This window comes from Panthera pardus, unplaced genomic scaffold, assembly GCF_024362965.1.
Source record: "Panthera pardus isolate Hobbes unplaced genomic scaffold, ASM2436296v1 HiC_scaffold_7, whole genome shotgun sequence".
In the NCBI taxonomy this organism is placed as follows: domain Eukaryota; kingdom Metazoa; phylum Chordata; class Mammalia; order Carnivora; family Felidae; genus Panthera; species Panthera pardus.
The window spans coordinates 71,969,641-72,257,998 of NW_026527002.1; the positions used below are offsets into that span (position 1 = coordinate 71,969,641).

Genomic DNA, 288,358 nt, shown 5'->3' on the forward strand with positions numbered 1-288,358 from the left:
CATTATTTCAGAACAACCTTCATGTGTGATGTCAATGACAAGCTATCCTGGGGTGTGGCAGAGGGCCAGGCTGCTGGGTGACGAGACACTCGGTCGCTTGTCATCCGTACGGCAGCCTTACGAGGCATTGTGGGTGGACAACCATTTATCGACACTTCAAATTCCACAACGTTCTAAGCGCTGACGTTTGTTTTCTAAGGAATCTGGGGGCAAAACGCGACCTGCAATGGGTCCCAGGTACAGACTCTGGTTACGCTGCTTTGTGTGTCGTTACATTACGAGCGAGTCTAATTACTGAGCAGTGCCGCGGACACCTTTGGGGTGTTTCCTAGTGTATGATATTTTAACCATGTTTCTCAGATCTGAAAGCTTCAAAATTTCCAAATCGCAGCGGCTTCCGTTGCCATCCTCGTGGGGCAGGGGAAGAACGTGGGGGGCGCGACTTACGCTACTGGCCCAACATCAAACCACTGACAAGTGGTGGGGGGACGGGATTCAAACCACGGCCTGTGTACCTCAAGGAACTGCCCTCGGGGCTCTCAGCCCAGTACGTCCTGTCCCCGACCGTCTCCACATCACAACCCGCAAAGAGAATCAGAGGCTGTCTGACCTCCTGGGGTGGAAGCGGGGGCTGTCGAGGGTCCGGGCGAGTGGTGCTGGGTTGTCCACCCCCCCACCCCGACTGCCGTTCCAGAATTCTGCCCTGGCTCGTCCATCTTCTCTGCCCGCCAGGGAGTCTGCTCCCACTTTCAACTTTCATTTAATGAATATCATTCGCCCACCACAGGGCTAGGCAGTGGTGCTTAAGGGCAGGACTCTGGAACGAGAGCTCCTGGGTTTGAATCCTACGGCCACTCTTTGCTGGGTCGAAGACCTTACAGCGTGAGTCGCTCAGGAGCTCTGTGTCTCAGCTTCCTCATCTGTGAAATGGTGATGACAGCATAGTACTGCCTTCCAACTGGAGGAGGGAGGCAGAGGAACTGGTGGGGGGCATTTCTGACCTCCAGGTGATCCGCCTGACTTTACGGGAGGGCAGAATGCGAGGCAGCCGGGGCTCAGACCCAGCCCTTGGAGGAATAACTTACATCTTCCCTAAGAAGGGCTGTGTTCATCTCTGGGGAAGGCGTGCATCACCCACACAGGCTGATAAACACAGCTGGGGGCGGGGGGCGCGACAAAAGATGTCATCACTGTCCAGAATACACAGCTGTTGAGAAAGCCCGTCTAGTGGGCCTGAACGTCTGTAGACTAAGCCAGGCCCTGTTCTGTGTTTCTCTTTGTGTTTCACCATTTGGGGCACTGTTTCCTTGGCCAGAGTTTTTACACTTGGCATTCCTAAGATCAAATCCAAAATTTCACAAGCAGAAATCAGTGGGGGGGAGAAACATGAGGTTGGAGCCCCTGGCTGGAACAGGATGCCAGGTTTGTTTCGGAGTTAAGAGCAGGTTCTCAGAAATCACTTGACATTGGAAGTTCTTTTCGTAAATGAGATGAACAGACCAAAAAAGTAGGCAAACAGAAAACCGCTCTCTCATTTCAAGAAGACTGTCTTTCTTCACCACCCCCTCCAGCCTTGCACAAGGCCCGAGAAGAGGCGTGCCTCTCAGCTACATCAACCACGGGCCAGTGTCCCGGTTCTGTCTCTGCAGACCCGCTGGGGCCACGGAATGGGCTGACCCAGGGGCAGGGACCCAACGCTTTGGGGCCAGAAAAAATTGGAGCAGAGTTCAGATGTCCCCTGGGTAGGGTTCTTGATAATTCACTGAGGATTCTTGGCACCATTGGGCCTCCTTGCTCCTCTGTTTGTTTATTTATTTTCGGGTTTTTATTTATTTGGAGAGAGAGAGAGAGAGATAGAGCGAGCATACATGTACAAGTGGGGGAGGGGCAGAGAAAGAGGGAGAAAGAGAGAATCCCAAGCAGGTTCTGCACGGTCAGCACAGAGCCCGACTCAGGGATCGAACCCACAAACCGTGAGATCATGACCTGAGCCGAAACCAAGAGTCAGACACCTCGCCCACTGAGCCACCCAGGTGCCTCTGCTCCTCTGTTTAATGGAGCCCTGAAGGAAGCCACGTGTCCCATCCCCCCTGTCCCCTCCGTGAGGCCTGTTTCACTTTAGGGCTCGTCATCACTGAGTCAGCGACAGGTTCTGGGTGAAGCTTCACCCCCGAAGTGGCAGCATCCAGGAGCCTGGGTCTGGCTTCATGCCTCCTCCTTTGGTTCCTGCCCAGTTATCTTGCTTAGGATGACATTCTTCTAGTCCAGGGACTGGGTCCTGAGTCCTAGCTCAGAGCTTGGGGACAACATCTGTGCTGGGTAAACTCGTTCCCTGGGACTGGATCCATCTCACCGTGGCCTGTCTGCTGCATGCCGCCCATAGAATCTAGAAGGATCCTGCCCTCCGGATCAGACCAAAGCTTGATGGCCCGCATCGAGTCTTCTCTGTCTTTGGGAGACAGTGCTGTCACAGCCTGACTGCCGTCGCCGAGGCCGGCCTCTTTGCCGGGATGTTTGCCGCAGCCCCAGACCCCCAGCTTCCCTCCTCTTCTCTGCGGCTCCAGGTCTCAGCACCCCCTGGGGCTTTACTTTGTTTCAGTGTCCTCAGCAGCTCGCCCGAATAAACCAGGAGGCTTCCTCTGCGTCTGTGAAGATAATGATGAACGCTGGGATCAGAAGGACTTTACAGTTCACCTGATGCCGTCTTCTCATTCCGTTGGGACCTCAGGTAGTTCTCTGGCAGGTGTATAATTTCTGAGAGCAAAGGCCATTACCCACATGGCTCAAAGTTCAAGGGCCCCCCACCTCTGTGCGTCGTGCTTCTCTGGAGACCGTAGTCTCTCTCCTACCTGGGGAGGGGGTCTCGCCTGAAATATTCTGGGTAGGTACTTCCTTGAAAGCATGTCCACTGGAGGTACGTTTCTTCTAAATGGCTGTTGTTAAGAGTGCAAGAGTTTAGAAGAGTGCAAGAGAGTGAACTCTCACTTTTGCAAGAGTGCAAGAGAGTGAACCTGCCTGCAACAGCTTCCCCACCCACTGCCTTTGGAGCTGGTCCTCCAACAGATCACGTGGGTTTGATCCCACCTCGGGGCCTTTGCCCTTGCCATTCCTTCCCATGGGGCCACTCTCCTCCCAGGGTGCTTGGTTCTCATTGTTTAGGGCTAATCTTCAACAGGAAGTCCTCAAAGAGGCCTTCCTTGTAGATCCCAGTTACACGGCATCCCCGACCTCCAATTCTCTATCCCAATTGTCCTCCCCAATTTTCTCTACGGCATCTACCCTTATCTGGAAGTAGATTACTTATGTATTGGTTTAGAGGAACGTTATGGATTATCCCCATGCTGACTGCTAGTTCTGTGAGGGCCAGACTTTTGCCAGGATTTCTCTGGAGCTTAGGAAAGTACAGGCACAGCTCAACACACGCTGGCTGAGGGCATGCACACAGTACTGTGAGGGTCGCGTGAGGTCATTACGTAAAGGGTCTGGTACCAGGTCCTGCGCGTGACAAGAGCTCGACAGGGGCGCCTGGGTGGCTCAGTCGGTTGAGCGTCCAACTTCAGCGCAGGTCATGATCGCGCGGTTTGTGAGTTCGAGCCCCACGGTGGTCTCGCTGGTGTCAGCCTGGCTGGGTAAACCCTGCTTTGGATCCTCTGTTCCCCTCTCTCTCTGCCCCTCTCCCACTTACGCTCTCTCTCTCTCCCCAATAAATAAAACATGACAAAGTAATAAGGGGCCCTTGTGTCGAGTGTCTGCTTACACGTCCCTCTTTCATACTCAGTTGTGAGCCTTTCAAGGTCAAGGGAGCAGGTCTTATTTATCTGTGTTCCCAAAGAACCTCGTGCATACGAGATGATCAATAAATGTCTCTGATTTGAGGAGAAGCTCAAATCCTGTCTTCAGTCTAGTGTATCCCAAGACCAATGAAACCATCCTTGTTCTAAAAAAAATTAAACCTTTTTATTAGTATATTTATTTTATATATAAAAGAAATACAAAAAAAGGAAACACAAAGAAAATGCTTTCATGGCAAGTCGGACTTGTCGGCGCCCTCAGCCTGGGCCCCGGGCTCTGGCCCACTGGCTGTCAGCAAAGTCCGCCGGTTGTAATGGCCCTTGATGATCCCTGTGTTGATGTTCTCATTGAGCAACTGCTTCTGCCTTTGCCTGTTGAGGGACTGGACAAGGCCCAGGACGACCGCGGCCAGTGAGTACTGCCCGGGCAGTCTTCTCGGGGGCAGGATGAACGGGTTGGGTTGGACTCTTCCCAGGAGAAAGTACGTTTTGATTTTTCCTTCCTGCTCACTGATGCCCTTCACGTAGATCTCCCCTCGGTAGTCGAAGGCAAAGCCCTGGTCCTTCAGGATGAGATAGGTCTCCTCGGGGACTTGGATCCTGCCGCTGACCCCTGTGCTGTCCATTCGGCTCGCCAGGTTCACAGTTTTGCCCCAAATGTCATATTGTGGCTTCTTAGCGCCGATGACCCCAGCTACCACGGAGCCGTGACTGATGCCTGCGAGCGACCAAAGGAGCGAGAGGTAAGAGAAGAGGGACATCACTGAGGTGGCTGCACCCCCGCCTGGGACAGTGAGCAGGGAAGGTATGGTCTCTGTGGATAAACTGCGGGGCCCAGATCCCGCCTCGGCCGCTCACTGGGTGAGCGGCCTGGGTCAGTTACTTAGCCTGGGTGGACCTCACTTTTCCCACGTGCAGAGTAGAAGGAAGATGGAATGAGATAACGGGAGGAAAGCCTTGGCATGGTGCCTGACTACCAGGGACTGCTCCCGAGCAAATTAGGATAATTTTCACCAGGACGCTGACGTAGCCCGTGGGACGGACGGAGCACTGTGCCACGAGTCAGGACGCTGGGGTCTCCTCCAGCCTCTGCTGTTGCAGTGCTCTGAGAGCCTGGGTAGACCTTTGCCTTCTCTGTTTTAGTCCAGGGCCTGAGCGTCATTCCCTTGGTCTGTGGCACAAGCCTCCCCACGGGCCTCCCTGCCTCCTCCCTTGTCCTCCAGCAGACCAGCCCCCATCTGGCCAAGTTCCAACCGCTTCAACACCTGCCATGGCCCCTTTTGCCTGTAGGATGAAGCCCAGGCCCCTTGGGATCACAGCCAAGGGCTTCTCGAATCTGGCTCGTCCTGCTTTGTCAGCCTCCTTCACCGCCACCCTCTCCTTCACCTTTGTGTCCACACTGACCCGCTAGAGTCCCCCCTCACCTGCCGGCCATCGCCCACCTCTGTGCCTTTGTCCCTGCCTTTCTTTCTCCTTGGACTATCATTTCTGCCCAACCCCCACATCTTATTTGGCAAATGCCTTTTAAGACATCTCCAACGCCTCCTCCTTTACGAGACATAGACTTCTCTGCCAGGAATAATAGCATTTCACCAAACACGTTGGTGAGCACATAGGTCCCCTTCTATTGGACTTTGAATTTCTCGTGTATTCTACTAAATTGACTAGACACCTGCTAGGTACCAGCGCTGTTCCAGGCACCGGGGCAATGGGTGGGAAAGAAAAGAGACGAGAGCCCCAACCCTCATGGGGCTTACCTTCACCTGGAGAGAAGGAAATATCAAAACAAGTAATACGATATCAATGAATAATAGAGGCTAGAACGAAAACCCGGTCAGGTTAAAGGAAGAGAGAGGTGGGAGGGGGCATTTTGGAGGAAGGTGGCTAGGGAAGGGCTTTTCTGAGCAGCCATCTGAAGAATGTGGTGGGACAAGCCATGCAGATGTCTGGGTTAGATCATTCTAGGCGGAGGGCAGTACAACCCCTCCCTGCCCCATACAAAATAAACAGAAATCAGAGAAGCAGACCCTACAGAATGTGTGGGCATCACAGTGATGGGGCTCCCTCCACGCCTTGCGGAGCCCCTCACAGGCGTCACCCCGTCTGATCCCTCGTTACTGCTACGAGGCAGGCAGGGGTGGGGGTAATAATATCACGCCCAGCTTGCACACGAGGAAACTGACCTTCAGAGGGCTGGAATGACTGGCCCAACTTCACAGAGGTGGCCACAGCTGACCCCAGACACAAACAGAGGTGCCCCGTGAAATGGGGAAAATAATCTTCTGACCTCTGATCTATGCCAGCACTGTGAGATTTCACACCAAGGGTCGGCCCTGACCCCAGCGGCATCTCCCGCCTTTGTTCAGGGTTAAAGTTCTGGTTTTCAGTCCTGGTTCCGTCGTGTGGTCAAGGATTTCAGCAAGGACACGTAGGGTCAGTGGAAGATGCGGGAACAAGCCTTGAACATCCCATCCATAGACCAAAAACATAAAATAGAGCTTTTACATATGAACAAAGATCTGAGAAGTCAGATACTGGTATTTCTTGACTGTTTTTTTCTTGAAAGCTGGTGAGGGAGAGCCAAGTAAGCAAAACGGCATGAAGGCCAGAGGAGATGTAAAATACGAAGACTGTGGCAAAGGCCGTCTTAGGCTGCAGCCCGGCAGCCAGAACGTCCCCGGTCTGTCCGGAAGTCCTGGGGCTGCCTCCAGGGTGTCCGCTTGGCTGTGTGATCGGAAGCTATCACCCCCCTTCTCTGGGCCTGGGCCTGAGTTTACGGCTTTCAGACCATGCTGTAGGGGGGCCTTCGAGAAGCAGCAGAGATGCCAAAAAAGTTGGCGAGTTATACAAAGTATAAAGGGTCACTATTCACCGGGCTGTGGTTTCTGTTGCATTGCTGTGCTGCACGAGGGGGTCTCTGAGCGCAAGGAAGGGCGAGCTGTGTGGCCAAGTGAGGAGCTAGGAGCCTCTCTGCCGTCCCTGCACACCACAGTATCTGACATCTTTGGGAGTGCAATCCTGCTTTTGCTTTAAGGCATATCCAGAAGGACTGGAGACCAACACACTGACCAAGGACATGGGACAGAGTGAATGAGAGATGACTCAGCTCCCTCCCTCAGCAGGGTGTTGTGCGGGTGGGGCACTGCACAAGTGAGCTGGAGGAAAGGTGGCTATGGTGTAGGGCCTGCTGTGTAAGTCTGCACCCAGGCCAGCAGCCTTCCCTGGCTTCCAGCACCCAGAGCAAGAGGAAGCCTAGACAGGCCTGAGCTGACGCTGTCCCCGTCCCTGTCCTTGGCGAGGTCACACTAAGCCTGCTGCGTGTTGTAGGAGAAAGCTCCCCACGGCCCAGGGTGCCCAGGGCATGGGGCAGGGAGCGGGGGAGGGGTCTGATGGAGCCAGGCCAGGGAGCTGGGGCGGGGGGGAGCGGGGGCGGGCGGGAGGGGGCCACACCTCCAGCTGCTACTCACCAATCCGGAGTTCGAAATTGTTGAAGGAATGTTTGTTGATCTCCTGTATGCTTTCGGTCAGGGCGAGGGAGAAGTCGGCCAGGGCACACAGATGTCCCCACTTGTCTTCACATTGCTGGAGCACAAGCGAGAGGAGAACTCACTCACTGTGGTGAACGTGGACCTTTCTGCAGCAGAGGGGAGCCCCGCTCTACGTCCCAACCCACCTGCGCATCCCTGGGATGAAGACGGCCAGGTGTGGGAGCCCCCGAACACCCCCGTCGGCAGTGTCCCCGAACACAGGATGGCAGGAGATTTGCTTAACTCAGTGTAATGTGTGCGGCTTATCAGATTCCTTTCCCCACGTCGACACTTGTGTATTCAGGCGGCCACACTATGAATTCCTGACTGTGCTCACGGGCGCGCGGGCGCGTGTTTATGTTTGCACGTGTCGTGTTTCCATCTAGGAAACGTGTACTTCCTTTCAAGTACTCACACTGTCTGTTCAAGGGATGTTTCACATTTGCTTCGACATTTGGTCACGGACCTTGAGGGGGGTGCGGAGTAAGCCTCTGTGCCTCTCTGAACCTCCGTCTCCTCACCTAGAAGATGGGGATCAGCAGCCTTGCCCCGCCTACCTCCCTACCTCCCGGGGATTGAAGGAGATTGTGTATGCGAAAGAACTTGGCACCCCTCCAGAGCAGAGGTTGGCAAGTAGTTTCGGTAATGGATTAGAGAGCAAACGTTTTGGGCCTCCTCAGGGACACTCAGGACTGCCATTTTAGCTTGAAAGGAGCCGAAGAGAAAATATATGTAATGTGTGTGCGTGCGTGTGTGTGTGTGTGTGTGTGTGTGGTTGTGTTCCAATAAAATTGTATTTACAGAAACAGATGATGGGTCAGGTTTGGCAGGCAGGATGTACTTTGTGGACCCCTGCTCTCAAGTGCCACGCACAGGTAACCGATTACTAGTAGGGTTTTCTTCCCAGATAGTTACTCTTGGAATGTTTCTAGGTGTTTAGCTGGAAAGTAAACAAAGGGAGGATGAGAAGAAGGAATGAGGATTCCTTCTTCCCAGGAACTTAGACTCATATGCACGTAGCATTTATTGAGCACCTACTGGGTGTATTGAGCACCTACTGGGTGTAGACAGCATAATGCTGTTGCGTCCACTAACGCTGCAAGGTAAGCGTTAGTGTTCTCACTTAAGGCTGGTGCCCGGCACAGGGCCCTCAAGAGAACAGGAGATATTATCGTTCTTACGTCCTACTTACACAAGTAAGAACAAGAAAACAGGCTGGTATTGGGGATTTGGTGACACTCACAATTAAATCATAATCAGGGTATTTCTCGGCCAGGGTATTTTGTCCATCAAGTCAACAATGAAGTTTAGAATGGAGCATAGAGGTTTCTGGGCCGCAGAGGCATCATTTCATCCAGCGGACCCTCATTCCCTCGGGAGCAAATGTACGTCACACGACTAGAATATCCAGTGCGTCAGATTTCCTCCCTACCGGTCCCCAGGCAGCCTGGTGACGATGGCCTCTCTGTCTTCAGCGACCCGACAAGAGTGAGGCCCCTGCCATATGGTGCAGCTGAATGCAAGGTGTTCCTTTACCTGTTTTTCAGGTGACAGGCCCGACACGGCCATGTAGGTGCTGCCGATGGTCTTAATCTTTTCAATGTCCTGAAACCGGTCTTCGCCTAGCAGCTGAAATAGATCCAAGCAACCACGTTAGCTCTGGTGTTTATTCTTCCTGAAGACAGGGGCTTCCCGAAACAGGCTCCTGGCTCACACAAAGGACAGCCTCTGCCTGGTTTAGCAGCCTTGAGGACGCTACCTTTCTCCCTGTGGATCATGCATTTGGGCAATCAACATGTTTACTGAGCACCCGGCAGGTGGCAGGGGCCGGGATGGGTGTGACCAGACACCATTTAAGGAGTAGATCGGTTTCCATGAATCTTTGAAACGAACGTTTACTTTATTACTTCAAAGAAGAAATCCCAGCTGTTCCCCAGAGCATCAACAAATTTTGGCTACACCTTCCACATGGATTTGGAGTCTTAACTCTTGTCTGTCAGCATCCTGGCCTGAGCCACTGTTGGCTTCCACCCGGTGGTTGTATCAGAATAATGTACCTGCTTGCTCTCTGCCTCACCCCCCCTCACCCCCCGCATGGCAGCCAGAGTGGTCCCATTCGGGGGAAAGTCAGATCATGTCCCCAGTCTGTGCAAACCTTCCTGTGGCTTCCCATTCCACTGCCTGCAGATGTCCAGGTCTTAATTCTTGGAACCCGTGGGTATCTTACCTTCCAGAGCAGAAAGGACTTTGCAGATGGGATGAAGTTAACGATCCTGAGGTGGGGAGATTCCCTAGACTAGCTGGGTGCGTTCCAAGTAATCGCAAACGTCCTCATAAGTGAAAGGAGGAGGCGGGAAAGTTGGAGAAGGCAATGTCATATCAGGCAGGAGCGGAAGTCACAGCAGGGTGACCACGGGCTCTAAAGACGGGGGAAGGAGCCACCAGCCAAGAAATGCAGGTGGCCTTTAGTAGCCAGAATGAAACAGAGTTTCCCCTAGAGCCTCCAGAAGGAACACAGCGGCGCTGACACCTTGATTTAACCCTGTGACATCCATTTTGGGCTTCTGACCTTCAAACTGTAACATCGTAAATTTCTGTTGTCTTGAGTCACTAAATTTGCGGTGGTTTGTTACAGCAGCGGTAGTAAACTAATACAGGAAGCATCCACTGAGCTTCTGCAACGTCTCATGAATAGGACAGGAGGTCCCAGCCATCCGAGGGCTGACAGCCCAGGCAGGGTGTGTGTGTGTGTGACATGTTAAATAAACCATCACACAAAACGTGCCCTGCCTCAATTCTAGTAAAGCACATGATGGAAACATACAGGATGTAGGAACGAGGAGAGAGGAGCATTTTGATGAAACCTGGAGGGGCTGGGAAGGCTGCCCTGAGCAAGTGACTTCTAGCTTCACTTCTAAAGAGTGGGGAAGGGTCTTTTAGTGGTGGGTGCATGGGTTTGGGAGCTGGGAGGCTGGGGGGGGGGCACGGAAAGGGTTGAGAGGGGCATCCGGACAGAGGGGACGACATGAATGAGGACTGGAGGTTGGGGAAGATGCGTGGTAGGTTCAAGGAAGTCAGGAGAGGGCTGCGGTTATTTTTCCCATCTTAGAGAAAGTCTTCCGGGACACCCCATTTCTTTCCACCTGTCTCCTTCCTTTTGCTGTAAAAATTTGCAGAGTTCTCCCTACTCACTGCTGCCAACTTCTTCCCCATCATTTTCTAAATCCCCCAGAACCACCTTGACACTGACATTGCTCTGACAACCCCTCCCATTGTCTGGCCTCGCTTGGTCCACTGTCTGGATCTTACCCGGTTGACTGCCACACCTCTCCCACATGGTTTCTGCCCCCTCATGGCTTTACTTCCACACCACTGGCAACTCCTCAGCGTCCTTTGCTAGTTCCTTCTTATCTTCCTTATCTCACAGTGTTGGGGGCCCCGGGGCTCAGGCCTCAGACCTCTTCTTTTTTTCTGTCACCATGGTTCGTGGGCTTTCAACACAATCTCTCTGCCCGAGATTCCTCAATGCATGTGTCCTTCCTTGACCATCAGACTCTTCTGCACAAAACTGCTGTGACATCCCCGTTACAGTCCTCAAAGGCATCGCCAACCTGCCATTCCCAAAGCTACACCCTTGGTCCTCTCTACCCACCTGCCACCTTGATTAATGGCGTCTCCACTGTTCCAGTTGTTCCGGGTAAAAACATCACAACCCACATCTGATCTTTCAGAAAATCCTTAGCCCCATCTTCAAAGCCATCCAGATTCTGTGTCTCACTCCCTCCGCAGAAAAGGTAGGTTCAAAACTCAAACCTCCTTGGCTCCCAGGGCTAAGTTCTTAGCCTCCTCTTCCTCCACGTGGGTGGGTATCTAAATGTAACTTCTGGTTTTCCAACTCTCTGCTTCCCTTAAAGACTGTGATGTCCTTCGGGGTTCATGCCGTGCTGGAGCTGGGCAGACAGGTGGGCCAGACCAAGAAGAGAAGATGGATTTTCCATATGCATCTTGCTACAGGCATCCTGTCAAAAATGATTCTGGAGCTAAGAAAACGTGAAAAATTCCAGCTGGAGAGAAATTCTTCAGAGAAACAAGGGAAACGCAGGCAGGTGCTTTTGAGATTTGCTTTGGGGTGTGCGTGCGTGCGTGCGTGTGTGTTTGTGTTGCCTGATTGACGGCTGAGGCAGCCTTTGTTTGTTATTTTTGTTTCTTGAGCCATTGAGTGAAGCCCCTCTTCTGCCCTGGCTGAGATCGCACAAACCGCGTCCAGGGAAGGCTGAGTGTCCTCAGCCTGGGATCATGTCTGACACTCGCCCTCAGACACCGCACTGAGGTTTGGTCTCAGCATCCCTTCGGCCGTTAAAGTGTTAGTTCGGGATCTAAGGCATGTCTTTGGTGGCCCACCTCTGTCCTTCTGCCTCCGTGCAGCTGCATTTCCCCAGCTTTCTGCGGGGAGGGGGGGCTCTTCCTCTCTGCTCTTGGAAGTACCTGGCCAAGGGCCAATTTCAGGCCCAGGCAATGCTGCCTCCTCTCAGAAGTGGATCAGAAGGCAGCAAGCGGCTTCATTATTTTCATTTAGTGTCCATGCAGCAAATCGATCCACCGTAGAGCTAAAAGCGTCTGGGGGCATAACGCGGTTCCTAATCAGCCCCTTTATTAATTCACTAGTCCGCACGGAGTGCTGAAACGTGGGAGCGCCCTTCAGCCTTCGAGGAAGCAGGGGCCCTGGGGTGAGGAGTCTTGAACCCGGTCTTGGCGCATGTGCTCCGTGCGGTGTTCTGCTTTCCTCAAGCCCGGAGGGAATTTTGCAGGCGCTCAGGTTCCCGTGGTGATTTTATCAGCCGGAGCAGCTTTGTTACTAAAGTCAGCATCAGGGCATCCATCTGGCTGGAGCTTCGCCAGGGCAGAATGCAGAGGGTCTCTCCTGACACAGAAGGCACGTGCGGGTGGCCCGAGGGGTTGGCAAGCCAGAGAATGTTCCTGCTGACCACATGCTCTTCCCTCTTCCTCCTCCTCTGTGCCGTCTCTTCTTTCCGTTTCTCCTTCTCTGCTCTGCTCTCCTATCTTTCTTCTCTCACCTCCCTGCCGGCTCCTCCTCCCTCTCCTCCTCCTCCTGCTCTAAAGCCCAGCTCCTGGGCCAATCCCACCCCCACCCCCTTCTCCTAGCCTCCCCAACCTCCCTCTGCAAAAACACGCCACTACCACTAGGGGCGCTGTCTGTTTTTCCTAAGACTCCTGGGGTCTACAAACTGGGGCACTGAGATGCAAATTTAGTTGAAATTTACGCATTACAATTGAAAAACTTGCTTGTGAGCCCTTTGGAGGGATGGGGGGTGCTACAGCGTTTAAAATAAAACTGGGGCGCCTGGGTGGCTCAGTCAGTTGAGCGTCCGACTTCGGCTCAGGTCACAATCTCGCGGTCTGTGAGTTCGAGCCCCGCCGTCGGGCTCTGGGCTGATGGCTCAGAGCCTGGAGCCTGCTTCCGATTCTGTGTCTCCCTCTCTCTCTGCCCCTCCCCCGTTCATGCTCTGTCTCTCTCTGTCTCAAAAATAATAAAAAATAAACATTAAAAAAATTTTTAAAAATAAAATAAAATAAAATAAAACAAAGCCTGATGGCTCAACCTTCGGTCAGATTATTTTTAATACAGCTATTTTAACTTTTTTTTTTTTTAATTTGAAGATATGTTCTGGATTGCCCTAGTTTCTCTTCACCTTGCTATTTGTCTGCTGATTTTTGTCCCCCATTAATTAATTAATTGATTGGTTGATCCCATTAGCAAATACTTGGTAAGCATCTGTTACGAACATCTCTTATGTTCTACGCACAGCCCCAGCCCCTGAGGACTTAAAAGGATACATAAGAATATAATTCCTATCTTTATGAGCTTATGGCCTGTCAAAAAGAGCTGGAATAAAGATACTGTTACCATAGAATCACCCTCTACTCTCCACAATGCAAGGCCCTCTGAATGAGTGCACTTACTTCCCATGTAAAGGTGACTCAATCATCTTGTCCCTCCCTAGACTGGGAAGCCATGCGAAGCAAAAAGGGACCGTGTCTTATTTATCTTGATCCCCATTCCCATTCCTAGGACAACCAAAATGGCCCTTGTTGCCTTTTTGCCTGCAAAACTGGAACCATGAGATGCCAGTTAATGGTTAAAAACCCAAACAGTATGGCGGACCTGGGTGGAAATGTTGGCTGGGCCAACTGGTGGTGGCAAAGCCTGGGCTCTCTTGCTGTCTCTCAGCCTCAGTTTTGCTTATTTGTAAAACGAAGGCTAATAATTCTCCCCCTGCGGGTTTTGTTGAGGGGTAAGTGACTGAATGTCATGTCTTGAGCTTGTTTTGCATTTGTGGCAACACGTGGTAAACGTTTATATTAATAAGATGGGTCTCTGCCCCCAAACTAAGTGGCTGGTGGGGGAGGCAGATTTGCACACTGAAGGGTTTCAGGCTCTCTGAGGGCAGGTTCCAGAGTATATGTTTTTCACCGAAAAAAGAGCAACGACATTTAGCTGGGTAGGAGGGGGATGAGAAGAGGCGTCACAAATAGAGATGATGTCTGAATTGACGGTTCAGGGAGTGTTACATGTTCTGCTGCCCGTGGAGTTGAGGGAGAGAGGACAGGGTATAGTGACAATAGCGTAACTTCTGGGCACAAAGGGCAGTGGGTGAACAGCCAGGTGGGTGTAAGGGCTTGTAAGTAGCTGGATGGTGCTTGGGGGGGGGGGGCAGGTGGCACACAGTGGGAGGTAAAGCTGGAGAGGGTACAGGACCAGCGAGTTCAAACCAAGTGCAAAGCCTCAGGTGACCTTATGGGGCGCTGGAAAAGGGGAGGCACTGATGGGCTTCAGGTTTCAAAGGGATGTGAAAAGATAGTCTTGCTTTTGGTGACCGCTGAGGTGAGATACGGGAGGGGGCAGCTAGAGAATGGCTGCAGTCATCCAGGGGACAAGTAAGAGGGCGGAAAGCAAGGACAGGGCAGCAATGGTAGTGAGGAAGGGGCAGACCAAAGAGCCATCAAAAAGGAACCCACGGGGCTCAGTGGCTAAACGGAACTTGGGGGTGGAGCGAGAGGGTGATGATGTCACAATGGGAAACGTCACCAATGCTCCTGGTGCCCCACCCACGTCATTCTCAAGAACGCCATGAGGCCTGGCTACTGATAATGCACGGCTGTACCCTTTTTTGGATTTCCACGGGAATCGGGCTAGCAGGCTAGACTTCAGCTGAACCCACATCTTTGCAAGGTCTCTTCCTCAGCATTTTCTCAATGAATCACTTCCCTTCTCAGGCCTGGGCAGACAGATGGACAACGGTGCCCCACTTCAAGCTAGAAGATGGCAGGCGTGGGGGGAGGGGGTGGGGAAGGATCATTCCTGCCAAGCCTATTAATGTAAATTTAGTACAGCAAGAGTATCTCCTCCCATGTGATGTGTTCTTTAGACTCATGGAGCCTAAAAGAACAAAGTACTATCTGGATTATGCGTACGCTTATGTTTAGGTCTTGGACAAAATGCTAACTGATGGTTTTATCTCTGGCACTTTGAACAGATGGAGAAAAGTCCCCATCACTGCCCAGTCTCTGTGACGCCAGTGCCCGAGTAGCAGCGGCCTCCAAGTCCTGGTTTTGCCATTTGATGGTTGTTTGACATTGGGTTAGATTACCTAGCCTCACTGAGGCTTATGCTCTCGATCCCCCAGATGGAGAAACCCTGGTGTTTATCTCTTGTGAACATTAAATTAGATAATATGTATTTGTGTCTACACTACAGCCTGGAGTCCCGTAAGTGCAGACAATGGCTACTGCTACGGTGGACATGATGCTTTTACAAGACCGGTGCCCACTGGTGATTGGAGGCTTCCGAGGCTGTGACTTACCTCATCGAAGTCAGCAATGATCTCATTCAACAGACGCAGGCATTCTACCCCTTGGTTATTCATCTCAGTCTGAGAGTAAAAGTCTGCAAACCCCGGGATGGAGGCGAACATCACCCCGACGGCATCATAAGATTGGGAATACAGCTCCTGGACAGGGAGACACATGGGGGAGGGAGCCAGAAGGTCATCAGAGGTGAGGTTCTGCAGTGACGCTCCCCGTGCACGCGTGCACTGGCACCCACAGAGAGTGCAGAGAATGGGGCTCTGGCACAGTCACGTCAAAACAGTAACCATGTGGATGGGACCGTTGACAATTCATAGTCTCCAGCCTTGGCTGCGCCCAGAGGTCTGACTGCACATCCTTTGTTGCTGGCCAGCTTCCTTCTCTGTTCTCAGCAGCGAGTCCAAACCCTCACCACTGTCCCTAACTTTCACACCCCACACGATTCCTCTTAAGAGATGATCTTGTCTCTCACTTCTGTCGGGAAACTGAGGCTCTTGGCAGTGACCCAGCTCTGTTCCAGTATTTACACTCGTGTCTACATTCATATGTATTTTTATCCCTTTGGCTTCAACCCTAGACGATGTATTTTTCTTCTGGGGAAAGCCAACGTTTCTACCTGATGTCTCGACAGCACTCGCTTAAACCTTCTTCAGCAACTTCTTCCCGCAGCGATCCTTTTCCTTATTTCTTCTCTCCTCCACGACCTCCTCCTCTTCCTCCCCCCCCTTCTGCAAATGTCCCCTGTTTGGAAAAGTACAACACACCCTGGAGCCCGAACACACCTGTGACCACCCACCTGTCTCTCTTTCTCCTCGTCCAAACTTCTCAAACTGGTTCTCTCCACCACCTGTCCCCACCCCTGCAGTGTTCGCTCCGTGTCAGACTTCCAGCCAAAGTGGAAAGACTCGCCCCACAGATATCGCTTCTTCGAGATATGTCTTCGAGGACGCCTCTGCGGGGTAGCGTGGTGACTGCTCCCAAGACCGTGCGTCTCGACCTTCCTTGTTTCACCGATGTCGTACTTGCTGCCATTACGCCTGGCTCCCTCAAAGATGCCTTTTTTGGGCTCACCTTCCATCTTAAAGGTGGCCGACGGCTATGGCTCCGTTCTGGACCCACTGCCAGGTCCAAAGTCTGCACACTTACCTGGGCCACCTTGTTTACTCTCAGTCTTTCTCCAACATGCAAGTGGGGCAGCCTCTGAAGTCTTATCCTCAAGTCGGCTCCCCTTCTTGGGCTTCCAGCTGGGTTGTCCTCACACCCTTCATGCTCTGCATGTTGAACCCAAGTGCATCTTCTCTCCGCCCAAACCTGCTCCCTCCTTCTCTCAGTCGGTGGCACTAGTGTTGCTGAGTCATCAAAGTTCGAGACGCTCAGAGATGCTTGGAGATGTCCTGGCCCCTTCCTCTCCATCACATCTGGATTCAGTAACTTGCTAAGTGCTGCCGGCTTTCTCTTTATCTCCAATGTTGTTTTCTGCCCCTCCTGCCATTTGCTGTTCGTCAGGCCCACCGGCTTTCCCGCCCACACTGGACTCCTTGACTCGTTTTGTCCCATCCAGAAGCATGTTCCACATCGTGGCCGGAGTGATCTTTTGTTTTTAAGTTTATTTATTTTGAGAGAGAGAGAGAGAGAGAGAGAGAGAGCGTGCGCGCATATGAGCGGGAAGGGATAGAGAGAGAGGGAGAGAGGATCCCAAGCAGGCTCTGCGAGATCAGTCTGGAGCCCGATGTAGGGCTTGATCTCATGAACCATGAAATCACGACCTGAGCTGGACACTTAATTGGCTGAGCCTCCTAGGCATCCCCCCCCCCCCCCCCAGGGTGATCTTTTAAAGACAGAACATTGGCCATGTTTCTTCCATTCTTAAAACCCTCCGATGGCCACACTGCCCTCAGGACAAAGCTCAAACACAGCAGCATGACGTGTATTCATATACTCATGCCCTCGCCTCCACCTTTCTCTTACTTTTCATTGCCTGTGATTCCCTGCATCAGACCTCGCGTTCCAGAAACACCGAAGCATTGTATTCTTGGGTACACATGGCAAAAGATGCTGCAGGTGTCCTGACCTCTTCTCTCACAACCATCGGCTATGAGCCCTTGTGTTTCTTGGCGTGGAGCTTTTCTCTGACCACTAGAGGGCATTCTGCCCCCATTGGCATCGGGCTGATGGCTCCGGGAAATTCAGGCCCCCAGTACTGCTCTCAACCAGTGACTGATGGCAGTTGGCTGATACTTCTCAGCTCCTTCAGCCCTTGGGCCAGATAGCTGTGAGATATGCTCTCTGCATTTCCTGGAATCCCCAGGGGGATGGAGCTCCAGTCCCCTACAGGGGTAACTAGTCTGCTAATGCCTCGTTTATCACTTCTCTTCCCTTCCTTCCCACTCTCCTGCCTCCCAGGGTTTCCTGGGACCACCTCCAAGCCAATTACTTTCACCCAAATCCTTGTCTCAAGGTCTGCTTCTGGAAGAGCCGAAGACACAAACGCGCTTCTCACCCTTGGGAAGGGGATATGTCCTTCCTTCCTGCAGTTAGCCTCTCTCACCAGGCTAGCTCTTCTCCTCTGCCATCACTAGCCATGTGGATACCACGTCTTTGGAAACCTTCTCAGACCCACAGGTGGCGTCAGGAGGCTGAGCGCCGTGCTACATCCCTTGCTGTCTACATTATCACCTAATGTCTGTCTCTTCCTTTCGTGCGAGTTGCACAAGGCAAAGACCCCGGGCCATTCATCTTAGTGCGTTCAAATCATCCAGTTCATAGTTTCTGGATGCCTGGACTATAGCGTGTGCCGTCTATAGGGTCTGGTACAAGATAAAACACTCTAAATTGTTGGAAATCAATGCCGCCCCGGTCTTGGCAGGAAACATCAAAGCTCACAAAGCGCTTTCATAGGCGTTCAGTGATTTCATCCTTGCAATGATCCTGTGAAGGAGCCCCGATTCTTACTGCCACTTTACAGGTAAGGAAAATGACAGAGGGGGGTCAAGCTATTGTTCTGGATTAACACCACGAGCAGTGGAAGACCCAGAGAAAGACAGTGTCCCTGATTCAAGATCAGTCAAGCACAGATGAACCTGGATGAATGCCTTTGCCGGCCCTTGTCCCCAGGAGCACAGGCGGGAGTGACTGGCTGCAGGGGGTTGGGCTGGGCAGGGTGCGGGGAGCACAGATCGAAGCCCAGGAGCAGAGCAATGGCACGCAGCTTCCTATGGTGCCGCATTCCCCTTGGCCTTGAGCAGCGGAGTGATCCCTGAAAAGGAGCCCAACTCTGCTTGATGGGTCAGATAACCTGAGGAATCGAACTTATAGAACTGCATCCTCCAAAGGGCTGTGATTTGGAGAAGAAAAAGTGTGTTTATTACCTGGTACATTAGTTTGTTCAGGCTGCTCTAACAAAGCCCCACAGACCGGGTGGCTTAAACAACAAAAATTTCTCATCCCACGGTTCTGGAGGCTACAAGTCTAAGATCAAGGTGCTGGTCAGTGTCGGTTTCTCCTGAGGCCTCTCTCCTTGGCTTGCAGATGCCATCTTCGCCCTGCGCCCTCACACGGCCTTCCCTGTGTGTCTATGTCCCAATCTCCTCCTCTTAGAAGGACGCGGTCACAGTGAATTAGGACCCGTCCTAATGGCTTCATGTGAACTTAATTTCCTCTTTAAAATTTCTATCTCTAAAGAGAGTTGCATCCAGAAGGGCTGGGGGTTAAGACTTCGACATAGGAATTGTGGGAGACACAACTGAGCCCCTAACACTCATACTAACGATTTTCTGTTTAAAACAGAAAAGAGGAGACCCCAGCAGAGCCCTCTGAAACCCTTTCCATAGTTACACAGTTGGCCAGCTTGCCTCCCGCTTCCCCTAGGAGATGTAAATGCCGCTGGGAAGTAAGGGCCGGTCACCAGGGGGCTCTTACCAATCTTTCTCATGGATCCTAGCCCCTCCCACCCTCCAGCCTCCTCTTAGATTCAGCTCCCAGCCTCTGCCAACAACGAGAATGTTCCGATCGCTTATATAACACAAATAATGCTAATAATATCAGCTACGGCTACTGAGCCTTTACTGTGGGACAAGCGTGGCACAGAATGCTGCACACACATCCTCTCACTGAATCCTGACTTCCCCGGGGTGTAGATGGGAGTTAAGATCCTGGTTTATTTGTGGGGAAACTGAGGCACGTAGAGGTTAAGTAACTTATCCAAGACCCGCGGTTGTGAAGGCACAGAGTTGAGGGGCGCCTGGGTGGCTCAGTCAGTTGAACGTCCAGCTCTTGATTTCGGCTCAGGTCATGATCTCATGGTTTGTGGGTTTGAGCCCTGTGTCTGGATCCAGGCTGGCGGTGTGGAGCCTGCTTGGGATTCTCTCACTCCCTCGCCCTGCCCTTACCCATTTATGCTCTCTCTCTCTCTCTCAAAATAAAATAAACTTAAAAAAAAAAAAGACACAGAGCTGGAACTCACACCCAGGCAGTCGGACTCCAGAGCCCCCACCGTTGCCGCTACGAATGCTAACGTGAGTAAGCAAGCACCAGGAGGGTAGCCATCACCACAATAAAACAGTAATAAGCAGGATAACGCCTAAGGGAAATGTCACCAGAACTGGAAACCAGATCCGGTAAGTCCTTCCGAACGGAGGGTTGATTTCACACAGGGTGGCTGTGGGAAGGGGTGTGGGGGAGGGTCTCTGTAAACCTCAAGACATATGACTTGAGTTCGGATCTTGACTGGCCATCCTCTTGGAGGCTGGACGGGTGGGACTGGGGTGGCGGGAGGCTCACCCCTCTCTGCCAGATGCTCTCTGGTGAACACAGAGGCCAGGAGGAACCAAACCCAGGGCCCTGGGCTTTCAAGTGCACCATGTGGCCTTGAACCCATAGGGTGCACCAGGCTGGACGGACCACTTCACATCTTCTTACCCAATTTGATTCCCACATCAGCTCAGCGAGGTCCGTAGTATCTCCCATTAATCAGATGAGGATATGTGCTCAGAGACGTTGGGTGAGCCGCCCTAGGTCACACAGCTAGTTAACAGCAGTGATGGAATTTGTGCTGTGGGGGGGTTGGAGGGGCATGGAAAAGCTCCAGCCACCTGCCTACACCTTTATCTTATTTTATTTTTTTTTTAATTTTTTTTTTAACGTTTATTTATTTTTGAGACAGAGAGAGACAGAGCATGAACGGGGGAGGGGCAGAGAGAGAGGGAGACACAGAATCGGAAACAGGCTCCAGGCTCTGAGCCATCAGCCCAGAGCCCGACGCGGGGCTCGAACTCACGGACCGCGAGATCGTGACCTGAGCCGAAGTCGGACGCTCAACCGACTGAGCCACCCAGGTGCCCCCTGCCTACACCTTTAAAGACAGCCCAGTGTTCAACCCGCCCCAGTCAGCTGCTTTGAGTATGCTTGCTGTTACCCCAGTCATCTGCTGCTTGCTGTCTGGGGCTCCAAGAAAATGGCACTGATCGATGAATACAGAAAAGCTATTATTGTGCCACCCTCCTCTGGATTGAGGTACAGCTCTGGGCTTTCTAGAGGATTTTGAGCACATGCGCACTCCCTGCTCCGCCTGGATATCAAGCTGAAGACTCAGCCGGCTCTTTATCCAGGGAACCTAGGCCTGCCTCCTTCCAGGTCCTGAGTCTCTTATACCAAGTTAAGCCACCTCTCTGCAGGGGAGGAACAATGTCTGAGACCGGGTGACTTTATCAGTGTCCTCGGGTTTCTGTGCAAACGTCACCACCTCCGAGAGACCCTCCAGGGCCAGCCCCACCCCCTTCACATAACTCTCTTCTCTTACTCAGCTGCTTCCGTCCTCGGAGAAGTGACCACTACTGGGCACCTCTGAATATACATTCACTCACGTTCATGTCCATAACACATGCTCCGTATCGGCAAGGACTTCATCGTCTTAGTTCACTGTTTGAGCCCCAGGATCTGGAACGACACCTGGCATATGATGTCTTTCAATAAATAACTTGCCGGGGAGCCTGGGTGGCTCAGTCAGTTAAGCGTCTGACTTAGTCGGGCTCAGGTCATGAACTTGCGGTTCATGAGTTCGAGCCCCGCGTCGGGCTCTGAGCCTGGAGCCTGCTTCCGATTCTGTGTCTCCGTCTCTCTCTGTTCCTCCCCTGCTTGCACTCTGTCTCTCTCTCAAAAATAAGGATTAGAAAAATTTTATTAAAAAAATACTTGCTAAATGAAGGTGTGAATGAGCGGGTGGGGCACTGGAATTACGAAGGAACGGAAAAAAATTGTAGGTGTGCTCCTAAAACGTGCCAAGCACCGTTGAGACGCTTTATGCATCAGAACTCACGGGAACAAGCCTTGTAGCAATTGGATTAAGTTGGGACGTACTGTCACTTTGCAGGTGAGGGAAGTGAGGTCCAGAGGGGCTCATCACTTGCTCAGTTACTGAGGTCGTGAGAGGAGGAGCTGGGATTGAACGTCCAGCGTCAGGCTGTTGAGGGCAAGCACACAGCCTTTCCACACTGACCCCCCCCCCCCCCCCAGCACCAGGCTACGCGGGGCACTTGATGAGTTCTCACTCAGCTTCATTCTCACGCTAAAGTTAGCAAGATTGGAATTGTTTCCTCAAAAACTGGATGAAAAAGTGGACTCAGAGAGGTTGGGTGAGCTGCCCGAGGTCACACAGCTGCTGAGTGCCACAGACGGAGTTCGTGCGGTATGGACTTCCCAGCGTCTGAGACACCCGCTCTTGCTAGTGTCCTTTCAGCAGCGAGCTGCAACGAGCGGGTGGGTTTCCCGGGACCCCGCAGTAGCCTGCCTGACACTGAGGGCCCAGCCCAGGTGGCCTCATCTGTGACAAAGTCCCCGCCCCGGGGAGGTGAGCATTGTCCTACGTCAAAGTCCAGCAGAGTCCAGCCTCTGCTGAGGCTGCCAGAACCTCTCTGGGGGGACAGAGCCGGAACCGACTACACAGGACGTTCCCGGGGGCAAGGCTCTGTCCACTGCCCTGTGGCCGGTTGGTTTGAGTCCCTGCTTGTCACTGCCGCTCCTTCTCTCCCACTCATGCCCTAGAAACAACTTGGGACAAAACACCAGATTTAGCTTTGAAGTTACACAGGCCTGGGGGTGAATTCAAGCTTGCTACTCACTAGCTCTGAGCTAGCCTCAGTTTCTTCATCTGCGAAATGGGGATAATCATTATCTTTTTTTACCACTCACACCCGGGAGCCCTGCGGCGGCCTCGTGAAAGCTGGGACCCAAACGCATGTCCAAACCCCAGTCAGCTTTTCAGAAGTCTGTATCGTAGTTCAGATTTGCAGCAAGAAGAGAAGCTAACATTACGCCCCACAATAACAAGATACTGGGAGTTCCTGCAGGTCACAGAAGTCCTGCCTCTGTCACACACACACACACACACACACACACACACACCCCATAGTTGTGCCAACCCCCCAGAGACAGCACGGGCTGCCCCACAGCTGGGGCAGCGCAGCACAGAGGGAAGAAATCCCAGGGGTTGGATTTGAGTCATGGCTTTGCTTCCATAAGATGAGGCAGGGCATGGCCTCACTGAGCCCCAGTTCCTTCGTTGCTAACGCGGGGTGACGAACTCTCCCCTTAAGAGTGTAGAGACAAGGGAATGTCATTTACATCAATTGCCTATATCGGAACCTGGCCCGCGGCAGGTGTTCAGGAAACGGTACGTCACCACAGCGTGAACGTTCTCTAGGCGATGTAAAATCTGAAGCCTTGGTCAAGGGTGAACTATTTAAACGTTGAAAGCTTCAAAGAAGGGTGACGACGTTTTATCGAAAACGTCTTATATGATTGAGGCCCAAACCTGTCATTTGTTTTGCTCGGGGGAGGTGTGGCCTGGACCCCAGCTGCTGACCGGGGGGTCTCAGCATCTCTGGTTGGTTTCCTTCCTGTCGGGAGAAAGCCAGTGAATTCTCGCTCCTCCCACCGGCTCCTCCGTTACCCCACTGATTCGCTGTCTTCACGGAAAGGCGGCTTTCTTTTCATTTCTCTTCTGGTTTTCCCTCCGAGGGCTGCAACGTGTTCGCTGCTCCTGCCGGTGGTCATAGCAGGCGCACATCTGTGTTCTCTCTGTTTCCTTGGCTTTGTCAAGAAGCTCTTGCGACAAAGCCGCTGACCTTAGGCGGCCCGGAGAAAGCCAGGCCCGAAGCTGATTCCAGAGAGCTTCATCTGTTGATTGAGGAGGGTGGGCGGTGCTTTGACGTGCATCCGGGAGATCTCCGGGACCCAGGTTCATCAAGACTATTCAAGCAGCAGCGTACTAACCCCCTTTGCTTCTCTTCCGCTGGTCTTGTTGCGGTGACTTGGATGGGGAATGGACCCTCGGGATCTCTCCTCCTAGTCCTATCCTCAGGCAAGGGTCACAAACTCAAACGTCTTCAGCGCATCAGCAGGTGACATCAGTGGTAACATCTTACCCCCAGAGAGGGAGACACCGGAGGGTCCACTCCATGCACACACATCAACATGTGCACAGACGTACGTAAAACTTACATTTCAACCCGGTCTCGCAATGGTGATCTCATTATGTCCATCTTACAGATGAGACGCCCGAGGTCGGGGAGGCCAGGCGCAAACCTCACGCGCGCTAGGCAGCCTGGGTAGCCTGGCACTCTGGGGGTGGTAGCATGGTCTCCGTTCTCGTGTGCTGATGTGAGGACAGCAGAACTCCCCCGGAGCCCGGGGCCGGGGTGCCCACCTCCACCCTCCCTCGCGGCCGGACAAGCCCGGGCTCACCTCGTTGTCTCGGTCTTTCTCCAGGAAGTGGCGGGCCACGTGGCTGGGTAGAATGTTCCGGAGCATGTTCTCATTGTGCTCCCTGAGCTCCTTCATCTCGTTGATCTCCTCTTTGGCCTGCACTCGCCAAAGGAAGTCCAGGCGGGCCGTGTACTCCAGCTGCCGGGCACGAGAGAGAAAGAGAAGGGAAACAGGTGAGCTCTCGGGGTACGGGCTCGGGGACGCAGCGTGGGACGCGGAGAAGGCTTCTCGGGAACCCGTCACACACAAAACAGAGCCCGAGCCGAACGGTTCTGAGGGGCATTCTGCAATGCCAAGAGATCGGAGGGTGATCAGACTCCACAGGGCTGTGCACCTCCCCTTGCTACCATTAAGGTACCCGTGACTTTGCGACTGTGTGATTTACTGAGGATGCCTGGGTCGTCTACTAGACTGCAGGTGCTAGGAGGTCAGGGGTCCTCGTACCCGCTCAACGATATCCTCACCATGTAGCAACATGCCCTGTGCAGGACAGATGCTCCGTCAGTGTTGCTGACCCCACGAATCGGTTCCAATAACAGCCAGCGAACACTTAGATGGGGCTTCCTGTGTGCCGGGGATTGTCCTGAGCAACGTACATCTGTTCACTCCTTTCGTGACACAACGGCCTCGACAGCGAGGTCGTCGGGATCCAGCCTTATTCTGCAGATGAGTCAGTTAAAGCCAACGGGGTTTAGAGGGACTTGACCAGAGTTGCACCCGAGTTAGTGGGGAAGCCCGGATTGGGGCTAACTCCAGAGTCTACCTCCAGCATCCGAGCTCTTCGTCACTAGACAAGAGAAGGGATGAGTGAGGTGACAATGGAAGGACCACGCACTGAGCTGGGACACAGAGGTGGCTTGGCTTAGAGTCCCGGTGCCACGCTTAAACACCGTAACCTGAACTTGTGACTCCATTCACGGATTCCTCATCTTTAAAGTTGGGACGAATACTGCTGACCACGCAGGGCTGGCAGCAGAATTATTCAGCAAGTTGCAGAGAAGGCACGTGGCTCACAGTAGGTTCTCAACGCACATCATTAGCTCCTTTTTGTCTCAGTGTCCCTGCACTGGAAGGCGGACAGCTTCTTTTCTGAAAGACTCTCACGCACCGTATTTACCACAGCTTTGGGGATGCCATTATTTCCAAGTCTCTCACTGTAGAAATGAGCCCTATGATGCCTGGTCAAACACGTGCCCTGAATTCAAGGGCTTGAAACGTCCAGCTAGTTTCTCTCCTTTGTCTTACGTGAAAGTCTCAGTGGATGGTAAAAATACGGGAAGACAGAGGCACAAGATTATTCCTTCAGCAGAATTTGTAACAGCAAAAGCTGGAAACAACCCAGGTGCTCATTTTGTTGCTTGAATAAACTTTTGTGTACGGCTATGAAAAAAAAAAAAAAGGGAAGACTGGGGCACCTGGGTGGCTCAGTCGGTTAAGCGTCTGACTCTTGATCTCGGCTCAGGTCATGATCTCACAGTCCCTGAGTTTGAGCCCCGCATTGGATTCTGTGCGATGGCATGGAGCCTGCTTGGAATTCTGTCTCTCCCTCTCTCTGCCCCTCCCCGACTCCTGCTCTCTCTCTCAATAAATAAATAAGCTTATAAAAAAAAGGAAGGCTTTCTCTATACTCTGATGGATTAGTCTCCAACATGGAGAAAAGCGTGTATAGTATGTCACCATTGATCTAAAAATGGGAGCATCTACTTCTCCACACACACACACACACACACACACGCACATATTTTTCTTTATTTATGGGAAAAATGAGGAATAAAAAATAAAATACAAAATTACCAATGAGATGAGAAAGGGAGGGAGTAGAGTGAGAAATAAGGAACGAATTTAAAGTTTTAAAATTATATCCTTTTTTATAAACCTGGCCGTTGTTGAATCATGGAAACATTCTACTTAATTATAAAACGAAAGAGATGTTTAAAAAGACTCCGTAAGAATAAACAAACAAACAGTCAAGCAAATGAACCTACATGTATAAGCACACTGGGAGGAGATACTCCGAATGTCTTTCACACAATAATTTGATGACACATTTGGAGAGGGAGGTACTCTGAGCGTAAAAAGAACTCAAAAGGAATCTTGAAACTGTTTATAGCACTCATAGTGTAGGTGGTAGTGTCTGTCTATTACCGTTAGACTACTGCATGTGAATTGCAGGATATAGCAAATGGGTAATTGCATTGCTGTCACTGAGAACTGGCCTTTCTGGGAAGGGAAAAAGGGGATGGAGATATAAAATGGATGGGTCTAAGCCAAAAGCCTGTAAGTATGACTGTGAACTCATGGTACTTCCTAGTTTTGCCCACTGGAAAAAAAAAAAAAAAAAGCCTAGAAATAATGAAAATCTAGAGCAATGGGCCTTCCTGTCGTGGTTTCCAAATATCGATTCCTACAAAAATGACCTTGCACTCTTGGCAGAAATGGCTAAAGTTTAGGGCAGAAAATGTGCAAGCCTGGAACATCTTTCAGATCAGAAAGTAGGTAGACCCCCGGAGACTACGGGCCTTATGTGACTAGGTTCCCACGTGTCAAAGATGTGACAAATGAGCTTTTTTTAAAAAAAATTTTTAATGTTTATTTTTGAGAGAGAGAGAGAGAGAGAGAAAGGGAGGAAGAGAGAGGAAGAGAGGGAAGGAGACACAGAATCTGAGGCAGGCTCCAGGCTCTGGGCTGTCCGCACAGAGCCAGATGCAGGGCTTGAATCCACAAACCACGAGATCATGACCTGAGCTGAAGTGAGACGCTTACCCGACAGAGCCACCCAGGCACCCCTGATTGAGCTTTAATAAGAATGACGATTGCGGTGGATTGCAACACAGGAAATATGGCAGAATGCATCAGTCCACAACGACACTTAGGACACAAGACCTCACTGATCATCTCTGGATGGTGTTTGGGAACAGACTGGGAAACTTACAGGGAAGGCATTTATAGGGAAAGAATTAAGCACTTATCCTACTTTTGCTTTATGAGCTGTACTTGGAGGAGAAGGTTCTCCTTCAAATTGTATTCCAGCCAATGAATTACAGAGTATTGACAGAATTGAGATATCACCACCTATAAAATAAGTGGATAGAGGCTATTCTTGTCAATAGCTGCTAGCAGACAAAAAGATAAGCAGGTATTATGTGCCTGTTAACAGTTATTCACAAAACCAACCAATAATAGAGTTTCGTAGAAAAAAACTGAACCTAAGTCTGGCCATTTCTAAATGTAACTACCAATAAAGAAAAAATAGGGACGCCTGGGTGGCTCAGTCAGTTAAGCATGTGCCTTTGGCTCAGGTCATGATCTCATGGTTCGTGGGTTCGAGCCCCACGTTGGGCTCTGTGTTGACAGCTCAGAGCCTGGAGCCTGCTTGGGATTCTGTCTCCCTCTCTCTCTGCCCCTCCCCCACTTGCACTCTGTCTCTCTCTCTCAAAAATCAACAAATATTAAAAAAAAATTTTTTTTAATTAAATTAAAAAAGGCTTAAGAGACATACCAACCCATGGCAATATGCGCATTTTATCTGCATTCCAATTTAAATAAACAAACTTAAAAATATAATTATAGACCAATTAAGAAACTGAAACACTGCCTAGAGGTTTTGACGATGTTAAAGAAGCACCACTTTCTTTTTTAAAGTGTTTAATAGCATTGTGATGAGGTTAACATTCTCTTATCTTTTGGGCGCATATTGAAGCATTTACAGATGAAACAGTAGGACGTCTAGAATTTGCCTCAAAGTGATTGGGAAGGAGCCATGAGCAAAATCAATAGGGAGATAAGTGGGAAAAGACACATGAGTTAATGACTGTCGAAGCTGTGAGCTCATTATACATTCCATGAGCTTTTGTATATGTTTGAAATTTTCCAGAAAAAAAGGAAAAAAAGAGGGGAGACGGCAGATTGCACCAAAGAATGCTGGTCTCGACTGTTCTGCTGTGTGACCTTGGTTCCCCTTCTAAAAAATGAGGAGAGTCATCCCCATCACGTCTAGTTCAAGAGGCACGGATTATTATATGGATCTATGACCCGGGCCAAATCACGCGAGGCGTGCAAAAGAATTCTGAAATGCCTCAAATGTAGATTGGGAAGGTACTACCGCTACAATTCAAGGCAGCAGTGGATATGGTCTGATCAAAGCTGTGCTTTCACTTTTTCCCCCTCAGATTCAAGAGCATCAAATTTTAATCTGTCGCATCGCAGGACAGAATTTTCTTATCCAAATGAAATGTTTTGTCATTCTCCTTAAAAATGCATGCTTGGTTGAAGCAGGAGACACTTTTGTATTTCTCTTCTGTCTGAAAACCTTTCATCTGGTTGAATTCAACTCAGAAACACAGGTAGGGGAGTCTGGAGCACTGGAGTCCATTTCAGCAAGGATTTTCCAGTTACAACCAAGAACACACCTTGCATTGGTGACTGCTGGCCACGGCGTTGAAGGCATGTCCATAAAGAGACTCTCTAATCCGGGGTGCAGGGGTGGCTCAGTCGGTTAAGCGTCCGACTTCGGCTCAGGTCATGATCTTGCGGTTTGTGAGTTCTAGCCCCGCGTCCGGCTCTGTGCTGACAGCTCAGAGCCTGCAGCCTGCTTCAGATTCTGTGTCTCCCTCTCTCTCTGCCCCTCCCTGGCTCATGCTCTGTCTCTCTCTCTCTCAAAATTAAATAAACATTAAAAAAAAAATTTTAAAAACACTCTTAAGTACAGCTCTGTCTCTTGAGAAAGCAGGTCTCGTGCAGGCAGGCATCACCTATTATGAAATTTCTTTTCCAGTTTACTAAAGATCTAGTGGGTAGTGCCCCTACTGTGTGCAAGGTGCTGGGCATACAAAGATGGGTGAAACTCAGTCTCTGCCTTTGATTCGCTCTCGGCTCAGTGGTGGAGGGAGAAGAACGAAAGGCAGAGGAATGTCTTAAGAAGAGAGATCATGTGCTGTCAGGTAATACTACCCAAAGCTATCTACACATCCAATGCAATCCCAATCAACATTGCACCAGCATTCTTCTCAAGACTAGAACAAGCCATCCTAAAATTTGTATGGAACCATAAAAGACCCCGAATAGCCAAAGTAATTTTGAAGAAGAAGACCAAAGTGGGAGGCATCACAGTCCCAGGCTTTAGCCTCTACTACAAAGCTGTAATCATCAAGACAGCATGGTATTGGCACAAAAACAGACACATAGACCGAAGGCATCGAATAGTGACTCCAGAATTGGACGCACAAAAGTATGGCCAACTAATCTTTGACAAAGCAGGAAAGGATATCCAATGGAAAAAAGACAGTCTCTTTAACAAATGGTGCTGGGAGACCTGGACAGCAACATGCAGAAGGATGAAACTAGACCACTTTCTTACACCATTCACAAAAATAAACTCACAATGGATAAAGGACCTGAATGTGAGACAGGAAACCATCAAAACCCTAGAGGAGAAAGCAGGAAAAAAACCTCTCTGACCTCAGCCGCAGCAATTTCTTACTGGACACATCCCCAAAGGCAAGGGAATTAAAAGCAAAAATGAACTATTGGGACCTCAGGAAGCTTCTGCACAGCAAAGGAAACAATCAACAAGACTAAAAGGCAATCAACGGAATGGGAAAAGATTTTTGCAAATGACATATCGGACAAAGGGCTAGTATCCAAAATCTATAAAGAACTCACCAAGCTCGGCACCCAAAATCAAATAATCCAGGGAAGGATGGGCAGAAAATATGAATAGACACTTCTCTAAAGAAGACATACAGATGGCCAACAGGCACATGAAAAGATGTTCAACGTCGCTCCTCATCAGGGAAATACAAATCAAAACCACACTCAGATATCACCTCACACCAGTCAGAGTGGCCAAAATGAACGAATCAGGGGACTATAGATGCTGGAGAGGACGTGGAGAAACGGGAACCCTCTTGCACTGTTGGTGGGAATGCAAACTGGTGCAGCCGCTCTGGAAAACAGTGTGGAGGTTCCTCAAAATATTCAAAACAGATCTACCCTATGACCCAGCAATAGCACTGCTAGGAATTTACCCAAGGGATACAGGAGTACTGATGCAGAGGGGCACTAGTACCCCAATGTTTGTAGCAGCACTCTCGACAATAGCCAAATTATGGAAAGAGCCTAAATGTCCATCAACTGATGAATGGATAAAGAAGTTATGGTTTATATACACAATGGAATACTATGTGGCAATGAGAAAGAAGGAAATCTGGCCTTTTGTAGCAACGTGGATAGAACTGGAGAAGTGTTATGCTAAGTGAAATAAGTCATACAGAGAGAGACAGATACCATAATATGTTTTCACTCTTAGGTGGATCCTGAGACACTTAACAGAAGACCATGGGGGAGGGGAAGGAAAAAAAAGAGGTTAGAGAGGGAGGGAGCCAAAACATAAGAGACTCTTAAAACTGAGAATAAACTGAGGGTTGACGGGGGTGTGGGATGGAGGGGAAGGTGGGTGATGGGCATTGAGGAGGGCACCTGTTGGGATGAGCATTGGGTGTTGTATGGAAACCAATCTGACAATAAATTTCATATTAAAAAAATAATAAAAAATAATAATAATGAAAGAAAAGAGATCATTTGAACGCAGTGGTTTGAAAAAAAAAAAAAAAGCTAGAGAGGGAGGGAGCCAAACCATAAGAGACTCTTAAATACTGAGAATAAACTGAGGGTTGATGGGGGGTGGGGAGGAGGGGAAAGTGGGTGATGGGCATTGAGGAGGGCACCTGCTGGAATGAGCTCTGGGTGTTGTATGGAAACCAATTTGACAATACATTTCCTATTGAAAAAAAAAATGAACACGGTGGTTTGAGCAGACCTGGGCGGTGAGCAGGAAAAACACGTGGGAGGCACGGGCGGTGAGTTTTTAAAAAGGAAAATTCTTCAGCATTTGCTTAAGAGACGTCAGTGGACTTGGAAATGCCATCTCTCTCTTGAGTGTTACCAAAGCACGAGAGAACTGGCTCTACGAGAAGAGTACTCGAGAACGAACACATACCGTTCATCAGCCTTGGGCCAGGCTCTTAGCACATCATGATGCCTAACACTGGCCCAGCTCTCGCCTTGGCCCAGGCGGTTCCAGGCACTTCCTACGTTTCATCACACAACTCAGCAAGGTCGGCACTTTATTTAGTCCCATTTCGCTGGTGAGGTCATCCTGTTCATTTTACAGGTTACGCACGGGCAGCTCTAGGGGCTTGAATTTCTCCATGTCACCCATCTTCCAGTGACACTGCTGAGATTCAAATTTAAGAATATTTGGTTCCCATGAAGGCACCCGGGCGGCTCTGTCAGTTGCACGTACGACTCTTGGTTTCAGCTCAGGTCATTCTCTCACGGGTTTGTTGGATGGAGCCCCTCATGGGGCTCTGGCACTGATGGTGTGAAGCCTGCTTGGGAGTCTCTCTCTCTCCCTGTCTCTCTGCCCCCCTCTCTCTCTGTCTCAAAATAAATGAATAAAAAACATTGAACAAAGAAGAAGGTTTTGTTCCGACGCTTGGGTCTTCCCTTCGAAGCCACACCGTCCCAGTGCCTGTCTTTATCTGACCAGGAGGTGACTGGAGACCTTATTAACCTCTGTCCCTGTGCATAGACTACACATGGTTCCTCTGCTATAAATGGAGCCCCCGAGGCAAAGTCCACACCTCGGGGGCTGCAGGTGAACCAGGTGAAGCAAGAGGCACCCGACCGCTCTCTCCTGTCCAACATTTAGAACATTCACCTGCCTCACGGGAGGAGGAAGCGATGGCATATCACCTCGACGTATGTACAAGATGAAATTTCCTAATTGCTCAGTTACATAACGCCCTCAGTCCCTCTGGAGGCATATAATTACTCATGCTCCCACCGGGCTGGCTGCTGCGTACCAGGCATCAGTGGGCATTATTCAGCCTTAAAAAAAATCGAGGGCCGCTGAGTCACAAAGGGAAACTGGTGGAGGCAGGTAGCAGACCCAGGAGGCAGGAGGAGACAGACTTGGTTCAGATAAACAGGACCCTGGCAGAGGACAGAGAAGTGATGCAATCCTGCAGAAAGAATCTTCTAACAAAGAGAGGCAGGGACATGTGGTGGAGAGGTAATGGACCCAGGTAACGGATTCCTGCTTCTGTCTGGTTTTCCTTATTGGTTTTATGACCTCAGATGACTTGGGACCAGACGGATAGTAATATTTTACCTGCTTGTCTCAGGCTTGTTTTCCAAGTAAAATATCCATAGCTTACCATTTTTGAAAGCTTCTTTGTGCAAACCACGGGGATAAGTATATTATAGTTATGTTCTCATACAATATTATAACAACCCCATGGAGTCGAAAAATGTTATTATGGTACCCATTTTACAGGTGGGAAAGTTGAGACTCGAAGAGTTACGTAAATTGCTGAAGGTCACATGGCCACCACGTGGCAGAATTGCGGTTTGAATACTTCTCTCCCACTCCAGACCCTGGATACCTGTAACTGCTACCATTATGGGATGTGACTATGTAATTTCAGAGCCTTCTGAAAGTTGAAAATAAGAGGGGGGGAAACTGCGTGGCTCAGTCCGTTAAGAACCTGACTTTGGCTCGAATCATGATCTCACGGTTTGTGAGTTCGAGTCCTTCATGGGGCTCTGCACAGACAGCACAGGGCTTGCATCGGGTCCTCTGTCTCCCTCTCTCTCTGCCCCTCCCCAGCTGTGCTCTCTCTCTCTCTCTCTCAAAAATAAATAAACATTAAAAATTTTTTAAAAATAAGAGGGAAACATATCAGATGTCACTTGACCATGCAGACCCTCACTATGCACAAATATACTACTACTTTATGCATAAACTTAACACGGTTAGGTTGTCAGTTTCCCAGGACAGACAGAGAACAGAATAAATTGAATTAGAATGTTGAAGGGGTGTTGGAGAAGGAGCATTGCCAGGGCACAAAATAATTCCTTAAGGTGACAGAGGAGGAAGGAACATCTTTCTTAATTTGGGATGAGGACTCTCACTTCAGAACTTGCTCTGTCTTAATTAGCTCTGAGGGCTGCTCATTTGTCACTTTCAAACCTGGGACGGGGGTGGGGAGTGGGGAGCACGGGTATGTTTCTCTGTCTGATCCTCTCCTCTGACTCCGTCTTCATAGCCCTCGAATGGGCTGCCACTTGCACGTCCGACTAAGTTCTCTGTAACTTCTAGAAGCCATCAAGACATGGAAGAGATGACCCCAGCTCTGACAGATCCAGAAATACCTCACTACAGGAATTCTGGAAGCGGCTAGATCTCGCCGTGTGCCTTATTGTTTTGCCATAAATCCGGCTAAAATCTAAAACCAAATCAAAGTCCCGCTGCAGGATTGAATGCCCTGGGCCGTTGTGTTGGTGCATTAACTTCTTTCTGTCTCTCTCCAGTCTAGAGAAGCGGAAAGGGGGAGGTTCTGGAGAAAGATCCGGGTTTGACTTCTAGTTCTCCCGCCAACTAGCTGAGTAGTATGACTTTCTTCACCTGTAAACTACCAAATCCCGTTGTTGGAAGGGTTCCACGAGATAATAAAGGCACACACCAGTCACTTGATACATCGCGACTCCTCCCTCCTCCTCTTTCCTGGCCAAGTCCTTATACTCCTCCTTTCCTCCCTTGACTACATTTTCCCTTCCCCCTTATCATACATAACTTTATATGTATTTCTAGGTTCTCGGGGTTTGGGGCTGTTTCAGGGTTTCTCAGGGTTTCTTACCTCCCTGTTTCCATGGCGACTTCCCAGGGCTCTGTTTCTATTTCTGCTCTAGCCCAGAGCCTTCCTGTTTTGTTTTTCTCCTTTCCTGGTTACTTTTTTTTTTTTGAAAGGCATGCAGACCACAGAAAGATGGACCGGGATCTAGGTCAGGGCAGGGGAGCTGGCAGGACCTGGAACTACCAGGGAGGGAAAATCTCCCCAGCCTTCGTGGTCTGAGTCCACGTGGAGAAGTCCTACTGGCCACAGCAGGCAAACCTCCAAGGCGGACCTGGTGTCAGGCTCCCGTGCAGAATCGTTTCATGCGGCTCCAACTCTTGAAGTCCTCAGACAGCCTGACCCACACATAGCACGTCCCTCTTTGCGTCATTTGGGTTCTTCTCTCCTCCGGGAGACTGGAACCTTTGGGGCCAGGGATGGGGTTATGTACAGAGCCAGCCACAGTGCCCACCCCAGACCCCAGCGGAGCAGAGGTTCATAGGGAAATGGCATCAGAACGGTAGGCACTTGCTTTGCTTAAGACAAAGAAGTAACAAAGCACGTCCTATACTTTTGTAAGGCACAGGGCCAGCGCAGCACATGGTAATCGCCACTGATTCCTCAAGACAGCCCTATTCAGGTGTTGCTATCCTGTTTTATTTTATTTCAAATATTTATATATTTTTGAGAGACAGAGAGAGAGGAAGAGGGAGAGGGAGACAGAGAATCCAAAGCGGGGTTCTGAGCTGACAGCACAGAGCCTGATGCGGGGCTTGAACTCTCAAACTGTCATCAAGACCTGAGCTGAAGTCGGACACTCAACTGACAGAGCCCCCCCTCCCCCCCCACGTCCCTTTATCCTATTTGAGGCGCATAGAGGAGGTCTGGGCTCAGGGAGATAAGTCACTTGCCTGAGGCCACAAACTTCGAGTCAAAGGCGGGATTAGAACACCAGCTCAGCCGACACTCAAACCCGCCTGCTTATCTAGCACAGCACACAGCTTCTCCAGGGATGACCGTATCCAGGCAACGGAATTAGGAGGGATCCTGGTTCGCCTCAGGCAGAAATTAAAAGTTTTTTTGTTCTTTTTTTTTTTTTTTTTTTTTTTTTAAATAACTGTGATCTCTTTGAAAGAGATTTACCTAAAAGGCATTAAACCCCCCCCCCCCGGCTTGCCAAATCATCTTTGTCGGTTTAGCTTTTCATGAGGTGGGCTTTACGAGGAATCGATTGGTTAAGAATCACAACTTCCTGCAAGCAGCTGAAGGTCATTGGCTCCAGGGAAGGGCAGAGGTCTTGTAGGCCAGTTTCACGGCGGTGGGAAATGCCAGGTAACAGAAGGGAGTCGGTGCTAAGTGTTGGATTACCTGCTGTCCGTGGTAGAACACGGCAAGGAGGAACATGGCCATCAGCAGCAGTGACGCCTCCTTGGTCCCCAGGAAATCTCTGTTGGAAGAAGAAAGGCAAGTGGTGACGGGGTTACAACCATGGAGGGGCTCCAAGGAGACTCATTAGGAAACCAGGGTTCGGAGAGGACAGGGGTAAACAGAAAGGAGCGACTATTTCCTGAGCACCCACTAGGTGAGAGGGGCTGTGGCCCCGAGGGTTTCCCCATAGGCGAACTCAGAAATCAGTTGATTCCCAAGGGTAGGAAGTCACTTCGGTCACACCCGGCGGATGAATCTAGAATCCGGCATCTCGACAATGTACTCACATCGATAAAAATATCTTCCCTTTGCAGAACACTTCCAGACTTCAAAGAGCTTTGAAACTTTGTCACAAAAATCCATGTGAAGACAAGGATCCCTTCCTTTTTCTTTAGATGTTTTTCTTTATTATTTTTTTTAATTTTTTTAATTTTTTTTTTTTTTTAATTTATTTTTGAGACAGAGCATGAGCATGAGCAGGGGAGGGGCAGAGAGAAAGGAGACACAGAATCTGAAGCGGGCTCCAGGCTCTGAGCTGTGAGCCCAGAGCCTGACACGGGGGCTCGAACCCACAAACTGTGAGATCATGACCTGAGCCGAAGTTGGACGCTTAACCGACTGAGCCACCCAGGTGCCCCTAGATGTTGTTCTATTGAAGAGAGAGGGACGTGATGCTGACGATGTGGCCTTCTCTGTTCTAAGTGCTTTCACTTAGATTGTTTAGATTCTTAAGGCAGTTCTGTATGAGCTGGACACTATTTTAATCTTCCATCAATTTTTAAAATTCTTCTATCAGTTCTGTGAGTCAGGCACTGTTATAATCCCATTTCAATTCTTCTATCTTTTAATAAAGACTTGGTTCCCTGTGCATCATCCCCTCCTGGACTGACACCCCCTTTCCTCCCCACCTCTGCCAAACACTCCATTCAGTGCTTGTTGGGGCACAAGCTGCCCCAACAGGTGTCACTGGTCTGGTCTGTCCCAGACTTTCCAGAAGACCAAGCTGGAAGGCAGCTGAAGACGGCCAGTGGCAAGCGTGTGCTTAAGCACCAATGTGACTTTCAGTCATCCAGGGAATTCAGAAGTTCTAAGGAGTCTCTTGTTTGATTCCAAACGCTTTCTCTCTTTCATTTCAGCCCAGCACAAAGCCTTTTCCAGAACAAGCTAGGCCAGGAGGCAAAGGGTTTGGAGGAAGCAACATCAGGCTTTGAATGTGGACACTGGTGGCTTGTGGAAATAAACAGTCCCCTTGACAGGCTTCCATCGGCCAGTGAAGAAAACTCAAAATAAAAATGTTTTAGACAAATTGTTTCCAGGGTCCTTGGGACTTGCTTTCCACCACCTCCTGGTTCTTCTACCAGTTTTCTCCACCTCAGGCGATGCTCCCCTCATCCACTCACCCAGGTGCTTGAGCCAAATATAAAAGCAAACCTAGGAATCAGCCCTCACCACCCCAATATCCAAATCATGTCTGCTCTTGTGCCCAAATATATCCCCAGTCCATCCACTCTCTCCATCTCTACCTCCAACACCCGAGTACAGCCACCATAACTTCCGATAGCCCCCTGGCATTGCCCCCCACCATCTGTTCCTACATGGTTGCCCGAATATTTTGTCTCACCAAACCCAGATCATGTCACTTGTTTTACTGTCTTCCAACTAGAAGCACACGTGTGCTCAGGAGTAACTTAACTGATGAGGCTTAAGGACACAAGGAGCCATCAAAGAGGAGATGTAGTGTTTAGATGGAGGGATAGAGTGAACACTGATATGGCCCCATCTGGGAAGTCTCCGGCCTTCCCTTTTCTTTTCTATCCTCCCTGGAGGTGAGCAGGGTAGCACTGGGCTCAAGAAATGGAGACAAGAGCTCAGCTCCCAAGACCAGTTTCTCATCTAGCTTTATGTAAAAGACCCTCCCAGCTGATACAACTCTTCATATAGAACAAGAACTCAGGAACAGAACTGTTCTTTCTCCGGGGTGGGGGTTGGGGGGGGGCGGTTGTCCATACGGGGACCCAGGGGACCAGGACGTCTGTGGGCTGGAACAAGATTCAGATTCATGGATTCCTAGTTCCATCTGCTTTTCCTTAGAGATAATATGCTAAAAATAGATGGTACTCATTATCGTGTCTCTTCCCTACAGCCCCAGTGAAGCACATAATTATTGAGCCCCAACGTGTGCCAGGCACACGCCGGGATACGGAAAATGAAGATGGCACATTGTTTTTGCCCTCAAGACGGTCCAGTAAAGGAAAGGACCAAACAGAGAGTACGTTCATAACACAATATACTCCATTGTCAAAATACAGCCTTGTTGCCATGGGAATCCATGGGAAGTGAAAGTAACCCAGGATGGATGTTCTGGGAATTCAAGAGCTGGGTCTTACAGGATAAGACTTGAGGAGGAAAAGATGGGACGGGCTGTCTAGGTATGGGACATCGATCTTGTTCAGCTAGCTGGTTTAATAGCTGCGAGGCTGAGTCTGAATGGGAGACATCCTGTGTTTAACTCCAACTTTTGCTCTGACGAGCACTTCTGACATCCTTTTCTTGGTCATGTGGAAGCCTTTTGTAAGGCCTGCAATTTATCACTAACAACCTGCTTCCAAGAGAAAACACAAATGCCTCTTGAAAGCAGTGGTTGGCGAAAAATAGATGACTAGATTGAATTCAGAAGCAAAGAGAAAATGATTATGAATGGTTTCTTAGTCTTTAAGATGTATTTTAGACTGAAGAATTACAGTCTGAGTAAAGACGGCAAAATGTTCAGAGAAAGTCAGCCAGGCCAAGCAACATCCAAAAAGAGCCATCATTTAAATTTAGAAGTAGGGGTGCCTGGGTGGCTCAGTCGGTTAAGCGTCTGACTTCAGCTCAGGTCACGATCTCACGGCTTGTGGGTTCAAGCTCCGCGTCGGGCTCTGTGCTGACAGCTCAGAGCCTGGAGCCCCCTTCGGATTCTGTGTCTCCCTCTCACTCTGCCCCTCTCCCACTCCCACTCTGTCTCTGTCTCTCTCTCAAAAATGAATAAACATTGAACAATTAACAAACCGTAAAGCTAGAAGGAATTTTTTGTAGTTCTTGTGATTCTTTGAAGAACTTCCAAGAGAGCCAAATGACCAACATTTGTATGAAATTATAATACTCTGCTTGGTATTGGGTGGCAGAGAAACCGAGGGCGTTTGAACTAATTCATTTATACTAATAAAATCACGGTATTAATACTATTATCTTCCTATGCTAACAGAAAGAGGCATAATTAAGTGAAAACACATGTAGAATAATGTAATTCTCCAGGGCTAGAACAGTCTTTAGAGATCATCTTATCTGATGTCTCATAAAAATGAGTATTTAGTTTGAGGGTTACTTATTACAGAGGCATTTATACTAGTTGTAGTCAATTTGGAAGCTAATGCAAATTACAAATAAGAAAATAAAGGTAGTCCTGAAGCCTACCACCCAGAGAAAACAACGGTTAATACCTTGGAGCCAACTAAATGTCGCTCCATGCAAAAACATGTTTGCAAATTTAGGACCGTATGGTTCGTACGATTTTTGTAACCTACTTTGGCACTTAGTGTATATAATGAAACTAATTCCATGTAATTACATACTTTACCACGTGAGCTGAGTGGGTCCATTCTATTTCATATTATGTGATGTAACATCCCTCGGGTGGCTCTCATTTTATAGATCTAAGGTTGAGGCCCAGGGAGAAGCTACGTGTCCAAGTTCACACAGCTGATTTCTATTAGAGTCAAGATGCGCGGTCACATCTCAAGCACCAAGTTCAGAGCTTTAGCGATTACGTACCTGAGGCCAAAGTTTTGGTTTAGCTATGAGTTCCCATTTCCCCCTTTTGAAACTCAAAATACACCATCAGTTGGAACTGATGCTTTATTCTGTCCCCAGACTAGTGGCTGCATCGGCTACGTGCTGATTTTGTGCCACGCGTCTGATAGCACTCTACATACCTGTTGCTCGCCCTTTGTCACATCAACAATTAAGTACCATTATCCCTCTTCCAGTAAAGAAGAAACTGAGGCTCAGGTGTTAAACGATTCAGTCTAGTTCACTGATCTGGTGCGTGGGGAAGCCCGGCTGTCAATCCACACCTTAGTCATGCTGTCTCAGGAGCCACTGTGCCCTCCTATATGCACTTTCTTGTACTTTCTTGCCCCTAAGCTCCTTGAAGATAGAGACAATGTCTTATTCGTCTGTGAATCTGCAGGGCCTAGAAGAGGTGGGACACAGAAGTGCTTACTGGGTGGGGAACGCTTGGTTTAAGGGTGATGGTGAGCAAACATCACAGGGTTGTGGAGAGCAGACACTTGGCTTATGGTGACTCAGTGGTACAATATGATTCCAAAGGAGCTAACGTTCCTTTCAGTCCCTCGTGTATTTAATGTTTCACCCAACAAGTCTTTAATTGGACACCCACTGCCAGATACCTCACTAAGTGCCAAAATATAAGCATGAGTAATGGTCCTTGTCCTCAAATGCTCCTACTCTAATGGAAGAGGAGGACGTGAAAAGTAATGATGGCAACACCGAGGGAGAAGTGCAATGAGAGGTTAGGCGCACAGGTTAAAAGCGAGGAACGCTCAGAAGGGGCATTACTGCCCTTGGGCTGGACCTTGAGAGGGATGGGCTGGGAATAAGGAGATGTTCGCGTCCGGCAGAAGCCCCCTGGGCGGGTAACCAGCCTGGTTTCCTATGGCTAGAACACAGGATGGGTACGCTGTGGCCTCTGGACCTACAGAAGGAAAAGCCTAGAGGAGTCATGGGGGCCAGACCAGGATGGCGGGTGGAGTCCTTGAGAAACAGGTTGAACTTTTAGCTTCGTAGAGGCAATAAGGAGCCCCTTAAGGGTTTTAAGAAGGATAATGAGTTCACCAGATGGCTCTGGTGGCCTTCAGAGGGGTGGACTGAGAGTGGAGGCCGGGAGATCAGTTAGGCGACCGCAGCAATGAGAGTAACGACCTTTCTAGAACTGTAGCGTTTGCAGCGTGGAGGGAGCAGGTGGGACACTAATTGCTAGTACTCATCAAGTGCTTGTTCTATGCCAGGCCTCGTGCCAAGTTTCCATGATCACATTTGATCTCTCTGACCCTTCTACTCTGGACCAGTGGTTATTGCCCCCACGTTACAGATGAGAAAAGCCGGGCTGAGAGAGATGGTCACTTTTCACGAATTCCCTTGGGATCCCACAGCTGGTTGATGGCACAGCTGGGGTCTGAACCTAAGTCCTTTAACCCCGAAACTTGTACTCACGCGTGTTATGATAGAGTACTTCTCTGCAAGGGCTGCTGACGAACGGGAGTCCCCAGGGATTGATAAGATATTGGGGGAGAGGGTGCCTCTCTTGTTTTGGGCTCAGTGTCATCCACTGAGACAAGGAGTTGTGCAGATGGGGAGATGCCCGTCTGAAGTATGTGGGACCATCTCTCTGGAGACGCTGCCCAGCCGCCCGGTGTAAGGTTTTCTGCACTTCTCGTGACCGGGGCACCCGACCCCCAGGAGCAACCCGCAGAATGCCCCCGAACCATCATGAGCAGGCTGTGGGTGACAAAGAGATACACAGTGGCATCTAATGAACTGCTGACTTCCACCGTAGTGGAGAGAGAAGCCTGAACGAGCAGCTTCCTGCTCCTCATTAGTTTAGTTCCTTTGAAAGCAAAGCGGGAGTCAATACAATCCTGGCCGATAACCGACCTTGGCGCAGGAAGAAGCTGAGAAAAACACTCGGACGCTGGCAGCCGTGAGCCTGGGATTACGTTTACGTTCACAACCCTACTTAACAATTTCACTACAAGTTTTTGCTGAAGACCTCAGATCAGGGGCGCCTGGGTGGCTCAGTCGGTGGGGTGTCCAAATCTTGATTTCAGCTCGGGTCACGATCTCACGGTTCCTGGGTTGGAGCCCCGTGTCGGGCTCTGTGCCGACAGCTCGGAGCCTGGAGCCCGCTTCGGATTCTGTGTCTCCTTCTCTCTCTCTCTCTCTCTGCCCCTCCCCCTGCTCGTACTGTGTTTCTCTCTCTCAAAAATAAATAAATAAATACATACATACATACATAAAAAAAAAATTTAAAAAAAGAAGCTGTGCTCCCCTTTGAATGGCTAAGTTGTAGCTGGTTTAATTTTATTTTTACCACAAACGTGGCTTATTTTGTTCCCACATGTCTTTACCCTCTGTTTGGCTGCAGGACATCGGTCGCCCCTAACCACGTTACCTAATTTGGAACTATTCTGATGGTCTTTGAACCCTGGGCATCCGGTGGGAGTTTCTTCAGCTTGACTTAAAAGAAGTTTACGCGGTATTGACGAAGGTGGACTTTGGAGCCAGGAAGACTCGAGTTTGAATCTGGGTCTGTTCCTTACCGGCCACGTGCCCAGGATAACTGTTTAACCTCCCCAAGCCTGAGTTCTTCAGACGGTTGCCATGGGGATCAAATATACATACAGCGTCTGATGCATGTGTGCAGCAGGCACAAATTAGCGTCTAGAATTCACAAAGACCCTCTGCGAATCCCGTAAGAAAAAGGCAAACAGCCTAACACGTAAAGCAGGCAAAGGATATGATCTGACAATTCACCGAAAAGGAAATCCAAATGGTGAATAAGCAAACATATAAAATGCACACACTTAGTCATGATCAAGGAACTAATGAAAATAATGAGACACCCATAAATGCAACAAGAATTTTAAAAGTCTAACGACAGTGTGGGTGGCAACCAGAAGCAACGGGACCGCGGCTTGTGAGAGGGAAACTGTTTTAAGCACGTTGGAGAGCAAATTTCGCAATATCGTAAAAGTGGGAAATGCGGATGCCCTACAATGCAGCGAGTTTACTTTCGAATAGAAGTTCCAGGAGAGGTCTTCGATAATGGTCACTGAAGCGTTTTTTTAAGTAGGGAAAACTGCTAACAGCCTGAAAGTCTATTAATAGATCAAAGGATAAATATATTTTGGTACGTTTGTATTATATAATAGGAACATATTACAGCTGCGGAGATTGTGAAAGCTGTCAACAGAATTACATCTGTAGACATCAACCCACACGTAACTAAAAAATACAATACTGCGTGACAACAAAATAATTTTAGAAGTAATTTATAATACACACATAACTAAATATATATTTAGAAAACCTGGGGGGCGCCTGGGGGGCTCAGTCGGTCAAGCATCTGACTCCTGATGTCGGTTCAGGTCATGATCTGAGGGTTGTGAGATCAAGCCCCGCGTCAGGCTCTGCACTGAGTGTGGAGTCTGCTTGGCATTCTCTCTCTCTCTTTCTCTGCCCCACCCCTACCTCAAAAGAAATGAAACAAAACAACAACCACAAAAAATCACAGATGGGAAGGGTACACATTAAGTGCATTAGAAATTGGCGCGTACGAGAAAGAGAGGAGAGGAATGCCGGGGAAGAGAACTTCAGCAAAATAGCTTAAATACTTTACCCTTTTAAGAGTGCAGAAGTAACTACGACTCGTTATTAACACTGTTTATGCAGGGGTTGGTTCATAGACGTTCACCTTATTAGGATCATGCACATTTTCTGAGGTTTTTTTGGGGGTGATCTTGGCCTCATCTTTTTCTCATTGGGTTGGCCCCTTGTGGGCTCAGTTAGCCCGGTGCCTCCCACACCAGGGGAGAGTTGTCTCTGCCACTTCCAGCTCAGATAAAGCTCCACACTGCAGGTGCGGAGTCTGAGTGAGGGGCCACTGGCTGTCACCAGGAAGTTCATCCAGAGAATGAGCTGCGACTCACGAGAGCCAGGAAAGGGCTGGAGCCGATGGAGAAATTCCTCTCCCTTTCTCCGCCCTGAGCTGCCTTTCCCCCCGCCACCTCACTGCCCATCCAGAGACATTCCAGCTGAGTGTCTCTCCTCAATCTCTTCACAGTCCACGTGGCCATAGAATACCTCGTCAGCTTGCATTTGCCTCCTGCCCTCTTCCCCTTATTTTCACTGCCCTGGGGGTGTACCAGCCCTTCAGCCTTGTCTCAGGCTCTGTTCTAAGAAATCTAGGCTGAGACATTTTTTTTAATGTTTATTTATTTTTGGGGGGGGTGGTGCAGAGAGAGAGAGGGAGATACAGAATTGGAAGCAGGCTCCAGGCTCCAAGCTGTCAGCACAGAGCTTGACGCGAGGCTCGAAATCACGAGCTGTGAGATCATGACCTGAGCTGAAGTCAGGTGCTCAATCTACTGAGCCACCGAGGCGCCCCTCTTTTTTGGTACTTTTTTGTATTTCAAAAACAATACAGTGCAAGGAGCATAGTAAGTGCCCGACGCACAATGTCTGCTATTGTTAATACTGCCCCAGCCAAATTATAATCAGATCCTGTACGTCTCGGAGCTGTGAAACTGGAAGGAATCGCAAATTATTGGGTGTGGAGGAGACCGGAGCTCCTATTTAGTTACTGTTCAGTCCAGTCTATAAAGCTGATGTTCAGGATTGGAACTGGGGATGTTGCTTAGACTGGTAGGCTAGCGAGTGCCTGAGCTGAGAAACAGAAGTCAACGTCCAACAGTCCCCAGGTTTTGGTGTCTCCATCTCAATCACTTTCCCAACGGCTCCCTTTCCCACTGGGAGTCTGAGCACTTTTTGAGCACGCAACGGCGGGCACTTACTCTCCGCTGTGGTTTAGGTTGTCATAGCGCAGGAAGAGGCCCGCGTAGACGGTCTCAGTCAGCAGCGCGTAGATGGCGATCATAATCAGCAGCACGGCCAGCTTCAGGACAGAGTTCAGGCGGAGGAAAACCGCACAGGTCACCATGGCCAACACCCCAGTGAAGACGAAGTACTGGGAAGAGAGAGAGGGGAGGTGGTCAGACTCAACAGGAATGTGGGAGGCTCGCTCTCCTCGGCATGGGTGCTCGGGGCGGTGCGGGGCGGGGGGGTCTCCTGATACAGATGGCCGCTGAGCACCTCCAGTTGGAGACCTCAGGCTGCCCTCCTGTTCAACAAGCCTCCAAGAGAACTCATCAGTGCCTTACCACCACCTCCCAAGCCTCTGTTCCGTGGTGTTTGGGGACCATTTACACCAGCCCTAGGCCAGAACGCTCGGTCTCTTCTCTGCTGCCTTTCTCCCCCACCCCCCCCCCACATTCCACAGCCAGGCCACCCCCAGTCTGCAGACTCCACTCCCTTCATAGAGCTCACATCCATGCAGTCTCCCCTTCTGAGCTCTTTCCGTTCTGGTTCTGGAACGGTTTCGGCAGCTCTGTCTCCTCGCGGGCCTCGACCCTCACTGAACACACGTTGGCTTTCTCTCTCCAGAATCTCTAACACACGCCTCATCACCCCACTCCTCGCCTTGAAGGCCTTCCCTGGCCCACCATTCCCTCAAATGGTGTTCTCCTTGCTGAGTGGGAAGCTCACAAGGCCATGACGGATCAGATCTCCCTTCACTTTCCAAACCCAACGTAGGCTTCGGCCTCACAGTCTCCTTGCAACTCCCACAGCTGTTTCTGGACCCTCCTGGGCCCCCGCTTTGCACCCCACAACTTCTAGCTCAAAACTCATTCCCGTGACTTAGCCTCGCTTCTCTGACAAGTGTGAGCTCAGGTGTCCTTGCCCCTGAGAAGCCTTGGTGCACATCTCCAGGTGCCCTGGAAACGGTCTCGTTCCTCCACAGCACCCCTCCGCCCCCCGCCCCACACCCAGGATAAGGTCTATCTCCTTATGTTACAAGTAGCTGTTTAAAGGGCCAGTCTGGCACCACTCAAGCTAGAACACCGAGTGGCCCCCACGGGTCAGTCTGCCCAGGAAGACTTCAGCCTTCCGGAAGACACTCCCCGGAAGCCTATTTCCCTTACAGAAGCAGCTCATTGTATCATTTTGGATGAACAGGTTCAGATTCTGACTATCCAGTGGGAAAAAAGAATAAAACCGGCATCATCAAGGGCCACTTGATGGCTGTACTTGGATCTTTCCACACTTTTTCTCTTGCAATTTTCAACGTAACTGGCCAGGATGGGCCTCGTAATTCCCATTTCGCAGGTGAAGAGACTGAAGCTCAGAGAGCTCACGTAAATCGCTCGAATTCTCACAACTGGCAAATGGCACCCGGGACACCCGGATGCATCTGTGCACGTCCCCGTGACTCCAGTGGACACACGGAGCTTGAGAATTCCTCAAAATCCATTCTAGCCCTGTTATGCATGGCTCTGTGTAGCAAGTGGAGGTCTCCTCTCTCCTGTTATAGACAGAGACCACTACTGTATGGGCAGAGGAGACCAGCAAGAATTTCTAGAATCTCCGAATAACTACAGAACAGGTTGATTGAGTTCCTAAGCCAAACTGACCCATTAATGTACACAGTCAACAGTGATATCAAGGGAGACCCCACTGAGGGCAAAGGCCCCGTGCTATTATGATGCATGGGGTAGACTCAGGAATAAATAAGGCAGTGTTCTGACAGATCCCCATGTCTGGGGCGGCCTTTGCTTTTGTCTTTCTTAGTAAAGCCAGTTGTGTCCTTGTCTCAAATGGATGATGTGTTTTCCTCCCCTCTCTAAGATCTTCCCTTGGCAAGATTTTCGGGTAACTCATCTTGATGTCTCCATGCCATCAATTTACCAAATAATGGAAAGATGAATGGGCCCGAGGCATCCTGTTTCATCATTACCTGCATCATGATGAAGAGCTGTGCACAGTTTTAGCAGTGCAAATTATGAATCATGTATTAAATCAAAGCTGTCAAAATGACTGTGCCCTTGAGAAAAACTTTATGAGGGCACAACAGTCAAGTTAAAAAAGCGTAATGAGGATTTATGGAGTGGCTATTGCAATCAGGGCATGGGCGCTGGGCGCTGGGGATTCCAAGGTGAGTGAGAGATGGCCTGGACCACATCTTGTGGTCTAAGATGTGAGGCTGACGTGGAGACACCAGTGACAATGTGCCATGGAAAGTGCTCTGCCAGCAACGTGATCACGTGTGATGGAACACAGGGGCAGAAGGCATACACGTTTGGAGAAGGATTTGTGGGGCAGGCAGATCTGAACTGGATCTGAAGGATGGATAGGATTCACATGATGGAAAATGGAAAGGGAAGAACATTCTATGAAGATAGAATGACGTGAACTCAGGAGTGCCAAAGGCCAAATCTATAGAACTCCTGGGGTATGTCAAAAAGTTGCATAATAAATCATAAGGGGAGCCAGGAACATAGGCAGGCAGATCAATTTCAAATGAATTGCCCGCCTCCTTTCTCTGCCAAGACGTCTGAAATTATCAGAGTTAAATACAGTCCCATATCTGCACGAAGGGTTGATGGATCTTTCTTTTTGTGGTCTCAACCAACCGGGTTAGTGCTCTCTCTCCAGTTCTACCACCTCCCCCCATTCCACCGAAACAAACCACCCTGCTCACTGCCTTGCACAGTTTAGGGAACTTTCCGCCCTAAAGTATAAAGCTGAACCTCATGGTGATGCTGTAAACCGCAGGATCATCAAAGCAAAGAGGTCCCTGGATAAATAACATCAGGAGCTTCTCCTCTGTCTCTTTCGTAGCTTGAATGAATAGTGGGAGTGGGACCAGGAAATGGAGAGGAACAGGAAGCTACCGAAGTATTAGGACTTCGTGAAAATCTCTCTTTCAGCTGGGTCTGGACCCATAAATTTCATGTTTCCAATAACGTGGGAAGATGCCGGACCTAACACAGTTACTCAGTTTCTGTCAAGTGATAGTCTCTGTGCTCTTTAAGTCACTCCAGGAACTCAGAAGCCCCATAGTCTTTAGAATGCCCCCCACAGGGGACCCGAGTAACATAAAGGGTTCATAGGTGGGGCAGGGCAGAGACTGTTGGCAAAGCCACGTTGCAAAAACTCTCATGTGGACCGCTGAGAAGTCTGCCCTATAGTCCGCAGTCCACAAGAAACCACGGATGGGTTTCAGGTTTGCGATGGATTCAGTAGATCTAGGAAAAAACTGTGATGTGGGTAAGTACAGGATGGAATGTAATGAATGGAGAAAAGCTGAAGGTTTAAAAGAAATTTTTTTTTTTTTACATTTACTTATTTTTTGAGAGACATAGAGGGAGCACAAGTTGGGGAGACGCAGAGAGAGAGGGAGACCCAGAATCTGAAGCAGATTCCAGGCTCCGAGCTGTCAGCCCAGAGCCCGACGAGGGGCTCAAACTCACAAGCCGTGAGATGATGACCCGAGCCGAAGTCGGACGCTTAACCGACTGAGCCACCCAGGCGCCCCAAAGGCTGAAGGTTTAAAGACAAGTCTAGGGACCTACCCAACAGACGAAGCAAGAGCTGTGTCTAGCTTCATGTGAAGGTGAGGAGAGAGGGGAGTTGGAACTGGTGCTAAGCATTCCAGGAGGGATTAGTCTATTAACTAAGAGAAAAAAAAAAAAAAAACAACTACAGAATGAGGGATGGGGAAAGGGAATGCGTTCAGTTTTAGGCTTCTCAAGCTTTAGGTATCGAGGGTCGTTCAGTAAAGGCAGCTCGTGGCCACCGCAGGTGTGAGGCCGGGGTTCGGAAGACAGATGGGGCTGGAGACGTGCAGCTGACATCGTTCAGCTGACCCCACAGCTGTGGAGACCACCCAAGCAGAACATGAAAAGGAAAGACAGAAGACACAGAGACTAAAATGTAGAGATTCCCATATTTGAGGGGCTGTGGAGGAAGAGAAATTGAGAACATTGATTAGGGATTGTTGGGGGTGTCAGAGAACAACGAGGAGACAGGAGTGTAAAAGCACAGAACCCAAAGAACAAAAATATCCATAGATGGGGCACCTGGGTGGCTCAGTCGGTTGAGCAGCGGACTTTGGCTCAGGTCATGATCTCGTGGTTCGTGAGTTTGAGCCCCACATCGGGGTCTTTGCTATCAGCACAGAGCCTGCTTTGGATCCTCTGTCCCGTCTCTCTCTGCCCCTCCCATGCTCAAAAGCATGCACACTTTCTCTCTCTCTCTCTGTCAAAAGTGAAAATAAGCATTAAAAATAATCTCCATAGACAAAGATTTTCAGAGGAACATTTCAAAGGCAAGATATAGAAAAATGTCTTCCAAATAACGGTGGAAAGCAGGACGTAAAATTTTGTATGCGCTATAATCACAGCAATGCAAAATATGGACAGAGATAGGACATGGCTTTGGAGTGGATTATTTCCATCTAGTCCTTTAATTTGATCATAACATCCAATATCAAATGAGGCAATGGGTCGAATGCACTGTTTTGCAGTGAGTCCTTGTATTCCCAAGAAGTCTGTATCCCAATATAGTCATGGGGTTCTCTGCTTCTTCCTAGTTTTTTTTAAGCTTATTTATTTGTTTTTTTGAGAGAGAGAGAGAGAGCGGGAGCACGGGAGGGGCAGAGAGAGGGAGAGAAAGAATCCTCAGCAGGCTCCATGCTGGTAGCACGGAAGCCAGACGTGGGTCTCGATCCCACAAACTGTGACATCATGACCTGAGCAGAAAACAAGAGCCAGAGACCCCCAACTGACTGAGCCACCCAGGTGCCCCTGCTTCTTCCTAGGTTTTAATGATGAAAAATAATAACACCAGGATTTGCATGAGTAGTGTTAGGGATGGGCCAGTTTCCAGCGACCTCTGATAAAGAAAACACACAAGCTGTGCACTCTAAGGGGAAAAGAGACCCAATAATGACGCATCAGTTTTGACCAGGAAAATAAAAAGATTGCTGCAGTGGGCACTAGGCATTGGTACCCAAGTTAGGAAATACAGATCAGAGGCATTTTGATAGTGAGGCTGAAACGTGGGTAGGAGAAGAGAGATAAACCAGGAGCATGTGCAGATGTGAGGCAGCCTGGGTCCTGATGTTAGACGAACACTAGGTAAGAGGGGCAGGGGGCGGGACTCAGGTGGGGGTGCAGATGCCTATACATCAGGGGTAAGTTGGTAGAAGGTGGAAATAATAATTATAACCGGCCACTCGCTGGGCGGGCACGAATGCTGTGTAAGGTCCTTTATGAATGCCTGCTTCTGAGTAATTGAGACTTTCTTCTTTCAGATAATACACGGACTTGGGAAATTACAAATTACAAATTCCTTCCAAGTGTATGCGGAAAAAAATCGGAGTCCTACATCATGGCCAAGGGTCAAGGGAAGCAAAATCTGATGAAGTTTGCGGGAAACAAGCATTTTGCCAGCTAAATGCTGGCAACTCGTTGCTCTGCGCTCGTTCCTCTACACTTGCAGAATGAGGACCTACAAGCCACCAAGAATTGTGGCAGGCTGGAAGACACCATGCTAACGCCAGGACGTTGTCACAAAGTATCATAAATGACCTCAGCAACGGGTGCGTATTGTCCTCCTAGAAGAGGGGGGGGAAACTATCACACAGCGAGAACGTGAAGGAGGCCTTGAACACCGACCCACGGAAGTCACCCAAGCTGGGCTGCGTCCATTTGGTTGCTGTGGCATTAGAAACTCAGAACAAGAGGGGCAGATAGCCGGCGGACCATTTTCAGAAGTCACTGCCGTTCAAAGAAAGAATCCAGACTTTCCGATTCACGCAAAACCGGATTCTCAACTCTAACTCTTCGTACAAGCAGCAGAGTGAAGGGCACGGAGGCCAAGGCTGGAGGCTGCTCTGTTTCGTCCCGAGCCTCCCCTCCCCACCATCGAACAGTGACGGTGTTAGGAACCTGGGGTCACCACGAGCATGGGTGGGGATATAACCAACCCGATGTTCCCCGCCGTTTACTGGGTTGTGTGTGGCAGAGGAAAGGGGCGTTTTGTGTATGTTGGGTGCTCTGGTACAATCTTCCTGTGCTTTGGCTTATTCTAGATCCCGATTTCCATGATTGACCTTTTTTTCCCCCCATACGGGGGGAAGAAAGGTTAAGTGTTGTCTAGTTCATTACAGTGATTAGCTTAGGTATGTCAAAGAAATACCACAAGGAGATGCAACGTTTATGACTGACTTGTGTTGAGGGCAGATGGACTCTTCTAGAAATTTCCTAGAAGAAACTACATTCTCAGTCAATACTTTCACCTCGAAATCCTTCCTGGAAAGGCACGTCTATATTAATGATGCCTACAAATAATGACTATCCCAGGAAAGCTATGAGGCAAACTCTAATCACAGAGCAGGCACAGTAGCTATTTCTTATGGAAAGGCACTACTAGAAAATATTTTTGGAAATACAGGATGATGCTACATGCTTGTCTTGTCTCTGCTTCTTTGAGGACCGAGCCGAGACCCTTGTGAATGACCATCACAACCCATTTTTGAAAAACATCAAGAACGCAGTCTCTCTCTGTGTTTTGATTCCTAAACGGCGACGTCTCGCCAGATCACCCATCTCAGTGACTTCCAGAAATTAAATGTGCTCCCAAAGGACGGCAATTTGACATTGTTAAACATACATCTAGGAAGTGTATGCGGTCAGCTGAGAACAACAGGCAGGGAGGAACATGGTGGGATTGTTGGAATAAAGTGTGTGCCCTCCAAGGCCCCTCCCTGGGCGTGGGCAGCAAGCGCAGGGTCTGGAAGGATCTGGCTCCCTGAGAACGGTGCCACTCAAGGTGGTCACCATCTTGTACCCAGGGGGTGAGGCCAGAAGAGCAGCATTATGAAAGGGAAGCAGGCTATGAGAAGATGGCCTGTTCAAGTGTTTAGTCACACATCGGGCGCATAACCATGTAGATGATCTCATGTTTGGAGCACAAAGCCTTGTGCATTTAAAAAAATATGTTATGGCCCTTAACTGCCACTTGGGCAGGCTCTGTTTTCCCCGAGTTACCAAAGACGTCAAGAAAGAAAGAAACTAGCATTTAATGAGTGTTTTGGGGCATCTGGGTGGCTCAGTCAGTTAAGCGTCTGACTCTTGATCTCAGCTCCGGTCGTGATCTCACTGTTCATGAGGTCGAGTATTTTCTGTGTGTTTGCTCTATCTGTCACCCAAACAATCTCATGGCATAGGTATCATTAATAATCTCCTTATACAGTTGAGAAAACGAAAGCTCAGAGAACCTATGTGACTTGTCCAAGGCCACACGGCAAGTCAATGTCAGAAGAGTCCTTGCTCATCTGAGGTCACCACGCAGCCTCTGGCGTCCTCACCTGTTCTGTTTCCCATGTTCCGTTACTGCCCTTGAAGATCTGAAATCTAAGCGTTGGTGAACTGGGGCTGGTTGGTTTCTGGATCACGCTGTGCTTTTTATGGCTTTTTGGCTCTTTGTGGGGAAAGGCAAGTCTAAAAATTGATTATCATTTGGGAAAAAAAAAATAAATCTCCTTTACCGATTTAGGCATAATACAAAACTGGCTCAGGGCAGAAACAAAACGGGCTTGTAGAACATCCCCCTGTTCAACTTAGAAAGAGTCCTGAAGTTATAGTGAAGCCATCTAACATTCATTCTTCTTTCGGATGTTTTGGGGGCCCTACCACTGCAAAAGCGTGGGAAAACCTAATTTCATCCTGAACAGCAGCTGGGGAATTTTAGACCACACTCAACAAAGTTCCCTCCGAAACCACTTGGGGTTCCGACTCCTACCCGCGGAATTGACCAGAGAAATGAAGGCACTAGTTTTTATAGCCACTTTTGGAATTTAAAAAATCTGCTTCTTTGCTTGTTCACGGATTCCCTTTTCTTTTGATCGTTTCTCTTCCTCTTTTTAAAAAAAATTTTTTTTAATGTTTATTTTTGACAGAGAGAGAGGCAGAGCATGAGCGGGGGGCAGGGTGGGGGCGGGGGAGAGAGAGGGAGACCCAGAATCCGAAGCAGGCTCCAGGCTCTGAGCTGTCAGCACAGAGCCTGACAATGGGGCTCGAACTCACAGACCGAGAGATCATGACCAGATCCGAAGTCGGACGCTTGACCGACTGAGCCACCCAGGGGCCCCTCTCTTCCTCTTTTTTGACTCCTGGCTTTTTTCTCCCTCTCCTCTTCCTTTTTCAGTCTCCCCTTTCTTCTCTCACCTTCATGACAGCTGACATTTAATGAGCAAAGACACGGATAATTCCACCCCTAAGCAAGACTGGCCCTTAGAACCCTTTAAAATGTTAGCAAGCTCTGACTGCTTTTGCATAGTCGACTCTTTATTCAAATGTGCCAGTGCATACAATAAAGGGGGTCTTTGTTGTATGCAATAAAGGTCTTTATTGCAGGTCTTTCCTTGGATCCTGCCAAGAACCCCAGGCAACGTTTGTGGGAACTGTATTCCTTTTACAAACCTGTGCCTCGTCCCTCCCCCCAGCCTACTTCTCAAATCATCCTGAGAATCCAGCTTTCTTCGCTGGCATTTACTGCGTCTTCATTCATTTTCAGGAACCGGCCAACTCCAGTTCAAGGCTGCATGATGCTTACTACCATCCATTACAACAGCCTCTTATTTTTACATCACATCATCCAGTTCCTTACACGCTTTGGGACCGAGTATTGTTTCTCACGGGGTGAGGCAGAGAGGTCAGGTGAAGAAACCAAAGCTCAGGGAGGTGAAGTAAGTGATTTGCCTGGGGACGCACACGTGGGGGAGCCAGGAGGGGGGTGCTGCGTGCGGATTAAGCCTTTTCCCAGGTCTGTACGTCTCGTTCTCGTTGGGTAGACAAATCCTTAGGTAGAGCAGCACAGCCATGTATCTACCAAGATGGCAACCGGTTGGTCAAATCGGGTTGTTGGTGGTAGATGGTGATGGAAAGAGTCCAGCTCCCCGTCCTTTGGGCCAGTGGGTGTCCTGCGTCTGAGGGGATGCCAGGAGTCAGCAAACTTTGTCTGTCAATGGCCAGACAGGATATATTTTGGCCGTCGCAGCTACTCAACTCTGCCAGCTGCACTATGAAAGCAGCCGGGGGCCATCAGTAAAATGGGTGTGGCCAAGCCCCAATCAAACTTTTCTTACGCAACAGGTGGCGGTTCGTCTTTGGCCAGAGGCCACAGTTTGCTGACTCCTGAGCAAGACGATCCTTTGGTTGTGGGAGGAAAGTACTGAGATGCTCATTTACTTTAACTCATTTTTCTTAGACATTTTTAGTTTTTGGATACGGTCCCCAGTGTACACGACACATTAGCACAGCGAGAGGGGACTGTCACGTACAGGTAAACATATACTGGGGTGGCGGGCTCGAAACCTCTTCCACAGGAAATAATACGTACATCACGGCTGATGTTTACTGAGCAGATACTATGTGCCTGGTGTTCCTCTAGACGCTTTACAGGAATTAATTCACTGGCCCCTCACAACCACCCTTGAGGGAGGTACGACTTTCATCCCCGCTTTGTAGATAAGGAAACTGAGGCCCAGAGGTGATGCTACACGATCCAAAAGCCACTTTCTTAGGACCGGCAACCCCACGTGTGCCGTGGTCCTGAGTGCGGGAGCCTGGGTGTGGGGCCAAGGGCAGACACTGTCGTAGAGGGACGCGGAAGCCTAGACGAATAGATCGCGTCCCATGACACGCTGGGAGCTCGGCATCTGCTAACCCACCTATGGAGGCACCACGAGAACACGACATTCCCACCAGAGGCGTGTGAGGAAGGTATTATTTCTCCCACTCTACAGACAAGGACGCTGAGGTTCAGAGAGAGTAAGAACTGATTCCCGATTCCACTGGCAGAAAGTACGGGGGGGCTCAGTGGGGTGCGCCGTCCAGCTTTGCCTGGCTCTACGCATCTGACTGTCGGCCAACTTCCTGCCTCTTGGGACACCCCTCCTGCCCTCCAAACTGAGACGTTCTCGGGGAGCTGGTGTCCCACAGAGTCCACGAAATCTGTGCTCCCGTCACTACTTGGTGGGAAGAGGTCCCCCCAACGAGAGCTAGCCCCATCCTGCCCTGGACTTCCTTAAGAAATGCCTACTGCCTCCCTAGGGACCGAGCCTGGCTCCAGAAGCACGAGGTCAAGAACAAGCCAGGTATGGTCTGAACGGCAGTCCCAAGTCTTGATAACTGAATTCAGAAGAGGACAGAAAAGAAGAAGGAAGGAGAGAAGGGGGGGAAGGATGGAAGGCAGGCAGGAGTGGCACGGAGCAAGTCACTCTCCAGGACCTTGTTGCATTCTCTGTGAAACGGAGGGCACTCCTGCCGGTGCCCGTTTCAGCTTGAGGATTTCATGCTGCATTTAATGCTGCACATCAAATAGACGGTCTACACCTTGTGCGGCGCATGAGGCTTTCTCTCCCTTTCAGAGCGTTTCGAACACCGATTTCTCACACCTAGCTGAGACAGAGAGCCTTTCCTCCACCCAGATATTGGCAGGGTCTTACAGAACTAGGGTCTGCCTGGTCCTCGGGGTGTGAGGATGGGCGGGGTCTGCCGGGACATCCCAGTCGTCCTCTCTCTTGACCCAGAGCTTCTGTTCCCAAATGTAAAGGTCTGGGCCGTGGCTGACACAGCCTAAAACTGTCCTTTGCCCCAATGCTGCAGGTTTGATCCCCGAGGTCCAGAGCCAGACCAGTGGCTCTGTGATCAAGGGAAGGTCAGAGTTACATAATGATGGTGGATATCTGTTGGGACATGTCCTGACCCCGTGTCCTGCAGTTTGCCTTTAGTGTTTGCGATTTACTAGCTTCCTTCCTTCCGTTTCTTCCTCTCCTCCTTTCCTTCCTTCCTTCTTTCCTTCATCCCTCCTTTTCCCCTCCCTCCCTCCCTTCTGTCTCTTCCTCCCTTCCTTCCTTCCTCCCTTCCTCCCTTCTTTCCTTCCTTCCTTCCACTTCTTTCCTTTTCCTCTCCCTCCCCCTTCCTTCTTTCCTCCTTTTCCCCCCCTCTGTCCCTGCCTTCCTTCATTCTGTCTATTCCTCCCCTCCCTCCCTCCCCCTCCTTTCCTCCCTTCCTTCCCCTTCTTTCCTTCCTTCCTTCCCCTTCCTCTCTTCTTCCCTTTCTTCCTCCTTTTCCCCTTCTCTCCCCTCCTCCCTCCCTTCCCCTTCCTTCCTTCCTTCCTTCCTTCCTTCCTTCCTTCCCCCCTTCTTCAGTGCAGCAAACACCATCTGAGCCATAACTCTGCAGCCTGCCTACGCCGGAAGAAGCAGCAGCACATTCTGTGGTAGGATTTTGAGATGAGCAGGGGAAATGAGTGGGGGAGGGGGAGAAAAAGGGGGAAGAGGAAAATGGATAGAGATAAAGGTGAAGAAGGAAGAAAGGAGGAAGAAGAAGAAGGGAGACTAGGGAAAGGCCAGAAGTGGGAGCAGGGAAGAGGCAGGGGAGAGAAGGAAAGGCAGAGAAGGGGAAGGAGGAGGGGGCAGAAAGAGGAGACGGGTCTCTGGAGCACTTTCTAAGACCCTTCAGCCAGTCCTGCTTGTGTGGAGCTGGTGGAGGAGACTCCTAGGCCAAGTCTCGCCAAGGGGAGCTCGAGAATAAATACCTCTGGGCAGGAGCAGATATCTGTAAACACAGCTGAGGAATTGAAAGTCAGGTTCTTCAAGGGTATCGACTTGTCAAAATCACACCACAGCTGCGGATTAAAAAAAAAAGAACAACAACAAGAAAACAAAACAAAACAAACAAAAAAAACAACAACACAGGAACAACAAAGTCAGCGTGAGTGCCGGGAACCAAGGATTGTGTGCCGTCACGGTGTCATTCCAGAATGGAGGTGTCAGCTGGGATCTCCTCGTTCATTTTAGAGAAGGCCCTGGCTCAGAAAAAGCATTTGCAAGCCAGCCAGGAAGCCGGGTTGAGACAGGTCTGCTGGCCCCATCACGTAGGGTCACTGAGGTGTGTTTGCGGGGCTCCGAAGAGAGCCAGACGGCAGGAGGCAAGGTCTGAAGTACGCTCGCAGCCGGTCCCTTCATCAAAAGCTGGGAGGATTTCAGGGATCTGAGGGGCACATTTTCCAGAAAGACTCTTGGCATGGGGCGGTGGGCGTTCCCTAAGCCGGCACCTGCTGCAGATTTTGTGGTGCTCAGGAAAGAATGGCTACCATTGGCCAAATGCCTCCTCTGTGCCACACACGTTGGACAAAAATGCCTCACAAGCACCTTGTGATGTAGCTACCATTTTTATCCCCAGTTTACGATCGAAAACCATGAAACTCTGAGAAGTAAAGTAACTTGTCCAGGATCCCCAAGCTGGTAAGTGATAGAGCTGAGATTTGATCGCACGTCTATCTGACTCCAAAGCCTCTGAACCTCCTACTGCATTGCTGTGGCCCCGGTAGCCGAGAGAGAGTCCTGACCTACAGCCACCGGAGTTATTTCCAAATCCTGCACCCCAGAAACACCTGACTCGTCAAGACTCGAGATCCTGGCTACACCTCCACAGGCCACGATCAACGGTCCTAAGCGTTTCCATTTTCAACTGCAATAATCTATAAAATATTCATGAGATGATGAGTTAGTTAGAGTATGGTTTTTCTCTTTCTTTATCCCATAGACTCCTTTACTATGAGGCCAACCACAGAACTTGAGAATCTCCACAGACGCTAAGTAACTATCGGGCCACCCTGGGCAATGAATTTCAAGCAGTATAAGCCTCCGACTCACAGGCTGACAGTTGTGGGAGTGCACAGTTTGGGTCCCTGAACACGTGGAGACCTTCCCTCAGGCCCAAAGGGCCCAGTGATGGGTTCGGCCACAAGATGATGCCTCAACTAGCCCCTCTCAACCTGCCAAGTTCATAACCTGGAATCGGATAAATCACTCCCCAAATCTAGACTCACTAAGTCACGGACAACACGGACTGTTCGTAGATACACAGAAAATGCTATCGCTGTCATGTTACCACTCTAGAGAGAAAATGAAATCATTAAAACATGGACCACCAAATTAGAAACAATGAGAAATATGGCAGCTGGAGAGTCATCTGAGTTCAATATGTCACAACCAATATGAACTCTTAGGAAGTCATAGGCAAGGTCTCAACCTTCCCGAAATGCAACCTTATCCGTTACATGGGAACAGTAATACCTACCTGCAGCACACAGTAGGTGCTCGAGAAAGGACAGCTATTTTATTTCCATCCCCCCCCCCAACTCCCAGAGATACAATTTAGCATTTGAGAATGAGCATGAGTCATGGAGTCAGACAGACCTTATTTGCAAGTTATTTCATGTCTCTGAGCCTCAGTTTCCTCAGCCATAAAGTGGGGATAATGAGACTTACCTCACGGGGTTCATGTGAGGATTAAGTAAGAAAAACGCATACAGCTTCTCCTTCAGTGCATGGCACATAGCAGGTAGGTACTTAATTAAAGGTAACTCTTATTTATGATTATAAATGATTGGCCATTGACAATACAGAAACTGAAGGGTGCTTGAGCTCCTTTGGAGCAAATAACCTCCCCCACTGGGAAGAAGACAGTTTGCCACCAGTAAAATGCACAGTTCTGACAGGAGTCCCATCTCTGTTCTCTGTCCCTAAGCTTGGGGCTGGACCAGGCACATGACGGTAAGTGGTCCCAAGGAAGGCAATGCAAAAGCTGCAGGCTCCATAAACTCTTCATTCCTGACTGCACACTAGAAGCCAGAGGGTTGCTGGGTTTGGAATGCTTACGATATTCAAGATGGCGCCCAGGAAGTTAATCAAGATGGATGCAAAGATGATGACGTTCCGGGCTAAGTAGGTCTCGTTAATCCAACAGCAAGTTTTCCGGAGGACGAGAGGCAAACACTTGTAATCTTCTGCCGTGGTGATGAGGACCAGAGCCGAGTGCAGCATGATCAGGATGGAAAACTGGATGGCCATTGGCATCACCCTGCGGGGAAACCCAGAATGTTGGGTCATGTGGCATCAGTTGTCTGATCCCCACTCACTGGACAATATGGGTAATCACATCCACGAGTGCCCTTCCCTGCCCCTGGCACCCAGTAATTCTCTAAGGCTCTGTTTGTTTAAGAAAAGGACCATCAGCAGGAGACCTTTTTATTACATCCGTCCCTAGAATATCCCCTTTAGTGAGAAACTTCGGAATGACCATCGGATATTTGGCTTGATTTATTGTTTCTGCTCGTTTTTTTTTTTTTTTTGCTTCTTTTATCATTCATCTTTCTCACTATGCGACTGCTGCCAAGGCAACACATTACTGGAATTTTATCTCAACACCCTGGCTGTGGGAGGGACCCACATGCCCTTTCCCCTTCAGGGTGGGCTTTATGAAACACTTTCCCTCTTGGTCTACTCTGTTGCCATGAACTGAAACCCAGCACCTGTCTGCTCGGTTGGTAGTGATTACCAAGTTTCACACGGAACGTACTATGTGCTGCTTGGGACATACCGGGTACAAACTGAACTATAGGTAAGGAGAACTCATCCTTGCCCGAGGTTTCAACATCGCTCCCAAGTATCCGTCTCGAGCTTCAAGGTCTCACCAAAGCTCTGTTCCCTGGTAGCCCCTATCTATTGGACACCTCCTTTAGCTTATCTCCACTCCTTGGAATGGACTTACGAAGTCTTTTGATCTCTCTTTTAGATGAAGATTTAAGGCTCGGAGAAAAGCAACTTCCCCGGGGTCACCGAGTTTACTGTTGGAGCTAGGATTTAAAGTCCACTATGCCATTCTAATCACTTAGGTGAGTGACTGATCTCCCACATTTGCGGTCATCTTTTTTTTTGCTTCTGTGCTTTCATCTACGTATTCATTCGACAAGCGTCTTCCCGGGCACAGTGGCATGCATCATGGGGCACCGGGACCCAAGACACATCTTCCTCATCCTCTAGGAGATCATCATCTGAAGGGGAATATGGACATACAAACGATGAACTATTGGATAATATGCTATGATCTCTGAAGGATTTTGAGCAACCATCATTTAGAAAATAGGAAATGCAATCCCGCGAGGCTTCACAACAGAGGTGACATTTGGCTCAGGCCTTGAGAGGGTTTGGGGGAGGGGAAGTAGAGAGCAAGAGAAGAGCATCAGAAGAAGAGCGACCAGTGTGTTTAGAACCTCCACTGACTCAGTAGTGGTGAGGCTGTTGGGCTGGAGTGTAAGGGGTTTCATAAATGCTGTGTAGAAAGCTCCACATGGAGGCCATGCACGGACGTTCCGGAAGCTTGATCAGGAAGGACGTGGTCAGGTCTGTGTATCCGAAGGACAACCATGGTGGGCAGTGGGGGATGGAGCGAAGAGGAGAGAAAGTGTTTAGCAGAGGTTTAAGTAGTTGGGACCTACTTAGGGTCCTTAAGTAGTTGGGACCTACTTAAGTAGTTGGGATCTACTCCTGAGTTACCAGGAGAGGGACATAAGGTAGCCGCACTGATAACTGGGAGATTCAGGGAAAGACGTGGAGGTAGTCTCAGCGTTTTGTATGTGTGTGCAGGGCGCGTGTGGAAGAGGGGCGTCGTCAAGGATAGCACTCATGCTTTTACCGTCTTAACTGGTAAATGCAGGAAGAGAAGCTGGCCGGTAGAGGAGAAGGATAAGGAATTTGATTTGGGGCCAGCTGAATTTTTGGTGCTTGGGGATCATCTGGCCAGAGATATGCAGAAGGTTAGGCAGTCAGAGGGGGCGGCTGTGGAACTCTGGGTCTGGAGTGAAAAGGTGGCGGCTGAAGAACTGAGAAGGAAGGCTTTGCCCAAGGAGGGTGAGAGGTAAGGGGACCGCAGACGAAGCCACAGAAGAAGCTGAGGGGCCGGAAGAGGAGAAGGCAGCGAAGGGAATTTAGGAAGTGTAGTCGAACGCGCAGGAGGAAAGGACGCATAGCACCAGGGGAGGCAGGGGAGGAGACATTTGTAAGGTGGGGGAGTAACCAAGCCTCGCAAACCCCCGTGCCTGCTGAAGCATCACCAAGGCTGGAAAGTGACTCTCCCGCCCCGGCCCCCAGCTTTCATTGTGGGAGGTTTTATGTTTTCCCTTTTTAAAAAAATACTGGCACAGTTTTGATTTTATGGATCACCTTGACGGGAAATCTCTGCAGGAGTTCTAGATGAGAACAGAAGGTCTGTGCAGCAGTGGGTTCCCAGAGGGCTCTGGGCAGACGGGAAGCTTCCCCCCAGACAGGCTGGGGAAAACACTGCTGAACGGCATACCATCATACTGGGGGCCCCAGGAGAGGCGAATGAAGGAAGCTGCAGGTGGAATGCTTTGTCAGACAGTCCCCGGAGAAGAGGGGCCGATTTCGAGGCCCGTGCATCTCAACAACGCGAGGCAGCCACTGAGAATGCGAATGCCTTGTTTCAGAGCGCGAGCTTGTTTCAGAAGCAAAGCTTGCAGAGGCCACTTTCAGAGCTGCTCAGAGGGAGCCTCATCTCTCGGGTGGCCCCCACTGCCATCCAGACACAGTCTGTGGCCCTCCAGGCCGCGCGGGGCCGCGACGGCTGCCCTGGGTTCCCTCTCTCACCTCTCTGCCCTCCAGTGGCAACACTCGGCCACATGCCCTGAGGACTGTGCTGCTTCTACGTCTGTGCTCTCTCCTGGGGGAATGTCTTGTTTGGCCTTCAAAGCTCAGCTTTTCTCTGGATTCTTCCTTGACACCTAGTATAGAGCTGAGCACACACAGCGCGCTCAATAAACGCTCACTGACGTCTGCTTTTGTGGGGAGAGCAGGGGCTGTTCCTCCCCTCACCGCCTTTGATAGGGAAAAGGATTCTCCCCCACTCCCTAGCCCCTCTATCTCCTTGCCTCCGGGAGGAGTCTGCTATTAGCCTGATCAGAGCCTGTCTGGGGTATTCAGTGGACCTGGTCCTTCTTGGAAGGCAGGGCCACTGTTAAGTTCGATGTTTATATGAAGTTCAGCTGCTGGCCCTCTCCTCCTTCTAGATCCACTACGCTGCTTGGGAAGCCAGAGGCATGACCTTCCCTAGGAGAAGAGGCCTGGCCATCTCTTCCTGAGCAGAAGCTCACGTGCCCCCAGGAATTTACCAACAGGCAACTGCCCAATTCCTTTGGCACTGGGGCAGGGGGGCGTATGTGCCTTGTATAGGTCTTTCTGGGGATCGCAGCAGTGAGACCCCACACTGGTGTGGGAGGGTAGAGTCGGGGAGACAGGTGGAAATGCAGGAGGTCCAGAATGGACATCATGTAGTCTCATGACTTTCACATCCTGTTTTCCAGCCTTCACCATGGGTTTGCACAGACAAAGCAAGCATTTGCTTGGACATTTACAAAACGGGTGCTTTGTTGCCCATTTAGCTCTTGTGCTTTGGGGTCCGCTTTTGGTGGGGTGTTTCGGGATGCTGGAGCGCTGCGCATGGGATTTGCACACAGAACCCACTTGAAGCCCTAACGTGATTTTAAGTGATCGGCCTTCCCTTCTGGGTTTACTGAAACGAAGGAAAGGGCAGTGCTAGTGACGGACTTCTTACGTTTCCCCAAATTTGTATATTGAACCCTAATGCCCAATTGACGGTATCTGGAGGTGGGGCCTTTGGGGGGTGATCAGCTCATGAGGCCGGAGGCCTCACAAATGGGGCCAGTGCCCTCATAAAAGAGGCCCCCCAAGAGCTCCCCGGCCCCCTCCTCCACGTGAGGACACACGTACAAACCAGGAGGAAGGCTCTCGCCGGACACTGAGTTGGCCGGTGCCTCGATCTTGGACTTCCAGGCTCCACGACTGAGAAATAAAGTTCTGTTATTCATAAGCCCGCAGTCTGGAGTACGTTGTTACAGGAGCCCGAACAAGCCAAAGCAGGAGGGACAAGGCAGGCGTGTGGGTTAGTGAGCGGCAAGAGGGAACAAAATCTTGTGTGTTTGAACCGATGGCTCCAAAGCCTAACCAGGGACACAGCCTCGGGCAAGGTAACTAACTCTTCTGTGCATCCCTGTGAATCTGCAAAGCCAGAATTGTTAAGTGCACCTCTTAAAGGCGGCTCTGAGGTTAAAAGTCATAAAGCAGTATGCTTCGCACGTAATACGAACTCAGAGCAACATTAGTTCTCTATTCACAGTGAAATCCAGAAGACCGAAGGCGTTTTAAGGATCTACGGGAAGAGTATTAATTACAAGATGCAGGGCGCTGGCGCTGCGTATAAAATTCCTCTAAGAATCCCTGCAGCCGCTCTCCGGGGTTCATTTCTTTTCTGCGCACACAAACATCAGAACAACGATTTGTAGTTTTCAAATCTAATTACAGAGCTACTCGGGCATCCAGGGTTTCTGAATTCGCTTTGCATTGTTGCTGGACGTAAGAGGCAAGGAAACCTTTCATTTCTGAAATCGAGTCTGAAAAAAATGACAAAGGATCTGCAAACAGCTCTATCCAAATCATTTGTGGACATGAAGTTCTAACTGTTCTCAGCAGTCTGTCTTTAAAGCAGAGTCTGGGCTGGTAGCATGACCGGATGTTTGCTGGGTGGGGGTGGGGGGGCAAGGATCAATGCGGATGGGTGAATAGCCTTAGCAGCTTGTGGTACAGTAAGAACAGGAAATTGGATCATACCCCAAAATGACATTTGAATCACCCTTCAAAATCTGCAAAGAGCCTATGAGTCCAATAGTACATTTGAGCCTCATAGCAACCCTGAGAGGTAGGTATTCTTAGCCACTTCGACAGATGAAAATGTTACGGCTCAGGAAAGGGAAGGAAACCAGAATTTAGCAAAATGGATACAGTTCTTTTAATTCTCGTGGCAACCTTGAGAAGTTGGCATTGTTATTCCCATTTTAAAGATGAGAAAACTGAGGCTCCAGAGAGATTGAGTACATACACACAGCTAGTAAGATGCACAGAAAATAATAAGATCCAGTGCCTGTCTTTCTTTCTTTCTTTCTTTCTTTCTTTCTTTCTTTCTTTCTTTCTTTCTTTCTTTTCTTTCTTTCTTTCTTTCTTTCTCTTTCTTTCTTTCTTTCTTTCTTTCTTTCTTTCTTTCCCTTTCTTCTTTTTCTTTCTTTCTTTTTCTTTCTTTCTTTCTTTCTTTCTTTCTTTCTTTCTTTCTTTCTTTTCTTTCTTTCTTTCTTTCTTTTTCTTCCTTCCTTCCTTCCTTCCTTTTTCCTTCTTTCCTCCTCCCTCCCTCCCTTCCTTCTTTCCTTCCCTCCCTCCCTTTCCTTCCTTCCTCCCTCCCTCCCTCCCTTCCCTCCCTCCCTTTCCTTCCTTCCTCCCTCCCTTCCTTCCTTCCTTCCTTCCTTCCTTCCTTCCTTCCTTCCCTCCCTCTCCTTCCTTCCTTCCCTTCTTTCCTTCCTTTCCTTCCTTCCTTCCTTCCTTCCTTCCTTCCTTCCTTCCCTTCCTTCCCTTCCTTCTTTCCTTCCTCCCTTCCTCCCTTCCTTTCCTTCCCTCCCTCCCTCCCTTCCTTTTTCTTTTCTAACCTTCCTCTCTTGCTTGCATATTTTCTCTTTCTCCTTCCTTCCTTCCCTCTTCCCCCCACCTCGCCCGCTTCCTGTCTGTCCTCCACCTCCTCATCACCATGCATGTAGACTGAGATACACTGTTCTATAATCACAAAAGATATTTTCTGTTCTTTCCTCAGTTTGCCCACTGGGAGAGGAACATCTGCGTGCATGTGGAAATTACAGCAAAGTGCCGAGCAAGCACTGTCTTTGCCAGGGTCCGTGCAATTTTGCTTTGGGGGCTGGGAATTAGCTTCGGTCACATGAGCAAGGATGGTCTCCTCTGCTAAAAAGTCCATAATGGAAGAAATGCAAAGTGAAAGGCACCTACCATCTGTTGAGTCGTGAAGAATCAAGCAGAAACAAAATGAGTGGGAGAGGAAACGAGCACATTAATGAAAGCTTGTGCCCTGCCTGGGGCAAAGGGACCCCTCAATCCCCACAACACGAGGACCGTCTGGTCAGAACTCAACTTGGAATTTTTCTTCACTGTCAGTTTTTTTCTCTTCGCTGTGCAAGTGGGCTTGGGCGCTGGCTGGTGTTTCAGTTAGCAACGCAGAGTCAGAGACTCCCGCCGGCCAGCAGGTGCACCCGGATCCAGGTCTCTTCCCGTCAAGCCAGGAGCCAGGCATCGGGGCTGGCTCACCTTCCTTGGTCGCGGCACTTGGGAAGGGAGCCTGCCCAGGCCACGGGAAGTGCCACACCAGTTCCCTTTTGGCACGACCCTTTCTGCCCTGGTGCCAGCCCAGATGCTCAGCCCCATCCTGGGCTCCTCTCTGTCTCCCACCCCCCGGGCCCCCACCAGCCCATCTCTGCCCTGTCTAACAAGTTCTTCCTCTCTACTCCACTGCCATTTCTCACCCAGGGTTTTGTAGCCACCTCCTACTGGTCTTCCCAACCGACAGACCATTCCTCCTATTCATTTTCCGTGTTAGTGTGATCCTTCTAAACGCAAAGCCGACCATAGCGCTTCTTTGATTAAAACGCTTCGATAATGTCTTCTCTGCCAACCAGTTACAATTCCTCAGCAAGGCTTGCAAACCCTTCACCTCCTTCTCAGTCCTCTCCCGGGACCCAGCCAGCTCCATCAGGAGGCAGCTGAGATGACAGTCACCTCCTCTGGAAAGCCTGCCTTGATCTGTTTGCTTTACCTCACCCCTACACATCCTCTTCCACCTTACCCTTGCCCTACCATAAGAGTCTTTGCACCATATTCTAGCTTTTCAGCTAATTGCCTCCCTCCACCCCCCCTTCATGATGACAGGGAGCAGGACTGTGTACCTCCCGGGTCCGGCACAAATGGACACATAAAAGATGTTTGTTGGGAATGTCAACACCCAGTGTTCCAGGAGTCAGGAGGGAGCATGAACCAGATATGGTCCTTCTCGGCTCCCACACCTCCCCTGACTGCAGTGAAGAGGACAGTCCGGGAAGTTTGGGTGAATCTGGCAAGACCCTGCCATCACTCACAGCTCACCACCCTGAGACCATCCCTGAGACCCTGGGCCCTACATGGTTCTTGGGGAGTCAGGAAACCCACCTCCTTATGGCATTCCCTGGTACCTTTCCTGATTCATTCGTTGATGTAGAATTGATATGAATGTACATTCATATATGTAGAAAATACATGTACACGGTCTGTACATCATCTATATGCATAGCATAGACATAGACATATCTACATATGGATCTATCTATATATAGCATATAAGTAGCTATATATATGGCATATACATCTAGACATATGCATATATTTTCATTATTTATCTCCTACCGCTAGACTAGAAGATCCAGGAGAACATATTTTTTGGGTCTTTTGGTCTTTTTTTGTTCACTGATCTATTCCCAGCATCTAACACAGGTCTGGCTCATAATAGGCATTCAATTTAGCAGAGGTACATCGTCTTTCCTTCTCTCTCTCTCAAAGCTTTTTTTTTTAATTGTAAACTGAAGCATACAGAAACCACACTGAAATATAGCTTCATTAGTTATTAGAACATGTCTGCCTTTGTAATGACCACTGAATCCATGAAACAGAACTCTGCAGGGCAGTCTGAAAGCCCATCCCTAGGCCCAGTTATCACCCTCTCCTTCAACACCAATCACTTTTCCTTTTCTTTACAGTTTTATCATCTACCATTAGACATTATAGTTTAATCCTGGCCACTTTTAAATTAAATTTGCTTTATCTTGTAAGTCTTGAAAAAAACTCTACAGATTCTCTCTTTATCCCTTTATTTTCCTTACAATTTATTTATTGAAGAAAACATTACCTTTGACCGACAGCATTTCCCACTGCCTGGATTTTTTGCATACTCATTCAGCAGACTTCATCCTCCATGATTCTTGCAAATCGGAAGCGGGATTCAACGGCCTGATCACTTGGGCTCAATCCCTTCGGTAAGATTATAGATGTGTTGTGTTCTTCCATCAGGAGACATGGTTGTCTCTGCTTCTGTGCAGTTCCTAGATCCATTAAGTCATTGGGGTGTTGGAAAACGGTGATATTTTAATTCTATAATTTCTTTAAAAATTATTGGCCTGAACAATTTGATGATGTTTCCATTCACCTACTGTTTGGTAATTTTGTGGTGCACTTCATGCAGGAAAGACAAAAAAATTTTTTTTTCTTTTCTTTTCTTTTTTTTTCTAGTTTCCAAGATAAACAATCAGTTCTCTATCATTTACCAATGGTTAGCAACTTTTAAAAAATGTCATTATACACTTCTAAAGTTAAAAATAGTTGACCAGGTTTTCATTCAACATTTTAACAATTATCTGCCCCAAAGCTCCAATTATTCCCTTTTAGGACAGTGAAAGTTCTTCAATGTGGCTTCTGAGTCCTTTAGTATGGCTCATAAACTTGATGGCTTCCTTACTTTCTAGTAGGACAAGATGTTCCAGTCTACCTTGTGTATTTCTGGCGCCAGCCTTGGAATCACAAATATTTCCAAAAATTTTTTTAAAAACAAAAACTGGAGTATTATTTCAAGAGCACAGTCTGGCCCCTCATGCTCATAAATACTGGGTTGGACATTCTTTCTAGGGCTTTCCATATTTGCGTCTCCAATCCAGGAAACCACCTTCATTAAGTTGTCATATCTCCATAGGCTCTGCTCACAATTTCTTAGACTTCCTTTTCTTTAAATGACCTTGAGAGTTGTGAGGAGTACTGGCCAGGCATATTGTAGAATGTTTTTCAGTTGGAAGTCATCTGATTTTCTTCATGATTAGGTTATGGGTTTTTGAAAGGAAGACCACAAAGGTTATGTGCCAGTCTCATCACATCCTACCAGTGTGATTTATCCCTATTGATTTGATGTTACCCTTCATCAGCTGAGACAGTATGTGTCCTGTTTTTTCATGCTTTCCCTCCATTCATACCGTACTCTTTGGAAGGAAGATACTTTTAGGATAGCCACACTCCCCCGCAGGAGTAAGGAGTTAAACTCTACCTCCTTGAGGACAGAGTAGCTACATAGAATATTTGGAATTTTTCTGAATGGGAGATTGTTCAATTCTTAATTTATTCACTCAATCACTTATTTCTATCAGTATCAATCCATTGATATTTATTTTGTATTTTGGGTTATAACCCAATTCTATTTTATTTATTTTCTTACTCAGGTTGTTTCAGCTTTGGCTCTGGGGAGTTTTTCCAATTGTCCCCCATGCCCCTTTGGCATTCTCCCATCATTGTGCGTGTGTGTGTGTGTGTGTGTGTGTGTGTGTGTGTTAATACTTCCTTATTTTCTGGCCCTTGTCATCGTAATAGATATGTGTTGGTATAGCATTGTTGTTTTCATTTGCATTTCCCTAATGGAAAATTATATTGAGCATCTTTTCATATGCTTTTTTGACATCTGTTAATCTTCTTTGGTGAGGTGTCTGTTCAGATCTTTTGCCTATTTTAAAAACTGGGTTATTTGTTTTCTTATTGTTGAGTTTTAAGAGTTCTTTGTATATCTTGAATACAAGTCCTTTATCAGGTATGCGAGTTAATACACTTTCTTCTAGTCTGTGGCTTGTGTTTTCACTCTCTGAACAGTGCTTTTCACCCAGCAGGATTTTAATTTCAATAAAACCCAACTTGTTAGTTTTCTCTTTCATGGACCATGATTCTGGTGTTATATCTAAAAACTCCCAACCAATCCCAAGATCACCAATTTCTCCTAAGTTTTCTTCTGGTAGTTTTATACTTTGCATTTAGGTCTGTGAACCATTTGGAATCATTTTTTGTGAAGGATGTAAGGTTTGTGGTTCTTTTTTGTTTTTTTCATATGGGTGTCCAATTTTTCCAGTGCCATTTCTTGAAAAAATACTCTTCCTCCATTGAATTGACTTTGCACCTTGTCACAAACCAGTTAATTATATATATTAGTGTGAATCTATTTCTGGGCTCACTCTTCTGTTGAACTATGTGTCTATTCTTTCTTCAATGTCACACTTTCTTGATTACTGTAGCTTTATATTGTCTTAAAATTAGGTAGTGTGACTAATCTAGTTTTGTTGTTGTTGGATTTTTTTTTGTATTTTATTGATTATGCTACATCCTTTGCCTTCTCATATAAACTTCAGCATCAGTTTGTTGATATCTATAAAACAGCTTGCTAGGATTTTGAGTGATACCGTATTAAATCTATAGATCAACTTGGGAAGAACTGACATCTTAATAATATCAAGTCTTTCAACCCATGAGCATAGAATTTATTTAAATCTTTTTTGATTTATTTCATTGGTGTTTTTTTAGTTTCATGCATACAGATACTGTACATAGGTTGTTAGATCCATACCCAGGGATGACTTTTTGGTGCTTTAAAAAATATTGTTTAACTTTGAATGCCAATTTTGAATTGCTTATATATGGCACAGCAATTGACTTTTGTGTATTGATCTCCTATGCTGTGACCTTGCTATACTTGGTCATTACTTTTAGGAGGGTTTTTTTTTTTTTTTGATGGATTTTTTGGGATTTTCTACATAGAAAGTCACATCATTTGCAGATACACATAGTTTTATTTCTTCTTTTCTCATATGTATACGTTTTATTCCTTTTCATTGTCTTATTTTACTAGCAAGAATGTGTAACAGGATGTTAAATAGTTGTAGTGAGATAGCACATTCTTATTAGTGATATTAGGGGGTAAGCCTCCAGTCTTTCACCACTTAGGATTCTTTATAGACTGTATTTATTAAGGAAGTTCCCTTCTATTTCTGTTTTTTCTGAGAGTTTTTACTTTAAATGGGCATTGGATTTTGTCGAATGCTTTTTCTGTGTCAAATGAGGGATCATGTGATTTTTTTCTTCTTTAGCTTGTTGATACAGTAGATTGCATCATTTGATTTTCAAATGTTGAATACACCTTGCCTATCTGGAATAAATTCTACTTAGTCATGGTGTGTAATTGTTTTTATACATTGTTGGATTTGATCTGCTAATAATATTTCATTGAGAATTTTTATGTCCACATTGATGAAAGATCCTCATCTTTAGTTTTCCTTTATTTCAATGTCTTTACTAGATTTTGATATTAGGATAATGCTGGCCTCGTAAAATGAGTCAGGGACTGTTCCTTCCACTTCTAACTTATGGAAGAGGTTGTGTAGAATTGGTATTATTTTTTTCTTTAAATCTTTGGTAGAATTCACCAGTGAAACCATCTAGGTCTGGTGTTGTACTTTTTACTAAGTTTTAACATTATTGACTCCGTTTCTTTAATAGATATAGTGCTATTCAAGCTCACTTTTTCTTCTTGTGTGGATTTGGGTAGTTTGTGTCTCATTCCACAAGTTGGTATATTTCATCTCAGTTATCAAATTTGTGGGCACAGAGTTATATGTAGTATTCTTTTATTATCACTTTAATGTCCATGGGATCTGTAGTGAAAACCTTTCTTTCTCTTATGATATTGGTAACGTGTGTGTGTGTGTGTGTGTGTGTGTGTGTGTGTGTGTGTCTACTTCTCTCTTCTGTTAACTTGGCCAGGGGTCTATCGATTTTGTTGATATTTTCAGAAAACCAGATTTCTGTTTTGTTTTTTCTGTTGTTTTCCTGTTTTCGATTTCATTGATTTCTGCCCTAATTCATACGATTTCTTGTCTTCTACTTTAGGTTTGAATTCTTCTTTCTCTGGTTTCCCAAGGGAGAACTTAGACGATTGATTTTAGATCTTTCTTTTGTGATACATGCATTTATTACTATAAATTTCTAAGAACTACTTTGGCTGCATCTTACCAATTTTGCTAAATTATATTTTCATTTTTATTGAGTTGAAAATATTTTAAAATCTCTCTTGAGATTTCTTTTTTGGCCCATGCTCTATTTACAAGTGTGTTATTTAACCTTCAACTATTGGGCGGTTTTCCAGCTATCTTTCTGTTATTGATTTCTAGTTTAACTCCACTGTGGTCTGAGATCATACTTTGTATAATTTCTACTCTTTTAAATTTGGTGAAGTGTGGCCTATGGCCCAGAATGTACTCTAGGACATGTCCCATGTGAGCTTGGAAGACTGTATATTCCTTTGTTGGATGGACTAGTCTATCAAAGTTGATTAGCTAACACCGGCTAACTGTTCAGGCTCTCTATGTCCTCAACACCGTCCCACCTGCTTCATCTAATTGTCCCTGATGCAGTGCTGAAGTCACCAACTGTAATAGATTTGTCTCTCCTTTCGCTTCTATCAGGTTTTGCTTCACGTACTTTGACACTCGCTTCATAAACAGATACAAGACAGGACATCCATATGGTAATGTCTTCTTCGAGAACTGATCTATCATTATGTAATGTCCTCCTTCACCTCTGGTAATTCTCCTTGTTCTGAGTCTACTTTGACTGAACTTAATATAGTTACTACAGCTTTCTTCTGATAAGTGTTAGCATGGTATATCTTTCTCCATCCATTTACTTGTAACTGATTTGAGTTTTTATATTTAAAGCGAGTTCTTAAATGCTTTGGTCTTTTTTTTCCCCCACGTATTTTTCTCTCTGTATTTCAACTTGGGAGTTTCTATTGACCTATATACAGTCAAGCTCTCTGATTCTTTCCATGGCTTTGTTGAGTCTACTGACGAACCCATTCATTATTTCTGTTGTAGTGTTTTCATTCCTAGTATTTCTTTTGATTCTTTCTTAGAGCTTCTATCTACCTATACTGCCCATCTCTTCTTGCGCGGTGTCTAATTTTTCCGCCGGAACACCGAATATACTGTGCTCGCTTCGGCAGCACGTTGCCTAAAACTGGAATGAAACACAGAAAACTGGCATGGCCCCGTACGAGGATGAGACACAGATTTGTGAAGAACCCTTGATATATTAAAAATAGTTATGTTAGGTTCTCTGATAATTTCAGCATCTTTGTCATGCCTGAGTCTGATTCTAATGATTGCTTTGTCTCTTCTTGCCTTTTGGAATGTCCTGTAATTTTCTGTGGAACACTGGTCATATTGTGTCAGGTAAGAGAAATGGAGGTGAATGATCTTTACTTTGAGGATTTAGGTAACTGTCTCTCAGAGGTGGGCTATGTTTAGTGTCTACGGTATGTTTATGTGTATGTATATGTATATGTATATGTATATGTATATGTGTATGTATATGTATGGCCCGCTTCAAATTCCTCTTGTGTCCTTGTTTTTTGTCTCCCCTCTCAAACTGGGCTCCCCCAAGTACACCTCCTCAGAAAGAGTCTGTGTCTTGCAGCCCTTTCAGCCATAATCCACCATTAATGTTCTGGATTCTTGTCCATGTGGCATGAAGGCGTGGGGGAGGGGCCCTGAGAACCCTTTTACTCTTCTTTCTGATGAAAAAAATCCTTCCTTTGCACCTTCTGTTCCTCTTAAGGCATTCCTCGCCTTGTTTATGGGCTCTACGCTCTCTCTTGTTAAGTCTTTGTTTCCGAAATCTGTCTTGTCCTTTTTCTTCCTTTCCCGGGCGCTCTTGTCGAATGCCTAAGTTTTTCTAATTCTGGTTTAGGCTGTTATTTCATGTCTGGAACCACATTAAGTGCTTCGATTCCTTTTGAAGGAGTAGGTTAAAGATTTGACATATGTTGCAGGCCTGTCTTTTTGGAGTGTTTTCATCAACTCTCAGGATATCGATCTACTTTTTTCCCTTTTTTCTTGTAACAGCAGGGTATGGAACGGCTACTAATATGTGTTGTTGCTCATTTTCATGTCAAACTAACTTTGCTGAGCTTTTCGAAATAGGTGTGGTTTAGGAGAGATTATTATTATTATTATTATTATTATTATTATTATTATTTTAACTCTGGAGAGCTGTTTCTGTAGTTGATTTCCTGTGGCATTCAAAAAAGTGATGGCTACATTCTCTTTCCACTTTCACAAGGACCCTATCTTTCTTTTTTTCCCCTCTATAGTACGTATTGTGAGTAATCTTGATTCCCCTCACAGAGATCCTTCCAAGGCACTCTCCTGGGAGGGAGATGGGGTAGTCAGTTTGGGGGGGTTCCTCGTGTGTAACAGTTCACGCTCTGCAGATTTGCTGTGGCCCTTTGCACTCCCTGGATGCCGGATTGGGCAAACCCTTCCTGCTTTCAGCTGCTCTCTCAATCTGGTCCATGACACTTCCCAGTAAATAGCCCCTCGTTGGTTCTACTGGGACTCCTTTCGTTCCCAGATGTGACAGGTGCCTACTTGCTTGTTTCTGATTCCTCACACACAGACGCTGACGTCGCACCAATCCTGGGGCTATTGGGAGATTGTTGCCCCCCACTTCCATTTGGGAACTTATGGGGCACCTGCCTCACCTGTTTTGGCTGTAGTACAGTCCATGAGGTTTTTGGTTCTGCTATCTAGCTGTTCAGACACGAGGGAATGTTGCCAGATTCAGAAATACACGCCCTCTGCCACCACCTTTCTCCTCCTCGTATCCCTGCCCATCCACAGCCATCAAGCATGGCCATTCTCTGAGTGTCATCGTGCCTGAACACCTTTTATCACTGTGGACACAGCACCTGTGAGCTAGCTCATTCCTTTTTCAGCCATGGCGCCCACCATACCTTTGCATAAACCTTTACTCTAGCCTCCCATGTGCCACGACTCTACAAACACAAGGGTTTCCGCACCTCTGTGCCTTTGCCAATGCTCTTTTTTAAGACTGGGAACCTTCCCCCACTCGATCTCATTCTTCTCAGCCCAAAATATTACTTTTTCTGGCCAACTTTTCCTTAAACCATCTGCTCACAATGAGTCGCTGATTTGGGTACACAGTAAGTAAGCAGTTAAAAGCACAGACTCTGGGGCTCCTGGGTGGCTTGGTCGGTTAAGTGTCCGACTTCAGCTCAGGTCATGATCTCACGGTCCGTGAGTTCAGGCCCCGCGTCGGGCTCTGTGTTGACAGCTCAGAGCCTGGAGCCTGTTTCAGATTCTGTGTCTCCCTCTCTCTCTGCCCCTCCCCTGTTCATGCTCTGTCTCTCTCTGTCTCAAAAATAAATAAACGTTAAAAAAATTTTTTTAAAAATAAAAAATAAAAAAAAAAAAAAGCACAGACTCTGTCTCTGGATTCAACTCCCAGTTCAGCCATTATATAGGTATGTGACCTTGGATATAGCCTCATCTACAAAACGGGAATCAGAGTGTGCCCCCACTTACCGGTTGTCTTTGAGGCTTTGTGGAGACAACCCATGCAAAGGATTGAACATTTTTCTGCCAGGTAATAAGTGCTCATTAACCGGACAGTCGTCACTAATGTGTCTTAGAGGATGCAGACCTCCTCCCACAAAATTGTACCATACTCGGGGTCTAGCGTATCGCTTGCCTGTATTAGACATTTAACAAGTGTTTGTCGATCTCATCAAAGGGGAAAATTCATGGTAAGTTTTGGGAGAAGGGAATTTACCTAAGAAAGCAGGTAGGGGCTTCCTCAAAGTACAGGAAGGGCAAAAAGCATGGCCACGAGACTAATCCGGAACTAGGTTCCAATGCTGGCTGGGGCACCCAGGACCTGTGCGATACGAGTCTGTGTCTGCCTGGAGCGTCAAGGGCCCACACGCCGGAAGGAGACTTCCTGGGTTTGAATCGAGGCGGTCACATTTGCAACTGTGAGACCTTGTGCAAGTCATTCCATTACTCCGGGCCTCAGTTCTCTCCTCTTTAAAATGGGGACAGCAGTAGTACCTACCTCACAGGGTGGCCATGAGGATTTTATGGGCTACTGCATGTAAGGTATTTGCAACAGTGACTGGCCACATATAGGTGTCTGCAGTGTTATTAAAGTGCCAACTTCGCTGGCCCAGGAAGCTATGATGATGCTTTATCTATGAACAACAAAGAGGTCATTAACAAAGGGACGAGACCATGGGGAGGGAGGCTCTAATACTTACTTGCCGCATTCGTGGGTGCAATGTCAAATCAGAGGGGGGCCTATTTTGATTTTGGTTGTGGTTTTTATTGAGACTGGGGAAAGACTCTTGCCTTGGTAGAGCAGGGAGATGATGCAGAGTAAGACAACCCGGACAGACACTGATAACTGGCCAACGTTTCCGTGTGGATCCTGGATCCTGTTATTTTAAATTCTGAGCCTTTGAAAAGGTCAGCGGGCTGGCTCCAGGTGAGGGACCATCAACGCACAAAGACATTTCACCTGATAACTTAGTCCTTTCGTATTTACCTTGAAGAAGGAAGCAAACTTTGTATTGCCGTGATAAATAGGAGAACGATAAATGCACAGACCAAGTTTGACTTGAATACTTCATCCCTCATTTGAGAATACTGTAATTAAAAAAAAAAAAGGAGAATAAATTACTTTATAGCAAAGCTGGACTTCTGGAAGAGTTAAGTTTTACCAGTGTTTGGAGTGGCGGGAAAACAGCAAGAAGAAACAAGGCATTTAAACATTTTTTTTTTTAAAAAGAGGAGTCCATATCTTAACCCTTCACAGAGTCTTACGTCCATCCCTCCCTCCAACCTCCCAACGAGAGCCCAGAAGTGAATGCAATTCCCTTTGCAGCAAAAAGGAACGGGAAGGGACCCTGCTCGTTTCTCCTGCTCTCCTTCCTCCGAACTAACGTCACTTTAACAAAACAGAAGCGCACACATCCATAAACGTCGCAAATCAAATTCACGTGGACTCGCTTCATGAGTAAACTTGAGTCATTGAAGGGTCTCGCTCTATTTCGTGTTAGGTTTGGAACACAGGGAACGGTTTTGCCTGAGTCTTCCTGCCTCCTTTTTCATGGAAACTATTAAAAAATAAGGTCACAGAATCTTAGAGGGGAGAGCAGCCTAAGAGAGTTCTAGCAAGGGCAAGCCCTCTCATTCCACACAGGGAAACCCAACGGATTGACCAGCATGCTCAATGCCCTTCTGTTGTCTGAGGGAGGAGGCCCCGGCGAATGGTGCCAACTTTATTTTGATGATCCGGAGTGCCCAGTAATTTCATTGTCCAGCCTTAAAAGCTTCTGGAAGGTCAACACTGAATGTGAACTTGCCTTAGTCCTGCCTAGTTTCCGGAACCGTCTGGGAGTCACTAAATGAAGAAGCATCCAATTCCTTCAGGAGGAGGAAAGGATTTTCAAAACTGAAGACGACCTCAAAATTAGCCTCAAGCAAGCCCCTCATTTTCCCTAACAGCCAGAGAGGGCGCGAACAGACAGCTAAGCCTGGCTTTGGAACTTTGTCATCCTGGATTCGAATTTCACAGTGACTCCGTAGAGGAAACAAATGAATAGAACCGTTGCAACACCTCAGGCTCCGCGTCCCCAGCACCAAGAGACGATCTGGGCCAGGTTGATGAAACAGTATCAGTCCAACTGGTCGGACTGCTGGTGACAATCGACAGTTACCTGAGTTTTATTCTTCGCCTACATCCTGGTGTGGCCCGGGGTTTAGGCTGACCTGAGTGCTCAGTGTTACTGCCAGGACGTGGGAAAGTCAGTGTCCCGTAGCTGGAGCTCTCCAGGGGGGGAGCACAACATTGCTCAGAGACCGCACATTCTCTGCGGCTTCAGGACAATGCTTTTTCTGCTCCCTAGTCCTGAGGCCTCTGTCTGCATGCTGACAACCTGCTTGGTATCTGGACGGGAACCTGGAATATTCCCCCAAAGGATCACGACATGCCATCTTCACTCCCGATAAAACTACAGACAATCCGTATCACCAGGGGCTGCAAAGAGCGTTACCTAGGACCGGGGCACAGGCACAGAGAGAGGCATGCCCACACACACCAGCTGGGAAATCAGTAAGTTAGCCACAGAACAGTTAATTCAAGGACAGATAGGTGTCTGAATTTCTTCTAACAGCTAATTGCACAAGATCTGACTCTTCTTTGTCAGCTGACGGATGGATTTCACACCAGCTTGGTCATATAGATTTGATAATGAGATTTTGAAAACAGCACGAGTAATGTTTAGCGTACTTAGTCCCTCTCCTCTCGTTTTGCCTCCCCATCATCACCGCCCTTAGCACAGCACCTTGGCGTTACCATGGATCGTCGCCTTCAGGAAGCCTTCCCGTGGCATCCCTGGTGTCTACTCCAATGCCTGCTGGTGACCATCAGATGATCTTCTCTGCTTTGTTGGAGCAAGTGGGTTTCTATCCTCTGAGCTGGGGCAGGCCACCCTGGGGCTCTAAATACCCTCCACTCGGACACTCCCAGTGCCTGAGGACTTGCTCCTTTGCCAAGGGTTCCTTCCCACTTTGGGTCTATTTTTACTGTGAAAAGGTATTTCCTGTAGACCCCAAGCTTGAGTTCCTTTCGTTTCCTGAATGCTTCCTGCCGATGGCTTTAAAAATGCCCCATAGTCCTCATTTGTCCAGCCTAAAGTGCGCATGGCTTTAGGCTTTTCGTTTTCTTCAGATGGCAGGCTGGGAGACTCGCTCTGCCTCCAGATCTTTCACTCAGTCAGTGCCCCCACCATGAGCGACGCCAGTTTCTCTGAATCTCACTTTTCTTATCTGTCAGATGGGGGATTAATACAACTCACAGGTTCTCAATGCTATTATCCTATTTGTGCTAGAATTTAATGATACATTCCCTTTTTCTCATGTTTGAACTCCAGTTCCAGCACCGTCACAAGAAAGAGCCTTGCAATATTTGGGAAGCTGATGTCAATCGAATATGAAATACTGGGTTTCAGAATGGAGTGCATTGTTACTTTGGAAACACAAAGGAGAACAGGACTATGGCAAGACAATGCCTAATTGGTTCAGGATGATAGGGTACTGACATTGGGGAGTGATTCATTTCACTTCCTCTTGACTCGTGAAGGTCTGAACACGCTGGCTATATTAAGTTACAAGTACCCTCTCTCCTGCCACAGTCAGAGACTGCTCACTTCATGTCTGTCCCATCCTCACTTGGCCTTACTTATCCTTTGAAGTCTCAGTCATGAGCAAAATGGTCAATCTAGAGCTAGACGACCTGTATTTGAACCCCAGCTCCAACACTTACTAGCTACGGGACCCCAGACAAGTTTACTAAGCTTTGTGTCACAGTTTGCTCATCAAGAAAAGTGCCTACGGCAGATGCTTAGGGCTCGCGACGTCCTCATACACATATTCCCTATACTTGATTTACTTATCTTGATAATACTTACTTGATTGATTATACTTATTGGATTGCTATGAATGTTACCTTTTTGAAGCCTGCTTTTCAACTGCATGGTTGCCTTCTAGAATGCTGTCTTCTATTGCTCTACAGACAACGGTATCTTGTATTCAGTAAGGTCCCCTGAAGCGTGGCTGATTGATTGGTCCATTATGTTAGAAAGGGAATAGTAATCTCATTTTTTTTGTCTTAGTTAAAAATCCTGCCCTTACTCCTTCCCCTTCCTCCCAAAAGATCTTCTAACAGTGTGCGGAATTCTCCACTTCCCCAGGGACCTTTAGGAAAGGAGTCCTTGGGAATGACCACTGGGCCTTTATAATTCACTGAGCCCTTGATCTGCAAGAGATTGTATATATAAATTCATCTGCAAGAGAATGTATATAGAAATTGGGAATCAGATATAGAGAAAGGGTTTGTCAAGGTCAGTTGGGGGGATTGGTGGCAAAGTTCAGACAAAAAGCCACATCTCTTGGCTCTCAAAGGAAGGTTCGCTCCATTAGACCACTGTCTGAGAGCAGAAAATGCCTGAAGCCAGCACCTGAGCCAACTGTTGGAATTGGTACCAATTAAGAGTGCATGCCACTTGGAACAAATTACAAATGTTTTCTTTGAAGCCTTAGATTAGAACTTGGATTACTTTTTGTTTTGAATCTGTAAGACTCTCAGGAAATGGTCAAAATCTTGCAACATATTTGAAGAATAATAACTAATGCCTGGTGCAAGGTAGGCACCACGCTATGTACTTTATGTGGATGATCTCTTTTGGTTATCCCAACAGCACTTTGAGGAAGATACCGTTTATCATATCCCCATTTTGCAGAAAATGAAACTGAGGATTAGAATAATGGAATAACTCAACCAGGACTTTACAGATTTTCGGTAGAGAATCCAGAGTTTGACCCCGGAGTGCCACGTCTCATTGGCTGCACGATCTGCTGCTACCTTGATGTTTCGAAGGCAGGGCCATCGTCGTAGGGTACACGATAGCGTGTCTTGCTCTATTTCAGGAATGTGGTTCATGATACAAAGAAAGGGAATGTCTTGAAAATTTGAGTCTATGTAAGCCATGGTTAGAATGAGGGTAAAGCATGATCTGGGCTAAGGATGAACCTTAGAGGGGCACCTGGGTGGCATAGTCACTTTCGGCCAACTGACTCAATTTCCGCTTAGGTCAAAATTCGTTCATGGTCATGAGATCCATCCCCGCACTGGATTCCATGATGACAGCATGGAGCCTGCTTGGGATTCTCTCTCTTCCTCGCTCTCTGCTCCTCTTGCATACTCTCTCTCTCTCTCTCTCTCTCAAAATAATGAAACAAACTTAAAAAAAAAAAGATAGACCTTTGAGACACCCTATGAATGAGTTTAATACAGGGGCACTGCTGAATTTCCATGACCGATGAATGAGTCCTCAGCCCAAAGCAATACAAAGTTAAGGGCCCTTTTCTTAAGACACAGTGGACTTTAAGTGTAACCATGAGAGGAACCATACAAGTAATGAAAACGTTGTTTGAAAAATAGAAGTTTCCTACTTGTTTGATCAAGTTGAGACTTGGCACCTCTTCCGGGGAGGTGGGGCAGGAAGGACGTGCGTTCCACTTTGTTCACGTTGGGGATGTGGGCCCTGCACTCTCTTGAAAGGCATCTTCAGGAATGAAATCAGAGCCATGAGGATCTAAGGGTTCCTCGATCTATCACAAGGGAGCCCGGAAACCAAGTTTGATCACACAAGGAAAAAACCCATTCTAGATTCTTCATCCAGAAAGGTGTGACCAGGGAAGCTACCTTTCAGAGGGGAGGCGCAGGGCTTCCCATGTTGTTTTTGTGCCCGATATAGGCCTGGAAAACCTTTCGGTATGTGTGGGACAGAAGCAATCCTTTTCTCTTAGATTTTCTACTTGGGCTCTGAGTGAGCTAAAGGGTACTGACTAAATACTTGCATCCTTATAAGATGCAAAAAATACTTCTAACTGAAGCCATGACCTAGTTAATTGTCCGAAGTACAACCACACTGTCTTTTTATCCAGTTGTGTATGTGAGATTATGCAATTTTTCAGGAGGAGTGGACTGTATTTGTCACTTTGGTCCAATGCTGACTAATGTCAGTTTCACTCAGTGAAACCTCTCAGAAATGAGCCATTGACTCCTGCCTGAAGATTTCCAGTGATGGGGGAAATCAACCCCTCACTTGAGAGCCTAATTCCATCATTGGACAAATCTAATTGGAAACAAGATCATTTTCTAGCATGTTTGCTAAAGTAAAGAAGAATCTCAACCGGGGCAATCTGCTCGTTTCCCACGAGTGAATGGAGGAATTTAACTTCTATTGTTAAACTCATGTATTATGTAGTGTGACGATGGCTAGAGCACCCTTAATTGATCCTGTGGGTAAAAGACATAATTGCAATAAAAGAGGGAGGGTCTAATTTTCACTAAGTTCATATTTTGAAATAGACAGCCTTCTCTATCTTGGTGTGTAGTGTCTAACCAAATCATCACTGAAAGCAATTCTATGAGTGACAAGTGCGTCCGAAGAACGTCTCACTATCAGACTTCTTCCCAAGTAACCTGACCTTTGAACAAAGATAGATTTCTTCATCTTTAATAAACTCACAAGGAATCAGGCTAGCACATATCTAAATGGACAGCTTAGAATGAGGCCTGGGAGGACACTACCCCAGGCATGACAGAAGACCCTTAGTGACCCAATATCCTTCATGGATTAGGCTACTATGTTCTGGTCTTCCTTGGTAGGGAGGTTGACTAACATGTGAGAATCCCAAGCAGGACTTTACAAAGCTTCCAGCCCAAATCTTCTAGCCCACCCTCTCTCAAACGTCCCATCCTTGGGAGGAGAGACTGGTTCTTTCCTGACTGGCCCAGTTCCCCAAGCCATGATAAGCTCCAGGGAGTGGTAACTACTCCTGTGTTCCCTGCCTAGAAGCCCCTGTTTAGAGGTGCTGGTGATGTCTACATATGAAGAGAATTAAGATTGCTCTAAGAACTTGACCAATGTCCTCTGGGCTGAAATCATCCTAATTCTACCATTCTATACTGCACTTCCATAGATGGAATTGGTACGTCTGACTCTGAAAATATTGGCTTTGTGGGCCGAAAGCTACCTAATTGGTCTGATGAAAAGATACAAGTGAAATGACCCTCGATATCATTTGACCGCCTGGAGGGTGTTAGAAATAGCAGTAATTTTACAGGACAATATCATGAATATAAAGGGAGTCTCACAAAGCTACTGTTTGAATGAGGGATGGATTTTCTTCCTCAGCCTCCTTGAAATCTTTGAAACCTGTTCTTCCCGCCTGAAGGAGGTGGCCTAAATATTCTGACCATTCTGGGCCTCACAAGAGCAGTAAAAAGCCAAGAGTAACCTGATACTGTAACAGAATAGTTATTTTTAAAAAATGACTTCAAAAATAAGGTCATTGAAATGATCGGGACGTATCCGATTCAGAAAAATAAGAGAGAACACCTGAGACCATTTGGTTCACGCTCCATAGTCCTACCTCTCTGCATCTCCAGGGCATTTAGGAGAGCACTTGTCGGAAGGAGCACTGGGTGTCGTACATAAGCGATGAATCATGGGAGTCTGTCCCCCAAAGCAAGAGCACACTGTATACACTGTATGTTAGCCAATGTGACCATAAATCATATTTAAAAAGTAAGAAACGGAGTGGTCCGCCAAATTCTGAGTGTCTCCAAAAAAAAATGCGTTTTGTCACTACCTAATTCCAGAGTCCAACCTCCTAATCTATTAGAAAATTCCTTCATTCGCCTAGCCTCTGCCACAATTCCTCCTTAATGACGCCATTCCAGTCATTGTAACTTCAACAGGAGTGGGTGGGAAGGAGGAAAAAGAAATGTCCAGGTTTGTGATGCGTTTTTCTGCAACTCTTGCAAGCCCCCACTTAACTTTGATCTCTTCATAAAAGATAAAACGGGGAGAACTTCTGAACATAGATAAGAACCAATGGTGCTCAGCCAAAGGCTTATCTAAAGTTTCTCTTGTGTGACAAATGCTTGCTTTCATGTAGCCGCGGACAGCAAAAAAAAGTAGCATTAAATGAACGTATTGAAAGTACGCAGGGCAAAATTCGGTTCGTTCCAAGTACTATCCATGACAGGTATTCCTACTACTGGAAAAGTGGGCGAGCTCTGATCGCTGACTTGCGAGTGGAAAAGGAAGCTCGCCCATAGCTTTGTCTACCAACGCCTTTGGTCTTTGAGGTGGCTCTTCTCTGCTTTTGCCTGCTCTCTCAAGTCATCGGCTCACACGGTTCATTCCTTGACTGCTCACACCCAGCCTTCTTTTCGGATACACAGCGCAGGGGCAATTCCGGGGCTCGACCTTCCTACGTCCACTGCTCTGAGATGGATGGAGCTGTCTCACGTGCCTGCTTATTGGCTTCTTCCATTTTCACACGTGTGTGGGCAGCGCGAATGATGGGGGTGCCCTTGTTTTATCTGGGTGCTTCCAGGAACACGTGGTGGATCGTGTGTGCGTGCGTGTGTGCGTGTGTGTGTGCATATATGCATGTGTACATATCTGTGCATGGGTGTGTGTGCGTGCCTGTCTGTGCATGTGTGTGTACGTGCATTCATGTGTATGTGTTTGTGCATGTACACGGGTGTGCGTACCTGTTTGTGCATGCATGCATGAGTGCCTTGTGTGTACATGTATGTGCACACATGTAGCCACGTGTGCGTTTGTACATGCCTGTGCATGGGTTGCCCATGTATGCGCGTGTACACGCCTGTGCATGTGTATGGGTGTGTATATGCATGCAAGTGTACGTGTCTGTGCTTGTGCATGGATATGTATGCATGTACACCTGTGTATGTGCATGGGGGTGTGTGCACAGGTATGCATGTGTACACGTCTATGCATGTGCCTGTGTGTGCATGTATTCGTGTGCATGTACATGCATGAATGTGCACATATATGTGCACATCCGAGCATGTACATATATGTATGTGTATATTGTCTGTGCATGGGTGTGTATGTAGCGGAGGCAAACAGAGAATGAGAGAAATGATCATGGTTTAATTTAGATTGTTTTGTTTCTGCCTCCAAGGTATTTGCCGCATGCACGGCTATGTGTTTGTGCATGTGCATGGGTATGTGTGTACCTGTTTGTGCATGCGTGTGTACATGTATGCATGTGTGCATGCAAATAATCCCTCCCATGCACCCCGCCAGCCCCATCCTCAACACGTTCCAAACTATATGAAAAGAAGCACCCTGAAAGCAATAAGATCTTGTGCAGTGTGGTAGAAAAAGTCCGAGTTTTGGAAAAAGCTAGATTTGAATCCCCGTTCTGCTGTCCTCTACATGTTTGAGCCCTGAGAAAGTTACCCCAAATCTCTGAGCCTCCCTCCTCTATCAAACAGCGAAACGAACCCCTACATGAAAGGACTGTTGGAAAAATCAAGTGAGGTCACAAATATAAGACGCTTACGGTGGGGCCTGATAAGAAAGTGATCAGCAAATGCCAGCTTCCTCGCAACACTACCGTGCCCATCTCTAGGATGGGAAGCTCAGAGACTTGCCCGGGGTCACGAGCCGAAGTGTCGGCTGGAAGGCAGTGGAGGCCGTGTCTTTCTGTCTCGGTCTGTGTCTGAAGCAGGCAGCACACAGCACATGCTCTGAGCTGAGCCTGACGGGCTTCCCAGGGAGTCACAAGCATGGACGGAAGGACAGTCCTTGCAACGGCAGAAAGAGACCCATGTGTGAAACATACAGTCCTTCACTGGTTTGGTTTTGGGGGGAAGAAAGGCATGGCCTTTGGGACACCAAATGCTCTTAAAGAGCTGATCTTTCTCATCTTACTCGGAAGACGGTTGTAATAGAGAATTTGGAGTAATCAAATCATTTAGAGAAAAGACACCTGAATCACCCTTACCTAGTTAAATACATCCCAGGGGGCCAAGGGGGCCACGCGTGTGCTCCAGTGACTGAGAGGCAATGCGGGGCTCCCTCAACGGGCTGTCTGTGTGCACTCAGTTTGTGTGCACCTTTATGTACCTTTGTGATTACGAATTTATGAAGGCTGTGCCCCTGGTACACAAGGCACAGTGAGATGGTCACCTCCCACCATTTTTAATGAGCTAGTTTCTTTAAGGAAGCTCTAAAAGTGTGAGATTTATTTATTTATTTTTGCCTCATCCTGGTTTGGATCGGCAAAGGATTAATCAGAAAGGAAGGGAACAGAATAACTATTGCATTTATTCCACCATCTATTCTCTGAGTCTTATGTCATCTTATATTCACAACAACCCAATGAGGGGCAGATATTATGACCGTCATCATCTCAGTGAGATCACCTTGTCCTGTGTCACCCAGTCAGTAACTGGTAGGAAGTGGGTTCAAGCATGTCTATCCGGTAATCAAGAGTAAGTTCTTCCTCTGGCGTTTAACAAAGACCAGACACTTGTGAGATAAAATGTAGCTTACAAAAGTCCACCCGAGAGATGGAAAGTTCTCAACTTGTCAGCATCCACTAATGACCAGGAAATTCATCAACCCTCCTTTACACCTGCTTCTATTTCCAAAGTGGGATTTGAACCCGGGTCTGCTTGACTCCAGAGTCTGAGCTCCTAGAACACTGTGAGCTCTACAGAGACATTCCCTCTAGGCCTGCCTGAGGCCACACTGGCATCCAGTGTGGATCTAGGACCTTCTGATATGCCTTGATCTCTGAGGGTGTAAGGCAAGGGACAACCCCAAGTCCTAACATATGGCCAAGGACAGAGAAAGGTGGCCACCAACCTGGGACAAAGGAATCCTGGGAGAGTGTTTCCCTAAATGTAACTCCCCCTGAAAAATCAGAATCTTGGGGACAGAGTAATGGGTGGGTATTTGTATTTTCAAAAGAACCCCAGATGATCTTCTAGATGGAAAAATATCAGCCTAGGACAAGGAGACTTTTTATCACTTGAAAGTTTCACAATCACATAAGGAGGTCTTTTCTCAAAGAAAAAGGTTTTGGAATTTAGCAAAAAGATGCCAGCATTGAAGAAAAGAAGGAAATTTAGTCATTGTTGATATGGTTTGATTTTAATACTTAGACTCCCAAAACGCCCACACCAAAAGCATAACTTCTCATAAACAAATTTTGAACTATATATTAAACATAGCCTAACCTTTATTTGAGACGAGGAAGTTGACTCATTCTGAGGTGGTGATATTGTTTTTGAACACTAAGCTTAATGAAGTCACTCCAGGTAAGTGTCCTTATGCTACTGAGCTCTTCAGGCACTAAAAATATTAGGCCAGTTTATTTGGCCTGGCAACATCCATACGTAATTGTAATTAATTGCCTTCTCCATCCTAAGCTTCATAAATAGTAAATAAAGAGCCTTGTCCTAGAAGAGAAATGAGGACCAGAGGCTGATAAATATCACCTTCTCGTAAATGTTCTGGGGTTCATTATATAAAGAACACTCACAAATCAGTAAGACCGAGGTGAGCACCACAATGAAAAATGACAAGGCGAATGTGCAAGTCACAAAAGAAGAAACAGACAAAAACCATAAAAACACACACAGACACAATTTCAACCTCAAGAACGACTAAAACATTAAAAGTGACGGGAGGTGCTATTTCTTATCAAGGTGGCAGTTTAAAAGTAGAGACACAATTTTGAGAGCGATTTCGGAACGTACATCAAGTATTTTTAAATGCAGATCCCCTAGCAGCCATGTTTGGGATTCTATCCCAAGGAATGAATTAAGCATGGGTGTATGATTTAACTAAGGCAGTGGTCACTGCAATGCGGTTTATAATTTATAATAGTGAAAAACTGAGAGAAGAAGAGCCAAAGATGCTTAAAACAGGCAAGGAAGTAACGTGCAGTTACAAACATTCGTACAAGAATTCGTAACTGCACACTTAATAGTATGGGGAACAGCTCAAGCAAAGAACACCTAACAGCACGTCACCCATTGTTATTTACAAAACAATCCCATTGTGAAAGAAAATGGCGCGTGGATGAGTACAGAGGATCACGGTCATGGAAGCGTAGCATGACTGTGCCCAAGTCTTTACAGCGGTTATCCTGGACCGTAAGATCACATGAGATGCCATTTTCTTCTTTGTCTTCTATGCTTGGCACACACTTTTCTTAGTGAAAATACATTCATTGTTTTTTTTATAAGAAAAAGGATCATATATAAGAAAAGAAAAAATCCACTATGGTCAGTAGTATTGGACAAACGTGTTGTGTTTCTACACCCCTTTACCATAATTCTTGTTTCTGTTTGCCCCTGAGATCTGTCAGCTGTCTCAGGAAACAGTGAGCTTGAGACTAAAGAAGGGCAGAGGATTCGTCTGTGAAATTTGGGAAGACCTTTGATGCCTGGTCTGTGCCTCCCAGCCTCACCCAGAAGTCTGCTCAGAAAGTCTTCGTGGGGATTCTGGGAACTAGAGACGCTAAGAACCACTGATTCTAACCGGGCTGGGGCCCAAGCCCTGGCTCACGTTTTTTGTCCTCCACGTTGGTAAGTTTTGAAAGTGAAGAGAGGTGCTCCCAATAATCACACTGAGAAAATAAATGTCTCAGGCAAACCAGGACATATGGTCACCATGGTCAGAGGGAATTCAGAGGCTCATCGCATCGATTGCTGAAAGGTACCAGGGGCTGTCCAACTCTCTCTTCACAGATGAGGAAACTGAGGGCCAGAGAGAAGGAAAAATGGGTTGCCCAATCTCGGCGAAGCCACATGAGTCATGAGCATGCTTTTTTCAAGCTTAACACAAAAGACTCCTCTGTGTGTGTGTGTGTGTGTGTGTGTGTGTGTGTGTGTGTTTGTACCACCATGAAATGACATGGTAGGGAGTGATCAGAACTTCACAGTCTTCTCTCCTGAAGCTTCGCTGCAAAGAGTCACATCAACACTGACTCATGTCTTTTGGCTCTTACGGTTCTAAAAAATATCCCGAGGCCAACTACAGGAGTCAAGACAGTCTTCTCTAAACTTCTCCTGAATCTGCATCTTCGTTCATTCAGCAGACATTTATGCAACACCACGCGGTATGTAAAAGCCCCAGCTCACAGAACCCTGTTGGTGGATGGGGCCAATTTTTATAAGCGAATGAGACCGGGAAATGTGTGAATGACATTTCAAGGGAGATTTTATGTTCTCTAGTTCACTATAAAGGCGGGGAGGGGATGGCGTTCCCTTGTTCGCAGGTCTTCTTATTGTTCGAATAGAATGAAGCCTTTCCTTCCCCACAAAAGTTCCGATGGTAAAATCGTTGTTTCCGTTTCCTGTCTTCCTTTTGGAAAACATGCCTTTATGGCTCAAACTTGCTCCTAAGAAGCAAGGTAGGGCAGTGGGAGGAAAGAAGTCTTTGGGGTCACAAAGACTGTATATATTTCAACAATCCTAAGATGTGCTATTTTTTCCCCCACCTTTTAACAGCTCTGGAACCAGAAGGCAACTTATTCTCAACGGAGTTCTTCCAGAGAGGTCTTTGACTGCTTCTGCTGATCAGCAGGGGGCAATATCAACCCGGGACTTCTGTACATTCAATTCTCTGCCTGAGGCTTCTTAAAGGCCACATTCATTGCGTGAAATCAGGTGGCAAAGCTATGTAGATTTCATTTTGGAGTTTAACCTCTTGGAGAGCTCCTTTTTTGCCTCGCCAATATCAGGAGATAAACCTGTGGGTTTCCTTACTCTCCTTATCTGCCGGGTGGGATTTTTTTGGTCCATCTTTACCTCGAGGGTAAGCCCAGCTTATTGGGAGGAGTTCAAGTTTTAGACTCCGCCTACTGGGTGATTTTTCCTTCTTGATGACGCATAGAAAATGGGGCATCTCATAGTTGATGGTACCTTCGAGTCAATAAAACGTGGCAGCCAGATTTTGAGATCTAGGACCTCTCCTTGACCTCTAGGAGGCTCAGTTTTCTCTTTTGTAAGCAGGACAGTAATGTTTCTCTGAGGATGCAATAAACTGATATACATAAACACCAAGCACACGGTAGAGGCACATTGATGCTGGTCTCCAATTTTGGAATCTTGTGGACTTGAAGGCACTGTGTCAATTTTGCTAAGGTTCTAGGACTCTTTCCTACTTACTCTCTCTCCCGAACCCCTGCTCCCTGCCTTCCACTCCATCCACAGTTCAAAGAGGAGAGAATGGAAGTTAGCACAGCATTGTTGTCTTTATATGAGGAACTGGGAGAGAACGAGCCCCGGGACTCCCAGGATAGACAGTGCGGTGCATAGACCAGGCACCGGCTGGGGGGCTCAGCCGGTGCCCTCCGGGGGCACTGGAGGGCTCAGATAGAAGCCCCTCTACGGACAGGTGGCGTCTGGGCAGGCTACCTAATCATTTCCCCGTGTCTCCATTTCATCAAGCATAAAATGAGGCTCATAATAGCACTTACGTCACATTGTCATTGTCAGTGCATTCATTCTAAAAGCTTAGAATAGTGCCTGGTATTTGGTAAATACCAATACCATCGATGGGATCAATAAAATCAATGATTCCTACTTGTTATATATCCTCTGCTCGACAGTGATGCAGCCCCTGGAGAGAGAGTCTCAAAGCAAGAGTCAAAGAGGAGTGTCTCTGTGACAGAAGGGGAGCGAACCTTCCCCGACGCGCCCTACTGTCCTCACTGCGGGGAACCAACACATGCGACATGCAGAGCCCGCACTGGAAGGTGCAAGGCTGGACAGTCAGTGGGCAAATCCCCCGTGTCTGTTCAGGGAACTACCCTTTGCTTTTCCTAGAAGAGCTTCTCCTGGACCCAGAAATCAACCACAGACACATTGTACTCTCCCCAGCCCCCCACCCCCCCCCCACCCCCAGGTCCATTCCTGCTCCAATACCGGGTCCCTGCAGAGAAGATAGAGACACCACTGAATACAATGCATTAAAAATGATCTATCGTCTGTAGGAGTCAGGTCATTAGCGACGCAAGTACATCTTTAGCAAGAACGAACAAAAGGGTTTTGTATAGCTCTGGACATAGGTATTTTACCCAGGCTAATTGAGAAGATTCTTTGCTAGACTACCTCGTTTTCCTTCAATATAGCAACCGAGAAAGAAAATGCATTTAATTTGGACCTTAAGCCCTTAATTATATTACAAATAAGAAATGTCTACCTGCTACTCGGAGGGGGGAGGCGTTGAGTGAGGCAAAATGGTTCTTCTCTATCTGTTTTGTTAGTACACAGACTCAATGCATTTCAAATTATGAACCAGAGGTGAAGACATTAATTTTGGAGTTTGCAACCTTTCAGGTAGTTATCAAAGACACTCATTGGGAACGGTACATGCGCACAGAAGTGTGAATTCTCCAAATCGAGGAGAGCAGAGCGTCTGAGGGAGCTGAGCAAAGTAACAACAAACTGCTCGCTGAAGCTTTGCAGAATATCGGATCAAACTCCTGAAATTTGCTTGCAAATTCCCTGCTGTTTTTGCCTGAAGCTCCTGCAGAGGCCAAGCGCCTCCTGTGCTCAGTCAAGGAAGGTCTGTCAGCTTCCATCAGCACAGAGGAGCAGCCCAGTTAAACAGGGGCAGTGCCTGCCTCCTCACCGTCTTTTATAGATTAGAGCGAGAGCAGGAGAGAGGCATGGGAAACCGTCATCTTCAATAGGGCGATGGCTGCCATTTTTGAACACTTGACTTAATCGAGGCATTGCCTGGAGCCTCTCATAATAGCCTATTACGAGGGAGGTACATCCATTATGCTCACCACCCATTGAGGAACTCAGGCTTAGAAGGGCACAAGGCAAGAGAGTGACAGAGGTAGAATCTGCACCCACCACCCACCTTCTTTCCCCTGTGCCTACATCAGGAGCGCTCCGAGCCAGCAGACAACTGGGAAAATGGGAGAAGAGGGGTCTGTAATCTAAGAAAGGTGGTCTTTGTCACCAATGCTGGTGTCAAGTCATTGGGTGTCCTCATACCTTACGTGACAGAGAGCTACAACTGACACGAATTCTCCTAAAAGCAAAAGCACGTGCGTGTTACTGTCACTTACTGGTTAAAAATCTCACAGTGGAGGGAACTCCTTTGTTCTTTTCATGACCTTCCCCTTAGAGAACAAAGCTGGGGCCCCCTGTATCTAACCAGCCTCTCCGTTCATGGCCTTCAGTCTACTCATGATTTGCAAAGAGAAAGGGAAAAGACAGCACCAAACCAGACTAAACAAACAAACAACAAAGACACCGACCAACACCGCAGCCCCCGGGCTCTCTCTCCGGTCCCGTCAACATTTACGACAATTTACTTCGGAAAAAAAGAGCCACTGTGGAGACCCAGCTCTACCTTGTGCTCCAGGCTGGAGTCTTTAAACATCAGTGAGAATGGCTTGATATGCTCTCTTCTCAATTTATCGCCACTCCGCAAGTCGATGGTATGTTCTATTCTCTTGTTAATTTCCTCAGGCCCAGACTGGACATGCAAAGCTTGTGCAAGATGGTTTGGAAGTAGATTTATTGAATTTCTTGTTAGGGCAGCCAGAGTCTAGGGGGAAAGCACATGCAAACACAATAAACCTGCTAGTCCCCGTTGGATTAAGAAGAAATGCAATGTTTTTAGATCAGGTTGCATTGCAAACACAGTAACAGCGCTCCATGCAGCTGTATTCGGTGAAACCTACAGAGGTTCATCAGTTAGCATTTGCTTCAGAGAAACACAACCCGGCGAAATATCACATCAAAAGGGACACTTGCCTTTCCTCTGGGTCGGTGCACTGCCTTCCTTTGGTTCAGGTATTTAAAGAGGTGTTGGCTTGGAGGTGTTAAATCAAGAGCCTTTCTTTAACCAGGCACATCCCTGGTATGAGAGAAAGAGCACCGACAGGAATCACAGAAAGTGAAATAGCTGAAAAGCCCACGGAAAGGCTCATCTCCCACCGAGCAGCGTCCACACTTTCATGTGGTCTTTCCTTTCATGGTGGTGGAGAGACTGGGAGACCCAGGGCTTGCATTTTTGTTTTTGTTTTTGGTATTCTTTGTGGCCAGACAGCCAAACGTGCCGGGATGGGCTCCTTAAACTCGATGAAGGTTGTTCGATTTTTACACTTGGCAGGTACATTCCCCCCGCCCCCCGCCATAGCCCATTATATATCTATGTCTTCATACGGGTGTATGGGCTTAATTCCCTTTAGGCAAAAAAATGCAAGCAGCTGGAACCTCTCACCATTTCCCTGGGATAAACAGCATGAGGTAGGGAAAGGCGCGACCATCCTGGTTGGTCACTGGGTGCGGCTACATGGAGGCAGGAACAGCATTGGCTTCTGAAGATCCACCGGGTGCGGCAGGGGGGGCCTCTGTCTCCCGGTGTTTCAGGGCAGGTGACGAGACCCACCGGCTGGATCGAGCCGAATGCGATGCCTGTTCGCAGCTCCAATTTAAGACAACTACTTTGACAAAGAAGTGGGAGTTTGAGCTGAGGGGGTGCCCAGCTCTTCCTCCAGGAGATTTCCCCCAGGAGAGGTACAGGATGCGGTGCGTTTGTAGAGCCAGGAAGTGAAAACTCCCTGCCTCTGTAGACACTCACCGCATCGGCTTTTCTCTGCCAGCCTCCCAGCTTGGCCCCCGGGGCCAGACTGGGATCGGATGATGGAGCCAGCGGATGGCAGCCTGTGGGTACCGACAGAGCACCCAGAGCCCTCTTGCCCGAACCCTTCAGGTATCCCCGAGCCTCACAGATGTGTGCTCAAGAGCCATCAGCTCATCTACAGCTGGGCCAGATCCTCTGACTCTAGAGCCAGAGTCAGGAGCTTTGAGCTCACGGAGAACTTCTAGCCCATTCCATAAGGAATCTTCCTGTGGTCCTGTTAGACTCTGCATTTTAACCTTCGCGGAGGTAGTCAATGTACCCTACATTCAAGGTCTCTAAAGAATTCCGTAGTAGGCCTTCATCACCGGTAGAATGTACTGAAACCCCTTCTCCAGCCCCAGGCTGAAGGGTGGGGGAGTATGTGCCAACATAAGTAAGTAAAGTAGATGGTCTCAGGGCACCGAAGCAGTTGATTTCAGCTCTGAATACCAAATGCTCTCAGGGCACTGAAGCAGTTAATTTCAGCTCTGAATACCAAGGAGGCTACCGCAGAGAAAAAGATAGCCGTTAGGGGGAGGTATGGCAGGATGAGAGGGGAGGAGGAGGGCTGGAGCGGAGAGAAGGAAGCAGGGACCAATGTTCCAGAAAATTGAACAGCAGGATCCATGCAGCGCCAGAGGGCTGGAGCCCCTGGGATTAAATACTGTTACAACAGCATCTCAGAAGGCAAAGGAGACTGTACTGTCGGCCACACTGAGCGCCCCCCGGTTCGTTTCTCGGGCACAAACTCTTTCCACAGTTTGGAAAATGACGGAATTTAGGTCTTTCTCTTGGCGGGGGGCGGGGGTGGGGGTGGGGGGATGATGCTCAAACTGCCCTTGTCCGGGCATACACTTTGACCCATACACTTGGCTTAGAGATGCCAAGATGCTCGCCCGGCAGGTGCTTGCGGCCGGGACCTAACAGCCGGACGTGACACCGGCTAAATATCCACTCGATACATTTACAGCTAGGTATTTGTTTCTCCCCCTGCCATTTTAATTTTCTCACAGTTTTCCTTCTTTGAACTAAACTGATCCTACCCTACCAGTTCCTTATGCCTTCAATGGCTCTTGACCCTCTGGATTTCACAGAGGAGTTTCCAAAAATATTTTGGGGACTGATTTCTATAATTAACAGCAGCAGCCACAATTGCCATGAGGACAGTTGATGTGAGCACCGCTTTGAAAACATAAAGGGTGTTTCCCCTGATAAGAATGATGCGCTCTTGAAACAAAGGAGAGTCCTTTACATCGCATGCGTTTATTTGAAGGGGTAACTCCCCGCTTTGCCCTCATTTTTCTTAGGTTGATGGGAACTGGCGAAAATGTCAGGAGAGACTGACTCTGGTGTGTAAAGCAGACGTTCAAAAAATCAGCAATGCATGTTGCTTCCTGGCTGCCTGCACCATTGGCCACTTCTCTAAGGCACAGACGAGTGAAATCATCTTTCAGAGATTCCTAACCCCCTCCCCCCCCCCCCCATTCTATTGGCTGTGTGGCTCCTTCAAATAAAAGAGAAGTCTGGAAGCACCTCTCTTTTTTCCCCCCTCATTGCTATCAGGTTATAGTTAACAGTTAGGAAGGAGCCCTTGTATCAACAGGTCATTGGCAAAGTATTGAGAATTCCTTTCTTGTCTTTTCTTGTCCGGGCAGTTCTTTTTATCCTGTGCAATTACAGCCCTTGGGTTTTATTGCAGGAGTCAATGTTCAGGGGGTCCTTTTCTGATCATTTGCTTTGTCAATGACATACGACCATTACACCTGCTGTTTGACCAGCAATCCCTCTGTACCCAACACCGTCAGGTTGTACACGCTCAAGGGGAGACCAGCATCAACTCAAGAAGTCAAGCAACTTGCAATGAGGGAGGGAAACTGCTTTCACTTACCCCCCGCCTTCCATCACCACAAAGCATGGGTGGCTTTGGGGACGACTATGGTATGAGATTAGCTGTGGTACCCTTCCTCCTCCATTAGGGACAACCACTAAGATTTGACCCAGTGCTCACTTTCAGTGGGCTAAGGCTGCCAACACCAAGAATCCATATGCTGATACCCCCAAAGGGATTCATTTGTAAGGAGGATTGGAGAAATGTATAACAGGTCTCATTTGCAGATTTAGAGTCATAATGGAATCCGTTGTTTTTAACAGACTATGGCTTTCTCTCTTTCCGAGATGGGCGGGAGCAACGAGAGCCAGACTAAGATCATGTTAAAAAGGAGTGTCAGTTGTCAAATAGGACTCCAATTTAAAGTGATCTCTAAAATGTCAAGATTGTTCTTTTACGTAAATAACTGAAGCAGTTGGCTAGGAACAGGAAAAACAAAGGGATGAAATGAGAGGAAATGGGAAATGCCCTGAGAATATTAGAATATTGTTATATATGTAATCTCTGTATTATATAGATATGTGTACTCAATTGTTTGTGTATGTATATATATACCATATTACGTTACATTATTAATATGTTATATTATATATACATACGCACAAACACAATTGAGTACATGTATCTGAATATACGTTTCAGTGTATAACTGAAATACTTGTTATGCTTATATACAACAGCAAGTGCGTATATTTACTTATTGACCTTAGCTGGTGTTTCCAGATATCTGGGGGCTCGTACTGGAGCATCAGTGTTGGGAAACACCAAAGGTTGCTGCTGAGCCGGCCTCTCGTGTCTGAGTCTCTTCACAAAAAGGCACTGCAGCCCTGAGATTTATCCTCACCGAGATCCACACCCTCCTGAAGCAGTTCAATTATTTCCTTACTCATAGGCACTTAGGACGGACAGATCAAAAGCTCGGATGAGAACCAGAGGCCCTTCTGAGCCCACGTTTCTGAATGTAGGGTCTGCCTGAGAATCCGGGAGCTCTGGTGAAAATCAGTATCGGAGGCTCCGGGAATTTTTCAGTAAACTGCATTTGAATGGGGGTGGGGCAGGTCATAAATCCTCTTAAACTCGTCATCTGGTTTTTGGCCCCATGACTTTTCTTTGGGAATCATCTTTTATCTACATACACAGCAAAAACCCATTCTTCCTGGAGTCCTGTCACTTCCTGAATGACCTTGAACTCTGGTATTCCTTAATCAGGTCGTGTCAGCAAAGCAATTCTTCCCAAGAAGATCTCAGGCTAATGGTGTTCTCTCCAGAAGCATCCAGTTTTGGTGAATCGGAAACGCTTTAGGTCTTATGGCTCACGTATTGCAATGACAGAACACCCTGTAGACACTGTAAAATTAGCTGAACTAGTGGCAGTGCTGGTATCTGGGGAGGTCATCACCGGCTCTCCTACTTAACTCCTTCCTAAGAAAGTTGTCCCAAAGAACGTAAGGATGAAGGGACACTTCTATACAAAATGGTTCTTTGGACCGATCAGGTTAGGAAATACAGATCTATTACTGTGTACTGCCATCTCTCCCCACCAGTCTCCATGAGAGAGGGAGCTCTGCCTCTTTTGTTAATTTCTTTGCCCCGAGGGCTCCTATCAGTGCTCGGCACAAGTCTGTTGAATGAACAATTCTTACATCCTCCTATCGGAGGCTCACAGTCCACATGACTGAAATAAAGGCTCTGATAAGTTCTGTAGAAATGAGATCTTAAAACTCTGCGTTGTCCAAACTTAGAGCCACAAAATGCTTTCCGCTCAGATCACCTCCACAGGTTGTTCTATGAAATACCATCTGGGAAACGCTGGTCTAAAGTTTTTCTCTGCTTTCGTTCATAACTTCTACCCATGGACGTGCCTCTGATCTCTGAGTAAGATCCTATTAACCTCCTTCCATGTGGCCACCTTCTTGTGTTCAGCATCAGCCCAATGCAGATGACCTCTGACCAACTGACCTTGTGCTGGAGCCTAGACACCTGCCACAAAATGACCTACTGAATGATGACTCGGCCCATTATATTTTATGTATTTGAACACGGAGCATCTAAGTTGCGTGTCCTACCACTACGTTAAAAGCCAGTCAGGTATCACCTTCTCCACAGAGCCGACTTGACCCTGCACGTACCCTCAGCACAGCGGTTACTATGATGCATTGCAGTAGCCTACTTGGGTGCCTGTCTGTTCCTCTAGGCTCTGGTCCCCTTGAGGGTTAGGCACTGTGTTTTAGCCATAACTCAATCCGGAGCATCCGACATATTTGGTAGGTTCTTAATACGTACGTATGGAGTGCACGCACGAATGAGTGGATAAAATGACAAACAATACAGAACACTAAAAAGGGCGTTGTCTCCAAACTCTTGCTATCAAAAGTCCCTTTATTTTTTACCTCTCTCCAGTCGACTCCGATTTGGAAAGATTCAATTTACTGAACTGTATTTACTAAATAAAAAGTAGTTTATTTTTCTACCATTCGATCAGTAGGAGATAAGAGGCATTACACAACTGAATATAATTCCAGCCAAGAGCAAGAGCCTTGAAAGTCAGCCCCACAATGCTTGTCAAGGTTCTGGGATCCAGAGAATGTCCCTGCCTTTACTGTCTCCCAGTACTGGCCACTAAAGGACCAGAGGTCACAGATGAGAAGGACCCGCGCCTGGATTAACGTCAGCTTGAGTGCTTGCCACAAGACACCACAAGGTTGAGGTCATCACTGAAAGGGCTTCCTTTTTCAGCACCTCTGGGAGGTGGACGGGGCAGTCTTGAGATTTAGCCACAGGCGGTTGTCATCGGGGACGCACGAGATGGGCCAGCTCGTTGCTGATCTGGGAAAGACCCAGAGAAAATGCCAACTGCGGGGGGTCTGGGGCCCCTGCCTCTTTGTGCTGAGATGCTTTATCTTTTTCCAAGACCCTGCTTCTTCCAGGCTCTGGCTGGAGCCTACATGCAGAAGCAGGTAGGGCCATGGCTTGCTCAGCTAACTTCTGCGTTGCCCCCCCACTGCCTTGATGGCAGCATTTCCCTGTGCCTTCCTTGGAGGCCTTCATAGCTCTCTTTCAAACCTGCTGCCTGTGTGGTCCGGGTTGTGGAAAAGACAGAGGTTTTCCCTTCCGGTTCCTACCCCCCTTCCTGCATCCTACAGCTACACAAACGTGGGAAGAAATTGCGGGAACCCTAAGCTCAAATAAGAGCCCCCAGCTGCACACATGAAAGCTCTTTCTTCTTCTGTTTAGTAAAACCCCAATCCAACCCCCAGAAGAGAAAGTTCCTACCTGCTTAAAAAAGAAGACTTTTGTTGTTTTTGTGGTTGTTGTTCTTTTGAAGAAAGCTCACTTCTTAGGAAAGCTTCGAGGTGACCTAATGCATGACGATTTGCATTCAGGGCCTCAGTTGGTTGTGTCTGAAAGAGACATAATCCCCCCCTTTCCCCCACCCCCCCTCCTCAAAACTAGGGAGGGGGAGCAGAGATCTTCTTAGATGTGGTACATTGTGTTTTCCTGGTGAGAAGGCTCTGAGTGTTGGGGTTTCCCAGAACCTACTCCCTAACACTTCTTCCTTCTTGTAGGAACAGAGGCCCTAGGGAGCAGGACCACTCTCCATAAGCAAGGGACGCCAGTCAGGATTTGCCACAACTTTTCCCGTCTGTACTGACAGAAAAGGAAGAATCACATTCAGATTACAGGCCTGACAGCGTCTTACTTAGGGATATCACTTACTTTTCTTTTATGTTTTGTATAGTTACGTGACTGTAATCTATTTTCCGAACACAGCCAAGGAATGGTCAATGGTCAACCTTACTGCAGGAGAGGTCTCCGTGGTATCGCCGTGGGAAGAGGTTTAAGTTATTTTCGTAAGCTCGTAGCTTCTGCTCCAAGAAATGAAATAACAAGGGGCAGAACTCTGCTGAAAAAACAGTCCAGATGTTTCCAGCTGGCCTGTGTGGGATTCCAGCAACCGTCTGTAACCTGGTTCCCAAATGTCAATTGAGCACACGAGGTGAGTCTGGGGCCCAGGCTACAGGGACAATCATTGGTTCCCAGCTTTAGGCAGAACTGAAAGTTTGCAAATATCATCTGGATGTTACATTTCATAAGGAACAAAAGTTGCGTGGAATTCTCCCATTGGTCTTGGTCACTCTGTGTCTGGAAATTTCCATCTGTTTGTGATTAAGAGAATAAGACAATGACGTGGGAGGTACCCCTAGTTCTCGTAGATGCCACATTAGTAAGTGTTTTCTAGAGTTTGCTACTTATCTGAAGCCCATAGCCTTGCTCTTGACTTTTCAGCTAATATTGATAAGCTGGATCATGAAGACACTTTCTTCATTTGGGGGTTTAGTTCCCAGACTTGCTGAGCTCTCTCCCCAGTGTGTTTTGCCTGACATTTAATGCTTTGCTCCTTGCCTCAGTTCATCCTACTGGAGGCTTATGGTCTTGAACATATACTGGTTTGGTTCTCTTTGGATGAGGTTTGGGCAAACGGTCAGCTGTGGCTGACCTTCCAGGCCAACCACAAATCCAGGCGATGGGGCAGAGCGCCCAGGATCAGGGGACTCGGCGGGAATCACCAGCATCCCAGATTTTGTCCCCAAGCTCTGGTTCAAGACCGCAGAGCCAGGTTGACCGAGGACAAGTGGTGTCTGATACCCAGTCTGTCCTGTCTGAGAATCTTGTCTGGCTCTGTTCAGCTCTATTAAGCTAATTCCGGATTTCTTTCTCTGATATTATCCTTTGAGTTTCTCAGAAAGATGCTAATCTCAGTATGGGAATGTCATTGCGCTTGAGTCATTTACACACATGGGCCACTCTTAATCAAAAGGAGTCGTCACACTTCTGCAGAACTGGCTGAGACAGAATTTGGCACGTCCATTGGGATGTGGCCACTTTGAAGCCACATGATTGGAGGCAAGCTGCCAATTGAAGTTTTAGCTTTTAAAATACCCATCCATACTAATGTGTGGAATACATACACAAACCCCAGCAATGACCTCCTCTCAGGGTTGAGGCTGGGATGAGGGACGGGGATGGGGTGAGCCCAGCGAGGGAGACAGGATTCCTGTTTGGGACACGACTCAGGAGTTGGGGAGAAAGACTCTGACACATTAATGGTTTGGATCAAAGTGCTTCTAGCCCTACAGTGACTGGACCAAAATGTCATCGAGGCTGTGGTTGGACAGGTAACCAAATACCCACTGACCAAATGACCTCTGGGCTAGCAATATGGATACTTCCAGCTCAGGAAATGAATCAACAAACATATCAGGACCTAAGTTACTCAGTTTTGTGTGTGTGTGTGTGTGTGTGTGTGTGTGTAAACATCAAAGATGTAGACTTTTCAGAAAGGTCAGTTACCACGGGAAAAATGAAAGTGTGTGGGGGGCGGGGAAGGGAGCATGTTTGTGTGTGGAGTGTGTGTGTGTGTGTGTGTGTGTGTTCTTGGACATTTGAAGAGAATTAAAATATGAAAATTACCTAAATGTTTATTTTTGCTAAGGTTATGAAGTAACTCTTTTCAGGTAGGAATAGGAAATAAGGATCATAAAGGTGAGTTGTTGATAGATTACTCATGTTTGGTGTTTTAAGTCTATCAGTCTGAGTTTTTCTATTTTTTTCCAGATTCCTACTCTACAATTTGTTAATTAAATTTAGTTACTGATGTTTTCATTCATTTGGTTCCAATGGAGCTAGGCATACTGACCTTCGAGAACCCAGCCTCTTACTTTTCACCAGTTACGGCAGGACAGAACCCAGCAAAGAACCTACTTAGGTCACGTTCTGTCTTTGGGACTTTGTGTCGTCCACTTTCTCTTAACTTTTCTACCACACGCCTTTCTGCTGGCATTGTCTCATTCATTTCGCTCTCCTGGGCTGTTATTATCCCCAGTGTTTGTTTCTGAGCTCATCAGTCCAAGACACAGAGTCCTGAGTGGATGCCACCACCCATGACATATACAAAGCCCTTCCCACGTCATGGTGGGAGATCCTTTGGGGGCCTAAAGGTAGTAAAAAAAAGTCGTAGAGTAGGAAAGGCATAACTGAACTGGGAGGTTCCTAACGTGGAATTCATAACAGCAGTTGGGAGACCTTGAGATGTGCAAAAAGCTTCCAGAAAGTTCCATCGATGCCCAAGCAAGGATCAGGGTAATACCTTTTTGACCCTGAGGGAAGTGAAAATAAGTACATGCATAAATAGCTGAGATGAGGCCAAAAGAAATGTCCAGTGTCTGCTCTGGGCTGGAATTAAATCACCTTAGCGTGGTAACCCTTGTTGCCTTGTGCCGAGAAGCAGTAATGGTGGGTTATGGCACATATGCCCAACCACTTTAAAAAGCAGGAATATACACTCATTCACACCCAATGCAGTTTTGTGTGGAAAGAAAACCCTTCACATGCAGGCCTTGCACTGGGCCAAAATAATCATAAGTATCCTTGGTGGCAAAAAGATGAAAAAATCTTGACGTAGCTCAACGAAATTTTACAACGAAGAGTCTTAACCGAGTCATTGTCCCAATTAGCTCAGAGATTAATAAAACGTAAATCCCAGTTCAAGGATATAAAGCAGCTAGGAGAGAAACAAATCCATATTTTTGCTTTCTCTTCCTACCAACCTTCACATATTTAAAATATCATGCATTAAATTTCTCATATTGAAAATACGATGCAGGGGCACTTGGACGGCACAGTCAGTTAAGCGTCTGACTCTGGATTTAGGCTCATGATCTCACAGTGGTGGCATCGAGCCTCACAATGGCCTCCATGCTGAGCGTGCAGCCTGCTTGGGATCCTCTCTTTCCCTCTCCCTCTGTGCTTCCCCCACCAAATAAAATAAAAAAATAAAATAACATAACATAACGTAAAATGAAATCCTATGCATTCATGGGTTCCAGCTCCTCGGGCTACGATTTTGTGACTCCCCGAGTCAATCGTTGGTGAAAGACGAGTCCAGCCAGTTTGTTTAGAAAAGCTTCAGCCAGTTATCGGCCAGTGGGGAAGCCTGGGCTGTGTGTTGTATACTTGACAACTAACGTGCATTTCCAGGCTTCCAATTCCACGTGAGCCGCAGGCTCACCTCTGCCTTTCTCTCTCCCACCTCACTCTAGCCCTGGAACTTCATGGAAAAGAAGCGTGATTAGTCAAAGTTAATGGACCAAATTGCCTACTTAATCCACTCAACGCTCCCTGAAGGCTTCAAATCCACTTGCCTGTCTGAACAGAGTGAAAAACCAGACCCCTTTAATGACTCTCCCGGGCTGAACTCAGCGGCTGTCTTCCAAGTCAGGGCTAAGGGCTGCCTGGGGAGATGTGTTGTGGGAAAAAGCCCTGTTACCAGAAGAGCGCAGGTGCACTGGGGGGAAACGGACCAAGCCCTCCGTGTTCTCTATCCAAAAAGCCTGCAGCTGTCCCGTCCAGTGAACATCAAAACTTAATCTGATGTCAAAATGGTTAAAAATAAGTTACGGATGGAGAAAAATTCACCTGTGATTTCCTGCATACAAGATTGAATACGGACGATTAGATTTTCAGCAGCCTACCCCAGAAGCAGTAAGGTCTGAGAATACACCGTCTTCTTTCTCTTCAAAACCAAGGCCCAAGATTTCGGGCATGTTTAGGAGGAGGAGTTTCAGGTCAGGGTTCTCTGGGGCGGGATGTTTGCAATGACGTCTGGGTGTTTATTTCATGCAATTGAAACTCAATTGCGAGAACAGACTTCATTCTCTAGTTAGGCAAGATTCTACCTCAAGTACCTTTTTATTTATTTATTTATTTTGGCTTTCACTTGTTGCTGAATTTGATAATGATGTTTTAAGACAGTTCGCTGGATAGTAATTATGCTCAACCGCCATCCTATACTAGGGTAACTGTACATAGTGGGGTATCCCCGTTGCTTCTCGGTAAATTCTTATTTCCTGGGCTTTGCAGGGGGAAATTCTGAAGTGTAGATAACACACCAGGACAGCCACAGATTCCCGGCATGCATCTGGGGCTGAGAAACTAGGGCCAATGTCAGTGCTGAAAAAAAAGTGAAGGGACGTTCCAGGCAGACCTGCCCTTGTGCACATGAGGGCACTCAGGCTTGGAGGCTAGAGGGGCTGCCTTAGGCCTTGACATATTAAGTGCAGTAGTCAGAGCTCCCACTTAGTTCTCTGGAGTTTTCCTCCAGACCCTTCCCACCATCATTCGGACAAATTTTGGGTCCTGTAGAGATCTGCCCCAAGATGACAAGACTGACCGGCAGTTTAGCACAAGGAACATGTGACCCTCAGGTCAACGTGAGGGTTTTGATCAGAAGGGCGACCACAGGAGAATTCTTTCTTTTCTCCCTATGGACACAAAGAGCAGCATCTAAGAAAAGCTCCATCTGGGACTGATGAAGACATAACAACCCAAATGTGTTTTTTTGTCCTGCTTCGAGCCCAGCCAGCTCTCCTCCCTCCACATTTTCTTGTCCCTTGGGCTCAACATTCTCCGATCCAAGTGGGACAGTGTCAAATGTTTGGCTGTCATTTTATCCTTAGGTGGACATGACAGACTGTCGAGCTTAGCCTTTTCCATGCAAGCGGTGATCCCATCAGGACACTCAGGGGACGAGACACTGCCTAGTATGTAGGGACAGACTGGAGGAAAATCTGGTCATTCCCTGCAGCTCTCGCAGAAAATTTCTAAGTATCAGTGGTGACCCATCTTTAGAGGGTGAACACACACACACACACACACACATACACACACACACACACACAGGCACACAACTTTGGAGACTCACTGACTGATCTGGCAACAACGTAGAAGGTAGAAACCCAGCATAGACCTTCGAGCAACAAAGGGGAGGCAGTGTGGCCGGATGGCAAGCATGTGGCTTTTGGAGTCAGACATAACTGGGTTCTAATTCCAGCTCTGTTATTTATTGGCTCCATGGCCTTTAGGGAATTAATCGATCTCTGCGAATCACAATTTCCTCATTTGTCAAGCAGGCACATCACACTTATCCTGTAAGGTGGGTATGGGCATTAAATGGAAACAATATGAATGATGATCCCAACGTGGTACCTGACCCCAGACTCTCTACTTCTAGCACTAGCCATGCTGGGGGTATTTATCTATACCCACAAGGAAGCACAAGGAAGCACATCCGTGTGGTTTTGTTGTGTGGAATGCAGAAATTCCACCGACGTCTTCAACCTCCACAGTGCCCGCATTAATTTCAGATGCCCCAAGTCAGTCTATGGTGTAGAAACCGCACATCTCTACAACGAAGCAGCAAATGTGTACTCTTCTCCAGGGGATTCTTTTAGAAAGCTCAGAGGAGCACCAGAAAAAAATGTCGGACTGTGATGCCGTGGTGGGTGTGAAAGGGATGGACGGGACAATGCTGAGGATTTCACAACCGATGAGGGACAGACTCCAGGCTCTGAGAGGGGGCTTGCTCCTGACGCAGCAGCTTGGCCGATCGCTTGTCATAAAAACCAAGTTAAAATTACTACTGACCTCACACAATACATTTTACAGCAACATGAAAGCTTCCTCTCATAAATCTAAGATGCGGTGTGTCTGATTAAGTTCATTGTTGCTCCTATCATCCATTCTCCGCAAGGCAGTCAAACCGATCTCTTAAAAATCTAAGTCAGAGCATGTCACTGCCCTGCTCAAAACCTTTGATCACTTCCTTTAGAATAAAATCCAAAATCAGCAGGCCTGCAGGGCTGAGCTCCTGTCTCCTTTCACTTCATCTCATACCCCTTTCTTCCCTGCTCATTATGTTCTAGGACAAGGGCCTTTTTAATAACCCTTTTCTAACGCACCAAACCTTTTCCTACTTCAGGGCCTTTGCACTAGCTGTTTTCTCTGTCTGCAAAGCTCTTCTCCTGGTCATTTGCATCTAGGGCCCTTTAAGCACTCCAACAGAATCTTTAGAGGCCTCTACAATCCTTCTGAGTAATTCTAATCACCTCCTATTCATAGATCTCTACTTCTTTGCAGCACAGGTATGTTATAGTTCATTGGCTGCATTCCCCGTAAGAGGCAAGCTCCTGCAAGACGGGGACCATGTCTGTGTCCTCACTACTGGATCTCCAGGATCTAGAATGCTGGGTGCCTGTTAAATAACTCGATGAATAAGAGCGCAAGCCCACAGGCAGATTTTAGACAGAACATGCAACCAGCAGGGAAATGTGATCTTTAATGTAAGAACCGTTTTCTTCAGTCTTCACTTAACATCCCAAGTTCTGTCTTTATTCCAAGAGCTTTGGTGACCATGTTGATGACCCATCTGATAAGCTCACCTTGAAATTTCTGGACATCCTCCCTAAAGGTCAAAGTCTTCATTTTCGGTCTGCTCCCATGACCTGCTTCCGCTTTTACAGTCTTAACTTTCAATAGTCTACCATGATTCAAACTTCCTGACTTCTAGTCTTCTTACTTTCATTCCACCTAGAGGCTCAGAGCATAGGCGGCTTCCCTGGTAACTGAGCCTGGGTTCAGGAAGCCAAGACACCAACTCAGTGAGCAGAACACCTGCCCTTGTTAAGAGTCAGGGATGCAAAGCGTAAGTGCTCAGGGCATCCAAGAGCAGCCTGGATACCAGAACCCAGAGGGCTGAACGGCAATTTTAACCGAAATGGGCACAGACACAGGGGCAGGAGGGTGCACAACATCAGAACAAAGAGATTATCTTTAGGTTTAGTCAAGGACCAGAAGATACCACCGAGGGCCCAGAAATAATTCTCGGTAACATCTCTTGCTGTTTCAAACCACTGATAGACTCCTGAAATGGGCATCAGGGAGGGGAGAGGAATGGAGTTGGGGCTCTTCTTGGAAATCCAGAGTTCTTTCGTATCAACTCTGACAGTCTGGCTCCTGACCCCATCACCTCATCAAATCTGCCTCCTACCAGTGATGGTTTTCAATCTAATTCCCGTTGGTAGTTTCCCTTCTTCACCACCCTGCGCCTCTTGGTTACGGCTGACATTGTTGATTGCCCCCTCCTTCTTAACATGCTATGTTCTGCAGGCTTCTGTGACACCACATCCTCTAATTCTCTCCTGATCACTCTGACTGCTTCCTATCTGTGTCTGTCGTGGGATTCTTACTCGATTTCATCTCCCATCAGGTGCCCCCCAACATCTATCCTGTGCCCTCTTATTGTTTTATTTTACAGTTCTCTACAGTGATCTCTGCCACTCTCGTGGCTTCAGTTTGCATGCAGGTCCTGATGACGGCCAGGTTCACATCTCTTGCACTGTTCTTTCGTGTCTGGGCTTCAGAAGTATGTGTTCCATAGCCTTCTGGATCTCTCTCCCTGATCCATCCCAGGCACCTCAAGCTCAACACGCTCCAAACTGAATTCCTAGTGTTTCCTTCCCAGTCTTCCTCCATTCCAGTTTGGCTTATTTTCAGAGGGCAGTTCTACCATCTCCCCAGTCACCTGGAAGTCAGGTTTGACTGGCTCCTCCCCCTTACCACCTGTAGCTATCATTTCACTCATTCATTCATTCAACAAACTGTAATCAAGCCCTGCTACCTACCAGATACCGTTCTAAGTGCGGGCAAAACAATGGTTAAGTGAAATCTATGTTCCCTGTCTTCATGAAGCATATAAACTCCTGGCTGACTTTACCTCCAAAGTGTTTCTTTCCTCTGTCCCTCCTTCCCTTTCATCACTACTAGTAGTTGGCATATAATAGATGCTCAATTAATCTTTATTGAATGAATGAACACATGAGAACGTAACTCTCTGAACATCTGCTGTCTACACAGCACAGATTACGGCTCGGCATACTGATGTCATTAAAAATATTTCTAAGCACACATTATGAATCAATAGAAGCCAAAACATCTGGCCAATTTAGCTGGAACACCCCCCCGCCCCCAGTGAAGCATTAGTATGTTTCATCTGTCTTATGCAAACACTCAGATGGTCTGGGCTTTCTGCAGCACTGACTGGGTGTTTGGCAGTGAGCAGGCTCAGCCAGACCCCTCCTGATCCCTCCCAAGTGCACATTATGTCTCTGAATTACACGCATGGCTCCCTGACTCCCAGAGTTAAGCCTAAGCACAAACTCTGAGAGCCTAGCCTGTGACCATTGCAACCGATTCAGTCATTTCCAAAATGTTATGAGTGCCACTCGGTTACTTATGAATATCAACACACATTCACTGGCTTCTAAGTCTGGAGGCATCAAAACGAATTGAGATTATTCGTGCAGAAGACGGTACAGATGAATTGTATCCAGGCAAAATTTGGCATCGCAAGAAATACACGGTATGGTTAAACACCAAGAGTATAATTTTTGACTGATGATGACACGTCGTAACAGCTACTTCATGACAACAGCAAGTTACCTTTAGGGAACCAGCAAAGAAAATATTCCAACTATTCCTATGCAATTTTACCGGGTCAATCAATCATGAGCTAAAACCCAGCATCTCTACTTCTCTCTGCTTGGTTCTCAATTATTAGTAGCAAGGTCAGGTACAACAGAGATTAAAACCATCAGGAATTACCCCAACTTCCACAATCAGCGTAAGTAGAAAGCGTTTCAAATGGAAAGACCAAAAAGAAAAACAGAAAACAATAAACGCAAGAGAGAATTTCATGCACTGTTACGGAGGTATCCAGGGTGAGGCACACATCTCCTCTCAATAACTGGGATTCAGGCTCAAGCTCAAACTAGGCAAAGGGAACAGAGAGGACACCGTCAGCTGGCCGTGCACCCACTGCAGAAGTATACAAGACCGTTATTTTGTAGAACAGCAAACTGTACTTTGCGTACCGCTCCAAAGATGGAAAGAAGGGAAGGCACTGAAATCACGTGATGACGTGTGTGGACACAGAATTGGGGGGAAAATGAAACACTCAGAAGAAACGCAAAGACCTAAATGTAGACTCTTACAAGGCCCGCAGGCTTAGCTGGACCTACATCCTTCCCCACTGGAATGTGACCCAGGCGCTGTTCTGTATGTAGCTTCTTCACACAGAACTGGAAAGAGACAGGTTAACCTGGCCTCCGGGTGCCCCAGGCATCTTTCAAGTGCAGAAGAAAGAGGGAAGACTTTCGGAATTGTAACCGTTTCCGTTCTAAATGTCTTTAGGCAGATAGATTTTTCTTATCTGCAAGTCAATGAGAACAGTTCAGGTTCATGAATTGAAACAACCCTTTTATGTCTTCATAAAGCTGGTGACACCTTGGTTGGGTTGACTGACTGCACAGCGCTTTCAGCTTTTGCTTGATAAACTATTTCCAAGTCTTATATAATATACTGGCTCTTGTTTGTTTCTTTAAAAAGGCCTGCTGGAGTCACATGAACTGACACAAATTCGGCTACCTGTGCTTGGCCTAAATGATTAAAAGTAAACTCCTAAGAGGGCAGGTAATTTAGCCCAGGCTCTGGACAAGCATGCTGGGGATAAGAGCACCTTTGAACCTCTCTGGTTCTCTCCCCCGATCAGTCTCCCTTTTCTGGTGCATCTTGGAGTCCGAGCATCTCATTGGATTTAGTGGGATTCTGGTATTGGAAGGAATAATTTTGAAAATAATTTGATTACTAGTGAGTTACACCTATGTACCCACTTAGTAGCCCTGCCCTGCATTTAAGATACAAATCCGCATTAAATAGGAACAGAACTAGGGCGCCTGGGTGGCTCAGTCGGTTAAGCGTCCGACTTCGGCTCAGTTCACGATCTCGCGGTAAGTGAGTTCGAGCCCCGCGTTGGGCTCTGTGCTGACTGCTCAGAGCCTGGAGCCTGTTTCAGATTCTGTGTCTCCCTCTCTCTCTGACCCTCCCCCGTTCATGCTCTGTCTCTCTCTGTCTCAAAAATAAATAAATGTTAAAAAAAAAATTTAAAAATAAATAAACAAATAAATAAATAGGAACAGAACTATGTGGGCAGCTCTGAAATGGAAGGCTACTCCTGAATGCTCTGGTGCTCCCCCTGGGCATCACTTGGTGATGCTTTTATATTCCCAGATCAACAGTGTCCTCCTGATTTTGAATTTCAGAGGGCAACTCAGAACTCCTCGCCTACCAGCTGCCTAAGAAATGGTATTCTCACGGACTTGATCTTCAACTCTTGTGGTTACATTAATAACATCAGGTTTATCTTTTCCAACACGAGTAATTTTGGGAGGGGGTGGAGATTATAATCCACCTTCACAGGACATTTATTTTCAGCTAGGTCAAAAAAAAAAAAAAAAAAAGAGGGTGTGGGGAACCCTCTGGCATTTCTGGCATTTCCTGAAATTGCATACATAGGTTAACTGCATCATAGGAGAGATGTTTAATTGTTTGCAATTACGACGCTCAGCAGAGAAAAGGTTAAAAAGATGAATCGGTTCTCTCTGGGCTGGGGGTACGCTACAGCATGCATTTGTGGCTAACCAGAAGAAGGAAGCCAGGACTTACGTTCTGTTTCCCCACTATGTTATCAAAGGGCAGTTCGGGGCTCCAGGATCCTTCTGTGAATGTCGCCCCACTGTTTCTCCTGTCTGAGAAGCTCACCGACTCCTTGACAATGTCTTCAGGCAACGTCAGTAGGCTCTCCTCAGGCTGCTTAATCAAATAGGTCTCTATGTTATGCTTCCTCAAGAATTCGTTTCTCTCTTTACCATGACCCTCTTCCACATTATAGTCACCGTTGAGGCAGTCCAGCGTGGCTTTGGAAATGTGAATCCTCCTGTGTGCACAAAGCATAGGTCATTATACACTCCCGAGGGGGCCTGCAAAGGCCATCACTGGTTTTTGTCCTATGCAAAGCCAACATCAGGGCCACACACGCGTGCCATGAAGACAAGTTCTCAAAGACAATATGCGTTCCCCTAAAAAAGCAGAAAGAATGAAAGAAAACAGAAGTACAAGCATAAATCAGTGAGCAGCATTATCGCTGACTTCACCCCAAGGGACACTGCGGCCTCTGATAAAATACAGCCTTGCTGAGCCACACTTAAGCACTTCTTTTGGCTTTTCCTATGACTGTCAGACTGACCCCAGAAACCTTCAAGAATCAGTGATTTTTCAGCGTTGTTATTGTACTAGACAAACAAGTTCCATATATGTTTCTGAACCCGACAGCAATTACTGTCCAGATCACCATGAAACAACAGTAGTTTTCTCATGGTCTGGGGACTTTTCTTATCATTTTAATTTTTTTTAACTTTTTTGAATGTTTACTTTTGAGCGAGAGAGAAGAGCGGGGAAGGGGCAGAAAGAGAGGGAGACACAGAACCGGAAGCAAGCTCCAGGCTCTGAGCCGTCAGCACACAGCCCGACGCGGGGCTCAAACTCATGTCCAGTGAGATCATGACCTGAGCCGAAGTCAGACGCTCAACCGACTAAGCCACCCAGGCGCCCCTTTTCCTACCATTTTGACTTTCATATATTTATGCCTGGATTCTTCAACTTGACTACAAGGTTCTTAAGAACAAAAGCAGGTCTTACAAGTTCACGGGGCTGCCTGCAGGGTCCTTTAGGAAAAGCACTCGATGATGTACTTTTCTCTAGAAAGCGTATATGTCAAGGAGCAGGGAACAGAGCTGGGGAATGCAGGCAGGCAGCTGGCTAGGCTCACTCACAAGGTAAGTGGCTCATCTGAACATCATTACTGGCCATCCCAGCTCATGATCCAAGTTTCATTTTTTGTTTCGTTTAGCAAAACAATAGACGGCTTAAGGATCAGACTTCAGTTGTGGGAACTTTGCAAGGTAAATCCTTTGGTGAAGAGCATTTCTGTCCTCCTAACTGTCTAACTCAGGCAGACTACTTACTGTGACATATCACGGTCTGGGTAGATTAGTGTGGTGATGATTAGCACCGACTGTTTGGGCAGACTGCCTGGATTGAAACCACTTGCTAGCTGAGAGATCTTGGGCAAACTACTTACACTTTCTGTAAATGTGTTTTCTCACCCATAAACATGGGAAAATAACAGTACCCACCTCTTAGGGTCACTGTATTACAGGAGTCGATTTGTGTAAAGGAGTCAAGACAGTACATGATGGATATACTGCACATACCCTAAAAGCAAGTGCTAACCTACTACATTATTCTCAAAAATGCCGCTGTGATCATGTCACTGTCGTTTATTCCTTGTATCCTCAAGGCTTATAGGACACGACTCAGGTCCTGAACAGGCTTCTAAGCCTCTATTCTCTGGTTTCTGTCACTTCAGAGCTCATTTTCTGACACTGCTCCCCTACTCTACCCTATGCTTTCTCCAGCTAATCAGGTAACCAGCATTTCTTCAAATTCAAGGTGCTATTTCATGACTACTAAACTCAGAACAAGGCACTCTCTCTGCCAAGAATGCTCACTCCATGTTTTCTACATGATAATTTTGAACTCCCTGATTCAGCTCAGAAGTCATTTCCTTAGGTTGATTTTAGTGCTCCTCTGAATGAATGAATGAACGTGTGTATGAATGAATAAGGTGGATGCTTGATATTTTGCTTGGCTTCTGTAATCCTAAAAAAAAATATATAGCCAAGGAAACAATAAAATTTTTTGAAAGAGGCGTTTCCAAATACACTGTACTCAAATACACTGTACTTTTCACCCATCCTGCTGAACCCCTGCTTACAGGGAATAACTCACTGCAAAGGACATGTAAAGAAACAGCATTTCTGACCATTTAAGATCCATTCTCCATATTTTCCAAATAAGTGTCGTTGTGCATAGTCCTCGATCTCAAAGGCAAGGCATACTAAAAATAAAAGTGTGCAAAACACGTTTTGAGCTCTCGAGAAATGTGTTGAGTAAATGCAAATTATTCTCGTGATGGATTTTGTGAACGCTTGGGAACTCAGTCATGCTAACCGAGGAAAACAGAGAGGTCACTTGACCTTTTATGAAATGGATGTTCCAGTCTCCTTTCTCAGATCAGGCTCAGAACTGGGTGCTAGAAAGCCATCTTCTTCTCCCTGGCAAAAGGAAACTCCTGGAAGGGTTTCGTTAGGTCCGAGGGTTGATTTTCTCTTAAAATAATTAAGTTAAATACCAACTTCATTTGATATTTTCTCTGGATTCTACATTTCATTATTCTGCTGCCAGTACTCAGGGGAACTAATATTTGCATGTACTGAATCAATATTATGTTTCCCATAGTGGAAGGCATCCTCGTTTTTATTACTGATTCCTCTGCTGAAGTTGTAATCAATATATGCTTAAATGTTTTGATAGAAACTGGGCTTCAGATGTTCATTTTCATCCTTTCTACCGCCCCGAGGCTGTGGGTAAGGCATTTGCAGATGACAGCGTGCGTAATGACATTTCCCTCTAAGGGAATGAATCAGTTCTCAGACAGTATTCTCATATATTGAATGGCGGGCCAACATTTTCTAGTAATTTCAAATGCTAGGATGTAATAATACAAACAGTCATGATCGTAAATAAGATGTAACAATTGGGTAGCACTTAGTTTGCATAACTGCTGTTTTGTAGCCAAAGGTATTACTATATGCTTAGTTGCATGGATCGTCTCCTACAATCTCCATTCTTCCAACAGCTCTAGGGGACAGGCATTTCTTCCCCTCCTTTTGTGGATGGTGCAAACTGGCCCAGACACAATGGTGGGTTTTGCCCATTTGGTAGATGAGAAAACGCAGCTTCGTGGATACGGAGCATCAAATCACAGGTACCATATCAGGATTACCATCTCTTCTTTCATAGTGAGGAAAGTGAGACTCAGAGAAGGTACGTGTTGGCTTGAGAGCATACAGACACAGCAATGAAAGTTCTAGGTGCCGTGCCTGCTTTCCACGACTTGTTCAGATTAACAGAGCTTAGTACGGGGCAGAGTAGAAATCCTGCTTTCTCTGATACCACGCCCACAGTTTATTTCCCATGATACGATGTTACCTGATATTAAATATAATTAGCAAGGAATGATGACAGACACCAGAGAATTCTGTGGCTCCAAATGTAGGGCTGGGGGTGAGGGGTGGGGAAAGGAATATGCATAGGCGTTCTATCTTAGCTTTCTGGCTGTCTATTGGTCTATCTATCATCTATCTATCTATCTATCTATCTATCTATCAATCATCTATCTACCTATTACACATCATCTCTTGGAAAGAAAGAGTGTGCAAAAAGTCAGTACACCTTACTGGCTTACATATATCTAAAATCTCATCAGGCCCCGTGTGTGTAAGCAGAATCTCACTACTACTTTCCAGGGTTCATTGACCCCTTCCAGGCCACTAGTACCTTTGAGGACTCCATACCCATTGGTCTTGCTCACATTTGGAGAGCTGAGTTTTCAAGGGAGGGTAAGGTCGTATAGAAAGAAGGTCAGGAGGTCTCATCCCTGGCTGCCCAGGAGAAGTGCTTTAAGAAGTTACAGATTCTGCACACATTTTGCTTTCTATGAACTGACATGGGGTCTGGACACCACCGTTTTTAAAACGCTTCTCTGCTGATTTCAGTGTGAACTCAAGTCTGAAAACCAACATTTGTGTGAAGTTTTAACGTTCTGTCTCCGCCCAAACGACGGTTTCTTAGATGGAGACCTCTAAATTCTGCACAGGGAAAACGATCACAAAGGGAGCAAACGATAAGGGTTAAACAAGAAAAGGGCTTTGCTTTTGACTTACCCAGGGATTCCTCCAGACTCAAGTTTGTTCGCGATGTCCACGTCCCAAGACCAGACATCAAACTGCCACTTCCTCAGACCCAACACGCCACACAGCACCGAGCCCGAGTGGATTCCGATCCGCATGTCAACATCATGCTTCGTCCTTGATCTCACATACCTGTTGACATAGGTGCACGAAAAGACGCGCATAAGGCCAGAGCAGACACTCTTGGCCTCGGCGGCAGCCCCAACCTTTCCAACTCCGTAAGTTCAACTCCTGCCCATTCATATGCAACCTCTTCCGTGAAGCCTTGTTAGATTTCCTGGTAGCTGGAAGGATTCTCTTCCTCCCCCAAACTCCCGTAGTCTTCTATCTGAAATTTTAAGGGTCCTTATCACCCTCCTCCCTAAGCCTGCTCGTTCTATACAACCTGCCTCAGAGAATGGCATCAACATCGTTGTCTGCCCCCTAGTGCATAACCTGGGATCCACCATAGATTCCGCTCTCTCTGGTACACTCCTTTTCCAACCCAAGTATTTTCATTTCCACTCAGTTTCCTTCTTTCTGTTCCTCCCGCTAGCATCCTACTTCAGCATACTTCGGTGCTTTGGTTCAGAGTCCCTGCTCCAGCCTGACCTTCCTCCAGCCTGTGCTCTACACGGCTATCACAAACGCAAATGCGACCTTGTCATTCTGTCACTCCCTTGATGAAAACTCTTTCCTGCCCTCCTATCCCCAGAGCCGTCTCCGAACAGAGTGCTCCCATCCCAGGGCTGAGTGGGTTCGTCCAATGGCATGCAGGAAGAAAATGTTAGGACCCCATTTACAGCTCTTTAAAAATCTTCACCAAAATTTGATATATAGGTTGCTCTCAGTGATCTCACAGGGTCCACACCAGATGGTCCTCTGACTGCAGGCATGGACGAAGCTTCTTGAGAAAAGAAAGGACTGCTACTGTTGGAAGGTTTCCACAGGCACCCACATCCCTTCTTAACGTACAGAGCAGTTCAAACACTTTTAGTTTATGCGTTAAATGACGTTGTTTATGTAGAAAGAAATTCAAATGGTAGAATACAATACAGCTGACCCTTGAACTACGCCTGGAGATTCATGCCTTGTAAACAGTTGGGCTTAAAAACGTGACTCCCCTGACCCCCTTTTCTGAAAGAATAAATGAATGAACGATTCCACGTACAAAACTGAGTGTTCGTGTTCGCTCTTCCTAACAAACTATAAGATCGTACAAAGTTATTTAAATAGGAAGGTAAAATTGCGATGGGTTGAAAATATAGAAATATTGAAATAAATCAGATTCTAGGAAGGCAGCCATGGAAGACTGTCTGTGGCTAAAGAAACAGTCCTCATCCCTGGTGAAGAATCGGGTTTCTGGATTTAACTTTAACTTTGAAGTTAACACTATATAGTATCCACTGATGATGCTAATAGCAGAGGCCATGTGAAAAACCAGAAGGAGGCAAGAGAAGAAACAGTGTCCAGCACTTGAGAGGAGCATTTGAGCTCTGATCCTTTTCCCGTGAGTTTTTGTAAGGCAGGTCCCTGGGAGAGGTCCCCGGTGCTGTCTGCCAGCTGTGTTTAGTACCACAGGATCCAAGCAGGTGGGAGGATTGCACTTACCTGTACATTTCACGTTGCTTTCGGCCAACTAAATGTGAACAGAAGTGAAGGAGCACGATTCACTTCCTTCACTTCCGGGAAGAGGCTTTAAGAGCCTGAACAATCACACTCCTTGTCTTTTTTTTATCCCTCCTCCTTCTGTGTCAATCATCAATCAAGGACATTGGGGCAGCCTTCTAAACCAGAGTTCTTTTTTTTTTTTAATTTTTTTAAATGTTTTATTTTATTTTTTGAGAGACAGAGAGACAGAGAGAGACAGAGTGTGAGCAGGGGAGGGGCAGAGAGAGAGGGAGGCACAGAATCCGAAGCAGGCTCCAGGCTTTGAACTGTCCACACAGAGCCTGATGCGGGGCTCGAACCCACGGGTGCGAGATCATGACCTGAGTTGAAATCGGACGCTCAACTGACTGAGCCACCCAGGTGCCCCAACCAGGGTTCTTTTTTTAAACATTTTTAAAATGCTTATTTACTTCGAGAGACATAGCGAGAGAGGGGGAGGGGCAGAGAGAGCGAGCGAGAGACAGAATATCTAAAGAAAGCTCCATGCTGTCAGCACAGAGCCCAACGTGGGCTCAAACCCACAAACCTGGAGATCATGACCTGAGCCCAAATCAAGAACCAGATGCTTAACCAACTGAGCCACCCAGGTGCCCCTAAACCAGGGCTCTTGAGTGAGGATGATGCACAGTGGTAACCTTCCACTCTCCCAACCCTCCCAGGGGGACAAGAAATGTGAGTGAAAACTATTTGCTGTTTTAAGACCCTGAGATTTGGTGGGATGTTTGTTACTTCAGCATAACCAGGGCTATGCTGACTGGCACAATCATTATTCCAACGTACCTTCTTCTCATTAACCCCTATGGTTGTAGGCGTTAATATGGGCTCTGCATGACCTTAGGCAAATTACTTAACTTCCTTCTATAAAATGGGGATCATAAGATCACTGTCAGGATTAAGTGCATAAATGCATGCAGAGTTGAGAAAGTGTGTGGCACAGATGTAGGACGAGTTGGTCGCTTATCACATATGAAGGGACTGCAGCCCAGGAAAGTAGAAGGATTTTCTTGTGGTCACAGAGCCGGTCAGCAGGATTCTTGGACCAAAGTGGTGTCTTCAAACCTCGGCCTCTTTGCAACACAGGTGCTGTATATGGCACCTGATCCTGGGTAAACAGCTCAGTCTGACCCTGAGTTTCAATGGTTACAAAATAAAGCTCTAGCAGATTGTTTTACTAACGGAGGCTTTGTGAGCCCCAAAGGAGGTAAAGGATGTTAAAATGCTTTGCCAACTAATTGTGAGGGACTGGGGAACAGCACACTGTGCTAATGCCATTAGGTAATTAACATGACACAGGGACTGTATGCGAACGTCTTAATGAAAAGGCATTTAGGTCTTTTATTTTCTTTCACCAGGCAAAAATCCTAACAGGACCAAATTTCCTTATTGCGTTTTTTTTTTTTTCTTCCCTTTCTTTTTGTTCCGTCTGGGACTTGTCTCAAACGAAAGACAGCCATGAAACGGTGTGAAAGTAATGAATAATTTACAGGCATCGATCATCCTCCTTGGAAAGGCTACCCGGCAGTTGCACAGCACCTCAACCGTGTTTCAGGATCAGTGCTGGAGGGGACGGACATGGCACACGCCTGTATGTGTGTCGCGTACAGACACGGATGTGGACACCCCCACGCCGTGAGCGTTGCCGAGGCTAAAACGAACGGAATCTGCTCTGAGTTCCGAGTCTCGCCCACTTCCTCCACGGCGGAGCCCCAGGGATATTTTGCTGTGTCGCACCAGCCGCAGATCAAGAGAAAATGACTGCAGATCACTTGCGTCCTAAACACCCGCACCTTCTCCTTCCTCCCCACCAACTCTGAGTTTCTGGAGGGCGAGGGTATGATCTTGTATTTCCACGTGGCCCAGACCTTAGCACAGCGCTGAGCGTGTAGGGTCGGTCCATGCTCCAAAGTACTTCCTGAATTAAAGGCCACAGCTCAGAGACTTTTCTTGCTCTCTAGCCCCACGTGGTCCTCGGATGCTTCTGAGAGCCCTGGGAACCACAGGGATGGCTTTGGACCTGCCAGCTGGGGAGGCGGCACCCCCCCCCCAACTCCCCCCTTCAAATAAAGCATCTCTGCTTCTCACGTTAAGCTTCCGTCTAACGTTTCTTTTAGGTAAAGAATGCACTGAATAATTATTATTAGTTTTTGGCTCTGCGCGGACAGCACGGAGCCTGCTTGGGATTCTCTCCTCTTTCTCTGCCCCTCCCCACCCTCAAGATAAATAAATAAAATAAAAACTCAAAGCGATAATAATTATTATTCGTTTTTGCAGCTGTATGTCAAGCTGGGGACCGATAACACAACAATAGACCCGCAAAAGTTTGAAAACGTCATTTCTTTTAAGGGTGTCGTTAAAGAGGAGAGGGCTCGGTAAGTGGCAGAGCATGAAAAAAACAAGACTTTTTCTTTTGATTCCAGGGCTTCAAATGGTTCTTTCTGAAGCCAGTTAATCAATCTGTAGAAGGTGCTGGAGGAATGACGGGAAGTATCATCTGGTAGCCATCACTGATCTGCGAATCAGACTCTCTCCACTGTTAAGTAAATGGATGAACAAAAAGACCAACTTCCACACGGGAGCAGTTGGCACCGTGGGAGGAAGGACGCCCAAGTCCTTGGCTTTGGGGGCAGAGACCGGAGTTCGAATGCTGGCTCTACCCCTTGCTGCCTGTGGGAACTACAGCGAACGTATATTCCCCCTTCCCCTCTGGCAGTGGAAGTGGTGTGGGCTCCTCAACGCAAATCACTTCAACGCCACCGAGAGGCAGACTGCGCATTAAAGCAGGCCCAGATGTGAAGCTGGGTTTCCCCGCTCGCTGGCTGTGGGTCTCAGGCTGGGTGCCTTAGGCCCCACCTGCTGCCTTCTCAGGTGCAATGGGAAAGAGAAGGGGTCCTTTGTGGAACCGCTAGGATGCTTGGTAAAATCACGTACATAAAGCACTCAACCTGGTGTATTCGAACACCCCAAAAGAACGGCTGATACCGATTTTTGTTAGTAATACCGACTTGTAATTACAAAAGAATTAACACAGGTTGGGGTGCCTGCGTGGCTCAGTTGGTTAAGCGTCCAACTCTGAGTTTCAGCTCAGGTCATGATCTCACGGGTGGTGAGTTTAAGCCCTGAGTCAGGCTCTTGACAGTGTGGAGTCTGCTTGGGATTATCTCTCTCTCTCTGTGTATGCCCCTCCCCCGCTCATGCTTGCACTCTCTCTCTCTCTCTCTCTCTGTCTCTCTCAAAATAAATAAGCAAACTTTACACTCACAAGCATTTTCTTATACCACTGAATATTAATGTAAACCATGGTGCTTCATGGTTACCCATTTTTCTATTTTGTAGTATGCCAAAAGTTATGCAACTATTTATTTGCCTTTGCATATACAGAGTCCAGTGGACATGGCTCAGCGTCTTTTATCTGCCACTTACAAGCCGTGTGCCATTGATCAGAAGTTACTTACCCTATCAGAGCTTCAGGTCCTTCCTCTGGAAAGTGGGGAAAGTAACAATAGTTCCCTCACAGGGTTTAGGTGAGGGGAGTTAGGAACTTTAGTATAGTGCCTGGCACATGCTGAAACTTCCACTAATCACAGCTTTATCAACTATTATTACTAGATATATTCAATCTCCACCATTGTAAGTAATTTTTCAAAAAAAAATCCTGTCCATGGACTGAAGAACACTCTGACTGCTACATCTTTAAGAGGAGAGGGGGCTTTATGGCTGCTGTAGATAATGGTATTTCAGAACAAAGAGACAGGGGGCATTAGGGGGACAGAAAAAGAGACAGTGATTAGTAGAGGAGGGGAAGGAAAGAAGGCAGGAAGGAGGAAAAGAAGGAAGAAAGGAAGGAAGAAAGGTGGGAAGGAGGGAAGGAAGGGAGGGAAGAAGGGAAGGAAAGAAGGATGGAAGGAAGGTGGGAAGGAGGGAAGGAGGGAGGGTGAGAAGAAAGGAAGGAGGGAGGGAAGGAGGGAAGGAAGGAAGGAAAGAAGGAAGGAAGGAAGGAAGGAAAGAAAGAAGGAAGAAAGGTGGGAAGGAGGGAAGGATGGAAGAAAGGATGGAAGGAAAGAAGGAGGGAGGGAGGAAGGGAAGGAAGGAAGGAAGGAAGGAAGGAAGGAAGGAAGTTAGGAAGGAAGAAGGGAAGGAAGAAAGGAAGGAGGGGAGGAGAAGGAAAGAAGGAGGGAGGAAGGAAAGAAAGAAGGAAGAAAGGTGGGAAGGAAGGAAGGATGGAAGGAAGGAAGGAGGAAAAGAAGGAAGAAAGGAAGGAAGAAAGGTGGGAAGGAGGGAAGGAAGGGAGGGAGGAAGGGAAGGAAAGAAGGATGGAAGGAAGGTGGGAAGGAGGGAAGGAGGGAGGGTGAGAAGAAAGGAAGGAGGGAGGGAGGAAGGGAAGGAAGGAAGTTAGGAAGGAAGAAAGGAAGAAGGGAAGGAAGAAAGGAAGGAGGGAGGGAGAAGGAAAGAAGGAGGGAGGAAAGAAGGGAAAAAAGGGAAGGAAGGAAGGAAAGAGGGAGTGAGGGTGGGAGAGAAGGAAGGAAGGAAGGAAGGAAGAAAGGAAGGAAAGAAAGAAATAAGGAGGGAAGGAAGGGGCAATGATGGGAGAGTGGAGAAAAAGAGCTCAAAAGAAATACAAGAAACAGAGAGAGACTGAGCAGGAGACACCAGGAGGGGGCCTGGGCATTTCTGCCTCCAGGAAGGGCGGCAAAAACTCCTGTTTCTCACTCCTTGTCCTGCTGTGTGGCTTGGCAGGGCAACTCCACCACAGGGATTAAGATCTTTGCTCCAAGTAACTGTTGGGGACCAGCCAGTTCCTGCTTGCCATGCTGGTGTCATTCTATGACTTTTTAGCAAAGGCGCTGAGAAGACCAGACTCCGCAGACTTCATGAAGATTCATCCAGGAAACCTTTTCAGATCATGAACAAGGATACTGCCTGTAGCAGCCCACCTTACCCCTGCGTCTTCTCAGCTCTAAAGCCTCCCCCAAAATAGACCCGGGGCGTGTGAAGGGGAGCCCCCTGGAGCCACTTTGCAATATATTTAATGGAACTATTATCTAAGCCTATTTTAATGAATTTAATTTTATGAACAGACATGCATGAAATGGTATTAAGTGCTTCATGAGACATAAAGTTACACTCAATCACTTTTTTTTTTTGCCATTCATCTAGCTAATACCAGGTTTCTAAAATCAAGCATTCTTGATGGAATGGATTTACGATGAGGCTTGATTAAGGCTTACGATCTTGTTATTCTCAGATGTTAACTGACGTCCCCTCCCTCTCGGTATCGGTTCTGCTAATTTATCAGGGATGTATGGACAGTCTCTTGACCTGTGTGTTGAACCTTCGGCTATTAATGGGAGGTTTCAGACATCAGAAGCCATTGCAGAAGCCTGGAGGTGAGAGGCGGGGCATTAAGACGGTGAAGGCCAATGGCTTCGGAGTCAGAAGGTTCCAGATGGGTGTTCCTTGTTCTGCCACTGAATGGTTGTGTGATTTTGTGCAATTACACAAACACTGTAAGCTCTAGTTTCCTCTCTGGTAAAAGCAGAGGCCAACTTTCGGAGTTTCAACGAGTCAGGATGTACCTGTAGAACTATACTGGTTGGTAATGGCTGCCATCCATTCTGATTGGCTGCCCTGGACTATTCTGTACTGTGGTCACACGAGTGGTTCAGTATTTTGCCTACGACCCCTGCCTACCTCTTAGGATCGTTGTGAGGACTTAATGAGATCATGCACGTAAAACACTTATCTCTGTGCTTGGCAAGTAGCATCGTAGGTGGTCAATAAACCCTATTATCATTATTTTCCAAGAACAGAATAGAAAATGTAAGAAAGGAATAGGTTTCTATAACTTAACTGAGCCAAATTTTCCGGTGTCCAAACTCCGCCTTAACTGCAAGGTTCTATTAAAAAATATGTGGACGGTCATAATGTGCCTGTTATTTGAGTTTTCAAAATCCATTTGAGTTTTCGAAAGAATACTCTGAGGTTGGATCTTACGATCCTCGTTTTGCAGCAGAGTCCCTGCAGGCTCTGAGAAGTCAAGTCACACTTGTCCACGGTCACACACCCAATAACAGGAAGGAGCAGAAACCAGATGAGGTCTGCTGACTGCAGGCCAAGGGCTCATTCCATACATACGCTCGACCCGTTGCCCGTAAGTCACCATTCATTCAGGGAACCCCGCCATGGTCGGCATGACCCAGCAACAGACTCTATCTTCAGTAAAGTGGAATCCCGTCCCAAATCCCTGGAACACTGTCAACTGATAAATAAGTTCACTATTCTGATCCACGTCTGGTTTAATTTAAATGTTTACATCACGTATTGTCTCTTGCGGAGACGCTCGGGCTCGCCGGCTCGAATCGTATCGCTCTTCCCTTGTTGTCTCGCAAGGTCACCAACTATCTGTGCACTAACTAGTGATCATCAAGGGCCTGCTTCAAATGCTGAAGACACACACACACACTTGCACAAATTCACACATGTGCACAAACACACGCCTGCACACGTGTACAGGCACATATGTGCATGCACATGCATGCACACACACACACACTACACGTGTGCACACACACATGCCAGACACACACGTATACATAAACACTGCACTTCTATACATATACACGTGCACACATTCACGCACACACAGGGCTTCTGCCATTCTTAACAGCTAGGAAGGCATATTGTTGACACCTTTCTTTCCAGGAAAACACCTCTATTTTCCCATCAAAAAGACTAGAGTGGAGATACCTCTGGAAAAGACAAAAGGCAGGGGAAATGACTTTGGTCACACTCGTTCTTCTGACTGCCTCGACCCTCGCTCACTTGGGAATCCTGCCTAGTGTTCTAACCAGCAGCAGCTGACCGTGTCCTCTCCTGGTTTGGGCACCTGTCCTCAGCAGTCTGGGATCGCAGGACGATCTCCATCCCGTATTCAGACTCATCTGTGAATAAGGGTCAGGGTCCTTTTGAGAGCTGGTTTGCCATTTGTGCAAAGGTTGTAAATCTCAACCAACAAAGGAACTACTGGAGCTCTTGGGATCTACAGACCCAGGATCCAGATGCCATCTGGCCATCAGAGCACCGGCCCCTCACTGCGCACTCTGGGGACCACGGTGGGACCCCAACTCTTTGAGGAAATGCCAAAAAAGGCACAAGGAGAGACCTTGACAAGGTGGGGACAATACCTCCAAGAGGGATCGATCTCTGACGACAAATATAGGGGGCAGTCATCAAGTCTGCGAACACCATTCAATAAATGGCTTATTTTCATTACACAACAACACGCGTAGTACGATGTTATGAATGCTTCCAGACCTTATGACTTCTAGTAAGTTCTCCAGTTGGAACAAGTGCCTTTGGGTCTGAAGAAAAAGTTGCATCTTGTGTAAATGATGGTTAAGATTGTGAACTTTTTGATACAGTTATGGAAATGAGATTCTCTTCTACACACATTCAGCAATACTGCCTGCCCGTCGTTCCTCAGTCTGGCAACAGCAGACAGCAAGAGTGGAAGCTCTAGAAGTCTGAACCTACTGCAACTTAAGTTGCCTAATTCTAGTGTTCTTATTTATTCCCCCGCATCATGTTTTCTTGCTAACTGGAAGAATTAATTTTGGACCTCCAGTCACCTCTATTGTAATCAAGGAGTGTTTGAATATTAACAGACTCTGAGTTATGCAGTTTAAAAAATCCTACTGAACTGTCTTATTCTTAAAGAGTAAAAGTAGCCTTAATAAACTGATGAGAGAAAGCCCTCGAGTCATTTCAACGCATCCAAACCTGACCTCTCACTGACCTAGTCCGGAACTCCAGAAAGGAGACCTTACACTGGACAAAATGGTCAGGAGGAATGAGGTCTTTTCCAGAGAGATAAATGACCATGTTGTAAGTATGTTAAGCATTTTGATGATCGCTGTTCATCTCTTCTGCAAAACCCTCTCTGCAGCGTTTCTGCTGTTTACGCTCAAGATACAAACTCCCATGGAAAGTCTATGGATGAGTAGATAGAGAAGATGTGGTATGTATATACATGCACATGTACATCTACGTATACGTAATGGAATATTACTCAGCCTTAAAAAGAGAAGGAAACCCTACCATTTGTATCAACAAGGATGAGTCTGGAGGGCATTACGCAACGTGAAATAAGCCCGACAAAGAAAGACAAATACTGTGTATGTGAAATCTAAAACAAAAAAGCCACACTTATAGAAACAGAGTAGAAAGGTGGTTGCCAGGGCTGGGGGCGGGTGGGGGAAATGGGGTGATATTGGTCAAGGGGACAGACTTGTAGTTATAAGAGGAGTAAGCTCTGAGGACTTAACGTACAGCACGGTGATGACAGTGAATGATGCTGTAGCGTATACCTGAAATTTGCCAGAAGGGTAGAACTCAAGTGGGCTCACCAAAAACACGAGAAAAAGACCACTAAGTGAGGCAATGGATGCTCACTAACTAACTTGCCTTTGTAATTCTTCCACAACGTACACGTACATTAAAGCAGCACGCTCTGCACTTTAGACCCATGCGATTTTTTTTTTGTCCACGATTTCACCATAAAAAATTAAATTAAATTAAAAGGAAAGTCTGTGGCACTTGCTGGGATGAGCACTGGGTGTTGGATGTAAGTGATGACTCACCGAGTTCTCTTGCAATCATTGTGGCACCGTGTCAACGACACAGCGATGTGAACTACGTTAACGTATGTTACGTTCTGTTAACTAACTTGGACTTAAATGAAAAATTAAATTAAATTAAGTCTAATTAAATTCAATTAAATTTTTAACTTAAAAAAAGGAAGCCTTTTTGTGACGTGGGTGATCAAAAATCACAGCTTTTCGGAACTGGCAGAGACTTCAGAGCTGGTCTGGCCCAATCTCCTCATTTCACAGACAGCAAAATCCACGTTATCACCCAGGGTGATGACACCCACGGGTGAGAGAAAGACACCCACGACACGTTGATCACTGTACTTCTAGGGATTAGTATGGTGGCACCCGACACGTGGCAGAGCTCCACAGATTCTTTGTTGGCTGACCTACGGATTGGCCGGTAGAACAAACTTCACACACCTAACAAGTTGTAGAATGCACACAAAACATAGAGCCTTCGGGGTGTCCTGGGGCCTTCCTTGAAGCCAGCTAGAATATTACAATTCACCCTAGTTTTCAGGGCAAGACTCGCCAGTGTCCAAATTAATAGCCAAGAAGCACCTGCAGCCTTTTCCATCGACCAAGAGGGAACTTTGGGTTGGAACTTTTGGGCTCCTCTCTCCACAGGCCGTGGAGGAGACAACTTCTGAATTGCTGTCAAAGAGGGGGCGTGTCCTGTCACTCTCCACCTGTCTACTTGGACTTAGGGATGGTGATGGTTGGATTTGCATCATACACCCCATAGCAAAGCACCACGTCACCTTGACTGGCCCTGGTCATGGGTTGGTCCCAGAGGTGGGAGCCTAGGGGTCAGCCAGCATATCTGCCCACCGGGAATGTGATCTATGGCCAAGTCTTGAAATGACCAGTGTCACATCAATGAAGGAAAATCACATTTAGAGAAAGAGCTTCTGTCCTCTTCTTAATTAGAGGGCCACACAGCATTTCCTGATGTCAAGAGACCTCTTCCCTAAACCTGAATGAAGTCAGGGATCTATCAGCAGGTCGAAGGAGCCCAGGCACACCGTGTTGGGCATGGTCAGGCTCTAGAAAGGGAGGCTCCAACTGCATAGATCCCTCTTGCCCACTCTGGGTTTGGTCCCGGGAGCCAGCAGTTGGGCTGAGCCTTCAGAGGAGAATATGTGTGGGGTTCAGGAGTTGTTCTCCTGCTGTTCTTGAATCCAGATGGACAAGGTCAATGGTCGCAAACATGGCTGCTAGACCACACAACCGAGGCGTGAGTTCACGAAAGAATATTCTGGCCTGTTAATGGCAGGATTCTCCTTCCCTTGTAAGATGAAGGCATGAGCCACAGAGAAGACTTCAGCCCACGTACCTTCCTTACTCTCTCTGTTGTGGTTGGGAAAGGCTGTAATGCTTGGAGGCTCTGCAACCACATTTAGAAGCTCAAGGGGAGCTCTGGCAACACGGAGCATCTGTCCCAGAGCCACAGTCTAATTCCAAAATCCTTGACCTCAATCCCTCCTGCCTTCTTGATTAAGCTTCTATTTACCAGATACACTGACCAAAGCCAAAAGCACCCAGGAAACCAACCATGGCGGTGGCCCTACAATGATTTCCTGTGGGCCTCAGGCTGCAGTGCAACCCTTATCATGGCTGAGAAGGCCCTGTGGGCCCTGCCTGGTCTCAGTCTGCAGTCCATCTGTCCTGGCCCTCTCCTCCCTAGGCTTCACCAGCTGTCACTGCAGCATGTCCCGATTCCCCATATGTCCAGCTGTGCCCCAAACTCCTCCAGGGTCTGATATCCGCTCACCTTTCCGAAAACAGCTTGGCTCTACTCTGGAAGGCCTTTTCCAGCACCCTGGCCCAAAGGAGCTGCTCCTCCTCTGTTCCCCTTGACGCACCCTGGTTTGGATTCATCTCAGAACTTACGGTACCATACTGAGTAACCTTCCCGAAGTCAAGCACCACGCTCATCTCGGTCCTCGATGGATCCCCACAAGGACATTGGTAATACAAATTTGCTGCACGAGTCATTGAAAGTGAGGTAGAGATAGAACACGATGAAGCTGGCAGGTTCACCGGTTCGTGCGGGAGAACTAACGGCCATGCAGGTTTCATGACGTAAGTCAAGGGGCGTCACCATTCAACACACGCGTGATCTACCACAAAGGATAGATGGGGTGGTTCGTCTCTGTGCCCACTGAAGGCCTGGGAATTACGGAGGAGACCCCGGATTACCTGATGGTTTTGATCATGCTGAGGCCCATTTCAACGCAGCAGTGGGCGTGGTCCTGGCGGGGCTCTGGAAGCCCTGAAACACAGTAGTAACAGTCCCCCAGGATTTTAATGCGAAGGCAGTGATGCTCCTGGAAGGAACAGGGTGGAGAGGAGAGGACTGAGTCAGCAGACAGGCAAGTGCTCCTGAAAGTCTCCTGAAAGAAGGCAGTGGAGTCAAGCGGTCTTCACCCTGGGGGCAGAGCACCTACCTTTGAAATGAGCTTCTGTTATCTTGCTAAAATATTGGGGAGGTACCCTAAATAAGGGTTTCAGGGGTTCAGCAGTGGAATGGAGTCATTCAAAAACACTGGATTTTGAGTCCAACAGATACAGGGCTATATCCCGGCTCTGTCACATACTAGCCTTCTGATGAACACTCATCATACGGGCAGGCCTGGCAAAGAATGGGCACGGTCAGTGTTCCTCTGTGAATCCTGCATCTCGATGTTTTCGTGCAGGACGAGTCTCTGAATGAACACGTTTCAGCAATCTTTAGCTCAATAATAAGCACTTAAAAGTATAAATCATTCAGCGATGCCTGTTCTTTCAACTCTAGCACCTTAAGAAGGAGGGCTGATTATGTCCTACATATCCTTTTATTCATGTACCAATTCACAGGCTCGCTCGCTGGAAAAAACGTCTATAGGGCATCATGGTAGGTCAAGCGTTGGCCCTGACACAAAGACGATGAATAATAACCCCTACGATGCAGCATAGACTAAACAGACATAACCCTTACAACAACCTTGTGAAGTAGGTACAATGCTTTTATTTCACAGGTGGTGAGGGTGACACAGTTGTTTGGTAGATTGACAAGTTGCCTCATCTATAAAATGGTAAACGAATGGGACTTCACCGTGTGACGGTGAGGATGGGTAATACGATGCAAGGCTTACTACAGGGTCCGGCAGAAAGGGGGCCTGTGTCTGTGATAAAGAGGTGGACTTCTGACCCAGTGTTCTCACATCATGGACAGATGACTTTCCCTTCTGTCTTCTCTAGATACACGGACGGGGCTGAATGACCTCTGACAATGCATCCCAGATCTGAAGTCGAAAAGATTTATGGGCTTTTTGGGTGAGAGGCTCTCCTTTGGAGACCGGGGTCCAAGGGCAGAGAAGGAGGGGCATAGACAGAAAGGGGCCCATCGAGACACCAGCAGCCCAGTGGATACCTTGGTTATCAACCTATACAGCACCACGTTGGCTTCCTGACCTGATCACGGATTCAGCCATTGTGTTTGGGTGACGAACGAAGGAAATCGCTCTCCCAGTAAAAAACCCAAATATCAGAGAGGGAAAAGAGGCTCAGAAATGGCTTTGGTGCTTCTCCGTCTGGATCAGACGGCCAGGGCTTTGCCAACCTTCCCAAGTGGGGCACAGCTGCGATCCTTAGAGCTCTGATGGCACGCACGGCCGTCCCAGTGTTATTTTTAGGAGCTTGCGGTTCCTGTCTTTGGCTGCTCTGATGCGGCTAATTTGGCAAGACAGTTTCTGGTGAGGTCTGATCAAGAAGGGAAGCTTACAACCTTCAGCTGTTTCTTCTAAGACCCCTAGTGGTATGTGTGGAACAGAACCAGAGAGCACTTGTTCTATGGGTCTTGGCATTTTCCAGATTTGTGGCATCCATGGGACAGTTCTAAGAAAAAGAGGACCTGAGGACTATTCTAGGGTTCAATTTTATATTTTGCCAAAGAATTATGAAAAATTCATCAACAAACAAAATAACAACCCAAGCACCATCCACTGTCCCCATGGCTTTATTAAAAAAAGGGCATTTTTAACACGAAAAAAGTAAAAATACATTCCTAAGAGACAGGAAAGTTTCTTGAACTAAATAAAATTATTATAAAAACTCACTACATTGCAGATAAATATAACATGGATGTATTTTATCTCATGGCCACACACTTAACTTCCTGACATTTGTTGTCAAAGAGCATTTGAGAACCACTGATGGAATAAATCCCTCACTTGTTTTTTCAATAATTTTTTAAAAATTCTTTAGAGAGAAAGAGGGAGATAGAGTCTGAGCAGGACAGAGGGAGAGAGAGAGAGAGAGAGAGAGAGAGAGAGAGAGAGAGAGAATCTTAAGTAGGCTTCACGTTCAGCATGAAGCCCAACACGGGGTTCAATTCCCTGCCCCTGGGATCATGACCTGAACTGAAATCAAGAGTCAGATGCTTTAACAGACTAAGCCATCCAAGCACCCCTAAATCCCTTATTTGGATTTTGCTGAGGACACTGAGGCTGGGGGCTCAGCAAGTGATTTCAACTAGCCACACTCTTTGGGGCAGAACCAGCTGTGGTGGTAGTCAGGAGCAATGGTAGTCAGGAGTTGGGATCGTCGGCAGTGGAGGGAGGAGGGAAAGGGTAGAGCAGGAAATACTTTGGTCTAAGAATCCAACATCCGCATTCTGGTCAAATTTACCAGCTGTCTGACTTTGGATAAATCACTGAAGCCACTGATAGGTGAGTTTCAATTCCCCATACAGGAAACGTGTCACAATAACCCATCTTGTTCTTGATACATAACAAAGCAAGAATGGCCATCAGTTAGCAACAGTAGCAGTGACAACAAACACCTGGAAACAGCCATCCGAGCGTTCAACGATCTTTCTTCCTTTGAGTCTTATCATAACTCTGAGCACGGGAGGGCAGGTAGGATTTACATCTGTTTTTAAATATGAAAATTTCAGTATGATAGGAAATATGTGAAAATTTCCCTGTGCCACAAATCAGCTGGCTAAAAGTAATGATATGGCAACATTTCGTTGTTTTTAACGGCTAAAGTAATATTCCTTTATGTACATACAGACCGCATCTTCTTTATGTATTCATCAGTGGATGGACATTTGGGCTGTTTCCATAGTTGGGCTATTGTAAATAATGCTGCTATAAACACCAGGGCACATGTTTCCCTTTGAATGAGTATTTTTGTAGTTTTTGGATAAATGCCTAGTAGTACAATTGCTGGGTCACAGGGCAGTTCTATGTTTAATCTTTTGAGGAAGCTCCATAATGTTTTCCCCAGTGGCTGCATCACTTTGTGTTCCTACTAACAGTGCGGGAGGGTTCCCCTTTCTCCACGTCCTCGCCAACACCTACTGCTTCTTGTGTTGTTGGTGTCAGTCATTCTGACAGGGGTGAGGAGTATCTCCTCGTGGTTTTGATTTGTATTTCCCTGATGATGAGTGATGGTGAGCATCTTTCATGTGTCTGTTAGCCCTCTGGATGTCTTCTTTGGAGAAATGTCTATTTAATCTTCTGCTCATTTTTTAATTAGATGACGTGGCTTGGGGGTGTTGAGTTTGTGAAGTTCTTTGTATATTTAGGATACTAATCCTTTGTCAGAGATGTCATTTGTAAATATTTTCTCCCGTTCTGTAGGTTGCCTTTTAGGTTTGTTCGTTGTTTCCTTCGCCGTGCAGAAGCTTTTCATCTTGATGACCGATGAATGAATAAAGAAGGTGCAGTGTATATATACACAAGGGAGTATTATTCAGCCATAGAGAATGAAATCTTGCCATTTGCAGCAACATGGATGGAGCTGGAGAGTAGAATGCTAAGTGAACTAAGTCCGTCAAAGAAAGAAAAATGCCATATAATTCCACTCACATGTGGAATTTAAGACAACAAATGAGCAATGGAGGGAAAAAAGGAGAAAGACAAACCAAGAAATAGACTCAACTCAAGGGAACAAACGATAACTACCAGAGGGGAGAGGGGTGGCGGGGATGGGTGAAACAGGTGACGGGGATCAGGAGGGCACTTGCGATGTGCACGGGGTGAAGTGTTGAATCGCTGTCGTGTATACCTGAAACTAATTTTACGCTGTATGTGAACTAACTGGAATTTAAATAAAAACTCCAAAAACTAAACGTTATGGGCCATAAATGATAATTCACCGGCTCTTAATCAGTGGCTTTTCCATGAAAACAGAGGTAAAAGCATTTTGGAAACACTTACGTAGGGAAAGGAGGCAGCATTTACTGAGCACATACTATGTGCCAGGCTACGTGTTAAACGCGTAACATCTATGCCGGTGAGTCTCCACGACCACGTTTTGAGCCGTGCCATTTTCCCCAATGGCTCAAGGAAGCGAAGGTCATGAAGCAAGTAAGAGGGAGAATGGGAATTCACACTCAGGTCGATCTGACTTTTGTACGCCATGCTGTCTCTACGAAACTGAAGAAAACATGGCGGTGTCCAGGATGTAGATCTCCTGACAAAACTGTGTTTCGGAAGGAAACTGTGTAAAATGCTTTATTACCCTTCTGGTGCAGACACACACAATGTGGTGAATATATTTGTGCCCAGGGTCCATTTTTCTTGTAAACAAAACGTGAGGCTTGCAGCCTCTTTGAAAAATTTGAGCCCCAAATAAATGGTGTGTGTGTGTGTGCGTGTGTGTGCGCGTGTGTGTGTGAAATATAAATATATAAATATATAAATATATAAATATATATGTACACGGAAAACAGGTCTTATCTGTGAAGTTCTGTCCATTTGCAAGCACATTTTTCTGATCAATTCCTGTGAGCTGTTACATGACTCGACAGTAATATCCACCTTCCCTGCCTTCCGCGCCTCGCGAATTGGTATACGATAAAACGTACTGTTTTGATATGGGGCACAGTGATGATGGCACATAGAGCAGCTACATCACTCTCAAAGCCACTGCACCTCATGTCTCTCTGTGCAACTCGTCTCTTCCGTCCACCTCTAGCTCCCGGCCACCACGCGTCTCTTTCCTGTCCCTATAATCTCGCCTTTTCTACGATGTCGTATAAACGCCTTTGTCCTGCCATCTGGGCTTTTGGGTCTAGCTTCTTTCACTTGGCATATTGCTTTGCAGGCTCACTGATACTCCTGCGTGTCTCAGGGGTTGACTCCTTTTTGTTGCTGAACTGTATTCTATTGTATGTGTCTTCCCACTTTTAAGACTCGGTCCAAGAGTCGCCTTCTCCAGAAAGTCTTCTCTGACTCGGATGCAAGCACGAATGGCCCTCGTTGGAGGGAGGCAGCCTTAACTTCAGACACGCCGATGCTCTACAAATGAACTTCCACGGGGTGCATTTACCTTTGATTCTCTCAACAGCCCTGTGACATTGGCACTGATCCACACACTTGATGAAGAAGGAAATTAAGGTATTCCGGGGTGAACCCAAAGCCCACTCTTAAAATAGAGGGTGCGGATGGCAGTCTTCCCCAACTTGGGTGGCTTCAGGACTAGGAACCTGTGTTTTGATAGCAAATGTCTATCTCCCTTAGCCTGTTCTCTCGAGCCAGCTAGAAGATAAAGGTAGTGTCCTGTTGGCTAGAAAGAAAGCTGTTAGATCACGTCAAACAAAATGGGGGTCCAGCAGGTTCCTGGCTCCCAATAACAGTTATTTCAGATGGCTGGAGTTGGCTTGGGAAGCTGCAGGCGGCTATCCTTGCACGAACCAAACTGAGGTGGCACTGGATGGCACCTGGCCACACGCAGCGGGGACATGATGGGGAGCAGAAAACACATAAAAAGAGCTTTGGCTTCACTGTCGCTTCATCGGCTATCTCTCAGCTGGGAAAGTCAATCTGACGCACCTCCCATTCAAGATCTGTAAGTAATTAACCCCGGTTCCCAGGAGGTGGGAGGGTCAGGAGTCCGTGCCGGGGAAGAGGACGCGGAAGAGGAGGTCCCCGTGATGAAGCCTGAGTCTTTCTCTCCCTAATTCCACACGCAGCCCCTCACTCCCACAGAGGACCAGGAGGGAATTAAATTCAACTCACGTGGGCCAGTCGATCAAATCTGGCAAAGAGCTCGTTGAGCATCCTGACCAGCTCCTGGGCAGACAAGGTTGTGGAGAGGTTGGTAAATCCTTTAACATCTGCAAAAAGAATACTAGACAACAGGGAAGGGATGGGGCAGGGAGAAAGCACGTTAGTATTTTAATCCGTCCTGGAAGATGTCAACCCCACCCAAATAAATCTACTGTGGTCTGAGATTCTAGCTTTCTCTGCCGGGGAGTCAGGAGGAATGTGTCGGTATTTCCTAAACATCTCAGCAGAGGGAGTCCACCCCGGGGGTTCAGCAAGGGCAAGGGGACAACGGCAAGCCCTTCTTCCTGTGCAGGGCTGCGGCGAACAGCCCAGGAGGGGATTTGTTACTAGGAACAGATCGATTTGTTGTGGAAAGCGAAACGAAGCTTTCTGGAGTACCTCTCTATTTTCCCAACCAACAACACGGCAGCTGCCACGAGCACAGAGTGAAACGGACACCCGGGACAAAAGAACAAAAGGTCCCATCATCTCCAGCAAACGGCATACCGAACATCGCAGGCAAGGAGAGGCAGGCAGTTTTCAAAAATTCTGAGAATAGGTGGCCAGAGCCGGGAGACCTCAGGCGGAAGAATTAATTACCTAAAAACTCTCACATTTACTAAGGATTTAAGTGAGACGAGGTCTTCTCTCTGCGTGTGGTTTGGCGTAAGGGGCGAGGAAAGGGAGGGAAGGGGGTAGTCCTTGAAAGCCTTCTGAAAGCAAGGCACCGTGGGAGCACTGCCTTGGTTCATCCATCCAGGCGCCCTGCAGGGACGGCATTATTCCCTCCATTAGGATGACAAGCAAACCGGGGCTCAGAGAGGCAAGGAGACCTCACAGTCTGCCCGGTAGCGCGGGGCTGAGTGGGGATGGTCCACCTGCACTGTAGGGCCCTGTCCTCCCTCAGCGACTCATGCAAAAGCAGAGGCACCTCTATGTGGAGAAAGAGGAAGCCTTGTGCACCGCTGGTGGGAATGCAAACCGGTGCAGCCGCTGCGGAAAACAGTACGGGGTCCTCGAAAAATTACAAAGGGAATTAGCATACGATCCAGGGATTCCACTGCTGTGTACCTTCCAGAATAAGAAAACGCTAATTTGAAAAAATATACGGCCCCTTCTGCTATTGCAGCGTTCTTGACAATAGGCCAACTATGGAAGCAGCCCAAGTGTCCATCAATAGGTGGTTGGATACAGAAGGTGTGGCATAGAAAGGCAACGGAATATTATTCAGGCTTTAAAAATAACGAAATCTCGGGGCGCCTGGGTGGCTCAGTCGGTTAAGCGTCCAGTCGCGGCTCAGGTCATGATCTCACGGTTTGTGGGTTCGAGCCCCACCTCGGGCTCCGTGCTGACGGCGCGGAGCCCGGAGCCTGTTTCAGGTTCTGTGTCTTCCTCTTGCTCTCTGCCCCTCCCCTGCTCATGCTCTGTCTCTGTCTCTCTGTCTCTCTCTCAAAAATGATAAACATAGGGGCGCCTGGGTGGCTCAGTCGGTTGGGCGTCCGACTTCAGCTCAGGTCATGATCTCGCGGTCCATGAGTTCGAGCCCCGCGTCGGGCTCTGTGCTGACAGCTCAGAGCCTGGAGCCTGTTTCGGATTCTGTGTCTCCCTCTCTCTGACCCTCCCCTGTTCATGCTCTGTCTCTCCCTGTCTCAAAAATAAATAAAACGTTAAAAAAAATTAAAAAAAAATAATAAACATCAAAAATTCAAAAAAAAAATAATGAAATCTTGCCATTTGCAACAACATGAATAGACTAGAGAGTATTATGCTAAGTGACGTTAAGTCAGTCAGGGAAAGACAAATACCGTACGGTTTTACTGCTATGAGGAGTATAAGAAAACACAAAATGGGCAAAGGGAAGAGAGAGAGGGAGAGAGACAGAGAGAGAGAGAGAGAGAGAGAGAGAGAGAGAGAGAGAGACAGAAACCAAAGAACAGACTCTTAATCATAGAAAACGAACTGCCGGTTACCGGAGGGGAGGTGGGTGGGGGATGGGTGAGATAGGGGTTGGGGATTAAGAGCACACTTATCATGATGGGCACTGAATAGTGTAGAGTTGCTGAATCACTGTGTTGTATACCTGAAACTTACACAACACGGTCTGTTAACTATACTGGCATTAAAATAAAAAAAAAGAAAAAGAACCTGGGGCGCCTGGGTGGTTCAGTTGGTTGAGCGTCTGATTGCAGCTCAGGCCGTGATCTTGACGTTCAAGATCGTGAGTTCGAGTCCTGCATCAGGCTTGCCTCTGCCAGCACACAGCCTACCTCAGATCCTCTGTCTCCCTCTTTCTCTGCCCTCCCCCTCTCAAACTCTCTATCAAAAATAAATAAACATTACAAAAAAGAAAAAGAACGTAACAAAAGGGCAGAGGCCCCTCTCAGATTTTATCATCTTTCAAGCTAGAATAGCATCTTAGCGGCCTGTCAAACTTTCGGGGGCGTTTCTTAAGTGGCATAAAATAATGGGCATCTTGCAATCACTGTAACTTAGTTTTAATGCAATAGGTTAATTAGCCAGAAAACATTGCGGAATGTTTGCTGACTTACGTTGGTTACCCCCGGGATTCAGTGGTTCTTAAATCTTTCTCCATTACAAACCCTTTTAAGAATCTGATATAGGCTCTGGGGGCGCCTGGGTGGCTCAGTCGGTTGCACGTCCGACTTCGGCTCAGGTCGTGATCTCGTGGTTCGTGGGTTCGAGCCCCACGTCGGGCTCTGTGCTGACAGCTCGGAGCCTGGAGCCCTCTTCGGATTCTGTGTCTCCCTCTCTCTCTGCCCCTCCCCTGCTCGTGCTCTGTCTCTCTCAGTCTCTCAGAAATAAATAAATGTTTAAAAAATTTAAAAAAAAAAGAATCTGATACAGGCTCTGAACTCTCTCTTCTAAAAGTGCCGAAGTATTCACAATTTTGCACTTTATTTCAAGGACACTTTCCCTGAGTGCATTCATGGATTCATTTGGAATCCTCAGGCCCCAGTTCTAAAAAAACCACTGGTTGAATTAATTATTCACTGCCTTAATTATTTTAGCAACGACTGTTACATTTCCCATGTGTCTGGCTACACACGGTGCTAGGAAGTCGGACTGAGTGATAATAAACAGGCCATGTGTGTCCTCAAGATGCTCAGAGTCTAGGGACCCCGGGGAACGCCTGAGCCGGTGGCTACTACTGAACTCTAAGTAGACTGTTTTTTCCTATACATACCTACTTAGGACAGAGCTCATTTTGTAAATTAGGCACGGGAAGATATTAACAACCATAGTAATAGCACAGAACAATTACAGCAATATACCGTAACAAGTTACGTGAATGCGGTCGCCCTCTTTCTCTCTCAGCACATCTTAGTGTCCTGTACCCCCTCCTCTTGTGAGGAGAGATGATAAAATGCCTACGTCACGTGATGAAGCAAGAGCAGCGATGCAGGTACAATGACCCCAGTGTCAGGCTACCGCAGACCTTCTGACATTAAGTCAGCGGAGGAGCATCTACTTCCGGGCTCAGTTACCCGTGGCAAACGGAAACCGCAGATAAGGGAGGGGACCTCTGTACTCTGGCGGAAGGACACTCTGGGGGGTGACCAGTCACAGGGGAATCGGCAGTCTCCCAAGGCATCAGAGTTTCGGCCAAGTTTTGCAGGCCCGTGGGACTTGCCGGAGGGCCAAGCGTGCAGAAGGGTGGACGGTCTGAGCAGAGGAATCAGCGCACGCTGGGGTCGGCTTGAAGTGTGGCAAATGGACGGCAGCTCGGCAAGAATTCAGGGGCAGCTCGTCAGCAGGTGGCACTGAGCAACGAGGTCGGGAAAAGAAGAGGGGGAGAGACCGCGTCCGAGTGAGAGATGGCTGGCAACGGGCTGGTAAGCCAAGTTGAAGAGCACGGACTTTGTCCTGAAAGTGACGGAAAGCTAGTGAAGGGTTTTCAACCTGGGGATGACGCCTTGAGATCTGTAACGTATAAAGCCTGCTCTGGAACAATCACTGCACAGCCGCTGTCCTGTATAGCGATCTGGTGGCACAGCATCTGACAAGTGCATGGGGCCAAGTGCACAGGACTGGAGTCTAGACAGATCAGAGTTCAGAGCCCAGCTCACCAGTTACGAATACCATGACCTTGGGTTATTACGTCCCAAGCTTCTCTAAGCCTTTGATTTGTGAACTGGAGATAAGTGGGTGGCAACTGCTTAGCACAGTGCCGGGTATACAGTAAGTGCTCCGTAAGCGCGTTAGCTCTTTTTACTATTTTACAAAAATGGACTGTGATTGCATGATTGCTTTTGAGAGACAGTGAGGGAAGAGAGGTAACAGAGGAGAAAGCGGGATCATTAATTAGATCATTTGCTACTTGTAGCTAAAGGAATTCCTAACTGTTGACATAAATACCACGAGAGCACCTATTTGCAGAGTACCTACTGTGGATTTTAAATACTGTCCCAAGTTCCACAGGTGTTCCTCACAAAGATCGATGAGGTAGGATTTATTTTGACCATTTCCATTTGATAGATAAGGACACAGAGACCTGAGTAACCTGCCCAGACATGGAAAGCCAGGATTTGAACCAGGCAGCCTGGCTCTGAAATCTATACTTTTTTTTTTTTTTTTGAAGTTTACTTATTTATTTTGAGACAGAAAGGGAGAGAGAGAGGAGGGAAGGGGCAAAGAGAGAGGGAGAGAGACAGAGCCCGGTGTGGGGCCTGAACCCACGAACCCACGAGATCGTGACCTGAGCCGAAGTCGGACGCTTCACCGACTGAGCCACCAAGGCGCCCCTGGAATCTATGCCCTTTATCACTGTAGTATGCCACCTTCAAAGTAAGGACAGTCACTGCCATGGCAGGTGGAAACAGAAGGGCCCATAGACGACCTAGTCCAACCCACTCAACAGAGTCATTCGCCCAAAACTATTAATATCTATGTCGAGAATGATCCATTCATTCAATCATTCATTCATTCATCCATCCCGTCATTCATCCAACAGCGAAGTAACTGAATGCCTACTTGTGCCAGGCAGTGGAATTATAGTGGTGAGCAGAAAGAACCATCACAACCCTTACAGAGCATGCAGCCTACTGACAGAAGAAATGGGATTTGCAGAGCTCAAAGGTCAAAACGGTTTCAGATGTGCTCAGCGATCCATTACCATCCAATTGCTGGTGGTTTTCTGAACACACTGTGCTTTATGCAACTGGGTCTGGACATGATGTACCTGCTCCCTGACATAGCTTCCCTCCCTGCTGCTGCCTATTAAACTCCTACTTGTCCTTCAAGAACCCACTCGTATGTTTAGATCCTGCTTTTTTAAAAGTTTATTTATTTATTTTGAGAGAGAGAGAGAATCCCAACCAGGCTCCCTGTTCAGGGTGGAGCCCGACACGGGGCTCGAACTCATGAACCATGAGATCACGACCTGAGCAGAAATCAAGAGGGGCGCCTGCGTGGCTCAGTCGGTTGAGCGTCCGACTTCGGCTCAGGTCATGATTTTGCCCCCGCTTCGGGCTCTGTGCTGACAGCTCGGACCCTGGAGCCTGCTTCAGATTCTGTGTCTCCCTCTCTCTCTGCCCCTTCCCTGCTCATGCTCTGTCTCTCTCTGTCTCTCAAAAAAAAAAAAAAAATGAATAAAGTTAAAAAAATTTTAAAAAAGAAATCAAGAGGTGGATGCTTAACCGACTGAGCCACCCAGACGCCCTGTAGATCTTGTTCTATAGATCTTGCTTTTACAGAAAATTCTTTAAGCACAGCCAGTCATTGTTTTTCCACCTCCCTCCCAGCCTGCGGTCCCCTCTGTCGTGGTGCTGAACACTTGATAACACAGTCACTTAGGACAGAGTGTGGTCCATCTACTAACTAAAAAAACAGGAAGAAAGTCACTTCTGTGTCCCAACTGCCTAGCACACAGTAGCCTCATGACATGCTTCCTGAATTGAATCAAAACAGAAATCTTTAGAATTAAATCTTTTTTTTTTCTCTCAGAGTGTGGTCACGGCCACCACTGGCATCTCCTGGGAATCTGGTTAGAAATTCAGAATTTCAGGTCCCACCCCCCGACCCACTGGATCGGACTCTGCTTTAAAAGGAGCCCCTAGTGATTCGTGTGCACACGCAGGATGGGGGAGCACCTGTTTAAGTCATGGTTGTGCAGTGACAGTTTGCTGCGTAGAAGACGAGAAGCAGAAACCAGGGCCCCGATCTTCCCTGCATTTGCTCATTCTGCTATCCCCAAGTGGTGAGCTCAAGGTCAGGTCCTTTTTTTTTTTTTTTTAATGTTTTTATTTATTTTTGTGACAGAGAGAGACAGAGCCTGAGCAGGGGAGGGGCAGAGAGAGGGGGAGAGACAGAATCTCAAACAGGCTCCAGGCTCTGAGCTGTCTGCACAGAGCCCAACACGGGGCTCGAACTCACAAACCGCGAGATCATGACCTGAGCTGAAGTCGTTTGCTTAACCGACTGAGGCACTCAGGCGCCCCGGAGTATATTCATTTTAGAATGTACTGAAGAGGCCATGTTAATTTTCAAATCTAATTTGCTTAAATACGTTGTTTATTGGGCTAAAAGGAAGCGATGTTACCTAATAGTCACTCTGCAAATAGAGACCTCAAGAAAGCGTTAGCAAAGTTCAAAAGAATCGCTAGGAACGTGGGCTCTATGTAGACTCTACTTCCTAACTGTGTGTCCTTGGGAAGCTTATTCAACCTCTCTGAGCTTCCATTTTCTTGATAATAAAGAAGAGATCACTGAAGCAATGATCTACCTACAAGGAGTAACTTCTGTTTATTTTTTTAAGTTTATTTATATATTTCGAGAGAGAGAGCACTAGCAGGGGAGGGGCAGAGGGAGAGGGAGAGAGAGAATCCCAAGCAGGCTCTCCTCACTGTCAGCATGGAGCCCGACAAGGGGCTCGATCCCACGAACTGTGAGATCATGACCAGAGCTGAAATCAAGAATAGGATGCTTCATCGACTGAGCCACCCAGGCAACCCTAGGTAACTTAAAAAAAATATATACGTATTTATTTTTGAGAAAGAGGGAGTAGGGGAGCTACGGAGAGAGAGTGGGGGACAGAGGATGTGAAGTAGGCTCTGTGCTGACAGCAGAGAGCCCGACTCGGGGCTCGAACTCAGGAGCTGTGAGATCACCACCTGAGCTGAAGTTGGATGCCGAACCGACTGAGCCACACCTATGCGCCTCCCCCCCCACCCCCCAACCCCTCCAGTTAACTTTTAAATCACAACGTCGTCTTCAATAAGTGGAGGGTATGCACTTCCGGGGAATCAGAGAGTATTTAATAGACTGCCACGCAGACAGGTCCTAAAAGCCAACAGGTTCTCTGGACGCATTCAATTGCATTTCGCTTGTGCGTGAAACTCTGGTCTACGTGGTACACGTCGTGGCTGCACACGTGGATGGGGCCGGCTGGGAATAACAGCCAGCCCAGAAATTGGGGAGGCTGAGTAAGCCTGTAAATTTGAGGGTCTTCCGGTCCCTGATGAAGGCTCACTGAACTGTAACACGGGGAAAGGCAAAGACAAATTTGTCTCCTGAGTGGATCCAAACAAGTCAGATGGTTAACCGACTTCACATAGCAAATATGCCAGTTTGTATGGTGTGGGGCTGGGCAAGAGGAAGGTGAAGGGAGCTTTGGGAGAGAAGCTAACTGTCCACCACATCCACGTTCCCCTGTCGCTAGAAAGGCCGCCGAGCCCCAGACTGTGTTCTCCTCTTGTGTCTGCGTGGGGCCACGCGATCGGTCTCAACAGTAGAATCTACCCTTCTCCCTCCGAGAGCTGAGTACCGAAAACGCCGAGGCCCAGGGGAGGGCCTTTGTCCCCGAGTCACCCACTGACCAGGAGTGTGAGCAGTGAGCACACAGTATTACCCTAACTAACGTAAGCGTCTTAAATATACGGGAGAAAATAAGAGAAATAAAAGGAATTGGGCACCAAGCAGCTGGGTGTGGCTCCAGAGGGATGTTGCTGGAATCTCAGATGCACAGGGCTGAAATCAACAGGAGAATCCAAAGTTTCTGTCCATTTCAAACAGTTCAGTTTTTGGAAACTGAGGTCCCCAAAGATGAAATGGTGCACCCAAAGTCTAGCAGGGGATGTGGCTCAGAGAATGCATTCTGGAATGAGAAGCCTAGTCCCCTGGCTCTCAGTCCCCTGAGCACGGTAAGGGCACCTCTTACCATAACCTATACCCACCTATTCGCGTCTACATACGCGACAGGAGACAAAGGATCGTATGGAACACAATCAAGGATTAGACGTTTACAGCAGACCGTTTTCAGGGAAGGGTCACCAAACAACCACAGCAGTAAAAGCAAAAGAGAAGAAAGAATGAGCAGAGGTGGGTTGCCCTGAAGAGCCAGATGGGATTGGAAATAACTTAGAAACTGCTCCCCACACCGCAGCAGGTGCTCTGGGTGCTGGGGAACAGGGCAGAGCAGTCTGTACTTTTCTCATCTCTGATCTTATTTTAGTCTCCAGCAGCCCTGCAGCGGGCCGGAGGGGCCCCTCCTTCTCTCCCAGAGTTTACCTTCCCAATTCCAGGGGGAGGCTCTGGGCATCCCCCACCCCCGGCCTCCGTGAGGGCAAGAGAGCCCCCAGTGTGCCAGCAGGCGTCCGCAGACTCTTCTGTTAGAAGCAGCTCCTTTGCCTGGGGCTGAGGCCACTGAGAAGCACAGGGAAGCAAACCCAATTCTAATTTGGTGTCGTCTATACTTTTGCAAGAGGGTCTCCAGTGCAAGAAGTCCGTTTAATGATTTAAAATAAATGGGTTAGGGGAGCCTGGGTGGCTCAGTCGGTTAAGCATCTGACTTCGGCGCAGGTCATGATCTCGGGTCCGTGAGTTCGAGCCCTGCATCAGGCTCTGCACTGACAGCTCAGAGCCTGGAGCCTGCTTCAGATTCTGTGTCTCCTTCTCTCTGCCCCTCCCCTGCTCATGTTCTGTCTCACTCTCTCTCTCTCTCTCAAAAATAAATAAAGATTAAACAAAATTAAAAAAAATAAATAGGTGGAGTGGGGAGGGCAGAAGTCACCTTAGCTGTTCCCGACTAAGGGAAGCACTGGAAACTGATCGATGCAGAAAAGAACACCAAACGCATCGTTTATTGAGCTTATGGCTCCTGAATAAGTTGGTGTGGCTGTGCAGGCTTGTTTATTTTTTTCCTTTTTTTCTTTACTAAAAGTAATTGTCTCCTTCCCCCTCCCCCTGCCTTCTTCATGGTGACAGGCACTTGCATAATATTCTTTTCCTATTTTTAGATGTATATATATCATATAACATATACTATCATATTCTATGACATATATCATGTATCATATCATATATCGTATCCTATACATAATGATAACCGATTATCAGTATCAAATAATATAATAATCACATACATATGATATATGTTACATATTATATACAGATACAGATATAGATGACAGATCTCACTGTTCAGCCTTCACTTGTACGAATCCTTTGGCTGGGGATTCCTTTCTTTGATATTTTTCACTAAGCTGGCTCAATTTCAAATAAGGTAAATAAGAATCATGTCTTTTAGGAAGGTTTCTCTTATCACCCCCATCCCCTTCCCCTCCCCCTAGCTCTTCCTCTTTATATGATCCATTAACAGCCTTACTTACTTTAAAAATAGAATCCTACACTGTATTATAATTATAGGCACCTCCCTGAACCTGTTGTCCACAACTGGCATCGATGAGTTCTCATTATCGATGGGACTAATCTGTACATCTGGGGAATATCTTTTATGGGAGTTGCTATTTGACAAAAGGCTGCTTTGCAGACCCAGGCACCTACACCAGTGGAGCTCTAGTCTTGGACAAAATCCTGAGAATGACCTCTACTGAGACGCCCGCTGTGTTAGAATCATGATCGCTGTTGGACTTCCTTTCAAAATTTTTTTTAATCTTTATTTTTGAGAGAGAGAGAGAGAGGGAGTAGGGGAGGGGCAGAGAGAGAGGGAGACACAGAACCTGAAGCAGGCTCCAGGCTCTGAGCTGTCAGCACAGAGCCCAACGTGGGGCTTGAACTCACGCACCTGAGATCATGACCTGAGCCGAAGTCGGACGCTTAACCGACGGAGCCACCCAGGCGCCCCTGTTGGACTTCTTTTCAAATGCGTGTCCCAGCATGCCAGGTGAGTGCCCAGAGATGCTGGTTAGAAGGAAAAGCTGTTTCTCCCTCAGACCAAGGTCAGGACGAAAGGAGCTAAGAGGGTACATTGGTCACTCTTAGAGCTGTTTAGCATATAGAATGTTCTCCTATGTTTGGGTATGTTTGCCCTCTGATATTTAGCGGGAGGGAGGTATAATTCTATTGTACAAGATGCCCATGTCAGGTATCTGCTTTCCAGGCACTTCTGGTGAGTGTCTGGGTTAAGCCAATCAGACACATCTGCCCCAGGCTCTAACTTGCAATGCAAAGAGGCAGGGGGAACGGGGAGTGGGGGCAGGGCAAAGGCCACCACATCCAGATCCCGGGGACTGCAGGAGGATTCCAAGAGGTGGCAGCTGTGTTGGGGAGGGTGAGGGAGTTGGTAGCGCAAGCAGTGGATTCTTCAGGGACAGTGGAGGCAGCATCCTCACTGGCCTAGTGCTCTGCTGTGATTCTGGCTCTGCTCTGGCTTCGCTCTGCCTCATTTGCTGAGCCTGCCTCTCCATCCTTCCCCAATTATTCTATGAGCCACTAGACAGCCTTTTAACAGATTTGGATCTGTTGTTTTTGCTTATAATTAGGACATATGTCTAAAACCATCTACAGATGCCTAATGCTCTACTGTATGCTTACCTCTATTCTACGCCTTGTATATAACTTCACTCACATTATGTACATAAACCCCTGCAAGGTGGCTATTAAAATGCCCATTTTATAGGGAATGGTCCTGAGATTCAAGTATGTAAATTGTCCAAGGTTTTACACAAGGAAGAAGTAGAACTGGATGGATGGATGGATGGATGGATGAAGGGATGGATGGGGGAAGGATGGGTGGGTGCAAGGGTGGGTAGATGGATGGGTGGGCAAGTTCATGGATGGATGGATGGATGGATGGATGGATAGGTGAGTGGATGGGTGGATGGATGGATAGTTGGGTAAGTGGATGGATGGATGGATAGGTGAGTGGATGGGTGGGTGGATGGATGGATGGATGGATGGATAGGTGAATGGATGAGTGGATGGGTGGATGGTTGGGTAAGTAGGTGAGTGGATGGAAGGAAGGAAGGAAGGAAGGATGGATGGATGGATGGACGGACGGATGGATGGATAGGTGAATGGATGGGTGGGTGGATGGATGGATGGATGGATGGACGAAGGGATGGATGGGTGGAAGGGTGGGTGGGTGCAAGGGCGGGTAGAAGGATGGGTGGGCAAGTGGATGGATGATGGATGGATGGATAGGTGAATGGATGTGTGGATGGATGGATAGTTGGGTAAGTGGATGGATGGATGGATGGATGGATGGATAGGTGAATGGGTGGGTGGATGGGTAGATGGTTGGGTAAGCCGGTGGATGGTGGATGGATGGATGGATGGATGGATGGGTGGGTGGATGGATAGGTGAATGGATGGGTGGATGGATGGATACTGGGTAAGTGGGTGGATGGATGGATGGATGGATGGATAGGTGAATGGATGGGTGGATGGATGGATAGTTGGGTAAGTGGATGGATGGATAGGTGGATGGATGGATGGATGGATGGATGGATGGATGGATGGATAGGGGAATGGATGAGTGAATGGGTAGATGGTTGGGTAAGCAGGTGGATGGATGGATGGATGGATGGATGGATGGATGGATAGTTGAATGGATGGGTGGATGGATGGATACTGGGTAAGTGGGTGGATGGATGGATGGATGGATGGATAGGTGAATGGATGGGTGGATGGATGGATAGTTGGGTAAGTGGATGGATGGATAGGTGGATGGATGGATGGATGGATGGATGGATGGATGGATAGGGGAATGGATGAGTGAATGGGTAGATGGTTGGGTAAGCAGGTGGATGGATGGATGGATGGTTGGCCACAAATATGTTTGCAAAAAAAAAAAAAACAACTGAGCTGTAATCCATTTTACATTGTTTTAAAAAAAGTTATAAGAAGGAGACGAATGTGATCACCCCTGAAGTCTCTAGGTTGCATTTGGAATTATTTTTTTAATCATAATGTAAAAGGCTTTTGCTTTTCCACTCGAAATGTGAAGGCAGGCAGGCCGACAGAATTGTATTTCTCTGACATTCTTCTCGAGCCTCAATTTGGAAATGAACTCTATGATGAATAATCACTGGTTAATGAATTAATCAGCAAAATGAAGAAAGGCACTGGCATTCAGCCAGACAGAAGTCATGGCAGTCTGACGAGAGCAGCCAGTGACACACAGATCAAGTGCAGAGCAGGGGTCAGGGCGCTGTCTTTCTCACCTGACATTCTCGTAGCGGTGGATGTAGATCCGATGGAATTGGTGCTGCAGGTGCTCGTCTTCAACATTGGTCATGTCATTGATCATTTCCAGGACGACAAACCGGGGAAGCACAGACAGCACGAGCCGCTCCTGGAACACAACAAAGCAAAGGAGACGGATAGTCTCGTCAGGCCGCCCAGCAAGTCTGAGATGGGTGCATGCACCACGTAGAAGTCGTGGGGCTCTTGGCTGACCTTCTGGAGGAACTGCTAACTTCACACCATCCTTGAACACGACAAGTATCTACTGAGTATGTGTTATTTGCCAGGCACTGTGCAGGATGTTGGGTAGACGGTGGTGATCCAAGGGGGTGTGGAGCTTATAGGGATCTGATCATTAAACATCACCCACTCAAATGCACCCATACACATTCACAAAATGCGGCGAGTGCCATGCGAGAACAGGTCATGGCCACAGAGCGTGGCGGTTGATGACACGATTCAAATCAGGTTAGGAAGGACCTTTTGGAGGACCTGATACTTAAACTGAAATCTGAAAGATTGGAATGAGCCAGCCCTGTGTAGTGCAAGAAGAAGAGAGGTCCAGGGAGAGGAAACAGCGGGTGTAAATGTTAAAAAAAAAAAAAAAAAAAAAAAGCAATGGTGTGGCTGGAAGGTGGTGACAGAGGGGTGGGGTGACAGATGATGAGGTTGCAGGGGTAGCCACGTCTCCCATGCTCGTGTAAGACGTTGTGGCACTTAATTCCATCTACAACTGGAGGCCACCGTGGATTTACATTTTAAAAGATCACCCTGGCTGTGGTTCGGAAAACGAAATGTGACGAGGGTGCCCAGGGTAGAGGCAGAGAGACCAGGTGGGGAAGCTGCTCAGTGGTCCAGGTGAGAGGTGACGCTGAGACCAGACCTCGAGGCCTGGCAGCTGCGATGGGAGGAGCAAAAGAGGGTGTGACCACGGGGAGGGCCAGGCTCCGAGTCTCCCTGATGGGGACAATGTGCTACGATTAATGAAATGGGGGACAAAACCAGGGTTAGGAGGTACTGCCTCTTTATCAAGAGGACAGAAACGAGACACACACGGCCTGAGAGCAGGGACCTAATACTTGACAGAAGAATGTTCTTCTGTTGCAGTCAACATGGTAGATAAAAAAAAACAACAACTGATTCACCGGCCACAAGAACCAAATCCTAAAAAGACGTGTGCTGTGGGGACCAGGCAGGGATCTGGCTTCTTTGCTCTACAGTTTGCTGCGATGTGGAGCTGAGCTTAAGACAGGTGAATTCCCAACACCGAAGTTTCTCGTATCTTTATAGTTATTTATGGCTCTTAAGGATTTTCACCATCCATGTGCAAAACGCCGACACTAAGCAGGGACAAATTATCACTGGCCTTGCGTGGACGGAGTCCAGGAGAGATTAAATTACTCGCATGGCCTGCACAGTGACCAAGTGGCAGCGGAGGTGGGAAAGCCCTGGGTTTTGAGGGTGACTGGAGTCTGGACCTTGTCTTCATGGCCGATAGTCACGTAGCATTCGGCGAGCTCTACGTTCTCTGTGCTTTAGTTCCCTAATTTGGCAAACGGCAATAAAATCATCTACTTCCCAGGGTTGCTGCGAAAATTCAATGAAATAAAACATGAGATGGGCCTGGCATGAATCCTCTCTCTCCCCTCTGCTCTACTTAACTCGGCTCCCACGCAAGGGGCTTTATTAGTGAAGGGCCTACAGAGTTTCATACGATGAGGCTTCTCCTCTCTTGAAGGCTGTCTCACAGTGGGACTGAGAAGCATGTTTATTGCAAACGCCCCTGCACCATATCCATTTTGTGCTCATTAGTGCTTGTTGCCAACTTCCTAGGTACCCGTGGCCTTGCTCGCGCATTGCTGCTGGACGGGAATAGGTGCTAATCATGGCTTTGCGGGGCACTCAGTGCCTGAAAATAGTAGACACTCAATAAATACTTCCTAAACAAATGGTGAACACACAGAGGGCAGAGATTGTGCCCAGATCATGACTGGACCCCCTGCCCTGGCCAGCACAGTCCATGCACAGGATGATTATTTGCTAGACAGACTTTTTTTTTTTCTTTTTGAGAGAGAGAGAGAAAGAAAGAGAGAGAGAGAGAGTATGCACAAGAAGGTAAGAGGGACAGAGAGAAAGAGAGAGAGAATCCTCAGCAGGCTCTACGCTCAGGGCAGAGTCCAATGTGGGACTCAATCCCGTGATTCTGGAATCATGACCTGATGATCATGGCCAACTGAGACACCCAAGTGCCCCTAAACAGATTCTTTAAGTGGCAATGCACACTCACCTCAAAGGATGATATCAATGCCTTCATGGGAGACTTTAAAACTAAAATTCTAAGAAAAAAATTCTCCAGCACCCAGACTTGCCAGTCTCCAGTCAGTGGTGTTACCTATAAAAGCCCATTTTCAGGGCACCTGGGTGGCTCAGTTGGTTAAGCGTCCGAATCTTGATTTCGGTTCAGGTCATGATCCAACCATCATCAGATCGAGCCCTGTGTTAGGCTCAGCATGGAGCACAGAGCCTGCTTGGGATTCTCTCTCTCTCCCTCTCTCTCTGCCCTCTCCCACGGGTTCTCTCGCTGTTTCAAAACAAATAAATAAACTTAAAAAAGCCCATTGTCAGCACTTTTGTTTGCCTCAGATCTGTTCACTGCTTGAGAAATACCGCTCAAGTCCCCTGAAAACACAATCAGAAAGAAAATGAGGAAGTTGGCCCCTTAATGCAATTCCCAGCTCCTGCTGAGGCACAATATCTGATTTTCTGCTCTGGAGATCAGAGGTATGAGAATCTCTCCTGGAGCCAGACCGTGGCCAGGGTGGCCTTTGTGCTCAGAGTCTGCACATCTTTTTTCCCCCCCGGGGCGTTTTCCATCTGCAATGAAAAGGGACCCAGGTTGATTCAAAGAGCACCACTGGCTCCTGCCTGGACTTCCTTTCCTCTCCCATCGTGTGCTCTATTCATGTCACTAGAAGCTGCTTCAGGGCATCGACTGCTACAGTGGCCCCTGGGGGGAGGTCCAGGTGAGAAATGGTGAGGGATTCAAGAGGTTTATTTTATGCAGACGATTGTCCTGGGGGAGAGAGAGAGGGGGGCAGGCCCCCCATGCAGACAGCACTTCTGGGCTTCTATGCCCCAGTGATTCCGAATGGCTTTAGGAAGAACCCACCACTCCCAGGCTGTTGCAAACTGAGAGACCTCTCACCGACCTGTCTCTATGGCAGGGCAAAGCGGGGTTAACGGCAGTGAAAGTCAAGGCACCAAGAGACCTCTCCTGGGGTTATAGACAGTATCTTATTTTTACTGACCACTCACACCGTAGCACACCAAATGCTTTGTATCCGGTATCTGATCAAAACCTCCCGTCAATCGTAGGAGGGAGTAAGTTACAATCCTTGTCCCATTTCACGCACGAGGATACGGAGATTCAAAGAGTTTTAGGGGAAATCCGGAAGCCCGAGGTCATGCACTTGACAAGTGCACAGGGAAGACTCAAGCCCACGTTCTTTTTCACCGACGCCTGGCTCATAATTCATCCGTTTGTTCATGCACTCACCATGTCAAAGAGGAGGGGCTCTGTGCCAGATGCAGCGCGGAGCCGGGAGAATCGACAGAAGACAAGAATGGACACGGCACTTGCCTCTGTAGAGCCAAGGTTCTAGAGCTGGCAAATGGACCCTGGAAGAAATGAAGGCGAGCCCGGTGGCGGCTCTGGCTGGTCAGGGAGGGACTCCTCAAGGGGACTGAAGCTGGGATGTGAAGGACAGAGAAGGTGCTGCAGGCACAGGGCAACAGCCAGTACGGAAGCTACGGGATGCAGTCTCTTTGGAAATTCATTCATTCATTCACTCAACACATTTTTACTGAGATTCTCCTGTAGACAAGTAAGTTAGCTGCTACGACTACAGGAGAGAACCAGCAGATGGGATCCTGAATTCCGTGGGGGGCCTACAGTCTCCGTCTCAGAGAGGACAGGCAGAAGATGTGATAGTCGTGCTATCCGAGAGGTCCCACGAAAAGGAGCTTGATAAGCACTAGGACAGTAAGTCAGGAACAGGCCCTCACTAGTGCTGTGGGCAGATAACCCGGCGACGTGGGGCAGACTGCTCTATAAGCCACAGATGAGGTCCTGGGTAGCCTTTCGAGAGCTGCAAAGGCAAGAGAGGAGAGGCTGGGCTCCTACTCAGTGGGTCCTCAAGACTCAGAGCGAGGCAGAGAGCAGGGGGTGAGAACTTCACCTCCAGACTAACCATTCGGTATTTAGTCTCAGGAATAAGGCATGGGCTCATCCTTAGTACAGGGGCTCGCCAGCCCAGTGTTTCAAACCCTCCAGGGGCGCCTGGGTGGCTCAGTCGGTTAAGCGTCCGACTCCGGCTCAGGTCACGATCTTGCGGTCCGTGAGTTCGAGCCCCGTGTCGGGCTCTGGGCTGACGGCTCAGAGCCTGGAGCCTGCTTCCGATTCTGTGTCTCCCTCTCTCTCTGCCCCTCCCCTGTTCATGCTCTGTCTCTCTCTGTCTCAAAAATAAATAAAACGTTAAACCCTCCAGTTATTCTGATGGGCCATGCAGTCCTCTGATCATAATGGACCTGTCCCTGGGATGCCTTCCTTCACTGGTCTGCGGAAGTGACACCACTTCCACGAAGCTCCCCCTGAATCCTCCTATGCCACGTAGACCTGCCTACTTCTGCCCTGACTGCAACCTGCACCGGCCTCTGACTTTACTGCAACAGCGGCTTTCCTGGGTGACCTCCACTTACCAATTCTCTGGATTACCTGACTCAGTGGGTCCACTTTTTCCAGTCCCTCCCTCACACCTGTCAGCTGAGCACTGCGGGGCTGAAGTTCCCCCAGCTCATATGGAGCTCTCTAGACGCCCGTAGTTTCTATGCCTTATGTAGCCCCACGCCGGCCAGGAGGTACTGGGCTTGTTCCCAAACATGATTATGTCACTTCATCTGTTGGTGCACTCATTCTATTTAATTAGATACTAAATTAGAATTTTAAAACAAGTAGGAACAAGTGATGCTCTTTGTATGCAAATGCAATCGAATGCTTTGGAAAGACCCGGTCATGCTGGGTAGCTAAAACACTGTCACCAAATCAGATGTGGGCAAGGTGGCCATGAATATTTGTGGGAAAAGTAATAAAAATTCAAAAGTCCCTCTGATCATGTTGCAAGTCCTTTTCAATCCTTGCTCCATGTTAAGGAACTAGAAGCCTTGGCTGATGCCCAGTTAGCTATGGTCTCAATAAGAAACAATAGATCTAAGCTAAAAATAAATGCGTGGGCTTTATATCAAAAGACCAATGAATTTGTTATTTTATGTTTAAGTTATAAGCCAAATGTTTAAGTACAATGTTTCAGAATTCCCCATTTTAACCCACTTTTCCAATTAATCAAGCACCTTCTCATCCTGATGGCTTCAACCGAAGCGATCTTACAATTCTTGTTTAGATGTCTGTCCGTGAAGCCTTTGAGAGTCGCGGTGGTGTTCTGTCCACCTCCAGAACCCAACACAGGCTTGGTAAGGAAAGAGTGGCCATATTATCCAGATTCCTCTGTTGACGGATAGATACCCTAGTCTGCTTCAGAAAACTCAGGCTTTATCCTAAGTATACTGGGATGTCTCATGGAATCTAAGGGCAAAACAGACGCTGGGTATGGGGAACCAAAGGGGACCCATCATGACTCTTTCCCCTAAATGTGGATCTCTGCTTCTCCTCCAAGCTGGCTTCATCCTTCTCTGTCACTTCTCATTCACTGAGAGCTCTTGGTCCTTATCCCTTATAGCTTAGGCCAGTTTAAGAAGAGTCTCGCTCAGTTCAAGCCTCAACGTGTCTTCTAGATGACTACCAGACGCACGAAAAGATGCTCGACATCGCTCATCATCAGGGAAATACAACTCAAAACCACAACGAGGTATCACCTCGCCTCTGCCTGGCTAAAATTAACGACACAGGAAACAACAGATGCTGGCGAGGATGTGGAGAAACGGGGACCCTCCTGCACTGTTGGTGGGAATGCAAACTGGTGCAGCCGCTCTGGAAAACAGTGTGGAGCTTCCTCAAAAGGTTAACAATAGCACTACCCTATGACCCAGCAATGGCACCGCTAGGTCTTTACCCAAAGGGTACAAAAATGCTGATTCCAAGGAGTATATGCAACCCAATGTTTATAGCAGGGCTATGAAGAATAGCCCAACTATGGAAAGGGCCCAAATGTCCTTCGACTGCTGAATGGATAAAGAAGATGTGGTATAAATACAATGGAATATTATTCAACCACCAGAAAGAATGAAATCTTGCCATCTGTCATGACTTGGATAGAGCTAGAGTGTATTATGCTAAGCGAAAAGTCAGTCAGAGGAAGATAAATACCATACGATTTCACTCATGTGGAATTTAGTAAACAAAATAGATGAATAAATGGGAAGGGGAAAAAAAGAGAGAGGGAAGCAAACCATAAGAGACTCTTCAAGATAGGGAACACACTGAGGATTGGTGGAGGGAGGTGGGTGGGGGACGGGCTAGATGGGGGAAGGGGATTCAGGAGGGCACTTGTTATGATGAGCCCTGGGTGTTGTATGTAAGTGATGAAATCCCTGAATTCTGCTCCTGAAACCAATGTCGCACTGTATGTTAACTAACCAGAATTTAAATAGAATTTTGGAAGAAGACAAAAAAGACTTAACACGTCTGCCTAAGGAGTCAAACATCCAGACCTGCCTAAGGCTCACGGTCAGAGATGCAGGGGCACAATAAAGAGACTGGTCATCACTGAAGTGACCCTTGAGAAAGGGGTGGGTCGGGTGCAGAGGGGAGAAACTAAAGTCCCCCTTCCTTCCACATTCGTGGAAGGAAAGGATGAGTAAACTATGAACACCTGCTCCTGAACAGAATCCCGCTTTGACCACAGGGGTGCAGAGCAGGGAACGTGGAGACATGGGTAAGTTAGAGGAAGGTCGGTCGATGGTCTAAGACCACCAGGATCCTTTGGTTCTACCCGGAAATACAAACACTGAAAGGTCTGGAGTCAGGCAAGCTTGCAGTTTGCTCAACAGCTGGCCCACCTTGCGACCATAATAACCTCTATGACCCCTCTGTGCCTCAGTTTCTTCATCTACAAAATGGGAATAGTACCGCCTGCCTCCCAGGATTGTTGTTTACACTAAAGCCCCTTTTATAGATCCTGGCATACAGTAGGTGCTTACTAAATAGCAGTAGTGATCAGGTGTGCTTTTAATTCATTCCAGCAGCCAGCTCACAAGCCAGAGGCTGCGTCACTCTCTCGTCTGTAGTCCACGACGGGGAACACACTTTAAAGAACGCACACCTTCTGGGATGAGCACTGGGTGTTGTACGGAAACCAATCTGACAATAAATTTCACATTAAAAAAAAATAAAGAACGAGTAACAAAATTCAGGTTTCAGGGAAGTTTTTCTTCTTTTCATCTTTTCAAGGAGTTAAGATTTTTCCAGGTCCCTTCATTTAGTAGTTCCCAGGCAAGGCTCTTTCCTTATTCTTCGATTTGCTTAGGCATTGCTGAATGCCTACTGTGTGCCGGGAGAGTCCAGTGCACAAGGACAACAAAAGCCCTGCCTTCACAGACCTCGGCTCACTGCAGGGAATTTAAAACAATAGTAACATAGTCAAAACTGCTTTGCTTTTTATTATCATCACCATTCACCATTTACCCTTGATATTTCAGTTTGAAACAACGTCAGTGCCGAAATACTCCCCTCTACTCCCCAGGCATCTGCTCAGTAGAGATGGCACACGGTCACTCTGTCCCCACAATTTTTAGCGCTTTCAATGCAGAATGACCCATGATAGGGCAGCACACGCCTTCGCCATCGGTTTTACACCCTCCCCGACGCTTAGCACACGCTGGGTGACTCACAGCTGAGGGCCTCCTCTGGTGTGTCGACAACTCTTACATTATCGGACAGAAAGGAAGGCAATTTCTGGGTCGGTAAAACAATGATAAATCAAAGGCAGTAGTATGACAGTCGGGCACAATGCTGAGCTGCCCTGAAAGGAATTTCGTCAAATATGAGGAATAAAGAACACATTTGCTGTTCGCAGGAGACACGAGGGGCCGAATCTGCTCTCAAGCAGCTCCTCTAGAAAAATCTTTCTTTTGGGGCGCCTGGGTGGCTCAGTCGGTTAAGCGTCCGACTTCGGCTCAGGTCATGATCTCACGGTCCGTGAGTTCGAGCCCCGCGTCGGGCTCTGGGCTGACGGCTCAGTCTGGAGCCTGTTTCGGATTCTGTGTCTCCCTCTCTCTCTGACCCTCCCCCGTTCATGCTCTGTCTCTCTCTGTCTCAAAAGTAAATAAACATTAAAAAAAACAAAAATCTTTCTTTTAAGCACTTCTTACGGCTTGAGGATTTCAGTCTTTTTAGAGAGCGCTAAAAGGTTCTTTCACATAAGGTTTGCCACTCTTCTCTGACACAGAAAAAAGTAAACACCGGGCCATTTTCAATAAAAAGACATTGATATATAGGTCAGAAATCCACAAATGGAAGACGTGATTTTGAGTCTCTTTCCGGCATGCACCGACCCACTGTCTGATCTTGGGCAAGCTCCTTGATACTTCTGAATCTGAATTTTCTTAGGTGTAAAGGCAGGCATTGAACTTTGCTCTGCTGGCTTCACAGACGGTGAGATATTCCAGCTGGATATTATCACGTCTTAAAAAAAATAGGAGGGGCACCTGGGTGGCTCAGCCGGTTAAGTGTCCAACTCTTGATTTCGGCTTAGGTCATGATCTCGCGGTTGGTGAGTTGGAGCCCCTCATTGGGTTTTGTGCTGACCGTGCACAGCCTGCTTGGGATTCTCCTTCTCTCCCTCTCTCTCTCTGACTCTCACATTCTCTGTCTTTCAAAATAAATAAATGAAGCTTTAAAAAAAAATGAAGAGTTTGCCAGTTAGAGTTAGAGAAGACCGTTCAGACAATGAGCAAAGACACAGGATGGACAGGGGATGGCAAGTTTGTGGGTGAGTTCACCATGGTCAAAGGTTCTCTGTGAAGGACTAATCAGAATAGAGACTTGAGAATTCCACTGGGAACAGTGTGGCATGGCCCTTGCGAATTGTGGCAAGGAATTTGGTCTTTAGGTCATAGGGGAATAGGGAGCCAATGATTTTTTAAGTGGGAGAGGAAAAGGGAAGTAATATTATTTGTGTGACTCTAGAGAATGGACTGCAAGCCTAGGGGACAGACAGAAAATAGGTGACATAGTCGTTGCTAAGTCTCCAGCAAAGAAAGTAGATCTGAACGTGGGTCAGTGCAGTGGGCAAACAGAAGGAGAAAAAAAGGGAAGCTACTGTTATTGTATATAGGCTGAAAAATTTTCCAATTTTTGAAATTGCACAAGGGATGAAACAGAAAAAAATGGTATATACATATATATATATATATATACACATATATATACACATTTTTAGCACTTTGTATATATGTATATGTGTGTGTGTGTGTGTGTGTGTGTGTGTGTGTGTGTGTGTATATATGCTTGGGATTCTCTCTCTCCGTTTCTCTCTTCCCCTCTTCAACTTGCATGCAAGCTTGCACTCTCTCTCTCTCTCTCTCTCGAAATAAATAAATAACTTAAAAAAAAAGAATTTCCAGCTCTTTATCCATTTCCATCTCTCTACGATCATAAATCTGAAAAAGGAAATTCCTTTTAATATTATTCATCTATTTATTTAAGTAATCATTCATCAATTATTTTTCAAGCTCTCCCTCAAAATGACACAATGTAATGAGGAAAAGGCTGCTCCTCTCACTGAACTTCAGACAAGTACAGAAAGATATTAGGGTGGTAAGTGCAGTGATGGACGGGAGGTGAGGGGCAGTGTGAGTCCAATTAAGGGTATCTTGACCCAGTCAGGGAAGTCTTCCTGGAAGAGGTGGTTCTTGAGCCGAGTTTTGGTTTTGAGTAGAGGAAATCGTCTGAGTGAAGCCATGATGATGTAACAGACGGTGTACTCATAGTGCTTCAAATAGTTGAATGTGGAGAAGGGCCAGGTCTTAAAGTCACTCGTGTGCTAAACTAAGAAACAGTAGCTTCACTTGAAAGCTAAGGGGAGCCACTGAAGGACCTTTTTCTTATCGGTAACTGAAGTGTAATTTACAGAGAGGGACATGGGCGTATCCTAGATGTACAGCTGGATGTATTTCCACAAATGAAACACGCTCTCGTGAACAGAACCCAGACCCAAAAGCAGAACAGGACAGCAACCCAAAAGCCCCTCGTGTCCCCCAGCAGTCCACACGTTATTTAACAAAGCAAATGCCTAAGAAAGAATAGCAATTGTATTGTCAAAATAGGATTCTGTCCACCACCACTGCTCCTGTTGGCCGGCACTAATGGGTCCAACTCTGTACGTGAATCATCTCATTTTGTCCTCACCACAACTCATGAGGATGATACCTTTATTGTCCTTGCTTTACAGATGTGGAAACTGAGGCACAGAGAGACTAGAGAGCTGTGTCAAAGGCACACAAAGGGGCACAGAAAGGCAGCACCTGAATGCAAAGTCAGGTGTCTTGGTCCATTAGTGAGTGAGTTCACCACACCAGGCTCTGTGTTATGGAGCCTGATTCAGGTTCATTCTTTCCTCGGGGACAGACGGTCACCTGGGACTGCCTCTCATGCCACAAGCTTTTCCACATCTTCATATAATCTACTGTGGAATATCACCCGCTACTCACTCATGCGTCTGGAGAACTGTTATTTAGCAAGCATGTACTAAGGAATGAGTGAGTGCTGTTTATTTCACTGGGCAAAGCAGGGGACGATCTTCACTTCTGCCTCCCCCACGCTCGCGGTGTAGTCGGCTGAGAGGCTGAAAATTGCTGCCATAAAATATTAACAGCAGTGCACTAAACATCAGTTCAGGACACCACCTGGCTCTTGCCTGTTTCAAAGAGATGGCGGGATAAGAGATGTGGAAGATGAGATGCTTTGAGCTGGTGGAGAGTCAGAACTCCCAACGCCAAACCTTAGTTTCTCCTGTCCTGAGCTTCATATAACGGAATCACCTGTTCTCCTTTGTGTCTGGCTTCCCTCGCTCTCCACCCAGGAAGAATGGGTCACTGATGGATCTCCTGTGACCTTCTGGCAGCCACTGAAGGGAGTCATCCACTACTCTTCCTTGGAACGTCTTCTGGTTCTGGTCTATGCACCTTGCTCTTCTGATTTGTTGTTGTCGTTGGGCTGTTTTCATCTTATTTTTATTTTTTTAAACTTTTTAACATCTCTGCGGATTGTTTCTCCTCTACCTACCCCTTTAAGTGTTGGGGGACTCCAGAGCTCAGCACCATACTTCTTCCTGTTTTCTCGTTTGCACTACCCTCCTGGATTAATTCCTCTAGGGAAATGGCTTTCTACACCATACGTATGTTGACCCACTCCAGAGGCTGTATTTAAATCTTAGCTTGTCTGCTGGACTCTAAACTCTATATCCAAGTGCCTAAATTTGACACATCCACTTTGATGAATAGCAACCCAAATTTACTTGACCCAGATATGTGCTCTAGCCCAGTTTCCCATCATTCATCCCAATCAACACCACCCTCCAGGCACATGAACCTTTCTGCTCCTTGAACATGGTAATAAGCTTGTTCCCATCTTATGACCTCTGTGTTAGGTATTCCTTCTGCATGGAATGTTCGTCCCCCAGATGCTTGTTTAATTTGCCTTTTCCCAAAGGTCTCAGTTCTTCAAAGCCCCAATCTGGAGTACTGCTCCTTGTCACCTCATCTATAATCATGGCATTGATCATGAAAAATTTCATGGTTATGCCTTTGTTCATTTGCTCACTGCTGATCTCCTCTCATCTCCCCCTAAGTCCACGAGAGCAAGGATCTTAGTGGTATCCTGAGTACCTTGAGCGATGTCTGGGACACAGTAGGCACTCCGTAAATGTCAGCTGACTTTCTTCATGAATGACTCACACCGCATCTTTCAGAGATACGCAGGCTGAGGAACCGTGACTGATCGCAGGAAGGCAAGAGGGAAACCGATAGGTGAGTTTAGAACTATTGAGAACACAGTCCATAGTGAGAGACTGCCTCACTGGCTGTCAGTGCCTCACGGCAGCCTTCTCAAGTGTCTAGGATCCCTGGGGACAAACATTTGAGAACAGTTGATCTGCACAGTGACCACGCATTAACCAGCATATTTTAATGTCTGGAACATCCTGATCTTCGACATTCGGGGAGAACAGAAATCCCAGCGTATATAGGTCAATATGGTTTTTCCATGTTATATAGTATATGGTATACCTACAATCATATGGTGTATAGGTGTGATGGTTTTCTTTCTTTTCATCATGTGTTTTGCTAAACTTCATGTTCCTTTTGTCAACAGGGCTGAGATCAATTTGCAGCACACACACACACACACACACACACACACACACAATGAAAGATCAAAACTTAAACTTTGATTCCTTTGGCCTTGTCAGGACAAAACAGCTGGCAAGCTATAACAAGGAAAGCAGAAATAAGGCAACATTAAACGTAAAACTTAAAAAGTCCAAGATGTCTATGTTGGAGTGGCTTCCTGAGCCTGAAAAATGCCATTTCTTAGATGTATCAATGGAACCAAAATACTTTGATATTCTCTTAGGGATCCGTTCATATTTATAAATCCGTTTTGTAGTCAGAGGTGGACCTGTTATGTTCACTGAAAATGAAAATAATGTTTTCTCTAGTGGGCTTTGAGGAAACCACGGGAAGGACATTCAGATTTACCAGCCCGATCTTCATGTTACCCACGAGAAGGAAGAGATTTTGCTCTGATGTAAGACAAACTAGGTCTGAGGTCATTTTCTCACTGAATGATCTTGCAGGAGTGTCAATTTCTTTATCGGGAAAATGGGAATGAGAAGGAGCCCTCCATGCGGGTCTCACGGAAGTGACACTACATCTCTGATGTATGGTGGGGGTTCAACCAAAGCTGACCGCCTCTCTCTCTCCTTTCCTCCTCCACGTTCCTTCCTGTCTACACTTTAACCTTCCAAAATGGACCAGAAAAGAAGGTTTATAATATAAACATCTAATACTAGAGATATCTAATATAAATAATATAATATTAGAACATGTGCCTTTTTAAAAAATGTTTTTATTTATTTTTGAAACAGAGAGAGACAGAGCACAAGCAGGGGAGGGGCAGAGAAAGAGGGAGACACAATCCAAAGCAGGGTCCAGGCTCTGAGCCGTCAGCACAGAGCCCAACGTGGGGCTTGAACTCACGGACCATGAGATCATGACCTGAGCTGAAGTCGGACGCTTAACCGACTGAGCCACCCAGGCGCCCCATAGAACAGGTACCTTTTTTGATAAGCCACACTGTCTACAACAAACATCTTCTCATGTGCTGTAAACCTATAAGTGGGGAGAAAAGTGAGGGATGTGGTTTTTGTCCGGTGTTCTGCAGAGCTTCGGCAAAGGGGAATCACGGACAGCCCAACCTTACTAAATGTGGTAGATGATATGTAAATATGTGCATAATAATTCCCCTTGGGTAGTGGCCTCCCATATGGATTCTTGGCTTGGTTAAGTCGCTTGCTTTGACCAACGGGACAAAAGCACATATGGCACAAGCGGAGGTGTGAAATGTGCCTGTTCACTGGGACTGCTATTACCTCCTGTAGTGCGTGGACCCCTGTGACCACCACGTGAATGTGCCCGAGCTCCCCCTTAGAGGACGAGAGACCACGTGGTAGAAAATTAGATGCCCTGGTCTCTGGTTTGCCAAACTGCCTGATGTGTGAGTGAGATCACCGCACAGGTAAGGGAGATCACCCGGCACACATCAGTCCCACCCAGTGACTGGAGACACTCATCAGAGCCCAGAAGAACTCCCAGCCAACCCAGAGAACCGTCAGCTAAATAATGGTGATTATTTTTTTTTTAACGTTTATTTATTTTTGAGACAGAGAGAGACAGAGCATGAACAGGGGAGGGGCAGAGAGAGAGGGAGACACAGAATCGGAAGCAGGCTCCAGGCTCTGAGCCATCAGCCCAGAGCCCGACTCGGGGCTTGAACTCACGGACCGTGAGATCGTGACCTGAGCTGAAGTCGGACACCTAACCGACTGAGCCACCCAGGCGCCCCAATGGTGATTATTTTAAGCCACTACGTTTTGGGGTCATTATACAGCAAAAGGTAACCAATACTCTAAGGTAACAGGTATGGAAAGACAAGGTGGGTGATTAGGATCAATGACTAGGAAAGGGACTGACATCTGAGCACCTGCGTGTGACAGTTATCGCCCAATTTATGGTCTTGGACCCTTACAGCTAGCCAATGGAGCAAAGCCTAGTTTACAGCCAAGAAAAATAAGAGAGATATTATATATTGTCCAAGGACATAACGACAAAGCGAGTCTTATTATCCTATTTTATAGATAAGCATATTGGCTCAGAAGTGAAAAAAATCTGCCCATGAAATCAAGAGTGGCAGAACCATGCTAAAAACTTTGGTAAGTATGGCACAAAAGCCAGTGCTATCTTGAATCCTCTTGATGTTGTGTCTACACTGCATGCTTCCAAAGTCGTGTAAATGAGAAAGCACTATTAATTTTCCTTCTTCATTGTCCTTTGATGGGCTACTTCCCCTTCTTCCTGTGCTCTATCATCATCATAGAGGAGGAATGGATGCCTTGCTCTCAGGATGCTTCCCCATGGGGTCCTGGATCCGGAGGCATCGGAATCACAAGCCAAAGCCACCAGCCAGAGGGACTAGAGAGTCTGCTGGAACGGGCATATGAGGAGTGTGGTGGGCACGGTGGCCTTTACCCGCAACCTCTAATGCAGCATTTTTTTAAAGTTTATTTATTTATTTATTTTTTTGGGGGGGGGAGGGGCAGAGAGAGAAGGAGAGAGAAGATCCCAGGCAGGCTCTGCCAGTGCAGAGCCTGACATGGGGCTCAAACTCACGAACTGTGAGATCATGACCTGAGCCGAAACCCAAGAGTTGGATGCTGAACCAACTGAGCCACCCAGGGGCCCCTAGTGCGGCATTTTTTAAACTGGAGTTTGCGACACAATCGTGGGCCCGAAATCAAGCGGATGAGGCGCGGCCTTGAAGTGTGGTTTCACGGACACTTTCTCTGTTTTACATTGTATGCCTTTGTGACACTAGGTCATAAGTAAAATGAGCTTCTTACTGGGAGCTGCCATCCCAAAGTGGAAAGGCCCCGAATATTCCTTTCTGAATGAAAGAGGCTGGGAAGTTAATTTCCTGCATCTTCCTAAATCCTGCAGCTCTGAATATAATTTGGATTTTGCAAATTAGGTGTATTCCTGCAAGATAGAATGTGGAGGTGAGAGAGAGGCTATTTTCAGCTACTTCTGCTCTTGGTTGCTGGCAATCGTGGTCATGGAGATAATGGATTTTTAAATGGCAGTCTTCTAGTGTCCCGTCACAAGATTTGTGGTCGTCCAGAAGATGGCCACTGTCCCTATTTTGCCAGGGGAGACCCAGGAGGCGGCGGGCTCCGGAGTTAACATCTGTGGCAGTGGCACAGCTAACACGCTGTCCATCACAGTGACTGCGAGGCTGGTCCACAAGGTCTAGAAGAGGAACACGGGGGTCTGAAGAGAGGATTTAACCCTTCTGCGAGGCCAACGGACAAGAAAAGTCCTCCTGTTTAAGGGCAGCAGGGATCAGGGGAACAGGAAGGGATTTTATAGTGTCATCAATATTCAAAGATCCTTTCTAAGAGTCATCAGTCCAGGAGAAATTACATACACCCTAGAAATCCTCCTGAACACATGTTCGCAAATGTCGTACCACACATCCCTCTGCTTTTCCGTTACATACCCAAAACGCGTGCATATTTGGCTCTATTGAACCGTTCAATTCAATTTCCTCCAATAAATGGTAACCATGCCTGGCGTGTGCCAGGCTTGGAGGGTGTTAATCAGACTCTGGTCCCAAACAACGCATAGCCTGTGGGGAATCCAAGATGCGGGAACATCCCGATGGCTCGATTCAAAAAGCTCTGTCGCGGAAACCAGAAGCCCTCACTCCGGGAACACCGGTCATGATCTGGGGATGGTGAAGCAGGGCTCCGTGGTACCTGTTCGTCAGGCACACCGCGAACACTTATTTCAGATAAGTCTCACCACAGTCAGCGAGGTATGTCGGATTATTCCAGTTGCACAGATACGGAAACGGAGGCACATCAAGTTAACGTTCTTTGCCCAAGTTTTCACAGCTACCGAGGTGCAAAGCTGGGGCTCAAAACCAGGTCCGTCTGACTCCACTGTCCGTGCAGCAACTAAGCTGCCTGTGAACACAGTCGGGATTTTCTCAGAAATAAATCTCCCACTGAAATTCTAACAAAGGACAAAATTAGAAGTCTCAGATAGACTTGCCCTTGGAGGACTCTCGGCTCTATTCCCCTCCATTCTGATAAATCCCTGTCCTACTACGGTAACTTCCAAATCTGTTGTAACAACATACTATCGTTGGTGACGAGGAGCTATGTTACAAAAGCTACCAACTATTGCTTCAATATGCCAAAAAGGCACACACATCTCTTGGACAACTACCAATCTTGGTGTGGAAAAGACCTCCACATTGTTATTTCCCCCCGGAAATATTTGAACCCATTCAGCAGAACATGTACATTTTCAAACTGGCTTCCGTGTCTGACGACGGTAACCCCTTGGACGTTTACGGGGGGGGGGAAGGCTTAGGTTCTGAAAGTATAGTCGGCACAGAGCCCGACGTGGGGCTCGAACTCACAAACCGTGAGATGGTGACCTGAGCCGAAGTCAGACTTAAGTCTTAAGGATGACTTAAAGGATCCTCTTTAAGAAAAAGATTGCAAGAACCAGGACCCTTCGGAGGGCTTTGGAAGGACCTGTTAAGTGAGAGGTCCTGAGGCTTAAGTTTCATGAGCTTCACTAGAGCTGGCAAACAATCCTGCATTCTGAGCAGAGCAACTTTTATTATTGTAAATGCTGGAAGATGCCCACAGCTTGGAGCAGCACCCCGCCTGTGGCTGCAAGTGGACAGATAAAACAAATTACTGCCTACTTCAACTCTTAGCAGGCAGCTGTTCCCACAGATATCTATTTATAAGTGTGCCGTAATACATGCTTCCCAGGCTCTTCGAACGGTGAATTCTCTTTTTTCCCCACACGGTGAATTCTCTTTTTTCTCTCTCCCCAGAAAACGTTCATTCACTCAATACACATTTTTCAAAGTTTGGAGACACGATGAACAAGACTGATCAGATCCCTGCTACGACCAAATTACATACTAGGTGGAAACAAGGAGGCATATGCATTCACAATGTAATTTCACGTAGTTTTAAGTTCCACCGAGGAAAGAAAACTGGGCGGTGTGGTATAGAATATACCTGTGTGCGGAGAGTGTGGAGAGGGTCAATATCACTCAGGGAAGGCATCCTAATTAAGGATACATTTGTGCCGAAGCCCGAAGGACGAGAATCCAACACCGGGGATTCTGAGTTTCTAATTCAGTGGTTATGATTCTGGGGTCTATTTAATTAGCAATTGACAAGAGCTTTATAACACTCATTCGTGGAAATTTGTAAAGTATTGACTATGGGTTATCTTTTCACACTGATCCAAGAATATCGTATGTCAAATCTCACGGTTCATGGGTTCGAGCCCCGCGTCAGGCTCTGTGCTCAGAGCCTGGAGCCTGCTTCGGATTCTGTGTGTGTCTCTCTTTCCACCCCTCACCCGCTCGCCTCTGTCTCTGTCTCTCAAAATAAATAAATGTTTAAAAAATAAAAAAGAACATCATGTGCCAATAGTGATTGGAGGAGCTCGAATTTGGAGGTAAAAGACCGATGAAACCTTAAAGAAGCCCCTTGAAGGCAGTATTATCAGGACATTAACCATCCTCCTCCAATACAACATTTAAACAATTTAAAAATAATCACTTATAGGGGCGCCTGGGTGGCTCAGTCGGTTGGGCGTCCGACAACGGCTCAGGTCATGATCTCACAGTTCGTGAGTTCGAGCCCCGCGTCGGGCTCTGTGCGGACAGCTCAGGGCCTGGATCCTGCTTCAGATTCTGTGTCTCCCTCTCTCTCTGCCCCTCCCCCGCTAACCGCTCTGTCTCTCTCGGCCTCTCAAAAATGAATAAACGTTAAAACAATTAAAAAAAAAACACTCACATCTGAAGTGCGGTTACAGTTAGAAGATCACCTTCCTGTGTACGAGCTCATTGAATGGGCACAAGAATCCTGCGAGGTAGGAATTATTAAAACAATTTTACAGGTGAAGAAACTCAGGCTCAGAGAAGTAACTGGCTTGAAGCCAACCTCTGTATTAATACAGGACAGCAAACTGCACATCCCTCTTCTGCTGCATCTAAAAAAGCACGGCTGTCAATGCCTGAGCTCCAAAAAAGAAACCGAGTCAGAGGCCAGAGGGCATAGTGGAGGCAATGTGGCAGGTGGCCCTTCCAACTGCTATCTCCACGAACTGTCTGGAGAAACTGTTCAGGGCAGGTATGGACATGTGGTCCCTGTGACCCCCTCCTCCGAGCCTATAACATCAATTGGCTGTTGATCTGAATCGTCACTTTTCACTTCAGTGTGTAATGATAAGCTGATGTCAATTTTCTGCTCATGAAAAAAAAACGATTAAACACTTCTCATTTATATTTGAAATAACAGGAAGTATCATAACCAGCAAAGTTTACCTGGAAAACACAGGCAACGTTCATTCTTTAGTTCCCTCTAACTCTGGGCAAACACAAGCTACCCCCTGAACAGAAGGCGTAATTCAATTGCCTTTGATTTCCGCGGCTTTTCACACTGCAAACATCTGAGTCTGGTTCTGTCTCTACTTATTTAAAATCAATTCAGTCTCAGGGCACCTGGGTGGCTCAGTTGGTTAAATGTCTACTTTTGATTTCAGCTCAGTGGGATCGAGCCCTGCGTCAGGCTCTGCACAGAGCATGAAGTCTGCTTGAGAGTCTCTCTCTCTCTCTCTCTTTCTCCCTCTGCCCCTCTCTCTCGCTTGTGCGTGCTCTCTCTTTCTCTAAAAATAAATAAAATGAAAAAATTTTTAAATCAATTCAGCTTCTGGCAGTCTGAGGATTTTGTTTTCTGTGCGAGACATTGCCTTATGATTAAAACAAATGCTTTAGAAAGAGTCACAATTACGGGATGCCTGGGTGGCTCAGTCGATTAAGCATCCGATTTCAGCTCAAGTCATGATCTATTCGTGGGTTCAAGCCCCACTTGGGGCTCTGTGTTGACAGCTCAGAGCCTGGAGCCTGCTTCCGATTCTGTCTCTCTCTCTCTCTCTGCCCCTTCCCCACTCGCACTCTGTCTCTCCCATGAATAAATAAACATAAAAAAAAATTTAAAAAGAAAGAGTAGTAATTACAATGACAACCCCACTGCCAACAACAGATCTTACTCAGCACTTAACTACGCGTCAAGCTTTATGATACACGATTCACCTCATTTCCTCCTTCGTCACAGCAACTCCCAAGACAGGTACATTTCTTGCTGCTATTTCACAGATGTGGAAACTGAGGCTTAGGAAGGTCAGATAGTTGTCCCAAGGGCACGGAGTGAGTCAGCAGCAGCACCTGAATGCCTACCCGGCTGTCCTGGTCCATGAGTGAGTGAGTTCTACACAACAGGCTCTGAGCTATGGAGCCTCATCAGGGTTCATCCTTTTCTAGAGTGCCACAGACCATGTCGGGCTGACTCTCACCTCACGAGCTTTTCCGCCTCCTTGCATAATCTATTGTGGAATATCATCCGCTACTCATCTGCCCGTGCAAGGTGCTATGCGTGTGCTAAGGAGGGAGTTAATGGCAGGCATCGTGGTCTGTGCCGAGCAAAGCAGGGGATGAACTTCACGTCTGCCGTCCCTGCACTTGAGTGTACTTGACTGACAGACTGAAGACGACGGCAATACGATATTAATGGCATTAGGATAAAAGGTCGGTACAGGGCACCACCTGTCTTTTGGTGTCTCTCAAAGGGATATCAGGAGTATCGATGCGAACGATGAATTGTTTCGAGCTGTTGGAGACTTAAGAGGTATAAGATGAAGTATTTACATTCCTGTGATTATCAGACAAAAGAGGGGGTTTCCACCAACTTAAACTGCTGACTCTTGGACAGTAAGGAAGGAGGAAGAGGAGTTGATGGGGAAGAGCGGTGAAGAGGAAACACCGTCAGTTGTAAACGGAATCTTCTGCGGAACTCGTCATCCAACTGCTTGAGGAGGAGAGGGAAAGGATTCCTCCATATTTGTCAGTGATACTCAAATCTGGGGGAAGGGCTTCATGGGCAACGCTCCTTCATTCGGTCATTATTGTATTTATTTGATACAATGCTACTACGTGTTTAAAACCAGGTTAGATATGAGGAGGGAAACCTGAGTCCTCCACTGATCAAGAGACTTGGATTCCAGGGAAGAGGTAGAAGACATGCCACCTGTCACTATGAGAGAATTTGCAAAGTACCAAGCCCACCAAACTCCAGCTAATTATGCGAAGTTCTATCTAAAAAAGAAATTCATCTTGTTTGATTCTTGACATCTAGTTCCGGACTTGGTCTACACTCCCTAATGCACTAACTTGATTAAAAGTGATGACACAGAGAGGGAGACACAGAATCCGAAGCAGGCTCTAAGCTCCGAGCTGTCGGCACAGAGCCCGACGCGGGGCCCAAACTCACGAGCAGGGAGAACTGCTGATGCCCCATGATGACACCCTTCTTACTAGTAGGACAGTTCTGGAGGGGGCTCTGGGAAAAAAGTCAATTGCGGTGGAATTTTGTTTGGCTTTTGGGGACTTAGTGGAGTCTCCAATAATGAAGAAATCAACCAAGTGTACTGGAAGGCCCCTGAATCAACGTGTGCCTGAAGCCGGTGAAGAATGGAACCCAGGTAGGTCAAAGCCGGGCCTGGAGAAGGACTATACACCTTGACGAGTGACCCCCTGAGGTCGTGATCAGTTTGGTGCATATGGTGGGTAGGTGAGCCTAAAGCTGGAGCCTTTGGAATAGTTGGGAGGATCCAGGATGCTTTTGCTGCGAGAAAAGCAAAGGTAATTTGCTTGAAATCCTACACTCTTCCTTGGTCCAGCCAGGCTCTCCCAATTGGAAGCAAGAGTCTTCATGGCGCGTTCACCGGAAGCTGGCAGCTTCACGGGCTGCTGCGTCTTCTGAGTACATCATTCTACGTTTTCCCTAAATTAAGAAAACTCATCTGATGTCCCCACATCTCTCCATTATTCTTACAGATCACGTCCCAGTCCCGCTGTGGCGAATGCACGCCGGTCCCAGATAGTCAGTAACGGGAGGTGGCGTTATGGTTTTGATTGCCAAGACCAGTGCGAGCTGGGTTTCCTGTCATTCCACACTGAAAGTCTCCCGTGAGGAAGAGAGGGCCAGGGCCCTCCCGGCTGAGGAAACAGTTCACATTGAGGCACGGGGTTGTGAGCCGCACGGTACGTTGAGGAGATTTTACGAATTCACAAAGCGTAATAGTTGGTATATGCGTGCACTCTGGAGCAGGACTGTCGAGGTCCAAATACCAGCTCTGGAACTTACTACCTATTATGTAACTTGTTTCCCATAGGTAATCGCTGCTCTGATAATTAAACAAAGTAATGCAGTGGACCTGGTTTTTAAAAAAAATTTTAATGTTTATTTATTTCTGAGACAGAGAGAGAGACACAGAGCACAAATAGGGGAAGGGAAGAGAGAGAGGGAGATACAGAATCCGAAGCAGGCTCCAGGCTCAAAGCGGTCAGCACAGAGCTCCATGCGGGGCTCTAACTCATGAGCTGCAAGTTCATGACCTGAGCCAAAGTCAGACGCTTAGCCTACTGAGCCACCCAGGTACCCCACAGGTGACCTTTTAACAAGGGGAGGGTTAGGGTGCCAATCCCTGAGCAGTTGAAAGTCTACGTGTAACTTTGGACCTCCAAAATCTTTTTTTAAAATGTTTTTATTTATTTTTGAAGGAGAGAGAGAGAGACAGAGCATGAGCGGGGGAGGGGCAGAGAGAGAGGGAGACACAGAATCCGAAGCAGGCTCCAGGCTCTGAGCTGTCAGCACAGACCCGGATGCGGGGCTCGAACTCATGAACTGTGAGATCATGACCTGAGCTGAAGTCAGACGCTTAACCGACTGAGTCACTCAGGCGCCCCAACCTCCAAAATCTTAACTTAGTACTGAAGCCCACTGTTGACTAGAAGCCTCACTGATAACATAAACAGTCGATTAGCACATATTTTGTGTTATATATATTATGTGCTGTATTCCTACAATAAAGTAACCTAAAGAAAACGTTAAGAAAATCATAAGGAAGGGAAAATGCATATACAGTACTGTACTGAACTTATGGAAAAAAAAATCTGTGTAAAAGTAGACCCACCTGTGTTGTTCAAGGGTCACCTACATACATAAAGAGGTTTGGGGAGCCTGGGTGGCTCAGTTGGCTAAGCCTCTGACTTCGGCTCTGGTCATGATCTTGCGGTTTGTGAGTTCGAGCCCCACATCAGGCTCTGTGCTGACAGCTCGGAGCCTGGAGCCTGCTTCGGATGCTGGGTCTCCCTTTCTGGCCCTCCCCTGCTTGTGCTCTCTCTCTTTCAAACTAATAAACATAAAAAAAAAAAAAAAAAAAGAAATAAAGAGCATCATAATACAGCATCCTAGCACCCAGTCAATGCTCCATAAGGGCTAGTTGTTGCTAATTCTATCCAGGAAATGTTTACGGTGGAGAGAGAAGTAAGAAATGCACTGGATTCTAAGAGCATGGACATTTGTCCTGGATTCCTAATTACCACACCACCACGTGGCTTAAAACAGTAGCCATTTACTCTCTCCCGGTTCTGGAGGTTCAGGAGTCTGGAATCAAGGCGCGGGCAGGCTGGTTCCTTCCGAGGGCTCTCAGGGAGAAACCGCCCCATGCCCTTCTCCCGGCTTCTGGTGCCCACCAGCAGTCTTGGTGTTCCTTGTCTTGTGCATCTCTCCAAGCTCAACTCCAAATGGGACTCGTAGATCTGTCAACGCCAATCGCTGCCTTCTAAAGTACTGCTCTCAAATTAGATGTGCACGAGACATTTGCAACAGACTCGAAACAAACACAGACAACTCTAGAATGGCTCTGTACTCAGACTGCTCTAAAAGTATTCTTTTTTTTAAGAGAGAGAGAGAGCGCGCGAACACATGTGATAGAAGGAGAAAGAAAGACTCCCAAGCAGCCTCCGTGCTAAGCACAGAGTCTGACATGGGGCTCGGTCTTGTGCCACACCCGAAGATCGTGGCCTGAGCTAAAATCAAGAGTTGGATGCTTAACCAACTGAGCCACCCAGGCGTCCCCTGCTCTAAAAGTATTCTTAAATGATCTGTCCTCTTTTATGGCCAATCCATTGTGGCTGCAAAACAGAGAAGACAGAATTCCCGTCAGGGGATCCATACTCAAATCCAGCTAAAATAAGCTATTCTCGGCATGAATCATTTTTTTAGAAAGTTATTTTGGGGGCGCCTGGGTGGTTCAGTCCATTAAGGGTCTGACTCTTGATTTCGACTCAGGTCACGATCTCATGGTTGTGGGATCAAGCCCCGAGTCGGGCTCTATGCTAAGTGTGGAGCCTGCCTGAGAGGCTCCTTCTCTCTCTCTGCCCCTCCCCCGCTTGCACGGGTACGCTCTCTCTAAAAAAATTTTAAACAATAATATTTAAAAGTAAAAACGCTTATTTCATCTTCCCCTGCTCCGTCCTACTCCCGCTTTTGAGACGCGCCTTCAACTGTATCGACACAACAGAACTTGTGCTGCCTTCGGCACTTGATAGTGGACTGTGTCTGGTTTCCGGCGAGCATTTTTTTCGTCAAAATTCCCGGGACAGGTTTGGGAGACAAAAGGGACCCTTGTGACTCTCTGGCTCCTCCTTAGCTTCTCCAGGCTGGATCAGAGGTATTGAGGGCGGCGGTGGTGACTGAGTCCTCTTATCTGAACTGCCTCGGGAAATGTTAACTTTGTGCAAATGAGCGCAGAGGGCTGGCCTCTCTTTGAATAGCGGGAGCACTATTTATGTATTTATTTATTTATAATTTATTGCCAAATGGTTTTCCATACAACACCCAGTGCTCATCCCAACAGGTGCCCTCCTCCATGCCCATCACCCACTTTCCCCTCCTTCCCACCCCCCCATCAACCCTCAGATTGTTCTCACTCAGTACTTAAGAGTCTCTTATGGTTTGCCTCCCTCCCTTTCTGTAACTTTTCTTTTCCCCCCCTTCCCCTCCCCCCGGTCTTCTGTTAAGTTTCTCAGGATCCACATATGAGTGAAAACATATGGTATCTGCCTTTCTCTGCCTGACTTATTTCACTTAGCATGACACTCTCCAGTTCCATCCATGTTGGATGACCAGCTTTCATTCTTTCTCATTGCCAAGTAGTATTCCATCGAATATATATAAACCACATCTTCTTTATCCATTCGTCGGTTGATGGATATTTAGGCTCTTTCCATAATTTGGCTATTGTTGAAAGTGTTGCTATAAACGGGGGGCGCATTTAAAATTAGTGCTGCCAGAGCACCCGGGTGGCTCAGTCAGTTAAGTGTCTGATTTCGGCTCAGGTCATGATCTCCCAGCACTCGGGCTGGGGTTCGAGTCCTGCCACTGGGCTCTGTGCTGGCAGCTCAGAGTCTGAAGCCTGCTTCAGATTCTGTGTCCCCCTCTCTCTGCCCCTTCCCCGCTCCTGCACACGCTCTCTCTCAGAAATAAATAAATGCTAAAAAAATAATAATAAAATAAAATAAAATTAAATTAAATTAGTACTGCCCAGGGATGGCACATATGAATAAGAACACAAACGAACAGCAAGAAGAGAAATCCTACAGTTTAGAATCAGAGCCAGAGTGCGTTCTGCTATTAAGTTCAGGGCATGACCCAGAGGGTCCGATAGTTCGAGGGCCAAGTCTGACATCCAACTTTCACCTCTATGCTCGATTTCCTCGAAGCAACCTTGAAATACAGGGATCATCATTTTGGACGGGTGGAAGATCCAAACTTCAGAGAGTTTAACCGATGCCCCCAAGGTCACCCAGATACGGAGCGGGAGCCAGCAATCGAATGCAAGTTCATTCTTGAGAGCTCACCCTCTGTCCGCCACGTCACAAAATGCAAATAATGTACCGAAAAGACCACAAAGAAGCCGGCAGCCAGATGGACTGTAAGACTTGCTGTTCCGCCCACAGGAGGCAAACACAACCCCTTGAGTGAAGTCAGCTATTCTCGAGAGGCAAGGCCATTAACGCTGGTGTCCGTTCGCTGCTCAGAATCTTACCAACGCTTAGAGGGAATCGTCCTACTAAGCGTGATACCAGAGTCTAAAAAACCCGTGCTAATAAGCTCTGAGTGCCAGTCATATTTCATGACTGGGAGGAGCACAGGGAGCTTCCTAGAGGGGATGTCTGGGCGTCAGCTCGGGGTGTCGGGGAGATTTTCACCGACATAGCCCTAACATTTGTGGAGTTATTTATGGTTGAAATGACACTGAAAAATCAGGCATTAATGCTAGTTGTCTCTCAGAACACCCCCATGGGTTAGGGCAGGAATTACTTGTAATTGAGAGATGAGAAAGCTTGCACACAAAACGGTTCAACAACTTGCACGGTCACATAATTGACATGGAAGGAGCATCTAGGGCAGCCGCGTCGAGTAGAAACATCATGTGAGCCACATTTAAACTCCCCAGTGCACGCGTTTTACTTTATTGTACGTTATTTTATTATTTTTTCAATGTTTATTGATTTTTGAGAGAGAGAGAGAGAGAGAGACAGAGCACGAGCGAGGGTGAGGGAGGGGCAGAGAGAGAGGGAGACACAGAATTGGAAACAGGCTCCACGCTCCCAGCTGTCAGCACAGAGCCCAAGGTGGGGCTCAAACCCAAGGACCTTGAGATCATGACCTGAACCGAAGTCAGACGCTCAACCGACTGAGATACCCAGGTGCCCCTAAAAATCCCCAGTGTGCACATTTTAAAAAGCAGAAAGAAACAGTTGAAATGCATGTCAATAATATATTCTATTTAATCAAATATAGACCAAATATTATTCTGATACGTAATCAGTATGTGACCAACACGTTAAAAGTTATTAAGGAGAGGGGTGCCTGGGTGGCTCAGTTGGGTAAGCGTCTGACTTCAGATCAGTTCGTGATCTTACAGTTGGGGAGTTTGAACCCCACGTCGGGCTCTGTGCTGACAGCTCAGAGTCTGGAACCTGCTTCATGTTCTCTGTCTCCCTCTCTCTCTGCCCCTTCCCCTGCTCACACTTTTGTCTCCCCCTTTCTCAAAAAGAAAGTCTTTCTCAAAAAGACTCCTTGTCTTTCTAGTTCTACTAAACTGCTTCACAAATACAAATGGCGAGGGATGGCAGCAAAGGGAGCGATAGGAACATGGAATTCAGGGTCTTAGAAGGACACAACTGGTCACTCAAAAAGGGTAACAAAGAGACTTTAATGAGGGGCCCCTGAGTGGCTCAGTCGGTTAGGCGACCAGCTTTGGCTCAGGTCACGATCTCACGGTTTGTGAGTTCCAGCCTCACGTCGGGCTCTGTCCTGACAGCTCGGAGCCTGGAGCGGCTTCGGGTCCTACGTCGCCCTCTCTTCCCTCCCCTCCTTGCGCTCTCTCTTGCTCTCGAAAATAAACAAACAAAAAATTAAAATAAAAAAAAAGAAGAGACTTTAACGAAAAGTTAAGGAAGCTGACAATGGATGGTGAGACGCAAGATAGCCAAAGACTAGGAACAGTGAATCTGCAAGTACCCTTGGAACCTGGCAAATCCTGTAGCTGGAGGAGAGGCCTACCTGATAGAAGCTGTGGCCTTTGGTAGAGAAATGTTAAGCACTGGCGTTCCACAGCTCAGCCTGGTAGGTGACGGGGAGATAAAACCATTGACCTCTTGGTCCTCCCATCTACTGGTCTCCATTCTGTGGCTCCCACTGGCCAAACCCAACCAGAAACTAGATGTTAATGAGCCTGTGGATGCTTCCCTAACGGTCAGCCTGCAGGGGCGCTGATAAAAAAGAAGGGTAGAGGTCGGATCAGGAGGGTGATCAGGAGACATCCAGCAAAAAATCAAAGGCACAGAAGGGTGGGCGCGTTTGCTGGTCTGGGTGGAGTACGAGAATGGAGGTAGCAAGTGAAGCAATTGAAAGGTTGGGCTGAACCAGGCAGAGGATGGGCCGTAACGCCGGGTGAGTGAGATTGGGCCATACTCTATGGGCAGTAGCAATCCACGGGAGGATTTAGTGTAAAGTCTTATATAACCAAAATGGGGCACTAAGATGATGATCATGACAGGTGTTACACTGGGTAGGGTTCTGAGATGTGAATTAGTTACGTGCCTCACCCCTCCGATGAACCTGCCGAGAAACACCCGTAAGAGGTGAACAGGAATCAAGAGAGACACTGTATTACTGGCAAAGGGATGGGGACTGTGGGTCCGAAGGAGAGCCTCAAGGTGGAGTGTCTACAGGGGGCTAGACCAGCTCCCAGTAGTTAGAAACTGGTTAGCACCCATTAGGAAGCTAACCTGTGTGGGAGGGCTTCAACAGTATCCGAGGAAGAGGTACAGGGACAGTGAGTACATATATGGCGGAGACAGCATTAACAGGCATTAGCACCACAGTCGATGTGGACAGATCAGGTCAAAAAAATGTGTATGACGGAAGAAAGTGCATTCGGGGGAGATGAGAGGATCCTGAACAGGCTGAGCCAATGATACCAGGCGGCCATGCAGATGAAGCTGCCCAGCAGGAACGGATAACGAGCATCCGGAACCGGGAAAAGAACACGGTGTTAGAGATATGGACATGGAACAATCCAGAAGTGATGGGCGAAGCCGCGCTAAATCACCACAAGAGAGACAAGAGACAAAAATGGTGATTTAATAGCTATTTAAATCCAATCAAAAGTCGGGACCAACGGTTACGTCCTCCCCCCATTTCACAAAAGTCCTGTGTGGTTCGTGGTTTCTGGACGGCACAGCTTTGGAATATTTCCGGCATCGCAGGAACTGGACAAGCACACAGTCGCAGAGCATTATATCCTGGGGGAAGACGGTGACTGGGATACCATTTTGCTTTTTATCCCCAAAATACCCGAGGGAAGTGGAAGTGAAACCGTGAAAAGGAATGCAATGACGCTGTGACAGAAAGGGAGCATGGAGGTGGAGAAACTTCCAAGATGAGCTGGAAACAACAAAGATGAGTTGACGTGGAACTTATTTATTTATGTGTTTTAAATGTGAAGTCATGTATGAGAACGAATAACAGAAGGAGAAGCTGGCCGGGAAGATGCACAAACAGGAAGATTTGTGTCAAGGACAGACTGGGCTCCTGGTTTTGGAGGACAGGGGCCCTGGAAACCATAGCACAGGAGGAGAGTATTTCCCCGATCTATTTATTCACAAGTATTTTTGCTTGAAAGACTACTGCGAAAACACAATGACAGCATTCATTATGACGTTCGTTGTCTCTGCTTTTCTTCCCAGCCCGGGCTTCTCCCCTTCTGGATCCAGAGCTATTGTGAAGCACACAATGAGATACATATCCGATCTTCGGGGAGCTCACGGTGTAGAAGGAAACATAAAGCAAGGACATGGCAGAATGTAGAAAGAGATTAATGCCATAAAGAAATGCACAAATGAAACACTCACGGAGGTCACAGGTGGGGAGAACAGAGAAGGTCTTTGTGGAAGAGGTGACATTTGAGCGGAGCTTTGAAGAATGGATGAGGTTTATGGATGAAAGGAGTGTTGTACCAGGTGGGGGAAAACAGAAGCAAAGGCATGAGCTTAGTAAGGCAATAAGAATGTTGAGGAGACCAAGAATATTCTCGTATCATCTAGACAATAGTTAATATGTATTAATGACAGATAAGGATAAACATGACAGATGCTACGTGGGTGGTCTTCAACGTAAAAGATGGAAAATAGTAGAAAAACGGACGATAAGAGACTCAAGATGTTTTTTGGAATATAATGAGAAGACAACAAGTTGGAGCAGAAAATCCAAATATTCTGAGATTCTGCCATTTTCAGGTCAACCTTGATTCTTCCTTGAATAAATGGGCGAATACATGAATGGATGACAAGGCTCTGCCTTAACAGTTACCTGTAATTTTAGAAAAAACTAAAGGGGGGGGCGCCTGGGTGGCTCAGTTGGTTGAGCATCCGACTCTTGATTTCAGTTCAGGTCGTGATCTCAGAGTCATGGGATCAAGCCTCGTGCTGGGCTCTGCACTGAGCATGGAGACTGCTTAGGATGCTCGCTCTCTCTCTCTCTCTCTCTCTCTCTCTCTCTCTCCCTCCCTCCCCCTCTGCCATTCTCTCCTGCTTGTGCTCTCTTTCCAAGAAATATATATAATTCCCTCGATTCTGTAGGGCACTAATATAAATCAAGCTAACCAACCCAGAACTCAATAGGAAACCTAACTTTCTCACTATTGTCCGAATCACTAGCTTCCACCAATGTTGTCTAGCAAAGATTATTTAAGTTAAACAGAATTGTTTTAACATAGCTAAAACATCTGCTGCATTTAAGAATAATCTTCCTGCTGTTACAACATATGGCATCATCAGAAACTTTATTTCACTGCCCCCAGAGCTTTGGAGACACCTCGAAATGCCACGATTACCATAGGCAATTTTCAGCAATTCTCAGACTAAAAGAAAAGCAATTAATTCATTTTAATATTTAAAATAAACAGAGGCCATTGGATCATTTGGGAGGAGCAGTGGGATCACAGTAACTACAGTGATTAGAATGCAGTTCCCCAAAGACAGATGTCTTAAGATTCAGCTTCTAGATGGAAAATTCCCCTAACAGGTTTGTACCAGACATGTGCTCAGTCTGTCCCAGTCTATTCCTGAATTGGATAAGAGCCCTCCCCATGCCGTTTTGATAGGGGGTCACAAAGGGCAGAGACCCCTTCACTTTTACATAGGAGAAGTATTACAACATGACCCTCGTGTAGGCAGAAGTCAGGCCCGGGGGCCAAAGTTTGGATTCAATACAAATCAGTTAACCAGACATTAATCAGAAGATCTTTTATTCCAGCCATTGTGCTGGATAAATGCCAGAGAACCAGATGAATTAGAAAGAGCAGACATCTTTAAGTAGCCCTTATTGGCTGTAGAGGACAGAGGGAACACAGACTAGTCCGTGGCGTCAGGTGCGACAGGCTCTATAGCAGAGTTAACTTTAAGGAAGGCTGGAAGTCTGCAAAGCTGCAAAAAGCATTTCCACTCAACTCGGGAAGAGGAAACCAAGCCTCGTGGAGGAAGGATCCCAGAATTGTCTGGGTGGAGACGTTAGGAGGGAGGTGGGCTTTCCAAGCTGAGAGAACCGGACAGCACAGGACAGTCGAACAGCAGTTCCGGGGGATGACGGTCAGTCATCCAGTATCGTGAGAGTGGAGAATCTGGGAGAGAGGATGGGGGCTGGAAGGTGGGCCATGTGTGGGGGTTCGGATTTTGTCTTGGCGGGAACATGGCCGCTGAAGGGTTTTCCCGCAGAGAGAAGAGTGACATCAATGGCATTATCATCATAGCATCGTGTCTTTCGTATGGCTTGAGCACACCCTCTGCCTTGGGCTAAGAACTGTTCCTCCTTAATCCGCACCACAACTCTTGGAGGAAGGCAGAATCATCACGCTCATCTCATACCCACAAAATCAAGGTCTCTAGGAGGAATAGTGTGCCTGCGTTTCCATAGCCAGGAAGCACAGAAAGTAGGACTGGAATCCAGATCTTGCAGACATTGAAGGTTTGGCTCTAAAGCACTAGCCTCTCCAGGCTTCTCGACCAGACCGGGCTTTTGGAAAGGAGAACAGATTAGAGAAACAGAAGCTGGAGACCAAGAGACCCAGAGATGTTTAGTATGCGCCATGCAGGTGACGACTGGGGATAAAATTACCTTTTATTTGTTTCTTTTTAGAGTTTACTTATTTACTTGAGAGAGGGGGGAGAGCATGTATGAGAGATGTAGGGCAGAGAGAGAGAGAGAGGGGGAGAGAATCCCAGGCAGGTGCCACACTGTCAGTGCAGAGCCTTACGTGGGGCTCAATCTCACAGAGCGTGAGATCATGACCTGAGCCGAAATCGAGTCGGCCGCTTAACCAACTGAGCCACCCAGGTGCCCCCGAATTAATTTTTTTAAAAAGGCAATGCCGTTGCCTGACCAAAGGAAAAAATCGATATGTGCTCAACCTCTTGATATCAATCATCTAAATGAAACATGTCAACATTCGGACCCATTCAGTACCTTCTGAATGGCATTGTGCCAGCCGCCATGGGAGGGAAAGGTGGTAAGAGCCACCTTCAAGAAGCTTTGTTAAAAATCTCGGTTGTAGAGACTGAGCACAAAGTGTTAACATTTGCTCGTCTCTCCTGCCTGCTTGCTCTTGACCATGGAACCACCCATGCAACCTCAGGTTATCCAAGGAAAGAGCCTCTTTTTCCCCTGACCTCAGGCATCATCATGCCATGGGACCCGCCAAGCAAGCGACGGCAGGGCTCGTGTGCCGTTTATTCTCTAGCTGATGCTGGGCAATTTTTCTTTGGAAAAATTATTGGAAACCACTATTAACCATTGACAATTTCAGTCACTTTATAACCGTGTCCTCCACGCTGGTTTTCAGGCACTGCTAGGTGGGCTGTATGGACGAATGAGCCACGGGTGAGTTTTAAGGAGCTCCCAGATACCCTGCCAAACAGGCATGCGATGATCAAGGTCCAGTGTGGCATCGTGTAATAAAGATGTGCAGTAGACCTTCTTCATTTTGGTATGCATACCACATAGTTAACACTCAATAAATATATATTGAATGTCAAAGTGAGCGGAAGAGTTTGCCATTGAAGGAAGTACATAACTTTGCTAGGGGCCGTCAGAGAAAACCTACGTTCCCATGTTGCTGTCCTTCATCACATCATATGCATCACATCATCAGTATCTTTGCTAATTCTTTCTCCCCCCTCTTCCAATAATGAAAGCTCTACTCATCCTCCAGGCCCAAACCAGAGGACAGACGGAGACTTATTTGTCTCTGTAACCCCACCACGAGTGGATGAATGGATGGACGAGTGCGTAAGTGAATAATGGGCGTAGGTCATCATGGAGTGCTTCTAATTGTCCGAACAAACTGCGTCCTCCCTTCTTTTAGGTTGTTTGTGTTGATGGGCCCTTACGTGGCACTCTTCACTGCTTCTCCGCCGAGCTAAATCCTACTCACAGGTCAACTCAGGCACCGTGTCTTGTAGGTAGCCTTCCATCAGCTTGCTTCCAGGTTTGGCCCATACATTAATGCCATAGGCATTTGTGCAGCCACCCCTTTCCAAACCCAGTAAACTCTGTAAGACCTGGAACCAGCTGTTAGTCACTGTTATGTTCCCAATGTTCAGCAAAGTTCATGGCACATAACAGATCCTCAATAAATGAATTAATTCGTGATTGAACAAATTAAGTCATTTGACGATTTCCTTTGTATCCTACCATGAGATAAAGCCAGTTCTCGAAGAATCCCACAGAGCTTGAACATTTCTGTGGAATAAGGCCCCTTGATTCTGCATTTGTAAGTACAAAAAAATGAAATTTAGTCTCCTTTGGGATCACTTCCCAAGGAAAAAGGATCTGCTGTCACTGAGGCTCTTTCAGGGTCTGCTTTGCAGGGTATAGAATTTCTAACAGTTATGGTATTGCAATTAGCTCTGATAAGAGGTAAATGGGGTTGGATTCGTTAATGACACAAGATATTTTAACAGATATGGAGCCTAATGCTGAGTTCTGGTTGCTATGAACGTGAGGCAAACCACGATCCTGATTTCCTTCCCAATGAGTAACTTACACTTGGGGTTTCAACGGAGACGAGCCAATCCATAATATGTTCTCACAGGAGTCCCTCCCGGGATTGAGCTACGCTGGCTGACTCATGAATCATTATGCACAATCATGCAAACTCCTCACTGAGCTGCAAGGGCACGACACACAGTACTTCTCATTAAGCTGCCTCTTCAGGAAGAGTGTTATTAGTCCCATGCCACAGATGGAGCAACCAAAGCTCTGAGCTTGCTGGGCCTCACTAAGATAGTAAGTCATTCAGCAAAGATGTCCAATCCTGAACAGTCTCATTTGAAAGGCTTCTCTGCCTCTCTACCACCGGGGAAGTTCTCAGGGATAATGGGCACCTGAAGCAGAGACCAAATGGAAAGTAATTTTATCACTGAGTGAAACAGAGTCAGCTGTCTTAGCTACTACCACGGGGGGAAGGGAATGGTCAATATACCGGAAACACATTATCATAATTGTGAGCCCAGGGCTATACCAAACCTACAGCGTAGTTTGCTGTATATTTAGAACAAAGAGTATTCCACCGAAAGACAGTCTTTTCTTATAAAGAGGCCGACTTATAATTTTGTATTGATGCATACACATGATCTCACTTGAGGCAAACATAAAGCTGGAAAGAAAGCCATTGCCTCATGTTTGGACGAGGAACAAAGACAAGAACTCACTGGCTCCAGTGGCCCAACCAGGTGTTAGGACAGCTAATGCATGAACTCTAGTCACTGCTCCCTATCTTCCAGCTGTCACGGGTTCTCGCCTCTGTATACTGTTCTTTCCTTCGTCCTTCCACCAGCTTAAAAAAAAATAAAGATTATGAAAGACGAAGGAAGGTCCCTCTGCCATGTGAGATGACTAGATGACAGTGACTCCAGGGCACTCAACCTGAAGGAGGGGAGACGGAAGAAAAGTCTTAGGGGTATGATAAAGCAGCCCTTTCTTGCCTCCCATACTTCGTAAACATTAAACAAAAGCCTGAGCTTCCCAGACAACTCACCCACAACTGCAGCTCTGGTCGCAACGGAACACCAACAACAGTCGAATAAATTATTAATACGGCAGCATTCTCTGAATTGGCTCGCGTCCCATGGAAAGAGGGACGGGCCAGTCTGGCGGGTGCTCTGTTTTGCAGAGGAACACGACATATCATCCCGGAAGATACCCGTGTTTATTGCACAAGGTTGATTTCAAGCTATTTTTCTGGATTATTTTATAAGGACATTCAGGACCGCTATAATCAATCTATTATGAAGTTGCATGACGGCTCTAGACATTAATTTGAGAAACTTGATGCTGATATTCCGCATCCTATGAAGTCCACAGAGGGCCTGGAAATTTGGTAGTTTCCTCTGTGCCCCTGGCAATGGCATGTGGCAGTGGGACTTGAGTTTGGGGCAGTTGCACCTGCCTACGTGCCTCACTGAAGGTCACCCAGACGTGGCTCCCGTCACTTCAAAGATCCATGTTTTTACTGATGATCTAACCAAATTAAGAGGAAGAAAATGTGGCACTTTTGGGGGGTAGCTACTCTCTTTATAATTTCTCAAACTATTATCGCGTAAAGCTTAATATAACATGTGCGTATCCACAGACGTAACATTTCTGAAAGAGAGCCTAAGACGAGAGAACTAATACATCTGTTGCACCCAGAACTCCCAAGAGCAAATAAACTTAGATTATATGCTGGTTCTATAACCGATTTTCCACACATTCCTGTTATTCCTCTTTGAAAACGGCTTTCAGAGGCAAAGATGTGCACGAATTTTGAAGAGGGTATGAATAATTTTCCCGGGGCAAATCTTTATTTTTTGAAAGCTAATTCATCCGGCGGGATATATATATATATATATATATATTCAAAGCCAATATATATTTGAATTATATAATTCAACGCCAAAACTACTTTTTAAATCCTTATAACATCCATCCAATCAGGAGGTCTACGAAACTGAATTTCAGTCTCTTCAAACTGGAAACTCATGGCCCCGAACCCAACCCCACCTGCTTTCCCTGCTGCATCCCCTGGCCTGGGACCGCCATCATGTTCCACGAGATATACTGTGTTCAGTAATCTCTTCTGAAAATCAGGACGAGGCGTCACGACCTACACATACACGAGATTCTTCCATAAGCTTACTACAATTTGAATTGGTGGGTCAGGAAAACATTTACTTGAAATAACCATTCACGGTTTCAAAACAGAAGGATCAAAAATGAGAATGTTCGTGGTTTTTAGGACCCACGGCCTCGTTCACAAACACAGATGTCAGTCCACATGTCAGAAAAGCACTCTGGGACAAATCGCTTTATTTCTCGTAGACGGCATTTAATTGAAGGTGGGAAACAAAACCAGACGTGCTTTGAGCTAGAAGTCGAACATAACTACTTTGGACTCTGGAATCCTGGACGCAGACTTTAAGAGAACACTCGAAGTCAAGATTTGTTTGGGGAGGGAAAAAAAAAAAAAAGCTCCATGGATCTCAGACTGGCTGGGGATACCGAACGCCAGGCCCTTCCAGTTGGTACCTGTCTTTGGTTTTCCGTCTCCAGGCGCAGCCTGGCCTCCACACACCTCCGTGTCTCCAGGAAGGCTTGGCGCTGGGCCCGGTCTGACAGGTAACTGATGAAGGTTCCGGCCGTGTTCATACACATGAACAGCACTGCCTGGGCCATCACCTAAAACACATTTGCAAACATAGGCCGGTCAGATGGTTAAAACAACAGCTGTGTGGAGACAAAGAGGAAAACATAAAGAAAGGCTCCCCAGGTAAACCTTAAGGTACTCATGTAAAGTATGAGGCTAACAGAACCATATCCTTCATTCAGGCCTTGGGTGGAACAGTGCCTCAGAGAGGCCGCCCTCGAACTTTCTATTCAACTCAAAAGCTTCTCCCGCTGCAAGTCTGGATTTGAGCCTGAATTGGAAACTTAAGGTAAGATGAGGGGGGGCTTCTCTCTTCCTCACTCTGCCTCGCTTCCTCTTCACTAGCGGAAGTGGGTCGTTAGCCTTTCAGAGGATTGGAGAAGCAGGTCGGAAGAAGGGAAAGAGACGAATAAGAAACAGGAGAGGTTAGTAGCTGGACGGCGCTCTCCTGTTTTGCCTTTGTACTGTTTGGTAACATCCAAGTCCTGTGGCTTCTAACTCAAAAAAAGATATCATAATTGAATGGATAAAGAAGATGTGGTTTATACATACAGTGGAAATCTACTTGGCAATGAGAAAGAATGAAATTCTGCCATTTGCGGCAACGTGGATGGAGCTGGAGGGTATTATGTCAAGTGAAATAAGCCAGTCAATCATATGTTTTCACTCATGTGGATCTTGAGAAACTTAACAGAAGACCGTGGGGGAGGGGAAGGGAAAAAAAGTTACAAACAGAGAGGGAGGGAGGCAAACCATAAGAGTCTCTTAAATACAGAGAACGAACTGAGGGTTGACGGGGGGCGGGGGGGTGGTGCGTGGGGGAGAGGGGAAAGTGGGTGATGGGCACTGAGGAGGGCACTTGTTGGGATGAGCACTGGGTGTGGTATGGAAACCAAATTGACAATAAATTATATTTAAAAAGATATCATATTCATTAAATGCTTTTAATCCCCGTGGTTATTATCCTATCCCTACACACCAAAGTCTCCTGGCTGGACCTTTACATCAGGCTTCTTACTTGCACATTTTCCCCTTTCAAACTACTCTCCAGTGAAGAAAAGCAGGAAGACTCTGGAAAGGAGTCAATACTTGGAAGAAAGAAATAGCCAAGTGTGGATTTTTTTATTTTTATGGCTTTAGCCTGAGGCAAGTCACGGAGGGCACCTTGTAGGGTAGCAAAAACTCAAACAGAAAACCCAGGTGGCCTGAAAAAGCAAAGATCAGAGTTCAGACAACTATAGCTGCTAGGAAATGAGGGGCAAATCCCCCAAAGAAGGGAACCAGTGAGGGGGAAGCTTAAATTCTTATATAAAATCTTCTCTGAACCACACATCCACAGGGAAGACAGCAAGTGATTAAGCTGATGGTAAAAGAATTTAACTGAGATTTGAATTGCCTTCCAAAAGACCAATCTTGTCATTTCATTTGCACCAAGTTAATCACTTGCTAAAACAAAACAAAACAAAACAAAAAAAGCATTATTTCCCAAAGAATGCAAGAGAATCTACGATCTTAAACACATAGCCGTCACAGTGTCCTAAACACAATGCAAAATTATGTGATATAGGAATAGACACGAAAATGTGACTCACTCGAAAGAGAAAAAAAATGAACCGAGATGTATTCTGATGCCCCCCCCCCCATATGTTGGAATTAGCAGACAAAAATTCTAGTAGCTTTTACGGCTTTTGTCAATGATGTAAAGGTAAGCACGGTAACAATGAATGCAAAGCCAACTTTTGGCAGAGAAGTAGAAACCACACACACGCACACACACACACACACACACAAATGAAAATTCCAGAAGTGGAAAACACAACATTTCAAAGCAAAACCGTCACTGGAGGATATTAACAGCATAATGTCGGTGACAGAAGAAAAAAAACCCCACTAACCTTAAAGATAAATCAATAAACCAAGAATAATCTGGGAAACAGAGGAAAATGTCTTAGACAGGGGACACGCTCTCCAGTTACAATAAAGATTTTTCAGGGTAGATAAAAAGAAATACATTTCCAAACGCACTGAAACAAAAAGTCTGAAGGCCAAAACAGAATACAGCGGGTTTTGCTGTGTAAATAAAATGAAAGAGAACTGAAGGAAGACAACATCACGAGCGATAAAAATCCCTAGATAACGGTAAGAGCTTTAATTTACCAGAAAGATATGAAAATTATGAACTTGAGCACATGTAGCGACATAGCTCAGAACACACAATGCCAAGTATGAGAGAAGTCTGTGACATTATTTACAAGTCTACCATCACGCTGGTCTATTTTTTACATAATGATCAGCAGTTAAAAATCAGCAAGAGGGGCAACTGGGTGGCTCAGCCAGTTAACCATCCAGCTCTTGATTTTGGCTCAGGTCACGATCTCACGGTGGCGAGACGGAGATCTCACGTCGGGCTCAGTGCTAAGTGCAGAGCCTGCTTAACAAAAAGTTTGAAGGCCAAAACAGAATAAGACAGACACTTTGAATAGCTCATACAACTAACAAACGTGAAATGAACACTATGCAGCAACTAGATGGTACAAATTCTATTTAGGTACATATTGAACAATTATAAATAGGACTGTATGATAAAACCTGAAGGTAGCTTCAACAAATTTCAACCAACTAGTATCATATAACCATAGTCACTAACTACAATAAAATCAATTTACAAAGAAATTTTAACAGATAATTAAGACAACATCATGTGTTTGGAAATTAAAAATATTTCTAAATAACTCATGGATCTAAAAATATATTATAATGGAAAATATGCATAATGGGGCACCTGGGTGGCTCAGTTGGTTAAGTGGCCAACTTCAGCTCAGGTCATGATCTGGCGGTCCAGGAGTTCGAGCCCCGCATGGGGCTCTGTGCGGAGAGCTCAGAGCCTGGAGCCTGCTTCGGATTCTGCGTCTCCCTCTGTCTCTGCCCCTCCCCTGCTCACACTCTGTCTCTCTCAAAAATAAATAAACATTAAAAAATTTTTAAAGAAAATATGCATAGCTGATGAATAATGAAAATACTACTGAACAAAATTTAGTAGACCTCACAAAGGAATGTATAGTAATTAATGCTTTATTCTTAAAAAGGCTGAAAGTCCCTGTGCTAGCCATTCAATTTAAGGATTTAGCAAAAAACGAAAAGGAATAAATCCAAAGTAGGTGGAAGGAAAAAATAATAAAATAGGTGCAGAAATAAATAAAAAACAAATATACACTAAAGAGGATCAATGAAGGCAAAAGCTCATTTTCCAAAAACACTAGCAACCAGTAAGAATTCTTACAAGCTTAATTTAAAAAAAAGAGACCAGGTCCAAACAAGCAATGTTAAGGATAGGAAATGGGACAAAGACATTGCAGAAATTAATAGGTCATAAAAATGTTATGAAGTTTAATGCTAAAAAAAATCTGCAATGACACTGATGTACTTCTCAAAATACATCTTTACCAGAACTGACTCGAGAAACAAGGAGAAAAAAATCAATAAATGGAACCATAATTAAAAATCTTTTCATAAGGAAAGCAATGGGTCCAGACGCCTCTAATGGAGCACTTTACAAATAATTGCAGAAGAAAGAATTTAAGTATTTCATAATCTCTTCCAAAGACAGGATAATGGCAAACACCCCCCAACTCAGTTTATACGACCGGCAAAGCCAGATACCAAAACCAATATGGTTCGCGGATGAAGGTAAGTAACTGGTGAATCTCACTCGTGAACATGGAGGGAGATACCTACACACAGTATCAGCAAATCAAATCCATCAAGAGATAGAAAAAATAATTTAAGTTGACTACAAGGAATTTTCCTCAGGAATCTGATGACAGTTTAACATTATCAACTCAATTAATGTAATTCACATTTACGGCTTTTCAAAAACATATATTCAGGGGCACCTGGGTGGCTCAGTAAGTTAAGCATCTGATTCTTGATCTCAGCTCAGGTCTTGATCTCAGGGTTGTGAGTTCAAGCCCTGCGTTGGGCTCCATGCTGGGTGTGAAGCCCACTTAACAAAAAGCAAACATATAATCATTCCACTGAAATGAAACGGTACTGATAAAATTCAGTATCTTTTCATTAAAAAAAAACAAAAACAAAAACAACCCTGAGATTAAGAATAATCTTTCATTTTTTATAAGTTTATTTATTTACTTTGAAAAAGAGAGGGAGAGAGAGAGAAAGAGAGAAAGAAAGAGAGACAGCAGGAGCAGGGGAAGGGCAGAGAGAGAGGGAGAGAGACAGAATCCCAAGCGGGCTCCATGCTGTCAGCAAGGAGCCCGACATAGGGCTCAGTTTCACGAACCACAAGATCACGACCTGAGCTGAAATCAAGAGTCGGATGCTTAGCCAACTGAGCCATCCAGGTGCCCCTAAAATTAACCTCTCTCAATCATTACGTAGAACATGTACGGAAACAAAAACAAAAACATCTAAAGCAAACATCCTGCTGCATGGTAAAAGGTTCAAAACATTTGCTTCAAGACCAGGATGCCAGTTACCATCAAATGTATTCAAACAGGAGGGGCGGAGGGAGAGGGTGAGGGAGAGGGAGGGAGTCCCAAGCAGGCTCCACGCTGTCAGCACAGAGCCTGCCGTGGGGCCTGATCTCACAAACCATGAGGTTGTAACCTGAGCTGAAATGAAGAGTCGCACGTTTAACCCACTGAGCCACCCAGGCGCCCTTCGTTATCATTTTTATATGCACGGTTTCCTTCAGTGAGGCCGTGGATAGTTCTGGGGACAGAACTGAAGCCTGGGTTTATAATTTCTGTGTTGTACATTTTGTACATGTGCGTGCAGTACCTATCCAAGCACATGGATTTTTAAATTGCTAGACTGATAAATTTATTGCTTCAAAAAAGGAGAAAGGCCAAGTCCTCATCATGGCAATAATGCCTGCTTGATCGTCTTCAAGTTCATTGCACACCATTTCTCCCCTTACTCACTTTGTTCCAGCCAATCTGGTTTCATTTCTGTTCTTCTGATAGGCCTGTCCCGCCTGGGAGCCAACGTTAATGCTGTTCCCCGTGCCGGAGACACCGTTCCCCACATTCCTTGCCTTGCTGCCTCCTCTTGTTCATAAAGAGACTGGACTTCGTGGTAGTTTTTTTCAGAGAGGTGCTCCCTGATCACTACATCAAAGTGGGATTTTCCTGCTTTTCTTACCCTTGCACACTGTGCACTTAGCACACACTGCAATTGTACCTGAATGTGCTTGGTGGGTTGGTTGATGCCTATTTGTCACGTTGGATTATTAGCTCTACCGATGTGAGGATGACGCTCGTTTGAGCCACTGACACCTAGTACCTAGCACAGCGGATGATCAGTGCTCAGCACAGTGACTATTAACTGCTCAGCAATCAATAAGCACTAGATATTTGCTGAATGAATAAATAGCTTTCCTATGTCCCACTAATCATCATTTACAAGATATGATGAAACCCATCTTATTCACAGTAGCAACAATAATGTAAAACACCAAAGAGCATCCTTGACAACAACAAAAGCAAATGTGAGAGCTGGAAAACAACAGCAACAACAACAACAAGAAAAACTAAAGTATGCAATGTTACAGAGGATAAAGGAGGGAGGCATTTCCGGTAAAGGGATGCTAACTGCTGTTAACTATGGAAATACTGCCTGAATTGCTTTACAGATTCAATATTTTACTCCCAAGTGGAAGCCAATTTAAAAGTCTATCTGAAAGAACAGAGAAGTTAGAATACAAATGGGATTTGGGAGGGAGGAGCCGCGGGGGGCTTGCCCAGCCAAAAGGTAACAGGAATCATCACGCTACAGCAAGTAACATTCTGTAGCAGTAGAGAAAATCCCAACTGAAAAATTAGTGGAACAGAAATGGAGTACACTAGGGGCCCCTGGGTGGCCCAGTCGGTTGAGCGTCCGACTTCAGCTCAGGTCACGATCTCGCGGTTCATGAGTTCGAGCCCCATATCAGGCTCTGTGCTGATAGCTCGGAGCTCGAGCTTGGAGCCTGCTGCTCTGCCCCTCCCTCTCTCTCTCTCTCTCTCTGCCTCTCAAAAATAAAGAAAACTAATAAAAAAATGACAAGAGAAAAAAAGAGACAAGAGAAAAGACAATGAGTTTTTATTATGATATGTATGGCTCAACAATCACGAAAAAATAATCTTGAGTAAAAGGATTCGATGACTACTGGTCGGCTGCTGGGGAAAAAGGATTCATGGTCATCTCATGCTAAATTGTACGCATGTTGATGCCAGTGGATTCAAGAGTTACATGTGGAAAATGAGACGACAAAAAAGGAAAAAGGGGATATTGCTCTCATCTTCTAAGCACAAAAGCATGACCGAAATCCCAAAGATAACTGGTTTTGTGTTTTGTTTTTAGGAATCTCTATGACCAATGTGGGGCTTGAGCTCACGACCCCGAGATCAAGAGTCACATGCTCTTCCTTCCAATGGAGCCAGCCAGACTCTCTGAGATAATTAGTTTTTGGGTTTTTTTTTTGTTTTTTTTTAATTGAAACAATCTAACCACTGCTGGAACGGAAAGCAAATTGGCAACATGCTGCAAAACTTTACTCTAATCTTTTGGCCTTCTAACCTAACTTGTCGTTACCTATTTTAAGGAAGTAATAAGGTACAAGGCCAGAAACTTCTGGTAAGGGATGTTCACCGCAGCGTTCTTTATGGGGAGAAAAAGGAAACTGCGTATTTTTAGCAGCAGGGGAAACGGCTGAATGAATTGGGCTGTGCACATACGAAAGAACGTAAAATCACATGAAAATATTTAGCGGCACGAGCCAACCTGTACGGTACACTAAGTAAAACGTAAGTTTAATTCGAAACTTTTAAGATTTAATTTAAATTAACTTTATGTTTTAAAAGCTTTCATTTAAAACTCTCAGTTTAAAGCTGTGTTAAAAAAAAAAATGGGGCGCCTGGGTGCTCAGCTGGCTAAGCACCCCTGGCATTGGAAAGGGTTCTCTCTGTTGGACCCGTGGCCTCCCTCCCCGCCAGGGTGGTGACCGCACTGGGGGCGCTGCTGTGTGAGGCCAGGGGGCTCAGAGCTGGAAAGGCTCACAGAGTCGGCTTCCCTATTTGATGCAGGACGTGCATGCTGTCCCTGCGGAAAAAAACCACTGCTACTTGCCGCCAGGTGGCCAGACCGGAGGTGGGGGAGAGGACCGGCTCCCTGGGGCCTCCCAATCGCAGTGTGTGATTTCTGGTGTCACGGAAGGATGCGACGCGTTTTGTCCGTGGCTCGCTTTGTGCAGGAAACATCGCCCGGTCTGCAGCCTGAGCTGTCGGTGACTAGAGGAGGCCTGCTTTGCTAAGAGCGGGGGAATCACCCTCCTTCCCCGTGTTCCTGGGTCTCCAGGAGCATCCACTCGAGTGCCATCGCGTGTGGAAAGGCCAGACCTGCGAAAGTGATTCTGTGCCTGGAGACGGTTTTATTTTCTTAACTGAGAAGGAAAATAAAGGAGAGATGTGTCGCGATCCAATCACGACTGATTTGCATCCGGATAATCTCTCACGTTGTACTGGAAACCAGAAACTTGAAAGGTGATACCCTTAAGCTCAACTTATATGAAATTCTGAAAACTAAGTTTTATAGGACGTCCACCTGGCTTTGACCTTAGCACCAAAGTTTCATCATAAGCTTTGGAGGATACGCAGACTGAAACTGGGAGAGTACAAGATAGCAAGTATAACTTACTTTTTTGGGTTCATATTAAGTGCAAGGTATCTTACTAAGTAATTTTCACGTATGTTCTTAAATAATCTCAACGGAGAAGGAACTATTATTATATCTATATGAGGAGACTGGAGTTCAGAGAGGTTAAGGAACTTCTCTAAGGTTAAACAGCCCTCACAGTGGTAGGACACAGAATTAAAGGCAGGAAGTCTGACTTTGCAGGATCCGGACAAGCGTTGGCCAGGACCCGAAGGAGACCTTTGATATTCAGAAGAAATGGCGCCCTTTCCGGAGACTGGGGTATAATTTAGCAAATAAATACCGCACAACGCCTGAGGCACGCTGAATGTTTTGCCACGTAATGGGCGTAGGTGAAAGATGTGGGTAAAGGCCTCGTGTCTGCAGGTGAATGAATAAACCTGGCGGGAGAGGGCCTGGCATCATTTTCTAACGGATACCTAGCATTTATTGAGCACTTGGTATGTGACAGGAATCCTTCCAAGGGCCTGGCAGGTTTTAATTCATTTAGCCCTCGCTCACAAGAGCCCAGCACGGTAGGCACTGTTCACTAATCTGCTGGAGATAACAGAGGAAGCTAGCGGTAGGGCTGGGGTTGAACCCTGGTCCCTGGAATCGGAGCCTCAAGTCTGAACCACCGTGCCCTCCAACCTCAGCCCTGGGCCCTCTGCTGTGCCAACACAACGAAACCTGAGCCACAAATGCAGACTCAGCACATGCACGGCGGACGGTAGGATCTGGCCATTTCTGTGGCTCCGTTGTGGAGCCCGGTGAAGGGGAAGGAGCCCCGGAGGAGCCGTGTGTGTGTGTGTATGCACGCGCGCGCGTGTGTGTGTGTGTGTGTGTGCGTGTGTGTGTGCGTGTGTGCGTGCTGTCCAGCGGGCTTGTTCTAGTAAGGTCCAGAAGACATTGAAGTAGTTCCAGGAAATCAAAGAGAATCACCCAGGGCAGGGACAAGGCCTTTGGACACACCTTAAAAACGGTTACTTACGTCAAGTCAGAGATTCACGGGGCATTTGACTGTGAATAGACTCCTGTGCCAGCCAGTGCCCGCGTGTCCTTCTCTCTTTTCCTCACAAAGTGTTCCCAGCCGCATCTATTGCCTTCGTCCATAAATGTCAAAACTAAGGCCCCCCCAGAGTAGCTTGCCCAAAGGCAAACAGCTTAGGTGACTCAGGAACCTCGAGTAACAGCAGGCTCCTTGACCCCCCAACGCCTGTGCTCTTGGCCAGCTGTGGTGTGCTTGCAAGGGTCCCACCGACGACTGGAGAAAACGTCCCCGTGCGTGGGCCTCTGTGCTTGAGGACTCAGGCCTGTCCTCATGGGGCCCACGCCTGAGCGCTGATGGCTGCCCACGGGGCACACGGAGAGGACGCAGAAGCCGGAAGCATGGACACAGGGACGAATGAGAAGAACCGTGCCTGGAGGCTGGGATCCTCTCTCCAACCCCCAGATGCGTTTAGCTTCTGTGGAGGGGGGGGTCCCTGACGAAGTGAGCGGGGCAGCCAGCCCGGGCTGCTGTAACCAGGGACCTGGGTTCGCATCCCGCACCTTCACTACTTGCGAGGCGTATGACCTCAGGCAAGTCGCCTTTTGCCTTTTTGAGCCTCAACTTTCTCATCTGAACAATGGGAATAAAATTTTGCCCCAGAGACACGATGTATTTGTATGCAGATCTCTATCTACCTATCCATGTACATATAGCATAGATGTATATGTGTATGAAAGTGCCTGGCAGATTAACAGATATCCAAGAAATGTTGGTTATATATTTAAATATGAGGCCATCTTTTTTTTTTTTTTCCAAATTCTAGTCTATGGTGTAACACATATTTTTTTTTCCTGAATAAATGATGTCTTACAAATTTTCTGGGGCGCCTGGGTGGCTCAGTCGGTTAAGTGTCCAACTCTTGATTTGGGCTGAGGTCATGATCTCGCGGTTTGTGAGTTCGAGGCCCACACTGGGCTCTGTGCTGGCAGTGCAGAACCTGCCTGAGATTCTCTCTCCCCTCTCTGCTCTCTCTCTCTCTCGCTTTCGCTCTCTCTCAAAATAAACAAATAAACTTAAAAAATTTAAAAAAACACCAATTTTCTTCCTCCCTGGTAAATACTCCAGAAGACCATGAAGTATTAAAATCTTTTGTACTTATGCTACTTTGCAAAGATGTTGACTTCCCATTATTTACCATCAGAGAGGACAGCAGAGGTGGGGACTAGGGAGAGAACTCTGGAGTCAGACAGAGTGGGCCTTAAATCACCATTTACCTGGGGCGCCTGGGTGGCTCAGTCGGATGAGCGACCAACTTTGGCTCAGGTCATGATCTCACGGTCCGTGAGTTCGAGCCCCGCTTCGGGCTGTGTGCTGACAGCTCAGAGCCTGGAGCCTGCTTCAGATTCTGTGTCTCCCCCTCTCTCTGCCCCTCCCCCATTCATGCTCTGTCTCTCTCTGTCTCAAAAATAAATAAACATTAAAAAAAAAATTTAAATCATCATTTACCTGCAGGGTGACCAAAGCAAGCCATTCCCCTCACTAAGGGGTAGATACTCAATAGCCCAGTTTGCTGTGCTGTATAGAGCTTAGCAGTCTAACCCAGTGGCTAAAGATCTGGGGTCCTACTTCCTTGTTAAGGTGAACTTGGTCCGGTTGGTTAATTTCTCTGGCCCTCGAATTTCCTCACCTGTAAAACAGGAATCTTTCCTACAAATTTCGTTTGGACAACTGACACAAACAATTAGCCATAGGGCTGTAGCGTGGTAAATACTCAATGTGTATTGAGTATCGTTGTGGTGATGGCCATTATTGCTTGTCTTTTCTGTCACAGCGGTAACACCGGGTTAAACTCGGTCTGTGAGGGTTCAGGGAAGAATGGCATTGAGGAATGATGAACTGGAAGGCCAAACAGAATGGCCAACATCCTCTGCCAGGGTCGTGGGCTCTCCCACAGCTGCTGGCCCATGACCACGCTTCCTGCCTGCCCTTTATAAATAGTACACACTGAATTAGAAAAAGAAATCACCAGGAGTACAGAACGAAGTTTAAAAAAATAACAGAGCCATAAAGCAGTAAACTTAAGGGAATTCTCTAAGAAAAAAGAGTTTTGAAAAACGAGTCCTGCTGAATCTCTCAGCGAGTGTACAAGAAAACGATCAGACTGATGAAAAACCTACACGAAAAACCTGATTTCAGTGATGGGAGTCCTGAAAAATCACAAAGCAATGAGGCGACAATGCAATCTTTTCCAACGACAACAAAAAGAGAGAAGTTCGGAAAATGGAAATGAAAAGAATCGGGGAACAGAGAGACGAGATTGTTTTTCACGGATTTAAAAAACGGTGACACTGGGAAGAGGCAAAAATTTAAAAGGCGAAAACGTAAGAAGGGCTGGAGGTGAGGAAAAATAAGTGATCAAACCCTTTAAAACCGGACAAGGTACAAAATGACCAAGGGTGTTGTTTCGGAAGTCTGAGAAACGTAGCAGGTGGTGGCCCAAAGTTTAAAGATAAAGCACGTCGACCCAAAGCAGGTAAGACAGGACGTGGTTATAGTCACTAGAGCACCCACTTGATTTGCTTCCTGTGTGAATTAAATGAGTTGATCACAGGCACGACGTTTACAGCAGAGCCTATGACACAATAGGTGCCTAAAACTCTTAATTAGTTAATGACGACAGCAGTTGGCATGACGGGCATCAGCTGCCGTTGGCGTGGGTCTGTCCTGACACCTGACACCCTGTGTGGGAATCACATCTAATCGTCTCTCCTCCCCGCCGGACCGGAACGTCTTGCGGGCAAGGACATCATCTGTCCTATTTTTGTAACCCACAGTGTAAGCTCAGTGGATAGCTCAAAGTGAGTTACACAAAGAAAAGACACCCAGGGGCGCCTGGGCGGCTCAGTCACTTAAGTGTCCGACTTGATTTCGGCTCAGGTCACGATCTTCCAGCTTGTGGGTTCGAGCCCCGCATCGGGCTCTGCGGTGACCGCGCAGAGCCTGCTTGGGATGCCCTCTGTCTCCCTGTCTCTCTCTCTCAAAAGAAAGAAAAGTTGAAGAGAAAAAGAAAAGACATCCACACCACTGGGTTAGAAACGTGGAGCTACTTGAAGGAGAACGGCCGTATGTTGCAAACAAAGCAAGTTTTGAAAACGAAGTCACACACTTCACACTTCCCTAGTGGTAATTTACTGAACATCTGCTGTGTGCTGGTGACTGGAGAATTCCAGGGGGGGTGGGGGGGGGTGGTTTCTCCACTTCGGCGCTGCTCATTGCTGTGCAGGATGATTCTTTTGTGGGCAGGGAAGACGGGCTGTGCGGTGCACAATGTCCAACGTCACCGCTGGCCTCCATCCCCAAATGCCGGTAGGGCCCCCTCCAGATGGGACTTCAGAGTATCTCCAGACATTGCTGAACGTCTCTGATTGGGCAAAGTCTCCCCTTTGAGCCCCACCGCTCGAAGGGTAAGACCTTCCTTCTTCATCTTTACATTACCGTTGAGAGACGGAGAAGTCGCACGCTTGTGGGGTTTGTATGAACACAATCCTGACATAGTGCAGACGCAGGCCTTCGATTTCCTTCCCCGGGCCATTAATATTTACGCCGAGTGAATTCAGCGATCCTCATTCTTTTTTAGGGGAAGGGGTGTGTCGCACCGTCAATTCAATAGAGATATTCCTGCCCAAAAAATTCCATATTTTCCACTGTTTTATACATTCGCTCGTTATCTTGGGCCCAGTGTTTGCCAGATATGGCTTCTCTTCATTTTGGCTGTTACCTGTGTTGGATAGGATGCCTTTTTCTTCTCTTCTTTGGTCTTATAATCAAGCAATCTTCTATACATGTTGCAAACAACAGTCATGAACGGTGTTAAAAGACCAGTGTCCTCAAAAGTGAAAATCTTCTATATTTTTTTCATTTAAAAAAATTTTTTTTAACGTTTATTTATTTTTGAGATAGAGAGAGACAGAGCATGAACGGGGGAGGGGCAGAGAGAGGGAGACACAGAATCCGAAACAGGCTCCAGGCTCTGAGCTGTCAGCACAGAGCCCGACGCAGGGCTCGAACCCATGGACCGCGAGATCATGACGCGGGCCGAAGTCGGACGCTCAACCGACTGAGCCACCCAGGCGCCCCGCACCTTTCCTTTTTTGAGTCATTGGCTGCCATTTGCAATGGCCCAGGAAGTGATTTGTTCACTAAGCCACCAGGAATTGTCACAATGTGGAAATGTGAACTTTCCAAGACTTCATATGCCATAGGCAGATGAAAAAAAAGCTAAGGTCTGGAGGCCTGCCGTGTTTACTTAGATGTTTCTAGGTAGCGGGTCTTTTATTAAGAAAAGCAAGTTATAGGGGAAACCCCTTTCTTTGTCAGGGTCAGTAAACTCGAAATAGACCCACTTTCCAGGAAGTCAGTCTCTCTCTTTTTTAATGTTTATTTATTTTTGAAAGAGACAGAGAGACAGAGCATGAGCAGAGGAAGGGCAGAGACAGAGGGAGACACAGAATCCGAAGCAGGCTCCAGGCTCCGGGCTGTCAGCACAGAGCCCGACGCGGGGCTCGAACTCACAAACCGCGAGATCATGACCTGAGCCGAAGTCGGACGCTTAACCGACTGAGCCACCCAGGTGCCACCAGGAAATCAGTCTCTTGATAAGGGCATCCGATTTTCCCTGGAGGAGTCCCTTTTCTTACAGCTAGAAACGCGCAGAGGGCACCCGTGCCTCTTCAGTGACTCTCCTGCCAAATCTACAGCTGGTCCTTAGATGACCCTGAAAGTGTCCTGTCAACAAATATTTACCGTGACAGCTGTAAGTTAGGTATGGGATTCAGCAAGGGAGGACAGTAGCCATTGGCCTCAAGGAACACACCGGCAAGGCCCAGGAATGGACAGGAGTTTCAAGGCCACGTGCAGACAAAGTCTGCGGGCAGGAAGCACTGAGCGAGTGACTACCTGGAGGGTAAGGGACTTTCAGGGAGGACTCCCAAAGAGAAGATGCTTCTGCTACATCTGGAAGAGTTCCAGGGAGATAACATGTGCGTGTGCTGGGAGCGGGGGGCAGGGAGACGTGTTAGGAGAAGGGGCCCAGATGTTCAAAGGCCTGTGGACGTAAGAGGGTGGGGTTCATGTGTCACTCAGGGTCCCGGCAGGAAACAGATAAACACTCAAAGTAAAGGGAACTCAAGCTCAAGCAAAGGTTTGGGGCAGTTAAGGGAACTACAAGATGTGAGGAAGCTGTTTCCACCCCCGGGAGGGGGGCGGGGGGGCAAAGGGCCAAAGGGAGGGTACTACCAGACTGGGAGAGCTGTCCTATGGCAGAGGAGACAGTCCTTGACCAGGGGGCAGAGCAGGACTGGTGACTGCCCAATCTCATTCTCTCTCTCTCACTCTCTCTGTCTCTCTCTCTCTCTCTCTCACACACACACACACACACACACACACACATTCTCTCTCTCCTTCACTCCAGCTTTGTATCTCCTGCTTGAGTTAGCCACAGCAGAACCCAAATCAAAGCTGGGGATCAGGGGACCTGCTGCAGGTTCCAGAGACACCAAGCTCTCGGGGCACAGAGGGCAGCTCTTTAGGGCAGAAGGGGAATAACCCGCAGAGTTGGCCCAGATGCCTCCAAGTTATGCTGTGTGACCAGAAGCCACAGAGCATCTGCAGGAGAAATAAGGGTCTGGAGAGGCAGGGGCAAGGGTGGGGCCAAATCCCCAGGACTCTTCCATAGTCTGTGCCCAGTGCCTCATTCTGGAGGCAGCCTGCCTGCTTGAGAACAGCAACACTAGCGGCTGCCATTTTGGAGCCTTTGCTGTGTCTCAGGCAAAGGCTGGTAAGTCCTTCATATGCAGCGATTGCCTCCGTTAATCTTTATAACCACGCGTGGGGCACCTGGCTGGCTCAGTTGGTTGGGCATCCGATTTTGGCTCAGGTCATGATCTCATGGTTCGTGGGTTCAAGCCCCACGTTAGGCTCTGTGCAGACAGCTCGGAGCCTGGAGCCTGCTTCGGATTCTGTGTCTCCCTCTCTCTCTCTGCCCCTCCCCGACTCAGATTCTGTTTGTCTCTCTCTCAAAAATGAACATTAAAAAAGTTTCTTAAAAAAATCTTTATAGCCACTCATGAAGGATCATTACTTACTGACTGCTAAATTCCTGTCACGTTGATGGCGACATTCACGAGTTGTGTTATTTTATTTTTGCAAGAATCCTACGTCCCAGGAATTTCTTTTTTTCATGCAAAAAGAACAGTAAATTTGCTAGGATATAAGCTCCAAGAGGAAGAGACTTCTTCTGTAGCCCTAGTACCAGGGATAATGCGGGGCACATATATAATAGGCCATCAATAGGCACTTCTTTTAAAAACCAAAATTGGGGCGCCTGGGTGGCTCAGTCGGTTAAGCGTCCGACTTCAGCTCAGGTCACGATCTCGCGGTCTGCAAGTTCGAGCCCCGCGTTGGGCTCTGGGCTGGTGGCTCAGAGCCTGGAGCCTGCTTCCGATTCTGTGTCTCCCTCTCTCTCTGCCCCTCCCCCGTTCATGCTGTTTCTCTCTCTGTCTCAAAAATAAATAAACGTTAAAAAAAAATTTAAAAACCGAAATAGGTTCAGGGGCACGTGGGTGGCTCAGTTGGCCAACTTCGGCTCAGGTCATGATCTCATGGTCTGTGAGTTCAAGCCCCATGTCAGGCTCTGCGCTGACAGCTCAGAGCCTGGAGCCTACTTTGGATTTTGTGTCTCCCTCTTTCTCTCTCTCTGCCTCTCCCCTGCTTGTGCTCTGTTTTTCTTTCAACAATAAATAAACATTAAAAAAAAAACACCTTACAAACCAAAAGAGATTCAGAGGTTGTCAGAGGTTGAGTGTTGGCGTTAAGCTCTGGCTCCCAAACTCTAAACTCCTAAGCCACAGGCCCTTCCTGGCCACATGAGATGGAACAGATGAGACTGTGCACCTTCCCCCTTCCCGTGGGTGTCCAGGAGAATCTGGCCTAGCTGAGGCCTCCCCCGAGACAAGGCAGCAAGCCGCATGGCCCCCGCCCCTTTATTCTCTTCCCCATCAAGCCCGTTCACTTATTCATTCAACAAACACACCCCAAGTCCTGCAGGATTATTAGGCTGTGACCTCCGTGCGGGCGGGACCGGTGTCGTTCGTCACTTTCCCACAGCCCTGGCTTGTGCCAGGCCATTTGGAGACCAGTAAACATTTGTTGACTCCTGAGTGTGTGAGAAGCAGGAGAGGTACTGGTGTTCTCCAAGGCACGGGGATGTCTAGAGTCGACCATGGAAAGACGGTGCAGAGGGGGCAGTGATGGATGTCTACACGGGCACCATCCCAGTGGGAAGGAAGGAGAGTGGTCGTTTCCACAGGGGGAGGGCATCAGGCTGCGTCGTTGAGTCAGTGATTGCCAGATGGATGGGAGGAAGCTTCAGAGAGACCACGGCAGGAAGATGGTGGGGTTTCAACAAAAGAGCGTTGGGGGTGGGGGCGCCCGTGGAGGGCAACATACGAGGCGACAAGGGGCAGAACAGCGAACCCAAGGGCCATTGCTCATTCCCTGCCTCACTGAACTCCCAGAAGCCCTGGACCTGGTTGTTCACTCTCTCCTCACCTGCACTCTCTTCACCTGGCTTCCAGGACACCTTCTGGGGGCTTCTTCCTACTTCAGGAGAAAGAACACCGGACTAGAAACCCGAGAACGGTATTCTGGTGAATTTCTCATTGTTTACAAAGAAAAACATTGGCGAGCCCACCTCACGCGTGAGCCGTACCCTTTCCTTGGCTCGCCCTCTCCTTCCACCTACCACACGCCCATGCACACACTCACACACACACTCGCACTCACACCCATCCTGGTAACCTAAACAACCACAGGGACCCACCTTCTTTCCCTGATATTACCCCAGAGTGATGGGGAGATCGAGGGTCAAACACGATTTTTCTGCAAAGGACCAGCTGATAAATAGGTAAATATTTTAGGCTTTGTGAACCACGTCATGAAATCCGCCTCCCCCTCCCCCTCCTCTTCCTTCCTCTCCTCCCCTCTCCTCCCACAATATTAACAAAAAATGTGAAAACCACTCTTAGCTTACCGGCTGTACAAAAACAGGCTCTTGACTGATTTGCCCGGCATGTAGTTTGTGGACCCTGAGGGAGAACTTGGATGAAAACTCCTGCTTTTCCCCAGGACTGTCCAGATTTTATAACCAAGTTCTGTGTCCTGGGCACACAAAACAGGATATGTGGCCACTCTGGTGCCCCTTATGAGCTCTGTGACCTTGATAATTAGTTGACGTCTCTGAGCCTCCCTTTTTTGTAAAATAGAGCTAATAACACCAAGCAGGATTGCTACTGAGTGGTCCGTAAAATAGCACATTTAACGGCCAAAGGACAGCGTCTGCTATACAATCGGGGTGTGTCAACAGAAGTTCTCCGAAACTCCCCTTGCGAAGAGGTCGAGAGAAGACACTGAGTGGTAGACGTACCTCTTGGAATCTGCAAAATGGAACAATATGGCCACTTGTGGAATAGACTTCCGTGGAATAGACAGTATAACCACTGGAATAGACAGTCTATTCCACGGTGTCAGAGAGGGAGACACAGAATCCGAAGCAGGCTCCGGGCTCCGAGCTGTCAGCACAGAGCCCGACGTGGGGCTCGACCCCACGAACCGCAAGATCGTGACCTGAGCCGAAGCCGGACGCTCAACCGGTCGAGCCACCCGGGTGCTCCTCAGCTGTCATCGCAGAAGGAAAACCAAGAGCCAGACCCGGAGAAGTTTTGTCCAATGTGCATGGAGCATGCAGGGGGGGGGGAAGGTTCTCTACCGGACCCTGGGTCCCCCAAAGTGACAAATTAGAACACCGTGGAGTTTTCAGCCTGTGCATTTAGGGCATATGTATTTCAACTACAAGCTGGGGGTGAGAAAGAGGGAGGGAGGGAGAGACGGAGAAGGAGGAGAAAGCAAAGGGACAGAAACCAAGGGAAGGGAAGGGGGGATAAGGCACCCTAAACGGTTTGAGCAATGCTGTCTGCTTGGGAGCACTCACGACCTGGCGTGGGAGCACTCCCGACCGGGCAAGGGAGGAAGAGCACGTATAGTCTGTTTCAGGCCTGCAGCCTCCAGCACGGGGCCCACTCGACTGCACTGGGTGTGTACTGGGCTTAACGTCCCATCTTTTCCACCCATCATGGTCTCTACGCAAAAACCCACTGCTCTACCTGGGGCTCGATCCTATCAGGGGAAAACCTGGGTTGGGTTATTGAGATGATGCATCCATTCACGGACTCTTGGCATTTCAGGGATTTTTTTTTAACAGCAGGATTTCTGACTCAGCTGTTAGCCTTAAAACCTCACCCCAGTGTAAGCTGTGATTCCAATGTGGTGTAGGCCTCCCACGGGCGGCAATGGGTCCTGTGACAACACGTGTTCCAGAAAATGGAGGCGTTCACGGGCAGCAGCCACAGGAAAAGCCAGCATCTTGACTCACACAACCCCTGGCAGGGTAGTTAGCGACGGTGGGTGCATCGCGAGTATTTTTAGCATTAAAAAAACCAACCCCGAATTCATGACCCAGCCGCCGCTGGCGGTCAGAAAAGAATCGGGAGCACGTTCTGGAAAGGCTCCTCAGGCATGGGCATTTTGCAACGCTGCGTAGGAAATGAAGTCTATAAATATTCACCGGCCGGCGACTCGGCGAGGTTTATGAAGACCCGAGCGGACACTGATTCAATTCTGTTCCCTCTTCCTCTGGGGCCTGTCAGGCAGAACATCTAAAGTGCTTTACAGACGCGGCTGGAAGGAGGCGAAGGGCCCGCTGGACGGGGACACAGATGAGTTGTGCCCGTGCTCAGGTCACGGGCAGGTCGAGGAGGAAACCGCCACCTTCACCAATTCTCCGTTCCTGACACACAGGGCAGGGGAGAGCTGGTCATCTGCTTCAGCTACTTTGAAGTGTTTATGCTGCCAGGGTCAGTGTTACCAATCTCGAAAGGGAGGGGACAGGGTGAGCCCGCGGTGGCTCTGCTAGGACTTTGGGGATGGACGCGTGTGGGAGTGTCTGGCTCTGGTGGTCTCGTGTCAGACCAAGGGACAGCCTTAATGGCAGAGGAAGTGTGTGGGACGGGATGAGACACAAGACTGCCGGGCCCAGTGGCTGCCTCATTTACTCACTCCCAGAAGCGGATGCCATGAGAGAAGGAAGGAGCTCCCTGGTGCCATCTTGTAGGCAATACCCTCCGGAGATGGGATGCCACCCTCCAGGATGCAGTGGCCACTTTCCATCAAAGGCCTTCTATGGGGCTGTGCCCCTGTAGGAACGATGCAGGACTCTTGAGAAACGAGGGGTGGAAACAGGAGTGGCCCTAGTTACCATCACTCCTGGTGACGCACGTGGGGAGCCTGTGATTTCAGAGCCTGAACCTTGGCTTCTATAGCTTTGGACTTCCAGCTTTCCACCGGGTGACACACAGCAAGAGCCCCACTGAACTATAAAATATGGCCTGTTGGGTGCCTCACGCCGAGTGGCCACGAGACAGGAAGAGTCACCATCCAGGTGGAGGTTGGGCCTTGGCCTGAGAAAGGCATAGTGAGTAGAGGCTCAAATGCCTGACAGGTGAGAATCTGCATGATGCCATCAGGTAAACCACCAAGACCAGCAGAGGTGCTAGCTGAGGGAGAGGCGAATCTAGAATAAAGCGTACAGGAGGGAGACCACGTCTGTCAGTAGGGACCCCGCCATTAGCTGTCCTCCTCCAAGGTTCTCCAAGAAGAAAGTGCCCCTGCCCCCCACGATCATAGAATGGCTCTCAGAACTTCACTGGTGAAGTAAGTCCTGGAGGCACAAGGGGTGGACTGTGGTGGGAAAAGATCTTCCTCGGGGAATGGAAGGTGCATCCTGTCACAGTTACTGTGGGTGGACGCCCTTGGCTGTCCACCTCCTTGGGAGATCACCCAGCTAAAGAGGTCCTTCTCACCAAGATCATGCCCAGGATCGATCAACTGGGAGTACATTTGGAATACAGTCATAATTCCAATTCTGAGATCTCAGAAAGACCATCCCAGCTTCTGGGATGCCCACGGCACTAACGGGTCTCTGTGTAGAAACCGCATCACAGCTCAACTTGTTCATCTGCCTACTTCTGCCTCCACATCTTCCTGCCCATGGGGGCTGATCCCAACAGCATCCCCTAATCAACTTCCTACCCACTGACTTCCCTCCCAGAGTCTGCGTCTCAGAGGATCGAACCTGTAACAGCCAGAAAGCGTTCACTACCCTCACTAATGCTGTCAGCTTTTTGTATCTGTGGAAGGGGTGATTTAATTAATGGATATAATTAGTTTGTGCCATCCAGACCACCAGATGGATGATGACGATGACTGTTTTGTAGATACTTTCCCCTTCCTCAATTCCTTTTATCAGTATTTCCTGAGCTCCAAATCAGACCTAAGCACTGCTGTAGATTCTAGCAGCAAATATGAGAACAATGCCCTATGGGGCATCTCGTGGGGACCTTAACTGAGATCAAGGGGTGCAGGGAAAACCTCTCTGGGGATGAAATATTTCCATGAAACGTGAGGAAGAGAATAAGTTGGCCAAGGAAAGAGCCAGGCAATACCTATGCCAGGTGAAGCTCAGGGAGGGTGACCGTGATGGGGGGGGGGGGGCGTTGAGGGAAGGGAGAAGGCCTCTTATTTAAACCCTAATCTTTAAAAAAATGTTCATTTATTTATTTTGAGGAGGGAGGAGGGGCATAGAGAGAGAGAGAGAGAGAGGAAGAGAGAGAGAATCCCAAGCAAGTTCCACGCTCAGTGCAGAGCCCGACACGGGGCTCGATCTCATAACCACAAGATCACGACCTGAGCTGAAACCAAGAGTCGGACGCTTAACTGACTGAGCCACCCAGGCGCCCCAAACCCTAATCTGATTTCCCCTGATACTCTTGGGTTGAGCCGCTTCCCAATCCTGGTGAAAACCACTACAGACTTTCACAGAAGATGATCTTTCCCCCAGCACGTCCCTGGCTCCAGACTCTCCGTCTGCAATGACTGGCACAAATCGGAATTACCTTTTTCTCGTTAGACCACCTCTCCTCCTCACTACAGAGCAGATGGGGGTGGTCAAGAAGGTGGGGGCGGAGGTTCCTAAGGAAGTCTGTCACGTGAGCACAAGGATGGGTCTTATAACGTGACGGTTACTATGGCAATTTTTATTGGGTAATTGGGTTTGAAGAAACATTTTGATTCATCATTAGTTACTGAGCCAAAAATAGCACTCTTACCAAGAGCTCATTTTCTCTTCAAATGCATCTGCTTTTCAGGGTTAATAAAGTACAGTCCGCGCACCGAAAACCGGAGCATTTTCCCGAAGTCATTGCCTCTTGATCCACACTTCTCACAAGCAGCCCGTATCACCTGCTGCTTTACTTAAAAAAAATGTTTCGTGTTTCTCGTTACTAAGAAAGATGAAAAAAATAGTTTGTTATGTCCAAACTGAGTATCCCAATTCTTTTTTTTTGATGTTTTTATTTATTTTTGAGACAGAGAGAGACAGAGCATGAGCGAGGGAGGGGCAGAGAGAGAGGGAGACCCAGAATCCAAAGCAGGCTCCAGGCTCCGGGCTGTCGGCGCAGAGCCTGACGCGGGGCTTGAACTCATGAACTGCGAGATCGTGACCTGAGCTGAAGTCAGACGCCTAACCGACTGAGCCACCCAGGTGCCCCAGGATCCCAATGCTTTAAGGAAGGCGAATTTACACGGAATAACTTCACAAAGTTTCTCAACTGTACTATTTTACACAGTTGGGGGACAAAGAAGCCTCGAGGAATCCTTTTCTCTGATGAGTACAGACCACAGAGTGGCTGAAAAATGACTGTCTACTTAGGGACAAACACCGGTCGACATCTGCAGGAGGGGATACACACGAATAAAAGGAAAAGGGTTTCATGTATTCTTGCTTTTTAAACGAGTACACTCAACTTAATGTCTGAATCAAATAAAACATTCCTCCAAAATTTAATACAGGGAGGTTATGAGTAAGCACAATGTGTTTTGGTCTAGAAGGCTGAGCTACATACCTTGTGACACATTAGGAAGTAAAAATATAATGGAAGCCAGGAACAGAAAATGTCTTCAGCCCATGGTGACTAATACCTAACACACCAGGCTGTTTGCAATTTTTTCACAAACGTGCTTATTCTAACTTTGAATGCTGATTCTGCCACTGCACACAGCTAAGCTGGTTTTACCACTTTAAGATATTGGGACAATGAACCTTCCAGGACTGTCACCGAATAAAAGGAGGTTACGTGTGAAAAAGCCCCTCAGTGGCACCTGCTAGGCTTACCTAGCAGGTGCCCAGGTCTGTCTGCTTCGGGGATTTGCATCCACGCTCTGCCTTTTACTCGTGGTGGGAAGAGGAGACGTTTACTTAACCTCTCGAAGCCTCAGGCTACTCGTGTTGAATGGGGATGATAACTGAACGTACTTCATAGGTTGTTGTGGCAGAGAGAAGTAATTACATAGAACCCTTGACAGAGGATGAGACTTCAATACACGTTAGCTGTTAACTATCAATTGTAAATTTTTTTCCCTTCTCATCCGGACCATATGTTCCTCTAATGAGGGATTATCTGTCATGCCTAAACCTTTTGGACTTCGTAGCTGTTGTGTCGGTGTCATTTAGTTTGCAAACTGGGCCGCTTTGGAGGTGAAAGGAGACAGGAGTATATCTGGAGTGTCCTGGGTATGCTGCGACGTAGGGTGGCCCTACCCGTGGCACACACTGCTGGGTTAGGCGGAGGCCAATTGTATAAATCTTCAAGCTATATTCCCGGCCGGTTGCGGAACGAAGAGAAGTCACTTCAATTCACAGAATATATCTGAACAGGCTCTGGGTCTACGTCAAAAAACAAAATAGACTAAATCTCTTCCTCACCCTACGGGGACACAGACAATAAACAAAGATATACAGAATTACTGTATGTCCTGTGCATTGGTAAAAAAAAAAAAATGCGGGGTGCCTGGGTGGCTCAGTCGGTTGGGCGGCCGACTTCGGCTCAGGTCACGATCTCACGGTCCGTGAGTTCGAGCCCCGCGTCGGGCTCTGTGCTGACCCGCTCAGAGCCTGGAGCCTGTTTCAGATTCTGTGTCTCCCTCTCTCTCTGACCCTCCCCCGTTCATGCTCTGTCTCTCTCTGTCTCAAAAATAAATAAACGTTACAAAAAAAAATTTAAAAAAAATGCTATGGAGAGAATTAAAGGTGATAAAGACGAGAAAAGAATGGCCCTTTCTTTTATATGGGGTCAGGAGGGTACCTCTGATAGGCTGTATTTGAGCAGAGACCCCAAAAAGGTAAGCAAATCGTACAGGTATCCAAAGGAATGATGTTGAGTATATATCCCATTATCAAACACATTTATAGCAATTGTCTTGACAAAGGCAAAAGGTAAAAGGTAAAAATAAAGGACGATGAGTAAAATATAAGCTACCCAATGTTATAAAGACTTTAAAAACTCATTTCAGGGGAGCCTGGGGGGCTCGGTCAGTTAAGTGTCTGATTTCAGCTCAGGTCACGATCTCACGGTTCACGAGTGTGAACCTCGCATCGGGTTCTCTCCTGTCAGCGCACAGCCTGCTTTGGACCCTCTCTTTCCCTCTCTCTCTGCCCCCCAGCTCTCTCTCAAACATAAATAAACATAAAAAAAACCTCATTTCAGGTATGCCTGTTGTCTTCTCTGTAATTTTGGCTATTTGATCCCTGACAACTCATAATCTACGGCTTTATCCAGCTTTTGCCAGGATAAATTAAATTCATTCAATTTAAGTTAAATTAATGAATGAAGTGTTAATTAAGTTAAATTAAATCTCTCCTAGTTGCCTGGTGCTTTAGTATACGTGCTGTGGAAGCAAGCACGTTGCCTGGTGCTTTATAAACAAGACGTCATTCCTTCACATGTCAGTACGGGACAAGACACCCACTTCTCAGGTCAGAAGCCCGAGGCTCAGAGACGTGGAAAACTTTCCATGCACTCAGCCAGGGAGCTGGGGCTGGCCCTGAAATGCAGGTCCCAGTTTGCTAGTGTCTGGCCTCTTTTCTCAAGATTCTGCTTATAATATGAACACCTAGATGAGAATCCTGTGTCCCCGAGGGCAGAGAGCAAGACACAGTTTTTGATGGAAATCCATTCTTTCGTTCCTCATCCCACAAATATTTCCCGAGTGCCTAGTACATGCCAGGAACTGTTCTGGACCCCAGGGATTCATTTCCGAAAAACGGACACAATTTCTACCCGTGTGCCCGCCTTCTAGCTGACAGAGATAAACAAGAAAACTAAGTAAATTATTTGGGGTGGGAAAAGGTAAAAAGTGATTTAAAAAAAAAATTTTTTTTTAATGTTTATTTATTTTTGAGACAGAGAGAGACAGAGCATGAATGGGGGAGGGGCAGAGAGAGAGGGAGACACAGAATCGGAAGCAGGCTCCAGGCTCTGAGCCATCAGCCCAGAGCCTGACGCAGGGCTTGAACTCACGAACCGTGAGATCGTGACCTGAGCTGAAGTCGGACGCTCAACCGACTAAGCCACCCAGCTGCCCCTAAAAAGTGATTTTTAAAAAAATAGAGCTCTGTGGGGTACTTGGGTGGCTCCATTGGTTAAGTGTCCGACTCTTGATTTCGGCTCAGATCATGATCTCTAGAAGTTTGTGAGTTCCAGACCTACGCCGTGCTTGGGATCTCTCTCTCCCTTTCTTTCTACCCCTCCCCCTGGTCGTGCTCTCTTTCTCTCTCTTTCCCTCAAAATAAATAAATAAAACTTGAAAAAATAGAGCAGGGGGATGCCTGGCTGGGTGGCTCAGTTAGTTAAGCGTCAGGTCATAATCTCACGGTTCATGGGTTCAAGCCCCGCATCGGTCTCTGTGCTGACAGCTCAGAGCCTGGAGCCTGCTTCGGATTCTGTGTCTCCCTCTCTCTGCCCCTCCCCTGCTCACGCTCTGTCTCTGTCGCTTTCAAAACCAAATAAACACTAAAAAAGCAAAACAAAAAAATAGAGCAATGTAACAGGGGAAGCAAGGTCCGGGGGTGTGTGTGTGTGCGGGATGTGGTGAGATAGAGAGGTTACTAATGAAAACTCCAGGATAGACGCCGGGACCGAGAAGGTGGCTTTCCTTCCAAAACGTGGAAGAGGAGACGAATGGATCATGGGGCTCTCTGGGTAAAGAACACTCCAGGCAGAAGGAACAGCCAGTGGTATGGCTAGGAGGGTATGCTCAGAGAAGCTCTAGGGGATATCTCCCCACCCCAAAAAAAGCTATTGATCCATATGCTGGAACTGGCAGAATACAAAACCCCATGCAGGCTGCCTCCTGCACTCCTCCTAAAATTTCCTTATCCCCAAGAGTTGCTCTCCTGCCCCCATCCACAATACTGGATAAAAGACACCTGCTTTGATTAGAAGGGGAATTTGGTGGCCTTGAACATCCCTTCCAACTTGGAATGCCAGTGATTTTAAAGGCAAACTAGGGAGAAATCCGAGCTGGATGACCGGAGGCATTCAGATTGGAATCCTTGCTCCCCCCCGGAATCCTTCTTTGGATAATTGTCTTGGCTTTTTAATTGAACTACAGTAAAAAAATAAAACCCAAATATGTTTGCATAACCGCTCTTTCTGATCTAGGAAGCAGCAGGTGCTGGTTGCACCGAAGAGCCGCCCCCAGTCCTGGCCTCTGTGGGGGCGGCCACCAGGGGTCCCCGTTCTCATCTGTGCCCACCAGGTGGGTCTGACCCCACTGCGCACGCAGGGTAGGCGGCTGGAGCCCCAGCACAGTCACAGCCTGTTACTGGTTAATTCCCTTTTCCCATCAGAGTTTTAGAAATGGCAAAAGGGAAGTATCCCATGTAAGAGAAAAAAAAAAAAAAATCCCCCTAGGAAATGAACTAAGAGAGGAACAGCCCAGGATGGTAACCTGCCCAGTGTCTGGATATTGAGAAATCTTTCAGGCCTGGGCTTCCTCAAATTTGCCCTCTATATCCGAGTTATTATACCATCTGGTATGCGTTAAGTATCAGAAAACGTTAAGATATAAATTGTGCTACAAACGCCAAGTATTTTCTTTGGTATGAGGGCTCTGAGCGGATAATTCGGACTAAGGGTTGGTTCAAGGGAGAGGGCTGGGCTTTGAAACACACGTCTTCCCTCAATATTTAATCAAAATTGTGACTCAACCTAGTTCCAATATTGCCTCCTCTAGCTATTATTATTTTTTAAAGGTCAAAGAGTATACTCAAAGAAAGAGAGGTAGTTCTGCGTCTGTCTTTATCTTTTGGTGAAATACACCCTCTTGGAGAAGTGATGTTCATATTAAATGTATTCTTCTAGCTTTCAAAGGATTTGGAAACATCAGCTAAATATACCAAAGGCATGCACTTTATTAATCAAGCCATTTGCTCGTGCTTTGACCTGAGCCTACTGCCCAGGTCAAATTAATGTTTATTTGTTTTTGAGAGAGAGACAGAGACAGACTGCAAGCAGGGGTGGCCAGAGAGAGAGCACAACGCAGAATCCAAAGCAGGCTCCAGGCTCTGAGCTGTCAGCACAGAGCCCAGCGCGGGGCTCGAACCCACAAACGCAAGGTCACGACCTGAGCCAAAGTCGACGCTTAACCAACTGAGCCACCCGGTGCCCCCACTGCCAACCATTTCGGTTTGTCCACGCTACTCTCCCGGGTGGTCGTTTCCTCATTCATAATTACTTACGGAGCACCAGTTATGTGCTAGGCAGTGTTCTAGTGGCTGGAGACATGGCAGTAAATCGCAGAATCAGGGTCTCCGCCCTCCAAGTTTGCCCTGCCTCCTGCATAATTCACAGGTGATACTTAGGGGCTACGCGCCGTTCCAAGACTTTACCCGAATCAGCTCTGTGAAAGCTCACACCTTCCTTATGAGATGTATACTTTACCTAGCCCCATTTTACAGATGAAGGAACTGAGGTTTATGGAGGTTGAGTAACTTGCCAGCTCAGAAGCCAATGAGTGGTGGTGTCAGAATCCAAATCCAAGCACTTGGGCTCTGGAATGTGTGTTCTCATTCGCTGGACCAAAAAACTTTCTCTTATTTGAGAGGAAATACAGGGCAGTGTATATATTCCCTGAAGACTAAGATCCAGCAAAAGGTTGGGGTGCCTGGGTGGCTCAGTCGGTTGAGCGTCCGACTCCAGCTCAGGTCATGATCTCACAGTCCGTGAGTTCGAGCCCCGCGTCCGGCTCTGTGTTGATGGCTCGAAGCCTGGAGCCTGCTTTGGATTTAGGGTCTCCCTCTTTCTCCGCCCCTCCCTGCTCATGCTCTCTTTCTGTCTCAAAAATAAAAAAAAAAAAAAACATTAAAAAAAATTAAAAGATCCAGCAAAGGGCATGAACGTAGGCACCTCATCTTCACCCAGTAAAGGTCTAAGTTCATCACGACACCATTTTGTGGGAATCTCCAGATCCTACCCCTGAATTTCAAGTTCACCTGCCACCTCCATGGTGAAGTCTTCCTCAGTCAGAATTAACTTGCCTTCTGGCTCAAAATACTCTGGAGACATTAGGGACACTTGTGGGGATGATGAAAGGGGAAAGGAAGGGGAATGGTGGGGATGATGAAGACAACGGTAACGTTGATATTAATGGAAACGGTAATGTGTGCTATCTTAGGCAGCACTGACCTTCTGCAACACACAAGTTATGGCAGCTGCTTAGATCGTGTCCACAATAAACAAACTTTTCTACAAACAGGGTGGTTAACATAAGGCAAAGGGCTACTTGGGATGGGAGAAAGCCCCCCATCGTTGGGGCAGTCAAGCAGAATTGGGATAAAAATGTGGTATGAGATTTATAGACTAAATAGGTTAATCCATATCTTACTTTCCTGTGTTGTTCTTTACTCTTCCCAGACCCATTCCCAAAATTGAGAAGACAAATGAACAACAGTATGACTCAAAAACCCTCCTCAGTAGTCTATCATCTATCTATCTATCTATCTATCTATCTATCTATCTATCTATCTACCTATCTGTTTACTATCATCTATCTATCATCTATCTATCTATCTAATCCAATATTAGTGTCAACTTCCTCTTCATAAGGTCCTGTATGTCTATGTTGTAACTCGGTCTTAACAAGATCCATTACAAGAAACAAGCAAGAGGATAAGAAGAATGACGTGTCGTAAAATTGTTGTTTGTCTCTTTAACGATACCGTACATTTAAAGACTGTGGAAGCCACAAGTATTTTTACCAGAACACAGACTATTAAAAGAAAAGCATCATTCTGGCATAATGATTCTGTGTATGATCACTTGAGTAACAATTTGGCAGGTTCAGTAGGCCATCTTTGCCCGGTAGGATTTCTGTTCAGCTGCTAGTACTGAAAATATTTTATCTGCAAGTTTTAGCCTTATCCAGGAGGTGAGCCACGGAGACATGGGCCAGAAGCCCAGCGGAAGCACTAACCTGAACCCTGATCCAAACCAGTGTTATCTCACCTTCCCGGACTATTGACGTCTTTTGTTAGACATCCTCTAGAGAAGCCAGAAGAACCAACAGGCCCTGGACACCCCAGCCCCAGCCATTCCCATTCATCCATTCATTCTTAAATGCATATATATCAAACATGGGATGCTGAGAATATTCTGGTGAACAAGCAAACCTGACTCATTCCCATTTTTCACAGTTAGTAGCTGGTAGGAAAGACAGACACAGAACAAATACTCTCACCACACACACACACACACGTATGTGTTTTCTAAGAAAAGTAGGAAGGAATCTGAAAATGTAATTAAGTGGTAACCTACGAGAGGGCAGAGGAAGCTTCCCTGAGAAAGGTTCCCAGAGCTGAGAATGAGGGAAGAGCGCCCCAGGCAAAGGAGGAACAGAAATTCAGAGAGCTCAGAGGCAGGAAAAGACAGGGGTCTTTAGAAGAATTGAATGAAGGTCATGTGATTTGAGGGAGGTCGGGGAGAAGAAGAATGGCAGATCCAAAGGTGGGTCCCAGGAGGGAGTTCTGCCTTTGTTTTAAGGGCAAGAGGAAGTTACCGACATTTACTGACGGATTCTAAGCCACCATCGGGAGAAAACCTCCATCCTGGTGACACCGTGGACAATAGACTGGAAAAGGCGGAAAGTGGATACAGTGAGGCTGCTATGATTCAGATGAGGAACAGTGTCTCCTGCACTAAAGCAGAAGGAGCAGAGATAAAAGTGAGTGGGGGGAGCTGGGTGGCTCAGTTGGTGAAGCTTCCAACTTCGGCTCAGGTTCATGGGTTCGAGCCCCGTGTCGGGCTCTGTGCTGACAGTTCAAAGCCTGGAGTCTGCTTCACCTTCTGTGTCTCCTCCCTCTCTGCCCCTCTCCTGCTCATGCTCTGTCTCTCAAAAATAAATAAACGTTAAAAAAAAAAAGAGTGAGTGGGCTTGAGGGTATTCAGGAGGCAAACTTGTCAGGAGCTTGCAACAGACTGGCAGTAGGGGCTGACAGAGGGAGAAGGGACAGGGGTGCCTTTGGGGCTTTCTGGCTCAGGCAGCTGCAAGGATGGATGACAGGCCCCTGGCTTCCCTGGGGGGCGGGGGGGGGGGGGAGATCCATGAAGAGGGAAAGGACACGGGAGCGGCTGGATGTAAATTTCTAGCACTCTTTTCTGAGATTCAGGTGGTTTCTGGGACTCCTCTCCTTTTTAGAGTCCAATTACTCTACATCTAACCAATTATTTATAACATCGAGACACAGTCATAAGCGGGCATCTCAAAAATAATTCAGTTCAACCCCATCCCCTTTGCCCCAAACCGCTGACAATGGGCAGCTGGCCTCTGCTGGGCACCTCCAGGGATGACTTTTCAATCTTGCAAGGCCTGGTGCAATTTCAAAGAGCTATAAATGGGAAAACATCAGTTTCTTCCCTTGAGAAATAGTCCCTCACATCTTCTCCAGCCATAATTATTGCCTGGCATTTATTCCGGTGCTATAAATTATGTATCAGGTGATACAACATCTGATCTGGGTCTTTCTGTTCCCCAAATCTCAACCATGGAGCAAAAAAAAAAAAAGAAAAATCACAAAACGAAAATGGGTCTCTTTGTCTTAGACAATCAGATTGTCAAGTACAAGAGTTGCAATGTTATCGCAAAGAGTAGACAATGTTAGTTTATTGGCTAATACGCCATGAATATATTTTGCAGCCAGGTTTTATTCGGATGCTGTAATTCGGAAGTAAGACAACAAGGGGTTAAATGCATTCAAAGTCTATTTTATGTCACATAAAACAATTCCTGGGGATGAGCAGTCTGGGGCTCGTACAGTGACCCGGGCACTGGCAGTGTGTACTAGGATTCTGATTTCTTTGTGGTGTGCCATCCTGCTCTGTGGTTTCCATCCTTAAGGGCTGCTCATAGTCCAAGATGGCGGGTGGAGGTGCCATTATATCTGCTCACCAGGCAGTAAGATGGTTAAAGGAGATGGGGTGGGCAAGGAAAGGCAGCCCTCCCAGATGAATCAGGCGTCTTCTCAAAGCTCTCCAAAACCCTCCAGTGGCGAGTACCTCTATTTTACTGGCTGGTCTCAGATACATAGGAGGGATGTCTGGGCACGTGTGCTCTACACACAAAGAAGAAAGGACAATGGGTACCACCAGCCACCCAGCAGTCTCTGAAACACGGTTGTAGGGACGCCTGAGTGGCTCAGTCGGTCCTTAACCAACTTCGGCTCAGGTCACGATCTCACAGTTGGTGAGTTTGAGCCCTGCAACCAGCTCTCTGCTGTTAGTGCAGAGCCCGCTCGGGATCCCCTGTCCCCCTCTCTGCCCCTCCACCACTCGTGGGCACACGCGCTCTTTCCCTCTCAAAAATAAACATGCAAAAATTTTTAAATGAAATAAAATAAAAGTAAAATACGGCTGTATGCAGAAACCTACCTCAGGTAGACAGACGATGTCCTCAAATGGCTTATCTCTTTAAAGCATACAAAACAGTATAGTGTAACTCAGAATCACATGGGCAACTAGGTCTAGATTACTTTCAAGAAGCTATTTATTTTGCTAGAAGGGATTTGGGCCTAAAGGGCTTGGTCTGCATATTTTAATAAATTATATAATGATCCTCTGCTTTTCCTTCTGGTGTAGCCACTAATCCGGTCTTGAAGACAGATGGTGAACTGTGAAGTCATCAAAACTTCAAGTTCCTCTATCGCGGTTTCCTCCCTAAATGTTCTACTTTGGGCACATGCACAGAAGGCCAGGTAAGGAAGTGCGCTGTATCTCAAATCTTTATAGTTTCAAGGTATGAAACCCACTGCAGCTGTCTGTACAGGCCATCCAGGAAGCAACCAGGTATCAACGCATCAACGTTTCTTTCTTGCCTTCATGCTCCAGAAATATAAACGACTCGAGGACAGGAAAGGGATCTTATTTGAAATTGCAGTCCTCAAGTTCAGCACGCTAGACAGTTGAATGAAAGAAACACGCTCTAGTAAATGTGAATATACATTTACTTAAATGGAAGCCTGGCGTGTGCGGGGGGTGGGGGGGTGGCGGTGGGAGCCAGCAGGAGCCCGTGTATGGCTGGAGCCAAACCAACTTGAGGCTGAATCCTCACTTGGCCACACACATCCTGAGTGACAGAAGCCAAATGAATCTCTGATCCTCAGTTTCTGCATTTTGAAGTGAGGTTACAAGCCAACTACTAGAACAGGAATACCATTAGGAGTGGACAGGACGTGTGTGAAACCATATTAACACAGATACCACCAGAGCTTTGCCAAATCCAAATGTGTTCTGCTATCCAGTACTGCCTTTTGGGACATCTAAGTTAAGTTCTCAAAACTCGGAGGCCTGGAAGGGGTCTTCTAAAGGAGCGGTTCTCAGACGATGCTGGGCTGAAGCTTGGTGGTGCCTTGGCCCGTGGGGCAGCAGAAGAATGGCAATGTAGCGAGGAGACAGACAGAGCGGACCTCCCTCCACTCTCCAACAGCACAGTGCCTCTTTCTTTACTTTCGTGTCTTATCGCTTAGTCTAGTATGTAAATGGGATTCTGGCTATGCTGAAATCATTCGTTTATCCCATTTGCTGGGGTAAGTGGGTACTTACTGTGAGTTTTCCTTCTAATTTTACTGTCTATCGATTCATTTCGCTGTCATTTAATGGGTGTTTAGTACTGAAATACGTTCGCGGCTTAAATTCTGCCCGTGCACGTGAAACGAAATAAAGTTTACTAACTAGACCTTGAAATGATCTTCTTGGCCTTTTTCACATTCCAATTATCCCGACCCAAAGTCTTTTTTGCAGGATGTCAAATGAGCATCTGTTCCCCCCTTCCATAAAATTAGGAAGCATTTTCCGTAAGGGAAGACTTGAGTGTGGTTATCTGTAGGGAGATATAGCGGCTGTAGGGTACACAGTGTATCTGTAGGGAGAAGCGCAAGAAATGTTTCTCTTCCTCCTAAGAATGTTCCGAACATGTGGCAAAAGGGTGACTCCGAATGACTGGGTTCTCGTTCGTGAAAGGAACACGGGAGCGGCAGTGGGTAGCCAGAACGTTAGTGGGCATCCTCTCACCCTGGGTGCAGTTTCTGCTCCCAGGGTGCAGGGGTCATTGTCGCTGGGAGTTTCAGGGCCCTTCCACTTCACTCACCCTGCAGGCAATCAAGGGGCAGAGCTCCGCCCCAACCCCAGAGTGAGAAAGCCTGCTACCTGCGGCCACAGCAAGCAGACCCATCTGAGTTACAGAAGTAACACTACTCCCGCCCCGTGCTTGGTGACCGCCATTTCTCCATTCACAACCTTCACCTTCTTTCAGCTCCACTCGTATCGATAAACGGTACAGGCACCGTATTCTCTTCTTGTTACAGAAGAAGGGACCAACGCACAGCAAGATTAAGCGAGTTCTTCCAGGCCCCGGTGTCGGTTCCCTGGGGTCTGCAGACAAAGAAGACGGAACCACAAAAGCCAGCCTCCCAGTTACGGATCTTCAGCTGGCTAAGTGCCCCAGTTCAGTTGCTTCTGGGTAGTTCGGACATAAAATGGCTTGTTGATCACAGCGGACATGCACATTCTGAAAAAGCCAGATAGGCGATTCTGACAAGCACCACAAAGTCACTAATTAAATATTCACAAGGAACAATTGCCTGTCAATTAAAGAGCCCAGCCACTATTCCCTTTGAAACAAATCGAATCACCAACGTGACAATTTTACAACTCATGGTGTCAACGCAATTAAACCACCAGCAGAAATTAAATATTAAATAGTACCTAATAAGTAATTCTCTCTGTATTTGCTAAATCATTATTCATCCTATTTTTCTTCCTTCTCAGAGGTCAGAGGCCTCAGCAAGCTATGTTTTCTATGTCAATTGCTTTATCTGATCTTGGGAGCCAGATAAACCAGGAAAGCAGATACATATCCCCAGATTCTCATTCACTGTAACTCAGGGAAATAAAAATCTTACAGCTGGGCGGAGCCTCAAAAATCATTCCGTGCTGACGGAATTTTAGAGCTGTGAGGAATTCGAGGCCAAGGCAGGTGGATTGGTCCGTACAAAGTTGAACCACGCTGGGTATAAAATCGGAGGTCAGTCTTTTGACGACTGTTAGGATGCTATTTTCAATACAATGTGTATTCCCCTGGCGCCACAAAGCTCTAACATTGCTATAAGCATTGCTACCATTTGGAATACAAATCTCATTTTTCCTCTTCTTTATTACTTTTAACTCACTGCCTCTGAAACTAGCTGCGTTAATTGAGATAAAGTGGCCTTCAATGGCCATCAAATCCAGGGGTAGTTTTGAAATGAGACAGATGTGGCTTAGAATCCCTCATTAGCGGTATGACCCAGGGGAAATGATGTAATACTCCGACCTCCGCATTCTCAGCTATGAGAAGGGAAGCAGCAATGCTCATGCTAAGAGGACTGTTCAGGCATTTATTCAGCAAGTCTCTGCTGCGAGACTCCCTTGCGGTGTGCCAATGTCTCGTCCAGGGACATACAAAAGGACAGAGCCTGTCCTCAAAGAGCACATGTTTTAGCAGTAGAAACAAATAAAGACACCATAATTCCAGGTTCACCTGCCAACTTCTATTCCTCTCTCAGGTCTTAACTAAGAATGATTTCCAGGGGTGCCTGCGTGGCTCAGTTGGTTAAGCGTCCGACTTTGGCTCAGGTCATGATCTCGCGGTTTGTGAGTTTGAGCCCCACGTTGGGCGCCATGCTGACAAGCTCGGAGCCCGGAGTCTGCTTTGGATTCTGTGTTTCCCTCTCTCCCTGCCCCCTCCCCCCCGCCAGCTCTCTCTCTCAAAAATAAATCCACTTTGTCCCCAGGATGCCTTAGTCGCTTCAACAGAGCCTGGTGTTGAACCATGTCACCTGGCTTAAAAGTACTTAACTCCGTTTGAAATTATTCACCGATTTAGGTCATTATTTGATTGATGGCTGTCTCTTGCTCTAGATGAGAATCCATGTAATAGCAGGATCGTGGATTTTTGTCCTTACCACAGTATCTCTATTGCTTGCGCCCCGCACGCAGTGGCACTCCATAAACATTCGTTGTGTGAAGGACTAAAGAGAAGTATGAACTAGTAAACGATGGAGGGACGTAAGGGGAATGAGGAGAGCCCCGGGGTCAGTGGGATCCACCAGTGGAGTGTCTGGGCAACCACTGCAGAGAAGGTGGGGTCTAGGCTCAATTCTTTTTATCACTATTCATTTTTTTTTATTTGAGAGAGAAAGAGAGAGAGAATGCACACATGAGCAGGGGGAGGGGGCGGAGAGAGAGAAAGAGAGAGACTATCTTAAGCCGTCTCCAGGCTCAGCACGGAGCCCCACACAGGGCTCAATGCCATGACCCTGGGATCGTGACCTGAGCTGAAACCAAGAATGAGACGCCCAACTGGCTGAGCCACCCAGGTGCCAAACGCTAAAGCCTTTCTCCCCAGACTGGATGTACCGACTGGCAGCATGTAGCACCTGGGCCCTGACGAGGGATGCGGAATGTTGGGACCCCCTTCCCAAATCCAAAGGCTGTTCCAAGACCTCCAGGTGATCTTCACGCGCGTTAAAGTCTGCAAGCATAGGTCTACTGTACACAGGTGTTTAGAAAGGTCAAGCCTGGGAAAGGACTCCTCAGGGCAGAGGACTCCATGAAAAAGGTAGTCAGTTCTGAAAATTAAGTTACCAGAGAAAATAAAACGTGTTGTGCAAGGGTGTGCACTCGCCCCAACCTAAATACTCCAAACACTCCAGGGGTACTTCATTTCTTCAGCAACCTTCCGGGCTGTTGTTATTATTCTCGTTTTACAGCTAAAGAAAGTGAGATGAAGAAAGACTAAGGCCCTTATTGGTATTATAAAATTACCAATGGCCATCAGTCCCAGGCGGTTTGAGCCCTCATCCTGCACTGGGCTCACAACTCCAGGGCCCTCCCGTGATACGTGAACGTCTGGCTCGCAGCAACCCTCGATACCTGTACTTCCCACTGAAAGAGTCGTACTTGAAAGACCATTTATCTTTTCATCAAACGTAGAGCATCTGCTTACCCTTCCTCCCTTAAACACCTCATCTGAGCTCCGGTCCCCCAAATCAAACACGCAAACGCGATTGATTCTCCGAACAAATAAAACGCCATTGGTTCTGAAGCTGGCACGTGTCTCGGAGGAGGGGCACGGGGGAGGTTTCCTGGAGCTGGTGACCCCTGGGTGAATTCTGGCAGATAAGGAAGGGCCAAGAAGACAGAAGAGCTGCCCCAGGATGCAGAGGCAGGAGTAAGCCAGCGCCAGGAAACTGGGGATGGGTTCACCAATGGAACTCCCCCGTGGGCACGAATGGTGAGAACACTCACATTTGTGAGAAGCCTACTCAGTGGTGGATGGGGGTGGCTTGGAGAAGCACAGGGAAATCACTGGGTTGAGTAATCGTGGGGGCTTCCCTGGAACAGTAAGGAGGAGGAGGACGGAGAGCTACGGACAGATCCCAGCAATGGAAGAAAAAACCATCAGGATTTCACGTGGATGTTGGGTGGGAGGGAGTCAACTTTTGATTTGCTGACGTTGAGCTGCTTGTAAGACCCTTAAATAGAGGTGCCCAGCAGACCACTAGATGGCCTGGTCTTAAACTTAGCCAAGAAAGCTGGGCTAAAGATCCAGATTTAGGAGTAAGCAGCACATCGATCCATGGTCAGTAATGGATGGAGGGAATGACTGGCCAGGGTTGGGGGGGGGGATCGTGTGTGGAGTGAGGTAATGAAACACGTGGCCTGGCAATTTAAGGAAGCCCAACATTAAAGAAGTGAACCAAAGCATCTGAGAAGGAAGAGAAAGAAAAGCAGCACTAGACTATGTCACAGAGATACAACCATGACTCAGGTACAACCCCTGCCTCCATGAAGCTCACAGCCCAGCTGGTGAGACACCTGGGGACCAACAGCAGCACTGTGTGGCAGGGCAGGTGGGCAGGGGAAGGCCGATGCGGACAGCAGAGCAGGAGTGTCTAACTTGGTCTGGGGCACTAGGAACCCTTCATGATCCTGTATTTCTTGCCACTACTCACAAAACTCTCTTGGGTATAAAGATACTTGTGGCCAAAGAGGCCAAGGCCGTTTGGCCAAAGTCACCAGAAAAACATCATGGCAAACACAGGATGAGAATTTGTGGTTTCTAGGTTTTTAAGGAAATGCATTTACATGGTTTCAAAAATACCTCTAACTGCCCAATGACATAGCTCAGAGTTCGTCTCTGGCTGAAATGACGTGGGCAGGGCCCCAACGGCTGCTTATGACACCGTTACTCACTTGGGAAAAGGCAAGGGCTGTATCTGTCTCTTCAATAGAGAAGGGGAGGGGCTCTGTCCATTGGACACTGTTTTGGCCATGAACCCATTCTCACATGAGCTGCCCACCACCAACAGGCAAGGTAGGAAAAGCTCACCCAAGTGATGTGGGGAGTCTGACTTTGAACTTAAAAGGAAACAAGCTTTCTGTTCTTGATTCTGACTTTGTTTCATGAACTAGTTGAAAAAGGAACCAAGTGGGATAATTCCGAAAATGGAAGACTTAACTCATAACCTTTTGCGGACTTCATGAGGACTATTTTAGTTAATTGCATGGGGTTCCCATATCTAAAATCAGGCTTGATTTTGCTGTGAGGCAGCCTATAGATAAACTGATGCATTAGGGGGCAAACTGGCCTTTCTGTGAGAGGTTTTAAGCCAAGGGGAACTAAGGGCAGTCTAAGCAATTACCTGTTCACCGTGCTTCGCGAAGTCAACCAGTTGTGTGCAACGCCTTCCCCTTACGAGTGAGGGAGACCAGCCCTGCTGGTGTGGAATGCCAGAAATGAGGTCTGAACATGGGAGTGCGTCTTGTCCACAGCTATCCCTGTATCAAGCCAGAAGGTGAACATTCACTGGAGACCAGAAGTCAGGCCGTAGAAGAGATTTGGGGTGTGTCACAAGGAAAACCCGAGCAAGGTCTTGGTGTGTGGATTCAGAGCCAGGGTGCTGAAGAACCAGGAAGGAAGTGAGTGAGCAGGTGAGCCCCGTGTTGGGACTCTCCTTTGTATGGCTGGCCCCGACCCATTTACAATTTTCACAAATGGACAAACGCTTAATAGAATGTCTACAGTGCATTGCTTCCCCCGCCCTGTTCTCCTTTCCTCTTTCTTTTTTGACTTAAATGATCACTTTGCTTTTTCCTCATGTTACCGGCCTCAACTTTCTAAAACACTTGCCTAGCAAAATCTCAGCTTGGGGCTTTCAGCCCAAATCACTTCAGAAGGGGAGAACTTCAGATGTGTTTTCTGGTTTCTCATTGGCCTTCTCTTCTCTCCTCTTAGAGAAACTAATCTCTCTTCTCTCGCTGGTTACTCATTCCCCGTTGGTAACTACGTGATTTGGCGTGGAGGGGGTCAGGGGAAAGGAGGTGGTCATGCGACATTCGTTCATTCCACTCTTTTAAATGTACGGTACTCGGAACTGCCCAAGTGCGATGCTACATGCTGGAAACACAGAAATGAGGAAGACGCAACCCTTGACCTCAAGGGGCTCACGGGGAACGTTAGGACATTGCTCTGATAGGGGAAAAGGGCAAGGTGTAGCAGTGCACCGAGGAGAAGGAGCTGAGCTCTGACTAAGCTCTTCGTCTGCCTACCTGTGTGTGAGGGGGCGGGGCAGGGGGTTTCCTGGAGATGCTCAGTTTGTGGCTGGGGTCACTGTGCACACAGACCGGTTGGGAGTGCCTTGAGCTGCATACCAGCCTGACCCTCCCCAGCATCAAGCAGACATGCCCTCGTGCCACATCTTCTGGTCCAGGCTTAGGGTGCATTCAGTTTGTGGTTAGATAATACTCAAATAACTGAAAAAAAAAGCCCAAGGGGCACCTGGGTCAATGGCTCGGGTCAGTTGAGTGCCCGACTCTTGATTCCGGCTCAGGTCATGAACTTGCGGTCTGTGGGATCAAGCCCCAAGTCAGGCTCTGCGCTGAGCATGGAACCTGCTTGGGATCCTCTCTCTCTTTCCCTCTGCCTCTCCCCTATTCACACCCTCTCTCAAAATAAATTAATAGACTTAAAAAAAAAAGCCCAAGACTTGCCTTTCCATAAAGTATTTACCAAATGCTGCATTCCCGACATGTTCTAAGAACCAGGTACCAACCTCCCGACCTCCACACCAGTCACAAACTCCCTCTCAAATTCCGTTCAAGTATCGGCCTCATGTCAGCAACAACCTTGACTGTCCCCTACACAGCCGTGCCCCAGAACCGAGAACCCAACAGGCAGTCAACAAATACTTGGTGAACTATTTACCTATTCAATCCTCATTCTCCCCTTCTTCCTACACGATGCTGAGTTGTTGTTTTTTTTTTAATTTTTTTTTTAACGTTTATCTATTTTTGAGACAGAGAGAGACAGAGCATGAACAGGGGAGGAGCAGAGAGAGAGGGAGACACAGAATCTGAAACAGTGTCCAGGCTCTGAGCTGTCAGCACAGAGCCCGACACGGGGCTCGAACTCACGGACTGTGAGATCATGACCTGAGCTGAAGTCGGACGATTAACCGACCAAGCCACCCAGGCGCCCCAATGCTGAGTTTTTGAGATGTGGTCAAATCTAATCTATTTTTGCCGTCCTCTCTGGCTGATGGAGTGGCTATGTGTCAGGATTCAGGTCCCCACAATGTAAGCAGATGTCATTGGGCACGGAGCCCAGAGGAGCTCCTCGAAGGGCAGCCCGTTCAGATGGCAAATGCCCATGGGCCATCTTAGCCTTCTGCCTTTTGCCCTCTCCTTTTTCTTGCCTGCGAAGAGGCCATGAAAGCTTAGAGATGAAAACCAATGGCTTTCAACTGACTGTAAGGAAGACTCGTGGTATGGAATCTACCACAGGCCATCCCTGATGGATTGCTGTACAACTTTCCCTTGAAGAATCCCCATGACAGGGAGCTCATTACTTCACAAAGCAGCATCCGGGCAGGTGTCTCTGTTACAGAATCTCGCCTTTAGATGAACCAAATCTCTCACACTACACAGACCATCGATGGGTCCTTATTCTGTCCCAGAGGAGACACGTAAAATAACCTCTCTTCACCATGGCAGCACCCTAAATATCTGAGAGCGCCCACCCTATCTCTTCCACTTCCCTGTATCCCTAGGCTTCCGAGCGTTCTCCCTTTTTTTCTTGGTCTCGTTCTGTTAAAGTTTTCATGCTGCGTTTTTTCTTCTTCCCGTGTTCAGAGTTAAAGAGATACATATATTTCGATTATGCACTTCCTAATCCTTGGTAGCCTCCATTTTGTAAGCGATCATGGATATTCACCGTGGAATCACAAAAAGGAAAAAATGAAAGAACATTCTGGAATGATTTACTCCAGTCAACTGGAAAGCTGGCTACACAATGAAGTGGTTACAGTTCTTATTTCATGCGGAAATTTTATGCTGGTACCCACCCTACATAGAGACGGCAGCTTAAAAAATTTACTCCCCCCCGAACCCACATTACTGGGATTTAATTTCACATCGAGCTCATGTCCTCGCTATGTAGAATTTTATCATTTCCTGCTTTAGGAGAATTTTGGGTTTCAAGGACATGCTGGCAGATAAGGCAGGAAACGGGATGGAAAGGAGAGAAAACCCCAGTAGCTAAGGAACGTGTAAGATACCGCGCGTCTTCAAACACACGATCCAGATTAATGAAATCCAAATATCGATCACAGATATCAAAGGAACGAGGACCACACTGAGTCATAACCCCACTTCGCCGGTCGAACTTGCATTTGCTGGTAGCGTGGTTTTTCTTCTTACCGGGGCTGTGGGGCCTCCCCGGCCTCCCTCAAAATGTCTGGCCCCTCGGTGGTTAATTAATCTACCTTATGCTTCCTCTACCCTGCGGGGCTGACTGTAACATCTTGCAGTGAGAAAAGCTGGCTTCCAAGTGCTACTTAAGTGACCTGCCTTCTTAAAACAGTCCCTCATACACAAAACACACATGATATGACTTGAGTGTGTAAATCCAATTATGCATCCCGGGGACGCGCAGGGCAGACGGTACTGGCTTCTGCGTCTCCGCTGTGCCAGCTGGGCCAGGCAGCGTCCCTGCCCTCGGGCCCCAAGAAACGCCAAGGAAGAAATGATCTACAGAAGCCATCCTCCTGCTAACTAAGGTTCAAACCCCTCCACCACCGCAACCTGCCAACCTTCAGCTTCCATTACCTTGATGTCCAGCCCAGAGAAAGCCCAGGACGCGCTTCAAAAGCAATTCATCACGTGAACGGATACGCTGTCCAACAGGAGACGTGCCCTGCTGGTTTCTTGAAGAATTAACATTGGGCCATCGCTTCTCGGCCTTTTGGCTAAGATGAAGTGAAGAATTAACACTGGGCCGATTTGCGGGTAAGAGGAAAGCTTTGAAAGGAGTGTCGTGGGTACCTCCCATGCCCCGAAAACAAACACATGTAAGATCAGCTAAGAGAGATCCGCTTGTGAAGTGAATAAATTGGCCTCCCCAGAAATATTTAGACAGCAGTGAAATGTCATGTCAGCATGATTACACGTTACCAGCGGCACTAAATATGGGCTATGCTTTTTTTTTTTTCATCTTTCCTTTTTATGCTTGGTTTCACTTCTTTCTGATGAGCTCTTACGGCGCCATCAATCATCAAGGTGTAAAAATGACTAATGCATTTGTCCTACTTAGCATATGACATTGCAATAGCTCCTCCAGAAGGAACGTCCTCCCAGACTTCCCAGTTTTGATCTAATTACGCCCTGACCCACTGATACCAGTCAGGTGACGTTACCAGATAGGAAGGAAAACAAATTCCTAATTCAATCTTGCAAAGCACACGCTTTACGATCGATCGTTTTTACAACTCTCCCTAAAAACACAGGCACCAAGCCTATTAGCGACTCAAGAGCCAAGAGGGTGGGGTCCAGGCCAGGGATGAAGGGATTTCACAGGTCATTCCAGCAGCCATTAAAAATATCCTTTGTAAAGCCTACGTTTCCATCACACACAAAACCTCCCAAAAAACCCCACAAAAAAACAAAAAAAACAGAAGGGCAGGATTGAGGGAAGGAGTGAGGAAGGGAGGGAGGGAAAGAGGAAGGGAGGGAGGGAGGGAGGGAGGGAGACAGGAAGGGAAGAAAGGGGGGAGGGAGGGAGGAAGGAAGGAAACTAGGAAGGATGGAAGGAAGGAAGGAAGGAAGGAAGGAAGGAAGGGAGGAAGGAAGGAAGGAAGGAGGGAGGGAGGGAGGGAGGGAGGGAGGAAGGGAGGGAGGGAGACAGGAAGGGAAGGAATGGGGGAGGGAGGGAGGAAGGAAGGAAGCTAGGAAGGATGGAAGGAAGGAAGGAAGGAAGGGAGGGAGAAAGCTAGGAAGGAAGGAAGGAAGGAAGGAAGGAAGGAAGGGAGGGAGGAAGGGAGGGAGGGAGGGAGGGAGGAAACCATAAAGGCTGGATGGTCTCTGGGCATTTTTCACAAGAAAGAAAGAGTAATATTTCCATTTCCTGGCAAGAGGAACCTCCTGGGAATGGTGACAGTCAAATTTGTTTCTGAAAGACATTTTCTCAGACACGCTGGGACACTGTAATTATTTTTTTAAGCCTATATGAATTTGCTTAAGGAAAATGTACAGAAATGGAGGTATCTGGGGTTTTACAAAATGCACACTATAACTAGCAAGGTGCATTAAATAGATAATTTAATGGGCACTTTGTGTGTTTTGAAGTGAGCACTCTGTTCGGTACTGGATACCAAATTAGGAGGATTTAAATTGCAACGCCATTTGCTGTATGTTAAGTAGTCGTACAGTTCCCTTGATTTGATTTGAGTTAGCAGAGTTAGACAAAGAGCACAGAATATACACGTACGGGTAAATTTTACAAAAGGGGGGAGAGATATCGGTAATTCCATTATACTGACTTAACGTTTACCCTGCACTCAATCCTTCAGATCATCAGAAGTGCATTGTAAAGCACACACAAAGCCTGCTTGTCACCTGACCCCTACCTGCTCACACCATCAGCCACCAACTTACCCAGTACAAACACTGCATTTCCTCCCAAAGGGTTTTTTAAAGGCCAGATGGAAGCCAGAGGCTCTGGTTATTAGTCAAGTTGAACTCACGATTTAATTAGTACTTTTCTGGCTCCGGCTTCTACTGTGTGATGGGATCTGTGTGAGACAGGAAAGAAAATGCAGCCCAGAAATTCAGATCTCAGGGCATGACCTTGAGCACTAACTAACTTGGCTGCTTTGGCTCCGAGACTTATCTTGGAGGAATCACCTTTTCTCTGACACTTCGGCTTATCTACCTTGCCAGGAGGTACAGAAGACTAATTAGACACTAGCTTTAACATTTCAGAATCCCCAAGAGGAAACATGATGCAGCAGTCGTTCTGGTTAAATATTGCTGCCTCTCTGTTTTCCAATAACTAAATGATCTTCACCATTTTATCGCTAATGAGCTGAAGAATGAGAACAAGAGGAGTTTCAAATGTTAGCTAGCTCATATTATTGTCACCAGCAATTAAAATAGAGTAAAATGCACATTACGGCAACAGTCCTTAGAAATGTACTCACCCCACGGAAGCACCTAGCAAGGATAACCTTATTATTAGTGTTTTATTTATACAGATCGTATTATTTTGTAACAGATGGTTAGATGAATAAAGTGAACAAGCAGGACGAACCATTTGTTTAAGATGGGGACAAAAACCGTGTCGTATCTGGACAAAGACACTACTGGCAGTGACCTGATTCACATACGTGAAGCCATGAACTTGAGGTGGATGAGGCGTCCTGAGGAAGGAATAATCGCAGCCCCCGTGTTAACCTATAACTGAGCTCCGTCAGGGTGGATGGACGAGGAACCCTTTGAACTGAGCTTTGAACCTTCCGAACGTTCCTTCGTATTTCTAATGTCGCTTGAGACCTAGAACGTATACGGGTGATCATGTCTGCCACGGACAATAACCTTTTCGTTTGGGTGGGAAGTCCATGACTCCAGTCTAACAGTTCACTGAATGGAAAAAACACAAACGACCTCTGTGCCGATGGCAAAGACCCCCCCCCTCCCCCCCGAGTGGCCCTTTTCAGGTTCCATCCTGTATCCACAGTGGAAAGCACAGGATGATCTAGAAGAACACAAAACCCTGTCTCTTCACATAGAATTTCTGCAGAGATTTGCAGCTTGGTGGTTCCCCTGTCGAGCCACAGATGTAATTTCCATCCGGAGGAAAAGAACAGAAACACATTCTCATAGCTTGGATTAAGGGAAGGCAACCATTGACTCATTTGTTACTTTTGAAAATGGCACGTTCAGTAAGTGAAACAGTTGCCGAGGTGTGTTGACTTTACACTCTCGCTTCTTGAAAATGCTAAGTTAAATGTGAGCCATCCTCTAACGGGAATCAAGATTAATGTGGAGAAAGAAGCTATCCCAGGGTATGTGGCCTTCAGACGACAAGTTTGTATGCAGCTGAGCAAGATGATGGGCTAGCTGCAAAGAGCCTGTGCTCAGAGATTCAGTTATTTTCCCCTCATGATTTCCTTCTGGCTTTCTTCAGTAACTGTTCATTGGTGCTATAATGGGCATTGCCCTCTTGCGTAGCGACACAGGCACGCCTCGGTCTGGAGTCAGTTTGAAATGTGTGTTTGGAAGGAACCCCCCTCAGAGGGTTTCGACTTTAGAGCCAGATCTGAATCGTGTTCTTGCCACGTGTTAAACTCATCATCTTTGGGATGTCTCTTGAAAGTGCTTAAGAATGTGTTATCTCTTCTCTGAAATGAAAACGAAGGATACGTCTGTTTGCCATCATTAGATGTGATGACGTACGTAAGTTACGTGTAGTTATGTTAGCTACATGTAAAATAGTGTACGAATGTGAAAGCTTCTCATTGTGGTTTGATTCCTCCAAAGGGGTTTATGTGGAAACGACCACCTTATACACATGTAACTTCCACGTGCTTGTGCACGTAGGAAGCTTTCACCAGCACAACATCAGGGGGCTTGGATATTTTATAGTATTGCCTTCACAATGGACCGTCTTGTTCATCCAGTGTCTGTGCTGAGTGCCTACTATGTGCTTGGCATTTTTCTAGGTGCTGAGGATAAATGGGTAAACACATAGGTGTCTGTGCTCTTAGGTGGTGTTTACATTCCTCTGGGGTTGGGGGAAGAAACACCGTAAATATAAGCAAATAAGATAATTTCAGACGGTGAACGTGCTCAGGAGGAAACAAAACAAGTAACGCACTAGGGAATACCGCGTGAACCGAGTCCAGAATCACGTGAACGGTTCAGCCGTGTGAAAACCTGGGAAAAATTATTCTAGGCAGCTGTCACTAAGGCTGAGAAGTGGGAAGGAGCTCAGGATCTCTGAAAGACACAAAAGGTACTGTGCGTTTGGAGCCTGAGGAGGAGAAGAAAAGGAAATATAATTGGAGAGGGAAGGAGCAACCACCTTGTAAGGGGACCGAGTGACCATGGTAAGGAGTTGAGATGTTATTCTAATTGCTATACGATGTTAGCCGGTTTTAAGCACGACTCGTATATTCCCCATCCGGGAAGCCTAAACAGTACCTATCAAAAAATCAGATTTTTTTTTTTAAAGCGATGATTTCTCTACCTTACCCGCCTGCAAGATCTAGGAAAGGAGCTTAGACCTCTAGAGGGCGCCAAAGGAAAACATTTTGCAGCCAAAGCCACAAAGGTCTTTTCAGCACCTACAAGGAGAGGAGAGCGCTCGGGCTGTTCCTTCCGAGTCTGGTACAAGAGGAGGACTCCGCTTGGGAAACTCATCCATCCACCATTCCTACCCAAACATAAAGTCGAATGAGCTTGGTTTGCATGTACCGGGACCTTGGCTTTCAAGCGCAGCACTGTTTTACCACGGGATGGGAGTGGGAAGACATTTGGGGGTTATTTTTAATCTTCTTCCATCTGCTAGTAGTTGAGTAGAACATAAAACAAATACGAAGCCAAAATTTACTTTCTGGATTCATTTGGCAAGCAAAATGTCTCTATACTTAGAACTTTGAAAATATTCATCATTTGCCACTTGGGCTGTGTTATTCTAAATACTATTCCAAACTTACTTGATGGGAGTCTTTTCGCAAGGAGTACTAAGGAAGGCTACTGCATGGAGAGCCGGGGGTTACGATCAATGGGGTTTTCTGCAAATGAGCAAATACCTATGATACAGGAGAGCCTTTATCGCATGTGAATGCTAAAGGCTCGTGGTGATTTCGAGAAGACGTTCATTATTGTCTTTACTAAGGACAAGTTCAGCTGCTCGGCCCTTACTCACAGAGGCTCTCATCTCCCCATTTCGTGCTGGATGATCACAGCCAAGTACTTTATATACTCTTTGCTTTACCCGGGGAGACTTCAAAAAACACTGAAAAAGCAGCCGACCAAATAAGTAACCTGAGCAAATGGATACAGAGCCATCAGAGAAGACAGAGAATCCCAAATCAACTAGAAGCCCCAGAAGGTCACTGATGAGTAAAGCACTCTATAGGTGCTAGCACTCCAGAAAGCACGAGCGAGTTTTGGAGGTGTTGTACCTGGTTATTCGATGGTATATTTGAACCCAGCCAGGAGGAAGAGGAGTTTTTAAGCTTCCAATTGAGCAAAGTGACATAGAGGTTGAACCTGCAACAGGAACACACATACAAAGCAGGTGCGTGTCCAAGAACCTCTGTCAGCCTTCTATTTGGAAACACTTCAGCTGACATGTTGCCCTCATTTTTATGGAGAAGCTCTTGCTTCTCAAATTCAGTCTCTTGCTACCTACCAGACACGCAGCAAAGAAAGTGCCAGACCATTAATTATCTATTGATTTTAATGGACTTAAACAATAAAGTCACTATCTACCTTCTCTTTCACAGACAATGGGGAACTCTGTTCCCAGAAACACATCCATATTTAACGAGAAAGACAGGAAGAAAGGAAGAAAAGAGACAGAGTCAGGTCCGCCTGAGTATTTCAGACCATCTAGAGCAACATGCCCTTTATCAATTGAACAAAACTTGCGATCTTTGCCCAAGACACTCCCCCACCCACCCTACCGGCCCCAAATGAGGCTGATCCATGCAAAGCACTGGGTTTGGATCCCATAATAAAAGAGAAGATATCATGTGAGATCTCCAAGGCAATAAAGAATTCCCAAGTAAAATACGTTATCAGGGGACTGTCTGAAGGACTGGATTATAGGACACATAAAGGTCCCCACCAGCAATCAGTGTCCAACAAATGCTGCTTCCTTTAAGAATTGAGGGTTTGTGGCAGAAATACACAGAAACCCAAATCTGAATCCCAGAGTCTCTTACAACACCCTCTGGAGACTCTTGAGAGGACAGATGTTAAGGGATGGGTCACCTTCTAAACAAGGGTGTTCTTCCTCCCCCTTGGGTCTCCTGCTCCCTAGACTACAGACCCCGAGGGACATTTGCAGAGCAGGAAGAAGGCTGTTTCTTAGCTGATGTCAGAGAAGAGTTACTCACGGAAGCACAGGAGAAGGGCAGGGCTGGAAGAAACTTTAGAGGTCATTTACCTCCAACTCCTCTAAGATGAGCGAAATCCCATCCCACCAGCACCCTGGACCTCCCAAGTGCGAGGCTCTGTGCCAGGCTGGGGGAGGGGCCTCAAAGCGAGCAAGGCAAGCCAGCATTCCCGGAAAGCTGCTTCCAAATAACCCAGGAGAGGCAGGGGGAAGCGCAAGGCAGGCAAGAGTTACCTGGTTGATGGAGATGACCGCCAGCCGAGGAATGGCCACCTGCACGACCACCTGCAGCAGCGAGGTGCCCAGGCCGGCCAGGATGGCCCAGGTGAGCGGCAGCGGCAGCATGCTGTAGGTGGCAAACAGCGTGAAGAGGACGTAGCCGATGCCATCACCCAGAAGCCCGTAGCCGAGGCCTGCTGCCAAGATCTGGGTGGTCATGGCCACCCAAGTGACCACGCCGCTGTACTGCAGGTACGTGTGCGAGGTGGTGTCCTTCCTGACCACCACGAGCGCGCAGATCACCACCTCGATGCCAGTGAAGAAGCCCAGGAGAATGCCCTTGAGCGGGTCCATGGGGGCCGAGGCCAGGCTCAGGTGGAGGACCAAGAGGGTGAGTTTGGTCAGCACGTCCAGCACGTTCATCACCACCTCGGATTTGCGCCTCTGGCCCAGGAAATAGCGCTGGTAGAGGCGCTCCAGATCCCTGGACTTGAAGGAGTTGCGCAGAGTGGGGAAAATGACCCCTCGGTAGCTGTAGCCCCCATTGAGGAAGAAATCCGAGTTGCTCGGGGCGCAGTCCAGGTGCAGGAAGCCCAGATCGCCCCCGCCCCCGCTGCCGCTGCCGCTGCCGCTCCCGCTGCGTTCCGGGAAGACTTTGGTGCCACCGGAGCTGTGCGCTCTCTCCCCGGGGCCCAGCGAGTAGAGGGGCAGCGCCGAGTCCCCGGACAGCTGCGCCGCGTGGTGGTTGGGGCCGCCGCCTGCAGCGTCCGAGGCTTTGCCGGAGCCTCTACTCCCGCTGCCGCCGCCGCTGCCCCGGTGCCCGTGAATGAAGCGCTGCTCGGTGATGTGCCTCACCGCCGTCTGCCACAGCAGCCGCTGCGGCCGGGAGCCGCTCCCGCCGTCGCCGGCCGGGGGCGTCGGGTGGATGGTGTAGAGTTCCTCGCTGCCGCTCAGGCAGCGCACATCGGAGAGCTCCATGGCGCCGGGCCGCAGGCGGGGAGGCGCGGAGCCGGGCCGAGGCGGCGGGGAGGTGGGGGGGCGGGGTGGGGAAGGGTCCCAAAGACCCCACGGTGGCCCGACCGGAGCTTGGTGGCGAGCCCCCGGTATCCCCGGCCGCCCGGTCGCGCGAGCCCTGGACAGGAGGCCCCGCGCGTCAGGTCATAGTGCGCCCCGGGGCAAAGGGCGTCTGGAAGATCGCCGCAGACCCCTGCGTCCTTGCGCGCCGCCCTCCCGCCAAGCGGCGCAGCTGGGGCGCGCGGCAGCGGTGGCTCGGTGTCCGCAGAAGCCGCGGCGCTCGGAGCCACGCAGCCTCCTTCCCGGGCTCAGGCTTCTGGGCCGCTCCTGGGCTCAGCGTCTTGGCGCAGCCTTTGCTCTCCAAGAGGCACCCGGGCGCCGTGCTCCTTTCTGCTGCGCGCCGGGCGGGTCCTGGCTGCGGCACTGGGCTCGGGACACCCACGACTCGGCGGCCGCGGGAGGGCTGGCCCACGGTGACCGGCGGCGGCGGCGGGTGCGAAGTTAGCCGCTGTGGCAGGAGCAGAGCCCTTCGGGGAACTCCATTGCGCCGGGATGGGGAGCCTGGGCGGAGCTGGGGGCGGGAGCAAAGAAGGGGGCGGCGTGGGGGACGGGGAGGTGGCGGGGTGCCCCGCGGAAGAGGTGGAGAGGTGACAGCCGCAGGGCTAACAAGTCACCAAACAGTTAATTTGGAGAAGGGGGTGTGCTGAGGCTCCCTCCTCGGCTCCTCTCTGGCTGTCTCCTCTTCCTGCGCGAGGACTGACAGCGCGGCGCTGGCTCTGGCCCGTCGCATCCCTCGGGGGAGGCGGCAGGGTCCCAGTCGCGGCTAGAAGACGAGGTCAGCCCTTCCAGCTGTGCTTCCGAGGGGTCGGAGCCCGCCGTTCCCATTTCCTTCACTTCGTTCTTCGGAGTCCATTTGGCCCGGAGCTGGGAGGAGCGGGAGGTGGGGGCAGGAGAAAGTGGGGAGGGCTCGGAACCCAACAGCTCCGAGGACGCAGAGAAGCCACCGGTGCGGATCCCCGAGGCTAAGAACCGAAGCGTGGCGGGTGCGGCGAGTTTAAGGTTTGGGCGAGGAGGGAGGCCCGAGGCCGCGGGGAAGTCGGCTGAGACGCCACCGGATCCAGGGACGCGCCGCGTGCCACCCTGGCGCTCTGAAGCGCGCAGCGGGCACCCGGCGGCGGGGAGGAATTTGGAGACCTGTCAGATCGGTCAGACACCCGCGGCGACTTAAACCCGCCCCCACGCCAAGCCACGCCCCCGGAACAGGGTTGGGGAGGGGTGGCGGGGAGCTGGCACCCAGATCTGGCCAGGACGCCCCAGGTCTTGGAGGCAGCAGCACGCGCAGACCGGCGTGGGTGAGGACGACCGCGGGCGCCCCGGTCTCCCCCCGCGCGAGGATCCAGCGCTCCAGCTGGCCGCGCGGGCCGGTTCCTCCGCTATTCTTTTTTAGGCACTGGCTCTGGGCCTCGGCAGGTGCAGAGCCAGGACTCGTAGGCCGCGCTGCCCACGGGCTCCGAGAGCCCAGCGCGGTGAAATAGAGGGTCTCCTTTCCGCCCTCCCCACCCGGGCATCGTTTGGCGTAGCCAACTTTCGGGCCAAAAGCAAAAGACCCGCAAGGAGTCGCAGTTGTAGAGACAGCTTCCAGCAAGGGACTTCACTACACCAGTCGGGAGGGGTGGTGGGCTCGTCCCCTGAGCGCCGCGCGCACCAAGTTTCTCCCTGCTTGCGGCAGGGGGAGAGGGGGAGGACGTGGGGAAAACATTTCCAGCCGCCCGCCCTAGCTCCCGTTTCCCGCCCTCCGGGCTCCGCGCCCACACCGGGCGGAGCCGGAGCGCCGGGCGCCGGGGCCGCAGGGCAAGTGTGGTCGCCGCAGTCCCGGCCTCTGCTGCAGGTGGCGGAGCCGCGGTGGCCGCCACGTCCGCCACCGCGACTGCGGCTCTCGCCGGTGGAGCCCGGGCCCTGAGCACAGTCAGCTGATGGCCAATGACGTCAGGCCCTGGGCGCGTTCTCGGCTCCCAGCGGCGTCCTGCGAAAGCCCAGAAGACCGCTTGCTGCCCCCTCAGCCCTTCGGAACGCGCAATTTCCCCTGCTCTCTCTCGGAGAAACTCCCCTCCCTCTGCCTGCCCCGAGCCGGGATAGCTTTCCACGGCCCCCCTCCCCAGCCACACGCTCCATCTCTAGGGTTATTTGTGTCCACCGTGTCCCAGAAACACGAGATGTAATGCTTTCCTTTTTATTCTCTTATCCACACACATGGGTTTCGGTTTAAATCCAGGACTGGTCCACTGCCTTGCACAGAGAATCCCAAAAGGGAGAGGACAACTAACATTTTCTCCTATCGCTTAGCAGTAGATTTCTGGGGTGTAGAATACACCCGGAAAAAAACTCCTTTAATCGCAGGCCTTTAGGGTTGTAGTCTCTCTCAAGAAAGAGAACAAAACTGAATGCTCAATTTCAAATAGAAAGAAGGTCGGTTCTATTTTTAAGCCGGCTTGCGAAGGAATTAATTTAACTACAAAGATCTCCCAGAGTAGCTGGCCCACTCCCAAGGGGGGCTGGAGGTTAAGAGCAAAGCACCCCCCAAAACTCAGTTTCGCAGTTATCTGGACCTTCATGAAATCATCCCAGGAAAGAGACGTGGCTTGTTTCTTGGTTCCTGAATTGGGTGGACTTCTCACCCTCACCAGCTCTCCTGAAACTCTGGTGGGTCATAAGTATGTTGACTTGAGGAAGGAGCCCAAACAGGGCAGAAGGCTGGTGAGGGAGGGGGGCGGGTTCCTGCAGACCCGGTGCCAGGATGTGTGGGGAGCCGTGTCCTCTTTGTAGGCATTGCCCCAAGTCATCTGTGCTAATGACCATATTAGTAAACTTGGCAGTGGAAGACACCTCTTTATTTTCTCAATTCTTTCTCCTTGGGAGCCTGAGAACTCAGCCTGAATAAATGAGGGGTTGAATGCAGATGGAACTTTCCTATGAAAAATCTTCCTCCTGGACATATCCCAGGATGATTTATTCAGCAGTAAAGAAGGCATGCCAAGGAGGGGGAGACTGGACCCAATCAGATAAAATGACTCAGGCTGATGAATGAGCATAGCAAGCGACAGGAAAAAAAAAAAAAAACCAACAAATTAATGAACAATGCAGGCTGAAACTAACATATCGAGAAAATACTGCATCTGGTCAACTGACTCCTCTGGAAGTTCCTTTGCTGTAAGGGGTGTTAGAACAGGTTATTTAAAAATAATAGCACAGGGCGCCTGGGTGGTCAATGGGATAAACATCTGACTTCAGCTCAGGTCATGATCTCACGGTTCAAGCCCCCCGGTCGGGCTCTGTGCTGACAGCTCAGAGCCTGGAGACTGCTTGGGATTCTATGCCTCCCTCCCTCTCTCTCTCTGTCCCTCCCCCGCTCGCACTGGCTCTCTCTCTCTCAAGAATAAATAAACATTAAAAAAAAATTTTTTTTTTTTAAATAACAGCACAGAAGAGAATTAGATTCTTCTTCATCTCGGGATGACACCGTGCCATTCAGCCAAAAAAAACCATTCTGTTTTCAAATGACAGCATTGGCTTTACACAAATATTGAGAGCCTTTTTGGACTATGCAAACCACCAAATGATTGTCATTTAAAACAAGTTAATTCACTGCTTTGAGTCTACCATGGGCCTCTTTTCCGGCTTTCACTTACTCTCTGCATGTTTATTTGGGGTGGGTCTCTGTTATATGCAAGGACCTGTTCAGCATTTTGCAAACTGAAGGTCTTTCTGTACACAGTTGCCTTCTCTTGGAATTCTCTCTATGCACACCCCCTCTATGCATGAACCATAGGGCAGTCCAGCAAAGGAGAGGAATGTTATTCTACGGAGAAGAAGGAGGATGTTGGGAAGGGTTGTTATGAGAGCAAGTCCCCCACCCCCCACTGCCATTTCCTCCTCAAAATACTACTCCTCTCATCCTTCAAAGCTTGAGCCGGGTCCTTGCACAAATCCTTTCCCGATATTCCCCGTGAAAATTAAGGACTTCTTTCTGTGGAAGAAGATTACAAAATGGAGCAGGCATTGCTAAAAGAGTCACTCAAAATAGAGTCAGAAGAATATCCAGGAAGTAGGACCTGTGCCTGTCTCCAGTTTTCATTCGCAGAACTTTTGACTTTTGTCAATTGCGGATCCGGGAGCTCCTGGAACACATCCTCCTACTTTGGACTAAAATAGCGATAGTGTAACACCTGTTAGCCAAATAACCAGCCGTGTATAGATTTCTTTAAACTCTGCCAGCACCCATCATAATTCTTTCAAAACAACTTATGTAACCTCGTGTGTTTTGCCTTTGTAAGCCTGTACACCCCTCTCCCATTGACTTCTGTGGATTCTGTATCCTCTGTATCTCCTGTGTCTCTTGGCTTGTGATTCCTAAGACTCGCAAATAAACATGTTTGGTTGCTTTATAGCTTTGTTGTTTTCTTGGTCGACACTTGTCCGTTGTCCAGCAGTCTCTTCTGGGTACTGCTAATGTGGCACTTAGGACGGGGGACTGGTTCTATGCTCCTGGCTTACCCGTTTCTCTCCCCCTTCCCCATGAAGCAGTGAACTCATTGAAGGAGAGAACTGATTTTCTTGGGCCCACAGTCTCCAGTTTCTAGCAACTAGAGTGTTGACCTTAACCATAAAGCCATCAGTTTTTGTTTTTTTTTTTTACCAGGCAAAAAAAATTGGGGAATAGTCATTTGGCACATGCAAGCTATGGAAAAACCACGGGGCAGTCCAGCAGACAAAAGAGAGGAATGTTATTTTCTGGAGAAGAAGGAGGATGTTGGGAAGGGTTGTTATGAGAGCAAGTCCGTTGGAGAAAAGCAAGAGTTCAGAGTGATGACAGTTTCTTATAGGCTGAGTTGCCGGGATAGTGGATTTCTGAAAGATTCCATGTGTATCTTTCCTTGTTGGGGGGTTCTGATCATTCTTTCCTGTCGATGATTCTTCTGTTTGAGTCTGTATTGCAGTTCTTCCTGCAATTGTAATTCTTCCTGGTATGGTTCCCAGCCCCCCTTCTAGCCTCCCCACCCTACCCAGCTTCAGTGAGGTTTTCTTTTATTAATTTTCACAGTAATAAGATTAGCAACAATTTATTGAGCACTTCTCCCTTAAGATCTTTGCAAACATCTCGTTTAAGCATCTCAGCAATTCTCTGAGTTAAAGAGAATAAAATGTTCTTCCCATTTTACTGAGTAAAACACTGAGGCTCCATCTGGCTAAGTAACTTCCCCGGGATCTCATGGCTAAAAGATGACAAAATTAGAGCGATTAAATTTAGATTATATAATTTGAGTATTCACATGCTTAATAAAAATGCTGTCACAACTAGTCAACAAATGTTAACCTAATTTAAATAGGACTGACAGAAATGAAAACATCAACTATATTTGGACTTCCCAAATGCAAATTAAATAAGAGACGGCTGAGATATTTAGGCTTTGAAACTTCTGGTAGCATGATTCCAAAGGTCAAATACAGGTCACGGAATTAATTCTTGTTTGGGTAGACGGCCCGTTAGTTTTTGTACAGTTGAAGCCACAGACACTATTTCTACAGCTTGTGAAAAAGCAGATTTTGACATACTGGATTTAACCAAAATAACTGAGTCTACTTCACTTCCTTTGGGTGGTAGTGAATTGGGTGGTTGAGGGGGAAACATCTTGTCCCATTAGAAAATAACACTGTTTGCTTTATGACCTGGCCATACCCACCGGCCTCGCCTACAGTAGACGTGTTTAAGAAAGGGAAAATGTGTTTTCCTCGGATGCATCTTTGACTTCATAGGTTAAGTGTATTAATATATAAGTTTAAATTTTATAGGCGCGGGGCCCTTTGCAAAATGCCCGTAGAAACCCTGCCACTCACTGAAGACGTATAAAATATTCACACGTAAAAGAAAAGATGGGCTCAGTTCAGGAAGGGGACCTGAAACCAGGGAGATCCTGTTTCCAAGGGGAAGGAGGGTATTTGTGACAGGCGGCTTCCAAAGCTGGAAATCCTTAAAGGAAAAGTACATGACATTTTGCTAAGAGGTGTATCTTAATTGTTCTCCCTTGCACCCCACCCGAAGAAGAAACAAAGCGAATGGTAACAAAATGACCTCATCTTGACTGTGGTGATTAACTGGCACGATGTATGAAGTTGTACACCTTAACTATGCAGTTTTTATTTTCAGCTTTACCTCAATACGGCTGGAGGTGGGGTGGGGGGAGGCCCTGACTGTCTTGCCTGGAAAGCACTGCTCTTAGGGAAATATCAAAGGCATCCTTCACCGCTTTGATGGAAGTCAAGTGGCTAAAATAAGTAGGGCTTACTTTTTATCGTGTCAGTCATTCCATAATGTATATAAATGTCAAAGCACTATGCTGTACATTTAAAACAAACATAATAGCGTATGCTAACTATGCTTCAGTTCAAATTTAAAGTAAGTAGGGCTCATCCATAAAAAACGGTCTATGAATTTACAAACTTTGAACTCAGGTTTCATCGGGAATGCAGCACAATGTACAATAGAAAAAAAACAAAGTATCTCCTTTGCTCCCCTCTTGTATTTTCTTCTGCCTTGTAAAATGCAAGAGAGGAAAACAGCCCCTAGTATACATTTTGGATCTTCATCGGATCTAGTTTAAATTAGATTCTGGTGCCTGGAAGGAGAAGGGAGTCTCATTAGTGGGAAAATAATTCTGAAACAATGTATTTATATACAGAAGTCATCTCTTAGTCAAGTCAGAGGAAGAAATCTTAAAGTGAATTTAAACATTGTTTTTTCTTCTTAAAAGATGATTGATTCCCTTGTCTCTGGTTTCACTAGAGTATGAGCTTATTATGACATCACTTACTAAGGTTTCACTTACTGAAATCATAAGACAACAGGAACACACACACACCCGTGTGCGCGCACACACAGCTTGTTGGAGAAACTATTAAGGAATTAAAAGAAGTAATAATGAAAGAAAAAATAAGAGAGTTTCCAGCCAGTCTACCCGTGCAGCCAAACCCTCTTTTGGTCATGGCTTAAGACCTGCTCAAGACTCGCTTTTTAATTTGACACACATATGAAGTCTTGGGACAAAATGATCGGACTCAGTGGGAAACAAGGCAGATCATTTTCCTCATTCTCTTTTGGGAAAAAAAAAAAAAAAAAAAGAGAAACCTACCCGAGGGCTATTCCAATAACAGAAACATCTTATTTTTTAAATATTTCATCCTATTACTGACCCCCCTCCCCCACTCCCCAGGAGACCCTTGGAATCTATGGAGACTATTCAAGCTAAAAATGTGTAGACAGCATTATAATATATTCATATACATATATGTCGTTGTATATATAAATCTCTGTCCATTAAATGAGTTTGTGAAAGAAACGTATTTCTTCACTTTTCAAAACTCAGTGTATTTCTGTCCTACCCAGTTGGTGACATTTAATTGACATCAGTCTGGAGGCTTTCATTTGTATCCTCCCACCCTAGGCGTGAGGGTGTGTTGGAAGGAGAGGGTGCACCCGTGAATGTGCATGCCCTCTGGCACCTGACTATTCACAAAGGTCATCCCTGAGGCAGTCAGTCTTTTGTGCTACTCGGTTCCCTGCAGGAGAGTCTCCATAGGTCCCCTGTGCTTGGTGTAACACATTGCCCTTCTCTTTACAGTAATGAAACCTCTCCACGACACTCCTGAAAAAAGTCATTATTTAAGGTACACTGGCTTTCTCTTTTTCTCTGTCTGTCGGTCTGCCTCTCTTCCTGCTCCGGCTTGGGAGTATCTCCATTAGACTGATGAAAACCCTTGCTTTATGTTGCCTCCAAGCCCATCTGCTTCACCCATGCGCACGGGTTCCTCCGTGCAGTTCCAAAATCTTTTAAGTTCTCTCTGGGGATTATATTTTTGTAAACACCAAAGATGAACACATGACTTTTGCTTTCTGCTCTTTCTTTGCGGAAGTGATTTAAAGAAAGCCGAAGTGAAGGCAAGGAAACAGAGGAGCACACAAAAGCAAATCCCACGAAGTAATATCTTAAAATATGATTCCTATATGCCAATGTGAGAGTCACTCCTCCCAAACAGTGTTTTGTTGTTTTTTTTTTTTTTACACTGTGGGTTCCAACCAGATCATAGATTGTGAAATGATCTGGTGGGTCACAATTAGCATTTAAATACCAAATTCATAAGGGGCGCCTGAGTGGCTCAGTCAGTTGAGTGTCGGACTCTGATTTGGGCTCAGGTCATGATCTTACGGTTACTGAGCTCCAGCCCCGCGTTGAGCTGTGTGCTGACAGTGGGGAGCCTGCTTGGGGTTCTCTCTCTGTCTCTGCCCCACTGGCACGTGCACATGTGCATGTTCTCTCTCTCAGCAAATAAACTTTCTTTTAAAAAAAAGACTAAATTAAAGAAAGTAAAATAGATTAATAAGGAAAATCATGTCTTGCGACTCCATGCAAAGGTATTCTTTAGCATCCAAATTCTCCTCTGAAGTAAAGAACAGAAGAAAATTATGGGACACCTGGGTGGCTCCGTCAGTTAAGCGTCCGACTTCGGCTTATGATCTCGTGGTTTGTGAGTTCGAGCCCCGTGTCGGCTCTGTGCTGACTGCTCGGAGCCCGGAGCCTGCTTCAGATTCTATGTCTCCCTCTCTCTCTGCCCTCCCCTGCTCACTCTCTTTCTCTCTCTCTCTTTCTCAAAAATAAATAAACATTAAAAATTTTTTTTAAAAAGAAAGGAAAAATTTTCGATAGGATTTCAGAGAAATTCCTAATCAAGTTCTTGGTGTTACAGTATCTGAAATTCACAAAACATAAAGTTCAGTAAACATGGTATTTCTCACTCTACAAATAGATACTTGAACTCACGTTATATAAATAGGAATCAAATAGATTTGGATAGTGATACACACACACACACACACACACACACACACACACACACACACACTACATGTACTGGACACAATTTAGAGTGGATTTCTTAATGTAGACTGAAGTAAACGAGATGTTTGGAAGTGATTGGTCCGGTCCTCAGATGCTAAGTGGAATCCTGAAATACTAGGTTTACTTGAAGCCATGGTTTCGTGAAACGAGTTGGGTTTTTAGTCAGGAAGACTGATTCTTGAGTTCTAACTTTACAGGGTGCTAGCTCTATGACCTGGGGCAATTCCTGCACACTTCTGAACTTTCGTAATAAGGGAGGAAATAACAACTTGGCCAGGTTTTGTGAAGGCAGAAGGCGATTCATCCTAAAGCACCTGGTATGGTGCACACGTAGCAAACGCTCGGTTAGAAGAGCTCGCCCTTCCTCATCCACTCAGTTAAGAATGTTACCTACTGACAGTAGACCCCAGCTTCGTCCTGTTGCCTCCACCTCCACTGCTCTTTTCTTATTTCTGGCTATCATCCTCTCTCACATAGACTATGGTGGGAGACCCAACATTTCCCTCTGGTTATAGTCTGCCTCCTTCCTCCAGCTGCTGTGATCATTCTGAATTAAATAGATGACTGTGTCACTCTTTCTTTTTATTGTGGAAAAAACACACAACATCAAATTCACCTTGCAACAACTCCCAAGTTTACCATTCAGTGTTGTCAACCGCACATGCGTGGTTGTATGAAGTATACATACAATGGTTGGTGAAGTATATTCCCAGAACCCCCTTGCCCTCCTACATGACTGAAACTTTGTACCTACCAAGGAACAACTCCCCACCTCCCTTTACCCCAAGCCAACCTGGCACTCCTTGACTTAAAATATCGCAATGACGATGCTTTGCCCTCCTGTGCCTTAAAAATCATAGACAGATGTCTCTAGGATTGCCCCTCTCCAGTCTCCTCTTCCACTGCGGCCCATCTTGCCCTCAGGCCTTCAGCCACACTCAGCTGGCATTCGGCTCCCCAGACTTATCTGGCTGTCCCATCTCTCTGAATCGAGGAATTCTCTGCTCCTTTTCCCCGGAGCCTCTTCCTACCCACGCTTCTGCTCTTAGCATGGGTGTCACTTTCTCCAGGAAGCTCTCCCCAGCCTCCTATGCCTGGCTACGTGCCTTTATAAGTTAGAATGACAGCAAATAATGGGAAAACCCAAATAAGAGTGGCTTAAATAAATAAGAGTTTATTTCTATGACTCAACAAGAAGCGTGGATGCGGAACTTGGCTGGTTTGGTTCAGGAAGTCAGTTATGCCAGGGGATTGGTATTGGCCAGTCTAGAATTCCTTTGACCTTTCCCTCATGGTTCCGAGATTGTTACAGCTTCTTTTAGCGTTCGTTCTCTGGCACCACATGGAAAGATCAAAGCAGAGGTAGGAGCACGGCTCACAGTTTCTCCTGGGTACCTCTTTCTTATTCAGAGGTGAAAGAGTCTGTCCAGAATCCCCTAGAAGACTTCCATATATATGTCATTGGCCAGAACTGTATCCCATGCTTACACCTAAGCCAGGACCTGGCCACCTTTTCCAGTGATCAAGGGATGTGATACAAAGAAGCGTGTGGTTTTGGAGAGGCAACAGAGATAATCTTATAGCCCCCATTACCTCTTTGCTTAGCAAGCTGTACGCCTTCATCTCGGCTCTATCTGGAAACCTCCCTTTGCTCATCGGTGGCAGCCAGACTTTAAGATGATTCCCCCAACGCCACTCCCCCAAATCCTAGTGTTCATGCCTTTGCATAGTCCCCTCCAACATCATACGAGAATTCGTTTCTTTGACGGATAGAAAGCAGCAGAAATGGTGGCAGGTCATTTCTGAGGCTAGACCATTCTGCTTGCCCTCTCTTGCACTGTCCACTCTTGGGGATGCCAGTCACCATGTTGTGAGGACCCTCAGGTGTTCCATGTAGTAAGGAGCTAAGGCCTCCTGCCAATAGTCAGCAAGGAACCGATGCCCCTTTCCAGCAGCTATTTGGGTGAACCCTCTGGGAAGTAAACTTTCCTATCCCAGTCTTACCTTCAGATGATGCAGGTCTGGCTGAGAGTCCATGAACCAGAATCACCCAGTTAGGTCACTTTTGAATTTGTGACCCACATCAACTGTAACACAATAAATGTTTATTGTTTTAAGCCCCTGAAGTTTGTGATGATTTGTTACGCAGCAATAGATAACTGATACATTATCTGACTGCCCCAGTAACATATGTTTCTTTTTCTTAAGTTTATTTATTTATTCACTCTGAGAGAGAGAGAGAGAGAGAGAGAGAGAGCAAGAGCGAGAGAGAATGGGGGGAGGGGCAGAGAGAGAGAGAGAGAGAATCCCAAGTAGGTTCCACGCTGTGCTGTTAGTGCAGAGCCTGACTCAGGGCTTGAACCCATGAACAATGACATCATGACCTGAGCCAAAATCAAGAATCGGATGCTTAACTGACTGAGCCCCCAGGCCCCCCAAATACCACTTCTTAGTTTAAAGGCATTCAGTAGGGGCTCCTGGGTAGCTCAGCCAGTAATTGTCCAACTTCGGCTCAGGTCATGTGATCTCACAGTTGGTGAGTTCGAGCCCTGCATCAGGCTGTCTTCTGTCAGCACAGAGCCCACTTCAGATCCTCTGTCCCCTACTCTCTCTGTCGCTCCCCTGCTCTTAGGTACTCTCTCTCTCTCTCTCAAAAATAAATAAACACTAAAAAAATAAAAGTGTTCAACAGCTTCCTATTGTACTAGGAATATTTCACACTTATTACAATTCTTTCTTTCTTTCTTTCTTTCTTTCTTTCTTTCTTTCTCTCTCTCTCTTTCTTTCTTTCTTTCTTTCTTTCTTTCTTTCTTTCTCTCTCTCTCTCTCTCTCTCTCTTTCTTTCTTTCTTTCTTTCTTTCTTTCTTTCTTTCTTTCATTCTTTCTTTCATGACCGAATGGGTACATACTGTAGAGATACCAGGACAGGACATTTACATTGGGCTCTGAGACAAATAGACACTGAAGCTCAATTATTCGCTAAGAAGAAAACGTAAAGAGGACAACTGCTCTCACTCGTACTTGATGTTCCCTCTGGAGCCCCTTTCCAGATCATTGCTTGCCTGGCCCCTTCTGGTATCACTCAGAAATCACCTCCTCAGGGGTGCCTGGGTGGCTCAGTGTGTTGAGTGATCGACTTCAGCTCAGGTCTTGATCTCATGGTCTGTGAATTTGAGCCCTGTGTTGAGCTCTGTACTGATAGCTCAGAGCCTGGAGCCTGCTTCAGATTCTGTGTCTCCCTCTCTCTCTGCCCCTACCCCACTCGCTCTCTCTCTGTCTCAAAAATAAATATTTTTTAAAAATTAAAAAAAAAATTCACCTCCTCAGTGGAGTGTTCCTTGACCATCTAACTTATGTTACCTGCTCCTAGAATTTTCCAACCAAAAATATGTTTACTTTCTGTATAGGACATCTTACCACCTGCAATGATCACATTTAGTTATTCATTTATTTGTGTTCTGCCTTCTCTGATTAGAATGTTCCCTCTTTGGGACGCCTGGGTGGCTCAATCGGTTAAGCCCTTGACTTCGGCTCAGGTCACGATCTCAGGGTTTGTGAGTTCGAGCCCCGTGCTGGGCTCTGTGCTGACAGTTAGGAGCCTGGAACCTGCTTCAGATTCTGGGTCCTCCTCTCTGTCTGCCCCTCTCTCTGCCCCTCTCTCTGCCTCTCTGCTGCTCATGTTCTGTCTCTGTCTCTCAAGAATAAAATAAACATCAAAAAAATTATTTTTAAAAAGCATGTTCTCTCCTTGAGGGCAAGGACAGCTCTGCCATAGTCACCACCCTCTCCCCAGTGCTGGGCACATCATAGAAGTGTAGTAAACAGCTGTTGAATGAATTAGTGAAAATCATCCAGTTTTAGTTAACTAACTAGCTGACTAGTGACTGACAGGCAAGCCTTATAAGCAGATTAACCAGGCCAAGAGAAAGGCTATACTTTTTATGAGCTGCAGCAAAAAACAAAACAAAACAAAACAAAACTTCAAAATTAGAAAAGGACAGCTTACAGCCCTGAGAATGTTTCATGGGATTCTACTTGGGGCACCTCCTCATGGTCAAGAACACTTAACAAAATCGCAGGGTTAGGGCTGCTTTGGAAGGAGCCTAGGAAGGTGTTTTCAAGGCATCTGCGTGCATCCAGAATAACTCCCCCACGCAGATCCGGACTGTGGAAGGGTTGGGACTCTAATTTCTTTCCAAAGGCCAAGAGATTATTGATTAGTAATATTTTTAGCCGCAAGTTAACAGCTTGTATTCGTCTGCTGGGGCCTACCATAACAAAATGCCTTAGGCTGGGTGGCTTAAACAACCGAGATTTATTTCTCACTGTTCTGAAGGCTGGGAAGTCCAAGATCAAGGGGCCCTTTGAGTCAGTTCCCGGTGAGAGCCCACAGCCTGGCTAGCAGATGGCTGCCTTCTTGCTATGTGTGATCTCTCTCTCTCTCTCCTTCTTCTTGTAAAGCCACTAATTCCATCGTGAAGGTCCCACCCTCATGACTTTATCTAACCCTAATTTACCTCCCAAAGACCTCACCTCCAAACAGTAGCACATTGGAGGTTAGGACTTCAATATATGAATTTGGTGGCGTGAACACAATTCAGTCCATAGCAGTACATGAATAGCTCGCTTGGGGGGTTATTTTTCTTCGGGTAGGTAGTTGCAAGCGTTGAGTCAGCATCCCCAAGATGTTTGGGTGCAGATTCTCCTGGTCCCCTCAGACTCCTTTTTCCTTGCGTATGCCTCGCCAGCCAAGGTGGTGAGAGACAGTCTTCCAGCAATAACAAACAACCAACACCTCTGTGTGCTTTGCCACTCCAAGTGTTATGCTTGTGTTTTAGTCTCTTACAAGTTTTCCAGCCTTGCCAGACACCCGGGGGAAGTCTCGGATCCACTCACTGTGTCTGCGATGACTCCTGGTGGCAAAGGGAGAGGGTGAGCAAAGGAGAAAGCCCGGAAGAGGAGAGCAAAAGAGGGACGGGGGAAGAAAAGGAGGAAATGAAAAGAGAAAGAAGGAAGAATGGAAAGGGAGGAAGGGAAGACAGGCAGCGATTAAAAAGAGCCACCTAACAGAGAGGAGGAGGGAGGAAGAGTGCAAAGGCTGAAGGAGGCGAGCGGGAGAGAAGGAGGGGGGCACCGTCAGGGGCGCAGCCTGAACCCCGCACTTGGGCAAGCTTTACTGCATCTCACCCGTGCAAGGATCCCGCAGGGCGGGTATCAGCACCACCCATAGCACGGATGAGGAAACTGAGGCCTCATGAAGCTCACACAGCGATTCATCTGCACGATTCAGGAATGGGACTGGGCATCAGTGGAGGCTTTCAAGGTCATGTGCTTGTCACTAAATCACAGGAGAGAAGACAGGAGTATGGGAGGGAGGGAGCGTTGATGGGGAGGAGCCGGGGAAGGAACAGGAAGAACAGGGAGGAGACCAAGTAGGCCAGATCAAAGGGGACATCTGGTGCCCTTTTGTCTTCATTAAAGCTGTGGATACTCTCTCACGACGATGCGCGCTATTCGATTGGTTATTCGGGCTCCGGGTTGGTACTCCTTACAAACCCCAGAGGGGTTGCCGGTAAATGGTGTCTTTGGCTTTAGTTCCCGGTGAGACTGACTGGCTAGAAGGCAAGATTTGGTTCTGGTTCTCCGCAAGGCTGGAGCTAAGACTTCACCCCACCCAACTTTATCTGAGAGCCCCCATGGTGAGATGGCTCGGAGTAGCCATGTGGCCCTGAGTGGGGGTCCCAACATAACAAGGCGCATTTGTCCCAAGCCTCAAACTAACCGAGGACCACAAGTCTACTCTTTGGCAATATTCTTCCTGTCTCTGCCCCTCCTTCTCCTCCTTCTCCTCTTCCTCTTCTGCTTCTCTTTTCATACTCTTTCCCTCCTTCCTCTATTCCTTTCCTTCCTTTCTTCTTTTTTTCTTTCCTTTTCTCTCTCTCTCTCTGTTTCCATATGACAGCCCTTGATCTACTCAGCTCCAAGGCCCTTCAGTCTCGGGAAACGTCCAGGTTTCTCATTTCCAGAAGATAGAAATATTTCACTGACAGGCTAGTCAGGTGGTTCCGCTTGGAGAACCATCTTTGGTCCCATAGGCATGGTCCCATAGTACCCCATGTGGCTACTGGGTATGGCCCGTGGATCACCTGAATTAGTGTTTACTGCATACATCAAGCATTTATGGAGTGCCTACTGTATGCCAGGGAACACTCAGACGACTGCAACACGGTTTCCAACTTCAGTGGTTTCTAGCAATCTTGGGGAATTCCTGTTCACATTTTACCAACTTTCCATAAATCGGTTCCCGTTTAATGTACTCACAGATTTGGAATCTTGACACCATCCTCTTTCACTCGTGTGTAGGACTAGAATTAAGAGCTATAGCTCTGGAGTTGGACCTAAGTTCAACTTGGCTTAATTGTGGCTCTAGGCACATTTCTTAATTTCCCTTCTCTGTGCTTTGGCCTCCTTGCCTGCAGTAGGACAACAGCACGAGTCAATAGCTTGTGTGTGTGTGTGTGTGTGTGTGTGTGTGTGTGTGTGTAAGAATGAGAATGCATTAAGGTGATGCAGGCACACAGATGCCCAATGGTTGTAAGCTCTTTCTGCTCCTGTTACTATGGCCCTGGTGCTGTTGATCAAAATTGGGTTTCAGAAAAACTGAAATGATTTGATCAATATCCCTCACTATCTACTGGTGGAACTAGACTGTATTTCAGGTAGAAGTGAAGCCACCCCCACATATATACGGCCCTGAATCCTAACTCTAGGGCAATATAACTGTCCAGATACCAGAACACCGGGCAAATCGCCTCCATCCCGAGCATGTGGCAGTTAGTAGCAACTACATGACTCTAAGCTCTTGTGATATTTCAGGACTAGTTGTTGAAAGTTGTGTGTGTGCCCCCCACGTGCACCTGTTGTGTTGTATGTGTGCACGTGTGTGTGCAGGCCTTTTCTCCCCATCCTACTTAGCTTTTGAAACATATTAAAGGAGTGGTTCTCGTAGAAATTGTAGTCAAATTGGAAATTAAGAATTTGCCGAGAAATCAGAAAATGGGGACTTCGAGAATTCTCTAGCCAAATTCTTTCAGATATTCGAGAGTTCCCTCCTCTCTGTAGTGATCACTGAGGAATCATGTGTCAGGAAGGAGCCTTCTTCTTGTCTTCTTGGGCCCCAGGAACCATACAATGAGCAGATCCCCAGCCGAGCTGGGTTGAATACGTCGCATGAAGGAGAGCTAATTCTATTCGTGTGAAGCAGTCGAGCTTTGGGGATGTCTGTTACACCCGGCCTCTCTTGACCAACACTAGCAATTTGAACTTCACCGCGGAAACCAGTTATGTCCAGATTTTCGGCACTAAGGGGAGGGACCCCAGCTGACATGGGGATTACCTCGTAAGCATTCAGCGAGCACTTGCTTGTTCCAGGGTTATGTGGGAATCTGATGTGCAGACATGAAGTTGTTTCTTTTCTTAGGGCGTGTGCAGCAGAGAGGGTGACACAGAGCAGTGAATTAGCGCCTTCGGGTCCAGAGGGCTCAGCCTGCTCCTGGACTATTACGAGACTGGCAAAAAGTATTGGTTGAGTTAGGTCTTGATAAGCAAGTGACAGTGAGTTAAGACAAGAAGCAAGTGGAGGGCATTTCAAGCGGAGGGGACCTTGGTGTGAAGCAGGAACACATGGAAAATCCTGACACCTTCAGGGAACTATGAAGACACATTGTATCTGGGTCAAAGGTGAGTGAGGAGACATGGGCCGGAGTGAAACTAGAAAGGCAGGTCCAGACCACCTCGGGCTCGAATGTCATTTAGCATACCACGGGACGGTCCTGAAAGACTTTTTTGTTCTGTGTATTCCTCGCGGCAATCCTGTGAGGCAAGAGTACTATCCCTAATACATAGGGCTCAACTGGGGTTCAGAGGCCAAATGAGCCTTCTTTTTAATCGTTCATTCTCAAGTCTATCTATCTATCTATCTATCTATCCATCTATCATCTATCATCTATTATTTATCATCTATCTATCTATCATCTATCTATCATCTATCGTCTATCTGTCTGTCATCTATCTATCTGTCATCTATCTATCTATCTATCTATCTATCATCTATTATTTATCATCTATCTATCTATCTATCTATCTATCTATCTATCTATCATCCATCTCTATCATCTATCTAGCTAGCTAGCTAGATATCTAGCTATCATCTATCTATCTATCTATCTATCTATCATCTATCATCTATCTATCTATCATCTATCTATCTATCTGTCATCTATCATCTATCTATCTATCATCTATTATTTATCATCTATCTATCTATCATCTATCATCTATCGTCTATCTGTCATCTATCTATCTGTCATCTATCTATCTATCTATCATCTATTATTTATCATCTATCTATCTATCTATCTATCTATCTATCTATCATCTATCTCTATCATCTATTATTTATCATCTATCTATCTATCATCTATCTATCATCTATCATCTATCTGTCATCTATCTATCTATCTGTCATCTATCTATCTATCATCTATTATTTATCATCTATCTATCTATCTATCTATCTATCTATCTATCTATCATCTATCTCTATCATCTATCTATCTAGCTAGCTAGATATCTAGCTATCATCTATCTATCTATCTATCAATCATCTATCGTCTATCTATCTATCTATCTATCTATCTATCTATCTATCATCTAGCTATCTATCATCTAACTATCTATCTACCTATCTATCTAACTATCAATCATCTATCTATGAATGGCATAAGTGACACAGAACATTGGGTCAGTTTAAGGCGCCCAGTGTGTTGATTGGATATATTCCTTTATTGCCGTATGATTACCACCGTAGTGTTAGCCAACACCCCTATCACGTCTATAATTACCGTCTCTTTTTTTGTGGTGAAAACATCGACAGTCTAGTGTCTTTGCAACTTTGAAGTATACAACGCAGCATTGTTGACTATAATCACCATGCTGGGCCTTGCAAACTTGTAGTTAGAAGATGAATAAGTTCTGGAGATCAAATGAGATATTTCGATTCCACGCGACTAGTAAGTAAGCCACCAGCTGAGACTTGAATAGTGTCTGGGGTCTGAGTTCCCCAGCTTCTTATCTATGTTTGTCCTTGCCTCTGGCAGCTCTCTGGGTTCTCAGATCTTCCACTGACTGCCTTTATTTTGCCATATGATGTCCCCTAAAGTGTCTCTTCAGAGCTGTCCTATCTGAAGAGTCTCCTCACCCTGATTTCCCCATCCCTCCTACTCCGAATTAATTATTTCTCTTCAAAACACTTATTATAATCCGAAAACTTTCTTTGTCATATACCCTACTTACATGTTTTTTCCTTGTGATTCTCCTTTAGAGTATAAGCTCCATGAAAACTTGACTGTGGTTCATTTTATTGATCACCATATCCCTTGCACTGAGCATAGGTACCTGACTCATGGTGGATGCCTAATGAATATTCATGGATGGAAGGAATGAATGGTCCAATGAATGACTTCCTCAAGGGCACAGTCTAGGAGACAGCCCTGTGCTTATGCTGAAGGTTTAGGGCAAAACTTTGATCCAAGAAAAAGATTTTATGCTGATTTGACCCATTATGGGACCCCCCCTCCCCTAATTCCTATATTTTATCCAGGATTAGTATTGAGAGGTTAGAGCAAAGAAGGTCTTTTTCATAAACAAAAGCAGGGACACCTGGATGGCTCAGTTGGTTGAATGTCCGACTCTGGATTTCAGTTCAGGTCATGATCCCAGGGTTGTGGGATTGATCCCTGAATCAGGCTCTGCTCTGGGTGTGGAGTCTGCTTGAGATTCTCTCTCTCTCTCTCTCTCTCTCTCTCTCTCTTTCTCTCCCCCTCCCTCTCCCCTGCAAGTGCTCTCTCTCTCTTTAAAAAAATTTTTTTTAATTGAAAAACAAAACAAGTGAACATAAAAAAATCTTCCAAAGCAATCAAGGAAGGCTATGTGTTTAGCAAGGATCTTTCAAATTTATCAAATATATGTTGAGCACTGAGTACATTTCAAACATCTCCAAGGATGAAATGATAAATATCACCACGTCCTTACTCATGTTACCTAAAGCTGGAATCTTTTTTTCCACCATTATTTTATGTTGTTGACTTGCAGTGATAATCTCAATGACATTTTATATCTGGAAAAACCATGGTTCCTGGGTAAAAGAGTCCTAATGGATTGAGCACCGTGAGGAAATAAATCAAAGATACATACAATTGCAGAATTTTAGGGTTATGTGGCCTCGCATACAATTTCAGCTCATGTCTTTTGCTTATAGAAGGAGAGCAGGATCACAGATTCTAAGTGACATGCCTCAGGTGACACCTAAGATGGTTGAGAGATCTGGATCCTCTGATTCCTATTTTCCAGATTTTCCTGTGTAGAAAATGAAACATTAAAAACAAAAAAGAATAAAGGGAGTTTCTTCCTTTCAAAGAAATATTGAAGCGCTCGAAGGGGGCACGACGACTGATGGGATTTGTAACGAATCATGATTTCTACTCGATGATTGCTTAACCAAACAGAAGCTCCCAGTTGAATCGTGGTGAACTCTTTATTACCTGACAGGAGGTCAGCTACTCGCTTTAGTTGCCCTCGCTTTGGTTGTTCTCTCTGTTTCTGAGGGGTTGTTTGGATGCAAGTGCACCTGTAATCATTATTTTCAACCTACATGGATAACGCTCTGTTGACTCATGTTCACCTTTAGATTTGAAAGCTCGGTTTTGTCCTTGCTAATTAAAATTACCTCATCCCTGAGACGGGCAGGGAAGATAGCCGTTCTATCCCACTGCATAACAGATAAGATCTGTGGAAACAGCAGGACCTGTTTATTTGAATCCGATTACTATCCCCTCGGGAGTGCCAGAACATCGAAGGTATTCGTAGTGAGTTTATGAATTTCTCCTGGTCGTATGCTCCTGCCTTCCTCTCACTGAGTGGTGGAAGAGGTTCCTATAACTGGAAGTATCTTGAACATGGTTGGAATGGAGTGGGTTATTGGGGCACTTTCGTCGCACTGATCTCTGTGGGTGCCAGGATTCCATGACCATTGGCTTCACAGATTCATGGGGGCTTTTGCAGGGAGAGCAGGGGCTGGTGACCCAGGTCAAGTGGGGCTGCCATTGGCAGTGAGAAGAAAATGCAGCGTCTGGTTCTTGTTGTACTGTTGAATGTGAAACACGGTCAAGGCGGCCTTAGCCACAGAGTACTTTTTCCGCCCTTTGTGGACCAGACATCTGCAGGGTTGAGGGAGAAGGTCACGTTCCAGGTGCAACACGAGTGATAGGAGTGTAGAGAAGCCGAGAGGTAGCTTCTGGACCGTCTGGGGCCGCAGTTGCAGAGGCCAGCCCAGAGTCCCCCGAGTTCACAGATACTGGGTACTTCTATCCGTTTTGCTGATGATGTGGTCGTTTGCGGTTTGCCTTTGGTGGTAATCCTTTTACACTCTTTCAGTCCGAACTAGAGGATAAACACTTTATTCACATCCCTTCTCAAGTGAGAACTTCTTCATTGTTTTGAAATACTCTGTAACAAAACGTTTGACTGCCTTTGAAATCTGTTTACAGGCTCGCCAGGCGTCGCCTCGGTACTTGGCAGTGAAGGAAGAGAAGGATCTTTTGGATCCTGTAAATTTAATTTCAGCGGTTGCAAATCCTGGATGGTCGTAAAAGGGTTTTACGCTTCGTTATCACCTACGTGTGCAAAGACATTTTTTAGTGGTGGTAGCTATTAAGATTTTGAAAAGAGCCTCATTAAAACGTATCCATCAGAAATTGTGGGTGGCCAATTCAAGCATAAAATCCACTATAAAATAAAAGTTATCACCAGAGAAACAAGTTAGAATTTTCATTGGATTTCAGTTGGATGTTTCGCACAAGTTTAATATTTACTACGTTCCGCAACGCTTTTTATCTTTTATCATAATTATGTTTTATAAGGAAATTTAATGATTTTTTCCTCTACTCCCAGCTTTCCTGCACTAAAAAATAGTATCACATTTCCTGTTGCAGTAAAAAGGGTTCCACACTACACCGTACTACCCTCAACAGTCCTTTTTTACCAGTTCCTATTGTGGTAACAATAATGACCCTTGTAAGAAGTGATTTATAGTTTATTTGAAAAGAAAACTCTCCCTGGTTTACATAACAACTTGGTGAATGAGGCAGATTGTTTTTCTGTCTTTGTAACGATGAGGACAGAAAACAGTGAGGTTAACAGTCTTTCCCACATTGAAGCAAACTGTGAATGGCCTACGTCTTTGCCTCCTGTCCTGTGCTCGCAGACCCAGGCAAAGTTACTCAAGAAAAGAGATGACTTTCATGGGGTGCCTGGGTGGCTCAGTCGGTTGAGCGTCCGACTTCGGCTCAGGTCACGATCTCGCGGTCCGTGAGTTGGAGCCCCGCGTCGGGCTCTGTGCTGTCAGCTCAGAGCCTGGAGCCTGTTTCAGATTCTGTGTCTCCCTCTCTCTCTGCTCCTCCCCTGTTCATGCTCTGTCTCTCTCTGTCTCAAAAATAAATAAACGTTAAAAAAAAAATTAAAAAAAAAAAAGAAAAGAGATGACTTTCCCCATCCAAACTAGAAAATTGAGACAATTCTGGTTGTTATTAGTACCCTCGCCATGTAAAAGAATTTTAAGTGCGTAATCCCAGAAATCCATGTAAAAGTTCATCTTAATATGTTGCATTCATCCTTTCATTTGCAGCCGATGCTCTGCTCGTGAGGAGTAGAATATCTTTTGTTTTTAAGTACTTATTTAGTGTGTGTGTGCGTGAGAGAGAGAGAGAGAGAGAGAGAGAATCCCAAGCAGGCTCTGTCAGCACAGAGCCCAACATGGGGCTCGATCCCATGAACCGTGGGATCCTGACCTGAGCTGAAACCAAGAGTCAGACGCTTAACCAACTGAAGCACCCAGGCACCCCTAGGTTATCTGGTGGATAGGAAAAAGATGTTTTGCTAGGTCACACAAGAGGGGACGGAAAGGTACATGATCTGGGAACCTGTGAAGTGATACACCAAGAGGGAAAATAATGCGAACCCTGCATTACCCACTGCGGACACGAGTCTAGGTGTAAAACGAGGGTTATTACAACATTCAGCTACAATCCTTCCCCGGCTGTCCCGTCTGCTGTCGTAAGGTGTCTCGTCGTGCACGACCACCTCTCAAATCTTTCTCCTTTCCTTTCAACTCCACGGCCACTTGGTCCAAGCCACAGCAGCTTCTGAGTTGGTCTCCCTGCGTCCTTCCTTCTTTTTGTTTATTCTCCCCTCCCCGGTCAGTACTGATCTGGTCCACAAAAAAAAACGGCTAAACCACCCCCTGGTGGCTTCCACTGCCAATCTCCCAGAGGGAGCTCAGGGCCTCCCGTGACCCAGCCTCCACCCGCCTCTCATCCTCACCTGCCCCGAGGGTCACCTGAACTCCACTGTCTAAGCACCTGTTCCACACCGCCCATGAACGTCTGTCCGCCATCACCCCTTGGTGCCTTCCCTCCCTCTGGTCACCTCAGTGACCCCTTTCATCACTAGTATTTTTACATCATTGTGGCATCCTCGGAGAATATTTCCCCGATTCCCTGTCCCCAGCTGCTCCCATCACAGGCTCTGAAAAGATCGCGTAGCACGTTCTTGGTTCTGCTTCTCAACTTGGCAGTTTTTCATTTACTCGGCAGTTATGTGATTAACGTCTATTTTTCCCACCAAACCATTTGCTGCCTACGAGAAAGGACTGCGTCTTTTTTTTTTCTTCCTCACCATTGTGTCCCCAGGGAGCAATTTTGAGTCTGATCAAATGTAAATGCTTAGCGCATCTCAGCTGCTATTTAATCTTATTATTTTTTTAATGTTTTTAATGTTTATTTTTGAGAGAGAGAGAGAACATGAGCAGGGGAAGGGCAGAGAGAGAGAGAGAGAGAGAGAGGGAGACACAGAATCCGAAGCAGGCTCCAGGCTCTGAGCCGTCAGCACAGAGCCCGACGCGGGGCTCGAACCCACGAACTGTGAGATCGTGACCCGAGCCGAAGTTGGAAGCTTAACCGACTGAGCCACCCAGGTGCGCCCATAGTAAGTTTTTACGAAGAAATAACCATTAACTTTGCCCAGGGCATTCAGGTGGGACTTCTCAGGAGACACTAACGTATGAGGTGAATTCTAAAGGGTAAGGAGGGATTTCTCCAGCAGATGAGCTGGGTCGGGGAGTTCTGAGGGGAGGTGGGGGCAGGCTCTCCAGGCAGAAGTGAGGAAAATCAGCTGGTTGATTCGGATGAAACGGAGCTTGCAGGGTGGAGGGGGTGGTGTACTCAGAGCTCAAAGCCACAAGGAAACACGAACCCCACGTTGTGGTCCGGCCACCACGTTTCTGAGAAACACAGTGGAGAAGGTCCAGGAAAGCATCCTGGTAAAATGAAAGAGACCACTGGGAGCTGGCAGAAACTAACTTCATTCATTCCCTTCTTCATTTGGTAGAAGCATCTCGGGCGCCAGGAGCCGCCCAGGTCGGAAACGCAAAGAATGCGAGGTGGTGGAACCACAAAACACGGCAAGGCTTTTTGGGCCAAGGTGGGACATTTAAGAGGCTGCTCATCCTTATTCAAACCCGCGTATGCCTTTTTAAGGCATAATAACCATGAAGTGGGAGGAATATATTTCACGTATGAACTAAAATGTGTTCTTGCTGGCAAAAAATATTACACCCTGGGTTACACACACCATGCTCGGTGTTTAAATTTTTCAGCAGAAATAAACATTCCGAGTGATCACATAGAACGACAGAACTAAGTTTATTCTTATTTACTTTGAGAGAGATAGAGAGAGCCAGTGGGGGAGGGGCGGAGAGAGAGGAAGACAGAATCCCGAGCGGGTCCCACACTGTCCTCGAAGAGCTCGACGCGGGGCTCGAACTCACAAACCATGAGATCATGATCTGAGCTGAAATCAAGAGTCAGAGCCTTCACCGACTGAGCCGCCCGGGGGCCCCTAGAATGACAGAAGTAAAGCAACTCTCCTTTTGTTTATCTTTACATCCCTGCACTGTCCCTGGTTGTTGTTATTGTTGTTGTTGTTGTTGTTGTTGTTGTTTTTCTCACCTGTTGGTTAAACAGAGGAATGAATGCTTCCTGCCACAGACGCTGGAGACGTTGAACAGCACTGTACCTGAGGTGAGCACGGACGATTCCAAATCGTTACACACTTACTCTCAAAATAATGTGTGTAGCCAGACCTGCCCGTGTCAAGGGGGTTCTTGAACCAACTTCCGTTTTATTCATGGACAATGAACGTGCCCGTTTGGGCTTTATCTGCACGTTAGTAAAACCCAACTGCAGTAACAGCAATGGTGCCCACTTACAACAGCAAATATTTGGAAGGAATGTGAGTTTTCTCACCGACCTTGTTTAGAATTGCCAGTGAACGGTGATCATAAAAGCAGGTGGAATTTCAGCTAGGTATGTTCTTGTTATGAAGGTTGCATAAGTTAATATGTAAAGTGTTTATCTTTTTCCAATATTTTAAAGTTTATTTATTTATTTTGAGAGAGAGAGAGAGTGCAAGCAGGGGAGGGGCAGAGAGAGGGAGAGAGGGAATCCCAAGCAGGCTCTGTGCTCTCAGGGCAGAGCCCGATGCAGGGCTCGAACTCACGAACCCTGACATCATTTCCTGAGCCCGAATCAGGAGTTGGATGCTTCACTGACTCAGCCACCCAGGCGCCCCAGTGTGTGAAGACTCAGAATTTTAAAATGAAGGGTTATTTGGGGGAAATTGGTTTATGCCTTGTCGCATGCCAGTTTTCCAAATTTGGGCAAGGTGTGTAACCTCTCTGCCTCAGTGTGGCACGAGGTGTTATTGTAAGGAAAGTGGGAAAATGGATCTATAACAGCCGCATGCTGTGTGCACCTGCTCACTGCTCAAAAATCGATGATTTTTATTACCATCATTATTACATATGAGCGCTGTCCAACAGAAATAGAGTGCAAGCCACAAGGCCTGCCATAAATGGAATGTCAAGTTTCCAGTAGCCACGTCTCAAAAGTAAAAAGAAAGAAGTTGAAATTAATTTAATAATTTAAAACAAGCTAAATTCGTATTAGAACAACAGCTTATTGACACGAAGTAACTTAAAAGTACGCTTCATGTAACCCAACGTAGCCAACTGTTACCACTTTCAACATCAATATACAAATCAACAATGAGATTGATTACATTGTTTTCCTAGTCTTTGGAATCCAGTGTGTATCATACACCAGACCGTGTCTCAGTTTGAGCCACTCACCCTGCAAATGCTTAATAGGCACAGGTGACTCTGTCAGATAGCACAGGTATAGATAGTTACTCTAAACGGTGGCATAGATTGAGGCTATAAATAGTTTGGGTAGTCAAGTACAATCAGGGGTGTCTGAGGGTCATCCTGAACTTTGAAATATTTTATATAAAGTACAGATGTTCTTTATATAAGATGTGTGTGTGTGTGTGTGTGTGTGTGTGTGTGTGCACTATTCTAATGATGTACCAAATAAAGATCTTTGTAAGGGTCCACTTAGAGTTCAGCGCAATGCTGTTTTTCCTATAAACATTTATGCTTCCATTGGTCAGCTTTTGAGACCTCTGTCTACTGAGGTTGATCGCACTGCCTGCCAGGAATCTTACAGCTAAGTTGCGTATTCTGTCGTGACAGTTCTCTTCAGCCAAAGTGTTTTCTATCTGCCCTACTCATGGGTCCTTTTTGTCTGTTTGCTCTACCAATTTTGCCTAATTTTTGCCAAGTTATTTATTTGTTATTGCTTACCGAAAATTATTTGAAGAGAATAAATAATCTCTAAAGGAACGGGTATAGAAAGGCTCCTAAGAAGCGTTTTGTTGGCAACTGCTTCGGACAGATTTTTTCGGCTGAATGAGTTACAACCACAGGTGAGACGCGACTTGGAGATTGGGATTCTTAGAAGAGTAATTAAACCTCAAACTCTAGATTGAGAGATTTTCAGAGCCTGGAAAGGCCGAGAGATTATTTAGTCCGACTCTCTGAGCGCCACGGAATTGAAACCTTAAAGGTTTCAAGACGGTTAATGGCAGAACTGGCTTCCAGACTGACCTTCTCCCAGCATATAAGCTGCCTCTACATCCATTTCAAAAAGATCCAGATAAATGAATCTTTAAAGAATCAGCTGTTCTTGGAGAGCGGGCAGAGGCGTTTAAATCTTGACATTTGCTGGTGTATTGGAGACAGGGTAACACTGATTTATATATTATTTGCCGAGAGAAGACTGTGTTGGACCTAATTGGGCCACCCTATGAAGGAGTCTAGGCTCTCCGTCCCTGATAATAGAACCATTATTCACGTGAGATGACATGCCACTGGGAGTTTGGCCTGTAATAGATCTTGATTTTCATCAACCGTACTCGATAAAACCACACAACGTACTAATTGCTGAAATTATTTAATAAAATTTGACGTTGGTTTGGGAGAAAAAGCAGCCCTTCCCGTACACTTATCTCAAGCCTTTTGGAGAGCAGTCTGTAAAGGTGTATCAAAAACCTTCAAAATATATATGACCGTGGGACCAAAAATATAGCTTTTAGGCATTTAGTGCAACTCAGCATAGAGTCTCTGCTTATGCATGTTAACATTATACAAAGTACCTTCTGGTCACACGTCTGATCCTGGGAAGTAGGGTAAACCCAACGATGCCCATTTTATAGATTAAGAAACCAGGGGTTGAGCAAGTTTAGACCAGCAGCTTGAGGTCCCATAGCTAATACACCGCAGAGCCCGTACTCAAACCTGCCTCCAAATCCAGTACTTTGAACGCTACGGTGAGTGTTGTCTTCTACAGTTCTTGTCCACTTCAAATATATGCTGTGGTAGCACTTCCGGATAAAATACAGGACATCCCCCGAAACTCAAACTTAATATCAATAATAAACAAGTTTGAGTTTAAGTCTGTTCCTAAACAGTGCACGGATGTCCGCGCAATATTTGATACATACTCATACTGAAGTTTTGTTTGTCAGTTACCCGACATTGAAACTGAACTAAAAGTCTTGCCTTTCTATTTCCTTCATCTGGCATCTCTATTCCGTGGGTGCCGGGGTTCCGGGCCCGAAGATAATCAAAAGGAGGACAAGATGGGTGGGGAGTACAAAGCCATTCGGCCAGTCTCGATGCAACAGGAGTCAACGTGAGTTGTCTAAGGTTGGAGAGACTGCACGTAGAAAACCATTGGCCAAAGACAGAGTCTTCATCTAGACGGGATGACTCTGAGCGTCTTACGTTGCGTAGTCACGCAAAATAAGTCCCAGTCTCTCCAGGAGGGAATATTTAAATTGTTTAAGAGTTAGGCAGTGGGGCTAAAAAGTAGACAAGAAATCTATTGGATCTTATACAAAATATTATGAAGGAATATCAGACTTAAATACTTGCTGGAGAGAACACGTGTTTATGGTGGCATACAGGCATGAATGACCCTATTACACGACAGTGAGTTTGTTTATTGCACATGTAATTGAAAGGAAGGGGTGGAGGATAAAGACAAGTAGAAGGTGAATCAATGCCGTGATGATAGTTTTTTAAAGAAATAAACACAGTATAGAGAGAGTGCAGTCAAGTTTCCTGGAAACAGATCGAAAATATATTCAGGGGGTTTACTGGGAACACACAATGAGGGAGTAAGGAAAGGCTGGGGTGGGCAGAGGGAGACGTTCAGTCTCAATGCACTTAACACAGAGAATGCAGTCAAGAGCCTGGGAGGATCTGGGGCAAGATGACCCTTCTGGGTTGTCCCAGTTTGAAGCAAGTGTTTTGAGTTTTGTATCTCTGCATAGACCAGTCATTGGATGAGGGATGCCCCCGGGAAGGGGAGGCGTATCCCTCTGGCTGAAGGTGATCCCTAGAGAAGGGCAAAGTGCTCACCTCCTTCAGGGGGCACTCTTGGCAGGTGGGAACATGAGTGCCTCGGTCCCGAAGGAGATCGTAGTGGCACATGCCACGAAAGAAGTGACCAGGTGGCAGCCATGGCCTAAAGTTCAGTGGGACATTGACAATGTCTCCTGGTGGGGGATTTGGTTGTAAGGCACGACTTGAGCAAATGGGTGACTAATCCGTAGGATGGACTCCCATGGGTATGGCCAGCTCTCAAGGGTAATGACCCAGAAGAAGGTACACCTCACAACATCCACACTGGTGTGGAGGTATTTGGAGGCAAGTACTTGACTTCTTTGCGTTTCTTACTCATTTGTTTTGGATTGGAACATGCCGAGCAACTGAAGAATATAAAAAGGTTTCAAACCTTCGAGGATGGCTGACTCTGGACTTCAGCCAAAGAAGCCAAGATTCAGGGTAGTTTCCAACTCTAAGACAGCAATGGAAATGTAATCAGGAAACCGTGACAGATTTGAACGGGGTGACATTGGTGGACAATTGGAGAAAGACATAGCATGAAAACATACCAAACCTTGTAGCTGAATGGACGGTGTCCCCCTGAAACTCATATGTTGAAATTCTAACCCCCAATATGATGGCCTCAGAGGATGGGGCCTTTGGCAGGTTAAGTAGGCCATGAGCGTGGAGCCCTCATCAATGGAATTAGTGCCCTTATTTTTTTTTTTTTTTTAAGTTTATTTCTTTGGAGAGAGGAAGAGAGAGAGAGCAAGGAGGGAAGGGGCAGAGAGAGGGAGAGACAGAATCGCAAGCTGTCAGTACAGAACCCTATGTGGGGCTCGAACTCATGAACTGTGAGATCATGACCTGAGCTGAGATCGAGAATTGGATGCTTAACCAACTAAGCCACCCAGGTGCCCCAAGGATTCGTGCCCTTATAAAAGAGACCCCAGAGAGCTCCCTCACCCTTTCTACCATGTGAGGATGCAAAGAGAAGGTGATGTTCTGCAACCTGAAGACAGGTCTCACGAGAACATGGCTGTGCTGGCACCCTGATCTCAGACTTCACCCCTCCACAACTGTGCGACAGAAGTTTCTGTTGTTTCCATACCATAGTACCCGTCTATGGGACTTGGTTACAGCTTCCTAAACTAAGGGCAAAGGCTGTGAACTCAAACAGGTCTGAGTATGAACCTCAGCTCTGTCGTCACCCAGCTCTCTGACTTTCTCGGGGACTCAGTTTCACTTGGATAAGGGGCTATAAATACAGCGTATGAAGTTTAGAGAGAAAGCGCGTATAATACATATCCTAGCATCTGGCCCATTCCTGCCTCCCAAATACCAGTCCACTGTCCACCTCTTTTGAATTATGCAGTCAGCCTTCAAGACCAGCACTTTCGAACAGACCAAGGAAATTCGATGAAGAGATTAGAGGAGACAGGAAAAAGAGCAAAGGAAGAGCAAGGCATCCCTAAGTGACCAGTCTTATTTGATCCTTAAATATGTTTGACATCGGGGCGCCCGGGTGGCGACCAACTTCGGCTCAGGTCATGATCTTACAGTTCGTGAGTTCGAGCCCCGCGTCGGGCTCTGTGCTGACAGCTCAGAGCCTGGAACCTGTTTCAGATTCTGTGTCTCGCTCTCTCTCTGACCCCTCCCCGTTCCTGCTCTGTCTCTCTCTGTCTCAAAAATAAAAAAATAAATGTTAAAAAAAAAGAAATGCAAGTTCAAAGTGATACAGTATTTTGCTTTTTATGGCTGTTCATTGAAAACTGGCAAAGATTAGAACCAGCTACCAACCTTCATTCTTTGGACCAAAACAATCCAGTTTTAGAAGGAAGGACCAAAGAACAAACTCGCCATTTTAGCTCATTTAATTTTTTTTCTTTTTATCTTATTTAAAAAAATTTTTTTTTTACAATTTTATTTAAATCCAAGTTAGTTGACATATAGTTTAATAGGGGTTTCAGGAGTAGAATTTAGTGATTTATCACTTCATATCTAACACCCAGTGCTCATCCTAACAAGTGCCCTGCTCGATGTCGGTCATCCATTTAGGCTCCCCCCCCCACCCCCAATCCAATATGCCACCATTAATCCTCAGTTTGTTCTCTGTATTTAAGAACCTCCTCTGGTTTGTATACCTCTCTGTTTTTATTTTATTTTTCCTTCCCATCCCCTATATTCATCCGTTTTGTTTCTTAAATTCCACATATGAGTGAAACCATATGATATCTTTCCCTGAGTGATTTATTTTGCTTAGCAGAATATACTTTAGTTCTATCCACGTTGTTGCAAATGGCAAGATTTCATTCTTTTGGATTCTTTCTCCACTGTGTGTGTATATATATATATATATATATATATATATATATATATATATATCACATCTTCTTTATCTGTTCTTCAGTTAATGGACACTTGGGCTCTTTCCACAATCTGGCTATTGTGGATAGTGTTGCTATAAACATTGGGGTGCATGTTTGAATCAACATTTTGTATCCTTTGGGTAAATGCCTAGTGATGCACTACTGGGTCGTAGGGTAGTGAAATTTTTAATTATCTGAGGAACCTCCATACTGTTTTCCAGACTGGCTGCACCAGTTTGCATCCCCACCAGCGGTACCAAAATTTTTATGGCCACCTTGTGAACAAAGGGCAGTTCTTTTCAATTTAAGGGGAGTAAAAACCTTAAGACTCAGACAGCAGAAGTAGTATTTCCAACATCACACAGCTTGGGGATGGCAGAATTAGGAATTGAACTTTCCAAGCCCATGTCCGTTCCACTCTTCTGTGTTCCTTCATTCCATGCTTATGCATTTGCTCTGTGATAATTCATGTTTATAAAGAATTTAAGAAACGAGTATTTTCACAGTGATTCTTGGAATATTTGGGATGTAGATGTGGGCGAAGCAGTTAATACGCACACGACAACATGAACTAAAAAAACAACCTGCACGTCACATGCTTCCAATGACCATCTATCAGGCAACGGCCATGGGGTTGAGTATCCCCCATGCTGAGCTTGTTTTCCATATGAGACCTCCCCCCCCATCATGTTCTAAGAGCTATCATTCTTTTTTCAAAAAATTTTTTTAACATTTATTTATTTTTGAGAGACAGAGAGAGACAGAGCGTGAGTGGGGGGAGGGGCAGAGAGAGAGGGAGATACAGAATCTTAAGCAGGAAGAGCTATCATTCTTAACGGTGAAAGCTGACCGGTTCTATTTCCCACCTAAGCTCTTCTTAAACTATTTTTCCAAAACACTCTCACGTTTCTTTTTGTGAATAGTGCCTCGTTTAAATTAGCTGCTTATTTTCATGGCAATTCCACTGTAGAGTCGCCACTGTTTGTTTTCTATTTCCGTATTATTTTCATTCTTACTCCAGCATTCTTGATTTTTCCCTTCTGTTATTTACTCTTCTGATGATTTTTTTTTTTTTTTGAAAGAGAGAGAGAGCATGTACCAGAGGAGCAGAGACAGAGGGAGAGAGAGTCCCAAGCAGACTCTGCACTGTCAGCACAGAGCCCAACGCAGGGCTCAATCCCAAGAACTGTGAGATCATGACCTGAGCCTAAACCCAGGGTTGGACCCTTAACCGACTGAGCCACCCGGGTGCCCCTCTTCCGATGATTTTTAATGGCACTACCAAATACATTCAAACAGAAAAATTCCATAAGCACATTTATTCAGGAAGACCTCTGATTATAGATGCCCGCCTTCTTCGTCTCTGAACTTTCTAGTTGTTGAATGCTTTCTATGTGTCAGGAGCTAGTAAGGATAAACCAGAAGTTTCTGCCTTCTGGGGGCACGTGGTGTAGATACGGGAGTGGAGAAGACATGCTTCAAACACCCACAATATAATATAACAAGTGTTTCAGTCAAAGGGACCTCCAAACATTGATGGAACACCCCGTGTTCCCTTGGTTCTACCAGGGAGAGTTAGGAAACACATTCCTGAAAAAGTGATGTGCGAGCAGAGTCTTGGGGGTGAGGTATGACTTTTCATGATAGAGAAGTTGAGGGAGAACTCGCCAGGCTGTACTGCGTGCTTGGGGACCGGCTTGGTCAGAGAATGTTCAACGTACAATGTGTGGGGAGAGCATTCTGAAAACTGTCAGAGGCGGGAGGAAGACGCACAGGTAAGAGCCATCAGTGATTGTATTTATTTACTTATTTTTGGTGGGGGTGGCCCTTGTCCTGAGCCTTGAAAATCACAGGATGAGGCTGAACTCCAAGAAGCACCGGAGGGAGGACAGGACATGCCTGCCCAGTGGCAAGGCGACTTAGGTATTCGTCTCCCCCTATAATTCTTGAGACGCCGTAACTGATTTTACGCTGGGGCAGGAGACCCCTACATGCGTGAGGCCACAGTCTAATCGTTGAGAAAGAGACTGTCTGTTAGAGTTGGTAGAGTGTGGGCTAGGACTCATTGGACCTGGACTTGAACTGTGGTGCCCACGCTGGGTAGCTTTGGGAGGGTCGCCGGACCTCCCCGGCTGGACAACTGAGTTCGTAGTATGCAAGCTGCGGACTCTGCTGTAAAGATCGGAGTTACTATATTCGTGTACTTTGAATACAAAGCACAGAGCCGGTGCCAAATCACTGGTAGTTATTACTGTTGTTATTATTTGGGATTTCCCAATCTGGTAAAGGAGTGTGGAGAGGAATGACAAAAGTGGGAGATCAGAAATCTCCAGAACTCTGGTGGAAGAAAGACAAGTCTTGATTACATGGGGGAGGGGGGGAGGTCTGCTGATAGTTCTGGAAGCACACACGGTGATGTCAGCAGGGATCCTGGTGGCCAACTCAGGCAACCCGCCGTCCGCTTTTGCAGGTGAGGGTATGAGGCAGAAAGGGCAATTACCCGTTGACGTCTGTCAATGTTCTGTTCCTTCCAGCGGTTAACAGAGAATATTGCTATCTAGTAAAAAAAAACAAAAAAAACAATACAGACGTGATGTACTGGAGTATATGTGATGGAAAATCAAACGCCAGGGAGTCGTTGAGTGAAGGCAGAAGAAAGGGCAGTTTGGGACACATCGGCCATATGTTTCGGAAATTAAAAAGTACTGACTTAGCACTAGGAAGACAACCTAAAAGGAGAAAGATACTAGCTTTTAACCTGTTGCACGAGTGCAGGGGAGGAGAAAAGAGGAGCAAATGGGATGCTCGAGCAGCCTGATTGGGACTCTCAGTTCAGTCCCGGCTCTGCCTCTTCCCTGCAGACGTCCCCATGGCCATCTGGCCCCCTCTAGGAAGGCAGACTGGGCTCAGGCCCCGCATCCGGCCGGGGGCTTCTGTGCCGTACAAGAAATGGGTCTCAGTCCCAGACGACGGGCAGAAAAACAAGTTTAAAAAGGTGGTTTGTTCTTATGGTTCTTTTTTTAAAGGCTGGCTCCTATAACCCGTGGAGTCTCTGATTCTTATTTTGAGGGAGGAGGCAGTTCTGGAAAAGGCCACAAATACCTAGTGCACTCTGCCCTGCGAGACCCTGTTCCTCAAATGCAGAGCAGGCCTCGCTGCCTCTTCCTTCACTCCCCCTGCTTTTACCCGGTGTTTGCAGAGGCCCCAGGTGGAGCCACCCCGGGCACACAAACAGCCAGACGTCCAGCATCAGAATGATTTTATCTGCCTCAAGCCAGGCATCTGCACAAGGGACCTGTGTAATCTTGAGAAGTGAACCCCCCGGGCGCTGTTTGCCAAAGGGCTGGAGGCAGAGTGCTTGCTTCATGAAACTGGGGACAAGGTAAAGTTAGAAAGCTCAGGATAGACGGGACCCTTCTCTGCAACATGGCCACAGTTCAAACCCGGTTCCTGGAGCCCCCCTAGTATGCGACAGCTCTATCACTCTGACACTGGTGATCAAATATGTTTGTCCTTTTCAAAGTGAAAATTACTTTATTGCTAGAGTGGGAAATGAACTTAGTTTTGTTTGTTTTTTGTTTTCCTTAGGGCACAATCCAGGCAACGCCCCGGAATACTGGAGGCCGGAACCACAGTTCCGAGGCACTGTTCTGTGACACCTGATATTAGATTCCAGTGACACATTTTGACCTCTGCTGGTTTGTTCTAAGGTGTGGCTTTCTGTGTTTAGATGCCCTGTTCCCGAATGGAGATTATGTTTAATCTGCAAAAGCACAGTTTACATTAAGTGAAGTCGTTATGGTACTTTGCTTTTTTACAATATATGGGTTTCTTTTTTCTTTTCTTTTCTTTTCCTTTTCTTTTTTCTCTTCTCTTCTCTTCTCTTCTCTTCTCTTCTCTTCTCTTCTCTTCTCTTCTCTCCTCTCTCCCTCCCCTCCCCTCCCCTCTCCTTCCCTCTCCTCTCCTCCCCTCCCCTCTCCTTCCCTCTCCTTCCCTCTCCTTCCCTCTCCTTCCCTCTCCTTCCCTCTCCTTCCCTCTCCTTCCCTCTCCTCTCCTCTCCTCTCCTCTCCTCTCCTCTCCTCTCCTCTCCTCTCCTCTCCTTTCCTCACCTCTCCCTTTCCTTTATTCTTTAGCACAACTTATGACCCTCAGTCTTATGGTGACCAACACCCTCTCTGGTGTTGACACAAGCACCTTAGAATTCCTTAACTCTTCCAATAATTCATCTTCAATCATACATGTTTCTTTTTAGAATATTAGTTCCCCCCTTGTTTTTACACTCCTAAATCTATCAAAATCCTTGTTTTCTAATTAATGTATATCGTGAAGGTTTACCTATAAGTTAATTCCCTTTTTTTTCATTTCTGAATTTACTCATTTTGGCCTCACACTCTTTTTCTTGATCTTTCTGTCTAAAAGTTTATCAACTTTTTTTAAAACATCTTTTCAGTGATGTTTCCAGCTCTTAGTTTCATTGATCTCTTCTAGTCTCCATTTCATTTATTTTCACTCTGATCCTTATTATTTCCCTTCTTCCGCTAACTTCGGACTTGCTCTATTTTTCTTTTTCTGGTTCCTTTGGATGTACGGTTTGATTGTTTATTAGCAATTTTTCTTGCATCTTGAGCTGTGCAAGTGACAGTATTTTGGGATTTCCTTTGTGACGTCTTTGGTACCTGTCGGTTGTTTAAGCAGTATGTTGTTTTGCTTCCACGTGTTTATGGTTTTTTTTTTTTTCCAATTTGTAAATGTAATTGATTTCTGGTGTCCGAGTGTTGTTTTGGAAAAGATGCTTGATAGGAACTCATCCTTCTCAAAATTATTGAAACCTGTTTTGTGGTTTAACTTGTGATCTACCTGGAGATTATTCCCTGTGAAATTGTTCTTTTTTTAAATTCACTATTTGCAGCATAACTTCCTTTGTATTTAGTTTTCTTCTCCATGAAGGACATCCTTTAGTATTTTTAATTTTTTTTCAGTCTCCTTGTGGGTACCACTCTCAGATTTTGTCTTATAATTTCTTTTTTTTTTTTAACGTTTATTTTATTTTTGAGAGACAGAGAGAGATAGAGCATGAGCAGGGAAGGGGCAAAGAGAGAGGGAGACACAGAATCCGAGGCAGGCTCCAGGCTCTGAGCTGTCAGCACAGAGTCGATGTGGGGCTCGAACTCACAGACCGCGAGATCCTGAACTGAGCCGAAGTTGGACGCTCAACGGACTGAGCCACCCAGGCGCCCCCTTCCTGGTCTCTTCTAACACGTCTTCCTTATCTTTAGTTTACTGCTTTTTTCACGAAGATGTTGAGTTTTGGATTTACTTTTATGTACCCTATACATAACCCATTGTTATTCTCAATATGAACATTCATGCTTTTCTATAATTCTGGAAAGTTCTCAGACATTAGCATATCTTGCCTCTCCCCTGTTTCTCTGTTTTCTCCTTGTGTACCTACTGACGGACACACGTTGGGACATCACAATGCATCTAATTCTCGTCACTTTTGTTTTCTCTGCTGCATGATGTGTATTTTTCACTGCCTGGTTCTCTCTCGAGAGTTGGTTGTATTAAAGTTGCCGTTTAACTCGTCCAACAAGTTTTTGATTTCAGCGACTGTTTTGTTCATTTTTGGAAGTTCTCTGTGTCTGTTCTTTCACGGTGTTCTGGTCTTATGTTTCCAATTTCTTCTTTTATGTCTGTAATCACTCACCACATATTTACAGTCTCATTTTATGTGGCTATTATTTGAAATGCTTGGCAATCTAAACTAATTTGTTCTGTCTTCTGACATTGCTCATGGCTTGTTTGCCTGTTACATGGAGAAGTTTGGCAAAGGGTTAAGAGGACACGCTGACATCAGAACACATGGGTCTGAACCTCGACTTCGATGTTAGCTGAGTGACCTTGAACTGGTTACATCACCTCTTTATGCCTGACTTTCCTCAAGTGTAAAATGAACAGATTAATACAACCTGTCCTATGCATTAATGCCACATTTAAAATGATTAGAAAGAATTTCTAACGACGTGAGAATGTCTCAGAAATGTTAGTTCTGTCCTCATCATCCTCATCCTCAACATCCTCGTCATCATCATCTATTTGGTTTGTGAACTCATTTTCAGGGGGGCTGTGTCTTTCTGGATCCTGCGAATGCTGGTGTGGTAGGGCAATGCTATGTGGCGGTCTTCTGTTTATTTCTCTCGGGCATCTCAGGAGGATCTCCTGGGGGGACTCCTGCTCTGTTAACTTACAGGGCTTTGGGTTACAGAACCGAGGGGCTTTGTGGATCGAATTCCCAAACCTGCGGGTCAGCGGGCTTATATTTGGGTTTGAGGAGGCCCAACAAAGAGTCACGGTAACTAGGAACAGTAAATACATTAAACAGGTTTACTGTCTAGTCATAAAGACGGCAGGCCCTGCCTCCCCAAAACTCACAGCGCGGACAAGCTGAGGGAAATGTCTCTTTCTGTGGCTTGGCAGATCCCAAAAAGCAGCGAAGAAAAGGAAAACGCGGAAGTAAAACATGCCCGATTTATATGCCAAACTCCTGGTTGATAAGATGCTCTTTCTTCTTCCTCCGGAAAGATGAGGGATCAGGAGAGGGGCACTAGAGGAAGCCCCTCCAGGGGCTCCTGGGCGGCTCAGTGGGTTGACCTTCTGCCTCTTGGTTGGGGCTCCTGTCATGGTCCCGTGGGATCGAACCCTGCGCTGGGCTCTGCACTGAGCGATCTCAGAATGGATGTTAGACCTCCGTTGGAGATGTACTCCTTGAACAACCCCACCTTGGTTGAAACCCCTTGGTTGCATTTTCTCCCGTTTTTGGGTCTTATTACAAATACTGGTTATTTTATACCCAGAGTCTAGCTCAGTCCTTGGCACAGAGTAAGAACTCACTGAATACCTATTGAACAAAAGAACACATTTCCCCCTTTACGGAAAAGACGATTTTGGAGCTAAGTTAAACACGTAATGCTTATTAGAAGACACACCCACCCGATCCTACCTCCGTTACTATTTCTTCTACCGTTTCTACCCATTTTCTACCCCTGGAGTTCATGTATTTAATGCTTATCCTCATCCAGGGACTTCCCTACAAACTTCTAATGCATACACTCATAAAATCCTCATAATCTTCTTAGACTGAAGATATTATCACTACTGCCCTTTTGCTAATAGTGACATTAAACAACTTGTTGTAGATCCGTAATTCTCAACTGGGGAGAATTTCATTCCCTCTCCAGGGATGTTTGACAACGTCAGGAGATATTTTCGGTTTTCGCAACAGGGGTAGGAGATCCTTCGGGTCTTGTTTGTAATTCCTGTATTTTTCACCCCCTCCCCGGGTGTGTAATGGCCTCACTCAATCTTCCATGTATTCAGATTTTCATTCATTCATTCATTCATTCATGTAACCAAACATTTGCTGAGTATCCAGTTGGGCGATGGGTCCTAATCAGTTGCTCTCATACATTCACACATGCATCATTTCGCTCAACATCCAAGAACCTACTTAATACCTGGCACCTATTAGGCCGTTGTGACTCTTAGGATAAATAAGGCATCATCCTGACATAAAATCTCGAACATGGATCTTACGCTCCAGCGGAGATGAGCATCATGTAAAAACATATACCCCAATTCAACTGGGCGCATGTTATTGGTGGTAAGAACTAAATCATGTAGGAACATGTAGAAGCTGGAATCTCAGTGGGAGGGTCTCTGAGACGGTCCCCTTGTGTCAGTGGTGGATGTGATGCATCCGATGGTGTTCAATCTGCTCGGACACAGAAACACACTGTTAAGCTGCAGGTAGTACTGCCCTTGGCAGTGATGGTGGGGAGGGTGTAAAAGTCCTCTGGACTCATGCGGTGGGGCTGTGTAACTGACTGAGGGTAGGTACCCAGCAAATGGCAGCATTTATTAGAAAAGAGGTGGCTACAAAAATCTTTATTTAAATCTAGGGCTTCAGGAAAGCTGTTGAGGAGCAGCTGGGTGGCTCAGTCGGTTGAGCCTCTGACTTCTGCTCAGGTCATGATCTCACAGTTCATGGGTTCGAGCCCCACCTCGGGCTCTGTGCTGACAGCTTGGAGACTGGAGCCTGCTTCAGATTCTGTGTCTCCCTCTTTCTTTGCCCCTCCCCCGCTCGCACTCTGTCTCTCTCTCAAAAATAAACATAAAAAAAAAAAAAAAGGAAAGCGGTCGAACTCAAATGGGAGAGGACTAGCGTAGGGAAGGAGGGTAATGATTCTGGAGACTGAACTAACCTGATCAGATGTTCCAGGTCTGGCTTAGAGTCTGGGAGGTAGGTGGCTTTGCTCTGGGACCTCGGCTACTAGCCTGGACAGAGGGTCTATTCTGGCTGCTGCTTTGGGGCCCAACTTAGAGGCTCCCTCTGCCTAGCAACGAGGAGCACTGCCCACTGGTTGCAGAGAACCCATTACCATTACCCCAGCTTCTCAAGTGAGTCAGGGATGTCACCTGGTTTCTTTGCCTCTGCTCTGAGATGGCTCCTGGAAACGACTCCTTCAAACACTTGTATTATTTTTATGTCGGACGTGCTTTACTACTGTGGGATGGGGGCAGGAGAGTTGGGATGCTCAAGTCTGGCACTCTGGGGACAGATTGGGACATTTATTTATTTGTTTGTTTGTTTTTGAGAGAGAGAGAGAGAGAGAGAGCATGAGCAGAGGAGAGGGGCAAAGGGGGAGAGAGAGAGAGAGAGAGAGAGAGAGAGAGAGAGAGAGAGAGAATCTCAAGCAGACTCCACACTCTGCGAGGAGCACGACACAGAGCTTGATCGCAAGACACGGGGCTCGATCCCACGACCCTGCAATCTTGACCTGAGCCAAAATCAAGCGTCTGATGTTCAACTAACTGAGCCACCCTGGTGCCCGCGGGTGGGGCATTTCATTTGCCTTCTGAGCTGGGAGGGATATGGGCTGGGGAAATACACGCTGGCTAATAGGGATAACAGGATCCACATCTTTATTGGACAGTCCTAGATGCTTGGGTGCTCTGCTAAGGATTTTTCAAAACAGCAAGACCCCTGGGGCGCCTGGGTGGCTCAGTCGGTTAAGCGTCCGACTTCGGCTCAGGTCATGATCTCACAGTTCATGAGTTCGAGCCTTGTGTCAGGCTCTGTGTTAACAGCTCAGTGCCTGGAGCCTGCTTCGGATTCTGTGTCTCCCTCTCTCTCTCTGTCCCTCCCCAGTTTGCCCTCTGTCTCTGTCTCAAAAAATAAATAAAAAACAATTAAAAAAAAGCAAGACCCGTGAATTTAAACCCAGCAGTGTGACTTTGTGAAAATCATGTCACTTTTTCAGACCTCAGTCGCACCGTCTCAGAAACGGGATCATAATTCTACGACCTTTTAGAGCTTCTGTGAGTATGAGTTAATGCGTGAAAGGGGCTTAAAACAACCTGACAGGGTTGTTCAGAGTTATCGATATTTATTGCTATCATTTGGTCCTCCCCACAATTCCGTGGGCGCTATCGTTAGTCTCCCTTTGCCCATGTAGAAACTGAGGCTGAGGTCATGAAGCTGGTACGTGATGCAGCGAGGCTAGGAATCTCTGTCTGACTCTGGTGTCTGGACTCTGAGCCACTAGGGGGTTGGATAGTATCCCCTCAAAATTCGTGGAACCTCAGTGGTCGTGGAACCTCAGTGGGGAGGACCAACGTATCCAAGATGGATAAAGAAAATGTATGCATAGATACAGTGTGCTACATTTCAGCCCCCCGAAAGAAGACACTTCTGCAATGGGACGCAACCTAGGCAGACCCTGTGGACACGCTACTAAGTGAAAGAAGCCGGCCACGGAAAGACAGATGCTGTATGATTTCACTTACGAGAAGTACTTATAATAGTCAAATTTACAGAATTGAAGAGTGGAATGAATGGTGGTGTGCGGGGGCTGGGGGAGGGCAGGAAGAGAATGGGTAGTTACTAATCAATGGGCATAAGATTTAGCAAGATGAATGGGCTCTAGAGATGCGCGGTACAGCATCGTGAACAGTCAACAATGAGGTATTGGATACTTAGAAATTTGTTAAGAGGGCAGATCTCACGTGTGTGCTTACCGGCACGAAGTAAATTTTTAAAAAATGCATGGAGACTCAGAATGTGACCTTCTTTGGAAATCGGTTCTTTGCAGGTGTAATTTAGTTAAGATGAGGCCACGCTGGGTGAAGGTGGCTCTGGATCCGATACGACCGGTGTGTCGTCATATAAAGGACGGAGACACAGAGATGTACGCAGGGAGAAATTCACATAAAGATGGAGGCAGGTATGAAAGTGACCTATCGACAAGCCAAAGGATGCCAAGGATTGTTGTGTCCGCCAGAACTGAGAGGAATTCTTCCCTATGACCTTCAGAGGGAGTACAGCCCTGTGGACAGCTCGGTTTTGCACTTGGCTTTCAGAACTCGGAGAAATGAAATGCCTGTTATCCTGGGCAGAGCTGTTTGTGGTTACACTTGTCCTATGAAACTAATGCAGCCACAAAGCGCCCTGTCACATGGCTGCTGTGGGGCAGTCCTGCCCCCCTGGATGGAGCTTCTGTTTGGGGTCGAAGGGGGTGTGGGATTTTCTGTGGAGTCTTTCCTGCACCTGCCTGGCAAAGTTCTTTTTAACTTTAGCTTGTGAAGCTTATAATAAGGGATTTTTCAGTGGGAGTCAACGCCAACACGCAGGGTTTTAAAATGCCAGCACTGGGGCGCCCGGATGCCTCAGTTGGTTAAGCGTCTGACTTTGGCTCAGGTCATGATCTCGCTGCTCGTAAGTTCAAGCCCCGCCTCGGGCTCTGTGCTGACAGCCTGGAGCCTGGAGCTGGCTTCCGATTCTGTGTCTCCCTCTCTCTCTGCCCCTCCCCTGCTGTCTCTCTCTCTCTCTCTCTCTCAAAAATAAACAAACATTAAAAAAAAAACAAAAAAAAATGTAGAAAGGACTTGTGAAGACACGTGGGGGGGGGTAAACCTTTGCCCTGGATGGTTACCCACTCCTTGCACAATCTATTATGATCATCGTTATCACCATCATCATCAAAATAATTCCGAACCGTATTGGGGCATTGAGTTCCAAGCACTCTGCTAGGCATACCGAGTGCATGATCACAATTAATCCTCATCGTGCTGAGGTAGGTACTATTACCCCCACTTTGCAGACAAGAACATTGCAGCTCAGAGTACAAGCAGAGCATCACGGGAAGAGGGGCAGCGGGACCACGGCGCTCAGCTCACACCCTAAATGTCAGCCCCGGGGGACCTGGCCTCAAGGGAAGCTTCCGGAAAAGAAAAACGGCTGCAAACAGTCAAACCTCATTTGCATCTAAGTAGTCTCCGTTCCATTAGATGAGGATGGAAATTATTCCATCCGCCTTGAGTACTGTGTGCTCAGAATGGCTGGAACTAAGTAAAATCGAATTACTGCTCTCAGCTTGAGAAGCTACAGATGAAAAGTAAAGAGAAGGAACAAGAATCAGAGGTCAGTTTGGAATCAGAGGCTACCAGCTCTGTTTGTATATTCCACAAAGAAAATAATCTGTTGGGATGATGTCAGAGGGTGTTCCTGCGGCTCAGTGTAGGAAAAAGTTTTCACAGATGAAGAATGAACAAAACACAGAACTTGAAACATAGGCGGAAAATGAAAACTTAGCGAGAACCTTCCAAGTGCCTGACCCTACTTTATGTGTATTTTCACATCGATTTTTCTGCAATCTGCAAGGTAGGCATTAAATATCCCTATTTTAGGGGCGCCTGGGTGGCTCAGTCGTTTAAGCATCTGACTTCGGCTCACATCATGATCTCACAGTTGGTGAGTTCAAGCCCCACATCGGGCCTGTGCTGACAGCTCAGAGCCTGGAGCCTGCTTCAGATTCTGTGTCTTTCTTTCTGTCTCTGCCCATCCCTTGATCACACTCTCTCTCTCTCTCTCTCTCTCTCTCTCAATAAAATACAAAAACCAAAACAAAACAACACAAAACAAACAACAATAAACATTAAAAAAATTGAAACAAATTTAAATATCCCTATTTTATAGATGATAAACGTGGAGCTTGGAGATATTATGTGACCTGCCTGAGATCATTAAATGCTCATCTCTCTCACTCTGAACGATATTTCTAATTAATGTTCCACAACACTCCCGAAACTATGTTAACGATTTGACTTAGGTCTCAATCTTCCCAGCAACTGTAGGAGGTAGGTTCCATTATCCCTATTTTAGAATGGAGACGCTCAGATTGTTTAAATCACTGTCCCAGGTAAACCAGGTGGCAGAACCTGGGTTTGAACCCAGGGGTGCTTTTTGTGCTCTGCGCCCTCTACTCTCAAACATGCAGCAGGGTGTGGGAGCAGTAGCAGCAGCAATCGTAACAGTGATAGTAATAAAAAATAATGCGTGAGTAGCTTAAGAAATTTAGATGATGTGCGAAGGACTGGAGAGGATTGGGCAGGAGCCAGTAGGGCAGACGCTGGGGGCAGAAGACAGAAATTTCCGGTTGGGGGAGGAGGGGTGAAGGGCAGAGGTGGGAGGGAGAGGGCCGGGGAGAAGACAGGAGTGTGGGTGCTTTGTCATAGCCCAGCAGTGGTGGGCAGAACTTGACAAGAGCCTGAATACACACAGTGTGGGGCAAACGCAGCCCTGGCAGAAGCTGGAGCCCAAGGTTTGGACTCACCCGGGAATTAGGAGAACATCTGTGAGACAGACCCAGACTTAGAGAGGCCATGGCCTTGGAGCTGGGGACCTAAAGGCGATGTCACTAGGTTCTCTAGGTGGAGGGAAGCCCATGGGCTCACTCCCTAAGCTGCAAATGTTATTCAGACCCAAGTCAACCATTACGTCTAATGGTTTTAATGTAGCTCCTCATTAACCTTGTTTTCTCTGTGAGAATGTTATGTCCTTGACCAGGCTCTGCTTCCTTTTAGCCAAGGACTTGGGGATGGGGAAGTGGTGAAGAAAATGCACAGGTGTTCAGTGACTGCCGCGTGTCGCCAGTTCATGTGCGTTATGCAATTCAGTCCTAGAACAACCAACACTGTAGAGTAAGGATAATTATCCCAATTTGGTAGACGAAGAATGAGGCTCAGAGGTTAAATGACTCTCCTATGATCCTTCAGCAAAATGACTCACCCCAGAGCTAAAATCACTTGCCTAAGAAGGGAAATGACTTGCAAGAGAGGTTGACCAGGAGGTCAGATGACTTTCCCAAGATCGTTCAGATGTTGCTGGTTCCAAAGTCAGGCTCGAATTCCTGGGCTGCCTCCTCCTGACCCTGTCCTCCTTCCCATGTCCTTTCAGCACCCAACACAGAGCTAAGTTCGCACCAGGTACTCAATAAAAGTTTCTCTTGATTGTGTAGTTGACAGATTACTAAATCCAGCACCAGGATGAGTCTCTGGCGTTACTTCTTCCAGCTGTGTATCTAGAAGGAGCCCTAGATGTCCTGGAAAAGAAAGCCAAACAAATACCCGGCTAAGTTCAGGTAATAATTTTGCATCTAACGACGCTAATTGTCTGTGATATACAACCAGGCTCTCAAAGTCCCACTCAACAGGTGTGCTCATTTTCTTCTTAGATGCCTGTCTACCAGGTGTTTCCATGGGTAATGGAGGGACCTTTAATGACCAGGTCATTCCCTGACCAGGTGTCTATGGAGGACAGAAACACTGCTCTAACTGTCCTCTCGCTTCTCTTGTGATCCGGTAGGGAAGTCTGTGCTTCAGTTTGTTTTCAGGAAAATGGGGACATTGAATATTTCAGGAATTCATAATGAATGTACTTAAATGAGTCTTTAAAGTTCCAACCAGAAGGAAAGACAAATCCTGAGTTTGGAGACAGATACCTCCTGGAGTGCTGGCTTTGTCTGTCCTACATGGATCCTTGAATATATTCTTAAACTCCAAAACCTAGGATTCTCTTTTTTTTTTCTTTTCAAAATTTTATATAAATCCCAGATAGTTAACACACAGTGCGTTATTGGTTTCAGTAGTAGAATTCGATGATTCATCCCTTACTGACAACACCCAGGGCTCATCCCAACAGGTGCCCTCCTTAATGCCCATCACCCATCTAGCCCATCTCCCCCCCCACCTCCCTCCACCAACCCTCAGTTTGTTCTCTGTCTTTAAGAGTCTCTTATGGTTGTTTCTCTCTCTCTATTTTCTCCCCCTCCCACATGTTCATCTGTTTTATTTCTTAAATTCCACATGTGAGTGAAATCGTATGGTATTTGTCTTTCTCTAACTGACTTATTTTGCTTAGCATAATACACTCTAGCTCCGCTCACGTCATTGCAAATGGCAAGATTTTGTTGTTTTTTTTTTTTTTTTTTTTTGACAGCTGAGTAACATTCCATTGTATATATATGCCACATCTTCTTTATCCATTCATCGGTCAATGGATATTTGGGCTCTTTCCATAGTTTGGCTATGGTTGATAGTGCTGCTATAAACATTGGGGTGCATTTACCCCTTCGAATCAGCATTTTTGTATACTTTGGATACTTAATAGTCATATTTGCTGGGTCATAAAATACTTCTAACTTTTTGAGGAAACTCCATACTGTTTTCTATTTCTTTGTTTTTTTTCTTTAAATTTTTTAATGTTTAGTTTTGAGAGACAGAGAGACAGAGTGTGAGCAGGGGAGGGGCAGAGGGAGAAGGAGACACAGAGTCTGAAGGAGGCTCCAGGCTCTGGGCTGTCAGCCCAGAGCCCGATGTGGGGCTCCAACTTATGAACTGTGAGATCATGACCCGAGCAGGAGTTGGATGCTCAACCAACTGAGCCAACCAGGCACCCCTGGTTTTTTTTTTCTTTAAAAGTGATAATAACCATTGTCCAGACTCCCAGGTGAGGGTGTTCCTTGGGGGTTGTGCAATGGAGGAGACTGGCAATCGTTTGTAGCCTGGACCCCTGCAGTGGTTTCCTAAGGGGTGTCCCCACTCATGTTCATGCCGCCCCACCACCCTTTCTCCACACAACAGCCTGGGCCACATGAAAGCGTGGATCGGATCCCAGCCTGCTCCTCCAAGAACTCTCTGAATGAAGGTCAAGTAGCTGCAGAAGAGACAAGAGCCAGTGCCTGGCAGAGTCTGTTAATGAACCTCAACTCCAGGTGATATCCGTCACCCCCTCTCTGGCTTTCCACCTCAACACTTAAAAAAGTGCACGACGAGGGCCTTCGATCGGGGGGTAGCGTAAGGTTGCGAAAGACTGTGATCTTTGGTGCAGGACCAGTTGCGTTGGGAATCATTTCTGGCCCTTGCCGATTGTGTAGACCTGGGGAAACTTACCCAGTCTTTCCAAGTCTCAGCTTCTTCATCTGTAAGATGGGAACAGCAACACTGCTTTCTCCGGGGTGACTGTGTGCTTACACAGCACCCTGCCGTTGGCCCATTGAGACAGTGATCAGTCTGTTTCATTACTGCCTCCTTACCTGGCTGTTTCTCTGTGATGTTGGAAGTGACACAAAGGCAGGGCACATATCAGTCATATTTTCTGCTGTGTCCCCAGTGCCTAGCACAGGGCCTGAAACAGAGTGGTATGAACAGAGAGATTGTCCAGCGAGCTCTCTCACAGCAGGGATTGTGCCTTATTAACCACTGGATCTCTAGTTCCTGACACAATAAGTGGTATTTTCTCTTCTTCTCTCTTTCCTATTATTGGAGTCTCCACAGCAGCTGTCCTGGAGACAGCACATCAGGACACGCGCAGCTCACGAGGGTTGAGAGATGGGGTGTAGACCAGATTTCAGTGAGCTGATTTCAAACTATGTGTGGGTGTGTATTCGTTTTCCATTGCTACGAACCAAATTACTTCCAATTTAGTGTCATAACACGTTTATTAGCTCATGGTTTCTATAGGATCAGGGCTGGGCACAGCTTAGCTGGGTTCCCCGCTTCAGGGTCAATTGAGGTGCTAGACAGGGCTACGTTTTCATCTGAGGTTCGACTGGGGTGGGGTCTGCTTCCAAGCTCACGGGGCTGTGGGCAGCAACCATTTTCTTATGGGTTGCTGGACTGAGGACCTCAACTTCTCACTGGTGGTTGACCAGAGGCTCTCTTTCATTTCTGGAGGCCACCTTCAATCCTCCTTTGAATATGTCCTGTTTGTCACAAGAGATCGAATTTCTATCTGCACTGTGGCCCAGGAGGCTAACTTCTATTTTTTTTTTTTTTTAATATATGAAATTTATTGTCAGATTGGTTTCCATACAACACCCAGTGCTCATCCCAAAAGGTGCAGGAGGCTAACTTCTAACAAGTCCATCAACTGAGCTCTGTCCTCCAACATCTGGTCGAGTTTGACCAGAGGGGACATCAGCAGGAAATGCAGAGAAGTAGGTACATGAAAATGCATACATGTAAGTTTCCTATTGCTAAAGCAGATAATTGCCACAGACGTGCTGGCTTCAGACTACATAGATTTATTACCGTATAGTTCTGGAGGTCAGGAGTCTCAAAGGAGACACACGGGGTCCAAGTCAAGGTGTCGGCAGGGTTGTATTCCTTCTGGAGGCTCTGGGAGAGAATCCCCGTCCTTGCCTTTCCCAGCTTCTACACGCTGCCTGGATTCCTTGACTCGTGACCTGCTTCCAACCTCAAAGCCGGCAATGGCTGACTGGGTCTTTCTCCTGCTACATCCTTTTGATACACCCTCTCCTCTCTTACAAGGATCCTTATGATTCCGTGGGGTCCGCTTGGATAATCTAGGATAATTGCCCATCTCAAATTCAGCTGATGAGCAGCCTTCGTCACATCTGTAACCGTAATACCCCTGCCATATTGCATAAAACATTCACCGTCTCCAGGGGTTAGGACATGGACATTCTCGACCACAACACAGATATTCACACAGCTCTTACTTTAAAATGGGAAACAGAGGGGCGCCTGGGTGGCTCCGTCGATTGAACGTCCGACTCTTGATTTCGGCTCAGGTCGTGATCCTGCGGTTCATGGGGTAGAGCCCCGCATGGGGCTCCATGCTGACAGCGCGGATCCTGCTTGGGATTTTCAATCTCTCTCTGCCCTTCCCCAGCTTGCACGCGCTCTCTCGCTCTCTCTCAAAATAAATACATGAACATTAAAAAAATGTCATACAGAGAGGAAAAGCGTACATAACCATCAATTAAAAGTTGTCTTGCTTCTTTTAAATCCTCCCTTTTTCATCATAAGTAGGGGTAAGCAGCTAACAAAGTCTCTTAGCATAGTTGTCCTTTTTACTACACTTGGAGAATTATGTCGATCTTATATTGATCTTTGAAATGATATATATGAGTATTATATATATCATGTTCATATCATATACTTAAGGAGTCGTTGGATTTGCTTGTAACAAGATGGGACTGGAGAATCTGATAGGGCTGAGGACCACTCCACTAGGTAGAATTTGTGTCCCCCACATTGCTGACTGTGACTGACATACAGCAGAGCTCAGCCAGCCTTGGGGGAGTGGAGGAATAGGTGGGCAAATTATTTGCCTTTAACATCAGTATAAAGAGCTTGGCGGGCACTGCTGTGTGTTGTTGAAGGATACCTTGCTAAGTATGGGTCACAACCTCTACTTCTGAGGTTCAGGACAATTTGTGCAACATTCTGGTCCCTGAGAACAGGGCAAAATTAACGCCGAAAAGATTTCTCTTGCAGGTGGCCTTTTTTTGGGAGATGAAACCATTTCTGTTTGCTCAGTGTAAATTTCCCAAGAAAGGGACTGCAGTTTGAGATTGGTGAGCTCAGGAATGGAGCACTGGGAAAAAAATAAATAAAAGAAAAACTAAAAAAGAAAAAAAAAGAAAAAAGAAAGAGAAGAAAAAGAATCAAGTAGAGTCCCCAGTTGGGAAGATGTTGTTTTGAGGGACGATTGACTTGCCTAATTCTTGCAGTTTTCGCCTGTGTGTTTATTCCGTCGCTTTTTCTGTGCTGCTCTGAAAGGGGACTTCTCTTTCTACAAATCAATCGGTATGTGTCTCCCAGAGATTGGCACTAGCTGCAGTGAACGTTTGCAGGTAGATCTGTCACCTGGAAAGAATCTTAGAGCCCCAACTTCTTCATTTTGTTGACGAGGAAATAGAGAGTCACAGAGATCTGACGACTTCTGTCAGGTTACATAGCTGGTGAGTGGCAGTGCTGGGCCAGGAAAGCTTCACTGAGAGTTCTCAGTTTATCTGTAAAAATTTGTGCTCGATCTGGAAGTAGGCTACAAAATAAAACAGCTTTTTACGCTAAATTACAGAGATGTGGCTTCTTTCTTTCTTTATTTTTATTTTTTATTTTTTAACATTTATTTATTTTTGAGACAGAGAGGGACAGAACATGAACGGGGGAGGGTCAGAGAGAGAGGGAGACACAGAATCGGAAACAGGCTCCAGGCTCTGAGCCGTCAGCCCAGAGCCCGACGCGGGGCTCGAACTCACAGGCCGCGAGATCGTGACCTGAGCGGAAGTCGGACGCTTAACAGACTGAGCCACCCAGGCGCCCCAAGATGTGGCTTCTTTAATAGAAGTTCAGAACATAAGCGTACACATACATACATATGCATACATTAATTATATAATTTCATTTGAAGCCATATATGCCACGGAAAGGCACTATCAGAATATGGGGGGAATTTGCATAGGATTTACAATTTTTAAGTATGAAAAGGAAACAGTGAAAATGAGGAAAATGGAAAGAAGAAAAAGAGAACTCAATGTGCTGAATAATTTACATACTGACAGCAAGTTTCTTTGAATGGAATATACAAATGTATGTAAATCGCCCTGACGATTTAAAAGGATATGCAAATATATGTCCACAGAAATCTGCTATTTGTCATGTTGAAGGAGAATAACAAGACGCTTGATTTTCACTCACATTATTTTTCTTCTTTCCAGAAAGTGCCCTCAGGAAGCTCTGGGACTAGATTCCTGTCCATCTAGCATCTTAGTCCACCGTGTGTCCCTCTTATAGGCACCCCAAGCCAAGCGTCGGACAGGTTGCTGGAGTTACGAAGGTGAATAAGACAGAGGAGGCATTAGTCTTCCAAGAGCTTGGAGTCTAACAGGGGACACGCGTGTACAGGGACTCTCGCGATGCACCACCGGGATACATGCACTCGGTGTACAAATGCACTCATTGAGATCACGCACTCATTGCGATACACGTGGTTAAATCCACCTGTCGTAAGGTGGTAGTGGTGAGTCTGATGGGGTGAGGGCTATCCCATTGACACGTTTAGTGTCCCTGCCTGTCCCTGCCCTACTCTGTCATTCTTTCGTTTCTGCCTTGAGTTTTCATCTCTTAGTGCCTCCAGCTCCTCTTTTCCTAAGTCCTCATTTTGGGTTCAATACTTTCAAGGGTCTCCTGATGGTTGTCTGTCCTGCCCAGGTTGTTAGGAGGGAGGCAGGACCTACACAGCCCTTTCTAGGTCCACGCCTCTACGATTCTATATTGAATTTAACATAAATGGAGTCACAGGGGTAAAACCAAAAGAAACAAAGGGAGCAGAAAAAGGGAACTGATTTCTCTTGAATGCTAAGCTCGCAAAGATCACGGGCTTTGGAGAGGCAGCCACGAAATCAAATGTCCATTTAATTTCTCCTTACTTGTGTGATCTTGGCTAAATCACGACCCCTTTGGAATGAAGCAGAGGGAATACAACCTACCTTGAAGGGTTGTGAGGAGGCATGAATGAAGCCAGCAAGCAAAGAAAATTTATGGTTCTGTCCCAGAAACTTCCCTCAAACCCTAAGCTCAGAGAAACAACGGACTACTTGAGATCTCTACTTGAACATCTAAGATTAATCTCAAAACGTGTCTAAAATCGATCTTCCGATCTCCCCCAAGCCATCCCACACACATTCTTTTCTTTTTTTTTTTTTAATGTTTATTTATTTTTGAGAGAGACAGAGACAGAATGCGAGTGGGTTAGGAGCAGAGAGAGAGGGAGACACAGAATCCGAAGCAGGCTCCAGGCTCCGAGCCATTAGCACAGAGCCCGACGTGGGGCTCGAACTCACAAGCTGTGAGATCATGACCTGAGCCGAAGTCGGACGCTCAACCTACTGAGCCACCCAGGCGCCCCTATCCCACACACATTCTTACCTACATTATTTGTTGACCACTCCATCCCTTCTACTGTTCAGGCCGAGTCCTTGGGGCCTTCTTTGGCTCCTTTCTTTCACACATCACATTTTATACATGAGCAAACCTCACGTCCACCTTCCATGTACAACCAGAGTTCCACCATTCTTTCTGACTCCACTGCTGTCACCATGGCCCAAGCCACCACACTCTCTGACCTCGGCTGTTGCAATAACCTCTGTGCAAGTCTCCCCACTTCTGTGTGTGTGTGTGTGTGTGTGTGTGTGTGGCCCCACAAAGCAGAGAAAACAGTGTGGTCCTTCAAAACTTTCAGTTAGATCACATCGTTTCTCAAAACTCTGCAATGGCTCTCCATTGTCACTCAGAGTAAAAGCCGAAGCCTTTGCAATGGCTGAGAAGGCCCTGCCTGAAAAGCCTCTCCCGGGGACGCCTGGGTGGCTCAGTCAGTCAAACATCTGACTTTGGATTTCAGCTCAGGCCATGATCTCATGGTTTATGAGTTTGAGCCCCACGTTGGGCTCCACTTTGAGAGTGTGGAGCCTGCCTGGAATTTTCTCTCTCCCTCACTTTCTGCCCCTCCCCTGCTCTCTCTGTCTCTCAAAAATAAATAAACTTAAAAAAAATTTTAATTAAAAAAATAAATAAATAAAAGAAAAGGCCCCTCGTTTCTCCTCTGACCCTCCTGCCCCCTCTCCCCCGTGCCCCTGCTCTCTCTGATCTGACTTCACCGGCCTCCTCACTGTTGCTTGAATATCTCCGACATGTGGCAGCCACGGGGCCCTTGCACGAGATGTTCCCTCTGCCTGGCATCCTCTTTTCCATGTAGTCTTTTGGCTCATTTTTCCACCTTTTAAAGCCTTTGCTCAGATGTCACCTTCTCAATGAAACCTAACGTGACCACCAAATCTGATGCCACACTTCCCTGCCCGAGTACTCCCTCTCCTCCTCGCCTGCTTTAGTTGTTCTTTTTGGGCAGATATCACCTGCTTCTTTCTAACAAGTTGGAGGCTGTACTGGTCTATTGTAGGTCATGGTTAATTGTATATTTCCCCTCTTCTAACTGAAGCTCCTTTTAGGGCAGAGATCTTTCTCTGTTTTGCGAATGGACCTGCCTGCATCTGTGTCTAGAAACACGGTGGGAAGTCCACAAATATTTGCGAAGCGACGGGATCACCTGCCCGAACGCAAATGCTCCAGTTGTAACACGTTTTCTCTTCCTTGACATCAGCTGAAACGCTGCGCCCAGTCGGAAGGTAAATAGGACTAGGGATGTAAAGTACAACACGGGAAAGCTGATTCACATGGTTCACGCTGCTGGGTGGCAAACTGGGAAGTTGTTAACAGAGTAGATGCTGAGAGCTGTCACCGCAAGAGGAATATTTCTTGTTGATGTTGTGTCCACGAGGTGGTGGTTGCTTGTTTTGTTTTTTAAAACCGTATTTTTTTTAATTTTAGAGAGAGAGAGGGAGCACAAGCAGGGGAGAGGGTAGGGGGGAGAGAGAGAGAGAGAGAGAGAGAGAGAGAGAGAAGGAATCTAGAGCTGGGCGTGGAGGGTGCGACACGGGGATCGATCCCAAAGCCCTGGGATCACGACCTGAGCCGAAATCAAGAGTCGGACGCTCACCCAAGTGAGCCGCCCTGGGGCTCCGAGGTGACGGGTGCTAACTAAACTCACTGTGGCCATCATCTCGCAATATACGTGCGTCAAACCATCACGCTCCCGCCTTAAACCTATACGGCGATGGGTGTCCGTTACTTCTCCGTAAAACTGGACAAAAATGAAAAGCAACAGAGTGTTTGTTAGGGTCAGAGAAAGCGATGGCCCCCAGCCACCCTCCCTCTCTGCCCTTGCTGTGACAGGGCCCCGTTCTGTCTGGATTATCACTGCTCCTCAGGGGACACTTTCCAGCAGGGGAGGGCTTGTGTTTGGCCTGGGTTCATCTCTCTGTGGGTCAAGTGCCACGTGTCTGCCTCTTCTTCATACAGGTTCCACGCCCCACTGCGCCTTATGAACGCAGGGCCTGTGCTCCCGCCAGGAAGCACTGAGCCTCTGCTCTGTCCCCTCTGCTCCGTGGCAGACACTGTCCTTCAGCCTCAGTCTCAGCTCTTCTTTGCTGAAGGGATGGTGCTCTGCCTGCGTGTAAGAAAGTGTCTTCCTTCCTGGTCATGCCTGTTGTGGCTTCTCAGCCTATGCCGGGCTGTCTCTTCTACGACTTATTCCCCCAACCCCCGGGCTGGGGAAGGACAGGACTGGGGGGCAGATTATGGACCGGAGCACGTTGCCCGAGCGACACACGCCGCCTCGCAGATCACAGAGCGCCTTCTTGCTCGTTGACGTCTTCATCCCTGCAAAGGGTCGGGCCCGCTTGTGACGGTTCCACGACGATGGCACTCAGAACACGACAGCCCTGCATTCGCTCACAGCTGGTCCACTTAGCGGCTGGGTGACCTGGGAAGGGCCACGTGGTGTCCCAAGCCTTGGATCCGGGCCGATGACATCGTGATCCTAAAGGCTGCCATCCAAACCCAGATACCTTTGAGCTTAAGAGTGAGTCCTTTTTCCGTATTTCAGCTATTGAAAATGGGGCCGGAATAAACGTCGGCGTGCGAACATGTGGAACCTAAAAAACCGAATGAATGAACCCCGATCGGAATCAGACCTACAGATACAGAGAACGAACGGTTGCCAGAGGCGAGGGGGTGCGGGTTGGGCCAAATGGGTTAAGAGGAGAGGGAGGGGTAGGCTTTTAGTTACAGAATAAGTAAGTCGAGGGAATAGAAGGCACGGGGTAAGGAATGTGGTCAGTGATCTCCTAGTCGTGTTTGCAGGGTGGCAAATGGTAGTCACACTCGTGAGCACCGCGTAAGGTACAAACCTGTCTCACCCCTGCGTTCTGCACCCGAAGCTAATGCGACACTGGGTGTCAGCTCTCCTCAAAATAAAAGTCCTTTTCAAAAAAAATTTTCCAAGAAGCACTTTGAATTTTTTGTTTGTTTTTGAGCTGAGTTTTATTTATTTTGAGAGAGAGATCGCACATGTGGGAGGGGCAGAGAGAGAGGGAGAGACAGAGTCCCAAGCAGAATCTGTCAGCGGGGCTCGAACTCACAAACCGTTGAGATCGTGACCTGAGCCGAAACCAAGAGGCAGATGCCTAACTGAATTACCCAGGTGCCCCTCAGATAAATACTTTTAATAGTTGTATGAGGCTGCAAGCTTCGTTGGCTTTATGGCAGGGTTGTTAGGTACATGATCGCCCCTGCTAATGATGGCCCTCCTCACTTACAATCCTAATGCTAACACCAAACACTCAGGTGACAATAATAATACTTAGAAGTATTGATATCTAATAATACTGGTGTTTGCACTTATTAAGTGATTGGGAAGATTAAAAATATGTATTAGGGGCACCTGGTTGGCTCAGCTGGTTAAGGTGACTTCGGCTCAGGTCATGATCTCGTGGTCTGTGAGTTTGAGCCCCGCGTCGGGCTCTGTGCTGATGGCTCGGAGCCTGGAGCCTGCTTCAGATTCTGTGTCTCCCTCTCTCTCTGCCCCTCCCCTGCCCGTGCTCTGTCTCTCTCTCTCTCTCTCTCTTTCAAAAATAAATAAACATTAAAAAAAAATATATATATATATGTTAAAAGCCCTGACATACTGTTACATGTTATATAAATGTCCATTGTTTAATTAAAAACTGGCAAGACAGACCAGGTGGGTCATTCCTAAATAGGTAGTGACTGAGTTACAGAGGGTCTAGTGGGATTCTTCATAGTTCCCCAGATGGGAAATGGCCAAGCAGGGTTTCTAACTTTCAGTTTAAGATGAATGCCTGCTTGTTTGTTTTTTCAACAGCCAGAGGCATGTTCGTGTCATCCACCTGGAGGTGAGCCAGGCCTCTTTGCTCAGCGGTGAAGGCCTTGAAGGCAGGGCCTGTGTCTTGCTAATCTAATCCGTGTGTTCTCGGTACCTGTTAGAGAACCCGGCAGCGTGCACGGCCCTGATGGACGTGATGATGATGGGATGCACACGTTGTTACAGAAGAAAGTTCTGAAGGAACGGTGTGCATGACGGGTACTGTCTTTTGCCCAGAAGTCAGGTGCAAGGAAAACCTCAGGAGGTGGGCTGGAATCAGTGAGAGATGCTGGGTAAGCTGCAAGTGTCAGAAGCCCAGAACGGGGCCCTTAACGTCTATCTGTCTAGGCTGGTGATATTTACACGGCAAGTAAAATGCTTGCACTTTGCAGGGTCTTAACAAGTGTTGTGGAATGAATCAACATCCACAGGGGCGGTCTCTTTGACATGAGGAGGGACACGGGATTCTTCTAGAAAACAATCATTATGAACTTTTGGCCAAGAGAACCAAGCACTTGGAAAAGGCATGGGCAGATGGCAGCGGGCAGGAGCAGGAGCTTGGACGTGTTCTCCTACGTGCTGCAGGGCTGAAGTTTCATGGCTGGCCTCATGCACCGCGGCTCTTCCCCAGCGGGAGATAGCAGATGGTTGTCCTTTTGCGCTGGGTTGACCCGAGCCTTCTCCCAGGTGTGACACCAGCTCTCTCTGAGCCACACATCTAATGGCTGTGTAGCTAGGACTCTAATCCTTGTGCATTCCACTAAGCGATCTTGTCTTCTGCTGTTTACCTCTTCTTTCTGCAAAATTTCCATGAAAGTAATCTCTAGAAAATTCTGTACACCAGGCACATGCAACTGTTTGCACATCAAAGTGTCTTGCTTGTGTAAAGTAAGACTAGCCAAGTATTTCCCAAATTAGTATACCACAGAACACACGTCCAGCAAGGGGTCCCATGACAAATGGTCCCATGGATAACGTCAGATCTTACATCCAATTTTTCCCCGTGTAGAGTCCCAGTGGACCTTAGAGACCCTAGAAGACCTTCCCTAAGAAACTTGTCTAACTTCGTGAGACGTAGCATTCTCTGCGTTTAAAAAAATGTCCCTAGCCCCCCTTTCTTTCCTAGAACATCTCAAGTTTCCAGTGCTTAGTAAAACACACGTTGGGAGATGCCGGGTTGGAGATTTCTGATCTACTGATCTCTTTTAAGAGAGCAGCCAGTGGCCTCTCGGGAGGAGCCTAAGTAAACACTGAGGGTTCCTAACCCATATCTGGGGGATTTGTATTACTTTTGACATCTGTGCTTAGGGTGCTGGCATAGATTACTTAGAAAAGGTGAAGCAAAGTGTCTCTAAGAAGCTGTCTGAGTCCTGTGTCTGCCCACCCTGAGGAAAATGAGGAAAATGAGGAAAATAAGGGCAATTATATATCACGGCGGTCTTGAGATGCAGGAACGTTCCTACTTACAACATTTCAGTGGCGGGTTTCAGGCTGCGGAAAAGGTTACGTTTGTGGTCTTGCCTTGCAGAGATCCTCGGAGAGTAAGAATCAGTACCTTTTAGGAAAGAGACTTTGGGTAACTCAGAGCAGGCAGTCTGTGTGTCTTCTCTCTTTATTTTTTCACTTTGTTAGGTCATCCGGATCGGCCTTCTTCTTAGTTTTTTAAGACCTCTCTCGGCTTCTCCAGGCCATTGCAGTGGGGGTGGCAGCGGTGACACAGGCCAGGTCTGAGGAGGAAAAAGGTAAGTCCAGCTGTGGCTCTTCCCCGAGGCAGTACGCTCACGGTCGCCAAACCCGCTGTTCATCCCACGGGGTGTCAGGGACAAAGATCCCTTTTGGGCATGTGTAGTAGCCTCTGGTCTTCCCCCAAACCGGGCCTCTGTTGAGATGACCCTCTGAGATTGGATTCGAAACTGTTTTGTGGCAAGAAGATGGGAGGGAGAAGCGCACAGTGAAGGCACAGGGCACAGAAGATCTGCTTCCGAGAGGGGCCCCGGAAACTACCAACTCGGACTTTGAGGCGAGCTCTGGGCCTCCGGAGGTTCCCATAAGACCTTGCCTTCGTGGAACTTCTATTGTGGTGGTGAGGAGGCGGTCAATGGACACACAAAAAGCAAATCGATGAGTAAGAGAATTTCCAGTGGTTACAAGTGTTGGTAACACGGTACTTCACAACGCTGTGAAGAAGCAAAATACAAAGAAAAGCAAGAAAAGGAAAGGAGGAGTGGGAGGGGGGTGGCTGATAGGTGATGGCGGACAGTCCCCTGAAGCTGAATGACAAGGTGGGGCTCCCATGGAAAGATCCAGGGGCAGCGCCCTCCATGCAGAAGGCGCATTAACAGCTGCCCTAACTTGGAGATGAGCGCAGCTGGTTCAAGAACAAAAAGATGTCCAGCGTGGACATTCATGGAATTTTTGGGATGGCTGAGCGGTAGGACATTTCCCCCCCCTAAATGGAGTCTGAAGCCATTGAGAATTTTAGACAAGGTTATCATGCAATGTTATTTATGGCTTGCAAGGCTGGTTCTGGCTGTTTGGAGACAGGAAACGGGGGGAGGGCAGGCCGCGGGGTGGAGCTGGGGTGTGTGGAAAGCAGGAGCAGTGAGACCAGGTTGATAAAGTGGCCCAGGCTGGAGAAGGGGTGTCCTAGATTATGGCATCTTGGTGTCATAATCCCAAATAGGTGATGTAGTATTTGCCACGCAAGTCGTCAATAAACGTTAGCTAGCTATCATCGTAATTATTATCTGATGTCTCTTAAGCTCTATGTCCCACGGAGTTCCAAGTTGCTTTCCTAGCCCTTGGGTCAAAAAGGATAAGGTGCTGCCCAGTTTCTGGACGGTGGCTCTTTTCTAGGTCCATGGGACTGGCAGTGTCCAGCCGAAAGGGTCAGGGACGCTACGAGGGAGGAAAGGGTGGGTCAGAGAAGGCCTGGAGACCTTAGTGTCCACCTGTCCACTCATCGTGCACACAGACCTAACCTAGAAGAAGAGCAGGGAACACACGGGAACCAGCGGACCCGTGTGGGACATGTTCTCTCACAGGCTATTATTGGCTCTGCTGTGGATGTGGATGTGTATAATTGTCTATAAATAAACACCTTCCAGGGCTGCTGCTGTACGAGAAATCACTTTAATCTCCACTAAATCTTGAATCCTTTTGCATTTTAAATGAAAGCCTGTATTTTTAAAACACCTCTTTTATTTAGCTCGAAATCACATGGGCAAAATCAGCTGTGTTCCCCCTTGATTTTTCTGCAATTGGTGGGGTCCAAGACTTCCTTTAATCATAGATGTTATTCTCCCACTGGGAGAATCACTGTCATCCCTGATGACCATGGACCTTCGCTCTTGTGCCCCCTTTCACGTCCCTCTCCCTGTTTATCTTCCTATAGAGAAAGATGAGGAAAAAAATAGATTCCTCTAACCAACGGGGCATTGGTCCCGTTCTTCTAACCAATGGTCCTTTCCTCCAAGAACATTTAGCCCTATTTCCACCCCAAAATATATCTCTTCCTTTGGCATAAGATTGTTTCCAGCCTGGTTACTTTTAGGAAGCAGCAGGCACGGGAAAAACTGAATACTGAGTGGAAGTCGCCTCTTTCTTAAGACATTTACATTTGTAAGAGAAATCTCTTTCCTCAGGGTGTCTCCCTCTGTGTATCAGAAAGTGAGGCATGACTAAATCTCTAGAAACTTTTTAAAACTTTGTTCTCCTTTATTTATTTATTAACTTACTTATTTATTTAGAGTGCTCAAGTGGGGGAGGGGCAGAGAGAGAGAGAGAGAGAGAGAGAGAGAGAGAGAGAGAGAATCCCAAGCAGGCTGCACTATCCGCATAGAGCCCGACTCAGGGGTCAATCTCACGAACCGTAAGATTATGAACTGAGCCAAAATGAAGAGTTGGGCACTTAACCAATTGAGCCACCCAAGCACCACTAAATCTCTAGAAACTCTTATCAGTGGGGATGGCAATGACCTAAATCTGCACAAAAACTTTCCCTGATAGCCTCTCATCCCTGACTTCCCAAACCAGCCCCCCGTCCGCGCCCACAAAACATCTTCTTTTGCCTTTAGCTGAAAATGGTATTTAAGGTGGTAGCTTGGGCCATCTGGGGAGTTACTCAGTTTTCCTGGGGCCCTCCCATGTATACAGGAAGTATACATGTCTTCTTTGGGGAGCAAGAATTCCTGTCCCCTCAAAGGTCTTTCTACCTGGACTCAGAATCAAATTGACAGGTGGCAGACTAACCGGAGACAATCAAATTTAATAGACGTACATCCAGGGAATCCATACAGACATGGAAATTCCAAAGACAGTCAGGCAACATGGGGTCTATATGTCATTCTGAACTAAGGAGAAGGGGGCAGGGACCTGGCACTAAAAGGGAAATTGTGGTGTCTAAATGTCGTGTCTTTCCTGATTGGATGGGGGTCCCCAAATGTGGGGCGACGGTGGAGTGAAAGCTGGTGACAGGAGCCAGTGAAAGGAGCTACCAGAGGCAGGATAAAGGAGACAGAAGTGTATTGAATTCACCGCAAGGGAGAGGCGGGCAGGACTACAGAGGAAAGGCTATCTGCAATGAGGCAGTGGTTGGGGGCTGTTTTTAAAGGGGGAAGACGAGAAGGTATGGCGATGAGTAGAATTTTCCCCTATTTTGGCAACTGTGCCTGGTTGGAAGAAGCCCGTGGGTTGGTTAGGGCCTCTGGATATTTTGGGGTGGGTCGCCCAATGGGGCTGTCTGTTTTCAGCCAGGGGGCGGCTAGGGGACCCCTTTGGCCTTGACCAAGTTTCCATTGCTCAAGTCTGTTGTCTAAAAGTGGTCTCTTCACAGCGATCAGAAGAGCAGGTGTTTGATAATCAGAGGCCTGTCCTACCATACAGATGGGTCGCTCAGACAGAATTGATCTCTGTTAGTAATTCTTATGCGGACAAAGACCCCCCAGTTTAGATTCTTCTGTGTGGTTAAGGGAGGGACCAAAAGTCTCTCTGGAGCCCACGGGGTCTCAAGTGCCTTCACCTCGAAATAATCCACATGCAAAAGTGGCACATTCAGGGGCCAGGCGGGTGGTGCGGTCAGGAACCCCTTCATCTTTAGATGTCTGTTTTTTTTTTCCAGTGGCTTTTTTAAAAAGAAAAATGTCAGCAACAGAAGGCCAATCCACTCATCAACTACCAGAAGAGGTTCCCTGCAGGGATACTGGATGGGTCTCAAAATGTGTTCGGTTATGCGAATATTTCCATTGGAATCTCAAAACTGGATTTCATGCAGCCTCCATGGCATGCATTGTCGCCACACACATCCCTACAACTCTGATGAAGGAGCAGAACGCACGAAGTGCTCCGCTGGTTTATCCACACAGGATTTGAAACGGATCTGTGGGTTGTGCTGTTGCTATGTTGATGTAAGGTAGAGAAGCTGTGAGGTGTAGCGGACGGAAGGAAGGATCGGGAGGCAGAAGACGCCACCGTCAGCTCTGGATCTGACGCACCGCGGGGCCTCGGGCAGGTGAGATTAACTCCCTGATTTCACCCTTTTTTATTTGAGACGACTGAAGTGTGATGTCTAAGTCTCCATCTGATGCTGAGGTTGCAGGACTCTGGGCTTGCGCAGTTGGCTTATTGGAGGGCTGGTCATAAAGGGCCTCAACTTCTGTGGTCCATTAGGACGTGTGCCTCTGGAATTTGGCCTTTCGTTTCGTAAGAACACTCAGAGCATTTTGAAGAGGAACAAGAAGGTCACTTTAACCCTTCTCCAAACCGAGTAGGTCAGGTGACTGGATTAGGATAATTCGGGCAAGGCCAGGGAGAAAATAATGGGCATTTATGAATTATATCAGAGAAAGGGATCCCAAAGGGGCTGCTGGGCACTCTTTGGAGACTGGGATGGCTAGGACAGGAGTTAGTAAGCGTCTGCCTCTCTCGGGAGACGTGTTTTCCCAGCCCCACCCAGCGGAGGTAGAAGCCATGGGGCAGGAAAGGGGGGCGGTGGCAGGGGTGGGTGGGCAGAAGCTGGTATTCCTGAGGCTTTCTTAAAGATGAGCTAATGTAGCCTCCTACTGGCTCTGGAATCCCCAGTTCCCTCCCTGTGGTGCCGAGCCGACCATCAGGGACGCTCTGTGAGGCCCCCTGACTGCGGGCACGGGGAGATAGATCACGGTAATCAAACCACACACGTAACCGTTTGACTTGCTGATGGGGCATGTCTGGCGACCTGGCCATTGCCAGCTGCCCGTCAGGTCTGTCACCACCTGTAACCTCTCCATGACTCTGTGAAAACCTATCTCTAGACTGATTTTACAGATGACAGGGAGAGTGAGTGGCTTGGTACTTGGCCCAGCCTCACCCATCGGGGACCATGGTCTGAACCCGCGTCTGCCTAAACCCAAGCCTGCGTTCTGTCCACTGAGCGGCCCGGCTTCTGGAGTCAGTGCTTCTGCCCAGAGGTGCCTCCCCTTACAACCTGTCTATGTGCCTTTCCCCTGGAAATAGTTTCCCTTCTTTATCAGCGTCCCAAGGACCCTTCTGGGAGCTCTCGATGAGCACCGTAGTGTCTTCATTAAGAGTAGAAAGATCTACAGGATTCTATTGTAGCAGAATGTGGGGGAGACCCTTGGACTGAGAATCAGGAGTGGGTGCCTGTGGATCAACGATTTTGAAGGACAGTGTGATGTCTGATTCCAGAGTGTCTTGTTGGACTTTGCTGAACTAGAATTGAAGAAGCAGAGGGAAGCTTAATCTAAGCAACATGTCCGTGCGGTTGGGGAAAGCTTATGGGTCAGCCTCCATGTGGCTAAGGAACGTCACTGACTCTAGGAAGAAGCCTAGAACTCATGGAATACACCCACTTTTATTTTTTATGGGGAGGGAAGCGGAGGCTAGCGTTGAGCCAAACCGCAGCCTGGGCTGACGTGCGCGGAAAGCGCAACCTGCGCTCCAGGTTTCAAATACCTAGTGAGAGAACAAATGCAAAATTTCTCATTGATAATTATTAACCGATCGCCGAATCATCGTACCGCGGATGTATCGGGTTAAATGACATATATTTAAAATGAATTTCACCTGTTTCTTTTTACTTTTGCCACGTGGCTGCTAGAAAGTTTTAAATTACAGACGTGGCTTGCATGATATTTTGGACTGGATTGCTTCAGAAGAAGAGAACAAGTTGCCTTGAGGCACAGAACCAACGAAAGTTGGGGCCAGAAACCAGGGGTCCTGACGTGGGCTCTCAGTAAGAGGTGGTTTTCTTTCCCCTTATTTCCACTCTTGAACACTATTTCATGGGTGGGAGTGGAGCAAATGTAATTTTCTCCAATTCTATAGGTTCTGGGTGAAAATTTGAGCTAACTGGCATCTGTGTGGATTTATTTCAGTCCTGTTTTCGTGCCCTTGGGGATTAACGTGCCAGTGACAGCCTCCTTTCCCAGCTCGGTTTGTGCTTAGCTGTTCCCATCGACTTGACTATCCTCCTGAACTTTAGACTCCTGCGGTAGCCAATTTCTTATGATTTCCCAACACTGTTCTTTCGTGCCACAGGGCAATGGCAGTCATTAAGGAGCTTTAATCAACCGGGCGACGCAGTCACATTTGCATTTTTTTTTTTTAATTTTTTTTTTAATGTTTATTTATTTTTGAGACAGAGAGAGACAGAGCATGAACGGGGGAGGGTCAGAGAGAGAGGGAGACACAGAATCGGAAGCAGGCTCCAGGCTCTGAGCCGTCAGCCCAGAGCCCGACGCGGGGCTCGAACTCACGGACCATGAGATCGTGACCTGAGCTGAAGTCGGAGGCTTAACCGACTGAGCCACCCAGGCGCCCCGACATTTGCATTTTTGAGAGGTGCCTCTAGCCACCTATGGCGGATCCTTTGGAAGGGCAGCAAAGCAGCTCCACACGGGGAGAACAGTTCAGCGGGCCAGTGAGTTACTCCGCGGGACAGGAGATGGTGGTCTGAGCAAAGACAGTAGCAGTAAATGGAGAGCTGACATTTTTTAAGCTTTATCTTTGAGACACAGAGAGGGGGCGGGGGATAGAAGATCTGAAGCGGGCTCCACGCTGACAGCAGCAAGCGGGATGCGGGGCTGGAACTTGTGAACCGTGAGATCGTGACCCGAGGCTGCAGTTGGACGTTGGACTTCCAACCGACTGAGCCACACAGGCGCCCCGGAGAACTGACATTTTTAAGAGTAGAAATTGATAGCTCCCGCCAGAGAGGGGGTGGGGGTAGGCAAAATAGATCAAGGGGATTAAGAGATGCAAACTTCCAGTTGTAAAATAAATAAGTCACAGAGGTGGAAAGTACAGTACGAGGAATACAGCCGATAATATTGTAATAATGTTGCATGGTGACTATGCTTATCGTGGCAAGCCTTGGGTAATGTCTAGAGTCTTCAGATCAATAGGTCGTATGCCTGAAACTGACACAGCATTGTATGTTAACTGTATTTCAATATTAAAAAAATTTTTTTAATTGATAGTTGGTGATTGAGTACATGTAAGGGACTCAAAGATCAACCTGGCATCCAGGTTGATGGCATCTTCCTTCACTAAGATGGGATATACAGGGGAGAAACGTGTTAGGGTAGAAAATAGTACATTCATTTAGCCCGAGTTTCATGTGCACGAACAACATCGAAGAGGTGCTTCTAAGAGGCACAGAGCTGGCAGATGTATACATAAGCCATAACCCAGCAGCAAGGTTTTGGTCACATGTAAGTTTGTCAGTATCCAGGGTGTTTATGGTGGCAATCAGCATATTTGTGATTCACACACGTGGGAGACGTATCGAGGACTGAGGTTTGAGAGAAGAGCAGAATAACAGGAAATCGTGAAAAAGGCGGAGAAGGGTTAGCCAGAAAGCTTGGAGAAACCACTGGAAGGATGTGGTGGCAGGGAAGCCAATGGAAAAAGTTGTTTCAAGCGGGAGGCCCAGGTCCATGTAAAGGAAGGCAAAGAATGAAAGCGGTCATTGGATTCATGGCAAGGAGGTCAGTGGGGACCTTGGTTAGGACAGTGTAAACGGAGGGTGGTCTAGATGCTCGATTTCAATGGACTGGGGAATTTCAGCGAGGTGAGCAAGTGGTGAGATAGTAAATATAGGTTAGTTGGCTATACCCTCAGCAGTTGGAGGATTATATGGAGTAA

At 47.1% G+C, this 288,358-nt stretch overlaps 1 protein-coding gene and 1 non-coding gene across 4 annotated transcripts; one reads left to right on the forward strand and one right to left on the reverse strand.

Moving 5' to 3' along the window:
- Positions 1–3,943: 3,943 nt before the first annotated feature.
- ADCY8 (adenylate cyclase 8) lies at positions 3,944–225,086 on the reverse strand. Of its 3 annotated transcripts, XM_053896100.1 has the most exons (18): positions 224,069–225,086; positions 177,033–177,182; positions 141,588–141,718; positions 129,136–129,247; positions 123,326–123,453; positions 110,799–110,957; positions 106,618–106,888; positions 89,055–89,252; positions 73,817–73,917; positions 57,482–57,683; positions 55,354–55,443; positions 43,701–43,873; positions 35,011–35,089; positions 23,945–24,103; positions 15,202–15,348; positions 8,855–8,947; positions 7,259–7,373; positions 3,944–4,509 (listed from the first exon to the last, which is right to left on the reverse strand). In XM_053896100.1, exons 1-18 carry the CDS (start codon positions 225,029–225,031, stop codon positions 4,022–4,024), a joined length of 3,759 nt encoding a protein of 1,252 aa, XP_053752075.1. In that variant the 5' UTR covers positions 225,032–225,086; the 3' UTR covers positions 3,944–4,021. The 3 variants fall into 3 exon arrangements, with proteins under 3 accessions (XP_053752075.1, XP_053752077.1, XP_053752076.1); XM_053896102.1 differs by lacking the exon at positions 89,055–89,252; XM_053896101.1 differs by lacking the exon at positions 55,354–55,443.
- LOC128775413 (U6 spliceosomal RNA) lies at positions 70,400–70,505 on the forward strand. The gene has a single exon (XR_008420134.1). It is a non-coding gene; the product is annotated as a U6 spliceosomal RNA (small nuclear RNA).
- Positions 225,087–288,358: the final 63,272 nt, after the last annotated feature.

What these genes read in the sequence shown, in the direction of transcription:
- ADCY8 (XM_053896100.1), bottom strand. Translation starts at nt 225,031, where the DNA reads ATGGAGCTCTCCGATGTGCGCTGCCTGAGCGGCAGCGAGGAACTCTAC. An exon ending in GAGTCTGGAGGAATCCCTGG is followed by an intron (nt 106,889 to 110,798) that starts GTAAGTCAAAAG and finishes TTGTGCACACAG; the next exon opens with GAGGATTCACATTTCCAAAG. An exon ending in TGTTCTACCACGGACAGCAG is followed by an intron (nt 24,104 to 35,010) that starts GTAATCCAACAC and finishes CGTGCCCGGCAG; the next exon opens with CTGGAGTACACGGCCCGCCT.